Source organism: Electrona antarctica (assembly GCF_951216825.1).
Source record: "Electrona antarctica genome assembly, chromosome: 7".
Taxonomy (NCBI): domain Eukaryota; kingdom Metazoa; phylum Chordata; class Actinopteri; order Myctophiformes; family Myctophidae; genus Electrona; species Electrona antarctica.
The window spans coordinates 25,503,123-25,787,462 of NC_136812.1; the positions used below are offsets into that span (position 1 = coordinate 25,503,123).

The 284,340-nt window shown below is 42.5% G+C and overlaps 10 protein-coding genes across 22 annotated transcripts in view; 6 read left to right on the forward strand and 4 right to left on the reverse strand.

Annotated features, from left to right (window-relative positions):
* Positions 1-20,990, reverse strand: part of pla2g4ab (phospholipase A2, group IVAb (cytosolic, calcium-dependent)) — a 25,585-nt gene extending 4,595 nt beyond the window's left edge. Inside the window, exons 1-17 of the mRNA XM_079506146.1 lie at positions 20,712-20,990; positions 18,266-18,404; positions 16,636-16,717; positions 16,010-16,158; positions 15,610-15,726; positions 15,106-15,143; positions 13,559-13,703; positions 12,164-12,300; positions 11,065-11,287; positions 9,933-10,047; positions 4,926-5,063; positions 4,716-4,805; positions 2,685-2,753; positions 2,101-2,216; positions 1,803-1,917; positions 1,297-1,481; positions 1-19 (exon numbers count right to left, since the gene is read on the reverse strand). The exon at positions 1-19 is cut by the window's left edge and continues 171 nt beyond it. Coding sequence (XP_079362272.1) covers positions 1-19; positions 1,297-1,481; positions 1,803-1,917; positions 2,101-2,216; positions 2,685-2,753; positions 4,716-4,805; positions 4,926-5,063; positions 9,933-10,047; positions 11,065-11,287; positions 12,164-12,300; positions 13,559-13,703; positions 15,106-15,143; positions 15,610-15,726; positions 16,010-16,158; positions 16,636-16,717; positions 18,266-18,298 — 1,771 coding nt within the window. The 5' untranslated portion in view covers positions 18,299-18,404; positions 20,712-20,990. The remainder of the gene's footprint in view (positions 20-1,296; positions 1,482-1,802; positions 1,918-2,100; positions 2,217-2,684; positions 2,754-4,715; positions 4,806-4,925; positions 5,064-9,932; positions 10,048-11,064; positions 11,288-12,163; positions 12,301-13,558; positions 13,704-15,105; positions 15,144-15,609; positions 15,727-16,009; positions 16,159-16,635; positions 16,718-18,265; positions 18,405-20,711) is intronic.
* Positions 20,991-22,251: 1,261 nt separating this feature from the next.
* On the forward strand, positions 22,252-26,917 carry ptgs2b (prostaglandin-endoperoxide synthase 2b). Its single transcript, XM_079505135.1, has 10 exons — positions 22,252-22,369; positions 22,616-22,729; positions 22,838-22,981; positions 23,152-23,295; positions 23,746-23,927; positions 24,052-24,135; positions 24,274-24,526; positions 24,808-25,094; positions 25,196-25,343; positions 26,071-26,917. The coding sequence occupies exons 1-10, from the start codon at positions 22,306-22,308 to the stop codon at positions 26,478-26,480; spliced, it is 1,830 nt and encodes a 609-aa protein (XP_079361261.1). The 5' UTR covers positions 22,252-22,305; the 3' UTR covers positions 26,481-26,917.
* Positions 26,918-50,122: 23,205 nt separating this feature from the next.
* Positions 50,123-51,666, forward strand: pdcb (phosducin b; the record flags this gene model as incomplete). Its single annotated transcript, XM_079505443.1, has 3 exons — positions 50,123-50,171; positions 50,731-50,858; positions 51,157-51,666. The coding sequence occupies 3 exons, from the start codon at positions 50,123-50,125 to the stop codon at positions 51,664-51,666; spliced, it is 687 nt and encodes a 228-aa protein (XP_079361569.1).
* A 16,148-nt stretch (positions 51,667-67,814) lies between these two features.
* Positions 67,815-76,768, forward strand: prg4b (proteoglycan 4b). 3 transcript variants are annotated; one of them, XM_079506302.1, is made up of 15 exons: positions 67,815-67,888; positions 68,038-68,137; positions 68,659-68,775; positions 69,157-69,279; positions 69,742-69,822; positions 69,934-70,005; positions 70,863-70,913; positions 71,139-71,465; positions 71,638-72,657; positions 73,204-73,290; positions 73,880-74,016; positions 74,567-74,723; positions 75,126-75,242; positions 75,525-75,653; positions 76,631-76,768. In XM_079506302.1, exons 2-15 carry the CDS (start codon positions 68,068-68,070, stop codon positions 76,744-76,746), a joined length of 2,604 nt encoding a protein of 867 aa, XP_079362428.1. In that variant the 5' UTR covers positions 67,815-67,888; positions 68,038-68,067; the 3' UTR covers positions 76,747-76,768. The 3 variants fall into 3 exon arrangements, with proteins under 3 accessions (XP_079362428.1, XP_079362429.1, XP_079362430.1); XM_079506303.1 differs by having other exon boundaries at positions 71,142-71,465; XM_079506304.1 differs by lacking the exon at positions 69,742-69,822.
* A 1-nt stretch (position 76,769) lies between these two features.
* On the reverse strand, positions 76,770-104,263 carry tprb (translocated promoter region b, nuclear basket protein). 2 transcript variants are annotated; one of them, XM_079506301.1, is made up of 51 exons: positions 104,075-104,263; positions 103,498-103,602; positions 103,105-103,178; positions 102,751-102,847; positions 102,519-102,622; positions 102,158-102,322; positions 101,898-101,990; positions 101,426-101,506; positions 101,050-101,137; positions 100,677-100,817; positions 100,372-100,472; positions 99,721-99,918; positions 99,478-99,585; positions 98,049-98,275; positions 97,642-97,805; positions 97,368-97,510; positions 96,806-96,954; positions 95,119-95,281; positions 94,864-94,998; positions 94,341-94,481; positions 93,976-94,147; positions 92,985-93,151; positions 92,619-92,771; positions 92,294-92,410; positions 91,954-92,157; positions 91,334-91,521; positions 91,085-91,232; positions 89,967-90,104; positions 89,504-89,635; positions 89,183-89,313; positions 88,862-89,072; positions 88,622-88,768; positions 88,085-88,283; positions 87,228-87,421; positions 86,724-86,794; positions 86,433-86,620; positions 85,630-85,914; positions 85,338-85,489; positions 85,124-85,204; positions 84,819-85,010; positions 84,457-84,615; positions 82,848-82,932; positions 82,085-82,245; positions 80,130-80,198; positions 79,953-80,044; positions 79,590-79,699; positions 79,114-79,212; positions 78,539-78,674; positions 78,327-78,448; positions 77,542-77,664; positions 76,770-77,023 (listed from the first exon to the last, which is right to left on the reverse strand). In XM_079506301.1, exons 1-51 carry the CDS (start codon positions 104,223-104,225, stop codon positions 76,974-76,976), a joined length of 7,104 nt encoding a protein of 2,367 aa, XP_079362427.1. In that variant the 5' UTR covers positions 104,226-104,263; the 3' UTR covers positions 76,770-76,973. The 2 variants fall into 2 exon arrangements, with proteins under 2 accessions (XP_079362427.1, XP_079362426.1); XM_079506300.1 differs by having other exon boundaries at positions 97,368-97,516.
* Positions 104,264-111,448: 7,185 nt separating this feature from the next.
* Positions 111,449-166,720, forward strand: fcho1 (FCH and mu domain containing endocytic adaptor 1). The gene is made up of 27 exons (XM_079506344.1): positions 111,449-111,569; positions 123,085-123,142; positions 133,733-133,824; positions 136,106-136,180; positions 138,329-138,470; positions 138,938-139,090; positions 139,570-139,674; positions 140,840-140,938; positions 142,893-142,989; positions 143,489-143,600; positions 143,959-143,983; positions 145,457-145,517; positions 147,997-148,184; positions 148,523-148,547; positions 148,715-148,774; positions 150,031-150,082; positions 150,604-150,728; positions 150,967-152,022; positions 152,926-153,032; positions 153,828-154,026; positions 154,598-154,712; positions 155,995-156,150; positions 156,646-156,778; positions 158,038-158,234; positions 160,023-160,087; positions 162,906-163,073; positions 163,810-166,720. Exons 2-27 carry the CDS (start codon positions 123,116-123,118, stop codon positions 163,836-163,838), a joined length of 3,663 nt encoding a protein of 1,220 aa, XP_079362470.1. The 5' UTR covers positions 111,449-111,569; positions 123,085-123,115; the 3' UTR covers positions 163,839-166,720.
* rfx2 (regulatory factor X, 2 (influences HLA class II expression)) lies at positions 164,511-212,103 on the reverse strand. 7 transcript variants are annotated; one of them, XM_079506349.1, is made up of 18 exons: positions 212,013-212,103; positions 188,417-188,528; positions 183,964-184,053; positions 183,496-183,578; positions 181,439-181,703; positions 178,979-179,053; positions 177,781-177,962; positions 177,472-177,591; positions 176,740-176,861; positions 176,018-176,136; positions 171,916-172,028; positions 170,800-170,951; positions 170,408-170,505; positions 170,093-170,242; positions 169,791-169,999; positions 168,860-169,013; positions 167,435-167,477; positions 164,511-167,183 (listed from the first exon to the last, which is right to left on the reverse strand). In XM_079506349.1, the coding sequence occupies exons 2-18, from the start codon at positions 188,519-188,521 to the stop codon at positions 167,062-167,064; spliced, it is 2,202 nt and encodes a 733-aa protein (XP_079362475.1). In that variant the 5' UTR covers positions 188,522-188,528; positions 212,013-212,103; the 3' UTR covers positions 164,511-167,061. The 7 variants fall into 7 exon arrangements, with proteins under 7 accessions (XP_079362475.1, XP_079362476.1, XP_079362474.1 ...); XM_079506350.1 differs by lacking the exon at positions 212,013-212,103 and adding an exon at positions 203,483-203,501; XM_079506348.1 differs by lacking the exon at positions 212,013-212,103 and adding an exon at positions 201,418-201,562.
* acsbg2 (acyl-CoA synthetase bubblegum family member 2) lies at positions 211,981-243,138 on the forward strand. Of its 3 annotated transcripts, none has more exons than XM_079506346.1 (15): positions 211,981-212,101; positions 226,762-226,879; positions 228,006-228,118; positions 231,228-231,499; positions 232,942-233,030; positions 234,433-234,553; positions 234,804-234,884; positions 235,279-235,428; positions 236,003-236,179; positions 237,874-238,055; positions 238,288-238,530; positions 239,943-240,160; positions 240,580-240,719; positions 241,718-241,964; positions 242,077-243,138. In XM_079506346.1, exons 2-15 carry the CDS (start codon positions 226,785-226,787, stop codon positions 242,193-242,195), a joined length of 2,247 nt encoding a protein of 748 aa, XP_079362472.1. In that variant the 5' UTR covers positions 211,981-212,101; positions 226,762-226,784; the 3' UTR covers positions 242,196-243,138. The 3 variants fall into 3 exon arrangements, with proteins under 3 accessions (XP_079362472.1, XP_079362473.1, XP_079362471.1); XM_079506347.1 differs by lacking the exon at positions 211,981-212,101 and adding an exon at positions 219,652-219,849 and having other exon boundaries at positions 226,776-226,879; XM_079506345.1 differs by lacking the exon at positions 211,981-212,101 and adding an exon at positions 219,652-219,836.
* Positions 243,139-250,394: 7,256 nt separating this feature from the next.
* mllt1a (MLLT1 super elongation complex subunit a) lies at positions 250,395-274,518 on the reverse strand. 2 transcript variants are annotated; one of them, XM_079506896.1, is made up of 12 exons: positions 274,334-274,518; positions 267,268-267,448; positions 265,957-266,039; positions 262,698-262,841; positions 262,421-262,546; positions 261,475-262,119; positions 258,823-258,913; positions 258,412-258,523; positions 256,992-257,091; positions 256,236-256,304; positions 255,710-255,781; positions 250,395-255,390 (listed from the first exon to the last, which is right to left on the reverse strand). In XM_079506896.1, the coding sequence occupies exons 1-12, from the start codon at positions 274,343-274,345 to the stop codon at positions 255,262-255,264; spliced, it is 1,764 nt and encodes a 587-aa protein (XP_079363022.1). In that variant the 5' UTR covers positions 274,346-274,518; the 3' UTR covers positions 250,395-255,261. The 2 variants fall into 2 exon arrangements, with proteins under 2 accessions (XP_079363022.1, XP_079363021.1); XM_079506895.1 differs by having other exon boundaries at positions 256,227-256,304.
* Positions 274,519-280,543: 6,025 nt separating this feature from the next.
* On the forward strand, positions 280,544-282,394 carry LOC306926181 (transcription factor IIIB 90 kDa subunit-like; the record flags this gene model as incomplete). The annotated part of the gene is made up of 1 exon (XM_079505444.1): positions 280,544-282,394. One exon carries the CDS (start codon positions 280,544-280,546, stop codon positions 282,392-282,394), a length of 1,851 nt encoding a protein of 616 aa, XP_079361570.1.
* Positions 282,395-284,340: the final 1,946 nt, after the last annotated feature.

A 284,340-nucleotide genomic window follows, 5' to 3' on the forward strand; every position in this document is an offset into this window, starting at 1 on the left:
TCTCTGCAAGCAGAAGTTCCTAGGGTGCAAATTTAAGAAGAAATTCAAAAACATGTTTCCTCTACGTGTGTCATTTTAACCACTTCCTAATTCACTTCCTTATTCTTCAATCCCTGGGTCTGTCCCAGGGTCTGTCAATATAATGATATTATACACAGTGAAGTCCTCAGTGTCAAGAGTGTACAAATGTTAACAACTGGCCGATAACTTACATTTGTACAATATCTGAGTTAAATTAAAAAAGCCTTCCAGCCATTTTCAATCTTATCTCAATATAACCTCACTAACGCTCATATCAGAAACCTTCCTCTAATGATATCATCGATGGGAAGCTAAACTTTCCTAAAAGGTTTTATCACTCTGAAATAGAAGCCATTGTTCATCTGTACCAGTTCTTGTGAAATCTTGTTTGAAAGGACCACTGATGATGTGATTCGTAAGCATGTTTCTGAACTGTCCTTTCAGAGTGGGTAAATACAGAAATGTTTCATCTTATAATTAGCATAGTGAGGACAAATGTTATGAACAAGGTTTAAAATGATGGGAGTGTTAACATAAGACCTTTATTGATCAAGCTGGGGAAATTCAGTCACCTAAAATAAATTCATTACCTCTGTTGCTAAACCTTCCCACAATCTCCATGAGGGAGCTAGCTTTCCTGACCAGCCTGTTCACGTTGCTCATAACTCTCCCAACATGCAATCGCAAAGAAGAGAGAGCTAGTCATTACAGACTGATAGAACACCTGTAGAATCCTGACTTGTACACACAACGAAGGGCCTCAGCCTCCTCAGTGTTCCGTTAACACCGCAGATTTCATTGTGTAAATAGAAACAGTTATTGTGGGCCAGCAATGTTCGGATTTCGCCAATCAGGATGGAATATGAAAAATCTGCCGGTTCTGTCTTGATCGGAATTCGCAGTGTTCATGATTTGAGGCATTTTGTTCAAAACGGACCAATCCTGCAAACTTTGGGAGCCAATCTTAGTCAATCAGGATAGAATCTGAAATAAATCTAACAGATCCATCTTGATCACATGACTATAGAGATACTGATTTGTGTGATATATATATCATGTAAAATGCTGTGTCACTGCTTTAGTACTCCTACAGATAAAATCTTTAGGAGTAATATAAAAAAATACAAAATAAATGTTCTGCATCGGGCACTTCACAGAAGGACGGACAGACAGACTGCGGGCGCACAGGATGCAAAACCTCTTCAGCCTAGCGGAGACAATTAGTGAATTATACCAGGTATGGGGTAACAGTGATTAGCCTTCAGGTCAACTGACCTTAAAGGGTGGGCTGGAGTCGCTGGGTCTGGCAGAGAAGTCAAAGGAGATGATTAGATCAACACCACGCTGCGGCCTCAGGATGAGCGGGTAGGGCAGGTTATAGGTTAGACCACTGTCCACCACATGGATCTTCTTGCTCTTCACGTCCAAAGGCTCATAGATACCAGAAAACTCATCTGGGTCTGAATGAGAACAGAACAGATACGAATATATTTGGTTTATCGAGAACCACGTTTTGGGAAGAAGGATGATGTTTAAGATTCAGTTTAGCTATACTTTCACTGTGAAGTTATCTATTTTTTATTTGTTTTGTTTGTTTATTTCACCATCAATCAATTAAAAACACTTGGCATTCTCCAGGCAGAAAATTACACAACTAAAATTACACTATTTACATCATCTGTTACAAGAGACCAACAATACTCATAATCGGAGGACACACATACATACAGAGGAATCGGGGAATAACTAAAGAAATAAATAGCATTTTCCACCACTCCTACCTGTAACAGCATCCACCTCATCCTCTGCAGGACCACACTCGTTGAGGATGTTGGCGCTGAACGGGGAGAAGGGCATCTCTGTGTTCAGGTTCAGACCCAGCATGAAATTGTGTACCTGTAGGTTTCGGTGTGGAGATTTTATTCCAAAATGAAATCTTGCTTTTAATAAGTATCTCCTTTTCATGGACTATTCATACGTTTGCACTAATGCACTCATACTACTGTACTATTGTTTTGTCAGACAACCCAACCTACTACTATATTATATAAAAAAATAAGAATAAGAAAAAAGGTGTACCTTCCCTGCCCGACCCTCTCGTGAGTTGAACAAAGTGGAGTCGGTGAAAAAGGACACCATTCTCTGGGTCCAGCTGGACTGAGGGCTCTCATCTTCTGTTTCTGTGCCTGCTGTGCCTGATGGCGAGCAAGATAAATGTAATTACCATATATGGTTCAGTAGGTCCACTGATACGCTTCTGGTCTGTTTTTTCTGCATGCCACGTACTTGCGGAAAGGTGCATCATATAGACAATGATTTTTTTTTCACAAGATTAAAAAAAAACTCTTTTTTTTACAGGACCAGTCATTAGACATATGTGCTATCCATGACTAGCATAGGTTGAAAAAAATATTTAAAAAAAAAATTGCGAGATTAACTCCGGACAAACACGTAAACGGTCAGAACCTCTACAAATGGCTCTACAGAGCCGTGAAAACAAAAAAGGCAGGTGCCTTCAGTCATGACACCTGCTAGTGCCCACAGCACTGCCATAATAATAGCCTTACACAGCATTTAACATGGTTAAACATGGCTAAGAAGGCAATCAGTGTCAACAGTGTCAAAATGCGCCGGTGAATCACACAATGTTAAGTTCTCGTCACCTTTTTTGCGTGGTTCCTCATCACCATCCACACTGTCCTCTGAAAGGATGTGCTGCGGCTTCATCTGCTCTGTTAGGAAAACACATGGAGTCATTAGGACCCATCTTCAAGAGAAGTTATTTGCAGTAGAACATCTATAGATCGACATTGTATCTGCTATAACTTCTCCACATAATTAAAGCGATATAGCTCATAATTTATCTCCAGTGGTGTACTGGCATCTGCCATCTGAGGAAGTGGGTATAGGCCTGGCCTACTGAAGTTTTGCAAAAGAAAAAGAAAAATTCACAGTGGCCCATGCCATAAAATAACAAACAGCGCCCTGTGTAAAAACATTCCTAGAAACAGTGCCATGCGTCTTATATTGGCAGGCAAATTGTCAAAAACAACAAATTGTCAACTACTTCCGGATACAATTTTCAGTGCAGAGCGAGAAAGATACAGGATGGTTTCTTTCTTGACGTTTAACAATTTCACACAATTTCAAATAATCAATATATGTATTGAAACATATGACACAAACACAGTATCTGTGACAACACTCAGCACTAAAATATATTACTACACACACAGAAGTGAGTATAGAAATGCTACATCTCTGCTCTGTTAGTGCAGTGTCCTGTCCATTCAGCCGATCAGAACTTGTGGCAGTTTGGAACGTGTTTGGAACGGGACTGCAGCAATATACGAGAAGCGTTCTTAACTTCACACTCAACATTACAGACAGAGATTCTGTCAATAGATATGAAACGCTTTGATAGTAATACAATACGCCTAATAAACTAATACATTCTTTGACTGGGCAGAGACATTCTAAGCACTTATGAACGTCCCACGCCATTGTTCCTGTGAGAAACCAAACAAAGCCCCCAAGCTAAACACATATCTGATGAGCTGTCAGAGAGAACTACAGGAAGCTGATATATTTTCTTTTGTCTGTGGATATCACACATGAACACACACCCAATCCTATGTAAGCATTTAAGACTATTTAAAGGGCAATCTTTCACTGTTGAGGTGTCAAAGTTTGCCAAAGTCAATCTACTATCAGACAATGACGAAGGTGTCCACACTGACAACAATGAGAGGTGCAGTGCTGAGGCATTGATGTCTGGAAGGTAAAAGCCTTATAGTTATATTTAGCACATGTGTGCGAGTGTCGCACACTAAATGGTAAATGGTAAATGGTGCATTTATATAGCGCCTTTATCCAAGGCGCTTTACATAGATTGTGCATTACATTCACCCATTCACACACACATTCATACACCGATTGCAGCGGAAGCCATGCAAGGTACCAACCAGCACATCGGGAGCAGTTTGGGGTTCAGTGTCTTACCCAAGGACACTTCGACATGTAGACAGGAGGAGCTGGGATTCGAACCGCCGACCCATGGATCATTGGACGACCTGCTCTACCTCCTGAGCCACAGCCGCCCTAGACTAAAAAGGCTTAAAATGTCTGAGTATAATATCTCTAACTGTGTATTATGATGTATTTCTAAAGTTGTCCTAGTGTAACCACAAACCCATGGTGTCTGCCACGAGAAACCAAACATCTACCACTCATCCAAACAGGAATCCCCCATTGGCCAAAGAGGATATTGGGCTACTGGGCTTCAGGCAAGGGCTTTTAATTCCGCCACACACTCACTGGAAAACCATCCTGATTTAAGCAGTGTCCACTGTTAGTGTAAAGCATATAAGCAGTCAAAGTCACTGGACTCAGTGCTAGCCGAGGTGTGACTACACACCTGTTGTGTATCAATTGAATCAATGCACACAGCATGAGCGGGATAAGGAAGAGCGGAAGAGCCTATGCTTATCATGCTTTTGCTTGCTTTTTATCGTTTGTTTCATTGTGACTATCTACCAAATCATTACAACAAAGATAACTTTTGACCTAAAACCTTTCCTGTCATCTGTCCTTCAATTGAGCCTGTCACAGTAACCACTTGGATTCAAACCTGATTTTCCTGGATGGGAAACCAAGCATAGTCACGATTTTCAGAGGAATAGAAATTAAATTACCTATTTCCTCCTCCATGGTGGTGCCACCAGCTGTGTCTTTTACCCCCACCACTCTGTTGAAGAGGATAGAGAAGGCACTGCCCCACACACCTGACACAGGAAAATAATATAAATGTGTGCACTGTGCATACAATGCTCTGTGTGAATGCACAGTATATCTGTGTACCTTATTTGTTGTAATGTGTTGATGTCATGGCGTCTCTCTCTTACCCATGAGAAAATGCAGTGGGTTTTCCTCATATCTCTTAATAGCCGTTCCCATGAAGAACTTGCTTCCAAACAAGTCAGGGGTCATGAAGGTTCCATACTTAGCCATCCCAATTTCATAGGGACTGAACTCCACCCAATCTGCATGTTGAAACAGAGCATCAAATACAAATTAAAAGCAGAAGAATTCATAAATCAACCATAATTGCCATACAACATCGTTATCTCTTTACATCAACCCTGATATCTGGGGTCAATACACTTTATTATTATTGTCTTTATTGAATAAAGACATTTTCATTAATTTGCTATTGAGGATGAGCAGTAGAGTAACAACACAAGCCTTGAGATATGCAGCATTTAGTGAAAAATGAAAAATATGTACACACATCGTCACTATCGTGCAAGTACACACACACTACACACGCAAACCACCAAGGATTTCCTCAGCTCAGAGCTCTGCAACCTATTATTCCATTATTTTCTGTCTATGAAAGAGATCAATTTACAACTCTGGCTTATTTTTACTTTCTTTTGTTATTGCTCTGTAGTTTCCAACACGACAGAGTGGCTTGTGTTCCCGGGCCATGGAAACAACAACACTGTCGCATTCACGGAATCAGGTCACTGGATCAATGACATTGTAATTTGTAAAGAGGACCACAAACATTCCCAAATCAGAAGGCATGGTTGAAACAGGGACTTTTGCACCATGCTTAAAGTTTGAACTGCTGCTTGCAATTTGGATTATTTGGAAATTTGGAAATTCACTTTTTGGATATAACACTGCAAAGGTACAATACATGTACATGGACAAAGTGGAATCACAATAGTAGACCTAAAAGACAAGTCATTTTATGTTAGGTGTTGCGCTCTGAAAATAGCAGATCTACACTGTCTATAGAGGGTATGCGCAGCAGCGACGACTGCGGGGTGCCTGGTAGCTGAAGCACCCCTGAAGAAAATAGGACCACAAAATAGCAACCCCTGAGCTTCCCTCCCCCTGGGCGGTTTTGTCACGTATAGTCACACGACTCACACCTTTATGGGGCTGGTGGGGGCTGGGGCCACTGGGGGGGTGGTCGTTGCCTGTTCCCTGTTCACAGAACAGGTATTCAAATAAGAACTATGCGGCCCTGGGTATGCGTGTGACATCATCATGAAACCCGGAAGTTATGCAGGAATGCCTAGTATAGTGAGTGTCAAAAAACTATACTTTCTGGCCTTAACAGCCCATACATCCAAACAGAAAAGTCATATCTGATTGCATTAAACTACAAAAAACAATGTTAAACTCACTTTGCCTGTCGCTTTGCCACTCGATTTGCCATTCACTTTATGCATGCGCATACCCTCGATTTTCAGCATGCAACCAAGTGAAGAATCAGCCATTACAGCCAGCCGAAATATGTTTTGGTAGGCTGTAAAACTAAATGAAATTGTATTCAAAAGACTAAAACTAAGACTAAAACTATATCAAAATTAGCTGTCAAAATGAACACTGCTCCAATACCAGGAACATGTGGAATGGACTAAAAACAGAAAACATGTGGTAGAAGTGTCTGCATGATCACTCCCAGGTGAATTTAGAAATTCTATGCACGCTTTGAGAAAAACACGCATGCCATGGATGCAATAAATGTATTTGTTCCAGAAAGCTGGCTCAAGTTAAACTTAAACCTGCATGCATTATGTCTTGATCAAGCCAGATCCGGCATATCCAGACGTGATATAACCCTGGGGGCTTTAAATGAAGTTGGCAGCAAGTGAAATTTAAGTAACATCATTAAGACAGGTAATATTGTATTTACCACAATAATGTAAAGTGCAGTTACTGTTTAACCTTACATTTTTCTAACTGACCTACACACTTTGTGATACAAAAAAATGTCACTGACATGAAAACAAAATAAACTAGAAAAAGTGCCCTTCTGGGCACAGGTCTCCACCAGGAGAGAGTGTGTGTGTGTGTGTGTGTGTGTGTGTGTGTGTGTGTGTGTGTGTGTGTGTGTGTGTGTGTGTGTGTGTGTGTGTGTGTGTGTGTGAGTGAGTGAGACACGGCTTTGCCTGTTGTAGCGCCACCATGAGGCTGATTTGAAAACTGGCATTTCTTCCTCAGCCCAGTGGGAATATGCATGCACAGTTTCACCGCAATCGGACGCTGCGTTGAGTAGTTGTGGCGATTTGTACAAAACGGGTACAAAGCGGGCTACTCCTGAAAAGTTTAGATGCCAATCGTAGGCAATGAAGGTGGATTATGAGAAATCAAACAAACCCGTCTTGATCACATGACTATGGAGAGCATGTGTACCGATTTGTGTGAAATTTGGATAACATCTGAAGGAGTAATATTAGAAAATGTGTTTTACATATGTCGGCCTCCTGGTGGCGCTATAAAGAGCAGATGTGAAAAATTCCAGGCAAAGGTTTTTCCTTGGCCTCTAGGGAGTTGGCATACAAAGTTATCCACAAATCCGTGCAATTGGAGGTAAAAACACTTTTCGGCCAGTTATAGCGCCACCATGAGGCTGAGTTGAAAATGTTCACATGGCATTTCTTCCTCGGCCTAGTGGGAATGTGCGTGCGCAATTTCACGGAAATCACACGATGTGTTCATGATTTGCAGCATTTTGTTTGAAACTGAGCACTCCTGCGAACTTTGGAAGACAATCTTAGCCAATCAGGATAGAGTCTGAGAAATCTGAAAAACCTGTTTCGTTGAATGGCTCTAGAGAGACTGTGTACCAATTTGCGTGATGTTTGGACAAAATCTGTAGGTGTACTGTCCAAAAAGTTGTTTTGCACAAAGCGGCCTCCTGGTGGCGCTATAACAGGCCGTTCTGGAAATTTTGGGGCAGAGGTTCATCGTTGGCATCCAGGGAGTGTGTGTGCTAAATTTGGCATCGACCGGGTTAACGATGCCGGAGATTAGCTGTTCACAGACGGACGGACACACGGACGGACGGACACACGGACACACACACGGACGGACGGACGGAGTGCAAAACATACTCTCTCCCCATGCCTTCGGCCTGGTGGAGACAAAAAACAGTGCAAAAACAGCGCTACATCCAACCGGGGAAACTGCCCCTGTCAGGTAAAGAGAAGCGGCTTGGACTCCTCATGCATTGAAGGAAGCAAGAGGTCAGTCCTTCACTGGTCTAGTACTTATAATGTAATTATACTTTTCATAAACAGAATATCTGTAAGCCCCGTTTTTGGAACTGGAAATTATAAACATGGCTAACTTGAAAAGAGTAGGGTAAGGGATTTTCTTTATGTTAAAATAAGTGTGAAATAGCTCTAAATTCTGCTATGGAGTGTTTGTTCAGTGGGAGTCTCCATGTCTCTGGAGCTCTTAAATAAACACAATATGTATATTCAGGTCAGGATAGCAATTGTATCATTTGGACAGGGGTTATGTTTTCACCCCATTCCATTTCTGTCTCTGTCTGTTAGCAGGATATCTCTGGGAGTGGCTTCTCGTAAAAACATATAACTTCCGAATAGCTGAACATTGTGCCTAATGCCTATCAGCAGACGTGATGTGGAAATGGCATATTTTGGCATATATATCAATTGCATGATGTTGTCTGTGTCTGTGTCCCTTTTATGTCCATATATGGAGTTCGGTATCAGGCATGCCCAAATATGGAGTGTTGTGATGTTATAACAGACCAGCTCCATATAATATATGGAGCTGGCCTGTTATAACATCACAACACTCTGCCCAGAGCCCGGGCAGAGGCCTTTTGTGGCGGCTCTGACCACCGTGGGTCCGACCGACTTGACACCGGGCACTGCACTCCCTGTGGGGGTGTGGAGCGCGTTTGTCGAATTTGAAGTCGGTGGGGTAAACTGGGCACCGCACTCCATCGGTTCCTCTGCGATACGCATGCCAAGTTTGAAGTCGATTGGTCTGTCGGTTCTCAAGATATGATGGGGACAAATACGCACACATGCACTCGCACATGCAGATTTTCTGAATTTATATATCATTTAAATAATCTGCAGTTAATGTATGACTTTAAACTGAATGGTGTTACCATAACATCCTGAACATGAACATGAACCATGCTTATGACACTCCTGGTATAAGATATTGCTTAATTGTAATAGGTTGAGTTTGATAACTACCAGTAGTGGTATTCGCTTAATGAGATTTCTGTCATTCTCCCATTGGAAAGACCATCATTCAACTGCCAACAGTGTAAAACATCCCTGTAAATAAATATCTATCCTATGACTTCCACAGTTTTGTCTTGATTCATGAGCAATTGTTTGTCTGCATTAGAATTGCATGATGTAACAATCTTGTGAAAGCGACAGCAGCTCTCAGCTGTTCAGAGTGTAGGCAATAGGTATAATGCAGAAGATCCTACATTCTAGGAATCTATAAAGTCAGTCTACTATTCAATTCCAATGAAGCAGAAAATATCACTTGATGGTAAATATACTGTAGTTAATTTCAAGTTTTGGGAGACAGCAACTATGCATTCTACAATCATTGGAATAACACTTGTATAATACATTGTCTTGTAGATTTTCTCTCCAAATATACTAAATATACTACAAAAAATAAATGTGGAAGTAGCTACAAAATGGGACTAAGCTTGAATCGAAAAAACAAAAGAAAAAAAGTGTCCACCACACACTGTTTATTAGTTCCACTTCAAAGCTACAATCAGTCATGATCTTGTGCACAGTTCAGTTCCTTGATGTAGCAGCTAGAGTTCCTATCTAAAACCACCAACCAAGAGCTGCCACTGCATATCAGCTTATCTCAACATGGTACATAGTTTCTGTTATAAGGAAATGTGTCCCGCTTGGTTACTTTGCATGTGGCTAAGCTCATTTGAGCATTTCTAGTTACTCATTACGTATGCAAAAACATACGGCACATAAGACAAACGTGCACGCTAGCGCGTGCGCGCGCACACACACACACACACACACACACACACACACACACACACACACACACACACACACACACACACACAGGCTTACCTGCAAACATGAGTTCGGACACGTCAGGCTTGACATGCAGACAAGTGAAGAGAGGAAGTGGACACTGAGCCTCATCGACCTTGTCCTGCATTGCACTCAGCTTGGTATCCATCCTCTGAAAAATATTTGACAAACAAAACAAAATCTCTGTTTACATCATGAAACCACAACAAAATGTTTACGTCACATACTGTATTGCAAGACAAACTAGAAAGTTGCATGTGCTCAGTGAAGAGCCTCATTCTGAAGTGTGGCCAGTCTATTAAGTCAGTCACCTATGACGTATTGGCCATGGTTAGACAAACTGCATTTGTCATCCATTACAAAATGAAAGTTAAACGCAATATATGAGAAAACTACTTCTAAAAACTACTTTACTGGCAGCATGCGTGCACAAGAAATGTGACATTGATTGGCCCATGGTTTAAACAGACAAAAACATAATCTGCCCCTTTACCTTCACCCTGGCAGGTAATAGCTAAGGTGAAATAAGAGAAATGTCAGTTGGTTGCATGCACTCACAGTTTTAAGTGTGATGCTGGCATAATTTTGAAATAATATCTGTGCCCAAAGCAACTCAAGGAGAGGTCCTAAATTATAATTATAATTATAAACTCCAAAGACCAAATTGTCTCTTCAATAATAATAATAAAATAAAAACGTTTCAGTCTCTCTCGACCTTCATCAGAACTGAAGGTTGAGACTGAAAGTTATTTTTATTATTAGAAAATGAAACTAGCCTTGAGAGAGTGTAGCTCCTCTTCCCTTTTGTTTCATAACTTTGAAAGAGAACAGTGAAATAGTTACTGAAGGTCACATGTTACAAAAGAGAGAGAGAGAGAGTAATGGGGGCATTGGGCGGCGACAGCGAGAGGATAGCAGGTCAATAAGCAAAGAACAGGAAGGAAAAATCATGATAAACCACATGAACCCTAGCGCCACTATTCTGGGAATATCATAATGAGTGGAAATTCCGTGAAAATAGGCAAAACATTCTAGCAGATCTACAAGCTCACAACATGTCGCAATGCATCGCATTGTGAACTTGTAGATTGTCTATTTTCGCTATTTGATATATAACGTATAAGGTTAAACCACAAAACAAAAAAAGCATGTGGTAAACACGTCATACCGCGGGTATAAGCGTCTCTCCGATGAGCATGCCAAATACATCGGTGAAGGTGACAGGCTGCCCTGCAGCCTTCTTGGTCCACAGAGAATGGGCATAGTTGCTGATGTGCTGGGGTAGCAGCAGCCGCAGTGGGTTACTGCTTACACTCTTCATCAGCTCCTGGTTTATCTCTTTAGGTCCTTTCGTAGGGAACTCAGGGTGGGAATAGAGAGTGGTCATATACCTGGGGAAAACCAAGAGGGGAACCACAAAATGATTTAGCCTTCAATTAATATCAAACCGCAAACACTTTTCCAAAACTAAGTAAAGAGTTTGAAATATGACCGATCTAACACACTAAAAAAGAATCACAGGCTAGCAGGAAAGTGTGAATTGGATGAGAGAAGTGGACAGAATGTGTAAGAAAGGCTTGATAAATGAGAAGTGAGGGAAGTTCAAAGCGGAAGACAAGATGGGGCAGCAGATTGGGAAGGGAGGCAGGCTAATGAAGAGAGACAGGAAGAGAGAGGGTTTAGAAAGAGAGAGAGTACAGAGACATCCTGACAGAGGAGACTGAAGGCCTATTCATACATACTCCAGTTTTAGGTGATAAGGTGACCACCAAACGGTGGTTAGTAAAAACAGAGAGATGTGTTTGGGTGAGTGGTGAAGCACTTACCACCGCGGCTTGACGTCATGTTGTGGTTTTCGGTGGTCACCTTATCACCTACAACCAGAGTATGAATAGGCTTTGAGAAAGACTAAAGGCCCACACATACTCCAGTTTTAGGTGATAAGGTGAACACTGCAGTGGTTGGGATGTCACTGAGCTGCGTTGATAAGCAACTCATACGCAACCAACATCACCACGTTTACCCTTGCTCTCTCCGGAAGGAGGCGGGCCTAAACCACTGTTTAGGTGACTATGAGCGTCTAGTATCAAAACCATCGTTTAGGTGAAAATGTTCCCACCGAAAAGGTGAGTAGCTTATCACCTAAAACTGAAGTATGCGTATCCCTTTAGGAGAGAGACTGTCCGTCTGAGAGAGAGAGAGAGAGAGAGAGAGAGAGAAGCAAAGAGGTCACATCACACACAAATGTGTGTTTACTGTTAACTGACCATGTGGATCCAGAGAGGCCTGCGACGTATGTGGCACAATCCAGGACCCCAGACTCATACAGGGCTTTCATTACTCCGGAGAAACCAACCATTGCTCTGAAACCTCCCCCTGAACCTACAATGGCTATGATTGGCACCTGTAATGGACCAACAATAACATGCAGACGTACACACACACGCGCACACACACACACACACACACACACACACACACACACACACACACACACACACACACACACACACACACACACACACACACACACACACACACACACACACACACACACACACACAGTAATGCTGAAATTATACACACACTGAAAAATGGCACACCGAAAATAGCAGATCTGTATACAAGCAGATCAAGTCACATCTGCGGCCAGTTGTGAGCCTGTGGATCGACTATTTTCAGCGTTTTTCGCATGACAAAGTATGAATCAGGCCAAGTCGCATAATGTTTCATATGGGTGAATAATTATCAGTAGATCTCAATGTGCCTCGCTTTCATTGATAGAATCTCGTTCTTTCAGCATAAACAACGTCCTCTGCCATCTCTCTGCACTGACACTCGTTTTACAAGGGTGGTTACATCACCCCTTTGCAACGCTATCCCAGGTGGCGTTCACTTTTTCAACCTTTTCATGCTTTTTTCGTCCCATCTTTTCGTCCCTGAATTGTAGCCAAGGCCCTATCTGCATGTTTTGGCAGTCTGACAGCGATACTTCCAGGAGTCTACACTGGAGAGCGAGCTGAGGAATGTTCTAGTTCACAAACAGTGGCTCGGGAGGGATGCATGTTTGGACCACTTGTTTTAAGTAAATATCCCCCTTTTTTAATTTCCTACATAATATATATATTTTAAAAAGTTAAAACAAAACAACAACTTTATCAATTAAAAACAATTTCAACATTATATTATATCCAAATAACTTCCTTAAATAAATGAAAACAACATTCAAGAAGTAGTGAAAATAGCAGATCTACAAGCTCACAATGTGACATGAAGCAAAGGGTTGTGAGCCTTTAGATCTGACATATTTCACTATTTCCGGGCTCAAAGGTTTGGGAACCACTGTTCTAGTGCCATGCAGTGGAAATCCAGTGCTATTTCTTCTTGCATATCGCTGGTTATTTTGTTTATGACTGGAGGTTAGAGAGAGTTCACATTGAGCCCAAGGGGCTGTCGGCAGAAACCCATAACCACAATGGGCTGAGAACGTATTTCAGCTCAGCACAGGAATGCACAACTCTTGCAGCTCAGCATACAATATGGTGCAGTAGATGTAAGAAACATTGAGTTAGCGCCCGTGGGAGTTTCTCTAATTGTGTGGGGTGAGTGAGAAGGTCAGAGAAGGTCAGACTGATACAAACGAGAGGGTCTGTTGTTCATACCTCTTGAGGAGAGCTGGGGAGGAAGCGTGGTTTCTCCATGTCCAGCAGCTTCTTAATGCCCAGCATCACTTTGTCCCTGCGTTTCTGTCTGAAGAGCTTCTCTTTCTCACACAGGGCCAGGCTGAACCGCAGGTCCAGTTTGGTGCTAGAGTTGCACACACACACACACACACACACACACACACACACACACACACACACACACACACACACACACACACACACACACACACACACACACACACACACGTACGAACAAATAATAATCAGTCGACATTCTCTATTCCACTCTCACATTTGAATGCATAGTGCATTCTACTAACACAGCGTACAGTACAAATATGGTTACCTGCACACGCACACACATGCAGCCACCTGCACACGCACACACATGCAGCCGCGCACACGCACACTCATACACATACGGTACACACACAGACACACACACACGGTCATACTCTCATACACATTTTCACGCGTGAATCTATTTGGCGTCCGAGCGTAGACATGGTAACGCCCCGCCTGCCTCTGATTGGCCTACCGACACTGCCCGTCTTGACTGTCCTCCGAGGTGGATATAGCTATGCTGGATAGTCTGATGCGAGGTTACTCCGTGGTGGGAAATAATACAAGTACGGTATGATACAAGAAAAAGAGGCAAACTAATATTGTTTATGCCGTTTGCTTTGATGGAATAATTGATTGCCATAATATGATTTGATTTGGGTGTGTTCTAAATAAAGTGTTTGTGTTGATTATTGTGTAATTTATTTGTAGGCCTATGTGTAAACTTGAAACATTATTGTACTGTTAAAAGGTCTCTTTTCCCTTCATCTTTATCCTTTTTAGTATAATAGTATTAGTTTACTATAATTTGATTAATACACGATAATCAACACTAACACTTTATTTAGAACCCACCAAAATCAAATCATAGTACAGCGTACGTGTTCAATCAATTATTCAATCAAAGCAAACGGCATAAACAATATTAGTTTACCTCTTCTACAAAAATAAAAGTTACAAGTTAGTTACAACAAGGCTGCGTTCTGTCGCAGTGCCAAGCTGTCATTCTCTTGTATTATTTCCCACCACAGAGTAACCTCGGAGGACAATCAAGTCGGGCAGTTTCGGTAGGCCAAAATAGATTCACGCCATTTGCACAGTAATCTGTGAGGTGATTTGTTCTCTGTGACAGACAGTAAACAGACAAACACTTAACCTTTCATCTCTAAGCCTTCACCTTTGAAATGATGCCTAATCTACAACAATAAAAGACATTCTCTTGTCCTCCCACTAACACAATAATATACTGATACAACAGCACTTAATTTGACTTAAAACCCTACATTACCCGAAGCAAGCTTCATAATACAATACATTGGGCCAACAAACATCTCAATAGAGATAAGCACTGCTATGCAAGCGTTAAGGTTGTCCTCCTCAGGGTGAATTCCTGTGCATTGTTCAACATCTGACTCCATTATTATGCAGCCACGGTGAGAAGCTACGGTGTGGGAAAGTGCAGATTAAAGAGTTGTACGTACCACACCTCCAGGGACATCTCAAAGTACACTTTGGTTTTCTGTTGAAACAATGTGTGGTTAATTTACAGTGTAGTGACTGCTGATACATGTTGATTATCCTGTCGACTGTTAACCCCCGGGGTCACACTGAAGAATCCACAACAATACAAGAATGAGTAAAGATGGAGGAGAGCAGGGATTACAGAGAGGCAGAGGATAATTGATAACAAGGAGTGGCAGCGCACAGATCATAAAAGTGTAAAACGGCAATGAAAGACGAAGCCACACATCGCACCACACAATCAACAGTTAGTTATAATTAGCAGGTATTTTTGAGACACTCTTTTCTTTTTAGCTGTTACTGAACAACTCAGCATTCTTACTTTATATATCTTAAAATTAATATTCTCATCCATTTTACTGTATGCTATTGCTTTAATAACTTAATATTAATATTAACTAAATATTAAGATGGGGAAACAAATCTGATTATACTGTCTCATTTTAATGAATCAAGTGTCTTACTTTGCCAAATTGGAACATCACCGTCTCTGGATGAGCCACTTTAATGGAGTTGTTTATGTCATAGGACACAGTTCCAAGAGACTCATCAATAGTAAAGTTGGCGTCCATCAATGTCAACTGATTGAAACAAACATAAGCAATGTGTATATTAATAAAACATGGAGGACCATCATGGGTATTTTGTCTTTGTGTATGTTCACTCATTTAAAGCAATAAATAAAATTACATCAATAGACTTGCCATCCTAAATCATTGTATAATTTTCTGAAACACTGTATACTATAGGCTGTTTCTCAATATGCATGGTTTACAGTATTGATGTTGAGTATCACCCTAATATCCAATTAAGAGTTAATCTTGTTATCCTATGCAAAACACTCTGATCAGATGGAGTTCTCACCTGCATGACATTCTGTTGGTTGGGGTCCAGTATGAAGGTAAAGGTCTCGTTCCATTTTGGATTTATGTCATTGTCTATATGCCGAGTTCTCTTTCTGCTCTCTGGGGCCGTGGGAATTAACAGCTCCACATATGGGTCTGGGGTGTCCACTGTAAGGAGAACAATACACATTGATTCCTGATCATTGAATGGATGAAATGGGCCTCTACATGGGTCCTTGGATGGATTTATCAATATATTATATATTTATTATTCTATTATTTTCATTTATGTCTGTTTCTTTACCACGTAATCTACCTATTTTATATATATTCTAGACTTTTTATGTTTTTATTTATTCATGTACCACAGTAATGTGTATATCAGACTGTAACAACCATAAATAATTTGATTTTTATCTGACCACTACTATGCTGGTCTTATCGCTGTTAGGGGCTTCTATCAGGGAAACGTCAGTTTCCATTTAGCCATATAAATGTTATGTTAATGCAGACATGCATACAAACACCTTTCTGTTGTGGACAACTGGTCAGAAAACATTATGAATGCAGAGTGTGTCGTACTCATTACACATGGTAGCAACCAGAATAACATGGGGTAAGTGGATCAAGATCATCAAGACTCACACATGTCACCCAGAATTCCCTTGGTGACACCTTCAGCCCGCACTACAGTCACTCTGAAAGTGTGAGAAAACTGTTGTTCCACCTGCGGAGAAACATAAACAAATCTTTCAGCTCATAATGACCCAGAAATCATAAACTGCAGAAATAAAGAAATACAGTACAGTAGTAACACATTATGTCTAAGTGAGCATACTGTGGTATCTCTTAACTTCCCCCAGTCTAAATAAAATATATATTTCTCAAGGACAGCTGATAGCTCACTCTGCAGCGAGGGACAATCATGCCGGAGTTCATATGGTAGCTTCCCTCTATGAGTATTGTGATTGTCAGATCAGCGTTGACTGTGACATTTGCAATAATGTTTTTATTTTTTCAATTTTTTTATCCCAGTTTTTGTGTCAATATTATTGTCTAGTGTAATCATGGGCACTATATACTGTACTCCCTCTGACAACCTGGGGAGAGCAACGGACTGACCTCATGTTTCCTTCAATACATGAGGAGTCCAAGTTTTCACCTGACAAGGGGGAGTTTCCCCACTGTCTGGTTGGTTATTCCAACCAGTTGCTTACCCCTCCATCAGGTGCCCCGGCTGGCCAGCTGGAGGCAGTTTAGAGACCAGGATTACTGCATATTTTTTGCTCCTTCATTTGGAATGGAGACAGCTATGGATGTTCATCTAGTACGGATGCTTCCTGGACGTCTCCCTAGAGAGGTCCTCAGCACATGTTCCACTGGGAGGAGACCCCCGGACAGACCAAGGATCTCCATGCTGGCCTTGGACCGCCTCGGAATCCCCCAGGAGGAAGTGGCTAATGTTGCCCGGGAATGGGAAGTCTACTCTACTCGAGTTGTTTTGGGGCGAACAAATAATTAGAAAGAAGAAAAATACGGCAGGTTACAACACTTTTTTTGTTGTTTTTCTTCTTTGTAATTATTTGTTTGGTCCAAAATATTGTGTTTATTGTCATGATTTGTCACAACTCGAGTTGGCTTTGTCCGCGGCGTAACCGTCTTTAAATACTTTTTGAAATGTCTATGGGAAAAATGCATTGGGAATCATTTCCGGCGTCGTCATGAAAGGGGGCGGGACTGCGACGCTCTATACCATTGAGTCTCAAAGTGGGGTCCCCACTGGGGTCCTTGGGGGTCCTCAGCAAAAGTAGTACACATAACATAAGCACTGTATCCATTAATATGTTGGCTATTAAAAAAATGGTTGGACATTTTTAAATCATTTAGATTTTTGACACAAATCTTCTCTTCTGGGAGTCCCTGGCACAAAACAGGTTCAGATGGGAGTCCCTGTCCAAATCCATATTATTTTAGGGGTCCATCAGTTGAAAACATTTGAGAACCACAGGTTTATAATCCATTGCAGCATGACGGTGTTGCTTGCCAACAAGAACTCACTGAAGTGACACTGTCGTACTAGTACAATTGGCCTTTACTAGTTATCATTTGTTTGAGTTATTGCTGCCAGATCCGGCAACTGGTACAAAATATAAAGGGCAAGGTCATAAACACTTACATTCTTAACATTAGATAAACACTCTCAAGCCTAGATCAAGCCCAAAGATAGAATCCCCAATTTCCACATAGTCAGAACTAGGGTTGTCTGTGTACTTACAATGATGTACTGGTAAGGGTCTATGGACGCCATTGGGGGCTGTCTTGGTGGTAATTCTCAGCTTCCAGGAAAAAAGCCTTGGTCCAGATGCGAACTTGAACTCAGGAAGATCCTTCCGTTATTAAAGGAAGCATTAAGACTGGTGAAAGAAACAAAGCATTTAACATCAGTAAAACTGCCATACCATAGATTAACACACCAAAGTCTGATGAGTCAGTTAGTTTTAAGGCAACAAACATAGCATGGCCTCAATGTGAACTATACACACAGTTCATTGGGGATTTCTTTTTTGACATCTTGGAGTTTGTGGTAACGTACAGAGGAAGTGTGTGGCGCCACAGACAATAGATATAGTCAGTCCAGAGTCGTGGCAGATAGTGTGTGTATTTGTGTTTTTTTGTTTTATCTGTTAGAGAGAGTCAAGGCGTTGTAAGCTAGTAGGCTATTTTCAGAGAATGACTTCTGTGCAACTCAATATATCTCAGGCTTTCGTGTTAAGGGGAAAATGGGGAAAGGGGGTAAAAATGTAATGTAAAAACAAAGTTAAAAAAAAACTTTGATGTCCTCTCAAGTAGTAATAGAAACTTGTATGTATGTGTGTGTGTGTGTGTGTGTGTGTGTGTGTGTGTGTGTGTGTGTGTGTGTGTGTGTGTGTGTGTGTGTGTGTGTGTGTGTGTGTGTGTGTGTGTACTAGCATCACACGGTTAAAAATGATTGTCTCTGTTGACTGTTGTTCAGCAAAGCATAACAATACTGAGAGGACTTGAGGCACGTAGTGTGTTCGCAGCACTGGTCACGTAGTTTGCATAAATGGTCCAACTTCTGAATGTGCCAATTCCGGTCACCCTCGAAACCATCAGGTCACTTGTGATGAATGACAAAAAACTCACAGAAGCTGCTTTTGTGGCGGTCATTCATTGTCATTAGAATTTTCATTTTGATGCACCAGCATATTCCTTGAACTATAATACATGAAGGTTTACTGTGAAAACAAAAGCTTATAGTATTTTCTTTTGTGAGTAGGCCTGTGCTTGGTGGGAAATATGAATCTGCATGTTATTATTAAAATAACAGCAATAAAAAATAGGCCAAAATATTTACTTTATAAACCTAGATCAAAATACATTTTGGGGCCTAATTAGATAATGTGAATGTGAATAAGGAACTAATATGTATAGAACCGTAGATTTGGATGAATGAATGAAGGAATGAATGAATGAATGAATGAATGAATGAATGCAGTCATTCATTCATTCATTCGTTCATTCATCCATTCATTCATTTAATTGATGATTAGAATATATATAAGACTGTGGTAGAGTCATTAACATTACATTAACATTACATCAAAAACTTTAATATGGAGAATGAAACCATTGTGGTCCTCTAGTAACACACACAAGATAAACACAAAACAACAACAAGCAAGGGAAGGCAATACAACAACATATAGGCCTACAGTAAACAGCAGGCAGCAGGTTATGTCAAAGTGCTATGTTGGTCAGAAACGTTTACATTTTAATTGAATTACATGCAATAAGCATTTCTGCAAGTCCACAGGCTGCTCTGTAAAACATTCCATTTTAGACTTGTGGGGAGACTATTTAGTAACACTTACTATGATGACCATTTATAACTTACGTATGCATTATCTGCTTATAAAACTGTATAAGTACAGTTATATAAGCACTCTCAAGTAGGCTACTCAAATTCTTTATAACAATAATTCTATAGCACATTATAAAGTAGCCCATTGTATAACGATGTAAGTGGTAATGTTTGCACTAGCCTATAGTTAACACTGTATAATTGCAGTTAGATAGTGTTATACGTGGATTATAATGCATATAATGCATAGACATGGGATTCATATAGATTTTTACCACTGCTGCACTAGGCCTATGAAAAATGAAAGTATTGCTAAATAGCTCTATGCAGGGACATTCTGACACTTAACATGGTGCTAAATTGTGCATTAGTAGGCTAGCTACCATCGAAGAGTGGATTGGCTTTATGTAACCGGTTATGGCGTTTGTTATAGCTTCATTAAAAAACAGATCAGTGACCAGGGGCATGCACAATAAGCTATGAGTTTGCAATAAGCAGTAAGCAATAATCTTATCTGGGAAGGGTTATAGCCACTATTAGCCAGCCAGGGCAGTTTAGGCTACTTTTTCTATCTTTAGGTGCTTTAACTTTTTGTACCAGTCACATAAAGCCTGGTACAAAGAGACTGTCGGCTCCTGCTGAAATATATATAGGTGACTAGCCTACATATGATGAAGGCCTACTATATATGCAAAATGCAGATTAAATAAATTGTCGGAGCGCGTTACGCACGACCCTCTCACAGTCAGACTCGAGACGAAGGCTATGCAGCACCAACCATATATGACACGAATAGTATTTTTCGATTAATTTTGAACAAAATAAAATGCCTACATACCTTTACAGACGTTTTGCTACCAATTCAGACAAAGTTTGAAAAATGTGACATGCAGCGCTGTGCATGCAAAAAATTAGAACGGTTCCGCGCTGTTCACCGTGAGGTGGAGGAGGTGCTATACTCTCCAGAAAGACGCTCACACAAGCCAGACGTGCAGGAATAGGAAGTTAAGAAACTGGTCTAAAAACTCAAGCTCCAAGGAAACGTAGTAGCCTATCTCACGTCTGTGATACTGATAAATAAAATGGGCTGGCTATATGTAGGCTATACCGCGTTAAAATTCCGGCAATAAAAGGGCGCGTCGCAATTCGCAAACAAAAAGAGCTTTGAACAAAAGTGAATCTCCAAAGGACTTTAGATACAGAACCTGTACCTGACTACAGAACCTGTATCTGACTAGATAAAGAACTTGTATCTGACTAGATAGAGATTAGAACCTGTATCTGACTGCACCGCATTCCATTAGACAGCTGCTTTCCCCAGGCGCACTCCAGTTTCCGTGATACGTGCCACAGGGCCGTGCGTGGCGTTTCCACCCGAGGGCGCCGACGGACGAATCACTGAAACCTGCGTAGCAGCGGAGACTATAGTTTATCAATTAGTCAGAGTTGAGTTGCCATGTGGTGACCAATCATTGATTTGAGTAGTGATTTGAAAGACACACTCAGCTTTACCATACTGACGCAAACCTACCGGTATTCAAGATTTGTCTTCTTAAAAAAAAATCACATTTCTTTTGACTATAATTTTAGTTTAGCCAACAACAATAATGCAACTGGCTACGGATAGCCTACTATCACAACAGCCCTGCTATCAGTTCTACATTATAAGAATCTAGAAGTGTTCCTAATAATCTAGTGTTTGCCCTCACGAAAATTCATTTAAATTAAAACTTTATGCCATGGCACTGAGGGGGTCCATAGTAGGCCTATAGAGCTAGGCCTATGGTCGTGTTTAGGTTACATAGAATATCATTAAAATATTATAAATATTATTATGAATAGTATTATGAATATTATTATTATTATTAGTAGTAATATAGTAGTATAGCAGCAGCCTAGTAGGCGTAGTAGTAGTAGCCTAGGCCATTAGGCTAATATGTAGACGATATTTGCTACGTGTTTATTTGCTATCCAAACAGCATTATTTAAATATGTGCTAGGCCTAAAACCTACTTGAGCAGGATGGAATCACCAACTAAAAATATAAACAGATATGGGTTATAGAACCCCTATAGGCCTATATGTTTATACAGGGGTTGTGAACCTGAAATGAGTTCAAATGACTGTGAGTGACCAACAAATATGACTGATATAAACAGACTATTTTTAGACTGCTAGATTGGGTAAGAATAAAGATTCTCACTCACTGGTCATTCTCGTCGGCATTGCGTTTCATCCTCAGACTGCCGTGCTTGGCACCGGCTGAATGGAATGGGGGAGGCTTAGCCTACGTCACGTTCTGCCTCACACCTCGAATGTATATAAGTTGCTGCGCGCACCGCTAAGATCATTCACAACCTGAGTTACATCCTTCTGAAGAGAAGCGGAGAGAAAAAAAAGCTACAACCAGGACCACTCAAAGGCAGAGGAGTATGTACAGGAGAATAGCTGTGGTTTTACTTTTGGCACTGGCGGGTTTACTTGTCTGCGAAGGAGGTAAGCATGAAAGAGAAGCTGCTTAATATAGTAGCCTAGTTATTCTTGTGTAGTAGTAGGACTATGTAGAACATCATAAAGTTGAGGGTACTAGCCATACGTACTGCTCAATAATCTATTTTGGGTTATACTATACATACAGAATGTTTAGATTTTAGAATATATTTTGTAGCCCTATGGGCTATACATTATATATAGGCATATTTCACTTACTACTCCAGTTAACGCCACAACTTGTCTGAACAGGTAACCCGTGTTGTTCGGAGCCATGCCAGAACAGGGGTGTATGTACAACTCTTGGAGAGGCGTTTGAATGTGATTGCACACGAACTGGATATCATGGATCAAATTGCACAGTCCGTAAGTAAAATGTGTTTAAAAACGTGTAGCCTATAAATGACTAATATTTTGAATCTATTTAAATGTATTACATTTATCAATGATGATCAATAATATGTTGTCTTACAGCCGAATTCTCCACGTGGCTGAAAGTGTCCCTGAAGCCATCCCCAAACACCCTTCATCACATTCTTACACACTTCAAGGGATTTTGGAACATTGTCAACAACATCTCATTTCTTAGGGATGCTATCATGAGATATGTACTGACATGTAAGTAGGCCTATACATGAATTAACTGAAACCTCATGTAAGCTAACAATGTGAAATGGAACATATACAGTATATCAAACCCTCCATGCATTAATGATTGATTAATTGAAACAATCAAATGTTAATTATGAAACAAGTACAGGCCTAATTATATGTTAATTTCTTTCCAGCCCGATCCCATCTGATAGACAGTCCACCTACCTTCAATGCAGACTATGAATACAAAAGCTGGGAAGCCTATTCCAACCTCTCCTACTATACACGCACCCTACCCCCAGTGCCAAAGGATTGCCCAACCCCTATGGGAGTAGTAGGTGAGTGCACAGTCTTACTGCCTCTGGGAAACCTGTTTTCTTAGATTCTTGAATACTGAGCAGGAATCGATTGGCACCATTACACCATGGTGAGAACATGCGTTAGCTGACTTATGCAATGCATTGCGCTGGATTCACCACAGTCAAAACAGATTCTCACCAGCCAAAACTTTCACAAGAGGAAGTGTATCAGTCTCTGTCTCTCTTGTTAAACTACTCACAAAACTGGCCCCGGCCAAAAAAAACAGCTCTTGAAACTTAAAGTTTGATTTTCTTTCCGAGCATTCCACATAGAACATACAGCTAAAAAGCCGTATTTACCAATAGTATATATCTGAACAAGGCTGAAAAGCTGGTGTAACATAAAAAAAAGGGGGAAAAAAGGGCTCTATGTTGATCCAGCACATTTATTTCAGCGTGACAATTGATTTTTCTGTATGATTTTTCCAGGTAAAAAGGAGTTGCCTGATGCCAAGTTGTTGGCTGAGACGCTTCTGATGAGGAGGCAGTTTATTCCTGATCCTCAGGGTACCAGCTTGATGTTCGGGTTCTTCGCACAGCACTTCACTCATCAATTCTTCAAATCTGACATGATGAAAGGACCTGCCTTCACCAAAGCTCCAGGCCACGGGGTGAGTGCAGATCACGGGCATTATTTATGGTAATGTGAGCGAAGGCTGAGAGGATGTATAGTTGATGTTATGAGATGAACTGAAATGAACCACTGTATTAATGTGACTGTGCTTATGCTATCAGGTGGACCTCTCCCACGTCTACGGAACCACACTAGAGAGACAACACAAGCTCAGGCTTTTCAAGGACGGCAAGATGAAGTTCCAGGTACAGGACATATTATTGTTGTTCAGAATGCAGACACAGGTCTTTCTTATTCATGTTTTGGTACATGTATCTTGAAGACCACAAAACCTTCTGACAAGTGGTTCCTCCTCTCTATCCTTCCCATGGCTCTGTTTACAGGTTCTGGAAGGAGAGGTGTACCCTCCAACAGTGAAGGACGTTGGCGCCAAGATGATCTACCCTCCTCACGTTCCACTTCCTGACTCACACCGCTTCGCCGTGGGCCATGAGGCCTTTGGACTGGTCCCCGGTCTCATGATGTACGCCACCATCTTTCTCCGGGAGCACAACAGGGTTTGTGATATCCTGAAGGAGATCCACCCCGACTGGAACGACGAGAGACTCTTCCAGACCACACGACTCATCCTGATTGGTGAGTGTGTGTGAGATGATGATATTTGTATTGAGTGTATGAGGCCAAAAATACAAGAGAACGTTTAAAACTCAGCTGCTCACTAAGGTGAAAATAAATCTAAAAGGAAAAAAGGACATTTTAGAATGATTGCAGTAAAGTTTAAAATTACCCTAAATACATGGTATCATAAGAAAATTATTAGGGGAAGCACAATTTTGTATGGAGTTGAATGTCAAATAGTCTGAATGAAAATTCCTGTAATATTCTGTTATCTAATCAGAATGTTATTTGTCCTGTAGGCGAGACCATTAAGATAGTTATTGAGGACTACGTGCAGCATCTAAGTGGCTATAACTTCAAGCTCAAGTTCGACCCTGAGCTGCTATTCAACCAGCGGTTTCAGTACCAGAACCGCATCGCATCAGAGTTCAACACCCTGTACCACTGGCACCCACTGATGCCTGACACCTTTCACATTGAGGAGAAAGAATACAACTATGATCAGTTTGTCTTCAACAATTCTGTGGTCACAGAACATGGTATCAGCCAGCTGGTGCAGGCCTTCAGCACGCAGATTGCTGGACGGGTAAGAACTACTATTAATTGTAACAGGAGCAGTATTTTCCTAAAGACGTAGTAGTATTGTTGCATAAAGACCCTTCAACTGACCTCCTGTCCTTTGTTTAGGTTGCTGGTGGTAGAAATGTCCCTGGGCCTATGATGCCTGTGGCCATCAAGGCAATTGAGGAAGCTAGAAAAATGCGCTATCAGTCTCTCAATGCCTACAAGAAACGTTTCAACATGAAGCCCTACAGCTCATTTGAAGACCTCACAGGTAAGAAAAAGTATAGATCTATCAAAGATAGATGGTAACACACATGACATGTTTTAGACATGTTATTGATTGAAACCTTACCCTCACTTGCAATGCTGTCGAGATTACACACACAACAATTAAGACAGATATAAAACACAACTAGGGGAACTGTCCCATGGCATGTACACCGGGTACTTGTCGAAGCAGTGTAGTTTTTAAGTTGCCTAGTGCCTGGCTATAAAATATAATATATATATATAATAATATATGGATGGGTCATGTTGAAAAACCATTAAACTGGTCTCAACAAGCATTTATTCCCTTCAGCTTTTGGTTTCTGCTACATGTAGTTAGGAATTCGGCACCATGCCTCCTGCACAAAACAGATGTTCACTTCAGCTTGATATAGTGTAAGCAGTTTACCATGGAAGAGAGTACCATATAAACAGGCACAGTGGCCTCCTGGAGGATCCACAAACATGTACTGCTTCAGAGAGGGAAACTTGCATTCCTCCGGAAGAGTTTTGTTTTTTAATATGATCTGTGATTTATGAGGGAATAATAGTTTGTGAGTGAGAGTGAGGGAAAAGGAAGAGGCTGGAAGAGAGATCAGTATGTGTTTTCTGGATTCCACTTAGACAAAATGCAGGTGGACATATTTAGAGCTGCAATTTGTATAACTGCTGAGGCAGTGAGAGAAGCCAGGCTGAGGAACTAACCTGTTTCCTCATGTGTGTTCCACTAGGAGAGAAGGAGATGGCAGCAATACTGGAAGAGATGTACGGACATGTCGATGCTGTGGAACTCTACCCTGGTCTGCTGGTGGAGAAGCCCAGGCCCAATGCCATCTTTGGGGAGACAATGGTGGAGATGGGAGCCCCGTACTCTCTCAAGGGCCTCATGGGAAACGCCATTTGTTCCCCAGAGTACTGGATGCCCAGCACCTTTGGTGGCAGTGTTGGTTTCGACATAGTGAACACCGCCTCCTTACAAAAGCTGGTGTGTAACAACGTCCAAGGCCCCTGCCCTGTGGCGTCCTTCCATGTGCCTGACATAGAAGGCACACGGTCGTTTACCATCAACTCAAGCACGTCACACTCTCGCAGTGATGTTAACCCAACTGTCATTCTGAAAGAAAGGACAACCGAGCTCTAATTTACTATTACATTTTGGGCAGTATATGTATTCTATTTATATTTATATAAATATATATTTATATATTTATTTATTTGTCATATTTATTATTCTATTTATTATGTACTGGAAACAACTTTTTGTATTTTGTATATTTTCATACGTTTTGTAAGAAGTCCTTGTTTTTATTTATTGAAAAAGCGTGTGTTTCATGTTATTGCTACGTTAACTGATGACCTCAGAAATCGCACTGATATTTTGAATGACTCGATACTTGAATTTGAACATGCCTTAGTTTACAATTTCACTCACATAATACCTTCAGTCTCAATGTTGAATTAGAATGTAACTGTACTGCTTTTTTTTTTTTATCCTATCTAAACTTGAATTGCTGAGTAAACTTTTAGACTGATCTTGACTGTTCTTGTCTGATATTATCTACAATAAAGTACATTGTAACTTGATTGTTCTCCTCCTGTGTTCCAATTGATAAATTATTATAACTATAAAAACATAGTATTCATTTGAACCCATTCAGGACGGGAACCCCTTCTGGTGTTTTAAGCATTATGTTATACTTTAGCTATTGAAAAATAGCAGATCTACAAGCTCAAAGCACGACACCGAGTGCCGCGCTACAAGCTTGTAAATCTGCTATTTTTTAAAAATGAAAATGTGGCGCAAACCTTTGAATATATATTCTTTCAGAGCAAACTTTTTAACTCAAATCTTTACTTCTGAGGGGTTCCCTGGAACAACATATTTTCAGATGGGGGTCGGTGGCCAATTACATATATATTTTTGGGGGTCCTTGACATGAAAATTCTTTGAGAACCACTGACATAGAAACATAGGGTTTTTCAGACAACTGTCAGGATTTAGAATAATTTGATTTGTAGAATCGTCCTGGTTAATAAAGTACAAACTAGAATAAGGTGCGAGATGCCAGCAAGTCCACAAAAAATGGGGAAAAATATCTGACATACTGACAAGAGGCTCTTGGGATGCAAAAATATATATTTTATTTAAAAGAGTGTGGACGTTTTGGGCCAGACCATCATCAGCACTAGTTACAGGTTGTCCATGTTGGCTTTAAGCAGGCAATCAGCCTATTAGAGGTATATGAGGCAGATAGAAAGTGCCATCAATCATCAATAATATTGTCAATTGCAAATAAACTTGTTGGCATTGATGACAATGGCATAGCATAAACACTATCCTTTTAACTTTCCATAGTTTTCACAATCATTAGCAACCATCACATACTTGATGTAATGTCGTATTCTATGAGAACAAAATGTCCATGTGTAGCTGAAGTGTGTGTATCTTCTCAATGCATCAAGTGTACTGATCACATACACATGGCTGTGAGATACTTTGTTCCCATGGTTACTCTCAATAGCGTAGCGCTCATCCGGGACCAGACTGGCCATTGGGAGATTGAGGACATTTCTTTTACAAATCTTTTTTTTAATGTAGTTGTTGCCATAGCAGAGCAGAGCCCACTGGCAGTGTGTGTGTGTGTGTGTGTGTGTGTGTGTGTGTGTGTGTGTGTGTGTGTGTGTGTGTGTGTGTGTGTGTGTGTGTGTGTGTGTGTGTGTAGTAGTGTAAAATCAATTAACATTCAGGATTGTTTTGTTATTTTGGTTAACATTCAAATATGACACTGCATGTGCAGTACAAGAAATGACAAAGTGCTTATGGGAAATTCTGTGGTGAGCATACTGAGTGAAAATAAGCTGTGAGAAAACGTTCCATCTGCAGGACTGATGTCGACTTTGTCGGGAATACAGTAGTACGGGAGGAAAATGAATATGTAGTGAGGAGAACAGCACTTGGCTTAAAAGCAATGCATAGCACATTACTGCTAGAGAGGAAATCCTGCCTCAGTGGTTATGTGCAACAGAGAGGAATCGGATCATGGTTATTTTTGTATCCAAAACAAACATGGCGGCACAGCAGAGGTTGGCAGACCCCCTGAAGAAAGGCTTACGTGCTTAGAGGCACAGTGAGTGGTGTGTCAGAGAGCTGTGCATCATCCGCTCTAAACACAGACAATGACAAGGCAAACTTTCCCATCCATTCACACATCTCACACTGATCAAGAGAGAAAGCATCAACTTCTCTGTCCACACAGGGGCAAAGACAAAGAAAGTTCTGTCACCTCCCATGGAATAGTTTATACACTTTACGCACAAATGCACGCACGCACACACTCGCACACGCACACATGCATTCACACACGCACACACACACACGCACACGCACGCACACTCACACGCGCACACACACACACACACACACACACACACACACACACACACACACACACACACACACACACACACACACACACACACGCACACGCACACGCACACATGCATGCACACACACACACGCACACACACACGCACACACACACACACACACACACACACACACACACACACACACACACACACACACACACACACACACACACACACACACACACACGCACAAAATACAATGTATAATTTAGCCATTTAGCAGATGCTCTTATGCAGAGCGACTTACAAGTGCGAGATCAGAGTAAGTAGAGTACGCATGATCCCTAGTCAGTACAGTAAATAGTCATATAAGTACAGAGCAGCACAAGTCAACAGTGCCGGTAAATGGGATTAATTGAGTTATGTGCATCAGTTGTCATCTCAACTGAACCTGATGGACAGTCCCTCTCATCATTGTTGTTGTCCATTTTAAAGGACTGGCGTAAGATGGCCTGTCAGAGACACTTTGCCTAGAAGGAAAGTGACCTAATTGTGCGCATAGCGGCGTACATTATTTGTTTTCCCCACCATCCATGGCCCGAGGGTAAGTATTATTCTGTTCTTGTGCAGCAATGTGTGGTATGCTCGGATCAAGCGGTATGAGATGGAGCAGGGGAACACATCTCACTTTGTGCGTGTGTAATGAGCATGAGCAGGTCGTGGGCCCTGATGTGGGACAGTGGGAGAGTATCAGAAGATTGCCCTAATTCAACTCAACAGACAGGGCGAGAGATACTTCCAGAAACCGCTGGAATGTTTTCAGGCAAATATAAGAATATGGGTAATATTTGGTAACAACACAAAAACGTCATAGTTTGAATTACCGGCTTGCCAATCTGGACAAAAAAAGCCCAGAAGCGATGAAAGGATTGCATGTTGTAGGGCAGGCTATACACTGACTAACCCTGAGGTTAGGTCATAGGTTCTTAGTAAAAGGTGTGTTTGTAGCTAAGTTTAAACAAAAGATGCACGGAAGACGCAACATCCCGGTAATGAACTACCAGTCTCATCACGTCATGACAATTTTGACCCTACCGTATGTCATTTTGACTTCTGCCACAAAAGGCATGCACGGATTCCACGCACATCCACTAGAGTGCCCACCCAGGTTCAGGAGTCCCAACAACAGTTCAAGATAACGATAAATAAAGTCTGCACACTGGTTGAATAGGCTCTGCTGTTTTTATTGTGGAAGTCATGGGCCGAGACTGATCTCCCAAAAATAATAGATACAGCCACAAATCCCTGTATATGGAGTACCCTGTTGTCATCAATATGACATCAATAATTCATACTAATTTTAACTAATTTTAAAAAGAAAGCTCAGGAAGGACGCATGAGTAAAGGTGATAACCCATGTGTCATCTCAGTGAATACTCACAAAGTAAGAAAGAAAGAGACAGGGGACGTTGTGTTGTGTCACCCACAGTGTGGTTGTTGTTTAAAATGCCCCATAGCGTTTTCCAAAGAGGAATGCCTGGCATCTGATTCTGTGTTTATAATTTCCATCCAACCCGCATGTCTTGTGTGACGTGTACATTGAGCGTTCCAAGGACAAGCATTACCTTTCTGGTTGAGGTACCATGTATGGTCGTATTGGGCCTTCTCCACTCACTATGCCATGTGTCACTGCCACTGGATGACATACAAACAGATGGTGATACTGTGATACACACCTGTGCATCACACTTACCTATGTCACAGGTCACAACAACTACATAATAAATATATGCACCTGTTTCATACAAGCTCATTTGAAGACCTAAAGAAGAAGTGAAGATGAGTAGAGAAGATGCATTCCAAAGATATTAGAGCTGGATTTATATTTAGCTAACACCACAGACAAAACAAAAGGATAGATAAACACTGGGATTAGGATTGTCATCATTGAGAAATTACTGAGCTGTGAGCTCAAAATCATTCCCTTATTAATAACTAAAATACTGGTAAGTTGTTTCAGTGCTGGTCACGCCTTTGATGCATATTGCATAGATACCAAATATAGTCAGACTAATATGTAGTTCCGAATGTTATCATGTTGTGTCATATAATTCATAAGCATGCTTCAACTTCAGGTTTATTGTCACAAACACAAAAATAATGTTTCTGTTACAAAATATAGAAGAAAGAAAATAAAAATAAAAATGAGCTGAATTCAGTCTTTTGTGCAAGTAGGAGACTTCCCTTAGCAGTAGATAATCAAACATGTACAGTAGTACAACAGCAATGGAGTGTACTGGTATTCATAGTTGTATACTCTAAAGTGATAATGTGCCACCCAGCGATGAGCATCTTCACAATGGCATACCACTGGCATTGTCTCACTCTTCACTTTTAGATGCTGTAGGAATTCTTCAAGCTCAGCCATCCTACTTCTGACACCAACGTAATGACTTGGAGGTTGAAGTTTCCAGGAAGTGGCATGGCAACTTCTCAATATAGGAAACAGGGTTTAATTGAAGCTCTCATAATATGGGTCCAACAACAAAGTGCAATACACCCACCCCTTTTGCCCATGGTTTTATACTGTAGGCATGTTGAAAAGTCCATCTCCATCGGTTTGTATTTACTTAAAAAAGATTCCAGATTTAGCCTAAGGATACATTTACGTGACTCCATTTAATTTCACATCACATGACATACAACCGCCCGCACGCAGCACGCACGCACGCACGCACGCACGCACGCACGCACGCACGCACGCACGCACGCACGCACACACACACACACACACACACACACACACACACACACACACACACACCACACAATGCATCCTGGTGCCCTACCTTTTTCTCACACAGGTGAGTAATGATATGGGACAGTGATCTTATCAGCTACAGGTCATTTAATGGTGCTGGCTCTAAATATTTCACATGTTACTAATACGGTGTCTCTGTGATCTGTCATGTCATTGGCACATACTACATCATTAACTATTCACACCTTGCTAATAGCACTCTTCCGCTCTACTGTATGAATAATGTATCCTTTGTTTATACTGTACTTTATTATGACAACCACATTCTTGTCGCCAACAGAGATAAGATTTCACCCGGTATCAGTATACTGTACTGTTTGCACATATATAGTTGATATGAATAAAATCAAGACACAGCAGCTGATTCAATGGTAACTTGTGTTAAAGTAATTCAAGGTAACAGGCAGGTGACACATTGGAATATAGGACAAAGATGAAACATGATCTACAGTAAATGCACACTGACAAAAACTTGACGAGTCCTCTGATTAATAACATGGCAATAACTATAACTAAAAATACATTGCATGGATGCACCTGGGACGTATATCCTCAGTGATGTATCCTGAGTTCAACGGGGTTAAATCCGGCTCCCGTCTTATTCTGCACCCCCAGTTTCCTGATTCAGACTAATCAACTGTAGATTTAGTTGACTAAAATCCTATGATATTTAGTTGACTAAAACTAGACTAACACTAAGACATTCCAGGTGACTAAAATGTGACTAAAACTAAATGAAATGAAAGAGACTATGAGTAAAACTAAAATAAAATTTGCTGCCAAAAACAACACTGCTCTACACTAACACAAATAAATAACCCCCCACTACCAGTATTTTTCCTTTTCTCACAATTCACAGTATTTTTCCTTTTCTCAGTGTAAGACTTGTTTTTTTCTCTTGGCCCCTCTGACTGAAATTACGTGTTTGGCGTGTTTAGAAATCCCTGGAGGTTGAGCATTTGGCAGTAATGCAGTAGACTGCCTCAGAGTGAGTGCCTCAGCATCCGCAAGCAGCAAACTGATGCTTAATTTGGGCCAAAGTTCGGCATGTAACTTCAATTAACGTGTGTGTGTGCGTATGTGTGCGTATGTGTGTGTGTGTGTGTGCGTGCGTGCGTGCGTGCGTGCGTGCGTGCGTGCGTGCGTGCGTGCGTGCGTGCGCAAGCTTTGACTAAATATGATTTAAGGTGAATCACCCACATTACCAAAGGCAGTCTCATTATAGTATTCATTTGACGTCAGCCCATGTCTGTCTGATTGTAAACAAAATATCTCAACATTGTAGTGCATGGATTCCCACCAACATTATCGGACAAGCATTATAATTAAATTATTACACTTTGACGGCAATTCGATTTTTTTTAACAAACTGTTTAGTGTGAAAAGTACACTTTTTGAATTTAAGGCCGAGCAATTAACAATATATTAAAAATCGACATTTAGAACATCTATTAAACCAACTTAATCTTGCTCAAATAGGTTAAATCGAATAATAGGTATTTCATATAATTGCCATATGTCAATGAATTGAACAGATTTTTTTATAATCGTCTAAATCGGTTAGTCTGGTTAACCACTTAAGCCATGTTTATACGTACAATGGTGCACATAATATTTACAGTACAGACCTTGTCAGAGAACTATGAGAGCAAAATTGTATAAATGAATTGTTCATTAATCACAATCGAAGCAAAGGTCATATAAGTCAAATGGCCCAGCTATATTTCAATTTCACTATTACTTGTATAGTTAGTTTTGTATGCTGTATGTAGCTTTTGAAAGTAAAGTGCTTGTTCTGAACACACCATAACCACAATTATGTGTTGATTTCCAGCGAGGGGGGAGGGGGGGCAATCATGCATTCTTAAATAAATATTAAATATACATATATTTTTGAGTGGCGCCAGCCCCTCCTATACACATGTTTAATGTCTGTCTTTAGTTCAATGTTTGTTTTGTAAATGTATTGACAATAAGGCTGTACCTTAGCCCTTTTTTTAGGACTCGAACTTCGGCAGGAATTTTCGAGCGAACATCCGGACCATTTGTTTCTAATTAATTTAAAAAATAACCTTTGAGATATCCGCCTCGATCAGAGCGCAGCGCGTCTCCCCTGTCTCCCCTGCGTCTCCCCTGCTCTCCCCTGCGCGTCTCCCCTGCTCTCATAACTTCTGACAGGAATGCACTAGAAACTTACTTTTTTTTACAAGCTCATATCGCATTCTCGCCGAGATATATTTTCGAGTTAATAAAAAAAAGGGAAAAAATAATCATATTTTTTATTTAATATATTAAAAAAAACAAAAAAAAACGAATGGTTCAAGCCCATTAATTAAGATTCGAGTGCCAACCCTAACGAGCGAACATTCGAACCTTGAATGTTTGGGGACAGCCTTAATTGACAATGAAGGGAAAATTTACGTCATAATGTGTCATTTATGTCATATTGTCTCTTTGCACATCACCATTACATCACCATTACATCACCTAATCAACATGAGTTAGACTTTAATATATTAGCGATTTCTTTTTATCAATTTACAGAATGAGATGAGTAAAACAATGCTCGATACATGAATGAGGAAAACAAAATGTATCCATAGATTCCACTTCCCTGTCAGTGCAAAATATCCCCAAGGAAACCCAGCATGATTGTCCAAACACTCCCACACCATCACCACCACGCAATACGCATATGCTGTATGTTTTGTTTACTATGATTCAACTGTATATGCTCTGCTTGATATTTGTTATTACAGACATAAACATGTTCCAGCATACGCTTTCCATGAGTCTCATTACGCAAGCGGTATAGCGCCCCATTACAACGTTCTGTGAAGATAACAGACCTAACATGACATGTTGTGTGTTGTGATGCATTGTGAGCTTGTGGCGAGTTGCGACCATAGGTCACGTTTACTATGAAAACCTAAATTTCCCGTCAGTCAGTGCGTCGGTCGGGTCACACGTCGTGTCACGCCTCCATATATAGTCACGCCTCATGACATCACGCATCGTGACACATCACGCCATCATATATGGCCGTCTCCGTATTTGAAGATCACGACACTGACCTCATCAAACCCTGGATAGCCATACATGGAGAAGACTGTATATGAAGATCACTACCCCACCCGTCCTTCCTCTTCGATGTCTGCCTTTTGACTGATACCTGTCCATTCAAACTCTAGATGGGCCCGCCCCAGTTATTAGTAGAGTTCTCAACAGGCCTGGTGCTACCTGGGCCCTCATCAAACCCTGTACACTCAAGACACTGCCCCCGCTGCCACCTCCACCTTAGATCTCCATATATGGAGCTGACCTGTTCTGACATTCCATATGTTGATTTGACCTCATCAAACCCTGTACACTCAAAACACACTCCATATATGGCCAGACCTCATCAAACCATGTACACTCAAGACACTGCCCCTGCTGCCACCCTTAGATCTCCATATATGGAGCTGACCTCTTCTGACATTCCATTATGTTGATATTACCTCATCGAAACCTGCCGTCATCCAGGCGGATGCGTGCACGCGACCTCGCCCTTTAGGACGAGGTCGCTTCTCACCCTCAGGGCGTCTTACTGGTAGATCTGCTATCATTGGTCAAATGTGTGTACCTAGTACAGAGCCTCCCCCACCCAGGGCTCTACACTAACACCAGTTAACGTATATAAACCAAGAGATAAATAGTCAAATATACAGTGACTATAATTGAATGATTTAATGCTATTTAATGATATGTTCACCTACATACTGCAGACCGTGACTAAACTGCTAAATTATTACTGCTAAATTATTTACTCAGTAAATACACCCTGATTTACAAGTAAAATAAGGCGTACGCTTTACCTAAAGTCATACAGTATGAATGAAAAGCAGCACAGTGGTCTAAAAATAACCACCTCAAGATAACAGAAAGGGAAGCCCTTCAGTATAACCCACTACAGTATTTGCATTCCTACAGAGGATGAGTCATGAAAAGCAGAGGCGGTGTGTAGAAGCTACACATATACAGAATTACAGATGTCAAAAGTAAACAACTGAAGAGGAAGTGGTGGTGGGGGGGGGGGGGGGGGGGGGTACGGAAAGTGACAGGGAAGAGATATGCGCTGGTTTCTGTCTAGGTATCATCATACAGCCTTACGACGATGTAATGGCATGTTGACGTCACCACACACACACACACACACACACACACACACACACACACACACACACACACACACGGAGAAATGCTGTTGTGTGACGTGTCGTATACCCTCCTCTGCTGAAGAGTGTCTTAAGACATAATAATAATAATAACAATAATAATAATAATAATAATAATAATAATAATAATAATAATAATAATAATAATAATAATAATAATAATAATAATAAAACTTTATTTGTATAGCACTTTTTTAAACAATGCTACAAAGTGCTTGAACAATCAAAAACAGTAATCAAACAACAATAATGCAATAACGCAAAAACAAAATTCAAGGAGATAAAAAAGCCATTCTGGGCCTGGGCCAGCCTAGCGGTCCGGGCACCTAGGCTGCTAATTCAGCCTGACAGCGTGTCGCGGGTTCGACTCCCGATCCAGACGGCCTTTGCTGCATGTCACTCCCCATCTCTCTCCTCCCATTTGATTGATTGATTGATTGAAAATGTTATTCACCGTATGCAAAATGGGTACTTCAATTTTATTCCAAACGAAAGCACAAGTCAATACAAAAACTGTGGACGACACCATGATTAAGCATTGTTTACACCAGGGTCTACCATTTTCAATTAATCAGAACATTTAGAGACCTACAAATATACACTTCTATAACAAAAAGGGGGGGTTAAGAGGGATTTAAAACACATCAATGATATGGTTAACCTGAGGTCGTCTGGTATAGCCTGTTCCAGAGTCTAAAACACATCAATGATACGGTTAACCTGAGGTCGTCTGGTATAGCCTGTTCCAGAGTCTAAAACACATCAATGATACGGTTAACCTGAGGTCCTCTGGTATAGCCTGTTCCAGAGTCTAAAACACATCAATGATACGGTTAACCTGAGGTCCTCTGGTATAGCCTGTTCCAGAGTCTGGGGGCTTTATGGCAAAGGCCTTTATGGCATGGGATTGTTACTTTTGCAAGTTTTGCAACTACAACATGGAAATGGAATAGCATAAAATTAAAAGCTCAGACCAACGTATATAGTAAGTATACATATGTATATTTTTTTCCAGACCAAAGTTAATTTTCCAGAAACTATATAATAATGTACAACATTTCATTAATGGTCCTTAAATCAGTATAGGCCTACAGTACATCTAGAGCCTACTAGTAGTGTATACAATAAATGTGGTGCTGATCGGACCAGCATTTTGCAAGATTAGCTCTGGACACAGACACACATACCGACCCTCTTCTAGACGATTCGCCTCTGAGGACGAGCCACTGCACCGTAAGTGTATGGTACAAATTTTGTATATAACTGAAATTGTGTTCAATAAATTATGGCATTTGCCGCATTTATGATTCAATAAATGAACGCATTATTATATTGAGAGATAAAACATATTTACATGAGAACAGAGTTATGTACTGCTGTATACAAGTGGCATTGAATTCTGGCCCTCCCCCATAACAACCTTTCCTTAACCCGCTCATTGGCCTCTCATCCAGAGCTAGTGAGAGTGAGGGAGTGATTTGAGCAGTCCTTTATGGTCCTCAGAGTGGTTGGTGTTCTTGCAGCGCCCCTCAGTGGGGAGTTCAAACAGGATTACACAACGGTGTAACCCCAGTTGAAAAAGTTTCCCTTGGAGTGAGGCCTCCAAAACTCAATGGCAAACAAAAACATCACTGTTGGCTGTAGGGTGAGTAAATGTTTATGAATGACAAGCCGTAGTGACAGTAGCAACAATGAGGGGAAGAGGAGCGTGTCCAGTATAGCCACGTCATTCTCTCCTCCCCCTCTTACGCATTTCTGCTACTGCTGTCTGGGTCTGCTGTTGCGCAACACACACACGCACACACGTGCGTATATGCGTGGGCACGCACACGCGCACGCACGCACGCACACATGCACACACGTGCGCACACACTCACACACACACACACACACACACACACACGCACGCACACACGCACACACGTGCGCACACACGCACACACGCACACACGCACACACGTGCGCACACACTCACACACACACACACACACACACACACACACACACACACACACACACACACACACACACACACACACACACACACACACAGTGAATCAGGGGTTCATGTGGCATATTAAGGCAATACCTCTAAACCACAAATGGGAGACATATCCTGTGACTTTCATTTCTTTCCCAACCACATTTGTGATGATGATGATGATGACGATGATGGTGATGGTGAAGAACAAGGAAATTTACTGAAGTAACTGAACCATTTGTAGCTCCGTTGCCTGGTCCGTTAAAACTAAAAGGCTGCATTTTGTCCATGTAAGGGTTTATAACAACAAAACGTTGTTATAAAGTTATCTTGTTCTTTTCCATTACACACAGATTGCTAAAATTTGCCTTGAATGAGAGTCTGAAAAAGCTGAAATCTGTGTTTTTATGCGCAAAAGAAATCACCGCAATCTCATAAAATTTGCAAGCACTTTTTAAACCAATTTTCATAAAGATTTCATAGAATTGGGCACAAACCCATTATTAATGTCCCAGTTAAATTACCAGGCCAGGCGGACGTTTGCTGCGTGTCACTATTCGGCTCATTCTTTCTCTGTCTCCCATTTCTCTACACTGTGACTATATTAAGGCAAAAAGAAAATATTTAATCGGATGTAATGTTATGCATGTATCATTAACAAATAAATAATAGCCAAAATGCACCCATACATATATAGAATGATACCTTGAAACTATTTAGTACATAAGCAGAGTAAATACGATGTGATGCTATTATTAACCACTGTTCATACAATTTCTCATTACTGATTACGTCCTAGAGACATCACTAAATGCAAATGGTCATACTGTATGCACATGTATCAAATGGACACTGCTCTCATTTGGATGACGTGAACAGTAAGTCCAGACAACTACGTACATGCATGCACTGCGCTGTCTTGGTATTTGAAAAGAGTCACTCAATACAAATAAGACTAAGCATGTCAAATGAAGGTCAGACAGCGGGATTCCTAGTTCCTATACTCTGTGGGGGGGGGGGGGGGGGGGGGGGGGGGGGGATAAACTTGCACTTCCAAATTTTGGCACAAACAAACTCTTTAATTTGATTGAACGATTCATTGAAAATGCAATTAACTTATACACGAAAGGTGGCAGGCTGCAACAAGATTATAGGTTAGTCTTTTTTTAATGCATATGCGTGAGCGTGAGCAATTTTATGTACATTCGTCACGGGTTGCAGACTGAAAGGCCACGCAAAACATCACAAGGTCACGAGAGGTGGTATACACTGTTTTTTCTCAAACAGACATGCGTGCTTCTTTGTAGACGCTTTGTCTGTGTTTTGTACAGTATGTGCACTTAGCTTTGAGCGTGCACACTATGAAGAATATTTGTGCCCTTTAACACGCATCGTTTAGGAAGGAGGAATAAATTGGTCAGGACGAACAATCATGTTGGTGACCACAATGAATCACTGAGGTAATGTTATTTGTAATCTCCTCCGTGAGACCACACCATGTGTCCTTGCATTTCCAGCATCTATGCGTGCTCACACACATAGACCTAGACATGGCATCACAAACGTAAGGTGGACACGCATGCAATGTGGGCATGCGCACACACACACAAACACACACACACACACACACACACACACACACACACACACACACACACACACACACACACACACACACACACACACACACACACACACACACACACACACACACACGTTGTAAATATCGATTATTGAAGAGATATTATCATGTGCATATGCTGACATGAACAAGTATATAATAGCCGTTATTAATCATCATTCACATTTCACTCTATTCTGTAAACCTGTGATGTGACTATAAAGTTGATTCATGTCATGAATATCCTATGTCCTTCATCTCTGCAATCCATCATCATTAATCAAGCTTCCAAGAGCAAACAGGCACCTGATGCTCCGAGCTGTATCTTCTCAAGGAGTTCTCAAGTGTTTGCTTTAGTGAAGGTGCAAATGCTCATCAGGGTTCAAAAGGTTGACTGATTTGTTTTGGGGCTCTGACCAACAAAAAACTAAAATGCAACCATGTGCTTGTTGAAATTAAGAGAAGAGGAAGCGCTGTCTGGGTCCGTAATTATCTGAAAGTGAAGCAGGTGCTCTTTGGAGAGGGTTTAATTGTTGTAGGTCAAATCATTTAGGTTCCTTCCCTTTGTATAGTAGGCTGACAAGTGAGAGAATCAGGCGAACTTAAGAAGAATCTAAGGCAGTTCGTTCAGTTGATAAGCTCAGTTTAATAAGCCTTTATTTTGTCATGACTTCGCAAAGTTAAAAACACAGGTGACCAATCTGTTTCGGCTCAGGCGCTTTCATCAGGGATGAAGGCCCCTGAGCCTAAATCTCCCTTGTGGTCTCAGTCAAGTTATAGCGAGCATGCATGGAATGAGAGAGAGAGAGAGAGAGAGAGAGAGCACTGGCAGTGAGAAAAAAATGATTCTAACCAGAGAAACAGGGATGGTGCAGCGCAATTGATCTCTAGAGTTATTATTAGCACTGTATTTTTATGGCGAGACCGTTTACTGTAAACCACTGCGTGAGGAGAGCTGTTTTAAACTAAAACCATACAGCTGAGGCCGAGGCAGCAAAAACATGCTGTGCCAACACACATACGCACAGACACACGAATAGGGAAAGGCACACGCATGTGCATAACTGCATATGCATATGCATGTGCACGCACGCACGCACGCACGCACGCACGCACGCACGCACGCACGCACGCACGCACGCACGCACATTCAAACTAAACAGAGTTCATATAATTGACAGTGCTGGTTTTATCATGAAAACAATCAGGTAAATTATGAAAGTGTGCATTCACTCACATTCAGAGTGTAGAATTATAAGGTTCACCAGTTTCCATAAGGACAGACAGTAGTTTATATCCTATAGTGGAACCAGTTTTCTTCCAATACCTCACTGGCCTACTACCACAAAGTTAGATTGTTGGGCCCTTTTAATTTTTGAGTGAAGTGTGAAAGTGAAGTGTGAAATGTGCATAAAGAAATTATTTTTCGACACTCAATCCAAAGAACTATGAAAATCACTTGTCATTTAGCATGAGGAATAGTTAAGTCATCGTCAGTGATGATGACTAGGAAAGCTTAAGCTATTATGATAAAGCTTCTACGCTATAGGCTACCACTCATTTAGGTTAAATAAACCTACATTCTGGTTAAGTGAGCATTTAAAACAAGTTAAACTGAGATGTTCCAATTCATAAAATCAGAAGTTGATCTTTAAAAATAACAAGAGGAATGTTTCACTCCCACAGTGAGCATAATACGTCAACCATTACTACCTAGGAATATGTGATGAACTGCAACAACAGGACGGCAACGGCAATACAACTCATTGCATTATGAAACTCCTTAGTCACCATGGCTAGAATGGATTGGCTCCAGGCTCATAAGAGAGCAAGGCTGGACTTTTACATGGACATTAATTACACTGTATCTTTCTTTAGTACGTCCTACGTGGACGTACTAAAGAAAGATACTGGCGCGGAAAGCACAAAGGAGCTGGCCAGATGTATGGAGAACCGAGATGACTGGAAACGCCGATGGAAGGCTCGTCTGAGGACGACGTAGAGAGAGAGTAATACCACATACCACTATCATAACATAGACGTGGAGGCTGCTTTTTATAAGAGCTATAGGGCAGCTGTGTCCAAAGTGCGGCCCACGAGCCAAATGCGGCCCTGGGACGAATTTTATACGGTCCAAAGCGCCATACCTGAATTGTATTATGAACGGCCCGCCCAACAGTATGGGACATTTTTACATTAACGTTTTTTAACCTGGTCATTTGCCAGAGTATAATTTGACTGAAAAAAGGCTGAGATACATTTTTTGTTCACAGCACACACCTGACAAAAGACAACTGATATTAAATATTGATTATGATAGTTAAATAGAATTGTTTAAATCCGAAGGTACATTATGTAGTTGGCCCCATGGGTGTTTTAATATTTTCTAATATGGCCCCCTTTGAAAAAGGTTTGGACACCCCTGCTATAGGGCATATAAGTGGGTGTGGTTTTCTGGTTCCACAGAAAAATCTCCAATTTACCCTTTGTCAAGTCCTGCCCCTGGTTGTGCCCCTCTTCACACCCATTGGTTGCCATTTCGTGGTTGGACAAAAATCCTTTCTCTCCATCCACTACCATTGAAATAATGTATTTTTCAGTTGCTTCGTATTGATATTCTGTGCATGCAATTCTAATTTTAAACATGGTGTCAGTAAAAAGGAACATCACAGGTGCAGCATGATGACTGGCCATATCATATTTGTTTTTAGTTTTTCCCAAAAAATTATGTTTTAGCAATTCAACATAAACAAGGCGGAACCAGGGCGGAGCAAGGCAGAAAGAACCTGCTGGTTAGTCGGTCAGGGACCAATCAGATGACTGACAAATGGTGAATTCATGTTTCCCATATAGATTTACAAGAATATTTAATCAATCAATTATTTTAAGCCTAGAATCGAGCCATCCAGGATGGTGGTGAATCGTGACCATAAAACCTTTGATTCTGTGAGAACGAATAAATGAATAAATGAATAAATGAATAAATGAATAAATGAATAAATGAATAAATGAATAAATGAATAAATATTTTAATATTTAGTATATGTAATATACTACATTTAATAAATACCCTTGTTTATCGGTTTTAATTTTCTTTTTTTCACAGAATCAAAGGTTTTATGGTCATGATTCACCAGGATCCTCGATGGCTTGATTTGAGGCTTAACATAATTGATATTTGATAGATCTTTGTAAATCTCTATGAGAAAAATTAATGGCCGATATTTCAGTGGAACCAGAAAAACACGCCCACTGCTATGGCCTGGCCTATACCTATGTCCTATGTCAATAGGTGAACCCATAGCATCACTACAGGAAAACACATGCAGAGAGATCAATTGAGAGATTAAAAGTGCTTTCACTTATGTACATGGGGTGCCTCTCATGTGAAAGAGTGGCGTGCGTGCGTCAAGTACAGAAGAGTGTGTCACCAAGTTACATTAGTGGGAACCCGTGGCAAAAGCCTGTTCGCGCCAACAGCTGCACCATCTGACGTACAAACAAACTATTTCCCCCGCAGCTACCTCGTGTTCTGATGGCTGCAGCTTGTTGCTAATCTGCGTTCAGAGGAGCGTATCACATTTCTGGTTCTCACGGAGATACAAAACAAGAACCAAAGCAAAGGAGAACTAAGAACATATAGAGGGTATGCGCATGCTTAAGTGGCAAATCGAGTGGCAAAGCAACAGGCAAAGTGAGTTTAACATTGTTTAACGTTGTTTAATGCAATCAGATCAGACTTTTCTGTGTGGATGTATGGGCTGTCAAGGCCAGAAAGTAGTTTTTTGACACTCAGTAGGCCTTCCTGCATAACTTCCTGGTTTGATGATGATGTCACGCGCATACCCTCTATTGACAATGTTAGTTGCAATGTTAGTTGCAATGTTAGTTGCACATTGACAATGTGCAACTAACTCAAAAGGCTATACGGCTATCATCATACTTGAGATAATAGCTTCCGTAGTAACATGTCACCACAGACTGTTGACAAATCAAAGCATCTTACAGTCAGTCAACCATTACCTAATACAGATACTACCCTTTCTATCTCGTTTCCCTACATTACGGGATGCAGTCTTAACAGACCGTGACTCACTTGAGAAATCTGAGGTGAGAATGTGGCAGTATGTGGCAGAGAGTGAGGCTCTGATGAAGTTTTCCCCAAAGTGTTGTATTACTCATTCTAACGTAAACTAATACTATGGCGTACAGTCTGAACCATCAGTGCTGAATGCTGATGTATGGAAATCAGAATGTGTAATTACAGGATTTGTGTAAATGGGGTAACCCTATATCTCCTCTTCCAGTAACAGAAACAGCACAGAAAATATGGTTCCTATAATTTTAGTATAGTTAGTACCTTGCCTGGCCTCCAACCGCCTATATAGCAAATTAAACCCACTCATGGCCCCTGATGGTATCGCTGAGTCATGGTGACGTGAGTGAGATAGGTCGGCCCGGCTGCCAGGCGGTCGGTCGACCTTAAGCCAAGGTTAGATTAAGTCAACATTTTGATCTTGTAGTATCTTGATAAAGCAGTGTAACAAATACTGTAAATATCCCATGAACAACGCACTTGTTTTGTTTTATTCTACCACCTTAACTAGTCTCATATGTATATCATGCACAGCATACATCTGCTGCAATGCTCACGCACCTTTTTATATCTTATCTCAGGCACCATGTAAATATGTAGATATTTTTGTATTTAGTTTTTTCTTATTTGATCTCCACCTCCCCCCCCCCCCTCTTCTGCTTCCTTTTCTTACTTCTACGAAATAAGGTTACGATGGGAACGATGCACAAAAACAAATTTCACCCACTTTATCCTTACTTCTGTAAACCTGTGAAAAAGCTGATTCTGATTCTGAAAGATGTGAAAATACAGACAATTGCCAGCACTCACGGTCATGTCTGCCCGACTGCCCGTGCCTTGTATATGTAATTAAAAGTACCAGAAGGACTTGTGAGAGCTGGCATTTCTTTGTTTTGTTGCCGTAAAACCAAGCATATCTCTGCTGTCGGGAAGAAACCACCTAACTCCAAAATGTTTTCAGGAAATGAAAAATATACACTTTTCAGGAAATTAAGAAAACCTTATATTTTGAAAACAATGCAATACTGCCTCATCAAAGTTGGTGCTGTGACTTTATATAATGTCATTACTTGCATGAGAGGGGGAGAGGTGGTGGAGTTAGTTGCTTTAGCAGACATACCAATTGCTATGATTAGTATTACATATTTGTTTGTTGTTTATTTTACTGTCTCTGTGCCTAGATACATAAACACACATAGCATATCAAGCATCATTACGTAATGTCTTTCTGCCACCACCAACACCGTCATCTTAATGACTAATAGAATAAATATAAACATGGGGTTACAGACAAAGACAAGAGACACACCTTGGCAGCATACCTGTTGATATTCCCATTTACCATGTCACTACATATGTATTATTCTCTCTTCTAACCAAATCCTAGAGGAAACATATTTGCTGTGGAGGCTCATGGGGACAATCAAACATGTCAGATCAGATAATGTTCCGGCCAATCATGCTGCTCAGGTATCTCATCTCTTTTCCACCATCTCAGAGATAAATCTTTCAGTGAAATCATTAACAAAGGGGTATAGTGGCACACCTTTCCCTGTGTGTCACTTTAAGGTTGTCCTACTGTATGGAAAAGGGGAGTAAAACATCCTGTGTAAAACTATGCGAGGAATTCAAATAATTTCGCCTGAAAGCCTGGTGAGAGGTTGTTGTGTAATTGCCAAGCACAGCGCTGTGAGGCAAGACTGGAAAACAGAAAGCCGCACAATCATTACATTGTGATCCTGTCGAGAATCACCCAAATAGTTAATTTCACTGTTGTCAGCAAAGGATGCCGATGAGTTCCCAGATTACATATCAGTAGAGAAAAGAACAAGACGCCCCTTTCCCATCATAGAACATTCAAAGGAGATCTGTTTGAGAACATTGTAATGTAATGCAATGTGATATAACCTTATTACCTTTATATTTTTATTTTACGTTATTGTGTGTCTGTTTTGGTCCTGTATTTCAGTCTTTTTTATTTACTTATTTTTCTTAAGGCGTTCTTAATGTAGTGTATGCTTATGTGTAGTCTAGTGGTGTATATATGTATGTTGCTATGTCTTGTTGTGTGTAAAAAAAAAAACAATACAAACAATTTAATAATAATAGAACATTCAAAGGCAGCGATGGCTTGTTTGTTTCAATGCTGGCCATGATTAATAAATACCCAGTTACATAGGAAGGTACACAGTACAATCCTGTGTTCATTTAACTTTGAAAGATGAAAAATGGACCGGATCCAATGACAGAACATCTAAATTCCAGGAAATCCCTTTCATGGTACTGTAGGCCTAGACAGAGAAGCAGTATAATGTAGGTGTTGTGCAAAGTCATTGCAACAGGTGTTCATGCAAATATCCCCTCTTCTGCTTCCTTTTCTTACTTCTACGAAATAAGGTTACGATGGGAACGATGCACAAAAACAAATTTCACACACTTTATCCTTACTTCTGTAAACCTGTGAAAAAGCTGATTCTGATTCTGAAAGATGTGAAAATACAGACAATTGCCAGCACTCACGGTCATGTCTGCCCGACTGCCCGTGCCTTGTATATGTAATTAAAAATACCAGAAGGACTTGTGAGAGCTGGCATTTCTTTGTTTTGTTGCCGTAAACCCAAGCATATCTCTGCTGTCGGGAAGAAACCACCTAACTCCAAAATGTTTTCAGGATTAATAAATACCCAGTTACATAGGAAGGTACACAGTAAAATCCTAAGTGTTCATTTAACTTTGAAAGAGGAAAAATGGACCGGATCCAATGACAGAACATCTAAATTCCAGGAAATCCGTTTTATGGTACTGTAGGCCCAGACAGAGAAGCAGTATACTGTAGGTGTTGTGCAAAGTCATTGCAACAGGTGTTCGTGCAAATCCTTTGCAATAGATGTTAATGCAAATTTGTTGACTGTCTGTACACAGTTGTTGACCAAATTACAGTCAGAATATTTAAGTTAGGTACAGTCAGGGACTGACTGTCATGTTATTACAGAATTTAACATTTGAGTTTACTGAGCACAAGACAAGGCACAAGACTGCCATCTAGTGCTCTAGAGCGCTACAGGGCTGGACACCGCACTTCTCTCGCCCACACACACGTGTGTGACATGTGTGTGTGTGTGTGTGACATGTGTGTGTGTGTGTGTGTGTGTGTGTGTGTGTGTGTGTGTGTGTGTGTGTGTGTGTGTGTGTGTGTGTGTGTGTGTGTGTGTGTGCATGTGATGTGTGCGTGCGTGCGTGCGTGCGTGCGTGCGTGCGTGCGTGCATGCGTGCGTGCGTGCGTGCGTGTGTGTGTGTGTGACACAGACACAGACCCTCACAGTACAACAGGAAAAAACCCTGGATGGAGTCCAGTCTACACAAGAATGCTACGAATGGCACTAGGTGTCACATGGACCTGGACGGACCGCATCAGAAATGTGGACCTCTATGGGGACCTACCACGGGTCACGGACAAAGTCAGAGAGAGAAAGATGAGGCTGGCAGGGCACTGCATCAGGCACCCAGAACTTGAGGCAAGTAAATTGACCCTATGGGAGCCACAAAGGGCAAAGCCAGGAGGGGAAAGAAGCGTACCACCTATGTAGACGTGCTGCGGCGCGACATCTTGGCTGGCAACACTGCAGAGCTCAAGAACCTGATGTTGGATAGGAAATTGGGGAGGGCAGCGATCCAGGAATCCCGAGTTGGTGTTGGCTAGACCTCACTCTTGCAGCAACTAACTAACTAAATAATGAATGGTTATTATTAAAGATGTCTTACTGTACATTGTTTCAGTCATCAAATCAATCTTTGTAGAGCTACGTTTTACATTTTAATGGCTGACCCCCAGACCTCCCGTTTGGGGAGTCCCTCCCACCCCACAAGAAAATCTCCAATGTTGGCAACGCACACGCACACACGCACGCACACACACACACGCACAAGCACACGCACACGCACACGCACACGCACACGCACACACACACACACACACACACACACACACACACACACACACACACACACACACACACACACACTCATCCATGTCTGCACTTCTTAGAATTGGAGAAGCCAGAATAGTTGCAGGAGGCTAATAATGGACCCTACAAGGTGCTACAGTAAATAATCTGCTGGATTCTGTAATCTATGTTCATTTAGAGCTTGAGCACAACCTTACTTGCATGCTTAGTCAGCCTTTATAAAAGGTTCACTAAGCCTTTAAGCCAATAAATACAGTACACCGAAAGATGGATAAAAGCACTTAGAAAAGTCAAACCCTTTCTATTTTCTCTGCAATGTTTCAACATGTTCAACAAAAAGAAACCTTAAAATGTAGTATGTGAGAATAAAAAGGAAAAGAAGAAGGCTTACCAACATTTCTGTGACTGTATGCAATGGAAATGTACAGGCTAAATGTGGTTAATGTGTACCTGCTATTTATTGAACATCTGGAACGTCATTCCATGTTAGAATCAAAATCACGCCAAGAACATCCTCACAAAGAATTTGACTTGGACAGTTGCTTTCAAAGTTCAGACATAAACACAAAATAATTAAAATGTTTTAAAATACAAAATATAAAGAAAAAAATCACACTCGTGTGAAGTGAGGGATGCTCTTATCATATACTGTACATCATAATACATCACATTCCGTGCTCAACCAAATCATATTTCCGTGGTAGACCCACAGACACACAAAGCTGGGCATAGGAGGCCCTCAAAAAGGGGGGGGGGGGGTCAAATGAAATAATCATGGACTACAAGACAAAGCATCACCACACATTCCGTGCTTACAGAGTTTAGTGCTTTGAAATCTTCCAGCCGTGTGCTCGTTTCGTGTGAAGCCCAATGCCTGGGAGAACGTTTCATTCCACAAAAGAATGCTTTCATTTGAACAAAGTTCATCCAGGGGATATGCATGGGGCCCTTGCTTGAGTTGACTCCTTACACATTGCATTGTTTAGCAAGGTTAGGAATTTGATTACGATTTCCATCTAAAACAAGTCCTCAGTTGGTCCCAAACTTTTCAGGTCAAGACCCAAAAGAGACATTGTGAACCGCATTGTGAGATTGTAGATCGGCTATTTTACGTCTTTATTATTATTATTGTTATTATTATTATTATTGTAAATAATACATTCACAACATTTGTATTATTTTTTCATTAAAAAAAATCTTTTGAAATATAAATATATATTTTAAATGTAGAGTCGTGACCCATAAAAATGTATGCGTGACCCACAAATGGTTCCCGGCCCAGTGTTTGGGAAACAGTGTTCTATAGTGCCTACTGGCACTGCTGTATATTGTGTGAAACAGTGTTCTATAGTGCCTACTGGCACTGCTGTATATTGTGTGAAACAGTGTTCTATAGTGCCTACTGGCACTGCTGTATATTGTGTGAAACAGTGTTCTATAGTGCCTACTGGCACTGCTGTATATTGTGTAAAAGAACACAAAATCACACATATTTCTTACTATTGCTGGATAATCTAATTAGGTGTCCGAGTCGAAAGTATTGTATTTTTCACCTATGATTCTTTTGGACAGAGTCAGACCTAATACTTTCTATTTCTGCGCTGTCTATATTTATGCCTCTCTCTCACTGGTGTGTAGCCTGAAGCAGAGACCTCTAATTCTTGCACTTAAATCCTCTTAGGACCGATACGCTATTTTTGTTTGGTCCAACCGTGATGGCATAACACCTTTTTTAAATCTCCAACCGTCCAACCTCATTGGTTGGAAAAGACACACACATGCACACAGAAATACGAAGCATCTATAACTAGATATCTCAGTTCAGTGTTCCGACAGTATTGACCAGTCCAAGGATTATTTGCACATAGTGAAGAGCTCAACCTAACCACAGGAGGTAAGGAAACGCAATGGAGTAGAGATACAGTAGCAAGTATTGTTTGGGCTTGAAATACTATAGAGCTACTGTCTAGCTTCTGACTGTTTCTATTAATATGCTTACACTATCTGTAGTAATGGTTTAGCTTATTGGCTTACAAAGCTAAAAAGAAAAAGAAAAAAAGAATACAATCTTGGTGTCACATTTTGTCATTTGACACCATCTCATATTATGTTGATAAATATAAGTTTATTTATATGTGAGGAAACAAACATAGACATATTGACCTATTCTCTCACAGTATACATAATAAAATAAAATCATCTATCAAATCAGAGATGGGGTTGCCACAAACTCAGAATTTGTCCAGTCCAGCATGAAGATTGAATGCACTAGTATCTACGTAATATATCCACATACATTTTAAAACACAATACTAAATCTGGTTGATTCAATGACATGTTGGCTCTATAGGCTACTTTATGTACCCTTGCATTTGTAAACACCGACATTAGCACAATAGACCCGTCTCTTTCAAATGTTAGCTAAAAGGGCCAACAATGTACAACTGATCTGGCAAGGCTGTAATCCTCTTAGAGCACCTTTGTTTGATTAATTATCGTGGGACTATGCTCCTTTTATGTATTGGATACTATGGTGTGACATATGGCCAGTTCCTAAAACCTAATGAAAAACCTAAATGTGATGATGATCATAAAATGAGAATCAGAAAAGTGTAAACATACAGTAGTATTCACTATTAATCAGAATTTATGTAATCATGATATGGCATTTCTGATGTTGATTATGTCTTTGATTTCTGACAGGTAACTCATAATGTCTAGCAACCTACTAGAAATGGAGGGAGAGAACATGGCCCAAACAGGTAAGAAGCAGCGTATACACCCACTCCAATGTGGGGGAAAGCACCGCCTTCATCAATGCTTGTGCCAAGTTCAAAGGGTTCGGCCTGAGTCTAACGACTTTAACCCATCTATACTTAGTAAACCTGTCAACTAATACTTGGTTGACTGGAGTCGGCAGAGCTCTACCTCTTTTCCCTACAGCCGAAAATAGACAATTTACAAGCTCACAATAAGTCATAACGCATTACTTTATTTATGTAGTTTATTTGTTTATTTATATGGGATACCGCATACCGTAACAATACATATAAATGTTCAGATCATGTCACTTCGGCAATTACAAATTGTTTCTTACATGCAATCTTACATGATTGGTTTGGATATATCTGCCATTATTTGACTCTTTTGACGACACTGGTATCGGCAACTATGCACCCGATAAATATAGATGAAAACATGAGTAATCAGTGGTCTAAGACTCTCCAAATTCAGCCTCGGCATCTGACCTAAAACAATCTACCATTGATCAGGATCAAATGTATTACATTTATATTCTAAATATGTTCACCTCGTCCACAGGACCAAAAGGCGTGATCAATGACTGGAGGCGATTTAAGCTGGAAAGTATGGATCACGAGAACTTGCCACCTGCCAAGAGGGAACTACTGAGGCAGATGTCCAGACCCGAGGAGAAAGGCACCCGCAAGGTATGACACAGTGATAAAGATTATCACATCAACACATGGTGTCATGCTGGTTTTGATCAGCATGGTGCTTGTCAACCAGCTGCAGTGCTGTGCAGCATACATTGAGTGCTTCAAACATATTTCCGTAGGTGTCTTATAGCTACCTACTTTGGTCATCTTTATGAATTAAATAATTGTGTCCTACCTAACCCGTACAGCTTTGAACAATTAACCAATAAGCATTACATTAGCAAAGCCAGCACACTATCTGATAGACAGTGGAAATTGTCAAATTGATTCTATCCTTTTTGTTTTTCAGGTGAGCGCCCAAGAGTACGAACTGCTCAAGGAGGACGACGAGTCAGGCCTTAAAACCTACCGCAAAAAGATTATGGTGGAGATGCATGAAAAGCTCAGCTTTGGACCCAAGTTTGAAGGTGTGCATGACCTGGACAGTGGCGATGCCTTCCTGGAGGTCATTGAAAAGGAGCACCACAGTACGGTCGTGGTAGTCCATATCTATAAGGTCGGCGTGAAAGGTTGCGAGGAGCTTAACAACTGCCTCGACTGCCTGGCCACTGAACATCCCACTGTCAAGTTCTGCAGGATTGATGCAGTGGCAACAGGTGCAAGCGAGAGGTTCTCAGATGAGCTGTTGCCCACATTGCTGGTGTACAAGGCAGGTGAACTGATAGGGAACTTTCTGGCCTGCACACAGCACCTAAATGGCGAGTTCTTTGCCACTGATGTGGAAGCCTTTCTCAATGGCTATGGATTGTTGCCAGAGAAAGTGCTGCAAGGGATGGATGAAGAGAACGAGGTTGAATGAACCATGAGGAAGATCTATGTGGCTGAAAGGGATGGTTTTGGAAGTAGTGAGGTAATTTGAAGAGTCGATTTTGGATCAATGGCAGACAATTTGGGTATTGATTATAGTGAATGCAGAACATTGCTGCTAGTTCACAAGGGCTTGAGAATGAGCCGTAACATTATTTTACATTGAGTGAACTAAGAAATCGGAGTGCAATGTAAAACATCTGCAATGGTCTCATTATTCTATGCCCAAACCAGCCTGTTCTTCAAGTGGGAAATATGTTGTAATATAATGTAATGTAATAACATATATATTGGATTGCAATACATTTTATTTATTATTTATTATAGATGTATTTATGTTTCAGGAATGTTTTTTTTCTTTTAAGAATTTATTTAATAGGATGGAATCTTTCCAGGATCAGTTTTTAATTAAGGGTTTGTTCATCTAAATCTTATTTAATTCCATGTTGAACGAAGTATAATGTCAGCAGCTGAATATTACATTTACTGTGATTAAGAAAGCAGTCCGTTTCTACTCTGGCTTATCAATTGAATCTTACCAGCACAGTGTGACGTGCATGTTGCATTGCATCTGGAACAGCTCTACACAAAACACTGACATAAATATTGTTATCAGACCTGAGTGATTCCATTTCCTGTGTATACTGCTGAGGAGGTGACAGAAACTCATGGAAACATCCATTCCAAATAGGGTAGTTTGTGAGGCTTTGTTGGTCTCTGATGGCTATAATAATGAACAATACAAACGTGAAGCAAAACAGCTGCATCACCTGACTAAAATAAATACAAAAATGACAGTAATCAATGGTATGGTTGTGTGGTTTGTTTTTCATGTACATAGAAACAATTAACTCCCCCTTGCAGTAGATTCACTCCTCATTTCACCCCTGCAGTCTGAAAGCTCACCTTTACTTGTTCACATGTTTTGTTATTTAGATTTGTTTTGTTTGACCATGAAGGCTATTTGAATGTTGTTTAGACAGCATGTTGATGCTCGGTTTGATAACCTGTTATCCCAGTTTCTTTGGAGAACTGCAGTGTTCTCTTTGCACAAAAATAGCATTCTACAACATTCTACAGCATACTGTAAGTATGCTGTAGAATGCTGTAGAATGCTATGCTATTGATCTTGTATTTATTGAATAGGGATCGTGCCATTTACTCTGATTTCATTCTGGATAAGAACATTTTGCTAAATGCCTAAATGTTGACTGGATAAAACAAAGTACATCAATACATGTTTTGTTTCCTATAGAAACTGTGACTTAGAAGGAGATAGCAAACAATACAGTGGCAGGTATAGAAGAATACAGAAAAGGTCAGTCTCCATTTCTACAATAGGCTGTGACATGTTAACCAACCTCAACCAATAGCCTGATAACAGAGCAAATATGACTCCTCTGTGACCCTAATGAGGTTTGAACAGTTCAAACATAACAAAACCACGACACAGAAGTATGTTTAGTACAGACCTATTAGCTACCCACAATTTGAAGTGTCACAAATCAAATTAAGCGGCTTCCTGCTTACAGTTAGAATTGACAGACACTTAAGCGGTTAGGTGAATTGCGGCTTATGCTAGTAAACAAAGGCTGGTAGAGATTGGAGAGATTGGGACATTCTTTACAGAGGGTCTGTACTAGGGATGTGTAAAAGTGATGATGAAAAATGATAATTACTATAATTCAATATTAACGATTAATCATAATGATAATAAACCATAACTTGTATTCTGATATCCATCCACATAAATATAGCCTCAATCAGGCTCATGATAACGGATACCATTACCATCAATACCAATAATGCAGGCACACTTTGGTAGGCCTGTAGCCCTGTACTCAACATTGCACCATATTCAAGTCACCTGCAGTAGGCCTAAGCTAACAAAATAAATGGTATCCTCTAAAATGTAGTTACTATTAATTGGACCCATCCCTAGTATATATACGCACACTGCAGTGTATTAGTATTTATCAGGTGTCATTTATAAGTGGCTACATAATATGGATCTGCTGTTCACCCTTCTCTTCCAGTACAGACACAAACATGTAATGCCATACATCGTGGCCTTGCCATTGCTTTCCTGGAATAGACAGAAATTGTATCAGACGACGGTCAGGTTACATAATCCTGCATCAAAGAGTGCCATTCAGTGATGGACAGTCCTTGTCTTCACAGAAGACCAAATTGAGCTGATCAGGCCAATCCTCTTAAAAGCGGATTAAGGCTGGAGCTTTGGTGTCTGTGTGGTTCTATATCTGTGCGGGCCTGAGGAACATAATGAAAAGGAAAACTTTTACATTTATTTCAATCCTCAGTAAAAGCAAACTAAGGAACTCTAGTAATACATTTATAAAATAATTAATGTATTTGTTTACTTATTTTGACCTAGCATAACTATATACTGATCAGTATAGGCCTTGATCAGAGGCAAAGATAGAATACTTTACAGAAAAGGTCACTCTCCATGTCTACAACAGGCTGTGACTCGTTAACCATGAACCCTCAATCAATAGCCTGATAACAGAGCAAATCTGACTCCTCTGTGACCCTAATCAGGTTTGAACAGTTCAAGCACAACACAAACCACAACACAGAAGCATGTTTAGTACAGTCAGACGCATATTATTTAGCCGCAATTTGATATCTAAATCATAAATTAAATTAATATACGTCCTGTCTTCTGTTAGAATTGACAGAAAATGGGCGTCATTATGTTTTACTTGAAGCTGCCATGGTCTTCTAAATCGTTCATCTTCATGGCAATGCTATGTGGGCTCTTTTTAATTATTTACCTTATTTACCGTTGAGAATGTTCAAATAATCAGTTGACCCTATACTAAGTTGATCGGGGTTTGGCCATTTACTCTGTCTAATATATCTTTCAAAATATATGTTGTTTCTGAAATTCCCCCTACTGCAGACATCTTGTCTGCGATAAGGCCCTTGATTCCTAGTACATTTATCTGAGAATCTGTTTTTGCACTGATACATTTGGCATCGCATGCATAGCCCATAGCTGGAGATGACTTGGTGTGCTCAGAGTAGCGTGTCTAAGATATATCATAATTTCTGGGATACCTCCCACAAGAACCTTCCGTGCAACAAGGCTTTCCCAAGGTGCACAAACATGTCACAACAGTCTCACAAGGCTTTGCACCCAGACTAACAGTGCATGCCCTAGACACAACATCACAAGGAGCTAAAATATTGCGTCTGGACTCTTCAGGCAGCACAGTACATGTCACTGCTGGCCTTCACATTTCACGCCAACCAAAAGTGTTTCTACATGTATGTAGATAATGTGGGCTTGCACAGCATCACAGCCATGCATAATAATAAAGTGCAACATATCTGCCGTTCTGATCACAGGGGGTCAGAGTTCAACGAGTGCAGTGAAAGCCTCTGGCTAAGTGGCAGCAATAAATAGTTTCAATTCACGAGGGTTATGAAACAACTTACAACCAAACAAGGTGACTCAACTCTATTTAGAGGAGGCCCAAAAAGGAAAACAACCGACAGCATGCGATCAGAGGACATGTCATGCCTCAATATGCAAAGCCTATCAGAAGCAGATGACTCACTGCTGCACCTCACATACAGTAAATATTTACGCCAAAGCACTGACCTTCTGATTCTTCTCATTTTGATTGCTCGTACAATTCTGTTGCTTCCCTAATTGGAGAGCTTTTGTTTTGTTTGTTGTTGGGCCCAGCTGCAATGCTCTAGTTCACCCACACAAAAGCCCAACTCACTGAGATGACATCATGACACAGCAATACAGACCCCATCGGAGACATCCCCTTCCCCGGCGGTTACCCAAAATGTACAACGGACGGTGGGTGGGCTGGCACTGGAAAATCCTCAGTGTTCTATTTGTACAGTTATAATAATGGGATTTTAATGTGTATAGGCTTTTTCACAAATAACTTATGGGCCAATTTGTACACTTTCATTAAAGTGAGCCAAATCTCCAATACAATAATATTATATATTCTACTCATAAGAATAGACTATGTGACAACCGGGTCCGGGAATAGTCTGGTGACCACCGGAGAGACAGGTGACAGCCGGAATGTAGACGGCACCCGGGAGCAGTATGGGTTGGCACCCCAGCCTGTGTCATCCGTGAGGAGGAAGCCCAAAAAACCCACGGTGAGGCCTTTAGGAGCTGTGAAGTAAAAATATATGCTTTACTATTATCTCCATCTGTCAGGTGTTTTCTCTTCAACCCCCCCCCCCCCCCCAGTCGTAAAACCTTGTTGTGTGGGAATGCTTGATGAGATATTATCTAGTTGTCAGTTAAAGACCAGGAAGCAAACAGGCTGTGTGGCACTGTGGGTGTCTATAGGGCCTATAGCTCCCCAGAAGGGGTGAAGTCGCAAGACGGGAAGCTAGATAAGGAACTAAACACATATCTCAACTATCAATGACCTGACTCTGTACTTTGGTTTTGTACTCTGTCCACGGATCCTTCAAATAAACTTATACTTTAACTTTTCAACTCTATTCTTATTTCATTACTTGTCAGTTCTATATTCTTATTCCTTAGTGAATTTTCCACCACAGAGCATAGATATTAAAAGAATATAGATGCCTCATTGTCCACTGCAGTTAATTGGAGCGACCTGTCTCCAACGGGAGGAGGAAGTATTTTTTTACTAAATGTTTCGCAGATTCCTTATTATTATTTACTATAGAGGGTATGCGCGTGACATCATCATCAAACCTGGAAGCTATGTAGGAACGTCTACTGAGTGTCAAAAAACGACTTTCTGGCCTTGACAGTCCATACATCCAAACAGAAACCTTGAATTTGATTGCATTAAACGACGATAAACGACATTAAACTCACTTTGTCACTCATTTTGTCACTCGATTTGCCACTCGATTTGCCATTCACTTTATGCATGTGCATACCCTCTATAGTCCTACTAGACCCCAGGAAATTACACCTGGCCACAAAAGATCACAGAATCTATTGAATTTGACAAACTGACATATTGAGCCTACGACAAAGTATGGCAGCACCCTAGTATCCAGAGATATAGGGGGAGGGCACAGTGATGCGTTCGGTAGGATTTTGGCTTATTTGGACGCCATCTTGCTGCCTACATGTAGGCTAGTAGGATGCTATAGGCTACTTGGCTGCCAGTCTGTAGTTCGTAAGTTTGCTTGTCAGTGACGCTGGTGTGTATACTGTCACTGCAGTACACCATCTTCCATCTCTCTACTAGCCTATCTTTGACATGTCACAACTCTTCTACTCTATGGCTCTGGATCGACGGTGGTATTATTATTATTCACCGTTAGAAAATGTTCAGGTGTTCTGATCTGATAGCCGCCTCCCCTCCCCTCACGTCAAAACAGTTCTCAATGTTTACATCTATCTTACTTGATGAGAAGACATGTGGACATATCCTTATGGAACCGGGGAGAGGGGGAAAAACACCACGAGAGTGACTAGTGATCAGTCAAACATGTGTTCTCTCCGCAGTAAATACATAATCTGTCTGTATGCGATCTGAGTCTGACCATTATTATTTTGATTACACTGTCATGCTTGTTGAGGACAGGTAGAGAGCAGAGCATAGCCTACATGTGTTTGGGAAATGGGAATGTTGGGTTATGTTATTTTGTCAGCTGACACCCAAATCAAAGAAACCATACAGCGTGTATTTAATTATTTGATATATCTGACAGTCAACGCACTGCAAGGCTACAATGGAAGCATAATTCTGACCGTGACAGCCCGCAGTGGAATGGACAAGTTAGAGTATAAAAACGGACAGGGCAGACCCATTACTCTTGTGGATCAAGGTTATGTTATTTTGTCATCTGACACCCAAACCATAAAGTGTTTATTTAATTTTATATCTACAATGAAATTATGTCTCCACAGTGAGGCATGTAGCCTCACTGTGTAGCCTGTGTAGCATAGCAAAGTTACTATTTACCCAGGGTATCTGGGCTAAGCTCAAGAACTTGTTTCCAGCCAGGCCCTGCTCATAGAACATTTCATGGTAGTGGTTCAATGCCTTGCTCAAGGGCACTTCAGCGGTGGTAATTTTAACGTGTCGGACCGCTGATTCGAACTGGCGACCTTCCGGTATCAAGACCGCTCCGCAATCCGTTCGGCCACCGCTGCCACCGCCTACTACTATAGCCTACTAGCCTACTGGTAGACAGGAAAATGGCAACCAGAATAATCCGTTCTGAGTGAAACTCCTCCCTATGCACTGGCCCTATAGATCCTGTGATCTTTTGTGGTTTACATTTTTCAAACACCTTCAAGATTTTCCAAAAATGTTCAAAAATAGCATATGTACAAGCTCGCAGCATGGCATGGAGTGACATCCTTATGAGCTTGTATCTGCATTTTTTTAATAGCCAATGCTAAAATCTCAAATGACACAGCAGCTTTCCCAGTTTTAATGGATTAAACATATAAAGGGTTTTCCAGGACAACATCATAAATTCCACAATGTTTTTTTCAACTATTTTGTCATTGTTAATGACTGCATAAAGGTTTTCCAGACGTGCACTACCAAAACTGAGCAATGAGTTGCTGAGCAATATGACAAAGGGGGAGGGTAAAGGATACATGCCATAGTACATAGTCACAGAAGTATAATTCGTGCACAAAACTAATTAATGATAGTCCTGCTGCCACCCACACATTTCAGTCCTCTTTTAGGGCAGGTCTTATAAGAGGAGTTTGTCTGAAGAAGTAGTGATAGCTTACTGCTGTTTTTCACCAACATTACTGTGGGATGAATCATTCATCCCATTCATGGATGGGTGGGTGGATGAATGGATGGGTGGGGGAGTAGATGAATGGGTGGACAGGTGGATGGATGGATGGATGAATGAAGTGAATGGATACATGACACTGACAGATACAATAAACACTAAATCATTACATATTTCAGGCTTTTTCTGTATTCCTGATTGTTTTAGTACAATCATGAGGAATATGCAGGTCAGTGAAAAAGACAATATTGGTGATGGGTAATAGAAGATATGGCTGGGCCGCGATACTCAACATTTTTCAAAAATAGCGAAAATAGCCAATTACCATCTTATAGAAAATGTATATTATTGTCACCATGCCCAGCCCTAATAGAAGAGTACAGTAGGCATGAGTCAGGTGGTCACAGGTCAGGTGCTACACCTGACTATTACCACACCTTTCTTAAACACTATGGAATGCAACATATGCAGCCACATTTGACACAACGTATTTACTCTGGGTTTCCCTTTTCTAACAAGTGTTGAAACATCTAACACAGTTTAAGTTTGCACAGCAAAGTTGAAGCTTCACTGTATCCAGGAGACAGACAAAAAGGAGTACTCTGGTGTTTGTTAAAACCTGTCTAGACATGTGTACAGTATGTGTCACAAGGGGCACCGGTGGTGTTGAAACTGAAACTGCGGAGGCGTTGACTTAATAAAGCATCCTCTTTGAGGAAAAAGCAGTAATCCAGGATAATGCAATAAATGCCCCGATCAATTATTAAGAATTAAGAAGTTGCCAGAGGAAGGCCTCAATCATTTTTCTCTGACTTATTTTATTTCCAAGGAAATTAATTTATCAAACTTGTCTCGCATAATTTCCTAGAAATGTGAATGAAGTGATAGTAATTGAGTGGTAGTTTTTATGATGGGGAAGATTGCCATTAAATTATTGTATATTATGTATACTGCATCCATATTTACTTACATTAGGTACTGTATATTGTTTTAGGAATGATTAAGTATTGGAAACATGGACTGGACATAATGAGACTCATTCCCTGAACCTTGAGACCTTGCCAAGTTGAAACGTTGGTTTCCTCTTATTTAAATAAATCCTGCATCATGGCTACAAGTGTGTAGACTTTTCCTTTACCTTTTATATTTATTTACCAATGTCAGCAGCACCTCACCAACACTGGTGTAACCCTTCCCCTGTTTGTTTTCACATTTTAAGGCTATAACATTAAATGCAATAGCTAACATTGTAGTTGTAAGAAACTATAGAAAATCTTCAATTTCTAAAACAGTTTTAGAATTGATTTCCAGATGTCACTGACTACTAAATATAATAACAACTGGCTTCCCTACTTTGAGCATTTAAGCTTGTAGATGGGCTATTTTAGCATTTTTTTTGTGGTGGTTAAAGAATGACCTTTTTTAAGCTTTGAGCTTGGTTGGAAACTTGGCCTTGCTGGTCTCATTCCTGTGTAGTTCTCATGATGCTAAACACTAGGCCAACAGTGTCATAATTTACAATATGAAGCTAAAAAAGACAAAGGGGATCATAATACATGTTTCAATTTTGTTTTTGATAATAAACAATTGCAAGGTGCTATAAGTTCTAAAAGCACTTCTTTAAAATAACATCTTGTGTTCTTTTTTAGTTATTAGCATGAATGTTGTCTGGACAAAAAAGTCCACTGCATACATCTTGTTTCCCTTTGGGACCTAGCTAGAAGTAGATGGCAAACACCACAGAGAGGTAGGATTGGAGATTTACAGAAAAGGTCACTCCCTGTGTATCTACAATAGGCTGTGATATGTTCACCAACCTCAACCAATAGCCTGATAAAAGAGCAAATCTGACTCCTCTGTGACCCTAATGAGGTTTGAACAGTTCAAATATAACAAAACCACGACACAAAAGCATGTTTAGTACAGATACATATAATTCAGCCGCAATTTGACGTGTCATGAATCAAATGTAGCCGCTTCCTGCTTTCTGTTAAAATCAGTTGACACAGCGGTTAGGTGAATTGTGGGTTATGATAGTAAACAGAATAAATTAGGACCTTCTTTACAGAGGGTCCTAGGGCATACGCTACAGTGTATAAGGTTTATCAGTTATCCTTGATAAGCAACCACACAATATACAGTAGATGTGAGCTGTTTGAGTGGGCTTTGTATTCAATCCATGTCTTCAAGTACTTTTTATTGACAAACGTCATTAAAGGGAGCATTTTTTTTAATTCCATCAAACTCAAAAACAAATGTACAGTAAAAACTAAAATGAGCAACTACTTGAAAAGTGCACATTACAAATGTATCCATCCATCACTCAGTGTCACGTCACACAAGAATTCAAGATGGCGAGAGTAATTCTTCTGTATAAAAAGGAACAAAATTAGAACCTGGCAACTACCGCTCTGTTTTGTTTCCATCCTTTGTTCCATCTCAAAGGTTATAGAGAGATGAATTCACGAACAAATCAACAGCTACCTTGACAAGCAATCTGGCTTCAGAACATCCAAATCAATTGTATTTGAGATTTGACCGACTACATCAAATGTGAGGTAGACTCCGGCAAATTCTGCGGCATGGTCATGCTGGAACTCCAAAAGGTGTTGGACACTGTAAATCATTCTTCATAATTCTACTGGACAAGCTGAAGGCGATCGGTTTTGATAGCACATCAATAAACTGAATGAATTTCTACCTTGAGGGAAGAGAAGTGGTTGACAATCAATGGAACCATGTCCTTGTCCCTCCAAGTGAACTGCGGGGTTCCCCAAGGAAGCATACTAGGGCCGTCACTATATTAACGACATAAATGCTGCCTGTAACTGCAAATTGTTCCTGTTAGCTGACTCAGCATTCCTGATCATGGGCGAGGACAAAATGCAGGTTGAGGAACTCCCCATCCCCATCTGGCTTACCGAGAAGCCAGGTAAAACAGAATCGATTCTTTTTGGGTCCAAACATTCCCTCAGTAATGTAAATGTTTCAAGGTCAGAGTTGATGACATAGTAATTAATCTCCAGCAAAAGTAGAGGTCAGGTTACATATTTGGGCTGTATTCTTGACCTATCTGGAGGGGAGAGAACAGATGGTGGATGTTAACGGAACACTGTCCCCCCCCCCCCTCCCAGCGAGCTGTGGCGTTCTACAAGGAAGCATATTATATTAGGGTCATTACTGTTCTTAATATATGTAAACGACATGACATCAGCTTGTGAATGCAATTTGTTCCTGTTCACGGATGACTAGGCCCTGCAGGTCTCGGACAGTGACAAATTGCAGGTTGAAAAGGCCCTCAGCTCAGAACTCTCAACAAGTTCTACCAGTAGATCACTTCCTACAGCCGTTAAAGAGACACTTGACCCTTTTTGCAACAAAATATATGTTAACTAGAAAAAGTGCCCTTCCAGGCAGGTCTCCACCAGGAGGAGAGGTTTTTGTTCATTGTGTTGAGGAAATGCAGATCCAGATCACTCATAGCATCTCTGAGGATAGAATTCTGGATGAGCAGGATGAGCAGCATTTTGTACAAAACGGGCTACTCCTGAAAACTTTGGAAGGCAATCTTAGCCAATCAGTGTAGAATCTGAGAAATCCAACAGACTCGTCTTGATCACATGACTACAGAGATCATGTGTACCGATTTGTGTGAGATTTGGATGAAATCTGTGAACTAACATAAACAATGTGTTTTCCAAAAATCGGCCTCATGGTGGCGCTATAACCGGCAGATGTGGAGGGATGCAGGGAAAATGTTTTTCCATGGCCTCTAGGGAGTGCGCATACATAAGTTGTATACAGATCGATGCAGTTATAGGTAAAAACAGGAATTGCCCTGTTATAGATTTGGTTTGGAAAGAAATGAGTGGCATGTCATCCTCGGCCTAGTGGAAATGTGCGCGCATAATTTCACGGAAATTGCACACTGCGTTTGTGATTTGTGGCATTTTGTTCGAAACGGAAGCCAATCTTAGCCAATCAGGATGGAAGATGGGAAATGGTGCAGATCCGTGTTGATCACATGACTATGGAGATAGTGTATACCGAATTGTGTGATGTATGGATAAAATGTGTACGAGTAATGTACAGAAATGTGTTTTGCCTAAATCGGCCTCATGGTGGCGCTATAACAGGTCGTTGAGGAATATTTGGGGCAGAGGTTCGTCGTTGGCATCCAGGGAGTGTGTGTACAAAGTTTGGCATGGATCGGGCCAACGGTGCCGGAGATTAGCTGGTAACGGACGGACGGAAGGAAGGAAGGAAGGACGGACACACACACGGACGGAGTGCAAAACATACTCTCTCCCCATGCCTTCGGCCTGGTGGAGACAATGACGTTTAGAAGATTTAGAACACTTTCCTGGGGTCTTTATGTGTTCAATATGTGGTTTTAGATATTTTAGATTTTGGACACTGGGCTCACTACATGTTGTCTCAGTAAGGGTGTAAGCACACGTGGGCTTCCATGCGCGGCAAAAAGCCGCTCGTGGCAGGCGTCTCTTCTTGGTTTTTAGATAGCTGGTGGATGGAAATGAAGCTCCACCCACACGGCACAATGCCGCGGGGGCAAGCGTTTCTGGCCGGCGCGGCATTCTGCCGCGTGGGTGGAGATCATTTCCATCCGCTAACTGTCTAAAAACCAGGAAGAGACCCCTGCCATGAGCGGCTTTTGGCATTTTCGTGACGCTAAAGTGTGCCTGCACTGTAAGACAGCGCTCCCCCTATCCACAAGGAGGAGCAGTGCACCAAAGCATTATGGGAATTGTAGTCTAGGAAGGAAGTGAGCCCAGTGACAGCAGTGATAGCAGTGTCCATGACATCATGGACACTGCTAAAATCTAAAAACCACATATTACACCCAGGAAAGTGTTCTAAAAAGTGCTCTCAGAACTCTTACAGGAGCCCTAAGCTCATTCAATGCCACTTTGACTATCTATGCTTGCACCTCCTGGTTCACCAACAAATCAATGTCATTAAAGACTAGGCTTCAAACCTCCCAAAACAAACTAATTTGACTACTTCTCGGCCTCCGGGTAGAAGTAAGTAAGCAATTCAAAATGGGATTGACATCCAAAATAGTAAATGTGACTTTGGCCTCAAAGCCCTCAGTATATCCACATAGCTGACTATAATTACCTCAAAAAAGTGAGCGACTACCCACAGCCACAAAACTAGTGGGAGCGACAACAACGATCTGGTACCACCCGCCTTTAAAACAAACATAGGTAAATTCTCCTTCTACAGCACTGCCACCCAAGTGTGGAATGCCCTGACACCATCCCTAAAAAGAATGCGGATCACTGGCTTCCTTTAACAGGCCTGACGATCCACCTTTCAGGGGGCCAAAGGACACGTGATCCCCCCTTTTTTCCCCTATGTGCTTTAAATTTTGTGATATTGAATCTTGTTATTTATTTACGTTGTGTTTATGAATTTAATACATAGGACCCGAATGGAAAGAAATTAGATGTTATCCTTTTAGACCAAGCGTTTGACTGTACTCTGTTGCTGTTTGCATTTCTGTCTAATAAAGTATTCAATCATTCAAACAAATTGTCCGGCAATAAGAACGAAGAAATTTGATAGTATTTGAGTGGTAGTTCTTTTGATGGGAAATTATCATAGTACAGTATATTGCATCTCTATTTGATCATAATAATAATCATCAGCTGAATTTTTAAAAGTGCTATAGGCTACAAATAAAAATTATATTATTATTATTAAGTATTAACAACAGTAAAATGATTTACTATATTTTTGAGCGCAGTATGAACATTGCAGTTCGCAGATTAGTCACCATTGGCTGCTGTTTGATACATACATGGATTGGACACACATTGGTATGACTGGTCCACTTTGTCCTCCATCCTCAGTTCAAACTGCTTAACACAATTAGCAGGCACAGGAACTAATTCGCGTGCCTAAGACTGTCTGTTGACTGTGTCGAGTCAACGAGGCTGTAAGAGAAAACCAGGGATTATCCTTGAAATAGTTTATCCGCAACAATTCCGTGCATCTACATAGCTTTTAATCCTCTTAAAATGTGATTTGGACCTAAAGTCTTTTACAGCTAGTAGCCTTTGATCCAACCTGTTTAGGATTTTCCCTGTCTCAGAGTCCTCTATTTCAAGCGGCATTGTACTGTGTTGTGTTGTTGCCATTTTGTGTTGTACCTTGATGTGGTGGATTTGTGATTACTGTTGTCTCACAGCAAGAAGATTCATACTGGGACATTTGCATGTTCTCCGACTCCCAGTGTTCAAGTGGGTTTCCCCTGGGTCTTCTGGCTTCCTGCAACACCAAAAGACATGCATGTTAGGGTTAGACCAAAGACCAAATATGAGGCCTCCATATACTTATGACACAATTATTCTGTTGATACAGGTGCATTGATACAAATAGTTTTGACTGTTCAGTGTTCAATATCGCTCGCAGCTATTAGGCTACTCTTGACAATTACACAGCAACAACACCTCTCCTCATCCTGTCGTCCCTTCACAATGAAGTATATCCCCTTTACCTCCCAATGCCGCAAATTTTACCCAGGTTATTAACGGGAAATAAGTGTAACTTAACATTGTGGGAGAGAGTAAGGCAGCGAGTGAGCGAGAGAGAGAGAGGGCCAAGGGTGGCAGGGGTTGACTGTCGGAGCTTGGAGGCCCCCCTGAGGGTGGAGGCCTGTTTCAATTGAAACTGGTGAAACATAGAAAAGGCCTCCTATGAGTATAGGCCCAGACACTGGTCTGTCTGGCCTTGCTGGAAACTATAGGTCCCTGGAGTTGCTCAGTGATACTCCTGCAGTCCTGCTCCTTATACTAAGGCTATCAGGAGAACTGATCGGAAAAAACACGTACATTTTAGAACCCATTTCTAATCACTGCATGAACAATGCGTGATACAAATTTTACCCAATCAATTTTACCCAACGAAGATCATTTATCAGTTTCAGTTTTTCAGTTCCAATTTTGTCTGCTCTCTCTCTCTCTCTTTTGTTTTCATAAGTTCTAATTACACCTGCATTATGTATGAATTCTGTCCCTGATTGGATTGAAGAGTTGAGACAAAGAACCATTTAAGCCCATATACTAATTGTCAATCATTTATAAATTAAGGATAAATAATGGCAAGGGGTCAGGACAATTTGGGGGAGGGCTGAGGATAAATTATGGACTTAAATGTCTCAACTCTTAGCCCAACTTGAAAATGTATTTTCTGATTGCTAAAGAGCTGTACGACCCTGAGGCTGTTACTGAACAAAAACAATGGCAATTATTGCAATATAGAACTATGTAACACTTATTTTAAACAAATAAAAATATCATACCACTTTATTTGCTGAATAGCCTACTGATTGAATTGATTGCGGGTTGAAATGAAATCGCAGCGCTCCGCTTTTCCAAAGTAATGCATTATCGCCATCTTCTGGGGGAAATGAATACCAAACGACTCGCCTACCTGTTACCGGGGAAATAGCAGTGTAAATATTGAATCAGTGCACTGCATAGTCCATACTTAAATAAATTCATGATTAAAGTATGGACAGTTGCACCACCTCACATTCAGTTCAAACTTTAATAGCATGTCCTCAAAGCGAGTTGAAACTAAGTTGTATCAAAATTGCCAGTGCGAGTGCGGCAGTGCCACTGCACTGCATAGAGTTTGGTCCAAACATGGTTTGAATTTCCCGTGCTGCCTGCATCACAAGTTAACGCGTACGCCATCACAGGCTCGCATGTCATAAATGACGTTGCGCGTCAGGTGTGTTAAATCAAAACAAATCCTTCGGTGCAGTACCAGTGTAGCTTTTATTATTGAATTTTCATACATTTTGAGTTTAGACTACAATGGCTGGTTAATTTGTCAAACTATCGTGTCGTGGGAGCATAACAAATAACAATACATATTGGTGCAATAATATTTGGCTTTGTGCACTCCACGGCACGTATAGGCTATAATAATATTTATTTCAGACAGAGTAGGCCTACAATAGTGAAATAAAGTAGCATACTATAGTATACACTTGCTAAAGTTGCTATCCTACCTAATCAGCAGCAGGCTGCAGTGCTGAGCCATGCCAGTGCTTGCGCAGCCTGCAACGTCCTCGCGTCTCCAGGCTTTCCACAGACGTGACCCACCTCTATGATGATGCTGTTGATAGACGCGTCCAGACAGAGCCAGGCGTTGCATACAATTGTACATTCAGTTGGCAGTTTGGCACACCAACAGAAGTAAACAACTCTGACTGGCACTGTGACACCCGCCACCATAACGCTTATGCCACCTACTATAATTTAGAAACATGAAGGAGTCGGCGGCAGGGCCGGCAGGCCTAATCTCATGCATTATTTTAACTCTGTAGTAAGAGGACCATAGTGACCACATGGTGGCGTGTTTGCACTACCTTCGAAAGTTTAATAGCTGGCAAACTTCTTGTGAGGGCGTAGGCATAGTCAGTTCTGTTTTAGAGACATCGGATAAGTGTTTCAATTCAAACCAACGTGATAAGGGCTTGTCTATGCTACTTCCTATTCGCGCCAGCCAATTACTTCCATTAAAGGGGAATTGTTATAGGGTTATTCTTATTTCCCCGGTGTCTGTTTGTCAGAGTTATTTCCAAGGTCAATCAGATCCTGTTTTCTCGAATGAAATGTCATGCACCAACCAACACTAGTCCACTAATGAGCAATCTTCCTTTAAAACCTACTTGACATGATGAGTAAAAACCACAGACATGCTACCATCTCCAACCACAAGCCACAAATAATACAGGCCAAACCTTACAATGAAAACAAAATGGCCATGGGATGGCAATTAGGCATATAGGCCTATTTGCCTTAAAGAGCACCCCACCTAAAATAATGATTGTATTAGAGTATTTTGAAGATTTATTTTCCTAAGCTTTATATTCCTTAAAGAATAAACTGTGGCCTACTACACTATTGCTTATGTCTGACTGAGTTTGACCATGGGTAAATCGTCAACTGAATGGCTATTCTGAACAGTGTACATCAAATTAGCTGATCAATTGAAATTGCATTTATTTTTTAATAAAAAAGTAACATTAAGTTGCTACAATTGTAGCAACATTAAGTTGCTACAATTAACTTTGTTTTTCAGTGATCTGTCAGTCACATCTTAACCTTAGTTTTTATTATTATTGCTATTCCAACTTCCAAGACTGAAGACTGTGATGTCACCAATCTGGCACATAGGCCTATATAGCTATTAGGCTGCATGCGTTGATGTGCTTCCAAAGAAACATTTGTGTGGAAACATGTAGTCTGTCCTAGCTGAAGGGTGAGCCTCCCCACCCAGACTTGCGTGGGACGTCTGTGAACTCATCATTTCACCCCGATCCTCCAATTAGCGTTAACGGGAATTCGCAGCCGGCCTAGCCCTTTAAAAGGTAACGCCATCAGACATTCGACATCAGGACTTGGACAGCGGCTGTCTGGGTGAGAGCAGTTTCTTGTCTACTCTTCTTTAGCAGGAGTGCAGGACACGTTCTTTCTGTGTTTCTCTATAGCCTATATTATGTGTTTAAATCTAACTAGAAATTTACAGTATTCGTACATAATTTATTTATGTTATATATCATGTTCAGTTTTATAGGGTCGTCGTACAATCTCTGAAGATGTCTCCACCTGCACTTTTCGCGGCTATTTGTTTGGCTTGTGCCTTTACATGCAGTGCTGCTGCCCAGGGTGAGTAAAGGCTATTCTAACCTGGATCATATGGAATGTCATAGGACTATTATAAGTGTACATTTACACAATGTCAATAGTAGTCTAATGTGAAATACAGCAAATATTTGTAACATGTATTTTAGAGCGCATTTTAAACGTTTAAACTGACCAAAGTCAAGTGCTATAGGGCTATACACAAAGGATATTACAATACTAAATACAAATGAAGATGTAGTAGGCTAATCAATATAAATGTGTATTAAATTAAATGCTTTTCCTGGGGGTTAGGCTAACAAACCTTGCTGTGCTCACACTCATTTCTTATTTGCTTCGTTACAAATTATTTACTGAGAGATAAAACATGTATGCACTTATACTTCATCATGAACATTATATGTTAGTAGTGAAATTTATATTTTATTATTAGGCCTATCTCTGCAGATAAAGGTTCACTCCCCTGAACAATAATGATTTATGTTCCCCATGTGCTTGGCCTATGTGTTAGGACTTTCCATGTGCAAAATGTGTTTTGATTACAGCAAGCTGCAGAGGACGGTGTGGTGGTGAATACTACAGAGGTAGTCCGTGTCAGTGTGACTATGAGTGCATAGTTCATGATGAGTGCTGCAAAGACTACGAATCCCAGTGTACTACAAGTAAGGCCTTTCCATGGGAATTTGTTGTGGCTTATGAGATATAGTCCTTACCTGAGTCGTAATGACATAGGCCTAAAGTTGTTTTAACTGTAGAATTGTTTTCTTTTAAGCGATAATATATATAGGCAACATAAAGCTGCACTGCCTGCACAAAGCAACAGTAGGCCTACATTTACATTAAACCACTGTTCCTTACAGATATCTGATGATGCTATTAATACACATTCTTTTAATGGCATTTGTCATTTAAATTATGTATGTATCATGAATATATGGCATACATTTTGGGAGAATCTGCATGTAGCCCTACTGATGCTCTGTAACCTGAATTCTGCTCTCTTTCTGTCTGTCTGTCTGTCTGCGTGCGTGCGTGTGACACAGGAGATTCGTGTTTGGGGCGGTGTGGAGAGCCCTTCAAGAGAGGCAGGCAGTGTACCTGTGATAGTGACTGCTTTAAGTACAACCAGTGCTGTGGAGATTACCAGAACACCTGTGGCACAGATGGTAAGACCTCCAGTAAAACTTTGATATATATCCATCCATCCATCCATCTATAACGAAGACATTATACCATATCATAAATTAACTTCATCATTACACTTGAATGCAAGCATGGGTAAATCATGGCCTGCATGTTAGCCTCAGCTAGCACCCAGCTGTATTAAACATGGATCATCTTATTAGAGTTATATTTGTATGGTTATGGCGATTTGGAATTAGATGCATGTTAACTATTGGTGATTCCAATTGGGGTAATGGTAAGCCCTACTGTACATTATTATGGCCCATGTTGTTTGTGCATTGGCTTGGCAGTGTACCATTTTGTCCAGAAGAAGAGAGTACCCTTGCATGACAGTCATGCATGGCAGCATGCATGTGCAATATGTGGTACATGAAGTAATCTGCATAAATGCATCAGGTCATACAGTAGCTGACAATCTCTTCTGTCTTGGTAATTTATCACAGAAGCAATGAATGGACCAGACAGTAAAACGACTCCGGGGGAGACTAGCTCATGCGATAATGTAAATAATAACAAACCCAAAGGTATATTATTTCATCAAACTAAAGCTTGGATTGGATAGCTATAATGGATGCATTTCAGGGGAAATTATTTTTCATCATAGGGCTACCCTAATTCTCAGTTTTATTTCACAGAACCCACTGTGGTTGAACAATCTGAGGATCCAGATGTGACCCCGTCCACATTCAGTGAGGGAGATTACCCAGGTGAGTAGACACCATAAGAACATATGAGCATCACTGTAAATGAGAACCTCGATTCACTTGCCTAGTTAAATGAAGGCTAAATCAAATATACATACATACACACACACACACACACACACACACACACACACACACACACACACACACACACACACACACACACACACATACACATACATACATACATACATACATACACGAATACTGTATACATAAATACGTAAGTTAAAATCAATAGTTGATTTCTTCAGTACAAAAGAATAGGATCTGAGAGCAACGTTTCTTTTGAACAGAGATGAACAGTAATGGCACACGATAGAAAGATGTATCCTATGGGGAGATGTTTTTTTGTTGGCTGTGTCACACAGTGGTTCTGTCGCTGGGACATGTTTTGAGGACAAGGTCTTGCCAAGAGCTTTAAGGTCTCAGTGGCCAAGACAAACACAGGGAACATGTGTTGTTGTGATTGGACCATGTGGAGGAGGTTTATGGGCACAAGCCCAGTCACACAAAGTCAAGAGAGGGAAGCACACAAACGAGGCTGAGAATGAATGACTGTATGTTTTGACGTTTTTATGAATTACAAGCTTGGTCTGGTACAGTTTACCGAATTCAGTGGAGACACGCTGCCATCCACATCATTCATCTCCCAGGAGGCTGACATGACATGACATTTCCTCCCGTCAGCTAATGTCCACGTGTTTGGCATAAGTTGGCAATCACTGAAGCTGAGAAAATAATAGATAAATGTGGAAGGAATATAAATGAAACATAACTGATCAAAATAATAATAAATAAATAATGCCAATTGTAAAGTATTTGCAATTAATGTCTAATTTTACTTAATCTGTTAACAGATGACTATATGCCGCTGGCCACTCCAGACCCACAAGATGACATTGAAGATGGTGAGAGAGATGGATTGTTTGTTTAACCAGATTAATCCTGGCGTCCCTATTTTGGGCAAATTTTACATTTTCACAATAAAATAATAAATAGTGAAAATGTCAGATCTACAATGGCTATGTATTGGCTATTTGCACTATTTGTCATACGATTAAGTATATAGAGCTTGGGCTGATGTTTCACTAATTAAGTAAATGTACTTTTCCTCACTATATGACATACACTAGCAGATGTGCTTGGGCAGACCTTTCCTAATAACGCAGACGATCCGTATTCTGAGACTGGACTACAGGAGCCAGAGCCAATCCCAGAGAGTACTAGTGGCTATGGACCCTCTCCAACTGACCTGCCTGAACCTATGACCTCTGACCCTTCCCTGCCAAACTCAGAGGATGACTCTCAGCTGGAGGTGACACCAGAGGAAATGTTCACACACCTCCCTCCAACTGATGAGGCCCCTGGGGAACCTTCAGATAACAGGCCAACACAGCAGGCCAACAACAATCCCTTGCCCTCTGACCAAGCCGATTTAGAAGGTCCCACTGAGAGTACAGGTATGCCAGAGCCAAGAATAACTTGGCAATACTATGTGCTGAATGCTGATAGCACTGTTCTGGGAAATTACAGCATTTAATTACAGTATGTGTTACTCATTGTCACGTCCGTTATTTGGATTCCTGATGATTAAGCTGTTTTTAATCAACTTTTTTAATCATGTTTTTCTAGTGGCAGACGCCAGCAATCCTGAGGAACAGTCTGATCCCACCCATACATCTGAACCAGGAACAACTTCCCCTCAGCTTACTCCAACCTCCGCTGTATCCTCCCAGGTCTCCACTCAATCTACCCCAAATTCAGAGTCTTATACTGGATCCCCTTCTGGGTTTTATCCTACATCCAGCACCCCAGAAATCCAGCCTGAAGGCCAGGATGAATTAAAGCCTGAAGGCAGTGAAGCGATACCTGATGATGAACTACTTCCAGAGGGGCAGACTGTAGACCAAAGTACATCCACTACTCTTCAGCCTGAAGACCCGCCTTCTGAGCCAGAAGATGAAGGCCAGGATGAATTAAAGCCTGAAGGCAGTGAAGCGATACCTGATGATGAACTACTTCCAGAGGGGCAGACTGTAGACCAAAGTACATCCACTACTCTTCAGCCTGAAGACCCGCCTTCTGAGCCAGAAGATGAAGACTCACCAAATGCAGACTTGAACCAGTCATCTATCACAACTATAAATCCAAGCCTGGCCACAACCACAGCCTCCACTGTAACCTCTAAACCCACAACAACAGGTCTGGTATCTACTGGACTCACAGATGGCTCCTCACCATCCCCAGGCAATCCAGAACCAATGTCTGGCTCTTCAGTGCCTCTGACCCCCTCCACAACAACCCCTGACTCCTCTCCTTCAGACACCCAGGATCGCAATACCACCAGTTCCCAGGCTGACAATGGGCCAGAGCCAGGATCTGAGTCTGGGCTCGGGGTCAGAAGGGACAATCCGGATAGTTTGAATGGGCCTGGACCATCACCCACAGACCCAGCACAGGACCAGGGGGTGGATGATGCAACACCAGCCCCAACCAGTGTCATGCAATCGAATCCTACCTCCAAACCCCAGAGCAAACCCGACCAAACCAAACCACCTCCAAAAAAGCCAGTGCAAGTCAGACCTACATCTAAACCCAAGCCTGTAGAAATAGCACCTCCAAACATAGACAACATTAGAGACTATCAAGCAGGTGAGTCATGCTAGGACTTTAATCCTGTTATTTGAACACTATTGCAAAGATGCCGTTTCTCTTCCACATGTATTACAGTGGTTCTCAAACCAGTATATACAATTATACGAAACGCAATTATGTAATCATTAATTTATCAGTACTTTATGCTTACAATTCGTTAAAAGAGTTTGTAGTTTGTAGATTTTCACTATGAATATAGAGTTTGAAAACCACTGTTCTACTACACTAACTCGTTTCTCTCTCTCTCTCTCTCTTTATGAGCTGGTGTTTATTATGCCTCTGGGTGAACAAGCTTCAAAGTTTCTCCACAAGATATTAAGTGACATGAGCAGTGACCTTTTTCCTCCACCCCAAATTAGTTTGGAAATAGAACTCAGTTATTTTAAATAGTGGAACATAACAGAGTGTAGGAGAATGCAGGCAGGCAGCTCCAGGAAAAAAGCTATTTCACCAATTAAAATATATATTTTTAAATTATTATATATATTTATCCTATTCAGCCACCACACAGGGCTCCTTAGTAAAATGCTTATTTTTCTCTAGATGACAACAACGATACCAACCTCTGTAGCGGACGGCCAACCAGTGGAATCACCACCCTGGGGAATGGGACAATGGTTGTTTTCAGAGGTTGGTGCCAGACCGTTGCTGCAGGGCCAGCCTGACCCCACCTACATGACTGACATTGAACATGGCTCTCTTGCACGTCCCCCACAGTCAAGAGATATTGCATTATTATGGCTTAAAGCTGCTATAAGCAATAATATGTCAAACTTTTAATGACCTTTTTATTTTTTGGTATTCAGACAGCCAGCAATGGGTCGAATGCTCCCAATTTATTTTCGACCAATGACAAAGCTTCAAGGAACATCTTTGAATGCAGATTGCGGCCCCTAGATGTGTCACAGAGATTCAATTATTTTGGGGGGGGGGGGCGTTCTACCCATTGCTGGCTGTCTGAATACCAAAAAATAAAATGTTGACATATTATTGCTTATAGCAGCTTTAACGAAAACACCTGCCATTTTGTTTGTGTACAAGAGAACACATACAAAGGGACAAAGCAATTAGTTATCATACGCATACATTATGCAAAAGGAAACAAAATATATATTTCAGAATTGCAATTTTTTTTTTTATCAATTAATCAAAATCTAATAGTAATGAGTATTAAGATGTAGATGGAGCAGCATTCCAAAAGGATGTTATTTTGTTATAGGACACTACTTCTGGGTCCTGGATGGAAACAGAGTGCCAGGTCCTGCCCGTGGCATCACAGAGACTTGGGGTGTCCCCTCTCCTGTTGACACTGTTTTCACCCGCTGCAACTGCCAAGCCAAAACATACATCTTCAAGGTAAGCCCCCTGTATACAATGAGCAGGATGTTTCTGTCAAGTACTCAGCGGTGGAAAAAGTACTCAATTGTATTACTTAAGTAAACGTATCAATACTGCAATGTACTGTAGAACTACTCCGTTATAAGAAAAAGTCCAGAATTCAAAATGTACTTGAGTAAAAGTACCAAAGTATTGGTTTCAAAATGTACATAAAGTACCAAAAGTATAAAGTAGGCATTATGCAGAATGTCCCATTTCAAGTTTACAAATGTATTAAAATATTTTGAAATTAGCAGATCTACAAGCTCACAATGTGTTGCATCGCAATGCATTGTGAGCTTGTAGATCATCTATTATCACAGAAGAAAATAGTGTGTAGGGAAAAACGGGTATAGACCCCTGGGGAACCTCGGTCAATCAAATATTCATAGGATTATTGTGCCAGTTAATCACTTTTAACCTGGGGTCCCTATTTTAGATGTTATGCATGCCATTATTGTCAAAAGTTTGGTTAAAGGTTCCATTTTCTTTATGAATATGTTTGTGACATAATGTGTGACCCTGACAGGGAGCACAGTACTGGAGGTTTAACAACGACATGGTGGATATGGGTTACCCCAAGCCCATCTCCACAGGCTTTGACGGGCTGCGGGGCCACATCACAGCTGCTCTGTCAGTGCCGGAGTACCGGCAGAGGAAGGAATCTGTGTACTTCTTCAAGAGAGGTGATTGTCCAGTACAGTGGTTTTCAGTTCACAGGATTGTTGTGCCAGTTAACCGCTTTCAACCTGGCATCACTATTTTTGGCATGTCATTATTGTCAAAGATTGCCTATTTGCCTATTTGGGGGGAGGGGGGCAGCCAGATTCTATATGGCTATTTGGGAGTCCTTGGCATGGAAAGGTTTTGGAACCCCCGGTCCAGTCAGTTTTACTGGTATTTACCTTTGCAAAATGTGATAAAGATTAATATAAACTAACTTTAGGACAAAGTCAATATCAATGATAGCTTATGATCATATATTTTTCCTTCTTTTGTGAGCTCTAATTAATTTCATATGCAGTACATTTTCAGTGGTGATGGTCTGAGTTTAGACACTGATGTCCTTCTTGTTTGGTTCTGCCCAGGGGGTCAGGTCCAGAAATATTCATACCAGTTTGGCACCCGGCCAACATGTGGGAGCACTGGGAGGAAGGTCCAGTATGCTGTGTACACTGTCCGCACTCGAACGGCCCGCCAAGCAGGTGCACTCATTGAAACTGCATATTGTATTTGCCTGACCTTGAGAATCCTTTGAGAAATGAGTCATCCAGTGGTTGTTGATGACTGTAAAATGTGGGGGTTGGTTAAAGACATAGGTCCATGGCATGGCATGTGCAAGTAGTGCAGAGAAACAGTCCACATCCTGTTTATATGTGTAACTGCACAAACAGTATATCCATTTTTGTGAAAGAAATTATATTCAAATCAGTAATCAGAAGCCCCAATGTCTTATCTGAATTTCATCCCATTGTTCCATGTTGCAGCATCTAGCCTCGGATCCCCCATCAACATCCGGGTGTCCTGGAGAGGTTTCCCCACGGCTGTCACATCTGCTGTGTCAGTCCCCACCCGCGGTATCCTGGATGGATACAAGTACTACGTCTTCTCCAGATGTAAGTTTTATCCAAGTTTTAAGGCCTAATTTCGCTTAATCTTAAAGCTACAATCCATACACTTTACTTTCGTTGTCTCTCTACTGGAGTACAGACGTAACTGCAACAATATCCTAACTACAATAATTTGTGTCCAATCTGGTGCAGTGTCTGCTTCAAGTAACTGACATGGTCAACAAACAGGACTGAAATGTCTTAAGGGAAGAGTAGGGAAATCATCTCAAACTACTGCAGATGTGCAACCTATATTGTATTAACAGTCATGACAGACAGAATACGATAAGAGCTTTCACAGATGGACATGTAAAACTGTTGCATTTATGGTTTAGTGGCTAAAGCCCTCTTTACGTCCCACACATCATTCCTCTGGCCTCAATATAAAAACTTTATTTGAATTGCCTACTCTTGAAAGAAACTTTCGCACCTGTCTGCAGTCTGACACATGTTGTTACCATTACCCACATCATGTCTGACAAAAACCATGTGTGTTTGGGTGGGGTGGTTAGGCAGACCAAGATGAGAAGATTGGGTGTGAGAACATTTATCATCCAATGAATAAAGTAGCCTACAGGGTCCAAATAAATTATACTACAAAATAAGGGATTCACAAAAGCAATCGTGACATTTAGGTAAAAAAAAAGAATTCTCACAAAAAAACATTTTCTTTACAGGTTTAGGCTCCAACACTAATTAATGGAATTTAGTTGGCATGGGTGGGATACTGTCCGTCTAGTGTCTAGTCAATTATGTCACTGAAGCAACATAGTAAACATGACACCTCTTAAATCTCATGGTCAGCCTCGTTTGTGCCCACCAGGCACGTTGAAGAAGCTGCATGTGCTTTTTCCTGTTTCAGTGCTAGTGCCCTAGACTAGATACTGTAAATTGCATGTATTGAACAAACAAAATGTAATTTCATGGACAACTTTAAAAAGTCCAAAAAAATGATCAACTAACTACCCATCTTCCTCTTTTAGCCAAATACTACAACGTGAGAATGGACGCTGCGCAACCAGTCATTGCAACACCTCAGTCCACTACACCACAGAAGAACTCCGCCAAAGACTTTTTCAAGTGCCCCAAGGAGGTCTGATCAGAAAACACTCACTTATTCACTCACTTTTGTCACCCTTTGAAAACTTTATTATCTTATAATAAAACAATGCTTCAGCATGGACTGCTTAACATAAAAAATAGGCGACAACACCACATGAACATGAACTAGTTACATCAAACACAGGTGGGAAATTTCACTATAAAATGTCTTTAGTCAGGAATGAATCTTGTATTGTGTCACGGTTGAAACAGTGGATCAGTGCTTCATCTTGCAAATCGTCTCCCATGCATACCTCGAGAAGGGAATGGATGCCCTGGTTTCAAAGAAAAGTTGTGTTAGAAAAAGCCTGCTATATTGATGTAAAAAGTCTGTAGAAAACCTGTATAAATGTGCTATTTTGTATTAAAAAAATATATAATCTCAGATGCAGTTTGTCTTCTGATTGTTTTGTTTTACCAATATTAAAATGATAATGTACCGACACATTGAGTGGTGTGCTGTGTGTAAGATTATCCACAATGCTATTTATCGGTTGCTGGGAACTTGTGGGAAGATATGCTCGCTACAATCTAGTGCAGGGTATTGCACATCAACTTTCAAAATGCAATTACACTGTCAACTGTTTTTAGAAACAAATATGTATAGTATATAGTACTCATATTGCCATATATGTGATCAATATGGAATCAATAGTTCACACATTTCAATGCATGTGAACCATATGGAAGCTATAGTTATATTGTAATATATGTGATAAACATGGAAGCTATAGTTATATAAAATACTGTACAGCATGTGAGTATCACATGCTGAGTATCAAAAGCGCGTTACCTCCTCTCTTCATACGGCCACCACGGCCCTCTGGCCAGCGCTGCAGCTGTCTGCTGGGTGCAGGTCTGCTGGGTGCAGGTCTGCTGGGTGAAGGTCTAGGTTTCGCTGGAATACAGCTAGTATCTAGACAAAGACAAGATGAATATCCCAATTTACAAAATGTTAGTGACTGTAGTGCAGTGGTTTTAAACAATTTTCATATCGAGGCCCATTATTGATTTGGCATTTGAGCCACAGACCACAGTTTGATGACATTTAGCTTAGCAGACCCAAAACGAAAGAATATTTCGTTATAGTTTTATACGATTTTGTCCACAATTCCATGCTGTACTGATGTGGTACCATTAGGAGAGATAACAGGCAAAATAACAATTATTCTACATTCTCTAATTGTGTAGACTTCTTGTAAATGCAGTAAGAAGTCTTAGATGTAATGCAAGTAATGCAGATGTTTAACATCTTGAGTGTAAAATGAAACCAAATGGACTCACACTCAAATCTAGGCATAGGAAACAGTAGCAAAACAATGTTTGTGTTTACACAATCCCTCAAAGCTGGACATAGGGGGGGCTAGTGCATAGTGAACTTAAAAAAAGCTCTTCCTCAAAGCTATGCAAACTCTTTGGTGGGATTCTACTGTGGCTGCAGAGCGGTAGTTCATGCCGGACTTTGTGAATAAGAGTCTTTTAATAAACACCAAAGAGTTACTTAATGCTATCAAATCACAAGCCCAGGAGATGTGTAACTGAAGCCGACTGGAAAATGCTTCTACAGTTCTACTGTACCTGCAGAGCTGGAAGAAGGCTCCTGGCTGGTGGAGGGGAGGCTTGCCTCATCAGAGGGCTGGTTAGGCTCCCCATTGTCCCCCTGGGACACCACAGGATCCACCGATGCCTCTGCACTGGGCCTGGAACACACAAACATTGATAGTACCAACCCCAAAAAGATAAACCCAGAAGACGCTAAGTTAGACCCTCTATCAGAAGCATTAACAGACCGGTCTCCATCCGGCTCCAGGAAGTCATCATCCCTCTCCTCTCCTGGACTGGCTCCTCCTGGCGTGGAGGTGCTCACCATGGGCACCGACTGGGAGACGTGGTCTGTACAGTCAGAAGACAGCACCTCTGAGAAGACTGTGGGAGAACAAAATGGAAAATTGCACTGATCATGTGTGCTGAGCCAAAAGACACCCCTGACCCCACTGTTACAGCAATGGAGTGCGCCATCTTGAACTGCGCACGCACCCGCACCCACTGTATCCTTTTCTAATAGTCGTGGTCAGCCATTCTGATCGTCGAGCGGTAGATCCGGATATGGTCCGAAGTAAGCAATAAATGTAACATCGGGTCGCAGGTTTTGGTTCTTCAAAATGAGGGTAAAACAGGTGAAAATCCTGGTGTGAATTACAGCAAATGTATTAATCCTGTCGGCCAAACGGTTAACAATACAAGAGCTCAGAGTTCTTGGTGAAAGGGTTGTACTTTTGAACTATTACTATATTGAACTATGTAATTAACCTGATACAGCTATTGTCAGGACATTAGTGAGACAGAAAGAGGAACTGGGCGTTACCTGGTGCCGTTACTTGTAAAGGTGTGGTTGGAACACTGCGTCCACCAGACTCATCTTCATGAGATGCTAGGAACAGAGGGCTTTCATACATCCCCAGACCTGCAACACACACGAACGAATGAACGAGCACGCACACACAACACAACACACACAACTAACTGGTTCCTATTGATACATCAAATTATGAGACAAAGAACAGAATACATAAATTGTCCATAGATTCAAGTCTGCATTGAATAGACTATACTGCAGCAGTGGTGAAAAACAAGACCATCGTACATACATTTGGGAGAGGATCATCCGGCTAATGCTCTACCATTTAACTTGAAGGAGTTAGAGGCACTGCCACCCCACCTATAAGTCTTTAATTATTAGCATTTGGTTTCATAGGAGGTTTTGTGTTGAATTGTCTAATATTTCCCAGAGACCTTTCCAACATGAACATAAAAATACCACACTCCACTATGGTGACGTACCTCCTTGTGATGCAAGCTGTCCCAGATCTGAGTGGGAGGAAGAACTGGCCTGTGGCAAGTCCTCTGGAGGGCCAAACCTGAACCGAGGAACACCTGCCACCTGAGGGGAACTGGTGTGCACACAGAGCAAAAAGTCAATAACAATACAAACTCGAGTGGTGTGTTCATGTGTGTGTGTGTGAGAGAGTGAGAGAGTGAGAAAGAGAGAGAGAGCGAGAGAGTGAGTAGAGAGAGAGAGAGACACCATAATAATGGTGGTATGGCAGAAGTCATATCATAGCAAGGGAAAAATATATATTAAAAGAAAATCTGCTTTTCATTCGCGATTTCATACTGCGTAGGCATGTATCCAGTTTGACTTACTGGATTGCCTGATCAAAGCCATCAGAACGGTGAGGTGCCACCAGAGTAGGGGTGCTAGGAACCATCCGGTCATCATCATCAAAAAAGTGCTGCTGCAGACAAAGTGATGTGGAAAAACATTAGCACACCCACATAATAGAACATGTCGGTATATAATATTGGTGAACTGATACTTACTGCACTGCTGGCCATCCCAGGTGTAAGCTGAGGGACTCTGGGGACAGACTGCCGACGAACGGGGATACGCTGCAAGACAAAATTGCATGTCAACAACACAGATCTGCAAGTGTTTGGCCACACCAAAGATGCTCTACCAAGGCTACATCCACACCAAGATGTTTTCGTTTTAAAAACACAAAACGTACATTTTCTTCCAGAAAAGGATCATGTAATAGGGACATGAGGGAAGGCCATTACATAAGAATCAAACATGGGTGCCTCCCTCATTGTCAAGTCTTTGTTTGTGCCGTCCACCCTAAAATGTATTGGCAAGTTTTCATACAAAAAAAATAATAATAATGGTGCCAGATGTGTTTTTAAGTTTCCGTTTTGAAAACTGTTACTCAACACGGACAGCGAAACAGACATTACTGACCTTGTCTATGCTACCAGCTGTTGTGCAGTTAAATTCTATTTATACTGCCATTACTGACTAGTGACTACATGTGCAGGAGGCAAGCTATTTGACCATGTCACATGCCTGTGGACGTACTTATCAAGATAGCATGCAGTATACGTTGTATTACTAGGGTGATGAGGGAAGACTCACTACTGCATTGATATTATAGACAAGTTTCAGTCATATTTTGTCAGAAGATATTTTACCCGGCTGACACAGCGGGTACAGGCTTTAGTTCCGACATACTATTGATCCGAAACGTCAATCCCTAACCTAACCATAACCGCAAGCACGGGAGCAGCACATGTCGGACCATCGCATTCTTTTTTTTTGCGGCTTTCGCTTTTATTTTATATTTTTTATAGAGACAGACAGTAGGCTGACAGGAAATGGGGGAGAGAGATGGGGGAGTGACATGCAGTAAAGGCCGTCGGGATCAAACCCGCGGCACACTGCCAGACTGGCTGGACCGCTGAGCCACGGCCCAGGCCGACCATCGCATTGCATGTCCCCGCGCTTCGGACGTTTGGCGTGTCAGATCTGCGTGTGCACCCCGACGCGGCCACACTAAAGTACGCTGGTTGAGCAAAGGAGCAGTGCTCAAACGTTAATTTCAATTAGTATACAGTACATCTAGAAATGGCACTTTTCATGGACATTGTTTGAATTGGGTTGTTAGGCACCAGTACAGATGTCAGATACAGAATACCAATTCTGCTGACTTTTGCCCACCCCGAGCAGTGTGCACCCTTATTACTTGTTCATTACATACCACCACTTACTGGTGAATCTAGGTACGCATGTTGGGAAGCTGCTCCCCCAGTGCTTTCAAGGCAGCCACCTTGATAGGAGGAAATCCTGCAAAATTACGGATTTCATTTTTGACCAAACTCACACCAGAGTTTAAGACTTGGATGAATGGAGCAGAAACACACATCTCAATTCACAAAACTTGAGTATTATAAGGTCTGAATTTGTTCTTTGGTACGACTACAATGTTCACATGTTCAGAAACATGTGTGGGAAGTTGTTAAGCTGACACAGCTTCTACTTAGAGAATTATTCCATTCTTTGTGCCATAATGGCACCAAGTACAAAAGCAACTGCTGAGAAGAAAAATAAATAAATAAAAGTTTAAAGCAGCTATTTTGGACGCACACACGCACAAACCAAAACTATCCGGCCCACAAAGTCACATTTTATAACCAATCCTGCCCACAACCTAAAATTTGTTTGGCAGCCTGACCTATCTAGTATTGTATGGAGAGAGCGTCAATAGCTGGTCATTTTAAAACAAAAGCAAAAACATATTGGTGTAGATGTAGCCTAAGAAATATATAACCAAGTACCATTATCCGGTGAAAAAGAAAACAATGTATTTCATTCATTTATAAATTTGATTTTATTTAATACAAAATGGCAAAAAAGATACGATAAAAGCAGGGAAACAGACAAAATGGGCGTTGTCAAGGGTCAACTGTGTGGCTAAAGGTTACATTTCTATGCTTTATACCTGGACCTGAGCTGAGGGCCCCAGCTCCTGTGTCTGGGAGGGGTGGATGTTTAAGCGGGGGGGCAGTTGGTGTGGTGGTCTCCGTGGTGACTGGGGCATGCGTGAACCGGAACTCGTGATTGGTTGCTCTGTGGAGAAGGCTTCCATCGTGCTTCCTTCATCTGAGAAAAAGGAGCAAGATTTAACAAATTGGTTTAGATCTGGTTTTCGACAGCAACTGTTAAACTATGGGTCAACACCCAAGACGGGTCATGGGTCAATTTCTGGTAGGGCCAACCAGTAAAGTGGTTAACAGTATGTTTTAATATGTCTGGGTAGCAATATCACTGTATCTGCTCAATTTGGGTCCGAGCCCCCAAATGTTTCTGAAAGTGTATACACCACATACATTACAGGGATATAAAATAATGCAAAGACCGTAAAAAATGTTTTTTTCTTTGCATGCAAGTCATTCAACATCAAACTAAACCAACCAAATAAGATTTAAAATAAATTCTCCATAGCACCAACAGGTCTGCCACTCTCTGCCCCAGACAGACAATAACATATTACAGCTTTCTCCGTCATCGCAAAGTGGTCAGATAGCTAATTCTACGTCGGGACGAGAGAGAGAGAGAGAGAGAGTGTGAGTCTGTGGGGTGAGGGATACATTGGGGTGTGAGCGTCTGTGTCTGTGAATGTGCGTGTGCGTGTGGAGAGACTGGGGCGGGTGTAAGTGTATGTGTGTATGCATGCTTTTTGTCAGCGTTTTCCTGGATCTTACAGCTGGAGTCGGCCGGCCGCTGGGTGGAGTCAGTCGCTCCCAAGCTTTCCTCAGTCTCCGTGCCTGGATCAGTCACATCAGCTCCCTGGTAATGGAGACAAAGAGAGGTGTGTCAAAGTCATAAAAATGAAAGCGGGAAATCCCAATGAGAAACACAGAAAATGATAGAAAGGGTGAAAAATGAAAGAAAAGTAGACGGTGGATGGGTGGGAGGGTGTACACTGTACAGGACACTGAGGACAGTTCCCACACACCATGGCTGCTGCCAGGCTATATTGGCAGGTCCCCAGAAATCCATTATGATTCATTTCCCACTACCCTGGAAAAACCGCAGCCATATGCATGCACGCATATGAAATATAATACAAACGGGGGCTAAAGTGTAAAAAAACAGTGGCCTCAGACTGTTTGTGACCAAAAGATATTTTCCCTGGCTTTTCTTTTGAGGACAGGGAAGTTATGATAGGCTCATTCTTTGTTTCACGTATTGACTGATATAAGACCATCTTCATTTGACCTCTTGGTGAAAAAACCCAAAGAAGCGATAGCATCCCATGGCACATTTTACAATTTGCTATTTGGTAACTGAATTGAAACAACCTTACGTCTGTCTCATGTCCATCGTGTGATGGTCTTTAAAAAGTGTTTAAATATATTTTCACATAACATGCTGAAATCATAGGACAATGTACAGTATAGTATTATTTGAGAGCATATTAGCTAATTATACAATAGGGATTATTCTATACATTTATTGGTTGGTTTTATATCAAAGTTAAATAAAACTGGGTCGGTTGACATAAAGTCTAAAGTGTAAAAAGACTGGTAGTTTTCAGTCTCATTCCACCGCCACTCACTTCCTTATTGACGGCATGGCTCTGAAAGAGTCTAGCCGATGATGTCACTGGTCAATCGGATCCTATTTTACTTCCATAGTTCCATTCTAAGTGAATAAAAGTACAAATGTAATATATAATAATAATACTTGTTTGTGAGTGAGAGGCGCCCACTGTATTTATCGGCCATACAATGTCTTACGTTGTCATTTAGTGACATAAACAAACATTAAAGTCCATAGACTTGGCTGGTAAACAATTTACGTCAGAAAGGCTCTAAAACAAACATTAAAAACCCTAGACGTAGCTGCCATATGACGTATTCTTCAAAAGCCATGCATTGGAGTGGCTAGCGCCCCTCAAAAAATGTAATGTAAACTAAAATGGAATAGTGATACTGAGATTCCACTTAAGCCTAGTGAAAGTGTCCACAAGAAATGTGGCACTGATTGGTCTAGTGGTTTGCAAGATTTGCTATGGACACAAGAGAGACAGACGTTTTTCAGACCCACACAGTTAAAAAGTAAAGTAAGGTAAATAGCTCAAGTCAACACACCGTGTACACAGACAGACATAGTTCTGACAAGAGGCATAACACACATGTGGCGGGGGGATGAGTGTGTGGAAAAACTGAGTGGGTGGGCAGAGGAGGGTGTGTGTGCATGTTTGCGTAACAGACTGTGTGGAAGGGATTCTGGGATACGGGAAATGATATCTGTGTGGGTGAGGGCAGTAACTCTGGGTGTGTATGCATGTGCGCGTGGTGATCGAACCTCTGTGTCGTCTCCCTCGTAGGCCTCGTTGCCGTCCCCGCTCCCGTCATTGCTGTCCTCCCCTTCCTCTCCCATTGCACCGTCATCCTCATCATCATCTTCCTCCTCATCCTCCTCTTCCTCATCATCATCTTCCTCCTCATCCTCTTCATCGTAGTCCTACAGTAGCCATGAAAGCTGGTATTTACAGACAATATCGTACAGATTACAGCACTGGGTCTAAAAGTGGGGTCTGGGGAGGGTACAGGCTTTAGTTCCTACATACTATTGGTCCGACAGTCAGACCGACAACCTAACCTTAACCGCAAGCATTGTTTTGCAATGTGAGCTCTCTTCACAGCTTCCAGTGGAAGATACTGTACCTCCTCTTCCTCGTCCTCCTCTTCATCCTCCTCCTGGTCATCCTCACTCTCTGTGTCAGTTAGTATGACGATAACGTCGTGCTGGGGCTGGTCGGGGGTGTCGGGCTGTGTCATAGTGGCGATGTCCAGCTCCACAGGGACAGACTGGGAGGCTCCCTCCAATTCACCCTCCTCCAATACCTGAAACTCTCCCTGTACGATCACATACAATGTTCAATATATCCATGTCTCTAGGTTTTTAACTGGCCTTAGTCATTAAAAATCCTGGAATAATGCATTGATATTATTGAAAATAAATGGTTGACCTGATTTGCATCTGGGCCTTCCTGGCTGTCTGTTGGCACCACTCCATCTGCCTCAGTACTGTCCTCAACCAGCACCTCCTCCTGAGGGAGAAACCACAACACTTAACCCTCACACAATAACCATGAGCAGATTACTGGAACCACCCAATTACCTTCCAATACTGTTGAATGCTATTAAGGTAAACGGGTAGATTAGAGGTAATTCTTCCCTCACCTCAGGGCCCACCCTCTGAATGATGCGTAACTTTTTGGGAACGGGGAACTCAGAGGGGTCCTCCTGCTCTGTGTCGGTGACCATCGACGAACTGTCTTGCTCCTCCTCACGAGGCCTCTTCGACATGGAGGAGGTGCCTGGTGTAGCTGAAACTAATTTTAGAAACAGACATGGGTAACATTTTAACATTTAACATTATGCTATAATAGTCTGGAACTACACCTCCCTGAAAGCTGTTCACAAAAACATTATAACCATTTGTTTCTCTCTTCATAACATGAATGAGTCTCACCGGTGCCGAACACAGCCGAGGACGTGGAAGGTCTCTCCACCTGTGAGCTGGGTGCTGCCTCCATCACCATGGACTGTGGCTCCTGGGCGGCTGGTTCGGTGTGGCTCTGCTGCTGCGTTGGTTGAACAAACGCGGTGGTCTGCGTCTGTGTCTGTGTCTGCTGCACAGTCAGCATGGGACCAGCCAGTGTGGTCTGGACGTTGGGGCTGGTGGAACGCACAGAGCCGCTGGCACTGCCGTACACGGTCACATGCTCCACCGGAGGACCCTCACTGGACTGCATGGCTGAAGAAAGGGGAAAAGAAAGTGTACTTCTATCACACACCTGTGGTAGAAGTTAACCCATTTAGGCCTCTCCTCCATCAGTGCCCATACCCGAGGCAGGGTTGGCGAAAGGGCCTTTCTGTGTGGAGTTTGCATGTTCTCCCCGTGTCCCCTAGGGTAGGTACCCTCACAAAAAACATGCAGTAATACTGGTCTCTAAACTGCCTCCCCCTGGCCAGCCGGGGTGTCACACGTTTGGATCACGTGACTGGAAAAAAAACAACTGAGGCTGGCTTCTCAGGGCTGATGGCTAATGGGAGGCTCAATACATTCCTATTGGCAATGGCGGCGCGCTACGGGTCGCTGTGTTTATCTGTGTTATCGACGGCGCTTGTGGAATATTACCCGACACAAGGAAAAGCGACCACGTTATTTTAAGGCGGACGATGTTTGATATCAATTCCCATGGGAGTCGATGTGTTTTAAGGGGAAACCTTCCTATGTGGAATTCAATGCACATAATGTAATAACAGACTTACCTTCCTGGTTCTCCACCTGTGTAGTGGGCATGACAGTGGCTGTGGGTGTTGGGGTGGCTGGAGTGACCATGGGTCGGATGCTAGCCCTCGGGGTGGGCTTGTTGCCTGGGTTGACAGGCTGCTTGCCACCCGTAGCAGCAACTGGGGTCGGCTTAATGTTGGCGGTCGGAGTCTCTGACGTACTGGCACTGAGAAAACAAAACATGACACCAAGTAATGTCATGGATGAAGTAAGCAAACCTTTTGTAACGAATGACAAATATACAGTATATACTCTGAATGAGAACATACCTGCCCCTGTCTGCAGCTTGGGTGGTCTTCATCTGTCGTTGCTCCGTACTCCTTTGCTGTTCTGACTGGGTCTAACATTAAGATAATGATCACATACTCCACACAATCAACGTCACAACTACATGGATTATTGCAGAAATAATAAAAGTAATAATAATAATAATAAAGTAGTTTCAGATTGGTAGTAAAAAGAAAAGAAACCCATAGTGGATGAAGTCTGAGCATTTTGTAATCACACAGATAGTTATCAAGTTAAAACACAAAACATCATAATGGCTACACATTTCATGGTTGAGACATTAAAGGTTATAATGTATTCAATTGTATGCTAAACCTATGATACGTCTATGAACTCACTTTGGGGTATTATGACTAGCAACTGTAGCAGTCTTTTCCCTTACTTTAATATTTTTGTATTATTAATAACTAGTGGTTGTACAAAGATAATATTTAGGTTGATTCCCATGTGTCCAGTCTGTGCTAAATCTCCAGCACTCAGCTCACCTTGCTGGGGCCCGCCTCAGGGGGCTCATCCCTCTGTTCCTGTCTCTCCTGCTGACCCCGGAGCTCCCGTATCTCTCTCTCCTGTCGGTTCAGACGGCCCTCGTACTGGGATTTGAGCGCGCTCACTCGCACCTCCAGCTCCTCGCGCTGCTGCTTCAGCTCCTCGTTTTCCTTCTGTAGAACGTCCTTAGTGGCTGGAGAAAAACAAACAAGCATTATAATTAGGAATAGGGCTGTGCCTAGAAAAAGCAATACTGGATCAATCAATTGCACCATTTATCCGACACTCACTAATTATTGTTGACATAAATTGCCATTTTGTTCCGTTACGTTTTTTAATGATGTCTGAATGAATGGACAATTTTTGAGTGTTTGTGTAAACAAACAAACATTGAAGAGGTGAGGATGCAAATTCTGATTGGCCGGAATGAGATGATGTATGATAAGAGCGACCCTCACTTCACACGGGTGTGATTTTTATTTAAAAAAATAGCAAATCAGTATATAGAGCTCAAGTGGTTAAAATAGTGATGTCAGAGATTTCAGCTCTCAATTAACCACTTATAAATCATCTATACTTTGTTGAGCAGTGTCTCCAGGAGTCTGTTTCATTCCCTTCTTTTTCCCCATTGTCGATCGACAATGTCACAACGTGTCGCAAGACATGTTGTGATCTTGTAGCTATGGTATTTTAGCATTATGTTTGTCTATTTTCACCAAATGTTCACCTATTCTGACATGATGCTAAGGTTCAAGTCGTTAGACACATGCTACAAGTGGATATGGCCAGGGATCTAAGATGAGCACTCCAATGCCTGGCTCATAGGGAGGCTTCCCCGATTTGAAAGCTCCCTTACCGGCATACAGGTTGATCTTCTGCTTTGCACCCACAAAAGCTTTCCTCATCTTTTCCTCCTTGTCTGCCATCTGCTGCTTCAGCGTGTCCTCATTGGTAGCCTTTTCATGCAATTCCTGCCTCATCCTGCCCATCTCTACCTGCAGCCTGGATGACTGCTCCTGGGTCGCACGCACCTCTGCATCACGCTCTGCGAGCACCTGGCAGACAGACACAGTCATGGTTCATACTTCGATAATACATTATTTTGGCAGTTGACACTAACAGATACTTGTCTTAATAATCATAACATTTTAAAGCAATAAGGATTAATTGTCAGACAGTACGGACATCCAAAAGCCGGAGATAAGATTTTGCAAGGGGGAGGTGTTTACCAGGCAAAATTTTGCTACTACTCCTCACAAATCGGTACACATCATCTCTGGGGTCATGAGATCAAGATTCATGAGTCAGAATTTTCAGATCCCATTCCAATTAGCTATGACTTAAGACAATAGATGAAATAAATGGATATCAAAAGCGTGACATGGTCTCTGACCGTGTTGAGGTTCTCCAACTGTGCCTCCAGATCTCTGGTTCTGGTTTCTGCCTGGGCCAGGGAATCTCTCAGGCCCTGAAGCTCCTGGACTGAGGCTTGATGGGCCTCCTGGTCCTGGGATGGGCCCGCTGCTGCCTCTGCCACAATCTGGAGGAACCACAGCAAACATGTACATCGGTGGAAGTGCACACATTATTAACATGGTTAGTACACCAGTGTGAACTGGCTGAGCCACCACACCTTGTCATGATCCATCTTGAGCTCATCATACTGGGTCTTGTAGCGTCGGCCGATCTTCTTGACCTGGGTGATTGTGCGAAACTTCTCCTGCAGATCCTGGTTCTTGACCTCCACCTCCCTCCTCAGGTTGTTCCTCTCCTCAGTCACCTTGACCATGTTCTCACGCAGGTTCTGCAGCTGACTCTGCAGGGAAGTCACTGACCCACAGCTCCTGTAGACAGATATGACACAGGCTCAGGAATGAGAGAATTAAGAATGGACAGGAGGAGCAGATTTGGGGACCTGTGTGAGCCATGAGCAAGTTAAAGGTCCCTTCATCACCTGGACACCTCTGCTTTGAGGCGGCTGTTCTCCTCGATGAGCTGCTGGATGCGTTTGAGGTGAATCTCCTTCTCTGAATGCATGCGCTTGTATTCTTCTGGATCAGTGTCTTTCTGCTGGCTCACCAAGGACTGGTGAAACACATGCAGGGACAAACTTATTAATATATTGCTACAATCATTGAAAGAAAGTTAAAACTAAATATTTGCATTCTCCGTCTTAGATAAAAGATAAAAATGTGAGACAGCACAATACTTTGCCAACTTGAAAACGTGACATTTTCCTCCAGTTATAGTGTTCTAGTCTAGGTGTCCAGCTGACCTGAGTGCGGTTCTTCCAGCGTTTGATCTCTTCTTCCAGAATCTTCTTCTCAGCCTGCAGCATGCTGCTCTTCTCACTCAACTCCGAGTTCGCCTGCTGCATCGGCATGATGTCAGACTCCAGCTTACGCACCTGAATGATGCAGGGGGAGAAAGGGTTAAAGTTAACCCCAACCTCTAAGTATAATAAGTGATTTAGTTTCTATAGTTTGAAAAATACAAGTCTACTTATTGATAAAGCTCAGTGTTCCCTCCTCCTCAACAAACTACACTACACTTATTTTATTGTTTGAGTGAACTTGTTAGTTATCATTTTGTAATCAGCTGTAGTGATTTGGCCCCGTTTTGGCCAGGTCTATCTCTGTTTCATACCTCAATGCGACTCTCTTAAAGGTTACATGCATACAGTACATACAAACAAACAATCAACAGGATCCTTTCACTGAACACAGCTCTTACAGTACCTTGGCCTGGGCCTGCTGAAGCTCCTGATCCACCCTGTCCTTCTCCTCTCTCAGCATCTTGTTGGTCTCCATCAGGACACTCATGGTCTCCGTCTTCTTCATCAGCTCGTCGTGCTGAGCTAGCGTCTTGGCCGTCACCTAGTCAGACGACAAGGTTTAACACACCAACACTTGGACGTGGTAGAAGAAAGAGGACTACCTACTTCTAAATGCCATGTCTAAAAGGATACAGGAAGGGGGAGCAGGCGTCTCAGGCACCCGAGAGACTTCCACGGCGCAACACATGTTTGAGCATGCCCGGTCGCACCGTGCAGCACGTGATGTCCGTGCGACTTGCACGTGCTGCACGTTTCGGACACGCAGCAAAATACTTTAATTTTTGCTGCCGAGCTGACGGCTCTGAGCAGAGTGACCGGTGCGAAAATCAAGGTGAGCTGGTGAGTGGCAAGGAGCAGAGCAGGGGGAAATCAACATGCGATTGAGCGAGTGTCACAACATCTCCCTGGTGCAAGGAGCAGCTTTCCCCCCCCGCTCCACTCCCTACGCTCGTACGCTCTGCGTAGGGCTGAACCTCTAGTTATTTAACTCCAGCATGGCTGGATGCCAGACAAATTGAACAAAACGTGAAAGAAGAAGCTCTTGCTCTAGTTCCGTTTTTACCGGAAGTAGAAGTCGGCCATTACGGATCAGCTACCAGTCCGGGTGTGTCTGAAAATCGTTTTTGATCGTCCGATCTCAAATTAGGGTCTTATGAAGCCCCGAATATCGCATTTTGACCAGATTATGAGCCATAATGCATATAAAGACGGCTTGCGTGCATGCACGGGTGTGCACGTGGGAATTTTGGCAGTTTTTACGTGGTCGGGATCTGCAACTACTGTAGCTAAAAATGCTATAAACATGCCAATTTGTTGGTATTGATTTGCCGATTAACGTGGATTAAACAAAACTCGGCCCTACGTCTTAGGCACCCCGGACAAAGGTAAGTTCACCTCGGCTATACATCCACGGCACTTATCCTGTTAAAAAGGAACAACTGATAGCAGAATTTCCAGTTTTTACCACGTTTAGTTATTGTATGTAGGTCAGGGGACCTATAGACCTACAGTAACACTGACCTGCATTCTCTCCCTCACTGTGTTCAGGCTGTCCTGAGCCTCCCTCAGCTCTCGCTCTAGGTGTTGCACCCTCAGACGGTGACGCAGGCTCTCTCCCTGGGCCACTTCGAAACGAGACTCTGCAATCTCCTTCTCCCGACGCACAAACCTGGGAGAGCACAGGGGCACAATTTAGCTCAGAGTTAGCACTTCAATGTTTCTTTCCCATATTAAAGCTTGTTATTTTTTTTACATCTTTTTTTTTTTCACCTGAGTATCTCCAGGACTTGGTCTTGAGATTTTCCCTCCTCAGTGAGAGAAATGTTCATCGGGCTCTCGTTGGCAGCACGTTGCAGACTAGCAGCCATCTTGCTGCTCATGGTTTGGATCTGCTCATGAAGGAGTGTGTTCTGTCTCTGCAGCTCCTCAGAGCGGGTCTCCAGTTTTGACATCTCTTCCTGGAAGGCATTCGTAATATTCATTATATAATATATAAGTGATTTTTATCACGGTATACATTTATTTTGTTGACCTTTCCAGGCTTTTGCAGCAACCAAACTAAAACTTTTTTCGACTCGGCAAATCGGTAGCAAAATGGCAGTGCAGGGACAAGATTTGTCTGGCAGAATCCCTCGGATAGGCATGCATTCCCAACTTACATCGTTACCGAGTAGGCCTGTACCCATTTATAAATAACCCATAGATTAGTGCTGTGGTAATGAGTACGGCACTGTGTACTACAACGGGTGGTTGTTGGAGTACAGGTTCAACGGGTATTGCATAACCAGGTGGGCTATGCATTCCAGACTTGCATGGTCCCCGCATAGGCCAGTGTTGGTATAAATAATAATGCCAATATTGTACCATTGGCTCATCTTTTTGGTACGAACCTTGAAGATCCCCTCTTGCGTCTCCCAAGACACCCTGGCCTCCAGTAGCTGTGCACTGGCTCTCTGTGCCCTCTCCTCCAGCTGGTGCTTGAACTCAGCAGCCTGCAGGGCCTGGGCCTTGGCTGCTTGGAGGGCTTCCACATCAGCCGCATGCAGCATCATCTCCCGCTCATATTTATCCTGGGCTTCAGCTGCCAGCTTAGCCTGGGGAACAGAAAATAAAAATAATAATAATAATAATACATATAAGAAAAGTAACAAACTGTATCAGTAAAGTAAAGACATGTTAGTCAAACTGCACCAAGTGGTGTTACAAGCTATATCAGTTATATATCCTGACCTGCTCCTGGCTGTCCAATACAGCCTGCTTCTGCTGGGCCTCAGCCACGGCTGCTTTCTGCAACGCCTCCTTGTGGTTTTCCTGGACACTGCTCAGACTTTTCCTCAGCTCGTTCATCTAATGCACATGCACACACAAAGCGATATAATAAAATGCATTTCAATATTATTGTTGCACATCCCTCTAAAAGGAGATTTAGGGGAGTCCAGAAATGTCAAAGTGAATACTGCAACAGTTTTGCCCATGCAAGCTAAAATGAGCTGCACGAGCTAATATGCAGTACAATACTGTGTTGATTAACTGCATTTGTCATTCTTTGCTGTACCTGCTCCTCAACAGAGACCAGGGCTCTCCTCTTCTCCTCCTCCACCTCCTGCTTTGCCTTCTCTGCCTCCAGAAGCTTTTTCTCCAGCAGCATGTGCTGCTCCGCGGCCTCCTTCACGCGGCCTTCAATAGAGGAGCGCACCTGCTCCGTCACCTAGACCCAGACCACAGGACAAAGCACCATGAAGACATGCAGGCTATAATAACCCCCCTCCCCATGGCAATATCTATAACTTGCATGCATCTCAATGTGATCCTGTAACTTAATTTGTGGTTAATAGGCATCTGTTTAATAGGTGGTGGTAAAGTAATGTGGCTTGTTGGGATTGCGTCATCCCCAACAAACATCACAGTATACTAGACCCACCTGCTTCTCTTTGTTCAATGACTCCTCCAGACTCTGAGCCATGGCTCTGTACTGCTCCATGCTGGAGCTAGCCCCCTTCAGGCGCTCTGCCAGATCCTCCACCCGGGTCTCTGCCTGCTGCAGGCGACCACGCAGGTCCTCGCTGTCCTGATCCGAAACCTGAACACCTGCAGGTGATAGGTGGGAGGGGTGTGATGTCACAGCACAGTGAGCAGTGCATAGTTTACATTGGTTGGATGACGTTGCTGTCTGCCAGAAAGCTTGCATCTCCATATTTCCCCTTTGTTTATTTCTGTATTTAATAGTACTTGGTCGTATGTCCTACAAAGTAGCAAAAAAAAAACCTGTATGTTTACAATTTAGAAAAAATACAGACACCAGGTTGAAACTGGGTTTGTTTCTACAATGAAAAGTATTAACGAGAACTCGTGCCTAAATAACTACATTGGATCCTTCGGAACCGTCTGAAACACAGGTCCTTTTTTCCATTTCCTGAAAAGTCATGGTTTTGGATTTACAAGGCTTCTGCCTAACAGTAACGATGAGGTCAAAGTAAAGGAGTGATAGAGAGCAATACAAACTACGACTAATAAAAGTACCATTTTAATTCTAATTGTGCTTAACCAACCACAACATTTTCAAAGCAGACTGCTTAAATATTTCATTGGGGACTTTTTCTATGTTTTGCCTCAAACGCACATGAGCAAATGAGAGCCATTCATTCGGATCGCCATCTAATAAATTAGGACAAACATAAAAATAAATGAATAAAATGTCTAAATACTGGTACACAAAATGTACCAATTGAAATAAAAGATTTACTGGACTGTGACTGGACGGATTAAATTGGCTGCCATTTCCTTTGGACGAAAAGTACTTTGAGAACTTGACTCACGATAACATCCTTTCAAGCTAAGCATAGCCTACTAAGCCTAGAACTGGGGTCACAGAATGTGATATTTCATCAAATTCATAAAATAACTGTACAAACCTCTGAAGCCCAGAGTGGGTGTGGTCGGAGCACTGAGCGCCAGTCGGGCCTCCCCGCTTCCTTGCTGCCTGAGAGTGTTCACCTCCAGCTGGGTGGCAGTGAGAAGCTCCCTGGTCTTCTGGTGCAGAGCCACTTGGGTCTCTAGCTGCCTCTTGGCCTCCATCACCTGGATCTGAGTGAAAAAGGACATGGAGCGGCACAGAGAGATGAGTTTACCATGTTTTACTTCAACCTTTTGATTTGATATCGCCCCGCTTCAAAGAGTGGGTGTGGATGTCAAAAAAGGAGGATGGGAGATAAATCATTCTGTGGTGCAACAGCAGGTAAAAACGGATGGGTGACAGTTGGTGAGAGTCCGTGCTTACATCTTGGTTCCTGTTGAGCAGATGGCGTTGCTCCACCTCGTGCTCCAGCCTCTTCTGCAGTTGAGAGATCTCCCTCTCCTGCTTCTCCACCTGGCTGTTGAGACGCTGACGGGTGTCCGTCTCAGAGCGATCCAGAGTGGCCTACGACACGTTGGAGGTTAACATTAATGGAGAGGGAGTTGTACCCCATAGGAGAGTTTCTCCCTAAAAGTATTGCTCCCATGTCTCAACACTTACTTATGGCTGCCAGTCTGTCAGTGTTTGGGACATTTCTGTGACTGTCACAATATTTAATTTGAGCCTGAAATAGTTCCGATACATTGAAACAGCAACTTTCTTTGTGCCAGATTCTATGGTGACAACCAAGGGGAAGGAAACCTGTGCAGTGCTGGGGGGAAAAGTACAGGCTCGACTACTAATGAATTTCTTGAGCTGTGTGGTATAGTGTGTGTGTGTGTGTGTGTGTGTGTGTGTGTGTGTGTGTGTGTGTGTGAGAGAGAGAGAGCACACTGAGGTTAATTACCTGGATGGTCTGAAGGTTGGTAAGCAGCAGGTTCTGGTTCCTCTGCTGGCTGAGGATGGTCTCCTTCTCCTGCATCAGTCTGGACTCTACCATCTTTAGCAGGTCCTTCTCCTTACGCAGGCTTTCAGCGCCACCCTGAGTTGGTAGAGGGGACATGACTCAACATTTTACAACACTTCATATGAAAAGCATGGCAAAATAACACCTGCCATGTAGAATATTCACCACAATGTTGCTTAAAACACAAATAAACACCTCAGCCATGGTGAGTTTCTCCTCAGCAGCCCTCAGGTCTTGTGTCATGGTGTGAATTGACAGCTCACTCTTCTGGGCGGCAGCAGCCATCTTCTGCCCCTTTTCCCTGAGGGAGGCGATCTCTTTCCTGTAGACCTCCACATTGTCCTGCAGCATCTCATACCTATTCACCATCATCAGATTGAATGAAGTATGTTAGTTCTCCAAAATACAATTTATCCATTTCTAATGTTGGGCAAAGTTGAACAATCTGAATAATTTGAGATATTGAGTTGACAGACAAGAGCTGAACTCTTAATTAGCATTTTGTTACTTTGTGCAGTAGAGAGTCATTGTTGTTAAACAATTTCTGTTGAGGTTCATGGCTCAATAAAATACAATACAAGCCTGTGGTCCAATGTCAGGCTTTTGTACCGGACCAGACAAAAATGTGACAAACCAAAGAGGAAAGCAGCAGGAAATCTACTGGAAATTGACCACATGAACCATAACTTCCCATGTCATAATAGGTGAATATTAGAGACCAGTGGATGAGCTTTTTTGTCACCCGAATCCACGTGTGCATATTAATAATCCGCCCGTTATCCGACCGCATTAATTCATTACCGGTAATCAAATGTATTAATCCGCAACCACCCGCAATCTGCTGCACAGGGAAGGCGTATACAGTATAGCCGATCTACAAGCTCACAACACGTCGCTGCGACGCGTTGTGAGCTTGTATATCGGCTATTTATACGTACTTGTACAAACAATGTATGTCACTCACCACTCTCGACAGTTCACCAATGTTACGTAGTGGTTGTATATATATCCATTTCCATGGTAACAAGCCACCCACGTTCTCACATTGCAATTTTCATACAGCATATCCAGGTACAGGCTTTAGTTCCGACATACTATTGATCTGAAACCTCAATCCCTAAACTAACCATAACCGCAAGCACGGGAGCAGCGTATGTCGGACCATCACATTTTCGCATCGCATCACATGTCCCCGCGCTTCGGACCTTTGTGTGCACCCCGCATATCCAGCAGTCATCGGCAGGGTTAAGAACTTAATCATTCCGAGTCCCACGCCAAACATATATTCCTCCCTTCTGTTTTACTTAGTTTTAAGTTTCTCTCAGACTCACTATAGCTGCCTGTTAGCAGCTTTAGCGTAGTTTTGCAAGGAGGACCCAACTTCATAGGCGGCCAATTTGTGCCAGATGGAATATATGATGTAATATTAAAATACTACTAACGCACGCACGGCGAGATTTGGTGCGCTTGAAAAGCTAAAATAAGCCTATAAATAGATGCCATTAATTTATTTCCCGCATTATTTCACCCGCAGTTTATCCAATATTAATTTATAAATATATTGAATTGACCCAAATCCACCCTAAACTGCGGTTACCTGCGGCAACCGCGGTTAAATCCGCCACCCGCTGATCTCTAGTGAATATTCTGCTAAAACGGTTCAACGTTACAGAAAATAGCAGATCTACAAGATCATAACCAATCGTGGGCTATTTTCAGCATAGAAGGAAAGAATGGAAGAAGGGGACCAACTAACTACCAAGTATAAACTTGGTAGTTGACGCTCCCGGTCAACAAAGGTTATACGTTTGAATTGGCTAAGAGGGGTTGTTTATTTATTGTCGCTGGGGGGCCTTGAACATGTTTTGACTTCCACTCTTACCTCTTGGAGGCAAACTCCAGCTGGGTGGATATCTTGGCATTCTGGGAGCGTAGGTCAGACTGCTGCTCCTGCATTCTCTCAGTCTGCTCTGCCGAAGTCTTGTCACTCTCCACACGCTCCTTCTTGTGGGTGGAGAACACCTCCTGCAACTGCAGATGCAACAAGACACACATGCTCACATACTTATAACATTAAGTTGGTAGTAGAGTAGGAGTATACTGCCCTCTAGTGTACAACACAACATTTAGCCAAGCCACTCTGATGTTGATGGATAAACCTGCCCACAACAACTGATCTAGGGAAGGTTTGGGGACATTTTAGTAGTTGATAGTGAAATTCAGAACCTGGTTACCACAAGGTTCGGAAGCAGGGTTTATCCACATCAGACGGATGACACAGAATTTGTTAAACATGTTTAATGGGCTCCAAATGTTTCTGAAAGATTACACAGCGTTGTCATCTTCTGGTCAATTAAACATACCCTGTTGTCATCTGCTGACTTCTGAACTTCCACAATATGCACATCACCACTTCCACTCAATCCACCACAACTGACACTCACCTGTCGCAGGGCGGCCTTAGCCTCCACAGCTTCAGCAGACTCTGCAGTCATGGAGACAAGTGCAGTGGGCGTGGCTGTGGTGGGCGTGGTTGCCGGTGAGCGGCGAGGAGTGGAGGTCAGGGACAGGGACAAATCCTCTTGTCCTGTTCCTTAGGAACAATTAGGTCAGTACAGTAGCTCCAGACCCAACTAAAGTGTAAAGTGCAGTGCACACTAAAGTACAATAAGCTGAATATAAATAGATTTCTTCTCAAAATTAAATGGTGTATGATACCTTGCTGAGGGAAGCTGACTCCTGTCGCCTGGGCCAGGAGTACACGATACATGTCCCTCTGCCTGACAATGGACTCGGTCAGCTGCATATGCTGGTTACGTTGCTCCTTCAGACCCTCCAGCTCAGACTGGGCTTTCACCAGACTGCACTCCACCTCACTGCGCCTAGGATAGTTAATTTATAATTGTTTAACAGACAGTGACTATAGTCAAAATCGCATGCATAAGATAACAGGGTTTAACCCTATACTTTTAAAACACTGGGCAGGTCACCTACTTTCCAAAAACACATTGATTCTTTTATGGTCTGTTCTTGTTGTGTCCCAACATCTCACAAACAAGAGAAACATTTGGGTACAACTAAACAGACATTGTGACCCATTGTATGAACCGTCATTTCTCTCTTACTTGGTGCCTGCTGTCTCCAACTCCTCTTCCTCCTGGGCTTCACTGAGATCCCTAATGGCCACCAGGAGGCGCTGGTTTTGCTGCTGCAGCTCCTCTACACTGCGGAAGGTCACCAGGTGCTGGCTGATCACCTCTGACGTGCTGCTGATGTCAGCTGAGCTCAGCTCCTCTTCCTGGACCACATGGTTCCCACGGGCTTCCTCCAGCTCCAGCAGCAGTATGCGCACCTGTAGGTGGGAAGAACCATAGATATTAAAAAAATATAGATGCCTCATTAGTCGCTGCACTTTCGTTGGAGAGACCGGTCTTTAACGGAAAGAGGGAGTTGTGCCTCTGATTGGCCTACCGAACGTCCCCTTCCGTTCTTCCGCTTTGCTTCCGCTATGCTACGCAAGGAATCTCGGGAAAGCTTGCCAATGCAATCCAAGACGCATCGCCGGTGCCTTCCGTTGAGATACAGACGCCCCAGAGCCGGAAGAGGCGTCTACCTTTATATGTCTATGGGAAGAACAGCATGTGGTTTAACAAGACTAGTGCCGCATCATTGTCTTTTCATAAACACTTTTATTTGACATCAATGGAAAATGTCATGTGGTCAAGGAAAGATGTGAAATTGAAGTTTTTTTTTTAAAGATAACTGCAGTTATTGACATAGATCTGCCTTGATAAAACTCACTACAATCTTCTGTAGATGGACAAGCAAACAAGCACACTTTCACACCAATTGTATCGATTCCATTTCTGTGTCAAAGTTCCAAACTCACCATTTGTGCTGCCTGCCAAATGCCAATGAACATCAAAGTCTTAACTCTCCCAAACTAGGGGACTGTAGAAACTTTTACTTAAATATCTATGGTCATTTGCCATCTAGAACAAGGTTTGTCTGTACTATGTATTAAATAAACCAATCACTTTATGCCACTACAGCATGACGTCACAAAACAGAACTTCTTATGGCCATTATTGAGTGGCGAGTGCTGGGAGGACATCTAGGCAACAGACTGCAGCATACTCCAAATTATATGTGGTCTCGCATAGCCAGATGATCGGATATAATCTCCGCCTTCCAATTGTCTGGATACATTTTAAATCATTGTATGGGCTTGGACAGTCGGCAAAGACAACGAGTGACAAAGCTATGCCATGATGTAAAGATTATTACATTCATTAGAAGAAAAGTCTGGAAAAACTAATGTCCGACTGCTCTCAGGGGATGCACACGCAGATTAGAGACACCAACGGACCGACATGTGGAAACAGCGGTTGGACATTCGGTCTACCATGCGCTGCTCCCGTGCTTGCGGTTAGGGTTTGAGGTAGGTTGTCGGTCTAATGATCGAGTGCAAGAACAGGCTCATGAGCATTGTGTGGGATTCTCCCGGCTCATATCACACACGCCACTCCTGACATTGTGCATGTAAAGTCTCACCTGTTGAGCCATGTCTACCAGCTGCAGCTCACACCTCCTGTTTTCCCTCTCCAATAGAGAGGCGCACTTGTTGGCCTCATCAGCCTCCTTCTGTAGGCGGTGCACCTCCTGAAGATGTGTAGACACACGGATAGTATAAGAAACAAACCACTGCTATAGCAGCAAAAGGATATGAATGAAATGCTGATGAATGAATACTCCCATCCCTTCCTGCACAAAATCAGCTTTGTCTAAATTACTCACCTTCACAGACTGTTCCAGCTTGGCCGACAGGCTAGCAACGGACTTCTGCATGCGCTCGTGTTCATCTCTCTGTCGTTTAAGGATGGGAGCCTTGGCCTCCACCTCCTGCACTATGTCATCCAGGTACTTGTTCACCCTCTTGTTCTCCAAGCGCTCCATCTGAAGCTGTTCTTGGCTCTCCACATAGGCTGTGTACAGCTGCGGAGGGGAGATTATAACACTCAATGATGGTTCATGATTACTGAGTACAACTGTAAGTTTAGACTACTTTCAAGTAACCTGAATGCATTGCAGAGTAAGACAATCGCATCATCTGATCCATTGTTTGGACAAAAGTCTCCTTCAAAGGAGGCTGTGTACAGCTGCGGAGGGGAGATTATAACACTCAATGATGGTTCATGATTACTGAGTACAACTGTAAGTTTAGACTACTTTCAAGTAACCTGAATGCATTGCAGAGTAAGACAATCGCATCATCTGATCCATTGTTTGGACAAAAGTCTCCTTCAAAGGAGTGTTAAAAGTTGACGATCATAAACGCCACATGTCCATTTTCGAACATTTGTGAACCATAATTAGTTTGGGAACGGACAAAAAAACAGGCTGTGAGATATTTTGGTCAAGTTAGTAAAAGCAATATGCAATATGAACCTCAGTCAGCTTCATGCCAGGTTTTATCTTGGCTACAGCGGCTGCTGTCGGAGACATGGTGGTCATCTGCTCCTCTGACAGTAATGAGGCTGCAGCAGGACCTGGAAATACAACGTTACGTATAAAAATGTTGTCTTCTATTTAAATTGACCTTAACCTCTTATGTTGTAGATTTAATTTAAAATGAAGACAATCATAATGTACCACTAATGTTATCAATACAAAAAGAAGGTTCAGGACAAGATGAAACTGAAACAGTAAGACACCATCAGGGGTGAAAAGCACCTAAAAGAGCACGGACTAACCTCTGAATTTGGAGTCTGACAGCAGTACGTTGGCATTGTCCAACTCTTTCTCTAGGCTCTGTATCCTCTCCCTGAGCTCAGCGGCAGCCTCATCTTTGGCACCATTCATTTCCTCTAGCTTCTCCTCCATGGCCTTGTTTGCTGTAGTGTGGAGAGCATTTTTGTGTTTTTCCACAGTATATACGTGAAATAGGGCAACATAGCAGTTACCACTAGCAGCAAAGCAACTAATAATAATTATAGAAAAAGCATCTAGGGGTGCAACAGTTAAAACAAATAATTTAATTGATTATGAAAAATAAATAATTTTATCTAATAATCAATTAGTTTTTCAGAAATTGTGAAAAATAGCCTATTTATCGCAGCTTCTCACCTTCTCCAGCATCCTTCAGTAGCTTGTGCAGCTCCTCCACCGCACGACTCAGCTCTTCACTCTTCGACTCCGAGTCAGCTGCTGCTCCCTGCAAACAGAGGTATATAACTTTAGCTTCCAGCAAATGGATCTACTAGTCAATATTCTACATGAGCACAAAGGCATTTTCTTCTCGTGTAGTTTAGTACTAGAGTTTGAATGTCAGAGGAAGAAAAAAAAAAGAAAAAGAGCTGGAGAGAAGAGATTTACATTAGGCTAGGAAAGAAAAAGAGGCAGGGTGTAGTAGTGGTGGTGGCGGCATAATTGTATTAACTGAAAAGTATTAAGTCTAATTAGAATATTATATTCTATATATTATACCATATTCTCTACCAACCTTGTATAAATTAGACAGCTTAATGTGCGCATTCAGCTCGTTCCTGAACTTCTCTTCCATGCTTGCCTGTTGTTCCTTGGCCTGAAAGGAGATGTCAAATCAAATGAGATACTGTATCTCACAATGCTGTCAAAGAAACATTTACACAGGGACAACAACAAACTATTTTATTTTGAAGACATATGTGATCCTAATTTCTGAACTGCATCTTAAAGTAATAGTAAAAAAGTAAAAAGGACATTTTGGTAAGCCTAAAGCCCAATTTATGTTTTGTCCAACACCGAAAACAGCAGACCTAAAAGTTCACGTGTCATGGACGCAACGTACTGTAGATCGGCTATTTTCACTGTACCATTCTTAAGCATCTGCGGGTGCAGATCTTGGTGGTAGTAGAAAATATTAAAACTGATTTATACAAAGTATAAATCATATACAAAGTATAAATCAGGCATGAGAAATATCATACACATACCTCTTTCAATTTTCCAATCATGTCTTCAGCCTGTCTCTGAAGGTTTTCATTTGACGTCTTCAAGCTAGCCACTTGGTCTTGCAATCTGTTCAACTTCAAACGGAATAACACTTCTTGATAGCTTATTAACACAACACGCATCTCAAGTCAGCTCTTATATACTACTAACCATATTATTATTCATATAAATTACTTTTTCCAACCGAAATCATCTGATAAAAGCGGATACAAAAAAGGGACGGGGGAAAACAATGACATACCTCATCCTCTTTGTTCTCCAAGTTGCATTTAAGTTCCAGGATCTCATTACCCTTCTGGCGGGACAGAGACAGCAACATCTCGCTCTTGGCTTTTAGCTCCTCGTTCAGCCAGGTTATCTGACCCTGAAGTAGCTCCTTTTCCTGGTCCATACGCTTCTCCCTGTACTGAACAGCCAATCCAAAAATAGAAGTCAGGGGTGGGTAGGATCGGTAATATGGTCTCTTCTTTTCAGCACTGAATGTGCTTCGGCAGAACATTCAGTTTCTGTGGATTTCACTGGGGCATCTCAGCCACAATGAGTAAGCATGGGACTTACATCCATCCAATAACAAGTGGTCTGAATTTAGACCTATGGCTTACCTTTATGTTCACCTCTGCTGCTTCAAGCTCATCCAGGTTCATTTGCAGCCCCATCTTGGAGGCGCTGACTTCCACCAATCTGTCACTGAGCTTCCGGGTGTCCTCTGGTGAGAAAAACAAAATTCTCAAGAGTTGAATACATTATGTGCAAAGGTCTGCAAATTAACTTGACCTTGTTTGTCAGCACTTATAGGCCTATGTTCTAATATATTTCAAATTCAATCATCAATACCATTAAGATTGTCCACTTCCAAGGACCTCCTCTCCAATGTTCGCACAAGCTCTCGTTTTTCTGCCTCCAGTTCTTCTTTGGCTTTTGACAGCAAAGTCTAAAAGAGATGTTTTAGCTTTAAGCAACTGTACATATTGGTACTTGTGCTGGCTACAACTGGTAAGTTGTAACTGGCATGGACATCCAAGTTATCTCTAACGCAAATGTTGACTTCATAACTTTCTGTGGTAGTACACAACAAATGTTTGCTATAGTATTTACAGTAAATACATAACTTTGAAAACCAAACAAATTTGCCAAAGCAACCATGGTCATGTAGCCAGCTCTTAAAATAGAAACTTCCATTTCCCTTACCTGTTCTGATAATAATTTCTCTTGAGAAACTTCATATTCCTTGTTCTTCTCCCGAATGGCATTTAGTTCCTCCTCTATTTAAAAAAAATGTATTCAAAAGGGAAACATTTAAAACCCTATCGTGATACAAATGGCTAGCCAGTAGCCACATCGCTTAAAATAAAATACAAATGTAGTGGAGACAGTATTTTTTATTCTCAATGTAAACACGATAGAATCAATAACTACTAACATAATGAGTTAATGGTTTCAATCTGCTGCTGGAGCCAATTAAAATGAAGCTATGATAAACTGATTCGGAACAGGAAATGGGAATGTCACCTTGTGGGAAATGGGATTACAGTCATGCAGAATGTATGTGTTAAACCATCATTAAATTCAAGATAATCTTACGAAGCTCAGCGAACGCCTTTTTCAGTGCATGGTGATCATGAGTCTGGTGCACAAACTCTTCCTGGCAATGTTCCAGCAGCCTCACTTTCTCGAAGAATTGTTGCTCTGGGGGCCGAGGAGGTACAATAAATGACAAGACACAAAACAAAACACACATTGAAATGTGTCTGACACATAGTGTCTGTTGAAAGTGGACATGGAGTTCGTGAGTGTGCTGTGACTTGCTTGACCATGTGTGACTTCAATTGTGCCCAAATTGTGTACAAATAGTATTAAATACTATAGTATAGTTACTTACAATGTGACGCTTTATTGATCGATCAGGCTTCGTTCACGCTATGCAAAACGTTATGATGTTTGTGACTAGCTACTAGACATAAGTCCGAGTTGGTTGCGCGCCGTGTCGCGCATGGAAAATAGCCGATCTAAAAGCTTTCAACGCTTCTCATCGCGATGCGTTGAGAGCTTGTAGATCGGCTATTTTTGATGCGCGACACCGGCGCGCAGCTAAATGGATATGCCAAAACAAGCTACAGCTACCTCAGCTTTCTACCTCAAATAAAAGGCTTTAGCTTACCGTTGTCGACTCTGGATTGCTCCTGCTGTGCCTTCAACGAGTCTATCTCATATTGCTGGTCCAAAAGGAACTTTTCGAGTTTATTTTGAACCGCTTTTGGTAATTTACCTATCTCCGTTCGTTCCAACACTTGCAGCAGCACCGCCGCCATTTTTCCTGTAGCAGTGAAAAGTGAGCACGCGCAGTTGGCGTTTTTCACATCAAAGGCATTATGGGATCTGTAGTGTTTTAACCTCGCCCACCAGGCTTTCCACCATAGCAGTGGAAGTTACACAACTTTAGGGCGGGCCCGTCTAGAGTTTGAATGGACAGGTATCAGTCAAAAGGGAGACATCGAAGAGGAAGGACAGGATGGGAAAGATCGACATGGAATGTCAGAACAGGTCAGCTTATATGGAGATCTAAGGGTTTGAGGTTTGAGGTCAGATGTAGAGTTGCTGGCCGGCTCCATCTAGGTGATGATCCAGTCTTCTCCATTTATGGCTATCCAGGGTTTGATGAGGTCAGTGTCGTGATCTTCATATACAGTTATGGACACGGCCATATATGGAGCGTGTCACAATGCATGATGGACCGACGGCCATATATGGTGGTGTGACATGTCACGAGGCGTAATGGACTGACTTATGATGAATTCCTGTTCTGTCTATAGAAGTGTCTATTTGTACGTCTCTAAATGTTTTGATGATTTGAACATGGTGGACCCTATTGGAAACAAGTGTAATGCTTAATTGGGTCGTCCACTCACAGTTAACAGCCTTTGTATTGAGTTTGTGCTTGAAATGTACTGTAATTCTGCAAACTGTTAATAAATTCTTCAATCAATCAATCAATCAAAACAACCATATATGGACCTGACTGGCGGACGGACAGACAGGTTTTGCAGGTTTTCATAGTAATCTCGACCTATGGTCGCAATAAGAAAACACATTGATATTATAAAACATACTGGCTCGGTTAGAAAAAAAATATGCTGCTGTTTTGTGTTTTGTTCACCCCTTTTTCTTATTTGCTGACAATTATTTATATATTGCATATTGTGCTTGAAGTGGAGGTAAATAATAGTCAGCTGATGATGGAGGATTTTAACTGTGCAATATGCTTACAGTCAGTTAACTCTACTTAATGTGTATTGAGGCATTTTAGACAAATGTATTTGTCTACTACAATTTTTTTGTTTATTATAAACATGAATCATATCAACCTTTAGGGGGAGACAAATGAGAACATTTGAGCCAGTGTATGAACTCCAGAGGACACTCACACAGAAATACAGAAATAGGAACATCAACACCAACAGGTGGCAGAGACTGACACATAATTAATTTCTAGGCTTTGATGTCATTTCATTTTATTTGTGCATAATTTAATGGTAGATTAAGGGCTCAAAACATCATCTTCTGTTTCATCTGTTTTTATAGATGAAACCAAAAAGACTGGCAATCAGTTTGTTTGCAAAAAGATAAGGTTTTGTTTATAATCACACAGGTCTTTTTTTCTATATATTGTTTTGCTTTCCTTTCCACCTGAATGTTATTTCCAACCTCAAAACATGAAATGTTAAAGCTCTACTCTTTGCAGAGCAATGCTGTATGTCAATGAGTCAAACATTTTCCTGACAAATAGCCTACAGTCATTTAAGCATTCAGGATTCTTTTTTGTAACACTTTCTTTTTTATTTTCCCAGCATTCAGGATTCTAAAGCTGAATTTACTCCATTACACAGTGATGTGAAAAATCTGTCCACATGTTTACAAATTTAGCCAAGATTGAATTGAAGGTGTCACTTCTGTCATGTCAAGTCTGAATATCTATTTATAAATGCGCCATGTCTCTGTACGTCTGTCTGTACGTACGTGTGTACGGCTGAAATCCACGTAACTCGAGAACCATTCACCCTACCGACTTCAAATTCGACACACGTACCACACCCCCACAGGTGTCGGTTGTCCAGAACCGCCACAAAAGGCCTCTGCCTAGGCTCTGACATCACAACACTCCATATTTGGGCATGCCTGACACAGAACTCCATATATAGGAATAAAGGGATACAGAGAGACAGATACAGAAATCTCCAAATATGGGCATAAAAGGGACAGATGGGTGGAATGGGTACAACGGGTATTGCATAGCCGGGTGGGGCATGGATCTCCAACTCTTTCATCGTTACCGACTCAGTGATCTACAGCCGGACACCGGTCTAGTTACTCTAGTATATATATATATATATATATATATATATATATATATATATATATATAATTGCACCAAGTCTCTGTCTGTCTGTATGTCTGTGTGTAATCCACGTAACTCGAGAAACACTCCATATTTGGGCATGCCTGACACAGAACTCCATATAAAAAATATGCATGCCCTGGGTGGGGCATGCATTTCCAACTTGCATCGTTCCAAGTAGGCCGGTCACTGCTGTAGAGGCCCCACGGGCACCGTTCTAGTATATATCAATGTACAATAACTATATTGTCTAGTTCTAGTCCATAGACTTGAGGGACATCCTATTGCATGGAAAATGACATAGTTGTCATTGACAGATTTAAAAAATATTCAGCCAAAACGCTAAACCCTATAGCCAAACCCTACAGGGTGTGAATCTGTGGAATTACCTATATGAGCGAATGAATTAACCTGGCTTTCAATCTGTCTTGTTTGTCTATAGACAAGAAGGACTTCATCTTTGCGTTATTTGTTTTGAACTCTGCCAGAAGGGAAAAGGATCTTGTAATTGTCCGTCCGTCCGTCCGTCCGTCCGTCCGTCCGTCCGTCCGTCCGTCCGTCCATCCGTCCGTCTGTCTGTCTGTGTGTGTGCAGCTAATCTCGCACTAGGCCGATCAGTGGCATCATATTTCATGTGCACTGCCTCAGGCTACTGCCAAACAGTCTAGTTCAGCCTCCCTTTGATTATGCCAACACGGCCTGGTATAGAGGGCTGACGGAGGCACTCACTCATTCCTGAGTGCCTCCGTCAGCCGTCTATACCAAGCTCCAGGTATCCCAGAATAAACTGGTTAGGATGGTAATGGACATGCCAACTACAGGAGCTCAATTTAGATGCCATGATATATCCCAACTTATTACAACGGTTCATAGAGTCAATGATAGGGCCCCCAGTTACAATCTAAATACATGTTGAACTAGAAAAAGTGCCCTTCTGGGCACAGGTCTCCACCAGGAGGATAGGAGTGTCTGTGATGTTTGGCAAAATGTTTAGTAATATAAACATGTTTTTGTGTGTGTGTGTGTGTGTGTGTGTGTGTGTGTGTGTGTGTGTGTGTGTGTGTGTGTGTGTGTGTGTGTGTGTGTGTGTGTGTGTGTGAGAGATGCAACTTGGCCTGTTGTAGTGCCACCATGACGCTGAAAAGAAAACGGTCAAGTGGCATTTCTTCCACAGCCTAGTGGGAATATGCATGCACAGTTTCACCGCAATCGGACACTGCGTTGAGGAGTTGTGGCGATTTGTACAAAACGGGTACAAAGCGGGCTACTCCTGAAAACTTTAGAAGCCAATCGTAGCCAATTAGGATGGATTATGCGAAATCAAACAAACCCGTCTTGATCACATGACTATGGAGAGCATGTGTACCGATTTGCATGAAATTTGGATACAATCTGAAGGAGTAATATTAGAAAAGGTGTTTTACATATGTCGACCTCCTGGTGCGCTATAAAGAGCAGATGTGAAAGATTCCAGGCAAAGGTTTTTCCTTGGCCTCTAGGGAGTGTGCATACAAAGTTTTACACAGATCCATGCAGTTTAAGGTGAAAACACTAATCGGCCAGTTATAGCGCCACCATGAGGCTGAGTTTAAAATGTTCCAGTGGTATTTCTTCCTCGGCCTAGTGGGAATGTGCGTGCACAATTTCACGGAAATCACACAATGTGTTCATGATTCGCGGCATTTTGTTTGAAACTGAGCACTCTTGCGAACTTTGGAAGCCAATATTAGCCAATCAGGATGGAGTCTGAAAAATCTGAAAGACCCGTTTCGTTGAATGGCTCTAGAGAGACTGTGTACCAATTTGCGTAATGTTTGGACAAAATCTGTAGGTGTACTGTCTAAAAATGTTTTGCACAAAGCGGCCTCCTGGTGTGAAAACCTTGGGGCAGAGGTTCAGCTGGTGCATTCAGGGAGTGTGTGCAGAGTATGGCTGCGATCAAGCCAGCGGTGCCTGAGATTAGCTGTCCAGACGGACAGACACACGGCCACACGGACGGACACACACACAGTGCAAAACATACTCTCTCCCCATGCCTTTGGCCTCTATAGAGGGTATGCGCATGCTTAAAGTGAATGGCACATCGAGTGGCAAATCGAGTGGCAAAGCAACCTGCAAAGTGAGTTTAACATTGTTTAACTTTGTTTAATGCAATCAAATAGGACTTTTCTGTTTGGATGTATGGGCTGTCAAGGCCAGAAAGTAGTTTTTTGCCACTCAGTAGGCATTCCTGCATAACTTCCGGGTTTGATGATGATGTCACGCGCATACCCTCTACTCATTCGCATTCACAGGGCATCATGAATGGAACTAATGGGGGAGGGATGCTGATCAATAATGCCATTTGTCAATTATGTTTGTGCATGACCAGACTGGAAATACAAATTAGCCTGTGGAAGTAAATTATGCTCAAACCTATATGTTTGTCCAAATTGACATAAAACTGTCACAGGATGGGTAGCCTACCCTGAGCTGTGTGAGAGGCAGAATAGATAGCCAGACCTTTTTTTGATTCAGTCGCCAGAGGAGAGAATTAAGTACCGTAAGATACAGAAAGGGTATCGCGGGGAAAAAATGAAATAAAGCATACAACAGAATACGCCCGGCATACAGTACAATAGCCTGCAGGGAATCGGGATGATATGCAGCACTGTTGCACAGTTTTTCTGTTTCTTTCAGCTGTTTACAATATATATTTTTTGTCTACTACTGATATTGACAATTAACCTACTTTTACAACACCAAAAGTGTATAACAAAAAAAGATACATTAAATGAGACACATTAAAGGAAAGAAGTAATGGACATAATTTATGTACGCAGAAGGCATGGGAATTAAAACATATATACTCTAGATGACAAACCTGCTTTTAAAAGGGAATCTTCAAAAAATGTATCAAGTGGATGTATCAAGTGGATTCCCCAGGCCTGTGTTGGAAGATTGATGTAGTGTATTAGTTGTTATTTAAACGTGAGAGGGTTTTTGAGTGGTCTTACTATGGGGCTATGGGCATATAACAGGACTCAATCTTTTAATAATAATAAATATAATAATAAATATATCTGATTTGACGTGTTATTTATTCCACTCAATACATTTTTGAAGATTCCCTTTTAAAAGCAGGTTTGTCATCTAGAGTTGAAAACACCTTTTATATGTTATAAGTTTACGGAATTCTGCTCTTTATCAGGTGTACTGTAGGTGTGTGGCTTTGGGCTACATGCTTCCAGAAGGCCTTTGTGTCAAATAGGTGATGAGTTTGGACAGTCACAGATTTGACCATGCCGCACTGCCGCATCTGTCTGGTGTGACAGCATCTTGCTGAGGATGTGATGATTTATGATTCTCTGCCTATATGCAATGTATGCAACTCAAACAGTGCTGAGTTGGCAGGGGCATGTCTTCACACACCGCTCACCGGCTCATTTGGGGGTGCCTCACTGTGCTCAAGTCTGCTTCTGACGCTACGCCTGCCTGTTTTGCTTTTAGTGTATGTGTCAACCTGGGTGGGGACTCTCTGGAACACCCCCAAGGGCCCTTGGGTGTCGCTGGACCTCACTTTGAGAATCACTGATAACCTTACAGTGGCAGCATGATGAGGATAACGTTCCTCTTGTTTGTATCCTCACACTCCTATATGGCTGAGCACCAACCATACATTTCTATAAAAAAACTTAAAAATCTCACCATCTCTGTTATAATAAGGCGTAATAAGGCGTCATGTGGCATGGAGACAGGAGACAGATAACAATAATATATGTACTGCCCCTGAGAAAGTATGAACTGGCCTCCTCTGTAAAAATGGCAGTTTGTTTGAATTATTTAATTTGTAAAGATTTTCATTTTACACATTTCTAATTCTACTCATAAATTGCCACTGTGACTGAAGTCAACACTTCTAAATACAACACACCAGCACAGTAGTGACCCCAATATGTCCCCAATATATATTGTTTTCAAAGTTTTGTCTATTCAGGATTTCAGGACATCCATTAAATAATGATGTAGCTATTTTGTGTGAAATGCCCACATACAGAAGAACAGAAGAGAATGGCAATAATATATTGACATACAAATGCTGTACCATCACTGTAATGAGAGGACAAGAAGTGCATACAAAAATAGGCAGAATTAGTATAAAAAGTGAAAAAACAAAACAACAAAATGAATGAAGAATAATACTAATGGTCCATAAAATAAACACATCAACAAAACAAAACATGGCTGCATGGTCACCCAACAGAGCTAAATAGATTTTGACTTTTTGATGTATACCTTCTGATTACCAGAAAATATCTCTTCCGAATGCACACAATTGTGTCAAAGCAGACCCTGGGACATAAAACAACACCAGACTGTGTTTCGTTGCTACAGTATAGCTGTTGTCACTGCATGCAGCCTACATTCGCGCAAAGGTTTCTGTATTGATAGTAAACAATAGCCTAATCTATTTTAAGACTCATGTGTTCTTACTGCATACAGGGGAGGGACTCCCTCTTCCTTTGGTGTGTCTGTGTAGCACAGGTAATTGGTGCATTTATATAGCACCTTCATCCAAGGCACTTTACAGAGATTGTGCATTACATTCACCCATTCACACACCGATGCCGGAGTAAACCATGCAAAGCACCAACCTGCACATCAGGAGCAATTAGGGGTTCAGAGTCTTCTTAATCAAGGACACTTTGACCCCTAAATCCCTAACCTTACCTAACCTCACAGTTATAGCCTTATTATTATTATTATTATCTTTTTTTATATATATATCTAGAACAGGCTGACAATATTTTTTAATTCTTGAAGTTTGCCTTGTAGTGAACAATGTGAACTTCAGTCCTGTGTTTGGTCATTGTTCATCCTTTGTATGACCTTGAGCGCCACACATAAAAACTAAAGTACCGGTATTATTGCTACAGTAACACACAACCTTTTTCATATTTTTTTGTGGGCGTCATCTTTGAATCATCATCCAATAGGCTATAGGTATATCCTAGTTGGCCCGCCTCTATATGGTTGCTATCATAGAGTATATATATAAGGTTGCTATGCCTACAACACATTTCTTCCTGACTGAAGAACATATCGACCAATCGGGTTAAAGGTGGGCGGTGGTTTCCGCGCACAAATGAAAAGTGCCTGGTGAAATTCTACTATGATCAAATCTCTCCGGGTGCATGCATGCTTCGATCGGACTCAAGGCTGTTGAATGGGCTCAGGATGGAACATGTACTATAAAGGTTTTCTAGGAAACACATAGCAGGTAATAATCCGTTACCCGAATTCTGTGTTGTAGAATAGAAGTAGAAACGATTCTGAAACTACGAGGGAATACAAGCCAATTGATATACGACCGACTTGATCGTGGTTGTCAATGTTGAGTCCAAGCTAAGCTTGCAGCAGTTGTAGACAGTAGACACTGTGGCAGACGTACCGTACCGTACCGGCTAATGATGAGGAATATATAAATATATGACTGAACGTGAACGAAGTAATGTGGATAAATTAACTACGAATTACAGAATGATTGAATGTGTGGTGGAAATAAATTAACTACGGAATAAATTCTATAAATCGGGCTTAATTTTACTGCATTATCCTAAATATATCAAACTCAGCTATAAGAATGTTTCAAGAAGTAATTATCAATGCGCTTATATGCTTTCAAGGCTTTTTAATGTAGGAACTTCTCCCAGGACATAATAGGAATTTTGTCATCAGCTCATCATTTGACACAGACTGACCCCTATTCAGCAGTTCTTCCTCCTTTCAGATGCTAATATGTGAGTGACCTTTGGGACCAAAGTAGGTTATAGCTTTCTATGGTTAAACCACAATCTCATCACCAGTGATGTACATCTCAAATGTCTAGCTATATTGCAGCATCTCCCTGATACAGTATGTCACTGATGATGAGAGACTTCATCTTAGGTTTCTAGCTAGGTTAAGGTTAAGTTGTTGAGCAGCACAGTTATCCTAATTGAGTCCTTGGTAGATTAAGATTCTCCTTTTTAAAATAAGAGTTATGTGGTTTGCTTAAATGGCTTAAATTTAAATTGGGAGTAGAGTAGCCCCCACACCAAAACTTCTAAAAGTAATCACAATACCAGTTTGTCTGGTCATGATTTTTAAGTATGGGTTATAGCCTATTGCATGCTTTCTAGAATGTGTTGTTAGCCTATTGTACCTGTTGTTGTTACAATAGCAGATAATGCAAAATACTGCTTAGTGGCAACCACACTAATTATGTTATATAAATACTGTATCAATCACGGAAAGGAATATTTTCCCCCCATGTCTTAGAGTAGTCTACTCTGGACTTCACTTCGTCACTGACTGAATCCAGTACATATCTACAGTGCATTCCCTTTCTTCAGAGCACCAGTAGATTCTCACTTTGTCTCACTGTGAAGCCAGATATAGTGGGGTTTAGCCTGGCTGTATCTTTTGATATACAATAGATAATGGTTGCCTGACTTCAGCATGGAGCAGCAAAGCCTTGGTTCTGCTGAGGATTGAGAAACTGAGTCAGGGTGAGTGGGATGGGTCATGGGAGTGAGAAGAAATGGAGGGAAGGGAGGAGGTTTCGCTATCACTTGATGAAGAAAATGTGTACCATCCTTGTGAGGAATGAGTTTCTTGGCCAGGTTGCTTCAATCTTAAAGGTATCAGCTTGACAAAACACCTTTGGTACTGGCCAGCATGACAATGAATGTTCAGTTATTGTTGTTTGAAGGCCGTTCTCTGTGTATATGTGTTTGGGCATGTCAATACTGTGCTGGGATTTTTCCTATCCCCAGCTTTGTCTGTGCGTGTGAACACAAACGCAATGATTTGATTGGCTGATCACGCCATAGCGATGATTTTTTTTTTTTAAAGATATTTTTTTTGCGGCTTACGCCTTTTATTGGTTTTTGAAGGGACAGACAGTAGGCTGACAGGAAACGGGAGAGAGATGGGGGAAGACATGCAGTAAAGGCCGTGTCGGGCTCGGGAGTCGAACCCGCGGCACCCTGCGACTGGATTACCAGTCGGGTGCCCAGACGGTTACGCCACCGCCCATAGCGATGATTTGATTGGCTGAGCAAAGTACATGCCTGTACCCAAACATAAGCGTCAGGAGGCGTCAAGAAAGCAACCTAGAGCAGGCGTCTCTTCCGGGTTTTTAAACAGCTGGTGGATGGAAATGGCGCTAGTGCGTGCGTGGCTTCAACTTGGGCAAAGCGTTTCCATTTTTTTGCCGACGCTGCAAGTTGAAGCCATGCGTTATTTCCATCCACCAGCTGTTTAAAAACCCAGAAGAGACGCCTGGACTAGGCGGCGTAGGCGCTTTCTTGATGCCTCTTTGCCGCTACTGTCTAGGTACAGGTATTGATGAATGTGATGTATGATGATAAGAGCGCCCCTCACTTCACGCAAGTGTGATGTTTGAGGGGCGCTAGCCCCTCCTATGTCCAGCTTTGAGGTTGTGTGTAAACACAAACTTTGTCCTAACACAAACATTACATGCCATTGATAAAGAATGGCCAGTTTTACATCATTGTCCCAACACAAAGTAAACAAACACAAACATTGAAGACGAAGGTGAGGATGCAAATTCTAATTGGCCGGAATGAGATGATGTATGATGATAAGAGTTCCCCTCACTTCACACATGTGTTTAAAAAATAATAATAATGTTGTAGCCTGTGACACCAGCACTATCTCTGACAGCTCTCCCATAGTCAATTAAAAAGGCTCAAGTACATTTGGAAGCAGAAAGCAAGGGAAGTGCACAGTTATGATTAATTTGGGTTCAGATAAAGTAGAATATCATACATCCGTTTAGGTTTTCTGAGAAAGCATTCAAGGATTGGCCCCCTGTGAATTACTATCTGCTGGGAAAACGCTGGCCCAAAAACTGGCTGCTTGTTTGCAGTGCCTTTCAAACACACACACACACACACACACACACACACACACACACACACACACACACACACACACACACACCTGATGCAATTAGACCTCCTTTCTACTCATCCAGTATCCATTGATGTCATCTGTCTCAACTCCATGAAAGACTGTAATGTAGAAAGAAGGACGAGGTGAGCAGAAAAGGAAGAGCAAAATGGGCTTCCTACTTTGCATTTAGATTTGAATTCTCTTTGCTGTTGAGTTCAGGCCTCATCAGATGATACCCGCTGAGCAGTCAGGCTTCGGCCATGTTTAAAAGAGAAATATGTCAAGGAAGGCACTAACATGTCTCAAATTTCTCATGTGTATGTTTGAAATCATATGCATAACTAACATCACACATCTCACAAGTAGGGTCAAGGAGAGCACATCTCTCAGCTTGATCTGCATGCAGATCCTCTTACTATCCTCATTATGCCGGGATATGCCCCCTGCAGCTCTCCTACATGGGATGGTGCTGATGACAAATATTAATTATGAATGGGCAGCCCCTGTGTAATATAGGCTGCTAGCCCTCTCCCTCTCCTTTGCCAAACAGGGCAGAGCCGAGAGGCAGAGAACACGAGGCGACATGTCGGTTAACCTATTAAAGTCAGAACATCAACAGAAGATGCTAATCTCTGAAATGCTCATCAATTGTTTTACATACATCAATAGATTACTGTACATAAGAGGTATTCAATATGTGTGGCATATCCTGAAAAGAGGTCTTGTCCATTATGTCCAACTCTTGTATTAACCATGATCCTTGCCCAGGGCGGTGAGTGAGGCCTGGTCAGGATCCCTGCTTACAGCAGATGGAGGGATCCTGGCTAGTTTCACACCGGCATTTTACCCTGGGGAAGCCTGGAGGAGCAGGCCTGCTTTAGTGCCTTCTTGGCCTGATCCTCGGTCTATTTCTGGGTTATTGGTTCACTTCATGCAGGGGTCATTAAACATGAGTGTTAGGGAGAGGTGGATGATAAAGGATTACTGTGGTGAAACAGATCCCAACACCCGGATGGCATAATGGTTAGTTTGGTAGGTTGTTGGTTACTTTAGCGGCACTTTATTAGTCTCTGTAAAACGGAGGCAAAGCAGTTTGTTTTTATTTGCATGTGTAGCCGCCTAGCCGGGTTATTAAAAGCCAAGGCTGTCCAAAAGAAGCACACAGAAACTTCAGTGTGAGGGAAAACTGGTAGGAGTGTTCAATTCACACATATCTTGGAGAGTCCTCTGCTACCTTTCTAGTCAGTAGACTAGTAGTCTGGCTACTAGTTGACTCGCATCAACTAAAATAGTAAAATTCGAAGGAAAAGCGGGTGCTGTTTCTCCTTTATTTGCCGATGGGTTCTCATATTGGTAGACTAGTAAATTCAAAGCATGGCTATTGGCTAAGAAAATAGGTTTGCATTTGCAATACATTTTGTGGTGTGGCAATCGTCTGTATTTCGTTTATTTCAAATAAATTGTGAATCAAGTCCTGCGTTACAACTTAGCTTTGCTCTATGCAAATATGTTCCCGTATTGATTGATTGATTGATTGAAGAATTTATTAACAGTTTGCAGAATTACAGTACATTTCAAGCACAAACTCAATACAAAGGCTGTTAACTGTGAGTGGACGACCCAATTAAGCATTACACTTGTTTCCAATAGGGTATGCTGTTTGTCTTCTTGCCCTTTTTAGAATACTGATCTTTTGTCTCTTTATGAACATTAACATGCATTGTGGAAGACAGGGCTGACTGACATTTGTGCCTACCATGCTCATGCTGTCATGCTGTGTTTTTCTCGGCTGTCTCTCACAGCTGCCAATGCCAGGGCTGGGTAGTGATGCCCGCCTGGCACATTGTCATAGACTGTACTGGACTGGGCTGTATGCTGCCTGCACCCACAAAAGCACATTCAGGCCAAGACAATGGGGAGCTGAGAGTGCTTGGCTTGTTTATTTATCTTTCTCTCTCCCGCTCTCACTGTGGTCTGCCTAGCTCTCCTGCTCTGCTGATTTCTCGGTTTTGTTCTGAATCAGCACTGGCCAAGTCTTAAGTCATATGAAGTTTGAGCAAAATGGTCATAAAACGTAGGGTGTTGTTAATTCATGACATCAGGATAGAAGTGAATAAGTGATAGACAAGAGTACCTAGAAGTAAGAAGCTGGAGTCAGTTTTTGTTAAAGCTCAAAGCTTGGTTGTCCTTGTTGGGTCACAAGCTCTGTGTCTTGCTTTGTTTGATTGCTTGGTGGCTGCTGCTGATGGTGATCGTAGTTACGGATAGAAATCTTTCTCTGCATATAAAAAATGGCTCTCATTGTAAGGTGCAATGGAAAATGTTAAAGGGTTGTTTCATGCAGTTCAGTGTTTTCATCCAGCACTCATCTTAAGTTGACACTGCTGTTAAAATGATGGCTGCTCCTGGATCTCATGTGTTCGAGTAGCCTATTCTTTGCTGGTGCAGAGGAAATTGGCATTTACACACATCACTGTCCTTGCCTTGCCAAATCAGGTTTAGTAGTGAAGGACACACAGAAGTTGTTATGCAGTGCAGTAGATTTGCAAGGCTCTGGCTGTTCTCCAGCCATCTTGTAAAAAATATGTTGCAGAACTTGCAGCTCAGCCTCAGATTGATGCTATTTAAGTTCCAGTCTGAAGAAAGGAAAAAGTCAACAGTTCCTTCCTTGTATAAGCTTTTCTGGCCTGACTGAGGTCTTTTGCCAGAGAGAGTGGATACGGATGTTATCTTCCAATCTGGCCTCTGGAAATGTACTTTGAGGTAATAATAGTTTAATTATTGTGGTTGCACCAGGCAGCCACCAGTACTGGCAGTTCTTGTCTTGCCCATCTTCCCTGGCTGTCCCCTGTTGTCATTTTTCAGCAGAACTGTTGTGATATTTCAATTATTTTCTACCTTTCCTCATAGTCCGTCCATTTACCCACACTCTGTCTCTCTCTCTCTTTCTGCCTTTCCTCCTGTGCCAGTGACAGATGGGGCTGTTAGCAGCCTGGCAAAGTGTCTGCTGTATATTCCACTATGGGTTGTGTTATTACACTTTTAAACCCACCTCCTCTTCGTTGTGTTCTCCAAGACAGAGAAAAACATTCTCTCAGGCTGTCGGTGACGGTAGCACGGGAAACCGGAATCACTGCTCGTCTGCCTCTCTCTCTCTCTTTCAGTCTCTCTCCCTCTGTCTCTCTCATCCCTCACACTCATCCCTCACTGAGGAGTGGGTGGGCGAGGTGAGCAGGTGGAGGTGGCGATGAAGAGGAGGGAATTTCTTCTGAGCTCTTCCTCTCTCCCTCTGAGGCAGAAGCATCTGACAGTAGAGTTCCCCCACCCCCCCTTTTCTTTCAACAAACCCCTAGCTGCAGAGAAAGGGGGGAAAGAAACGGCAAGTATAACCTCAATGTGGGCGGAGAAGTTGCACCATTTATTTCCTGCTGGATAAAAAAAAATGTCCTTGCTCGACAGTTTCTGTGTTCGTGTTTAAGAAAGAGAATCTGTCTTCCTGTCCGCCCCCCCGGCCTTCTAAAGTCACAATTTTCATGGCAGCCATCTGCGTGTTGTCAGGCAGCATTAGGGGTTAAAGGGGCTGATACTATGATATGATAGCAGGAAACGGAAGTAGGAATGCTTTATTTTTATTTATATATATATATATATATAATGGGTAGCTTTTCGTGCACATCCAAGTGGGGGAGGTGCTGGTACTAGGCAAGGCATAAAATGTAGACCAGGGAAAACTTCCTTAATCTTGTCCTGAGCGTCAGGTTGAAACATGCGCACATGGGTCCATGTGCTCACAAGCAGCATAATGGTCTGCAGTGTGCACTAACTGTGGTTGAGCCATACTACAAGGCACATATGGGAATGTATCTTTACTGATATGGCTACTGGGCTGGCCTCTCTTGAGTCTTGACTGACTCACTGCCTGTTTGGGCCTGATATGATCACCTCTCTCTCTTCCCTATTGCAGCAAAACTTCAGACGCCACTGGCCTGTCCACATGGCTGTATTTGTCTCCCTGCAGATTATGTGTCTCTGTGACTCGCTCTCTACCACAAATCTAATTGTACTGAGTTTCTGTTCTTTTTTGTCCCACAAAGTATAAATTAACCATAAGTGATTGTCTGCCTTGGGGGTGCTTGTCATATGCGTTTAAACTGACTTTAACCTGTAATCTGCCACTACCTGGATGTCTGCGTGTCCCACTCCGTCATCAATGGAACAAGGAGGCATCAAGCAGTCATGTAGTGTACAAAGATTTGCTCAGAGTACTCAGTTAAAGGTACAAGAGATTAATTTGGATTGTTTTTTATGGAGCGAAGCGGGTTATTCTTTTTTCCCTCCCTTGTTTAAACCTTAAAATAACTTGAGTACCAGTGTGGGATTTAATTGTATTGTTTACTGCTGTTAGACGTTTCACATGTAGCCCACCCACCAAGTGCTTGCTGGGTAAAGTCTCATACTTCTTACGACAGTGTCGTGTGCCACGCCAATCTACAAGCTAACAACGCGTCTCATCGCAACACGTAGTGAGCTAGTAGATATGCTATTTTCGCCATGCGACACCATTGCACGACTGTGTGTAAATTAAGCATAAGTCCTGGGCCTGCTAATGGAGTGAAGCCATCTCATGCAAACCCTCTGTGACAATGCATGCAGAGCGTAACCATAATTTGCTCCGGTAATGAATTTTTGAATAGAAACCGAAGATGATTTACGATGTGTCTGTCCTCACTTCATTTGAGCTTTGTTTGCCTGACAGCAGAGCTCAAACATCTAGTTGTAAGTTGAAACCACATCACAACCACATCTTAGGCCGCAACCATTCTGTCACTCCCTGTATAAAAATATATAGGCTATAAAAGGAGCACAGTAAAGTCCCAATTCAAATGTCATTGTGGCACATCAAGTCTACCTAGCTGGAAAATGTATGTCAAATCCAATATTTGTCTCTTTTCTCAAACTCCATCCCTGTCTGTCTCTATTTTTAGGTGCTCATTGGCCTGCCCTTCTCCCTCCATCCTCTCTCCCTCTCTTTTTAAGTTTTCCTTTTTTCTACTAAAAACAGCTGGTACATTAGTGGGGATCATTGTCCCTTTGTCCTTGTCCCTACATGGATACTTTATCATGGCAGAATGTGTTCAGGGACTTGTTTGTTGGCACCGGCAGCACATGATGGTGGTGTGACCTTTCCAATAAAATCCTCAGTTTGAAGCTGTGCTTCACATACTGTAGGCAACTCTTTTTGTGTTGCCTTTATTTCCGGTGTGCCTAAAGTGTATATCTATTCTACGTCCGAGCATAGACATGGTAACGCTCCGCCTGCATGCCTCTGATTGGCCTACCGAAACACCAGACTGTCCTCCGAGATGCGAGTACAAGAGTATGACAGCTTGGCACGTGCATTTTTGTAGAAGAGGCAAACTAATATTGTTTATGCCGTTTGCTTTGATTGAATGATTGATTGAACACGTATTTGTATGATTTCTGTTCTAAATTAAAATGTTAGTGTTGATTATCGTGTATTAATCTAATTATAGTAAACTAATACTATTGTACTAAAAAAAGATAAAGATCAAGGGAAAAGAGACCTTTTTACAGTACAATAATGTTTCAAGTTTACACTGTACACATGTAAAATAAACGGCATAAACAATATTAGTTTGCCTCTTCTACAAAACATAAAAGTTACTGTCGGTTTCGGGACCCATCTTTGGGTCGCGGACCAATTTTGGATTGTTTGCGAGTAAGTATCCTTGTTTCCTACATATTCAAGTTTAAAGGACAACTTTAGTTTTTTTCAACCAAGATTCATGTTTTAGGTTGTTATTAGAGAAAGTAAAAGATGAGTGTTCATTTTTTTTCGTTTGCTGCTTTCTTTCGTTTTAGGGATTTTAGCTGTTTTTGACAGGGGGGCGGGGGCATTCGAGCATGTGGCTAAAAATCCCTAAAACAAAAGAAAGCAGCAAATGAAAACAAATTACACTCACCTTTTACTTTCTCTAATAACAACCTAAAACATGAACCTTGGTTGAAAAAAACTAAAGTTGTCCTTTAAACAAAACACAAAACACATCACAACTTTTCAGCAATTAAAAACAATTCCAACACTTCAAGTATTTCATAAATAAACTGAAAGAATCTAATAATTTTGATGAAGTAGTGAAATAGAAGATTTGCAAGCTCGTTACGTGGCGTGATGGGGCGTGTTTTGAGCTTGTAGATCTGCTATTTTCACTAGTGTGGGTCCTGGGCAAACGTCTAATTTCTCTTTTGGGTCAGGGTCTCCCCCTAGACCTGCAAGCAGAGAGGGTAGTACTTTGTCTGTCCGTCTGTTTGTCTGTCTGTCTCTGTCTCTCTTTCGCTTGCTTTCTTTCTGTTGTGTCCGAGTAGCTCACTCTGCCAAACAGAACACTGTCCACAGGGGGCCTTTAGTCCCAGCGCTGAGCTAATTAACAAGGTGAGAGGCTGCTGGTGTGTGTGGGTGTGTGTCTCTTTGTGGTATTGTATTCCTGGCTGCCTAATGCTAGGTCGCCTGGCCCGAGCTCAGTCTGCCAGGAGAGGGAAAGGGCTGTTGTCAGCACAAAACACACACACACACACACACACACACACACACACACACACACACACACACACACACACACACACACACGGTCAGCACTCGGCAGAATAATGGATGGCAGAAACCCTCAATGAGATCTGCCCTGGGGAAGTACTCTATATTATGGGCCATTGGGCCGGTGGCAGATTCTGTGTGTATATAATCGACTATTACCTTATTTTGACCAAATGGATAGTACTGTGATGATGATATGTTATTGTGTTTTCTTTTCATGTTGTTTTTATTTTTATTATTTTTAGAAAATGATCCGTAAGTATGAAAGACTACTTTCCTTAGTGGAAGCACTCTGAGCCCCCCACCACACGTATACAAGGTACTTTTTGGCCAGAAAGGTATTTATTTTTTTCACTGGAGGAAAAATATTCTCTATGAAGGTTTTCTCTTGGCAATATTGGTAGAGGGCGCAGTGGAGTAACACATTTTTTTTTGGTTTTCGGTGGAAAACAAATCCCTTTTTGGCTCAGAGTGTGTCCACTAAGAAAAGGCTTTCTAATGACACAACCCGCCTTTGTATTGGTGAGTAGCAAAAACGTTCTTTGTATTTACGCTAAAGAGAGGCTGGTCTGCATTTATGCGAGCCCCGGAAGTCATCGGTAAGATAGCTCTAAATGCACGGCATTAGAGCTATGGACCAGAGCTAGTTGTAAGGGGGGGGGGGGGGGTGGGTGTGTGTGTGTGTCCTGTGATCTTTAAAACAAAGTATGCCAAGAACGAGGGACCTCGTTCTTCTCTCCACAACCCGCCTTTGCCAGTAATTAAAAATATTTTAAAATATTCTTTTTTTTTTTTTTTGTGCTTTTTTTGTTACATGCCTACATACGGATCAGACGTGCATGCTTGTGCGCTTATTCGTCCTTTATCTCCTCAAAATGAGACAAACTGTGATCTTTGGGACCTTATAAAACCCTAATCTTTGATTGCACTAAGACATTTAATCCATTGCGCGTTGATACACAGCCTAGAATGAGGATGTGGCTCAAATATTGAGGGCTATCACTCAAGTGGTCTCTTATTCTGTGTTTTTCGCACATTACACTGGCCTCACTGTTGTGATATTAGCCCATGCACAGTACATCTTAGTCTATGTACTTGAACTTGAGATACAGTGTACTTGATATGTATTGTGTACTGCCGGTACTGTAGCATGCTTTATAGATAGGCTACGAGAGACATCTAGGCGACAGCAAGGTCAGCCTTGCTGCAGTAGGCACGTTCTTCTGTCTCATATCTTATTGTTACGTCATTATGATCCAGCACTATATATGTTTCCTGTTCGTGTAATAAACGTAGTGAACCTTAGCGTGATACTGTCTCGTGTCTCGTTAATTTGTTCTCCCGGGTACCCGCCGGCCGCCGCCGCAGTCGCCGTACCAAAGTAATACTTCAACAGGATTGTCACACACCACCCAGCCTGCACGCACTACCTGTCTGTCAACCCAGACGAGGGTCCCGTATTTAGATTACAACAACGATCCCACCTATAGTAACGGGAGTGAATGTGTTAAACTGAGTGCTGTCCTGAGGTACTGTATCAGATCAATGCATACGTTTAATAATTCTGAAAGTGAAAGTAAAGTCTATCTTTCACCTCCTTGGCAGTTACAGTACTGTACCTCCTGTTTATTTCTCGTGGTGTCTCTCTCTCTCTCTCTCTCTCTCTCTCTCGCTCTCTATCTCTGTCTGTACTGCAGCTTCCTCTTGTACTCTGTGTGGGTGTCCTTGTAGTTGTCAAACATGCCTATTTTCCAGCCAGGGCTGCTGTTACTTAACTAAAGACTAGTAGCCAAGTATTATCTCCTTGACATTACCTTCAGTATCGGTGTATTGTTCCAGACAGGTTTCTCCCCGTTTGACTCTCCATCAGACCGTTCCACACTCACTCTGTTTCATTACTCTGTAATATATACTATGTGATGCTTGCTTGCATTGTAGCCAGGGCAGAATTATGGTTCCTCCCTGGGCTGAGACTATGACAAATGTGGAGTATGCAGCAGGTTACGATCAATACTAGTACCTAATGGAGAAAAGCTGCTGGCATACAGTACACACACCTCCTATACCTTTGTGTTTGGAGTAAGAGAACAGAGGTCAGAGAGAATCGAGTGACTCAAGTCTTGCTCCAGCTGCAAGACAACAGATAAAAGGCAACTGTATCCTCCTGGTTCTAACACATTTTTTCTTTTCTTTCCTTTTACCTTCTCTTCTTTCTTTACAGATCACTGTACAGTAAGTCCTTCTGAGTGAAGATGGCCGTCTTTCAGAACAACTTCTGGGTGAGTTTGCATAATGATTGCAGTTGCAACCGTAAAGCATTTAGTATTATCATTTGAGTGTGCACCCTAAGAATTAAATTAACAGTCTCATCCTGAGAGTGCAGTGTAGGTGTCTCCTAGTGTCTTGCTCAAGGACGCAATGTCAGGACATGTGGCTTTTAATGTTGGGAGGTCAATGTTGGGAGATACATGCCTGTAATGATGACAGTCTTTATGCAAGGCTTGCAAGCTTATTCTTTTAGCTGTCTAGGACACATTCTATTGCCCATTCAGCACAACATTGAGTTAGGATAATGAGTCACAGAGCTTTGGGAGTTGTACAGTATTCTCACAGGCTCGAGGGTGCATGGCATGCTGCTGTTCCAGGTACCCACGCAAGCTTCCTGCTTTCTCCCACCTCCAAAATGTGGAAGTTTTGTAGAAATTTAAAAACACAAATGTTGGATCAATAAATGTAATTTAATAATCATTGCAGGAGGTGGTGCTTGCTTACTGCTTGATACTGAACACACACACACACACACACACACACACACACACACACACACACACTCTTTGCTTTGCTGTCTTTCGCTTCACTTGCTTTGTCTATAACACCCTTTTTCTGAGTTTTTTTCCCCTTCCTCCCCATCTTGTACACCTGGTGCAGCTATTTCAGGTGTGCCCTACTTCTACATTTCCCCTTCGGTGAAATATTGGGACAAAAATGTGAACCCTTTATGAGTGATAAAGCTTCTCAAAAGTAGGTTCTGATTAGATTGAGTAAACATTAAGGTTGTTATTCATTGTCTAACTTGTGTTTCTGCTTGTGGAAAGGATCAAGCGTTCAAACAGGCAGAGATACCGGCAATAGAGGCAGGCAGAGGGACAAGTCAGATTTTATGCTTTGCCTTCAAATTTGGCTCTTATCTACAGAAAAGGCAAATGGGTCTAACTCTTTGAGATTTTGAAATAATGTGTGAATACAGATGTATGTGTTTATTTTATATATGAAATATATCTTGCTTGCCAACTTGCTCCCTGACGCCAACAGCTGTGTGTTCATAAATCAGCCTTCGAGTTAATGAGTCAATATAAGCCACCTGGGAACAGGTTGCACACAGGCTGATCTTGCTCCAGTCCTTGGATCAGGCACATTCCAAATGAGCACCTGCTCACAAAGCCTTACATACAGCATGTGCTGTCAATTTCCATCAGGAGCCATGAGAGATCTGCTGCCTACAGCACAGAGGGGGTACACCTGTTTGCTCTAATTAATACATCCTTCTTAATACATTAGGAACTTGTGTGTCGCTTGGGAGTCGAATTTCCTTTGCAGTATGATTTGCCGATTGTTGAATTTCCCCACACAGCACAATAAACTCGATGACCTCTAGTTTGAGTGCAGTAAACTGGCACACTTGGCCGATAACTACTGTATACACACTGTATAGTATACACAGCACAGTGTTTTCACTGAGTTCCACACAGGCACTAAGGAAATATCCCATCAATGCCAAGATTCCTTATGTGCTGCCGTGCCGAAAACCAATAATGTTTACTGTCCTCAAGCTACTGTACTGTAGCTTGACACCAAGATGTTTCTAAATTATTATATATTTTTTATGTTAGAGGGGGACATAACTGCATGTGGTTGCCATGCATGATTCTAAACTACGTCCGCTGCATGCATGCTGCATGTCGGAGTGGGAGGTGCTTCTAGTACATAGCCAATCCCGGTGGGATCCCGACACCCTCTGACTTCATGTCGAAATGTCCTTGAGTATAGTACGGGTGGAGGAGGAGTCGAAATTCAAATTTAAGCTTGTCACTTGTCAGCATCATCTTCTCCAGTTTCTGCAGGCTCCTCCTCTTCATCTTCTTTCTCCTCACCCTCTTCAGCATCAGCGTCAGTGTCTTGTTCCTTGTTTTTATCCTTCTCCTGTTCTTCTCTGGTTCCTTTGAGACACCCAATGTCTCCTTTCCAAAGTCTTGAGCCTCCTTCACATCATCTGTGATAATTAAGTTGTGGAAGATGGAAAATTCCCAAATGTATTAAATCTGTAAGACCTAAAGCAGTGGTTTTCAACCATTTTCATGTCAAGGGCCATTATTTATTCTGCATTTTTAAGCCACAGACAACCATGAACCATTTGATGACATTTAGCCTCTCAGACCCAAAACTTAACTTAGAATACTTTGTTGTCGTTGAATAAGATGTTGTCCACAATTCCATGCTGTATTGATGTGGTACCATAGGAGAGAGATGACAATGACGGTGTTGCTAGTCACCCATCACCGTGGTTCGTGAAGCTCTCTCTGTGGTGTGGGTGTGGCCTATGAGAACAGTAAACAGAGCTCTTCTTTATAGGGTTATAGCCTGTATCTTCTATCTCTGTCTATCTTCTACCTCTGTATCGTTGTACTTTTTTCCGTGCTCTCCCCATCTCTTTTTTCATCATTCCATCGCCTGCTCCTTTTCACTGCTTTGTGCATCTCAAAAGACATGTCCTTCCTCCAGTCGTTTGTCCTTTCTCATACCATGCTTGCGGATCTGTTCCATGCCCAGCTAGATTAGATTAATAGCGTGTGTGTGTGTGTGTGTGTGTGTGTGTGTGTGTGTGTGTGTGTGTGTGTGTGTGTGTGTGTGTGTGTGTGTGTGTGTGTGTGTGTGTGTGTGTGTGTGTGTGTGTGTGTGTGTGTGTGTGTGTGTGTGTGTGTGTGTGTGTGTGTGTGTGTGTGTGTGGCAGCATTGTAGTTGTGTCATGAGCTGATCCTGTGCTCAGACTGCACCACATCACTGTAGCCTCACGTGATGACCGCTGTCATCACTCAAGGGCTAATGGGCCTCTGCAAATCACTTTGGCCTGAAGGGGAGCCAAACTTGTGTGTGTGCGTAAGAGAGACAGTGAGAGTATTGCTGTCACAGTTCTATGAAAGGGTACTGTTTGTGTAATTGAAGCATGATCTCACATGCACACATCTGGTATCTTTTCTATACACGTTTGTGTGACCGGGAGTTTTCACAAATGATTATTATTCACTCAGCATCAATGATTGGATTGGGGGTAAGTCCCTGCGACATAGTAGCATCATTCATGTCCAGGGGGTGTACTTGTACATCACGCTGCCTCACGCTACAGAAACAGGAGATAGGCTCCTGCCCTATGGGCTTCATGGCTCGGCAAGGGTTACTTACTTACAGTATAGACCTCCACAAGCCATATAAGACGTACAAAACACATCAACGCAAATTATGTTGAATAAACCCTCTTTTGGTAATCCATTATCATTATTTATTTTCTTCAGATTAGCCTCAACAGTAGAACACTATAATTAGTGTGGGGCTGTAATGATGCTAAGGCTATGTTGGCCACTACTCCTAACACATGAGGGGACTGTCCATTTAGCTAAACCCCAGTCGATCAGCAGAAAAACTGTGAGTCAGCTAAACCCTCTCATGTCACTGACTGGTTTGTTGACAGCCTAATGGATTGCTACAAGTCCATCCACTCGCCATGGTGGCTAAATAGAATCACCATTAAAGACACATTAACAAACACATTCTCTCACTGTGAGAAAGAATACAAATAGATCCTGACTTGCTGATTAATGAAAGAACAAATATTTTACAAACTGATAATGTTGATCGAGCTCTGGTCTGACGTCATACACAGTCCATCAGTGGTGTCATTGTGTTTTTTTTTACTGGTACGTGGTACCACAGCATTTTAATGACGCCACGTGCACGCGCATGTGCGTACATGTGCGGATCGCGGCATGCACACAGAACAGCTGATACTGTATATCCTAAGCCTATTGTTAAATAGTGTGAGTTTTAGACACAAACACATAAGTAGACTTAAGATTGTCAGACAAACATCTTTACTGCACACTAGCGAAACTAAAAAGTTTGCTTTGGATGAATTAATCTGTTCTTTGATGGAGGAGGAGGCATTCTTCTTGTGTGCAGTCAGTGCAGAACACCTCACAGCAGCAGTAGCCTACTGGAGACGAAAGAATATTTTGTTGTATGTTAATCATTTGTCCACAATTCCATGCTGTATTGAAACGTAGACCAAATAACAATTATTTTACAATCTCCTCTAATTGTGTAGACTTCTTGTAAATTAAGAAATCCAGATGTTTAACAATAATTTAACTCTTGAGAGCATACAATGAAACCAAATCATTGGGTCCATTTGGTTTCATTTTACGCTCTCGGGAGTTAAAGGTCTAATAAGGGTCCATTTGGTTACCAACTCTCCATCATTTAGCTGGGGACCACCTGGAACACTCAAGGACCACTGGTGGTCCCTGGACCACTGGTTGAAAACCACTGCCTTAGTTTAGAGTTGTAGTATACATAACACTCTGTGGTCATTCATTACCCTTCCAGTATCTTTGGCCATAGGCCATAGATGCCGTGGTGAAGAAAATAATGTGGTCTGTATGGATGCGTACTTAGGAGAATCATATTGTGTTGGAGCATTTATTCTTCTGTTCAGCTACCAACATGTGGAGGTGTCCCAGAACCAGGGGCCTCTGAACACCCTTGAAAAGGGTTGGTTTTGCGCAAGGGGCCAGTGAGGCACTCCAACGTTGAAGCACTGGGCCCTATTGGTAAGAGGAGGGACTACAGGCGGACCCGTGGATTCATGACCGGGAAACCCCGTGCAGCTGGGCTTTAACATTGAGCGCTCGGTTGCACTTCCGCATTTGCCAACCAAAATTTGGTTGGCAAATGCGGAAGTAGACGTTTTGAGACGGTCCTTCCGAGTGCTTCAAAACGCCACTGAGCAACTTCCACCGACATGAATAGCGGAGGGGGCGGAGCATCGCGCCAGATCAGTCTCTATCCTTTTATATACTCTATGGTTTTGCGCAGTAAGTCTTCCAAGTCAGGGAGTCGAGGTAAGCGGTAACAATTCAGGCTTTGTACCAAAAACAATTGTCCGTTTTTTTATTTATTTAGTTATTGATTTCAATGCACAGATTTAGCAAATCTATAAGAACATTGTAATTTGGTGAAAGACCTATTGTAAGGTTGAATAGAAGATACCTGAGGCCAGAAGATTGTGTTGACACGATCCTGCTCTCTTCTCTACCCTGTTCTGCAGCAGTTTCATATGACAGCCTGCCTGCCTGACTTCCTGCATCACAGCACAAGAATGTCCTCAGTCACCGGACCCCCTTAAACTGTCAAACTGATATTAGGCAGTCAGTCACTGAGTCAGGTGTCCATAATAAGTCAATCTGTTTGCATCAGACACAGCTTCAGCCTGAGTCAAACTGAGCCTTGTATTTCTTGTTTACACATCTGTTAAAAGTTCTAGCAAGAAACTAGAGACTGAGGACTATAGGCAGAGGTCTCCACAGAAGCTACGACATGTTATGACCCCTCTGACCATCCCTCTCTTCATGCCCTTAACCACTTAAAACCCTACAGTACTTAGTTGATCAGTGTCCCCCAGGGCTCTATACTAGCTCTGTTCTTTTTTGCTCTCTTTGATTTGATTCTATTGTCCCCTCAGGCCTCAGGGAAACACGTCTTCTGCATATAAACCGTCCTAAGGAGTAGTGGGCAGCCACCATGCAGCACACAAGGATTTAATTTGATTTCACTCTACACAGAATCTCTTGAGTTGTGTTGCTTTGTGTGCTGGCAGATCCGCAACTTTTGTTGAATGTTCACAGCCAGAATAAGGACGCTAGGTGTTATATGGTTAAGGCAGACAGGCAGAGGTTGTGATGAATCAAACGGGTCCTTTTTGTTTATTCTAGTGGGCGGCATGTGAAGCTGGCCCTTTAAGGTCCAGTGTTTTGTTTATGCTGCCTAGGTTTGTTCTGTCTGTAATTATTCCCGGTGGAGGGGCAGGGGGTGGAGGGGCAGGGGGTGGGTGGGTGTCTAATTAGAACCAAGTGAGAGTAGTTAGTGGACCTGATGTCTAAGAGTGTGTTTGTGTGTGTATGCATGTCTTTGTGTGTGTAAACATAGTGTTCACCTGCTTGTGTGTGTGTGTGTGTGTGTGTGTGTGTGTGTGTGTGTGTGTGTGTGTGTGTGTGTGTGTGTGTGTGTGTGTGTGTGTGTGTGTGTGTGTGTGTGTGTGTGTGTGTGTGTGTGTGTGTGTGTGTGTGTGTGTGTGTGTGTGTGTGTGTGTGTGTGTGTCACTAAAACTTTATTTATGGTAAGTATTGACCGTAGGTAATTAGAGCATATTAAAAGGGAGTTTGTGTGTGATAAAGGGAGTTTGTGTGTGTGTGATAAAGGGAGTGTGTGTGTGTGTGTGTGTGTGTGTGTGTGTGTGATAAAGGGAGTTAGTGTGTGTGTGTGTGATAAAGGGAGTTAGGCTGTGTGTGTGTGTGTGTGTTATAATAAAGGGAGTTAGGCTGTGTGTGTGTGTGTGCTATAAAGGGAGTTAGGCTGTGTGTGTGTGCTATAAAGGGAGTTAGGCTGTGTGTGTTGTCAGCTAGTGGGCTGATGCTGTAGCAAAACGCTCAGCCAGCAGAATAGCCTGTGTTGCAAGAAAAGTTGGTGAAGTGACTGAAGTCCCTGGGGCAAATGTTTAAAAAAATATGATTTTGATTGATTGAATCCTTAACAGTTTGCAAAAGCACAGGAAAGTACAGTTCAATACAAGGTCTGCTAATGGGATTTAAACCCAAGATTATATATTCGATTGGGGAAATACTAAATTCAGCAAAGATCTGTGTCCTTGTTGCATATAAAAATCCGGTGACCCAAGGATCAATTTGTTGGAAAGATGGCGAGAAAGGCCATTTAAAGGATAAAAATAAATTATATCTATTCTGTAATGTTAATTAGAAAGGACTGTAAATATATATATATATATACCTTCAATAACCCAGCAGGGAGACCAAATACCGTGCTGTATTTACCTTACAAATGAGTGGATAGCCCTTTAAATCTTGAATGACAGCCACGGTACCATAAAAAAATAGAAGGATACCTTAAAAACGAATTGGAGACAGACGAAATAAAGTTCTGAGAGGAAGTTTAAGGTTTTAACTGTAATTTTTAGTAGGTAATAAAGTCAATTTACATAGAGAATGTGCTACATGGTTCAGATAATAATAGTACAATACATCACTATAATTTAGAGTATTCAATTGTTCCAATATGGAACCGAACTGAACCTGAACTCCTCTTCACAGTATGTTCCTGGCTTATACTGCATCTGACGTCAGTTGTTGATAAACGTTCATTGGCTGAATAGATAGTTCATTTCCGCAATATCCCACGGTGGCGCTGGTTGTCGAGCGCTCATTGGACCAGCACATGGATGATGAGACTGGTATCGTGACATCTTCCTTGGTTCCGTCATTGAGGGCCATAGACCGGGAAAGCACAGAGGCTGGCGTTGCTATGGCAACCTGAAGATAACATTCTTTCCCTGCTAGCTGTAAACTTTCGACAGAGAGAAATACTCCTATCTACTTTCTCACTAGGCATCAAGGTCAAATACATGTAGTCTCGAATCAAAATAGACCTTTCATTATGGCAAGTTTACTTGACTGGGGACAGACAGTATGGAGACCGAATAAGGAGTAAACAAGATATAAGATATTAAATCTGAATGTGGCGTCAGGAAATCCATAATATAAGTATGATAAAATAATATAAAGGATAAGATGAACAATCCTGTGTAAACAGGCAGTAGGCTATGAGTAAAATGATGATAAAAGGGCAAGATGACAAAATATGACCTATATGGAACACGGTCTGGGCCCAAAGTTCTATATGTGTTGACCAACAGAATATGATGGAATGGCCAACTTGACATGACGTGTAAACAACATGTCAGAATTTATCTAACAGTCCTTATGTTTTTGTTGCTGTTCAGACTTGATAAAACAATCTGATTCTAATCTCGATAAGGCAAAAATTGGGCTGGCAGTCTGAACATAGCCCTAGTGTTCCATCGCATTGCCTTGTGACCGATCACCAGATCACCAGACAGCCACCGCCATTATTTTGACCGATTGGATGTGGGGATGAATGGGGATCCTGTCCTCTATTGTTAAACTTCTTCCCCATGCTGACTATAGATTTTCAGGGAGAGAAACAGGCTAAATGACAAGTCCCCTGACTCCCCTGTACCTCACCATCCTCCCTTGATAGAGTTGGAACAAATTCGCCTTGCAGCTGTGTGAAGTGCTCAGAGCCGTCATAAGAAAAGTTGTCAGAAATCCCCCCCATGCAGATTTTACACACACCCTTCATTCCTCTCTCCTTGCTCCCCTCATTGTCATGATAATGTGCTTCTTATTTAATATCTTCAACACTCAAACAACTGGACAAAACAACTAAAACTACACAACAGTATCGAAACTCAATACATGCATAGCAGGAGCTGTATTGTGAGTTTTTTTTCCCATCCCATAATACGCATATCCATAAAATGTACCCATTAATCTAGGTGCATCTTTTTGCTTTTCACCTATGGAGTAGGCGTTCCTTTATGGTTGATGAAATAACAGTAGATTAATGCCAAATGTTCCCTGCATGTGTCAATTAAAAGTAGTGCCTTTCTTTTTCTTGAATTAAAAGGTGTTCTTGATTGGTAAGCAATTTTTGCTGCATGGCAAGATAATTTGAGATGGCAATATCCACAATACACAAATAGTTTCTGAGAAATTGTTCCCTATCTCTATCTCTAGTATCTCATAATACATTTAATGTAATGACCATTGCAAGTTATTGGGATGCAAGTTGCCAAACTGCCAAAAATACTATACTGTATTTGCTTTAATAAAAATTCAAGGTCTGTCACAATTCTTCTTGTCAAGCTGTGAGACAAAAATAGCACAACCAAACATGTTAACATCATGAATGAATAAAGAAAAGAAAACACAAGAACAAGACAAGACAAGAACAAGTACACATACACACAGCAAAAGAAAAGAAACACAAAAACAAACAAACAAAAAACAAACAATCCCACCCTCCCCTCGGGACCAACGATGCCAGAAAATGCACACCTGCGCCAAGATTCCTACCACTGTACAATAGAAAAATAAATAATAAAGACTAAATCATATCCTTGACTATATCTGCAATGTTAGACCAAATATTAATGTTTTCCTCTTTTGCTCCATGTAACCTGGCCGTTGACATCTCCAGATAGACTCATGAGGAGGTTTTCTATGACCAGGGTAGGGTTTCAACAAGAGCCAAGTTGCTGTGGAGACAAAGGCGGCCTGAGAAGATAATAGAAACCCAAGGAGAAACCAGCCTATCACCAAAACCAACAGCCTCAAGTCTGTTTAAACTGCAGAATTAAGCAGTTACAATATTAACTCCATAAACGCTAGCGGCCCTATTCTTGGCACTCATTATTTCTACATAATTTAATTCAAATTATCATAATACTACTTAAGCCATTTTAAGCAAATTTTGACATTCATCACATTTACCTTGAAACAACACTAGCGTTGCATAGAAGCTCAAACAATATTGAAGCTCTCAAGATAAAAAAATACTATAGTTTTGTCTCGCTGTCTGTGAGGTGAAAGTAAAATGACATGCTGTTAATTATGTTGATGTTGTCAGCCATGAGGGTATATTATGGTTGTGTTTTGTTAACTTTTGTAAGGCCATGCACGAATGAGCCTACATGTCAACAGCCTGTCTGAGACTTCCGCTGTTGACACACACACACACACACACACACGTGTGTGGTTTGGTTTTAGGTAACTTCGCGTCTCTACAGTATGTGCCCAGACCCTTCCTTGGCATTCCACCCATTCCGCTGCTACCTGGGAATTTGTCTGGGCTGCTCTGGTGGGGTATTTATAGGTCCTGAGAAGCAGCTGCCTGTCTGCCTGCCTTGAAACACAAGTTAGAATGGGCCCTCTGTTGGATGGTCAATGTGTGTTGGGGTTTTTCAAGCAACGAGACAGGGCTATTTTTAATTGTGCTGCCTCAGTCTGGCTCTTTCTCACAATTACTGAAATTAAAGTTAAGCCAGGTGTCTGTGATTACAGAAGAGTGGTTATGATGCCGTGTTTTGCTCAGTGGTAATTCTGGTATTGGTTGAGTCGCAGGGGAACCCTGCTTTGCGAATCAGCATGACTCTGTGCTGTTCTCATGTTTGAGTAATGTTGTTGAGTCATGGTATTCGTAAGCTGTTTTTGCTTACCGCAGCCAAACATCCATGGCAAAACAGTGTGTGTATTGCTGCTGTGGTGTTACTGCGCACATGGCACACATCAAGTCTGTTGTGAGCGAGCAAAGAGACTTGCAGGTAGATATCAGCCGCAAAACCCATCAGAAAGGTTTTCCATTTATTTTTTGGTTCTCGTTAAAATGTCATCCCAGTGCCTTGATTACCCAACAACATTGAAGCACACACACACCCACACAGCACGAAAGGTCGTCAAAAAAGAAAGAAAAATGTTTTTATTCTGTTGCGTGGGTTTGTATAGGATACTAATGTGACCAATTCATCTTTTAGGGGAACAACGGTGACTAAACATTTTGATAAGGGTCTAGACGTGTACGAAGACCACGCTGTACTTAACATTCCTCTCTTTGTCTTTAGTTTCTAATAATGGCCCGCCTGTGTTTTATGATTTGTTTCTCGGTAGGGGGAGAAGAATGCTGGCTTTGACGTGCTCTACCACAACATGAAGCATGGCCAGCTGGCTACCAAGGAGCTGGCCGAGTTTGTCCGTGAGAGGTAAGCCGCTGTGTGTGTTGTATGCATGATAGGGTTGCACAATATATTGTTTCAGCATCAACATCGCAATGTACACATGTGCAATATTGACATTGAAATGACACAATGTAGCTGAGGCAAAGTCGGTCACATTGTACAAAACACTTTTAGTTCTTGATGGAAAACTGAAACTAGCAAGGTTTGCATTTTTCACGAGTAATCTGGAAGTAAAACATTACAGTCCATCTAATAAATCATAAGGATTTAATGACTTAAACTGGCCTTGCAAAAACATTCTTCATTCACTTCACAGAGGTGTCATGTTCAGTCGACCAGTATTGAACATCTGCCTAATATTTCACCCTCTAAATTCACCCTAATCATTGCTAGTGATACATTCTTTCAAAGTGGAACTATTGAAATGTATATGCAATTCAGAAAATTGTTTCTATTCATTCAGCCCTAATGCATGAGTGTTTGTGTGTGTGTGGGAGGTGGCAGAACTCGGAAGTTTTCAATTGGAAAATAATTCTACCATGGCACACTAAGCCTGCACAGTTAATTAATTGCAAAAACATTGCAAGTACAATATTGACTTTTGTTTGGCTATTGTTTAGTGGGAAAGTTGTTTCAGATTACCTCTCAAACGAATGCTTTAGTTTAGGATATTTATTATTTAGACAGAATCACTGTCCCATAAATCACAAGTGTGACACAGCAGGAAATATTTTATTCGGATCCAGAGATATTGCCACCAAGTTTCACCAATATCATGTAATAAAAAACTAAATCATATCTTCATAATATCGTACCTTGCAAGGCTGGTTGGGTGTTAAATGATGCATTTTTATAGGGCTTTTATCAAAAGCGCTTTTACATAGATGGTGCATTATATTCACCCATTCACATACCGAAGGAAACCATGCAAGTCACCAACCTGCACATCGGGAGCAATTAGGGGTCAAATAATTTATTCAGTCACAAACGATAGTTCTGTCAGCAGAATGCAAAGTGGGCAGAAGAGATCACTCACATGTCAAAAATCTGTTAATGATCTTGGATGGGAAACTGGTGTATCCTTGATAATCTATTCGAGAGAGTTTATTCAAGCCAAATGCTGAGAGAAATTTCACAAATAGTTATACAAGTTATATAAGTGTCTTCTATTTGTGTCTTTTCTCATATTAAATATCTTATTATGAATCAGTGAATAGTAGGTAAATTTAACGTTGGGTAAATAGCAGTGCAGAGTTTCCCAGTAATTGGTCACAGCAAGTGACAAACAACACCAGTGTTTTTACATTTCTGACATTGATTCAGAAGTTAGTCTTCTGCACATTCCTTGCAGAGAGCAAATTCACTTTTCTCACAAATTAGCATCACACAACCAATCAGTGGTCAGAAAATAAAATGGGGACATTGTGGGATAGCGGTGGTATTGCACAGGACAGTGAAGTAATTTGCTCCATAGTCTGTTCACACACGCACGCACGCACGCACTCGCGCGCGCACACACACACACACACACACACACACACGCACACGCTGATAGAAATTGGATTGTCTGGTGCAGAAGTAGTTATTGCAAGTGAAGTAAATAGTAATAACCGTAGTGTGACAAACACTTTCCCTCAAATTGCCCATTTCAGGGGCCTATTGGTTGATTTCGACTGACCCATTCTGGCATGGTCTAATAAAGATATATTGCTACTGTTAGAATAGTGGGGACACCGGTCGTAACCTTTGATCCAGTTTTTCATCCGATGTGTAGCGCACCAGCAGTCTGCTCAAGATCGATGCGTTTGTTTTATGTCTCTTCCTCTTCCGCTCTCCTTCTTCCTTCCACCCCTCTCCTGCTCTGTCTGCCTCAGTATCGTTCTGTTTGCCCTCTAGATATTTGGATCGATATATCCTCCATCCTTGCTGTCTTTGGGGGTCTACAGATGGTTATTCAAGTTTTATGTTCACTCTTGGTGAAATAAGGAGAATTCATTATTTAAATGTGGTACTGTTGCTCAGAGTACATTTATCCAACACTGAAGTTAAATCTTTTCTCTCACTGGTTTTGGTTTGTGTCTGTGTTGAACAGGAGAGAATGTACAGTATGGGTTAACGGGGGCAGGGGGGTTTTATTGAATTTGTACAACCTCTGCTGTGTAGTGTTCACTCTCTGTAGTCTAGTTAGTTCCAACTTTAAGAATGCATAAGCTATTAGTCTTGTCTTCCTGATTTATTACTCGTAAACTAAAGATTTCTTGTTCTTTGTTGTGTGCGTGTGTGCGTGCGTGTGTGTGTCCGGCAGGGCTGCAATAGAGGAGACTTATTCCAAGTCCATGAGCAAGCTGGCGAAGCTGGCTAACAATGGCAGTCCACAGGGGTGAGTGATGTTAACAGGCCTCCACACGGTACTGTCAAACTACACCTAATTCTCCTGACGGCCTCTCATGTAAATATGTCAAATATGGAGTATTCAATTAACACTACATTAATACTAACCAGCTCAGTGGCCTCATGGTTAGAGTGTCCGTCCTGGGACTGGGAGGTCGGGGTTCGATCCCTGGCTGGGTTATACCAAAGACTGTGAAAAATGGGACCCAGTGCCTCCCTGCTTTGCACTCAGCATCAAGTCCCTGCGACATACTAGCATCATGTTCAGGGGGTGTACTTGTACATCAAGCTGCCTCACGCTACAGAAACCGGAGATAGGCTCCTGCATAGATATTTAAAAAAATAGATGCCTCATTGGCCGCTGCAGTTCATTGGAACGACGTGTCTCCATTTAAGGCAGGAAGTCAAGCGGAAATGCCGCTGCGTCGCTGCCCAAGTGACGTCACTCATGCGACTCATCCATGTCTCTCGCTGTCACTCAACTGACTACTGGCCAATCACAGCGTGTCTTTTCCGGGACTTCCATTGCGCACGTGCATGCTTCGCAAGGAATCTCGGGGAAATTGTGCCTTCAATTTTGATGCGCGTCCTAGAGCTGGAAGAGGCTCCTTTATATCTCTATGGGCTCCTGCCCTATGGGCTTCATGGCTCTATCTCTATGGGCTCCTGCCCTATGGGCTCCTGCCCTATGGGCTTCATGGCTCGGCTTTTGTTTGACAAAATACCTTGATATTGGTTGTGATGATATTAAAAAAAATCTCCAAAATGACAAATGGAGCTGATCTACAAGCTCACCCATGCGTCGCCGTTGTGGGATTATAGATCTGCTATTAACATTTTAATTTTGAATGTGTAAAATAGAAAATCAGCAAAAGATAAAATCACTATTATTACAAAAATCGCAGATGATATCTAGTCTCATATCCCAATATGGATATAATCTGGGTAATGGTATACTGCCCAGCCCTAGACACCACCGCAGTGTTTCCTAAACCTTTCGGCTTGAGACCTAAAGAAGACATTTGGTATCTCCCCGGGACTCAATGTTACAAAAATACATTGTGAATGAACCACTTAAAATGTTTTGAAGTTATGTAATCTTTGTTTTGTTTTTAAATCCTGTAATTCTTTTGAAACATATTGGATAAAAACCTGTTTTTAATTGAAATCAAATAATATAAAACAAGAAATGATCACATAGTGATATTTGTCAGGTGAAAGAAGCGCTGGTTTCTTTATTTAGTAATGAACAAGCATGTGTGGCAGCCAATAAGGACTAGGTCTTCAGTATGACTCATGTATGACTAGGTCTTCTACATTTCATGAGCTGTTGTTAGTCAGGTTTCACCTGACAAAACAACATTGAAAAACAGGCATATTTACTCGTGATCGATGAAAATGACGCACGCACGCACGCACGCACGCACGCACGCACGCACGCATGCACGCAAGCGCGGAAACTCAGCCCAGTCATCTCAAATGGCCCCTGACTGTGTTTGTGTTCTAAATGTCATCTCTGCTCTGTGGTTTCTGCCCTCCTTCCTCTCAGAGCTGTCTTTTTCACTTCCTGTACAATGTGTGGGTGCTCTGACATTTCTCTGTGCTCAATTAAACATATTTAAATACTGTAACTGTACATTGTTGACTGGGTCCCCCAGGGGTCTATACTTGGTCCCCTCCTTTTTTCCCTCTACAACAAACTCTTACTTATTAAAGAAATGTGTGTGTGAACTGAGTGGTGTAAGGTCTTATATAGCCTGATCAGCTGTGGTCTGACGTAATGTCTGACGTAATGACATCACACCCGGGTGAACTGGGTGACCGTAGCAATCATTCACATTTTTTCTGCACAGACAGACTAACAAAGCCAGTTGTAGGAGTGGTTTACACCACTCAAAAATAAATATTGTATGTTTGACTGTATAGATCGCCTATTAATGACGAATATCCGCCAGAATATGGAAGCTAGGGTTTATCTGGTTAACCAGTCTAGTCACTAGTGATCAGTTTCTACAAACGTTCCGTGTCTTTTTACCTGAGCAAAACATTTGATGCTACTGTGTCTTCATCAGAGTCAAAGGTTTGACTCTCATTCGTGACCTTTAGTCAAAAGGTGAAACATGTATTTGTTTTTCAGGACATTTGCTCCCATGTGGGATGTGTTTCGGGTGTCCTCAGACAAGCTGGCTCTCTGCCACCTGGAGCTGATGAGGAAGATGAACGACCTGATCAGAGACATCAATAAATACGGAGAGGAGCAGGTTAAAACACACCGCAAGGTAAATGAACGCATCAGCACTCTGACAGAAGTTAGTTGTTTTGGATGTAAAGACTGAGACTGACAGATAGTCAGACCCACCTGTATTGATCGTGGGGGAAATTGTGTGTGTGTGTGTGTGTGTGTGTGTGTGTGTGTGTGTGTGTGTGTGTGTGTGTGTGTGTGTGTGTGTGTGTGTGTGTGTGTGTGTGTGTGTGTGTGTGTGTGTGTGTGTGTGTGTGTGTGTGTGTGTGTGTGTGTGTGTGTGTGTGTGTGTGTGTGTGTGTGTGTGTGCGCGCATGCATAATATTATATTTTGGAGTATATGTTTGTGTGACTGTGTTTGTATAGTATATTATATTAGTATATTATGTTTGTGTGACTGTGTTTGCATAGTATATTATATTTTGGAGTATATGTTTGTGTGTGACTGTGTGTTTGCATAGTATATTATATTTTGGAGTATATGTGTGTGTGTGTGTGTACCAGACTAAGGAGGAAGTGGTGGGTACTCTGGAGGCGGTGCAGGCCCTGCAGGTCCAGAGTGGTCACCTCCAGAAGTCCAAGGAGGGCTACCACGCCAAATGTATAGAGGTGGAGCGACACAAGAAGGAATCCGCACCTCAGAAAGAGCTGGAGAAGGTCAGACACTCTCCATTTGAATCCCAGCATGGCAGCATCCCTATCCTGGGGGTGTACGTTTGCCAATAATAATATATCAAGGTCTCCCCATTCGAAGCCTTGCATTAACTCTGCTCATCCCTTATAACACCTTTTGGTATCTCAAGCTAAAGGTAGAGGGACTTAAAATAGGTCATAATTTGCCTCTGGGGGCCTACCATGGAACAGGAGGGCCAATGTGTTAATGAGCAGAAATTGATAAAGTAATCAGATTTGTCCTTGGCTACAGAAACATTTGTGCTGAGCAGACTACAGGGACACCCAGTGTGTGAATTAATTGCCACTCAGTTTTTCTGTAAATACTCTGCAGAATGGCTGTAATTGCTCAGAAGAAATTGTTCCTAATGACTTGGCAAGCCATACATTTTATTTAAGGTTTCTGAAATAGTCCGTTGTTAAAAGGCTCTGATTTATTTCCTTATCCTTCTTTCGCTCACTAGGCGGAGCTGAAGTCTAAGAAATCGGCGGAGTCTTTCGCAGTGTGCATCGAGAAGTACAACCGCGTGGGAGGAGAGTTTGAGCAGAAGATGAGCGAGTCGGCCCAGGTCCGTTCTGATTCTGTCATGACCATCTTCATCTGTCTTTCCCTATTCTCCCTTATGCCATGCCCCCTTCCAAGCTTTATCTTTCTCCCAATCTCTTTCTCACTCTCTCTCTCATGGTCTGTCTCTCTTTCCCTCTCACCTGTCACTCTTAAAGAAACACACCGTGTATATGATTGGCACCAGGTGACAATCAATTCCAAACCTTTCCCCCTGAAAAGATTTTTTCCCAAAATTGGATGCCACGTTGCCCGCAGCCGTACACCACCACTCATTACCCATAATTACTGCCTCCGGATCTCCATGGCTACCGCCGCTGTTACCATGGAAATCTTTAGCAAAAAACCCATGTCTGCTTCTATGTGAAATGAGGATTGGAATCTTTTCCATCCAATTATCAGGATGGATTCAAGGGTCACTCTGTCCATATTTCGGAATGGTTGCACAGAGGAGCAGAAGTAAGGCGAATACAGCAAGGGCAAACCGGCAGACTGGGATGGAGAAAGAGTCAAAGACATATAAAAAACCGGCCACACATGTTTAGAAAAATGGGGACCTTGTTTATACTAATTGACGAGGAGAGATCATTGATCATTGGAGGCTACGATGCGTAGTCGGGGAGAGAGGGTGGTTTACCGATTCACATCGGGGAGCTTCTCAGTACAACCTCCAGCAACCGGACGGCTTGTAGTAGTTAAGCAAGTCTCTTCACAGACAACGGCTAATCTACAAGCTTGTAGATTGGCTATTTTTGCTGATTGTTTGCCTTTTATGACATGCCCAGAATAGCGACGCTAGGGATCATGTGGCGAAGCGCCTCATCGGAGTGCTGCACAATCACACGCTCTCTGCCACTGCCCGGAATATCAACGCAGTATGTGTGATTCCGACTGTGACAAATGAGGCCACACACACTAAATCCATTCCAATTATCACAAGCTTATTACCTGGCAACGTCCGGTTCCATTCTTGGCTGAATGCTTCCCTGGTGATTGTGTTGAATCCTCCATAGACCTGGACGCACTGTTTGTCCTTATTTTGGAGTTAATGAGGAAAAGAAAAAGAGAAAAAAGGCCCACCTGTGGCAGATGGTGGAATTAGTAATTACAATTCTTCATAGCTTGTGTGTTATTTAATTTTTTGTCTGTGCATGTGTCTGTGTGTGCAGAAGTTCCAGGAGATCGAGGAGGCTCATCTTCGCCAGATGAAACAGCTGATCAAGGGATACTCCCACTCCATAGAAGACACTCATGTCCAGGTTGGACAGGTATGTCAAAGACCAGACAGATCTCGGATCTCCATTAGAAGACTTGTTTATTTGTGCTTCAACCCGTGCTGTTGTGCTGATGAGGCTCACTGAGGCTATTGGCTAGGCTGGCTTAAGGTAGCAATTTGCATGGGGCATTGTGGTAGTAGCGGCTAAATTTTACGCTCTCAAGAGTTAAAGATCTGTAAGGGTCCATTTGGTTACAACTCTCCATCATTTAGCTGGGGACCACCTGGAACCGGCCTCAAGGACCACTGGTGGTCCCCGGACCACCGGTTGAAAACCAATGCAATAGGGCGTGCTTTAGCGTGATTATTGGCACTTCAGTCAGTGACACTTGTGGAACTCGGCTTCCTCCGACACGCTTGATGACGTCAACGATCGTGTGAGCAACACAGATGCAGCGACAAGTATGCGGCGTATCTTTGCATCTTTGCACCTTTGTATCTTTTGTATCTGCCCGTGTGGACGCACTATAAAGTTGCGTTCAGACCTGAATAGTTAAAGCGGCGTGATTACATACAAAGTCAATGCAAAGACGAGAAGTTGCGCGAACGGGGCGACGCAGATCGTCCGCCTGGTATCTTCGCCCCGGCTGGACAAATCCAACTGAAGCGACCTTCGCGTCCCCCCGACTCCACGTATCGCGTCCTGAGTCAGCCAATCAGCTTTGATGTTGTCCGGACCGGAACCTCGGAAATGTTTTGGCTGTTTGGTTTTTATTCATCCAGTTCCAACTGAACTGACCACCAGCACTCTGCAACAGTGGAAAAAACAATATACAAAAAACCCTTACATAGGAACTAGTTTTGCTGCTCAAGTCATAAATGATATCGTAACAGGAATGATGTTAAATATATTGAACCGTGCCGTCTTGGGTGAACGAGCGGGTCTATTTGGTTACTCTCCCAAAGTTAAATTACTGTGTCTACAGCCAACCAGCGCACGACACGAGCGAAGGGACTTTTTTTTGTTTGTTTTTAACCAATGCTGACCTGCAAAGCGTTTGAAGCGACTGGAAACAAATATATATCTTCAGGTTTGAAGTGAACGCACCTTAAGGCCTTCAAGCAGCAGTGTTCTAAATCAACAGCAGTTGTCTGATCTGGGTACACAGGTGGGAACACTGGGAAGTCGGCAGACGATTGTGTCCTTGTCACTGCACTTGTGACTACTGGTTGGTTGGTGCTAGTGTTGACTAAAACTATGACGAAAAATGTTCGTCGACTACCTTTTTTCACTGAGAAACTGAATAAAAACGACATAAATACTAAGCTATGATGACTAAAACTATGACTAAATATATTGACAATTTTGTTCAATTTTGCTCGTTTCGTGCACACGCCAGCGACTGACTAGACCTGGATTCTGGATTTACGCTTGCGTTGTCGCGCCCCTCTTGAGCAGACCTGGAGCAGATCTGTCGTTGATCCAGGCGACGTCTGTGTTAATCGATGCCCGTCTGAAAGCACCTTTTCACCGAAAGGGCCTTTCTGTGTGGAGTTTGCATGTTCTCCCCGTGTCTCCTAGGGTAGGTACCCTCACAAAAACATGCAGTAATCCTGGTCTCTAAAACGACCTCCCCCTGGCCAGCCGGGGCGCCTGATGGAGGGGAAAGGAACTGGTCGGAATAACGTGTTCCTTCCACGCGCTACGTCCGGCCAGGGAAATTCCCCCCTGTCAGGTGAAAAGAAGCAGCTTGGACTCCTCATGCATAGAAGGAGGCATGAGGTCAGTCCGCTGACCCCCCCAGGTTGGCAGAGGAAGTGTAGCGCCCAGGATTACATTAGATAATTGGCACTGGGTGAAAAAACTGGGTTGCAAAATCGTGGGATAAAATTTTAAGGAAAAAGATGAAAGCACCTTTTCTGTGAATTGGTGCCCTTTAGACAAGCACATGGTTGGCTAGTTGCTATTGCTAATGTATCAGTGCATCCTTGTCTGCTGTGCTCAGGTTCATGAGGAGTTCAAGCAGAACGTGGAGAACATTGGCATAGAGAACCTCATCCAGAAGTTTGCAGAACAGAAGGGCACTGGCAAGGACAGGCCAGGTACATTATGCTAGTATGTTATATTCGTTGGATGGTAGTAGGTAGACTCATGAATAAAGGTGACCTCGTTTGTGTCCATAGTTAGGGTACGATTCTGAGGAGATCATCAAGGGTAGCACTGAGATGAAAAACAAGCACGCCTGTCCTACAAAGGAAAGGCGAATGCGTGCAGTGCTCTAGAGTCAGCCATTTGCCTAGTTTCTAGTCAAGGCTGCCATTTCTCATGAAATAAAAAGGATAAACAACAATCTCTGCTGCTTATGTAATATTAAACTCATCACAAACACCCACATGCTTAACAGTCTGCTGCTCAGGGCAGTAGTGTTCACACTCACATACTCATGTTTTGAATTGATTTGTGTATTCAGAACTTGAATGTGCTTGATACATTCACACACAAATCAATTCAAAACATGAGTATGTATGAGGTGCGCATGCATTCTATTTCTTACCTTTTCTTTGCCTGGGTCTATTGTGGGATTGAATGCTGGCTGTGTAGCTCTGGCGGGCTTTGAAGAGTACATGACAGCTGTGGTGCCAGAGGGGGTAAAGAAGAGTCGAGGGAAAGCCTTCAGGATCCCTGGCCTGGGAAAGAGGGACAAGGACTCCACGTGAGTGGAACACACAAGCATTTGTTTTCACATAAATGACACTCACTCACTCACACTCAGCCCACCCATGGTCGCTTGCACTCACTCAATTTCATACCAACTTTACTTTGAGTTTGAATTATCTTCTGTGGATAGAAAATGTTACGGTTAGTACGTTTATCCATTCCACTGTCTCTCACTCACTCACTCACTCTCTCACACACACACACACACACACACACACACACACACACACACACACACACACACACACACACACACACACACACACACACACACACACACACACACACACACACACACACAGAGGGCTCTTCTGATATTAAATCCTGATCTGTCTTTCTCTGTATCTTCACAGAGACTCCGCGGTGACAGAGGCTCCAGTGAGTATTGAGGACAATTCACACCCAAACACTACATCTCCAAAACCCTCAACCCAATTATCAGTTCTTTGCAACCTCCACCCTCCTACACACTGATCTATCTAGTCTAGAGTGCATTTATTTTGTTTGGGATGTGAGCAGGAAGAGTGTCGATGGGTAGGGGAGCATTGTGTGTGGGGCTTTGGTTTGTGTATGCCTGCATGTGTTTTTGTTTGTCTGTAGTGTGTTTGTGGGTGGACTTGCATTTGTATATTTCTGTGCTTCCTGAGTGAGCTTTACCAGAACCTGTAAAGGGGAGGAGGCGGGTGAGAGGCAGCAGGCAGTCGTGTGTGAGTGATAATGACGCAACTGAGCGTGTCGGGTTACCCACTTTATTCTGGGCCTTCTGAGAAGGAAGGGGCTTCTGAGGTAAGGTGTGTGTGTGTGTGTGCGGCACTGTGCGCTAATGTGCATGCTTGCTTGCTTGCTTACGTGTAACAGCACGTGTGTGTGAGGCAGCTCCCAGGAGGCTTTGTAACAGACTGGAGCGCAAACATCTCTCTGGGGCCCCTGGATCTGTAATTGTGTTGGCTCACACCATTTTCAAATGCTTCCAAAATCAAGGCCTATGTACTTGCTGCTTAATTTTTTTAAATTAAAAAATATATTTTAAAGGGATTTAATATATTCTTGTAAATAGAATGTCAAACAGATGACAGCTGTGCTTGACTTTTAGGAGGCGGAAGTCGTTGTTTTTGCGGTAGCATTCCAAGGTTGTTGTAGAGTTGTCTGGCTTAAGAGACTAGTTTTAGATGTCTATTAGTATTTATTCCTCATGTAGTCCTATGGCAGAGAACCCCAACCAAACGGAAAACAACAAGGTTGACATCACATGCTAACTGCTAAAAAAGGGACGTTTTTAATTAAAGTACTATTAAATAGGCTACTGTTAATAACAAACTATAACAAAATAGTTGAATTACAGTGAAGAAAACTGCAACACTGTCATTGGGTTCATGGTGTTGAAGCAGTAGCTGCTGCTTGTTGGGCAGCATTGCCAGTTTGTTAATTGTGTCAACACTGTTAATGTCAGCCACTTAATTGGCTTAATGTTCAGTAATTGATCCCTGGATTGACTAGAGAAGTTGGTTTTCCTGTGTTTTCCATCATCACTGGGAGCATTGTTCACAAGCTTGATCTGTTATCTATAGAGTCTGGCTGTGATGGCTGTAGTAGTGACTTAAGCTCACTTGTGTTGCTCTCAGAATGTTCTGGCCAGATAAAGCGATACACTGCTGTGATGGCATGCTACACTTTTTACACTAAATCCAATACAAATCTAATTCCAAATGGATAATGTGTAAGAGAGGCAGCTGAGGTGCTACAGTAGTAGTAGGTCTCCATCTTGCTGACACAGCTGTGTGTGGTGTGTGGTGTGTGTGGTGTGTGGCGTGTGGTGTGTGGTGTGTGGTGTGTGTGTCCGTGCCCATACAGAACTCGCCCCTGGAAGTGGACGATGAAGGATTTGTCATCCGAGCCGACAGCAATCAGAATGATATCCTTTCACAGTTTTTCTTACAGGGCTTGTACTGTGAAACTCTCATTTATGCCATAATCATTTCATATCACCTACATTTCTTGCTAGCGGCGGGTCATATCGCTAACCACCACTTCTTTCACCACACCTTTATTTACCATTTACAACTGTGCACAGTATGACGCACCTTCACATGCTCACTAATAACAAAACTGTGTGCAAATGCAGTTCATCTACCTCAACAGGTCCTCTACGGCCAACTGGAGGTGAAGACATCCCTGAGACGTGCAGCGAAGCGCAGGCATGAGCATGCTGTAAGAACTGTCCAACCAGGTTCAACACACACCTGCCCCACATGTGGAAAAGTGTGCAGATCAGTAATTGGTCTTCACAGCCACATGAGATGGCATGAGCGCATGAAACCCCCCCTTCCCCCAGGAGATATGAAGTCATCATCGACAACGATGGACTGTCATAAGCAAGTGTGTGTGCTGTTTGTTAGGCTGCTCAACAGTGACACTTGGTGGTCAACCAACGCTATTGCCGTACTCATTTAGACATGCATACATGGGGACGGACACACATTGCTGTTCCTTGGAGTGGCTAGCACCACTCAAAAACATTGGTGCATTGCCATGCCATGCAATCATTTAGAGAATACTTCTTTCTTCAAAGATAAGTAATATTAAGCCCACTCACTGACATGTAGTGTAGTGTAGACTAGAGGAACATCTACAAGTCAATTAAACACTATCAGACCATTAGCTGAGTAGACCATTACGTGAGACTGTGAGACAGACATTTAAAAGGAGTTATTTATAAAGTAATTCGAGGGAGGTGAGGGGGGCAGCAGCATACACTTTGTTAGTATCGATTATTAAATGTGTTTCACTTGTGAAATGGTAGATTGCAAGTAAATGCTTATAAAAGTATATATAAAGATATTTTGTTGGACTTTTCTGCCTTTTAATGATATAGTACAGTAGGTAGGTGCAAAATTATTCTAACGACTTATTCTAACCACACATTTCAGAAGTGAAGACATTGAATCTGGTGGCCATTGAAAAACAGGCAGTGTATTTTCCATTGTATTTCCATCCATTCCATTGTCACATGCTACTTATAGCATATTGAAATTTAGAAAACTTTTCCTTATATAGGTTGTTAATGTTATAGTCACATATAACCCTCCACCAAAGTCCGCAACCTCGGTGTCATCCCTGCCACCCTCTCCTTCCAGCCCAATGTCAACCAGATCACCGAAACTGCCTTTTTCCACCTCTGCAACATCGCCCGCCTTTGTCCCATGCTATCACACACCGCCGCTGAGACACTCATTCATGCCTTTATCACATCCAGACTCGGCTACTGCAATAGCCTCCTGTACGGTGTCACCACCAAGGTGCTCCCTCAGGTCAAGCACTGCCAACCAACTGGATCCCCACAAGTCCAACAAGCGAACTTGGGGAGACCTTTTGCTCAATGCTCAATTGCTCAATGCTCACAGCCGGTCAGCAGGTGGATTCATGAATTCAGGCCAATAAAAAAAAAAAATATATATATATATATATACCAAATTTCCCACTTTGAACAACAAAAGCATGTTTGCTGTCAGACTATTGTGTAACTCGACGAACAATATGTATACCAATGCTGTATCTGTCCCTCATTATCTGCTTTACCAAACCAAATTACACACACACACACACACACACACACACACACACACACACACACACACACACACACACACACACACACAACAACAAGATGTTATAGTTGGCTCTTTGACAAAACGGTAACGTTACGTCAAGCACATTTGGTGCACTTATGTTATTCTGTGTGGTTTTTGTGTGTGAGTGCAATCGCGCACATCTGAGCTATGAGTTGTACTTTATTTGTGTCTATTCATATTGTATGTGTACTCACACCTATGTAGACATTTTGCTCTGCCTTCTTTCATTGTTTCTTGGTCATCCTAATCTAATTAGTCCCCCAAAGATGTAATTACACTTGTCTTTCCACATGGGGATTGCAGCGTGTGTCCAAATAGCAATATCCACCAACGAGTCAAGGTATAATAACATTCTTGCCTGCTGGCAAATAATCCACTGTCTGATGCGTTTGTGGCCATGTGCAATTGTTTTATATTTCATTTTACCCCTCTGAGCCCATGAGTGGTTTTCTTACGAGATGTCTGTCCTTTTAAACCACATGAACCTTAGAAAGAGATTTAGTTTAGTTTAGAGGTAGAGGGAGAGGAAGTACAAAGCCCTGGGAGACTTAAGAAATTACCTAGCAGCAGACATGTTTTCCTCATTTCTCTTCCTTTAATGGTTTTCTCTTGCTCTCGCTCCAGCAATGTTTTTCAGTGTTTTACGCCCACACTCACACCTTATATAAAAACACAGGGCGCCAGACAGTCGCCGTGTCCACTCAAAGCTAAATTGTTTTTCACAAGCTTGTGTTCCTTGACCCTCTGCTGTTCTCCATATACGCTGTGTTGAGGAGAAGGAGAAGGACAACAACTTCTACTCTAGCGACTCAGACTTTGACGACGAGGAGCCCAAGAAGTTCCACATCCAGATCCGACCGGTAGCCAGCAGCAGCCGCAACAATTCTGCTGCCACCGAGAAGGAGCTGAAAGCCACTGTGGGGGCTCTTACACTGCCTCCCAACAGAGCGGTATGGAAACTGTTATGTGTGCGTGTGCGTGTGTGCCATAGTTTGTCAGGGCATCTGTTGTCTGACTGCAAAACTGGCTCCATATGGACTCCTTTGGTAGCACCACTGGCATGCTATTCATCATCACAGTGTCTTCACTTAAATTCACAAAAGCAATAATCCAAACTGTACAGTGATTTCAATAGTTTACTCCAAAACAATTAACTTCTTCTTAAAAAGCTAGACTACAGCGGAAGTCTGGACTTTACTGTCTAACAGTTTAGAATTTAATCTTGCAATTTGAATTAAACGAAAGTTCATTGTATTAAACTCTTCCCTTTGCAATGTTTGACTTTCAGGTGTCAGTCAAGCGACATCTCTCCAGTAAGTTTCTTGCTTCTTTCCTCGTAAAGACAAAGGGTATATTTGTAAGGGATGTAAATGCATTTATTTACTTTTATAAACATTGAATGAATATAAATATCGGTAATACAGTTTGCTTTATCTGCGTTGCCATTTGATATCAGTTGTCTCCTGTCTCTACACTTAAGGAAACTCCAGTACAGCAGGAGGCCGTTCAGAAGGAGAGGGGGAGGGTGCTTCTCACAGGGGTTAGTCTCTCTTTGACTTTACTTTCGTTTTCTTCTCCGGCTCCCCAGCACAAACGTGCTTCCTCCTCTGTTTTACTATTGTTGTTTATCTGAGGTTGTAATGGGCACAAGAAATGAGGCAGCCTCCATTTGACCTTTTAAGACCTTCGATAGGAGGGGCTAAAAACGATTTAAACTTTGTGCTACTTTTGTGCATGAAGTAGGGCTTTACTTTACAAAAAGAACATACAAATTTGAAACTTCGTTGTTATACGTATAACAACCTATAGGCTTTCCAGTTCTAAATGGGTTCATTAAAAATCTATATCCACGCATCGCTTTTAATTGTGCAGTGGACTACTTTAACAAACAAACAAAAAACTAGCATGACATCTTGGCTTTATGAGACTGTTTATGATAATGAGAACCGGGGCAGAGAAGACTGTTGGCAGGAACTGCAGTAACATTGGGAGTACCGTTGACGTTGTCTTATGCCAATGTACCACTACACTGTAAAATCTGGAGTATTCAAAATGGACCCGTAATGGTACAATCTGGAGTGTTTATTTCATAGGGTTCATTTTTACACTTGGTTTGTTAATTGAACGCTCCAGCTTTTATTGTGTTCATGTCCCCTCACACCCAGACACTCATTCATGCATCATTGGTTCAGTGAGGAGGAGGCTGCTGCTGCTGTCTCTCTGCCTCTGGCTAGCTTAGCCCCCGCGTATTCCTCCTCTGTAAAATAGTTGGCTGACCTTGGAAGAATGGATGCCCTCTCACTCCCACCCAGCCCTCTGCTACTGCTCCCACAACCATGCTTGATCACCCAGAGATTAGCTCACTTCCTGTAGGTAAGGTGAGGGCGGGATGCTGCTAGCCGCAGTTATTTACAGCAGAGCAGAGATTCACTCTCTCGCTCTTTCTCTCTCTCATGAATTGATTCCAGGGGAGACGTGATTAAGGATGAGCGTGGGCGTGATTAAAGCAGTTATATAAGTGTCTGTGGAGGTGTGGTGCTAAGCGAGGCCATGCTAATGGCTGGTATTTATCACTGAAGGTAATGGTTGATGGGTATTCTCTCTCGGAAGGAGGGAGACCTGGAGAGATGAGACCTCTCCATGGTCCCCTCCTTCCCCCTCCCCCCTCTTAGCTCTGACTAATCGCACCGTTGCTGATTAGATTTGATTAAGGTACAAGCTCCAATTAAATTCCGTGTGTGTGTGTGTGTGTGTGTGCGTGTGCGTGTGCGTGTGCGTGTGCGTGTGTCCTTGCAGATGGAGAACAGGATGGTCTACGGAGGTCCACCTCCAGTCCTGATCATAGCAGGTAGCTCTCGCCATCTGTTGTTCTGTTTGCTCTCCTGTCTGCTTCTTTCACAGGACACCATCAGTCTCTTTTAAACTCCATCCATTCCATATTGATGTCTTTAATCAACATGTTGTTGAGAGATGGGTACAGTTGGGGGTCTTTTTTGATTGCACCTGTCATGTTGTCTTTCAAGTGCATATCAAACTGTGTCCTTGCTGCCATCTTGTCTCAACTCTTCCCCTCGAACCCTTTAGCCCTGTTTGTTCTTTCCTGATTGTTTTGCTGTGGCTCAGTTGCTTTGCTAAGTCATTCCTGTCTCTCTGTGACTTCCTCTCTTAACTCCCCCCCCCCCCCCCCCCCCCCACACACACCCATGCCATCTGCCCCCAGTGGTATTGTGCAGTGTAACACGAGTGTGACATGAACTCTTTATCTTATTGTATCTGTCTTCCATCATCCTTTGTTCACTCTACAGTCTTCTACACAATCGCTCACATTCACTCTGTCCTACCTGAAATGAATTCTGCTTCTTTACTTAGGTTGAACTCTACAGTATCTGGATCAGACAGTCTGTTTGGACCTCCGTTGGAGTCAGCGTTCAAGTCCAAAAGCTTTGCCGGACGAGAACAACTCAGAGAGCAAAGTACTTTTGGTCCATCCGAATGTACGTTAAATTCCCTCCATTTCATTTTCGAATCCATTTTCATAAAGGGAAGAATACAAAAGATAAGAGTAAAGTGGTTGGATGGCAGTTTAGTGGGGAACATAATGGCCAGTGTTGATTTAATTTGGTGGGTTTCATATAACTGTAATCTTCCCTTGGAGTTAAATTAATTGCAATGCAATCTTGTTGTTGTGTTCTCTGTTGGTATTGTGCTGATACAGTGTCATGCGTTTCCCAGATGCTGCCTTCTCATCTGATTCCTCCTCTCCTGAAAATGTGGAGGATTCTGGACTGGACTCGCCGTCCCATCAGACCCTGGGGCCCTCTCCTGAACCCACGGGTTGGGCGGCGTGGCCTCCCACTTCACAGACTAAAGAACAGACCCACAGTCGTGGACGAACCTCAGACCCATTTCTCTCCGCTTTCCGAGACCCCTCTCCGGCACGCAGCTCCCAGCCCCAGGAGGACGCCTCAGGCGTCTGGTCGGTGGCACCGCCCCGCTCCGTGGACCCCTCATCCGTGGACCCCTCATCCCAGCGGTTCCCTGCCTTCTCTCAGTCCCTGCCCAAACATGAGATAGAGGCGTCTGTGTGGAACTGTAAACACATCCCTCCGGAGGACCCCTTCTTGGCTGCTTTTGAGAGGACGATTGCCCCGGAGACCTTGCCGCCATCTGACGCCTGGGCACCCACAGCACCACGCCCTACCCGGGAAGGCAGGGGGATAGAAGTGCGCAAGGACCCATTCTCCATTACGCTCTCGGATACCAAGACTCTCCCTGCCCCCGCCTCGTCGTCGTCTACCTCCAATCGTAAAGAGCGAGACAGAAAACGTGACAGGAGCGCCCCACCGCCATTGTCTCCTGACGACCCGTTTGCCATAACTATGATTGGCAGTCCCACACATCAGTCAACTCTAGCTGCTGTGTCTGTGATCACGCCTCCTCACAACAATAGCAGCAATGGTACCGGCAACAGACTGGCTTCAAGTGCCAGCTGTGGCTCTTTACCTCCAGCCCAGCCCAAGAAGGAGCCGGGCCACTGGAACTCTGTCCACAACCCCTTCAGTGAGGGTGGTCCTGGTTCGGGGGCTCAGGCCCTCAGCGGCTCTACCGCCAAGGAGGAGGGAGGCGAGAGGAGGAAGCATCGTTCATCAGACAGTGAGCCGCGCAGGAATGCCCCGCCCCTCACACGGCATTCTGGGCCGCAGGAGGACCTTTGTTTTTCGACAGACAAAGATCAAGACTGCCTGGATCTGAATGCTCAGTTGCCCTGCAATATGGGCCCACACAAAGGTACTTATCTCTGATTGAATAATGCTCAGTTGCCCTGCAATATGGGCCCACACAAGGGTACTTATCTCTGATTGAATATCATCAAATCACTCAAACGTCCTTAGCTTCTTAAGCCATTTTGGGCGGGAACCCCTTTTGGTGTTAGCATTATGTTATGCTTTAGCTATTGAAAAATAGCAGATCTACAAGCTCATAGCGCGCCACCGAGTGGTGCGCTATGAGCTTGTATCGTTTTTATTTTTGAAAAATCGAAGAACGACTGACATAGAAACATAGCTTTTTCAGGATGTAGAAGTCATTTTTAGAATCTGATCTCAGGACAAAATGGGTTAATTTAAACATAGTAATATATTAGAATGCAAGACTATTTCATTAGTACTGCGCCCACTTAGTGAAACACTTCATGGTGTTAATTGTTCAAGAAAATGCCATTAATTTAGTCGAGGCATTCATATACAATTCTTGAACTTGCTGAATCATGCAGTCACCCTAGAGTTGATTGAGGTCATAATATGAGGTCAATATATATTACAAAATGTACGCTTTATATCATCAATTACATATTATGTAACTGATGATATAAGCGTACATTCTCTAAAGCCAGACTACCTTCATAATAATATCTCTGATTTGTGTATGCAAATATCAAACCAGTCTGAAATACCCTGTTCACAGTAGTAGTACTGTGCTGTTTGTGTGTGTTCTGCTGAATCAATACAAGTGGAATATCCTCCATTCCTACCTGTGGTGCCGTCTCATCTGGCCATGTAGACCCAACAGGGCTCTGAACGCAACCCTTTGACTTTTACAACATAGCTGCCTCTTGATCTTGTTTTTTTACCGTTTCATTCAGATTGTTCCTGTCTTTGTCTTTCTGGCCGTCTAATTCTGCCTACTACGCAGGTTCCAAGCACGGCTTCAGACAGGACAGTGCTGAGGTGCTTGTGGCTGCCCCCCCAAGGCCGACCCGGGCCAGGAGAACCTCAGGCCGACTCAGCGGCTGCGAGAGAGTAAACCTATGCCCTTTTACTATGACATTATATTTATTTGTGTCCGGCTAGGCATTGTGTCCGGCTAGGTCAGTCTCTAGGTCGTGTAGCCTGTTTATATTAGATAAGAAAAAGAGGTTGCACATCAACAATGGGTTTTCTCAGTGGAGTGCTAGACCCAAATCCAGTATACATATCAAAAGAAGGAATTTAAATTTGGGAAAAGAATCCCAAAAAGGTAGCACATCCTACATTTAAAATCAATGGAGGAAGAACCTGCATTTCCACTTTTTTTATTGGCACACATCAAGATTCAACTCGCTATAGTTTATACACAAGGTCAGAGTTGACCTGGCTACATCTGAAATCTCAACTTTTAATCCTATTAATGTAAAAACATGAGGACGTGGCCATCTACAGCCTATTATGAAATGGTCAACACTGAACTGTCTGTAATTGCCAAATAAATTGCCACTTCGATTCACTTTTATTTTTAATTATAATGAACTGACGTGTGCATGCATGAATACTGATTGGCTGTGAGTGACTTGAGTATCTATCACAGATTGGTTGTGAAGGAGCTTGGACTCGTCTTCTTATTGCTTGTCTGTGGGAGAGAGAATGCATCTATCTAGGAAGTATTTTATTGACCTTGTTGAATCTTGCCCCTGACCATTCCATATTACAAAGAAAAAACAAAATAAATAAATGGCAAAACCCCTTTAGAAATAAACTAAAACTTACTTGAAATTTGAAAACAAAGTCAAAAATAAATAAAAATGCCACACTAACCTGTTTGTTTCCTGTGTGTTCCAGTCCAGGTCACTGTGCTCCTCTCCTCTGCCGGAGCCCAGTCCTCCCCTCACCTCCTCCTCGTCCTCCAGCCCCAGTGAATGGGGGCCCCAGACCACCAGGGAAAATGAGTGGGGGGCCCAGAACCGTGCCCCCAGCCCTGCCAGAGGGGGGCAGGCCTCACCGGTACCATTCCAGCACCAGGAAGTCCCCCAAAGACATAGTAAGTCATCTAAGCTTAAATAAAATGTAATTTAACTATTAGTAATACCTCTGTAGATATATTTTTCCCTTGACTCCAGGCTAAATTGTTACAGTATGCATATCTCTGCAGAAACCAAAATATTGGCTTTTCGGGGAAAAAAGAAAACATTTTTTAGACTAATCAATGTTTGTATGATGACTATACATTGTATGATACTTGAAGGTGTCCTTACATTATTATTATCACTTTAGCCAAATATATCTTAAGTTGAGAGGTTTTTGAAAATTAATGTGGAGAGACTTTTTCCGTCTGACTTCATTCCAATCAATCGGAGAAAAAACACCTAACTCCACAAGTTGGAGTTAGATGATTTGACCAACAGTTTGAGACTTTTCAATGGTTAAATATTTGTAAAACCCACAGTTATTTCATAAAGGGTGTCCAATAGCACTGATAGAAAAAAGGTTACTGCCCGACAGTGACTATATACATATCAGTAACCCTGAGTCACCCTCAAACCTCAGGACTTTTGTGCTTTATAGCTGTTGACTTACATTATTGCAATATACTACACTACCACTACCCACAGTGCACCTGTCGCGAGGTCCGAGCCCCATCTCCCTCAGTACCCAGGAGGCTTGGCCGGTGGCAACGGCCATAACGGAATACATCAACGCCTACTTCAAGGGTGGACAACATAACCGGTCAGGACTTTTTCAATTCTAACTAGTTGATTAGTAGAAGATACCTTGGAGCATATGTTTTGTCCTTAATGACTGAAACGTACTGTGAAATGTTTTCAATTAAACAAAAGGTATTTTTGATAAAACAATCCATGTGTTTTTGTTACAACAGTGGAAATGCATTGTAATATATATTACCGCTACGTATTTTTAAGTTATTACATAGCGTTTCTTATAACGTAGCTGTTACGTTCCAAAATATCCTCAACACTAGAACCCTACAGCATTCATTGTTGGGCAGTAGTTACATTTTTGTTTCAAACTGAATTCTAGTTTGTTGACTTTTTTTCATAAGTGTAGCTAAATGGCCTCTGGCAATGGCTATTTGGCCAGAGGCTATGGCTGTTTGGGGTATTAAACGACAACTCCACTTTATCTCTCACTCTGTATCTGTTGGTGTGAATTGGTGACTCTGATAAGTCCCTCCCCAACCCGTCCTTGTCCAATAGGCACGTTAGCAGCGAGGAGACAGGGCAAGCTGTCCTTCTCCCCCATAGAGATGCATGTTAAATGACGGGATTTATCCATATAAATAATCAATCATTTCAGTAGCAAGAGCATCGAAATGTATTCTAAATCTAGTCAACCATTGCCATATTTAAATAAACTAGAAATACAAGGAAATGACAGATAGATAAGAGGGAGAAATCAACTTTTAACGACCACCAGACAGGAGTTTTCATGTTGCATGGTAAGACTAAGGTCATTAGTATTATTGCCCTCACCTGGGTGGGTCAGTCGTGTAACTTTCTCGACGTTAAGCCGTGTATACAGTATTTTCAACAACACAGCCATGCAAAATAACATTGACAGCTATGAGGTGGAAAAGGCTTGACCTGCATAGCAACAGTTGCTAATCTATTTGCATTGGCATTGGACAATCACTTTTTGGGGTGGGATTTAGTGAAGGGCTAATTGAGTCCTGAATGAAATATATGGCTGAGATTTTGTCCCATGATTCCATCACTGGCTTTGAACAGTTCCATAGTAGTGTATGCCGGATGATGTACAATGGAGTCAAGGAAGTAAAACTTCCTTTACTCTGACATGTATGAGAGTCTCTGTGCTGCACCCCTGTACAAGTAAGAGACCGTCACCGAGCAAGAATCTGACCTAGGCCCAGACCCACTAAGCCTGAAAGAATGTGGATTTGTTCAAAATAGAATCTAACTGCTTATTTTCCTGCGATATTTGAATGCATCTTGTGTGTGTGTGTGTGTGGTGTGCTTTTTCCATCCTCCAGCTGCCTTGTGAAGATCACAGGAGACCTGACCATGTCCTTCCCTGCAGGCATCACTCGTATCTTCACAGCCAACCCTAACGCTCCTGTCCTCAGCTTCCGATTGCTTAATATTTCCAGGGTGGATCACTTTCTGCCCAATCAAAAGTTGCTTTACAGGTACTGGTAAAATGTTTTGCGTGTGTCTGCAATACATGATTGTCACTGCTGTGGGTTTGCATGTCTCTGTATGTACAGTATCTGAGCAAATTATCCATCCAGTGTGTAGATAATAATGTTGAGAACATGGATGTTCAAAAGTTGTAATGTAGTTTTAACCACTTAAGACTTAAAAATATAATAGTAATGATGATAATAATAATAATTTAGTCCCCCTTGGGATATTTTTGTTACTGTAGATTTGTATATACATACAGTATGTGAAACTACTAAACTAGACCACTCTGCATTTACCCATCCTAACTATTAGGAGCAGTGGGTGCTATTAATAGGCAGAATATATATTCTATATTCTTCGTCACCCGAACAAGTCGTGAAAATAGCCGATCTAGAAGCTCATAACAGGTTGCGATGCAACGCGCTGTGAGCTTACTTTAGCTTTCACCAGGTTGAAACTAAAGTCAATGGTCAATCCTCCAATATCTGTGTCTACAGTGATCCATCTCAAAGTGACCCAAACACCAGGGACTTCTGGTTCAACATGCAGGCTCTCCAGCTCTACCTACAGAGAGAGGCTGAACTCAACCCCCAGGCCTCCTACTATAACGTAGGCCTGCTCAAGTACCAGGTCAGTGTACCGCTAACAGTGTTCACATTTGACATGACTGACGTGATTGTTGTCTCTGCCAGGGAGATTATGTTTGCATTCCTATCCATCTCTGTGTGTATCCGTACGCGAGCATCTAATCTCCAACACCGTTGGACTGAACAGCGTGAAACTTTGCAAACTTTGCGTTCCTGAGATATGGCATTCACTCCGGGTTGGCAGTGGCTCAGGGCTAGAGTATCAGGTAGAGCAGCCAGATGGCGATCGCGGGCTCCCCCAGAGTTAGTGTCAAAGTGTCCTTGAGCAAGACTCAACCCCTAATTGCTCCCAATGTGCAGGCTGGTTCCTTGCATGGTTTCCTCTGCCATCGGTGTGAATGTAATGCAATGTAAAGCGCCTTGGATAAAGGCGCTATATAAATGAACTATTTACCATTTCCGGTGGCACGTAACTATGTACTTACCCCAGACGGAGTACCTGAAAATATAATAGCGGATTTTTGACAAATCTGTAAAAGTCCACTACTCTGATCAAATTGAAATTAAACAGATCCCAGTCCTGCTCTGTAAAAATATTTAAATGCTCTCATCATGGTAACGCCGGGACAATGCTCCACACTTCACAAACTCTTCTCCCTTCTGGCTCCAAAACTATGGAATGCACTTCCCATTACAATCAGAACTGCAGCCTCACTCCCAATCTTCTGCCATAGTCTGAAAACCCACCTTTTCAGACTCCATCATGGCCCGTAGCACTTGCCCTAGCCCCTTAGATAGCACTTTATGTAGACTTAGATAGCATTTTATACAGACTTATAGCATGTTACGTAGACTGCACTAGAATTGCATTTTATGTAGTCATAGCACTTTATAGTATATAGTATAGTATAGTATGTATAGTTTATATGTATAGTTGCATTATATAGATATTCCACTGTTACGTTCTTAGCTTACGCATGTTTCACAACTACTTTTTATGTATGTGATGTATTGCCATGCTTTTTGTTCTTGCTTAATGTAAATCGCTCTGGATTAAGAGATCTGCACATAAATTGTATGTGTACAGAATGATTCACTTAATGAGTTTTGCACCTGCCCTAAACAAATTTTTTCAAGTGTTCAAAAGTTACGTATCTATGTGCAAAACGACTAACATGAATATCAGTGTATTTACATCACTAACTCGCAAACTCTGTAGCCTGACACCTTTTCATTTTCACCTTCATTTATATTCAGCAGTTCTTTGCTAAAGTGTAACAATTTATTTTAATCTCCCTTTAGGTGTCATCCCAGGACCCGGGCCGGGCTCCTCTCTTGCTGTCGGCTGAATGCCAGCGCAGCGGCACTGTGACCCGGGTCTCTTTGGATTACCACTGCTGCCCAGCCACAGCGCCCTCCACCCAGCTCACTGCTGTGCAGGTGCTGCTGCCCCTGGACCACACCGCCACAGACCTGCAGTGCCAGCCCCCTGCATCCTGGTGAGGGAAGCTTCAGCAAGGACCCCCCCCCAAATGAATATATATATATATAGACGTGTAAAAATACACCATCAAACTTTCAGATGCTGTTTCTCTCCCAGAGTGGAGGAAGAATGCTCAAGATTTGTATTGTGATCTCTCGCCCTTGAAATATATAATCCTTGGTTGGGTGTGAACAATAATAGCAATTCAAAGCAGTTGTCCTCAAAACCACACCTGCAGTGGCTGTCATAAGACCGGCGGGAGCGCTCTATATGAGCCTGATTCGCTGCGTTCCGGGAATTTGTTTTGTCACGAGAAGCGAAGTGAGAAATAAAACTCAGCTGAACGTAGCAAGCAGGCTGGAATCCAGGCTAACCCGTGAGTCCTGTGAGGTCAGTCCGCTGCCCCCCCCAGGTTGGCAGAGGAAGTGTAGCGCCCAGGATTACATTAAATAATTGACACTGGGTGAAAAAATGGGTTGCAAAATCGTGAAATAAAAGATTTAGAAAGAAAAAAAAGATTGCTTTGAAAATAGCAGATCCGGACAAGATAATTATTATCTTGTCCGGACGAGATAATAATTATCTTGTCCGGACGAGATAATATCTTGTCCGGACGAGATAATATCTTGTACGGACGAGATATTATCTTGTACGGAAGAGATATTATCTTGTACGGAAGAGATATTATCTTGTACGGACAAGATAAAATATATTTTGAATGCATGGCCATTCAGGGGCTCCGTAGATCTACAAGGTCACAACGTGTTGCATTGTGGTACTTTGGGAGCTTTTAGATTGGCGATTTTCAAATAACTAATTTGGCTGGAGACCCCCCCCCCCCCCCCCCCCCACACACTTTGAAGGTCAGGGTTACAGTAGCTGTGGTCGAAGTTCTAAACTAGATGGGCAAAAAAAAGAAGAAAGAAATCGGCAGAAAATCGACCGGTACATTTTTGGCAGTTTTTATTTTTTTCTGTCTGGGTAAACATAATAATTAGGGTCTAAAAAAAGAAAAGAAAAAATCTGCAAAAAAGAAAACTGACTATGCTGGATAAAAATATCCTCGCTGATTAAGAAGAGAATGAGTGGCCTTTACTGCATGTCTTCCCCCCCATCTCTCTCCCCATTTCCTGTCAGCCTACTGTCTGTCCCTCCATAAAAAATATAAAATAAAGGCGAAAGCCACAAAAAAAAAACATTAAAAAAAAAAGAAAGAAGAGAATGAGTGAGTGTGAGAGAGACGGGACAGAAATAATGGGTGGGAGGGATGTAGAAATGACTGCGACAGACAGATGAAGGAATGGATTTATTTAATACTTTATTAACACGATTATTATTACATCTTGTACAGTCAAAGGTTATGCTAAGGATAACGCAAAGCCCCAGGGTCTTGTTCCCACTGTGGGTTCATTAGGACAAGGGAACATATACTGTGGTGCTGCAGGACCCACACCGCCTGCATAAAGGTGACAAGAATGAAGGGGCATTTAAGTTCACCATCTCAGTAAGCTGTGAAAGGCCGGCAGGGACCTGTCTGTCTGTTTGTTGGATACGCTCCAGTGTTTCCTCACACTACTAGCGGATGGATAGATTTTTTTTCTATACGTACTATTCTAGGCTTCAATTATTTACCAAGTGTTCCAGACTAATGGAATGGAGCGATTCAATAAGGGTAGAGTTACTGACAGACAGAGAGGCTGCTTGTGGTGGTGGTGGGGGGTGCTCCATAGGAAAGGGGTATAGTTCAAAAACATAAAAGTAGGAACAGGGTGGGCCTGACTCGCCCTTTTGTTTTCTCCCCCAGGAATGCTGAGGAGAGACGTCTGCTGTGGAAACTACCCAACCTCTCCCCGACGAACCACAGCAAAGGTCAGAGCTCTCTCTCTCTTACTTTTCATTTTCATTATTTAACAAGGGAAGTTGACTTTAGAACACATTGTTATTAACAGAAACCGCCTGAGGGAGGAGCTGCAGGGAGCGTGAGGGAGACTTGCACGTACCGTACATACACAAACAAACCCATACACCTACACCCGTACACCTGGGATCTGCCCAATCAAACCCATACACCTACACCCGTACACCTGGGATCTGCCCAATCAAACCCATACACCTACACCCGTACACCTGGGATCTGCCCAATCAAACCCATACACCTACACCCGTACACCTGGGATCTGCCCAATCAAACCCATACACCTACACCCGTACACCTGGGATCTGCCCAATCAAACCCATACACCTACACCCGTACACCTGGGATCTGCCCAATCAAACCCATACACCTACACCCGTACACCTGGGATCTGCCCAATCAAACCCATACACCTACACCCGTACACCTGGGATCTGCCCAATCAAACCCATACACCTACACCCGTACACCTGGGATCTGCCCAATCAAATCCATACACCTACACCCGTACACCTGGGATCTGCCCAATCAAACCCATACACCTACACCCGTACACCTGGGATCTGCCCAATCAAACCCATACACCTACACCCGTACACCTGGGATCTGCCCAATCAAACCGCTAGGCGTGTACCTATTGTTGGCAATTGTTTGAGGTGTTTAGTGCCTTGCTGGAGAGCACTTTGCCGAGAGTATAATTATTATGAGGACTGGAAAGTGTCCTTTGTTTCCCTGTGTGTCTGCTATGTTAGCCCCCTTTCCATGTTTCTTGGCATGCGTATGTTTCTTTCACACTTGTTTCCCTTTCCCTAAATGAGTACTGTACATGAGATGTGTGTTGATGCTCCAGTGGCGTGCCACGTCCTGCTGTTTCTCTTATAAGCTATATGAATTATCATTATCTTGAGCATCAGTATTAGCATTTGAAAGGAGAGGCAACCACTGCGTTTCTGAATTAACTGAAGACATTGGGTTCTGGCTGAAAGCTGAACACAGAAACTGTCCAGAAACATCAACACACACATGAGCATTTCTCATTATGTTGTGTTTTGAAATCCATTTACAAAAGTGATGGGTCTCACTCAGAATGATAAGAGTGAGTTAAAGGAGCGTTTGTCCTTACATTGAAGGACAAACGCTGCGTCTATCCAGCCTTCGTCAGTGTTTTGCAATCCAGACATACAGTATAATCATTTAACAATGGCAAAATACTTCCCAATTTGCTTTGACTTGATGATGAATAACTCAAAGAGCAACTCATAGTTTTACAACATCTAAACCTGACAAAAAGCTGTGCGTGTATGGGGTGAGGTACTGGGACTGGTTGGACTGTTTAGCTATGTTTGTATAGTGGCTCATCTGATTGAAATGCATGTTTTGCCAGCACCTAGGATGGTATGCACTGCTGTGCAATCTATTTTAACTATTTATATATAATAACTTATTTTCTGAAGCCACGCCGTTGGAGAGCAGAGAAAACAGTTCTTCATAGCCTGTGGTGATAAATAGTGAGTTTTAAAGAACATTGAAGAAGACTGTAGTTGGAAGACCTCTGTGGTTTATGATCCAAAGACAAAACACAGAAAGGTTACCATAACTCCTCCCTGTCCTGTCTCAAATACTGTTTTCCTGCACACGTCCTTTTGCCTTATTGCTGAGATGTCAGGAACCACAACCTCACATAAATAATGTCTTGCTAAGGCAAGTCAATAATTACATCAGTGGCACTGGAAGCCTTGTAAACAGAGGCCTGCCTGTCACTGAGGCAATATCTCTGTTCTTGACAGAGCTCTGGAAAGTGGCTGGACTTCACTGCAAAGCACTATCTATCCATTTCTAGGACATTGGCTCCTTAAATGCTCCCTTAATCAATAATAAATCGTCAATTTAAAGTGGACAATGGCTTTTTTTTTGTGCATATAAAGATTATAATAGAGAATACATATATATAGATGCATGCACGCACGTGCACACGGCCTACAACAATGTGCTTAAATTATGGATAGTAGTAATATTATCGAATTGAATATGTATGAGTAGAAACTGCATTTTGTAACCAAAGAGAGGGTGTGCGTTAGCGGGATTATTGTTGGCAGCACCTAGGCTGGTATGGTCAAGCCACCTCAAATCTCTGAATGTGAAGGGGGCTCCTATATAAGGGCTACCATAGTGTGTATCATAGGCTCAATATGTCAGTTTGTCACCTCCCCCTTCACATTCAATAGATCCCGTGATATTTTGTGGCCAGATGTAATTTTCTGGGGTCTAGTAGGACTATAGTAAATAAAAAAGAAATCGCTATAACATTTTGTGAAAAAATACATATTTATCCCCATGTTCGAATGCCCCTGCCCCCCTGTAAAACATATCTAAAATCACTAAAACGAAAGAAAGCAGCAAATGAAAACAAACATTAACACTCATCTTTTACTTTTCCTAATAACAACCTAAAACATGAACCTTGGTTGAGAAAAACTAAAGTTGTCCTTTAACACATGGAGAAGCCGCTGTTTAGATGCCTCAATTAGAGTGATTAGAAAACAACCTGCTATATGTCTTTCTATATTCCTGAACCTGATTAATTGACAAAGTACATAATCTTACAGAAGTACTGTTTGTTCACATTGACTTTGACTGGCCGAGGACCACCTTCTATCATAGCAGCTTTGTGGACTGAATTGAGCATATATGAAGTGTTGTGTGCTGTGAATGCTAAAAAATGAATATTTAAACATCTCTCTCTATGCCCGCTGGTTGTGTTAAATGTCACAGGCTCGGGGACCCTGTGTGCCAGCTGGCAGTGCCTAGAGGTACCCCGCGGCCCTCCACCCAGCCTGGCCGTTCAGTTCGTAGGTTCTGGGGCCTCCCTGTCGGGCATGGACGTGGAGCTGGTGGGGAGTCGCTACCGCATGTCCCTCATCAAGAAGAGATTTGCCACAGGTGAGATTGTAACACACTTCATCTTTCTGGGGCTGTACTACCATGCTAGTTTAGAACAGTGGCTCTCAAAGTGGCTTCCAGACAGGGTTCCTTTAGGGCAGTGTTTCTCAACCTTTTACACCCACATTTTAGCTTAATCCAATAAGACCTGTGGCTGATTCTAAAGATGCCTTTTAAATCCTAACCTATTTCTGAAAGACCTTTGTTACTATATATACATAGCTAAAATGTCACGGATGCTTTCCCGGTTTTAACAAGTTGAGCTTTTTTTTGTCCCATTTGATTTGGCGTTGGGAACCCGTTGCAACCACATGCCCTTGCTGAAGTCACGTCGACCCAATTTCATATAATTTCAATATTTCATATTTTTACATTAAACTGAACTATTAGTATATTTGATTATGTAATTATTAGCCTACTTACCAGGGAGAGAAAAAAAAGCCTGTTACAATTACAAGTAGAACCGTATATATGTATCATGGGTCAATATCATGATTAGTATGAGTGTACAAGTCCATTTAGTTCCATACCTCAATATAAAGGTTTATATGTCATACTATACTATGTTAAAAATCAAAACGCTACTTATCGAAGACTACTTTAGAGTATGCCTTTACTGTTGGCTGTGTTGTTGCTCTTCTTTGAGGGCCATAATGTTCTAAACTTATTCTAGTTGTAGATTTACTATTTCTATTTTTATTCTCCCCCTCCCTCCCTCCTCCTCTCCCCCTGACAGGGAAATACATGGCAGGCTGCTCCTTGTGAGTTGTTTTCCAGACCGTCTTGAGTCCCGAATGGATTGTCTGGGCTTCACTGAGAACCTTTGCACTTTTAGCCATCTGTGTTGGGACTGAACACTTACTGAACAGACACATGAGGAAGACTGTGGGTAGGCATCAACACAACAGGATCACCGGAAACAAGGTACCATACCCAGACTCAACCGCCCAGGCCTTGAAGGACAATGTGCACTTAAACTTCTGACGGTGTTGTGTCTGCTGTATGAGGACCAAGCCTTTTCTTGTAACCCCACCCCTCCCACCATGTTCCTTCTGTGCCGTACGTACACTCAATACCCTTCTTGGGAAGCGCACCCTATTCCCTCTTCTGGACCGTTTGGCTCATTCTGTTCTGTGTGCCTTTGTATCAAGAGACACTGGAAGAAAATATTTAATGTCACAAGTGAACAGTTTTCCTGAAACGCAACACTGGTGTGTAAGAATTAATCATCTTGAACTGAGATTCCACTGAAACTGGTATTTAATTGATGTACATATTGAAGAAATGTGTCTAGAACACCACTTGTGGACTGAATGGAGTCAAACTGTATGTGAATATAAAGTAATTGCTGTCGTTCCTGAAGGAAATTTTGTAAATCTGCCGTTTGTTCCAAATGGTGATTTTGTGACGTTGACATTTCATAAATAAAGAAGTGTGTTAGAACCAGTGGTTTACACCAATTTATTACACATTTTGACCAGGTACAAAATACAGTTGAACTATGCAGTTTGTTACAGACCATTGTCTGCCACTTAGGCTAGCTAAATTGTAGTCAAGAACAGGTTTAAAAATACGGAAAAATAAGGGTTCAGTATACTTGTAAGAACCAGATCTAATTCAATAAAAAATAATCCTCAGCCAAGTCTAAACAGCATTACAAAAACGATTACAAAGTACACATAGAAATTACTTTCCCAAAGCATTTAAAGGCAAATTACTGTGACAGGCACAAGTAAAAAAAAAAAAAAAAAGAAGCAAAAAGCCTTAAATAATGCAAGTTTAGGATTATCATAGCTACTACAAAATCATCTGGGGTAGTGGGTAAATCTGGAGGGGAAAATCACTCACCAATTATTCCAACACCAAGTTGTAGTTCAGTTATAGTTCACATAAATAGAAATTGAGTTTCTCCTCTTGTGACTTTTCCTAAGTGACTTGGGCGCTGCATTAGCACCCACAAATATAAGTATTCATAAATGACAGCTTTGAAAACAAGTTTATCACATAAATCGGTCTAATCCATTAAATTAAACATCAAAGCATTTATCCCACAATACCATGTGACTAGTACAGTGAGAGTATAGGCAAAGACCAAGTAGCTCCAAAGGCCACATAAGAACACACTTTCTACATCATATAAAGAAATATATTTATATATATGTATATTCATATAATTTAACAGTTTCTTGGTGTCACACATTGAGGCCTATGTCCAACTGTATGGCTACTATATAGCATTTCATCAATGGGCATAAGCTACAGGAGCTGAACGCATTTCCATATATCATGTAGACAGGACTAGATGTGGAAAGCACGCACAGAGAAATTCCCCAAGGATATACTGCATTCTCTCATTTATTCCAGGAGGCATGAGGTCTTGGGATCTGAGCATGTGCTGGCTCAGATGCCAACAGGAAACTATCTTTCAATAAGGGTTTTGGTTGTACTTATTTGATCTATTCTGTAGATAAATAAGACAGGCCAGAAATGAGACGGGTAGGGCTTTAACACGTACTAACTATTTAGTGGCTGTTCAGTCAGCCACTCCATTTACAGTAAAGCCTGAGTTCAACTTTGTTGTGCATGGTATCGTGCACCGAAAATAGTCGATCTACAAGCTCATAACTGCTTGCATTATGAGCTTGCAGATCCACTGTTTTTGGTGCACGACACCCGACATGCAACCAATTATAAATCAGGCTTAAGTGGCTTACTATATGTCTTGTCTGCAAATAAAGAGATGGCAGGGCAGGCCCCAAGCACATCTACAGTTCAACACATGGTCACCAAGTTAAGTCTAAAAGGTTAAATGCATTCTTAAAAATCACACTTGTGTGAAGTGGGGGCACCTTTTATCATGATTATGTATGATGATGAAGTCACCCACTTACGTCATTTGCCATCGACACAAACAAAGCCAGGCGTTGAGGGGCGCTAGTTAGCGCCCCTCAACAAAATGCTGACCAGCAATGCAATCACAGGATTGTTACCATTTGAATGAACAGTGTGGAGTTGTATTTACATGATCGTACAAAGTTAACAGTAACAGTGGCTACACTTTTTTTTTAAACTTGCCTCATGTCTTCTGAGCTGAAAAGAGCACAGCATAGAAAATCTATTGAGGTAAACAAACGTCATCTTATCAGCCAAGGATGATCGAATGTGAGTTTCCTGCCTTCTTGACTATGGCGAGGCTGTGAGGGTTGTCTGTATCATGAGGCCCTACTGACTTTACAGATCCACACACTGTAGCCGTGCTGGTGGGTTATACATTGACACGACAGGTCCTTTGGGTCAGTGGGTTGCATGAATGTGCGCTTTGTTTTTTCACTGCTAGCTGCAGCAGAGGCAACAACGAAGTGCAGGCCTACACCTAATTAGTTTTCTTTTTCTACTTTTCTTTAAAAAGGTGCTTTTGAATGTCTGAGGTTCTGAGACAATACATTCACTGCGGTAGAGGCACAGCTGAGGGATATATAGACATCTGTAGTGGTGGTTAAAGAGTTAGCATTCTAAGGCACTCAGATGACACTATGGCACAGCTAGTTAACAAAACCGAAAGAAAACTGAACCAAATACAAACACCACACACCACCACTCATACAAAGTTACACACCCAATGAAAGATACTGCACAAAAGTCATTGTTCACAGTTGCAAAACAAAAAAAAAGAATGTAAAGAAATTCAAACTGCATTACACCCCTGTTAAAAACCACAGACACATAAGCCTCCTTCTGGAGTGAGAATTACAGTCCCCCCCCCCAGCAGAGAGATCGCTTTGTTTATATACATTTTATAGCTAGGGGAGAGAGCAGGTAGGTAGGATGGGCATGACATTGCTACACACTTCTCTATGTACACTGCACACACACACACAGACACACAGGCTGTTTAAGAGCTCTGAGTATGCTGGGGCTCGCTGGACCCAAGAGCTGCAGGGAGAGGCGCTGGGCTGGTTAGGCTAGAAGCTAGAATGCCATACTGGGCTCAGATCTCCTGCAGCGAGTGGTTGATCTCGATCCTCTCTCTCTTAACGGCTGGCTCGCTGGGCCCTCGGGACACATCTGCATCGCTGCCCATGTCGCTCATGTCATCAGAGAAGGACGGATCTGGTCACACATAGGAGGGATGTGGTCAACATAAGATGCAAGCACAGCTACTACTACCATGATCTCAGTGTAGAGTAGACTGAATTTGGGCACTTAAACTAATCTGGTGAGCACAGGGGAAACATAATAGGAGAACGGGAGCAGAGACCTAGGACTTGCTTTAATACTACAATACTGTTATATTTCAACATAATTAGTGTGTAGTTTCGTATAATTCGATGTGTTTGGGCTCATTATATCTTATAGCTTACCTTTATCCATCAGCGATGGCATCATGGAACTAAGGTCACTGAACTATAGTTGACAACGGAACAGAGAAGAAGTGACATTAATGATAATTCACCAGGCGTGATTAAATGAAGCATGAAAAACACATTTTACCATCATCAAGAAATAAATATTGTGGAGTACAGAGGGAAACCATCATTCCTGTTTTATTACTATTATGTTATTGTTAGTTGAAGGATAAGCAGTTCACTGCCTATGATGTTGCTGTATCGTAACAATAAACACCTTTACCCTCCTTCAGTCATATCCTAAGGATGTTCCACAGATTGCTCGTTTACATATGATGTAAATTGCGTTTGATGTTTCATTTACGTCATATTCAACGGGAAAAAACTTGAGACGGCGGGGACATAACCATGCTGCGGATTGGGGTTTAGGAAGCCATGGGCTAAGGTTGAGGGATTTTTTTAGTGAAATTTCTGCAAACCCAGCTAACAGAGCTGTATGTCTTGGGCTAATCTCTCAATGCGATTACTGCCATAAACATGTATTGTTGTTAGTAGGAATAAACAGAAGCACAAGTGGACTAAGAAATGGGAGGAGCCAAATCCATAATTGAGGTCCAGACTAGAGGGCAGCACGTCCATAAAATTGGACCCGGTCCGAAACGGGACCGGTGATATCTGAACCGAACAGCTATGGATCCGAGAAACATTCTAATTGGCTGCACCCGCCACGGAAGCTTTGGATCCGGAGCAGAGAAGGATTTGACTGTTTGGAACCAGTCCGACCAAAACGGCACCGATCCGATATATATCCGGACCCATAGTGTGTTCTCTGCAATATTATATGCTTTAACATGACATGAGACTGCCCCCTATCAGCGACGTGCACCCCGCCGCCTGTGTGTGTGTGTGTGTGTGTGTGTGTGTGTGTGTGTGTGTGTGTGTGTGTGTGTGTGTGTGTGTGTGTGTGTGTGTGTGTGTGTGTGTGTGTGTGTGTGTGTGTGTGTGTGTGTGGAAGCGAAAGAGAGAGCGCTCTCGCTCATGTCGAGGTGCATGACGAGACCCAGCCCTCGTTGACTCCGTTCAACAGACAATATGGACAACGCTGAATGTAATAATTACAACGCATGCATGTCTATTTTTGAAACCTATTTTTAAAGTTGAAGGGTTTAATATATAATAATAAAGCTTGGATCCTCATGGTTATTTCGGGTAACTGCATTTCAGACGATCTGACCGAGACCCGCGGCAATTTGGAATGGATCCTACCTTGCCCGAGGGACAAGTCAATATTTTGGGCCCGAACCGGCTCGGTTCGGCTCTCGGGTGTTTGGTTCTGGATGGACCCGTGCTGCCCTCTAGTCCATACACAGACAGACACACAGTCTTATACGCTGTAATAACAGCAGTGTCACTTTAGCACCGTAAATCTGCCCTCCTCACCTCTCCCATGACGGCGATGGGCGTTTCCCCGGTGGCCTGGGCCACGCGGTGCTCCACTAGGTAGAACATGTACTCGTCGTAGAGCAGTCGGATGAGGTGAAAGGAGCCGAAACTGGCCGCGCTGCGCAGGGTGAGGTCCCTGATCACCATGGAGCTAAAGGGAGGACACACAGTAGGTAAAAGAAAGAGAATGATCTTATTAGCACTGTGTGAAATTAAGACGGCATCCGAAACATTCAATGCTTTGCTATAGCGTATATCTTTTCTACGTCCGAGCATAGACATGGAAACGCCCCGCCTGCCTCTGATTGGCCTACCGAGAGTTTCCTCTGAGGTGGAAGATAGTTAGCTGGATAGTCTGCCGATACGATACGAAGTACGGTATACAAGAGATTGACAGCTTAGCACGCGCGACAGTAACTTTTATTTTTGTAGAAGAGGCAAACTAATATTGTTTATGCCGTTGGCCTGTTTGTGTAAACTTGAAACATTATTGTACTGTAAAAAGGTCTCTTTTCCCTTGATCTTTATCTTTTTTAGTATAACAGTATTAGTTTACTATAATTAGATTAATACACGATAATCAACACTAACACTTTAATTTAGAACACAGCCAAATCAAATCATAGTACATACGTGTTCAATCAATTATTCAATCAAAGCAAACGGCACAAACAATATTAGTTTGCCTCTTCTACAAAAATTAAAGTTACAAGTTACTGTTGCCATTCTCTTGTACTCTTGCATCTCGGAGGACAGGCAAGACGGGCAGTGTCGGTAGGCCAATCAGAGGCAGGCGGGGCGTTACCATGTCTATGCTCGGACGTAGAAAAGATATACGCTTTGCTATTACATTATAAAGACATGGTGATAGAACTAGGTCTTTTAGGCACCCACATGTTTTAACAGCTCTGGGGGGGGGAAACCTTACCTGTAGAAAGACCATTTGAGCAGGAACTGGCGTGCGGCTTTGGGAAAACTGGGGCTTCCTTGGTGAGGCTTAAGGACCTGGGAGACGACATCATCCAACCAGGTGGCCCACTGGTCCAGTGAGCTCTGCTGCTGCAGGGTCACCTTGAAGTCCTGCTCCAAACGCTGGACAACGCTCTCGTCACACTGACACACCCACGATGCTTGCTCCTGTCATCATGAACAAATGTAAATGATCCTTGTCCTAGCACAGCATAACCACAAATACAAGCGTTGCCGATATGTCTGATATGACAAATTTACCTGGACGTTTGCAAAGTCAACGCGGTTGAGGTCCGAGAGCATCTGGTTGATCTGGGAGGTGTTCTGCAGAACTGCACGGGCCGCCTGGGCCAGGTGGTTCAAACTGGTGTAGCGACGCAGCGTCTGGGCAAATGCGCTGACTACTGCTGCCTACACCATGCACACACGCATCCACATTTACACAGAATCCAGTGATTAAAACAAAAAAATATATATTTTCAAATGTCTGGTTTCCATGAATTTATTCAATGAATTGAATAAACAAAACAAGGCTTCAGAGCGAGTGCTTTACAATTTGAAGTTTTCCTCGCCCACCTTAGTGCGGACAACCTCTTGAGGAAAGTCTGTCATGGCTGTGGTCAGCCAGCCTTCTAAACTCTTGGCAAAGTTACGGATGGCCTGAGTGAGGGTGCCTGAAAGACAAAATGCAAGTTGAATTACTAGCAGTGTTACGACAACTCAGCTGTGTTTATAATATCCAATAAACTAGGATTTAGCCATTATTTAAAATAAACTAGGATTTTTCTACATATTTTTTACAGTGTACATATGCACAAAGCACAGTTATTTGCATTTTAATTTGGTATAGTTTGTATTACTAGGATTCCTACTGGTTCTGCAAGGGGGCATAGTCACACCCAAAATGTAATTCCTGTCTTTCCAGTTATGCTCCACTTTAGTCTATCTCAGAAAGCAGAAATACTTACTGGGAACTGGGCGCAGAACATCAGGGATGAGTATCTCCACTAGGGCTTGATAAAGGATGTGATCACAACTCCTCATCCACAGTCTGACTGGTTCATATTTACACAGAGCCACCAGGTTCTCTCTGGGAATCATGCCCTCCATGTCATCATCGCTGTGTACACACACACACACACACACACACACACGTAAAAACTCTGTGAAATTCTGTTGTACAAGCTCCCATCATTTGAAGGTTCAGGAAAGAAAGAAATGTGTAAAGAAGAGAGAAAGAAATAAACAAGGATGATCAAATATGTCAAATATCCTAATATAATTCAAGTAATGTATGTGTAGTGCCTTGTGCGTATAGGGCCTTATCTTGCACGATGCTTATGTCTTAATATTCTTAGGCATTTTTGTAATACATAAAAACATGGCTGCAAGCTTGTAGATTTTGTTTTGTAGAAAATGTTTTTCAAGTATAAAAGAAATGCCAACGAAGCATAGATATACAGCATAAGGCGTAACACTAAAAGCGCAGCGTGTGTTGTGTAAAACAGAAGTGATTGAGAAGAAGAAATTAAAACTAAATGAGAAAGAGGTTGCACATCAGCAATGGTTTTCAGTGGAGTGCTAGACCCAAACTCCAGTATACATGAAAAAGTAGAATTGAAACAAAATCCCAAAATTCTTTAGTTGATGTTAGGAAGGTTTGTTTTGTGTTTGGAAAAGCTAAGCATAGGTTTTCTTTTAGTTAAGTATTTTCTGTACAGGTGCCCAACCTGAAATAATTTACCCATTTTATTTTTATATACCTCTGTACTTTGGATTTTCAACTGGTTCGTAACAGGTAGCACATCCAAAATTTCTAATAAATGGAGGCCAAAGTACTCACATTTACACTTTTTTATTGACTTTTGTATTGCCAAAAAAAGTGGAAATGTTTTTTTGGTGAAAATTATTTTATTTTTTTCACTTCCTGCTTTTTGAAAGAAATTAAAACGTATGACTCTCTCTCTCTCAATTCAAAGGGGCTTTATTGGCATGGGAAATATTCATTTACATTGCCAAAGCAAGTGTAAAAATTATAACCAATATAAGAAATCTCTGTCTTCACTGATGTTGTTTGCTCTAACCTGTTGGGGATGGTCGTGGCTCCGTCACTAGATGGCGCCGTTGAATACCAGAAGCTCTGCCACAGCTTCTCAATGTAGTGGAACTGGAGGTTCATCACAACATCCAAAGTAGCCTGTGGGAGAGCGGCAACAGAGGGAAGGAGGGGGAAGAGGTAGCAAGGGAGGGAAGAGAGGAGGGAAACGAGAAGGGGGAGGGGAGGGGAGGACAAAACACACAGAGCTGAGCCATGGCAACCAGACACACAACAAAGTTTCTGCAGGCAGGCTCTCTCTCCCTCACCCTTTCTTTTAGTCCCAGCCCTCCTGGTTGGACAATGAGCCAGCTAAATGCTGCCCCTTGCACATTAATCACATTTAGAAAGGCTGCGTTTAGGCTTTATCAAGAGTTTTATTTGAAGTCAATGTCACTCACTACCCCCCACCCCCTACCAGTTGTCTCCATTAGACAGATTCATTTTACAGAGTTGTGTCAGGACCTTTCTCTCAAAACATCTATTGACAAGCCAATCTAAACTAGCATGTGACTTCCTGTATAAGCCTTTTGATTTAAAAAGCTGGACATGTTGCACATAGTGCAACAATGCAACAATACACACGAAGGCACAGTAAAGATCAACCAATGGTTTGCTCCAGACACAGCTATATTCAAGAAAGAGCTATAAAGAGCCAGACAGTTAAGAGTAATGTGAGGAGCAACAGTTATTGAGCCATTCATATGAACGGAAGAAGTGTCAGCTCTCCGCCTCTTCAGTCAGAAGTGAAACTCCAGTGTAGTGTGTTTTGTTGCTACAGTGCGTGGTCTATCGACTATGATTCACACCATGCCCAGAGATTCTGCCTCTCACTGGCAGGACAAATGCTTTGCCCCTGGATCTTGTTACACAGCAGTGTAGGCTTTCCTTCAATCACATGATATGTTTTTGCTTCCTCTCTGGCCGTCGCCATGGTAACCTTGTTTACCGTTGCCCCCGGCAACAGCTCAAACACCAAACTCCAAAACAAAAAGGAGAATTCCCCAGTCCCTTCCAAACAAGCGCGTTTACCTCCCGAGTTTTTGCTGCGCAGGAAAAACAGCATGTCTTGATGAATTGTGAAATGTCTAGGAGACAACACACACGCAGCAGACAGACAGTGAGAGACCTGTGTCAGAGATTCCTGAACCACCCTCCTGTCTCACACGTAATGTGGTCATCAGCATTAAATGGCAAAGAGATTGTGGACCGCATCCATGTTCAACATTAATGAATGTGTGATGGACGTCCATCTGTGTCTCTAGCTAATGCACTGCCTGTTTACATCAGTCTTACAGACTTTTACATGACAGCCTACATAAAAATATGAAAGTCGAAATATTGACTTGCATTATACCTTGTCCAACTTGTTACCTTTATTTGCGCTGTAATTTAATTGATGCCAGTAAAAGCCCTTGTGTGCCAAGTTAACGGGTCGCTGTTACTCACAATAGAAAATAAAACAAGACACACACACACACACACACACACAAACATTAAGCTCGCCATGGACGGCACAGGGCGCTGTGAGAGTGACAGAAATGCACTGGCAGACAAAGGCAGGCAGCCCGTGTGCCCGTCCACAGACAAGGCTGCACAAAGGCCCACGGGGAGGCTGCCACAAAGACACCAAGATGTCCACACAGCGCGCTGAAAGGTTAATTGGCATGTCTTGAAAGCCGCGCCGAGATGAAAGGACGGCTGGAACAAAAGGAGCGTGGTGTGGCTGGACAAGGGGAGGGCAGGGATAATATGATAAAGCCAGTGCTTTCACAGCTTTAATCACGGTCTCACCTCCCCCCCACTCTGCACCCTCACTCCTGTCAGGATGGAAAGGCCCTCCTTTAACTATTCAATATAGTTTCTCTCATCCTAGTTTTGTTTAATGCCAGTACAAAGTGACCCTTCTGTCCATTGACTTATATTCTGGTAAGGAGGCCTTTTTTTGCCATGCCCTTCCTCCCTAAATCATATCATTCTACAGCTTATCTCCTCAGCCAATGCTGTACTTTCTGCTGGGGGAAAAAAACCTACACAATGCTCCCTTAATGCTGGAAGAACCCCGACTTCTCAGTGCTCCCTCAATGCTGTAATAGTTGCTCTATTCCCCTTCCTCTCTCTCTCAATGTCAGAGAAACACTCAGTAGTGTTTTCTTGCAGCTTATGTCCTTCCCAGATGCACATTTCTACAGCAGCAAAGTCAGAGCTCAGCACAGAGTAGGCCATGTTGGAGCACCCTTCCTTTTTGCAGGATAGTCCGACTCTGTGCAGGATAGTCCGACCACTGAGCCAAAGAAGGGAAATCTGTATTGTTATCCAATGTAACTTTTGGAATGCACATCCCATTCCAATCGGTGCTGGTGCAGAGGAATCACCAAGATCTGTTGTTCCGTCTCTCTCCGTTCCTGAGATATGTCCAATTATGTAATTTTGGCCTCGACCTTGATGGTGACCTTGACATTTGAGTCACAAAATGTAATGATCCCTTTTAATGATCCCTTTTGATCCCTTTTCCAAGATGACCAATCCATCATCTTCATGAAAATCTGTCCATCCGTCCTCGATGATGATCAGGAGACCTTTGACCTTTTCAACCAAAACAATCAATGCCATTCCCACCAGCTTTAATTAAAATCACACTTGTGTGAGCCTCACTCCTTTAAACAAAGACAAGACAAACATAGACTTGGCTACCACATACGGGTGTAACGAAATATCAATATGAATTAAAAAAATCTAAGTATATCGATATGTAAACAGCAAATAACATATCGTTTGACTTTGTATCGGATCGTTTTGCAATGGAAATAATAAATTGTATAAATACTAAGTACTTGTGCATTGTATTTAGCAATTTTAAGAAGAAAAAAGAAAAAGATGGGTTTAATTACTTTTCCATTCCATATAGCTACACTATTGGTTGGTCTATTGATACATGTGTGTATTCTCTGTGTTCATGTCAAGGCGTGGGTTTGTGTGTTTGTTGTGTTCAATGTCCATGTATTTTCCAGAGAATCACTGTGTTTACTAATTCATATTCATAATAATTAAATCTTTCCCTTAAAAACCTGCACTATCCACAAGTTTCACACATATTTAATGTATTTGGGAAATAGTTTCGACTGTATCGATTAAAAATCATTGAATCGTATCGTCATAATGAACCAATATTGTCCATGTATCGCCAACCATGTATCGTGATACGTATCGTATCGCTCCTACTAACACATTTCACGTTTAGTGCTCTAAACAACGGCCCGCGTTCGGAATGGTTGAGAAATTACAGAGTTACCGTGTGGGGGTCCCTGGGGGGTCCCCGGAACATCCAGACCCCCAGGAACGCGCCCAGTGGGCCAGGCCGGTTCCGGCGAGCCGCCCCGCGTCCAAAACAGTTGAGAAATGACAGCGTTACCGTGTGGGGGTCCCTGTACTGTACAGTCACACCCGAAATCACGTAATGGATGCTAAAAACTCAGCTTCCCATCATGCAGCTGTGCACAGTGTGAGGCTCAACAGTGCCACATGGCTGCTAAAACCTCAGCTTCCCATCATGCACCTGTGCACAGTGTGAAGCTCAACAGCACCCCCAACAGCACTTTGCCTGTTGGTACTCTAAACAGACATACATACTGTACATACACATAGGGACACATTGCTGGGCAATGAAATGCTGCACCCTATGGTTGCACCACTGAAAAGTTTCAGAAAACTTAGTTCAGTATTTAGAAGGCTCAGTCCTAAATGGGTTAAAGTGCTATGAACAAACATTAAAAGTCCATAGACTTTGCTGCCACCTGACGTCACCTTCAGTGCTCTAAACAAACATTAAAAGTCCATAGACTTGGCTGCCATACAATGACATTTCCGAAAGCGAGACGTGCCCCTCAAAGATCTGCTCATCCGTTCAGTTCTTAATCACCTCTTCCCACCAAGTTTCATGAAAGTATAAAATCAGACCAGTCTGAAGCGAGTGGTGCAACAGCACCCCCTATTGGTACTCTAAACATAGTCACATTTGGTACTCTAAACATAGTCCCATAGGGACAAAGCTGTTCCTTGGAGTGGTTGGTAGCAGTGGTGTGTGGTCTTACCTCACAATGCTCCCTGTAGAGTGTCTGCAGCTTCTTGATGTCATGGATGCTGATGCGCTCAGGTAGCGGCTGGCTGCCCAGGTCAAGGGAGGGAAATGGTGGCAGGGTATGGGACACATCTGAATAAAACAACAATAAGGACAATGACATGTGTCACTCAAATTCCTCAACGCACGCACGCACGCACGCACGCACGCACGCACGCACGCACGCACGCACGCACGCACGCACGCACGCACGCACGCACGCACGCACGCACGCACGCACGCACGCACGCACGCACGCACGCACGCACGCACGCACGCACGCACGCACGCACGCACGCACGCACGCACGCACGCACGCACGCACGCACGCACGCACGCACGCACGCACGCACGCACGCACGCACGCACGCACGCACGCACGCACGCACGCACGCACGCACGCACGCACGCACGCACGCACGCACGCACGCACGCACGCACGCACACACACACACACACACACACACACACACACACACACACACACACACACACACACACACACACACACACACACACACACACACACACACACACACACACACACACACACACACACACACACACACACACACACACACACACACACACACACACACACACACACACACACACACACACACACACACACACACACACACACACACACACACGAAATGACAAGTTCGAGAGATGTACACCCCCCCCTTTCCATACCTATATACTGCTGGTGGTGCTGACTCTGAGCCGCTACTGACTGCTCTGGGGTGTTGGTGGTGTGCTGAGAGCCGCCAGATAGGTGATCCGACATGCAATCCACCTTATGCATGGGCTTGAACCTGTGGGGGCAGGAGAGGAGACAATTATGATGGCTTTGGACTGCATGGAGCCTAGTGGACGACTGAGGGGGTGGGAGATCAAGGAGGAGAAGGAGTGGAGGGAACGATGACATTAATGGAGACATAGAGGTGAGAGAAGTGCAGAAAATAAAGGGCAGGAGGAAAAGAAGTGCAAGAGAAGGAAGGATGCGGCATGACCACCAGAAAGGTAGCGTGGTGATACAAAGGTTCTTGTCAAAGACGAGATTCCACGTGACATTGACCTCGGATTCTGAGGTTGCAAAAGTGAGTTAAAATGTGTAGATTGAATGTAGAATGCCGTACACACACACACACACACACACACACACACACACACACACACACACACACACACACACACACACACACACACACACACACACACACACACACACACACACACACACACACACACACACACACACACACACACACACACACACACACACACACACACACACACACACACACACACACACACAGAGCATCAAAAGGAAAGTCGATCAAAGCTTATGTCATGCCAGATGTGAGAGAGAAATGAAAAGGGAGGGAAAGGAGGTGGGGTCGACAGTAGGCAGAGATGGCTGACCTCTGCTTCTGGTGGATAGGCTGCTGCCTCATGGCCATGTACTGAGTGTCCTCCTGCAGCTGGCTCAGAGGCGAGTCAGGCTTCACCCGAATGCCATAGTAGTGGTACTTCGAGTTGCCTCTGATGGACAGCAATACAGAGGAAAGCTTGTCATCAGTATAATCACTATCATTTACCCCCCCCTCCCCCAAAACCCCAATGCCTATGAGCATCATCACACTCATCATCATATAATGGTTACAAGATTACAGTAATCGGCATGCTTTAGTCATCATCATCGACATATGTCCTGCTGCAGCACTCTCCTACCTGGTGCCAAGGCGTCGGGTCTTGAGGCCCATGAAAACAGATCGGATGAGCTTGCCAAAGGAGGCTGCATTGACTGGGTCCAGCTTCTGCTCCTGGCAGTGGCGCAGGTAGTGGTAATACAAGGAGCACCTGGGCAGACTCACACCCTCCGCCGTCTCATAGTTATCCAGCAACCACTGCAGCTGAGAACACAAACGCACGCGCACACATCAGTCAGTCCTAATGGATCGACTCTGCCCTCTGATCACCATCTGGCCAGTGATGAAGATGAGAAGTGTCTTATTATCACATCAAAAAGGCAGATAAGGCACGTACACCGCATGCACACACCCTCACACCTGTTAAATAAGGGAGAGACCACTCTTTCTGTGTCTATGCCTACTGTCTCGACTTCTTGGTCGTGGGAGTGAATGAGTGCCTGACTTGGGAACGGATCATTGTGCAAAGGCGCATCATTAGGGAGCTAATAATACTGTCTGGTTACAAATCAGGCTACAGAGAGGCACAATGAATGCGCAATGTTCAGTAAATTAGTGATTCCTCAATAATGAATGTTTAAAAAGAGATTTAACATAATTGTATACAGTGCCGTCAGACTGGTTACTAGAGGGTGGATAGAATTTGAGGGGACACCCGCCTAGAATGGAGGAAAAGTTCCTACTTCCTAACCAGTCTATTTGTGAGTTAGAATAATGGCTGAGGTCTCGATTAAGTACAGTTGAGTTGTATTGAATCTCATTTCCATTTCAGTTATTATGGGCTGATTTGTCCCTCAACTAGAAGATTCACACTATAACCGCTAAATAATTGAGTGACAAGATGTATTTTGTATATGAACTTTGACAGACGAGGGCTGTGTGTCAGACCACAGCAATCACACAGCCATCACCATGGCAGGGCAATTGCACAGGACAATCTTGAATAAACCTGTTTGGCTGAAGTGCGTGCAGAGTATTGGACAGGCTGCAGCAGCTACGAGTCACATTCTTGCGCAGCAAGTGATAGCAAATGCAAGTTTAGAGTCAGGAAGAGAACTAATTGGGAGAAAGGTTCTGCATGCCGATGAAACAATGAAGGGTACAAGCAGCTAGCAGTAGGCAATGTGTTCAACTTTAGCCCAAGTAGAGCACATTGCCCAAGGTGCAGCCAAGGCTTTTGTTTTGTTCTCCTTTCCGAGGAGAGTTCCTGGTTGACTTACATGGCTGTTGAGCAGGGTGCTTTTGTGAGATGCAATCCCTTCAGACTTTTGGAGGTTTTCAATCGCCATTTCAAGCTAAAGAAAAGAAAAAAATGACCATGCAAAAAAAAGACGAAGGGGGGGGGGGGGGGTGAAAAAAGAAGAAGGGGTGGTGGTAAGAGTGAGAGAGGGGGTGGATAAGGAGGGGGTACACAGGGAAAACAAAAAAAAACAGAAAGGAAATAAGACTGTTAGCAGGCAGCCAGATCTTTGCATTTCCATTAAAATCAGTCAGTGTTGCGGCCAAATTCATTATTGGCAGACAAAAGCATGCAAATAGAGAGACTCGTAGGGTTAAGCTGCCGACTGACGAAGACTGTCCCTGTCAGACACTCATAGACGTATACAAATAAGAATCACAAACAGGTCCACAAGTTATGTCAAGACCTCAGAGAATGGGATGATATACAGGACCACAAGTCATGTCAAGCCCTCAGAGAATGGGATGATATTCACCTTTTCCCACACGCAATATTTTACCACGCAAGAGCTAGAGGATTATTTGAAATGCAGTGGACATTTGTACAGAGGAGTAACCAAAACAGAAAGAGGATCAGGGAAATAAAAACATATGTCCAAATAATTCTTAGCTTTTCTTTCCACTAGGTAGGCTATTTTCAATGAATATACCAGATCGACTTTTAGTGGTATGGAGGTCTGAAAATAATAGAGAATTAGGTTGGCAGGCATTGGGAATGACAAAACCAGGGACTTTCTTTTTAGATTAAGAAAAAAGTAGACGAAAGAAAAGATGTGTGGTATAGCAGCCAAACTAGAACCTTGGGGGGGAAAAAAAGAATCAGGCAATATTCCAAGCCTTAAGAAGGCTCCCCAGGGCTCATGGCCAAATGGTAATGAGCCCCAGGGGTTGCTTTGTTTCACAGTGGCGCTCAAGTGCCTGTGAAAACCTCTGAAACAAGGCAGAGCTGAATTATTTAAGCCAGTGCCCTGGTTCTCTAGCCTCTACAGGGCTTCTCTCTGCTCTCCACAGCAGCACATGGAAGCCACAAATTCAGGTTACTTTCTAGCTCGCTCGTCTCCCATCTTGCTCCAATGTCACCGCTGCTCGGGCATTGGTGACAATTAACGCAGTGTGTGCGTCACACAGACCATATGGCACGGAGGACGTTAGCTATGCAGGGTGGCTTGTGTTTGTTAGCGGACTTAGCGCAACTAATGATTTATGACACTTGACACACAGATGACTGTCAGAAGAATGCAGAAATACATTTATTTACTTTGTGTGTACGCTAAATCCTCCGTACTTCTATAATTACGCGCAAGCAGAGCGCACAACCACTGCGATCGGCTGGGTATGTATGTATGTATGTATGTATGTATGTATGTATGTGTCCTCAACAGCCAATAAGGGGCAACCAATCTTGGTGACGTAACTAGGTACGTTTCAACTTTCAAGGTTGGTATAAGGTCAATAATGGGTCTAAAGGATTAAGTACAGCAGTTGTATTAGACATTAGTAGTTAATAGCACTCAAAGTAGAGAGGATTTACAGAGGATTTAGACCAGCAGTTGTACCAGGCAGTAGACACTAGACACTACCGGACACTGTACTTCAAAGTAGCTTATATAGGGACTCAGAGCAGCAGTCGTACCCAGACAGCAGGGAGCTCTAGGACTCAGAGCAGCAGTCGTACCCAGACAGACAGCAGAGAGCCCTAGGACTCCAAGCAGCAGTTGTACCCAGACAGAGAACTCTATAGGGACTCAACACAGCAGTCGTACCCAGACAGCAGAGAGCTCTATAGGGACTCAGAGCAGCAGTCGTTGCGGTGATGCCAGTGGTGAGCGTACCTACCTCATGGCGTGCTCTGCTTACGCACAAGTAGGCCATACAAGTATGGCCTACTTGTGTGTGAGGCACAAGTTGGCGTTTCTAGTGAGTCCTCTATTAGTCTCTTTTTTCCCTCTACACAAATCCCTTGCCAAAAAATGACATGCTATCTCACATGTGTTGCAATACACGTGAGCTTGTAGATCTATTTTTTCTGAATGTTCAGATAGGAGATGCCCAGAATAGGAACACTAGGGTTCATATGGTTAACCCATTTTGGGCAGGAACACCTTTTGGTGTTAGCATTATGTTATGCTTTAGCTATTGAAAAATAGCAGATCTACAAGCAGATCTACGAGCTTGTAGGTCTGCTATTTTTTTTAAATCGAAGAACGACTGACAGGATGTAGAACACATTTTTTGAATCTGATCTCAGGTCAAAATGGGTTAATAATATAATTCAGGCACTGACCACAGACGGCTTCTCTTTGTCTGTGGTGCTCTTTTTTCCCCCCTCTATGAACACCATTCAGCTGGAGCAGGCCTCGGTAAAGCCATTCCACAATGAATCCCCAACCGAAGTGCACTCAAACTCAAAGACACTCAAGGGATGGGTGTTTGCTACCCACCATGGCAGAGGAGGAGCGCGCGGAATGCGAGGTGTGGAGGCGGCTGCTGTCTGCACCCCCACCATGGATCAGGTAGGCACCACCGCTGCTGGAGATGATCTGGCTGCCTCCCATGTCCATGGTGATGCCCACCATGCTGTGAGGGGGGGCTCCACTGCTGGCAGAGGAGACCACCGTGGTGACCTGCGACCCGGCCTGCGAGTCAAAGTAGGCACCACCCTGTCCGTAAAGCTGGGCCTCCGGGTTGTAGCAGTAGGCTGTACGGCTAAAGAGAAACAGGAATGAGATATGGGACAAATACAGGCCAGGGATTCTCACTTCTTTATGGATTTTTTTTTTCTCATCACAATGCACACAGATGAGATCTTGAGCCTTCAAATACATTTGGAATTTGCATTCAATGGCATCATCGTATTATGCTGGTAGAGAGGTTTAAATAAACATTTAGAGAGGATTTTCACTTTAGAAGGAATCATACAGCTGATGATGAAAAAAACAGCCAAAGTTTGAAAACTGCAGGAATGATTATTGATATAAGGCCAAAGGTGTGGCCAGTCAAGACTGTTTTTTCACATACTCTCCCTGGAGACCAGAGCAGAACCTCTGCCCCAAATCTTTCACAGCGCCACTAGGAGGTATATATATTACTCCTACAGATTTGGTCCAAACATCATGCACATATTATTATACATCAATAGTCATGTGATCAAGACAGATCTGTACGATTTTTCATATTCCATCCTGATCCTCCATCCTCCCAAAGTTAGCAGGAGTGGTCCATTTGAACAAAATGCTGTGAAATTGGCCTCATGGTCTACAAAAGGCCGATTCACGTTTTTAACTATAACTGGACTGTGTGAAACTTTGCACCCTAGAGGCCAAGGAAAAGCCTCAGACCATCCTGATTGGCTAAGTCTTCCAAAGTTTACAGGAGTGCAAAATGCCTAAAAAAAAGTCTAGTTTGAAATAAATTAGATCGATTGAATCGATTAATCGACTTGAATAAACAGCATCTCCAAAGTTGAGAGCAAGGGCCTTTTATTTCAAGACCCAGAGCCAACAAGAAATGTTATGGGTCTTAATTGTCTGAAAGTACACGTGACGTCGTGACGCGACCACAGTAAACATGCACTCTTAATTGCAATGTGGTGCATGTTATATATTAATGCTCGACAAGCGTTTAAACTGTATCACAGACCACAAAAGAAGAAGAAAATCACACAGCATTCAATTAGCTCTAAAAGCACGTTCATCAGTATCACAGCATATCAGCTGGATGTGGTATGGTGAAGAGTGAGGCCAGGCCACCCACTTCTTTCATCTGCCTGTTCATACAGAACTCAAGTGGAATCTTAATGGACCCTGCAGCAAATTGAACACAATTGTGTGTGTGTGTGTGTGTGTGTGTGTGTGCGTGCGTGCGTGCGTGCGTTAAGAAATCATTAAAAAATAAAAATAACCCCACTATGATTCTCCAAAGGTTGTAGTGAAAACAGGTCCGCATGGAACAAGAGATGATATTCCTGATCTTTTTATAATTGGCCGTGTGATACGTGATACATGTTGTGAGCTTCTAGAGGTGTGTATATTGCATTTTTATGTTGCACCTGGTGACCCCTAAGCTAACAATAACTATAAAGACCATCTATAAAGTAGATGGTAAAGCACACAACACAACTATAAGTGCTTTGACGACATGACCACTACTTTCACTACACTGACACACTTAGTATTATTTCCTTGTAGTCTTGTGCTGGTACAAAAGGAAAGATCAAATGAGTAAAACAAATTGTAATTAAGTAAAGTGTACAACTTTTATTACTGTTATATCCAGTTGCTGTGGGAACAGGACTCTATATTTGAGAAGCATGTTGTGGGATGGGCTGGGGGATAAAAACAATCACAGCTGACTGGCTGCCAGCATTTGAACAAATATAAAAATAGCCATTCCGATTTCCTACTGCCATTGAATGCAAATTCCTGTGAGTCAGACCACAGTGCATAAGCATGCATCATGTTATTTTGTCATAACTGTAGAGAGGTCTAACATTACTCACATAGTTCCATTTGTGTAGATTGCTTCTCCGCCTTCTCCAACATATTGGACTTGGGATGGGTATACGTGTTGGACCTGTTGGACCTATAGATAGAGACAAACAATACAAAAGTTAAAAACACCATTGGTGGAGACTAGAAAAGTAATACAAAAGCTCAAAAGGTACAGGATAGATAGATAGATCGATAGATAGAATACTTTATTGGCAGTTTAAGAAAATTACAGAAAATAACATCATTTTAAAAAAGCCTTCGCTTGTTTCCATTGTGGTCCACTTTGTAACATGAAACTATACACAAACATACTGTACAAACAAAACAACCATGGAACATATAATAAATAATCCTTATATATAAGGCTGGGAAGTAAAAAAAATAAAAAGGACTAGAGGATTCTCAACAGAAACCCAAGTTCTCATTGAGGTCAAATAAGTATAATTCTTGGTGCGTGTATGTGTACGTTTATGTACCTGCTGAGGGACCTGTTGGACCCTGGGTACTGACAGCTGCTGTACTTGTGCTACTTTCTGAGCTGACCCCGTTGCTTGCACCAGCACCCTCTGTGCAAGAGAACAGGCAGAAAGCAGTTACTTAATGTGCACGCACAAACACACAGCAATGCTAATGTGCAGGGGCCTCCTGCATCACACAGAAGCAAAAATACTTCACAGATCACTAATAGCATGGGGCAAATGCATAAACACGAATGCCTTATGGGGATTTGTTTTCCAATTAGCAAACATAATGCGAGCTTACTGTGTCAATGCTATTATTTTCTATTTTGGAGCGGACCGATCCACTCGAGCAATTCCCCAATTTTCAACCGTATCTTTATAATAGGTCCTCACTGATGCTTATTATAAGATGGCACAATTTTGTGTCTATTCACTTGGCGTCTCATTGGCAATGGTGTGCTATGGACAGTTCAGAAACCTGCCTACCAATGACATACCGCAAGCGATGGGGATTCTAAGCTAATAGAAACTAAAACCTTTCTCTTCTAGAAAATAGAACGTGATAAAACAGAAGCCATTGTTCTTGCATTAATAAGAAATAAAACGTTTGAACTTTTGCCAAACGTCTACTGAAGAGGTCACTGGTAGGCAAATTTCAGGTCAGGAACTGCCTCGCTCTGAGACACAAGAATGAGCAGACAAAAAAGGTACCATCCTCAACCTTATTGAGGACAAATTATATGAAGATATGGGAATGGTTTAAGTGGTCCTTTAACCGCTTAAGGCGTAATGGTATAGAATGTTTTATATTTGAAACATTTTGTCCGAAATGGTGGCATGACACGGGAAAAAAACCTTCATTCATATAGTATATGTCTTTGATTGATTGATTGACTGACTGAATACTTTATTAGTCAAAATGTAAACGGGTACGCGTGGTAGAGTCAGACATTAAGGCTAAATGGACAACACCAAAAGGGGACTTGTTTCCATTGTGTTTCTTCGAGGGGTTGTGTGATTGTGGACAGCCACTCCTGGTTGCCTTCTGCAATGGAGTGCTGACGCAGATTCGTTTCATGACAACAAAAACAAATATAAACATACGTTTTATTCATCGGCCTGAGATATGTTGTGTCCAGACAGCGGTGCCATTAGGCTTGGTGCTGTTTTTTCTCAATGTGCTCGACTTGTCCAAAAAGCCATTGGAGATTCACTACTGACTTAATGTTATTATTAGTAAAGTAATACCATTTGGTTTCCATGGATTCTGTTGAAAACAGTGCACTTCTAGTTGGCGGGAGAGAGATGTATTTTTTCTGTATGCTGCCTGTGTGTGTGTGTGTGTGTGTGTGTGTGTGTGTGTGTGTGTGTGTGTGTGTGTGTGTGTGTGTGTGTGTGTGTGTGTGTGTGTGTGTGTGTGTGTGTGTGTGTGTGTGTGTGTGTGTGTGTGTGTGTGTGTGTGTGTGTGTGTGTGTGCGCGCGCGTGTGCAGTGCACGCACGCATACAAAGGCAAGGGGGGTTCGTATCACAGCAGACGCAACCCTACCTAATGTCTCTTGGTAGAAAGGTGTAACGGCAATTAGAAGCCTACAGGTGTGGCCATAGAGAAAGTGACCGTAATGGTGACCTAAATAAATCAGATCAGTACATGTGAGAACAGAGGTGTATGGGACTTGGGAATCAACCTTTTTCTTGAAACAAAAGGAAAGTCCCTTCATTTTACTGCATTTAACAGGAAACTGCTGCCACATTTTGCACCGATTAATGCACATTGAGTAGAGTAGCAACCACTAACCCCTCCGGCCCTTTGAGAACTAATGAAGGATAGAGGCTCATACAGTTGGGATCTTCTCAACACTCGCAAGACGCCATTTAGCTGACCTACCATACGAACTGAATTGAGATCAAATTGACAGTTCTTTCCTACGATTCCTATTGGCCACTGTCTTCCCTCAGGGTCTAACACCTACTCATTCACACAGTTAAATAGCAGTGGGGATACCATTATCTTTTAAATGTCGATCAGCGTTGCCTAAACAAACAACATGTATGCTAATCCACTCACAGCTCACAGGAACGCTTCATTTGGATAGACAGAAAGCATGTAAATAATAATATCTTCCTAGACAAGATGAGCCTCTGGAAAGTGTTGTCAAAGTGTGGTGCTTATTATGTTGACATTGATAATCCTCTAAATCCTTGACAAAATATCCAGGTTTGTTCCACTTTGAATGTACTTTTCCAGGTTTTATATATAAAAACGTGTGAAACTGTGTTTTATACATTCTGTTATTAACAGTACAGCTGTGAGGCAAATGGTCCATGTGGTTACTTCTTGAGTTAAAATGGATAAATGAGGATTAGTGTGCACCGAGGTTCCAACAGACCATTTGGTTGCAATTTAGCCTACACTTAATTTTGGCCTTACAAAATAAGGCCCAAACCACACCAATGATTGGCCATGCAACTCCTTGCAACCAAATGGTTGCAGAGTAGTTGCATGCAACCATTATCCCCAATGGCAGTTGCAAGGAGTTGCATTGGTGTGACATATCCTTAAAACTGTTTTGTAGCAAAGAGTAGTGACTAGTTGCATTGGTGTGGTTTGGGCCTTACACTGAGGATTTGTGTGCAGTGAGATAGAGGTGGACGGAGATCAGACGAAGTTCAGAGAAGCCAATTGTAGGTTGTTTTTTTTGAGTGTTGCAACCACTCCTATGCGGAGCTATGTGTGTCGCGATCGGGACTCGATCCCGCAACACACTGTCATGCTGGATTACCAGCCAAGGTTATTTTAAACTTTTTTTTTTTAGAGAGACATTTAGGGATGTCAGTCAGTGTGCCTCACGCAGTGCGTAATACGAGCATGAGATTTGATTTGTTAGCTGAAGAATTGCACAAAGAGGGAAAACTGTTCTTTCAGTTAAGCATTCAAGTTAACACAGTGAAACACTACACCACTTTACACACACACACACACACACACACACTACGCACAACAGATGCAAATGATTCCATTAACTATAACAATGGCACATCTCCAGGTGGTCTGAGGTGTGAATGCTTGCCCGCCTTGGGGGAGAGTGGGTGAGAGCAGTCAATCGAACCTAAATGTAACGTCCGGGGTGGTATCAAGGTGCCATATGTCCGTTTTAGAAAACGTTTCAGATGAAAAAGAAAAATAAATCAAGCCAATTAGAATGGAATATTTAAGAATAGTCAGGGTAGGGGATCCTTCTGAGAGCTTCTTGAGCAAACATAATTGACTTCAAAATGTGAAAGATCGCCCACGGCCGGGCTGACCCCTCAGACATGTGTCTTAAAGAAGAATTTGATGGTACAGTGGAGAGAAACAGGAAGTGAAGGAAGGTGTAGCAGTACTAGAAGATTTGAAATGTGTCTGATTGGCAGTGATAATAATAAATGGTCTTTTTTACTGGCAATCCTGACTCCTGGCCAGGATGTCCGGATGGAATTATATTTGTCTTTGTAAAAAAAGAAAAGAAGAAGGCCAAACCAGGCAATTACCGGCCTAACACACTGACACTATACATCTCTATTCATCTGGCTCCATGGATCCATTCCAGGTTTTCTTCCTAATGCTATACTGGCAGAATAAGTTTTGTTTACTTTCGTTTATGTAATAAAAGAGTGACTCTGAGAGCCGTTTCGCCATATAAGTCAACAAGGAGACTATTTTTGGATTATCAATTACTAATCAACGCCACGTTTACATTGTGCTTGTGTTGGGACAATGATGTAAAACTGGCCATTCACTGGCATTTAATGTTAGTGTTAGGACAAAGTTTGTGTTTCAAAGTTGGACATAGGAGGGGACAAGGTAACCAACTACATAACTTAAACCTTTATCAAAGTATGATTGCGCTTCAATTCCTGGAAACCCTGATAAATACGAATCACAAGTGGGTTTAGGTAAAAGGGATGTGATGTCATGTGGCATATATGGACTTTTTACAAAACATTTTATTCCATATAAACTTTACAGGCCACTGTAGGCCTAAAATCACACTTGTGTGAAGTGAGCAGCGCCTTTTAGGATGAGCATTTATGATGAAGTCACTTGTTCATCATACATCAAGTTCCATAAAAAGTCCATAGACTTGGCAGCCACGTCATGGGTGGGGGTGGGCAGTGGGCACACACAGCCACATGTTAGAGCGACTAGTGCCGCTCAAAAAGTGATGTATGATGACTTCATCATACATTGCCACTCACTTCACACAAGTGTGATTTTTTAGGGTGCTAGCCCCTCCAAGATTGGCTTTGTGTGTGCCCCCGTTGACGTCATGTGGCAGCTAATTCTATGGAGTTTTTACTATGTCATAGTGCCCCGCAAAGTGCTAATAATTTATTAATTATTTTAATTTGAGTGTTGCACTCCTAGGGGAACTCTCCAACAGGCGGAGTCTGGGGACAGCTGTTGACAGAACGGCGGTAGCAACTCACCTGTTGGGAAGCTGGGACAGGCTGCACCACGGGTGCCTGGGCGGATGTGGACGTGCGTATCGCCGTGCTGGATGAGGAGTCGGAGCCTCCCTCTGAGCTCTGCATGCTGGGGCTGCAGGGAAGAGGAGAGAGACAGGTAAGCACAGGCTCAGGGGTAGAGTGTCTGGTAGAATTGCAGAATGGCAACCGCAAGGTTTCCAGTTCGATCCCTGGCTCCCCCAGAGTTAGTGTCGAAGTGTCCTTGAGCAAGACGCTGAACCCCTAATTGCTCCCGATGTGCAGGTTGGTCCCTTACTGCCTTGGATGGTTTCCTCTGCCGTCTGTGTATTAATGTGTGTGAATGGGTGAATGTAATGCACAATTTATGTAAAGCGCCTTGGATAAAGGCACTATATAAATGCAGCATTTATCATTTACCACAGTACCAGACACAGTCCAACAACTGTGAGTACAGGTAACAATTTACGCCTGGAAAGAAGAAAAAAGAAAAAAAAGAAAAGGAAAAAGAATCACAGAATGGAAGCATTTCCAGCCCATGCATATAGACCTAGACAGAGGTACCAAGAGTGTTCAGAGTACACCAGCACTTTCCACTGCATGACCCTGGCTCAACTCAACTCACTGTACTTTTTGAGTGGTGCAACCACTCCCTTACGGAGCTATGTGTGTGGGTGGCTGGGTGGGTATGAGCACGAAAACAGCATGGTTGTTTTTCACCACCTGTGCACAACCTAACACACACGCACGCACGTATTAACTGTATATATGATGCTTTCGGGTGTGCCAGTACAGTACAGTGACAGTACAGTACAGTAGAGGGTACAGTAGAGGGACCGCCACCCGGTAACTGTCATTTCTCAACCGTTTCGGACGCGGGGCGGCATGCCGGAACCGGCCCGGCCCCCTGGGCGCGTTCCTGGGGGTCTGGAACTCCCCCCCACCCCCCGGGAAACCCCACACGGAGTTGCACCACTCACTTCACATGTGTGTGATTTTTCCAATGCAGATAGGACTCCCTAAATGTAGATGGTTGTCATAGCAATGTCAAACCCTCTGCACAGGAGAGTGCTGAAGCTAAACTAGCTAAAGCTAAAGTTAACACATTTTGGCTAGTTTTAAAGTTTAACAGTATTCGGGAACTTCCATGCAGAATAGTCCATTGTGACAGTCACACAATGATGCCAAGCGACAAGTCTCTCTCTGACCAATCAGTAGTCTAGTCTGCAGTGCTTTCACGCCACTGTTTGGCATTGCTCAGCTCGCATGAAACCTCAATGGAGGGAATACCAACAAGGGCCAAGGCAACCAAAAAGGGTGACTACATTTGAGCCAAGTTTAGCCAGTACTGTGAAGTGGAAAAGTGCCATAAGGGGGCTGCTGCATCAGCCAAATAAAGCAGAGTCAGTCAAGCCATCCGAGTCCCAGAGAGACAACCTTCCCCTGGCCTCCATCAGTGGAATAATAACAGGAATAACAAGCATTGTTAGATGTAATAATGGCTGGTCCTGCTGGTAGGACCAGAGGCGTCTGAAACAGGTGGAAAAGTTAGGATCTGTCAGGACACCAATACGACTGTAATGACATTCCCCAAGGACTAAACCCACCATAACGCTGCCACTGCTCTGCTCTTCCATTGGATGACAGTGTGTGCTCTGCATAGCAAAGCAGTGGAGCTAAAAATGGAGAGACACAAAGCTCTCTCTTTTAAGAGGGGAGAGAGCGGGAGTATGGGAGGGGTGAGAGAGAAGAATGGAACTGCAATGGGGAGCGAGCATGAAAAAAGAAACTACTTCCCCACTCTCTGAAAAAGGGGGGGTGGGGAGTGGGGGGAAATGGCAGTGGGACTCCAACCCCTGGCCAGGGTTCTGATGATATCCAGCGTTTGTTTCGAATGAGAGCCGTTCTCCGGGGGGCTCCAATAATCCAGCTGATATGAGGAAATTCCTCAATGCTTTGTAAACGTTTGTCGGTTGCTATGGTGAGGAATCCATGACGACCACCCCTTACCCTGCCCCCTCCTCCTCCCTGCCCCTCCCCCCCTCGCTCGGCTCCCCTCCCATTTCTCCTTTTTCTTTATTTCTTTTTAAAGCTCAGGCACAAGAACTTTTGAGTGTGGTGGCCACAGAGAAAGGAGGGAGAGACAGGGATGTAGTGTGTGTGTGTGTGTGTGTGTGTGTGTGTGTGTGTGTGTGTGTGTGTGTGTGTGTGTGTGTGTGTGTGTGTGTGTGTGTGTGTGTGTGGGTAGTAGTATTAATGGCGGTGGGTAGATAAGAGGTCTTTAGCATAAAAGCTTTACACAAGTCTGACTATTAATGCGTATCAATGTGAGTCAGTCAGTCAGGCAGATAGTGACATGCTGCTTGCCGCCCTTCATTACAGCTGAGAGCAGCGCGGCATAACCGGTTTAAGGCACAAGTCAACCCTCTTCTACAAAACAAAAAGCCAAGACACAAAATTGTACATGTAAAATGGTTTCTAATTCACTGTAGAGGTTGCAGAGAATACATTGCTTCAATGGCTACAACAAGCTAGCGGTCAACTCAATCGTTGCATCTGATATCCGTTTGTGCAACAGGTGCGCTCCTGGCTTTTAGCTTCTGACTTTCTCAAGACAAGTCTGTATGTCTTTCACCTGAGATTGGTGTGGTGCTTGTTCATTTTAGCCAGGACCGTGGGCTCTAATCTACCCAATGGTAACGTTAGGTGATGGTTGACAATATCATGACCTGCCAGCATGGGGGAAGGTGATCGCCACTGCAGACCTGGAGGCTACCCGAATCAAAAAAGGGGTAAGACAAATTGTGTAACTGAGCTCTTGTGGGGAATAACAGAATAACAACAGTTGGGTGTGCCACCGCTGACATTTTCCAAGCATGGAGACTTGGCCAGAGGCAGAAACGTTGCTCCGTCTGTCTACATGACTAATGGGCCTGAGCAAAGGAAAGCCATGTTGAAATTCATGACATGTGTCAATCGCTTGCCTTATCATCCGGCCATATGCACATGTCAGGTTGAATGGTGACAGAGAGGAGATGCCACATGCAAACACACTCAATTGAAACCACCATTTGTCTGACTGTCAACAGCCCTCCCCCCTCCCTCTCTCCCTGATCCGTCTCCAGTGTATTTGTCATGATGAGTGCAAAAATAGCACTCATCTGTAAAGGCCTTATCTGCGCAGAATCCTATCCAAAGACTATTTTCAGAATGGTTTGAAGGGAAATCTTTTTTTTAAGCATCTATTTATATGGTGCATCTTTTAAAGCAAGGAATTTGTCCATGGGGTGTCAGCCAAGTTATAAATACAAGTGTAACAATCCTAGCAGTTATCTTTGGACCACTTTTATTTTCACTGAACAGGGGGGGGGCAGACCTGAGGGTTTCTTTGCACTATTATAGCAGGACAAGGTGGTGGATGGCAAGGGGGGGGGGGGGGGGGCGGGGGGGGGTTATAAAATCAAGCACTGGCCAGCATGTTTCCCTCCATAAAAGCTCAATTAAAGTGCCGTCTTTAGTGGAGTGCACCATGGCATAGGACTGGCAAGAACAGGCAAAGAGGAGTCAATTCTCCTCGTCCCCAAGGGAAGGTTAAAAGCCACAAATTCCCCACCAGCAGCTATGAGCGGCACAAAAGCAGAACACAGCAGGAGACCTCACAGACAACTGCAGAAACCCTACTGTGAATGGGCGGCACTTTACAGCCTTTCCCCTTCCAAACGCTCGACAACTTCACACACGTGTGTGTGCGCACACACACACACACACACACACACACACACACACACACACACACACACACACACACACACACACACAGGCAAATCTCAAACGAGCAATTAAGAAGAAATTCGACAGCAGATCCCTTTTCCTCTGTTAAAGAGCCACCTGAGTTTCAGAAGGCATACAGAAATGGAAAAACTTAGGAACTCTGTAATTTTAAAGCTCTTAAAAATAGGTTTACTAACTTTACTGTCTAAAGAAATAGACAGTAAACCTACAGCCTACCTGCTGTTGTGTTTGAAAATATGGACAAGAGTTAAAATGTCACTGACAAATCTAACTTCAACAGCACTCAATCAGAGAAAAACACATACAGATGTTCAATTAAAAACAGGAGCCCACAGTCTTGGCTCATGTTTGCACTAGCCCACATTGTTTGCAGAGCAACAACGGTTGCTAGTAGCAACACCGTCCACTCCCGTTTCCAGGAGCCTGTTGCTATGCAACCAACAGAATACTTCCCAAACCAAACAATGCCATCCCCCAACTGATCCCTCTATCTCACACTAAGCAGAAACTTACAACAATAAATATGTAAGCTATTAATTTCAGACACCAGGGGGAAGACACTTGTATTTGCAGAGAGTAAAGATTACATACAATGTTAAGACTTCATGCTGGTTTAGACTTGATTCAGGAGGACAGACTTGATTCAGGAGGACAGGACAGAATAAAGTGTTTTATGTACTTGAACTGGACAAAAAAGGAGAAATGTTTAATTACAAAAAGAGTCTCTCCTCCAATCATGCTTTGCACCAGAACAACTATTGCTTTCCTTTCTATAACTTGATAACTCAGCCATTGGGGAGATAGCAAAACACCTGTAGCAGAGGAAACAGTGTTTGTTTAATGTCTTTTACAACTCGGTGGAAGTTGAAACAACACAGCAATAAAGTGGAAATACTTGTGACATCTATGGTGTGTGTGTGTGTGTGTGTGTGTGTGTGTGTGTGTGTGTGTGTAGCCCTAGGGAGTCACTACCAACTGTGCTCTGTTCAGTCCAGCTTCCATCCTCTTGACCACTAAAGGGCCGGTCACTCTCTGGCAAAACATGTATTCACACAGAGAGCAACAGGTTTCCTGATTTGGTTACGTTTTAACAAGCATGTTATTCCCTGTCTGGGAGTTCAACCATCACTAATAGTAATAATCTTAATTGAGGAACCAAGAACAGACACTATTCCGAGAATCTCAGGTTGACTTTGTATTCTTTGATTCAATTTAGCTTAAAAAAGCCTCTACAAGGCACATGAGGCGCACACACTTACACAAAGAGCGAATTAAGATATGATAAGAGATTTCCACCACGGAGGCTGTTCTTCAAGCCTGTCTCATTAATTCATGGCTAATCCAATCAAAGCAGCTCTCAGGGTCTGCAGATGGCAGGGCAATAGGAAGAGAGACAGAGAAAGAGAGAGAGAGAAACCCTAGCCTCCCCTCATCTCATCTGGTCTTCACCACAACCTGTCCACTCTATCCGTCACCATGTGCAGCGCAGGCCTGACAGCCACAGAGAACGATCAAACCGTCGCCATGGAGACGGTGTGTTCGCCCATGCACCTTTCTCCAACAACCCCGTCCCCCACCTCTCTTGAACCTTTCCAGATAACCACCCCCTCGCTCTCTTTCCTCCTTCCTACCATTTAACATTTCAAGATGAAGAATAGCGATAAAGATTATTTTTTTAATGCGAGGTTACTTGGGAGAAGTAAAGTTAGGTGTGAGAGAGAAAGAGAACGAGAGAGGAGCAAAAGTCACAGGGTAATCAGTTTAATCTCTTATGAGGGCGTCTCCGTTTTTAATGAGCAAATCTCTCCTGTTTTTTCAAGCCTTATCGTGCTGATGACACAGTAGAGAGAAGTTCACTCATTTGTTGTTGTGCCACCTGGTTGCCAATGGTGAGGAGGAGGGAAAGAAAAGGCATTTGTGAAACATTGTAGCCTGCATGGCCAGACTAATATCACTCCACAGGGATTTATTTTTCCTGTGGCAAATTCGTCTGGTTTCCAGGCTAGAAACATTGTGGAGCTGTTACAATGTCATTCATTTGTTGATCTTTGGGGGAGGGGGTGGGCAAATATTTTTGTGCAACTTAGCTCAATGCATAGCTGTTGAATCCATACAAACACATGGAGAATAAGACTTGGGTTCCACTCACGGCTAGATGCAAAGGTCACAATACAGACAGGACAAACCTTCCTAAAGCCTATTATGTTAGTTACGCTTTCCCCTTGATGAACCATGGGAAAAACATGATCATAGTGGAGTGGGATCACATTGAATCCAAAGTGTGCCATGCCTAAGAAAACAGAGATGCTATCTTGCTAAGGACACATGTGGACTCTAGCGTCTAGCCAACTCAAAACTTGAAGTGATAACAATCTTGGCCACGCAAGTGTCACACTAGTAAGACAATCGCTCTCCCATAATACATCCATCGATGGGATTGTTTTCTATAAAGAGGCAGAATCCACAATGATCTTGCTCAGAGCTGACAGAGTTAAAGGAGAAAACCACCCATTTTCAACATTTTACTATGTCATTAATATACCTTAGAGCTGTTGTGTGGAAATAATTTAAAAAAGTCCCCCCATTCTGTGTTTCCTAGAACTGTAATTATGAAAAAAATCACACCCGTGCGAACTGAGTGGTGTAAGGTCTTATATAGCCTGATCAGCTCTGATCTGACGTCATGTCTGACGTAATGAAATCACACCTGGGTGAACTGGGTGACCGTAGCAACCATGCTCATTTTTTGAGCACAGACAGACAGACAGACAGACTAACCAAGCCAGTTGTAGGAGTGGTTTACACCACTCAAAAATCATTGACATGGTGAAACACATCTTGATGACATCATCAAGATGTGTTTCACCATGTTAATGATTTTTTTCAGACCTCTAGTTCTAAGAAACACAGAATGGGGGGGACTTTTTTTTTATTATTTCCTTAACAGCTCTAAGGTATATTAATGACATAGTAAAAATGTTGAAAATTAGTGGAATGCCCCTTTAAGTACTCTACCTTGAACCAGTGATAACCGCTATGTCTCAACAGTGGGGTGTTGGTTTTCTTGGCGAGGGCTGTACCCCCAGTCCAAACAGATATGACACCGACTGTAATTCATCGCTATGTTCTCCAAGTATCAACAGAACCATGAGTCACCAGCAGTTAATGCTTGAAGATTCAACCGATCGGAGCGCTTTTCTCCCCTCTGCGCAGTTGGCAGTGCGCCACACTGTCCTCTGGTAATCTTTCACAAATTAATGTGTCATCTCCTTGCAATGCAATATGCTCGGTTTAGATTTAGAACTGAAATGTTGCCTGATCCCATCCTAGTGGTTTACCAGTTGTTGCCATGAATACAGTTTGTGTAGTGTGTGAACTCACTCACATGAATTTCTTGTGACTGTACATTAGCATCCAATGTGTATTATCATCGCATTTTAATTTTAGGATCTCTCATTTGTTTTGACTGAAAATACATTTAAAAAAAAAATCACCCCTGTGTGAAGTGAGGGGCGCTCTTATCATCGTACATCATCATGACGTAAAAAATAGACACTGTCTATTTGCTCACACTATGATGTAAAATTCTCCATTCATTGTCAATGGGAATTTAATGTTTGTTTAAGACGAAGTTTGTGGACGGTAACTAAAAGCTGGATATAGGAGGGGCTAGCGCCCCTCAAAAGTGTGGGTGTGTATCCAACAACTCTAATATTTGTCATTGTTGGCTGTAGGAACTTGGACAAGGAAAAAAGTAAGCAGATCAACCCGTTGGCTGATCTGAGTGCGCAGGAGGGTTTGTAGGGTTCGATCATACTTGTAAGATAAGAGGGAGCCATGCCTTTGGTTGCTTTGAATGCTGGCATTCAAACTAAAGCAACCAAAGGCATGGCTCCCCCATATCTTACAAGTATGATCGAACCCTACAAACCCTCCCACTCACTCAGATCAGCCAACGCAGGGAAGCTGGAAGTACCTTCACTAAAAACGCCCGGACAACGCTCCACACGTCCCAAACTCTTCTCCCTTCTGGCTCCAAAACTATGGACTGCACTTCCCATCACAATCAGAACTACAGCCTCACTCCCAATCTTCCGCCATAGTCTGAAAACCCACCTTTTCAGACTCCATCATGGCCCGTAGCACTTGCCCTAGCCCCTTAGATAGCACTTTATGTAGACTTAGATAGCATTTTAAACGGACTTATAGCATGTTACGTAGACAGCACTAGAATTGCATTTTATGTAGTCATAGCACTTTATAGTACATATGTATAGTATAATATAGTATAGTATGTATAGTTTATATATATAGTTTCATGATAACTACTTTTTTTATATATGTGATGTATGCCATGCTTTTTGTTATTGCTTAATGTAAATCGCTCTGGATTAAGAGCATCTGCTAAATGCCTGAATTGTAATTAAACAACTGGAATATTGTTTACTTGGGTGAGCTCAATTATAATTACACAAAAGCCAACAGACGGGAGTTTGATCAGAGGACAGAGGTGGCATCCGTCCGAAGGCCTGCCTCTAACAAGGACACATTCCCTTCAGTGCAGCCTTCCTCCACCTATGGGAATCATCAGATCTTCTCATTAAAACGAGTCTGATGTGCAACCCTGGAGACCTAGGACAGGAGATCACTGAAACCAATATTGGAGCCTGGGTCTATTAACACTTGATTTATACTTTGTTATGCGCCGGTATCGCACACCAAAAACAGCTGATCTACAAGCTCATAACTACTATTTTCGGTGTGTGACACTGGCGCGCAAATATGTACAAATTACCCTTTACTCTCATCCTTCTGTACAGCTCTCTCCCATGTAATGGTCTAGCCTAGGTTACTCTCATTATTTTGCAGCATGTTTTCAATGACAATAGTTACTTTTTGAAGAAGAGACGAGGAAACAGCCACACAAAGAAACATCTCTTAACAAACTAGTCTTAACTACAAAAGAAAAGAACCAGAGGAAAAAGTGAGGAGAACGATGGTAGGGGGTCAGCTAACCCTGCCTGAAAGGCTCGTAGAGGGAGGGGAGAAGGCTGTCATTGTAATGCAAATGTCGCAGTCTTGTCTGCTGTTTGTGGCAGGAAATTTAATTAGCAGTTGTGTAGCTACGATACAAACCAGGTGGAATGTAAAGAATGCCCCCAGATGACACACAGTGTGTGAGTGTGTGTGGGTGAGTGTGAGTGTGAGTGTGAGTGTGAGTGTGTGTGTGTGTGTGTGTGTGTGTGTGCATGCACAAGAGAGAAAGAAATAGAAAGGCCCCTGAAAAAAAAAAAAAAAAAAACATTTCATTTCACAACAAGTCTTAACCTGTTGCAACTGTTGTCTCAGGCCCAATGATGGGCAACATTTTCTTAAGGTTGTTTCTAAGTATCCTAGCAACATAAGCCAACAATGATTTCCAAAACATTTTTACCTGGGAAGCCCCAGCATAATGAAATATCATTGAAGAGTCAAGTGGGCACTTAAGATTAAACTACAGTTAAAGTAGTTTTCTTTCATTCTTTCATCTGATCTGATTCTAAGCATATTATGTGGAATGAACATGTCACGTGACTATATATACACCGGTATAGATAGATAGATAGATATATATAGATATCACACACAAATTTACTGTATTACATAGTACTACTAGTAGTACTACCTTACTTGTTTTATAACTTGTTTATTAACCTTAACTTGTATTAGGCTATATCTTGTTTGTATGTTTGACATACATGAGGCAAAGTCTGTTGGAGTGTGCCATACCAACATTTCACTGTCTGACTGCACTGCACACACGCATGAGCGGCATGTTACAAATAAAGTCTCTTGATTCTTAGCATGAATAAATTAACGTTCAAGATCAGGAAAATTACACATTTGCGTGTAAAGAGACACCATTAATTTCCACTTAACAAGTCCCTCAGGGTATTCTTATATTGTTATGCTTTGCTCTGTGATTTCTTGGCATGCATTTGACTGGAGATTTGGGATAACCCATTAAAATAGCAAACACGTTTTTATGAATACCATCAACAATAACACAGACAAAATCTATCCTTGCGGCAGTGATAGGGCTCATCAAGATGAGCTAAATACAGCATCAGCAAACACCCCCACACACGCATAGTCGCATACATGCGCAGAACATGTGACCAAAAGCTGTGTCGGGTCATACTCTGCCCCAGAGATCACTGCAGCTGTCCATGTGAGAGCTGCACTGTACTACTCACAAGTCCATTAAAACACTCAAAATGGCACAAGGGTAACTGTGGACACACTTCTAAACACAATCACACGAGTGACTCTAGAGAGGTAGCTGTTTAGAGGGGCACCAGAGAGGAGTCAAAGTCTTAAGCCTGACGCGTCGGTGAATCACAGGTCACTGTGGCATCCATCGCTGAGAGGCAATGAAGCATGACCATGATCACAGGCTCCAGGCTGTGTCAATAATGGTGCCTGTGGTTCACTGCACTTGTGATAAATGAGTGTGATGTGGCTACGCTATGAGAGCAAAATGTTGTTCTACATTTTGTAAAAAGACAGATATTAAAAAGCACAGATCGCACATGTCGACCACTTCACAATCAGAACAGAGTATAGTACACTGTACAAAAGTATGGTGACTCCACCAACGGCTGCTTTCCATGTTCTTCTGTTCTCCTTCCTGAACACCTTCTCCTCCTAACCTGCCTCTGCAAGCCAAAACTATGCACTGCACTCCCACCACAAAGGAGAAAAATAGCCTGATTAAAACCACTGACTTTTAAAAGAATAACATTTCGCCCCCTGGCCCACCCCAACTCTTTTCTTTCCATGATTTGGGTGTATTTGTATATGAAGTTGCCATGTAAACATAACAGCAACATGCTCAGATTGGGGGGCAGGGGGATGAACACAGAGTTTCAGTGCGGTCATTCCTTTGTTTTCCTTGTAGCTGAGAAGAGTGTGTGACCAATCAAAGAGTCGATTTCGATTCAGTCACACCATGTAAAACCAAGCTGCATGTTCTATTAAATGAGGACTAAATTCTTGCTCTCAAAACAAATTGTGATCGTAATAAAAATCAAGTTGAAAAGCAACAAACATTTATACAGAGAAAAGTGCTGCAAAGTGTAAACTACCACATACAGCAACTAGCAAGTTTCCTTCGGGATCAATAAAGTATCTATCTATTCTATACATACACCTGTCGGAGCAGGGACAAGTCATTCAATCGTCTAAAAGACCAACGAAAAGTAACAAAAACGTGGCCCCTTTTCACCTAAAACGAACAAGGTAGCCGTCAGCTGCATCAATAATGCATCTGTCCCAACATGAATCATTCAGCCGTGTGCCTTGGAAGATAAAATAACTGTATGTAGAAAATAGAATACACCTGTTACACCATTACTGCAAACCAGAGTGTGTTAATTGAATTGAAGATTTCTTGTGTCAAAGAGAGACAGTGTCTCAATAGGAAATAGATCTTGCAAGAGTATGACAGCAGTCTCCCAAACCATTCAGGCTGCGACCCCCCCAAATAATCATATTTTAAGTGAACTGGGGACCCCCGCCCTCACAACAAGCACTTGGAATTGTGGGCATTACATTTTAAGACATACTGTCTATGACAGTTTGTCTTAAAACTAGGGATGCACCGATATGGAAATTCTTGGCCGATATTACAGATATTTAAAACAACAATGTTGCACGTTAAGATAATCATCTGGGGACGATTAGCCCCCTAATTTGGGAACCACTGTGTTAAATGTGAGTTGAATAAATTAGTAAGTAGTAATAGTTACTCAAGGTGAGAAAGAGGGAAAACGTCTAAATTGAGACAACTGCAGGGGATAAGGAATCAGCTATAAAGTGGCCTATAGTATAACTGAAAAGACAAAAATTGTCCCCATTTGTATTCCAGTTATTTCTATGCAGCACCACAGTGGTATCAGCACTCAACTCATCAATTGCACAACAATACGAAGGAGTACTACACCTGAACAAGTACGTGCCATTATCGCCTGGGAGGCTTTTCCATTAGCACACAATCACCAGACCAGTGTAGCGCCACCAAGCCAATACACAAGATCGAATGTTTACGAAGAGAATGTAAATAAGTAAACTAAACACAAGACTTCCGACTAACACAATGACTTATGCATGCTGTTGGGAATTTCTAGCTTCAGTATTGAAGCCCATCACTCTTTGAAATGAGACCGTAAAACAGACAGGACCACCAAAGAATAAATAATCATCACAGCACCACCTAGCTGCAATATGCGAGTGTTTTGTCTCGCGTGCATTTGACTCGTAGAGATCTTTACGAACGTTTTTTCCCCCAAGTAACAACAACACTAAAGTGGCGCTCCAGTTGCGTTAGTAGCTGTAGTTAAATGACTCATCTAGTGTTACAGGGTAAGTTGCTTTGGGAGTGAATTAGCAAAGGGTGTAACACCGAACTAGGTGCGCATATAAACAAAGTTATTTTATATAGCTAATATATGCGGTCGACAAAATACAGCATTTTTGTTCAGAAAATAACTGTCTTTAACGTACCGACACAAATTGATCTAATGAACGACATTGGGTTTGCTGATGAATGTACCGTAAGTAAATCCCATCGGTCCGTTCCAGTCAATAGCCTGTTCCCATGGAGGAGCTACAGTGCCACCTGCTCCGAATCCAAATGAGCGAGCAAAACAAAACAAAACACACAAACAAAGCTCGACTAAACTTTAGGTGTTTCGTAACGAAAGAGACACTGGCAAATATTCTATGGCGGTATAAAGAGGTTGCACACTGTCTGCACGTAGCATTCGTTCAAACATCTTTGTGTAACTGTGCCTGTACGTGTTAGCATTAGCGAGCCACCTGTAGCTTGAATAGCAACATCTCCACAGCGTTACTTACATAGCAACGACCCATAGTGACGATCAAGCAGTTTCCTTACAGCGCAAATAGCACATCCAGGAGGAATGCCGCCAGCACTGCCGGGTGCTTTTGGTCAAGTTGTTATTACTTACAGGGAGTTGTTAGTGGGGATTTAGGTCAAATTAAATAAAAACTGGGAAGCCCGTTAACGTTACAGTGAACTTGGGGGCAGGAAGGGAAAGTTGTGACATGGAAGGGAAACGGAGGCTGGCAATGCAATTCAATCCGGATGTATTTTAATCCAAAGTCAGATCAATTTCAGGTCTCTATTTATGCTGTAAAGATATAGTCACCTTTGCCTTGAGAAAACTTCTGCCATGGTTGTGCTCTCTTTATCCCTCTCTCTCTCCCTCTCTCACTTGCTCGCTGACTTCCAGTTGCTGCTGCTGTTGCTGAGTGTTGCGGCCGTTGGTAAGTAACTGTCTCCACGGCTACAGTCACTATGGTGCGAGGGGGTCTCGAGGCAACTGTTGCTACCCTCTACTGACTACGTCACAGCCCCCACTGAAACCAGTAAACCCCGCCCAGGTCAAGTGAAATATAATATGACCGCTAGGGGGCGGTCTTACCATTGAAAATATCTAATGGGGGCGTTTTTCCACAGATGTTTTTATGGATCATGGCCTCAGGCCGTTAGCCTGGGTTCCAGCCTACCTTTCTTAAAAAAAAATTAGTTCACTCCAAACAGTGTCTGTCAACTCAGATGCCTCACATCAACTGAAACACAAGTTTTAAGTTCCTTTGTTCACATAGAGGTTGCCAGCATAACCTTGTATCAGAGCCTGCACAAACACGCATTAGACTAGGTTGGACTTTGTTACATCTTGTGTACAGGTACATAAGAGTAAAACTTGTTTGGCTTCCTTAAGCCCAAACCACACCAAAGGGTCGGGTCAGGACAAAACGTTTAAGGTCAACCATACCAATGCAACTCAATGAGTTGCTAGCCTGGGCAGCATTCCTTGGTCCTTGTCGGGTTTATGATCCGGTCGGGAGCAGATGATATCGCTACGTCATGTTGTAGTATTGTAGTCATCCGGAACTTCCTTTGGCCTCAAAACGATTCTCAATAAAAGCTGCAGGCGGCGAGAGCTTTTATCGTTTCTTCCGGGTTGAGGGAAAAGGAAGTTCCAGATTATTCTTCCTGCCTGATGACTACAAAACAATACTACAACATGACGCATCGATATCCTCTCCAGACCAGTTCACACAGCAATTTTGTAACACAGACCAGGCTTTCCTCAGAGGTGGAAAGCCTGGTCACGAAGTTAATGAGTTGCATTGATGTGGTTTACCTTAAAAGCAGTTTTGTCCTAACCCGACCCTTTGGTGTGGTTTGGGCTTACAGACAATGCAGTGGCATAGCATTCAAAAAAAAAAAAAAACACAGCAAGCAAAGGGATAAAATAAAGAGTGCTAGAAAAATAGTAATATACATGTTCTCACAGCTTCACTGTCAAGTTCATTTCCTGTTCAACTCCAAAGGACTAGAGACAACTCAAGATTTCCAACTCAAGACAACTTTTTATTTTCCAACTTTGTTTCTTTTGAACTGTTGGCTTCATTTTGTTGATTGGTTCATCAATCATGTAGTGGGTTGTAAACCTTAGAAGACAGAAACAAACCAAAAGGTTAACAACATTTTTTAAACAACTTACTCAGTTTTCCTTTCAACAATTCTTGTTTTTAAGCAATACATGCATTTTAATTATATTATTTATAATATTAATATTACATCAAATGTAATGTATTTAACAATTCATTGTCTAATTTTAAACTCTAATTTATTAAAGTCAATATTTTAGACAAATTAACATTTTAAATTAACCATTTAAACCCTTTAAATGGAATAGATAAATGTTTCAAATCAAGTACCATCTTGACTTAAAAAGCACTTTAAATGGAACAAAGATAAATAGCTGATCCTTGAGCTTGTAGATCAGATCTTTTTCAACTAGGCATTTTAAACCTTTAACATGGTGAAACATGAATTGTCCAAATTTTAGTAGTAGTCTTTTAAATTCTTAAATCATTAACATTTCTAACTGTCTTATTCTTTTGTAATTTATAGCCCACTTTAAGCACAAATGAATTAATTTCCAAAACACTGTCAAGTGTGAACCATAGACTGTAAAAAAGGTGTGAACACAGAAGGGTGCCAAACACAACACACACAATTAGGGCGCGTTCGGAAATAGCGCACTGAGCGCACTGTGCAATGCAAACAAATAGGCGAGTGCGCTCCCGGTGCGCATTTCCGAACGCACCCTTAGTGTTCTACAATGTGTTCCTTACCAATTTAAATTGGACCATGAACCATGATTTCAAACATGCAAGTAAATAGACAATTTAACAGACCTTTGTGTTGAGCTTCTGACTGTAGTCTTCTCTCTGGTTTCTGTTTGTTTGAATGGCCCTTAAACCCTCCAGGTGCTACTAATGAGCAGTGGCCATTTTGCTGCTGCACTCTGGGAAGTGTAGTTTTTTTTAGATGCCAAGCAAAAGCTCCACTACTGAGTTTTGACTCAACATTCACAGTATGTTCCATATAATACGGTTTAGTTTAAGAAGGAGCATTTTAAGGCTATGTTCCAGTGCGAGAAGAGGGCGAGGGGTGGGGGGCTAGGGTTTTCCTTTGCCCGGTTTTGCTCTGGTTCTTATCAGTTCGTTCATGTATCTGATTGTTCGGGGAAAGAAGCTTTGAGAGTGGCTTTGAGACTGTGAAAATGTTTTCTCATGCGGAAGCATCTCAAACAGTTGGGATGGCTTGGGTAGTAGACCAATGCCTGCATGTTGGCACCGGCCCACAATACCCACAACGGGTCTGCCTTCTTTCGGTCTGTCTGTCTGTCTGTCTGTCTGTCTGTCTGTCTGTCTGTCTGTCTGTCTGTCTGTCTCTCTTTTATGCCCATATATGGAGATATCTGTATCTGTATGTGCTCTGATGTCATCATCAGTATTCCCATATGGGCCAACTGAAATGTACTAGACCTAATGCTTGTTGGGCAATACCCATTGTCAGAGCAGAGTACACTGTTGTACCTGTTGTCAGAGTACCCATTTTACCTGTCTGTCTGTCTGTCTGTCTGGGACAAAACGGTTTACCGTATGGTAAACCACACCAATGCAACTCACTGGCCCCATTTACATGCAGAAATTAATTCGGAATGAATGGATTCATTCCAGTCATCAGAATAAAAATGCTCATGTAAACACCTCAATTGGAATAGAATATCCCATTCCGAATTAATTTTCATTCTGGTCTGGAGGGGTGGTATATACCGTTTCAATCGGTATAGATCACCATATAAACACTTTATTCCGAATGCTACTGGGAGTTTGGAATACATGTATTATTTTTGTCTTATTTTTGTCTGCCCTTTTAATAGTAGACTATAGTGCTTTATGCCCATGTCTAAGCAGGGATGGCCATTTGGAGACATTTTATGTGCGCAGAAAAATACAACTACACCAAGTTTATAAAATGCGCTTGTTTTGGGTGGAGGTCGCGTGTGGTTGCAGGGACTGTGCTTCAAAATATATTTTTATTTTATTTTATCAGATAATAGCTGTTAGTGTTTGTCGGTTATTCATTTCTTAAGGGATAACGGTTATGGGTTGGCCATCTCTATAGTCCAAAGTTATATTCCGAATGAATGCTTTGGTCATGTAAACAATTGAGGAATAGGAATACTTGTATTCAGGTTCCATGTAAACAGTTGGGTATGAATCTCTGTTCGGAATGAATTCATTCATTCTGAATACATTTTGTGCATGTAACTGAGGCCATTGAGTTGCAAGGAGTTGCATTGGTGTGGTTTACCTTAAAAAAAACGCTTTGGGCTTAAGATCTCCCAATTAATTAATTATATGATCTGCTCTATCCACTCTTGATGTCAAAAAAGCGACGTCAAAGATTTTCATAGCCTGGTTATCCACTTCCCCTTGAAATCGCATTTCCATTAATTTGTGTGGAATCTGAACCCTGCTAATAATGCATCATGGTTGGCTGCGGGAGTACAGTGTTGACAGACAACCCCTTCAGCCAATCAGCAGAACAAAAAATGGATGCCATCCGGCCTCTGACCTGCTATTTAAAGCGATCATTTGTTAATTGAATGGTTTTCTTTCTCTCAAGTTTTCTCAAGTGTTTATAACTATGGCTCATTGTGCATATTGCGTATAGCTTTTTTCTTTATTGATTTATTGCTTTTGTGGCTTGACCTCGTCTTATTGCTGCTTACAGCTATATTTAATCATCCATCCAAAATATAACCCAAAATAAGTTTAAATTCCACTTTAATAAATGTATCTATCAATCAATGCGTTAGCCTACAAAACATTAGCCTACAATGCTGTTGTTGGGTGTGTCATATCCCAGCAAGCACGGTCAGGACCTGGACGAATTAGTGACGTCTCTATTGGGGCCAGATCAAGTCAAACCAAGATTAGTCAGATCTGGCCCAGAATATCACCTGATTTCAACCAACATAAATTCTGCCCACTAAGACGGATGTCCCTGGAAGAATCAGAGAGTCCGATCGAGTCCAGAACAATGTCATATCATAACTAGTCAGATCTGGCCCAGAATAAGCTATATTATTTCAACTGGTGAAGACGTCCTGGAAATGACGTAAAGATCATCCCCATATGGGCTGTAATCTGGCCTAGTCCTGAACGTCCTGAACGTCACCGGAGGACGTTGTCATGACGTCATCATGACGTCATTTGGCTTGCTGGGATATGTTCCAATTTCATTGCTCTCATTGTTGCTGATCATCATCAAATAAGGTACTTCAGTGTAGTGAAAGTCAAAAGAAAAACATACAAAAGTGAGCATTTTCACCCAACTGGGGAAATGATGTCCCAATCGAGTAGTCAGGAACAGTCAGATCTGGATTCCAGGAACTGTCGGTGTAGAGTTTGGATACCGTAGTCATGTCTTGCACTCTAAGGCGCCCAGCCCACATGGACTTATAGGACACACCATACAAATCATTGCTTCAATATTGCATAAGTGTACAAGAAAGTTTTTTTTTTTTTCTTTTACACAAACCCACACTTTGCATAAAAAGTCTGCTAAAGCAAAAATACCTTTCCTAAAGCAAAATTCCAGTTTTTCGATGGTTGTCATTTTACAAAACAATACATGTCTTAATTCTTCATATAATGGGCAGTAAAACAAAAAATTAATTTCATTTTCAATTTCTTTCAAATCACACACTAAACACACTCTGTCCTCCTCAGGAGTACCAATGAATCTACCCGTTTCTAAAGCTAATGGTAAGGTCCCAGAATGCAGCTGTGCACAAAAATATCTCTGACTTTTGGATACATTTTGTGTAACATAAGGCTCAGGGCCATAATTATTTTTAATAAGACGATATGTTCTTAGTTTTGGTTTGTACCATAAATCAACAGCCCAACTCTCCTTATACCCAAGGAACATATAGTTCTGTATTACATGAATATTACAGCATAGTCTATTTAAATAAATAAATGATTCATTTTCATAAAAAAATAAAGACTTTACTTCATTGGCCCTGGGGTAACCATTAGAAATGTCCCAGTTAAAAATCTTTTTGGTTAGTCTGTCATCGGATATATTAACAAGTCTATTCCAAGTCTCAATATCTCACCTTTGTGTCTGATATTTACAGGCATCCAACCCATATCTCCGTTAATAGCCAAGATAGGCGTAAGCTTATGAACTCCAAGAAATTACCGTATGGCTCTATTTTTGTATTACAACTTTCATTGTCCGGAAAACCCCATACACCGGAGGCATAATCCGAGACAGACAGGGCATACACAAGACTGATATAATTGTGTATATGTATAATATCCTAAGTCCTTACAAGCTTTCACCTTATTCAGTACTGACCCCATGGCTCTACCAGCTGATACTTTGTTATATGCACGTGTGCCTGCACATAAAAACAAATTGAAAAAAATAAATTAGTACAATACATAGGCCTTCATTTTTGCCATTGGAAGTCTAAAGACTTGCAGTCAGGTCACCCATTAGAAATTACATTGTTTTAGTGAAGGCTGCTATATAAAGTTGTGCTGCCTGGCAACCTACTGTTTGTTATGTGGAGTGTGGTATACAAAGGAGCTTCACCTGTGTTTCAAATTCAACTGGCGTGAGGGTAAGTAGATAATGACAGAATTTAGATTTTCGGTTAACTATTCCTTTAAAGCTGTACATCTGTGGCAAGCTGGAACTATTGCTACCTTTACCACTACAGCTTATGTAGTTAGGCTTAGTATTTTTAACTTAAAACTGCTGTCAGCTATTAGGCTACGGCTATTTATCACACCTGTTTTGCAATTGCTTTTCTTCCTTTAAGTTTTGAAATGGCATTATATTATTCATCTTTGTGAAAGAAGAAAATACATATCTGTAATAGGCTACAAATTACTTATCCTCCTCAGACAGTTTGATAAATTCCACATGCATAGGCCTGTACTGTACTGTACTGTACTGTACTGTACTGTACTGTACTGTACTGTACTGTACTGATCAGAGCTGAGCTCCAAAATTCATTTATTCTTAGTAGATAAACCGGCATCTAACATGAAGGCAATAGAAATTGTTCACATTGAAAATCACGTGGACATTGTGTGTGAGTGCATGGGACCCGAATGGAAACAAGACCGCAAGGTCTTTCTCCGGAAATCCCTTTGGACCAAAATGCCTGACTGTAGCCTACATTGTGCTGTTTGCATTTTTCTTATCGTCTAATAAAATATTCAATCAATAAATCAAAACATGTGGAATTAAATGTAATTGTAATGCAATGGTTTGGTATAGATGTTAAAGAGAGAATATTTGAAATGAAACAGCACTAGTTAAGCTCAGTGTGCTGAAATCAGCAGCTTTTTCTTCCTGCTATTTAAATCTCGACCACATGATGGCAGCACATATACATTGTATGGGACAAAGTATTGTATCAGCAAAATCAGCTGGTGAGCGTTCTGGTCTGGTTAGGTGAATATGAAGTAGTTCTGGTCATTTGGTGAGGGTCACTGGGGGCCACGCATAAGAAAAAAATTAATCCACAAAACCACGGTCATTTGTATTGTTGACCTATTTCTACCATATAGAGCAACTTTTGTTCAACTTTGACCGATCTGTTACATGGAACTATGGTTTTGTGCTGCTGCTGGTATAGTGACTGGACATCAAAAAATAGTTTCATGTGACAGAGGGGTCAAAGTTGAATGAAAGTTGCACTATATATTTGAAACAAAACAACAATACAAATGATGCTAGTTTTGTGGATTCATTTATTTGACTATCGATGACTATCGATACTTAATATTCACCAAAACCAGACCATTAAAACACCCTAAAGTCGGGGCACCCGCTGGCGCCTGGACCCTAGCAGTCCAGGCGCATACCACATATAGGTGCATGCCTGACAGCGTGTCGCGGGTTCGAGTCCTGATCCTGACAACCTTTTCTGCGTGTCATTCCCAATCTATCCTGGTTTCCTGTCTATCTCCACTGTGTCCTATCAATAAAACTGCAGAAAAGCCCTCCGAAAATATTTAAAAAAAGCAAAAACACCCTAAAGTTTACGGTGTGTAGGGCCTAAACAGAGTGCTATATTACTAGTTTTTAATTATCGGTGTGTGTGCGTGCGTCTGTGTGTGTGTGTGTGTGTGTGTGTGTGTGTGTGTGTGTGTGTGTGTGTGTGCACGTGTATGTGTCGGAGATTAGGATTTGACTTTAGTTGTTGTATTTTTCCTTTGTAGTGAACAAGAACCAACAGTTTTTATTTTAAGTATGTGATAATAGAAATTATCCAACCCAATGCTTTCCTGCCTTATGGAAACAGTTTTTTTTATTTGTAACATTAACTGTAATGCTCATATTGTAGTGGCGACTGCAGGTGGCATTTACTATGAAATTGTACAATTTTGTCCGTCAGTCAGTGTATCACTCAAAATCCCCATACATGGGAAAGCTCCCATATATGTTGCCCAGGTCTCGTGACATCGGAGATCCCTGATGTCATAGTAAATGTGACCTCCATACTGTATATGGAGCTGACCTCTGCCATTCCATATGTTGATCTGACCTCATCAAACCCTATACACTCAAGACATGCTCCATATATGGAGATCTAAGGGTGACTTCCTCCGCTGCCACCCTTAGATCTCCATATATGGAGCTGACCTGTTCTGACATTCCATATGTTGATCTGACCTCATCAAACCCTGTACACTCAAGACACTCTCCATATATATATATATATATATAGTGGCAGCGGTGGCCGAACGGATAGCGGCGCGGTCTAGATACCGGAAGGTTCCCAGTTCGAATCAGCCGTCCGACACGTTAAAATTACCACCGCTGAAATGCCCTTGAACAAGGCATCAACCACTACGATGAAATGTGTTCTATGAGCAGGGCCTGGCTGGAAACAAGTTCTTGAGCTTAGCCCAGATACCCTGGGTAAATATAGATTTCATTTCATTTTCATTTCATTTCATTTCATATGGCCAGACATCATCAAACTCTGTACACTCAAGACACCATATATGGCTAGTAAAGAATTCATTCCATATGCTGATCTGACACTCCATGCCAAAGCGCCAGCGCTCGCCCAGCAGTCGGCCGTCACCCAGGCGGATGCGTGCACGCGACCTCGCCCTTTAGCACCAATCTTACTGGTATTATTTGATTGTACAGATGGGTGTTAATTAGGGTTCTGGTCAGAGATAATTTAAGGTCGGCTTACATATAAGTACATATCAGCAACCAAATGCAATACATTGGTTGACTGTTGACCTATTTCCCCTGAAAGCCGTTTCAGAATTAATTAAAAAATCACACCCGTGTGAACTGAGTGGTGTAAGGTCTTATATAGTCTGATCAGCTGTGGTCTGACGTAATGTCTGACGTAATAAAATCACACCCGTGTGAACTGGGTGACCATAGCAACCGTGCTCATTTTTTGCGCACAGACAGACTAACAAAGCCAGTTGTAGGAGTGGTTTACACCACTCAAAAAAAGGTGGTGGTCATGTGTGTAAATAACCTTGGGCATGTACACGTGCACGTGCACGTCTGTGTGTGTGCGTGTGCGTGTGCGTGTGTGTGTACCTTTGGGCTACTCAAATACATGTACACTTCCTTGGGTATGTATAGGCGCTAGCCTACTCCAAAAAGTTGAGAAAAGTTCAAGTGGCTGAAATTAAATAATGTGATCCACTTGTTGTTTTTTGCCTAAAATCCCATTAACTACATACAACTACAACATAGCCATCCTCATAGCCCTGTGCTCTCAGCAGTGTTGCTGAAATTGGAAAAAGAAGAAAAATAAATCTTTTTAGTGGTAGAATATTGTATATTAACTAACTAAAGGATGTGATATAATAGATGATATGCCATGGGGTTTGATTGATTGATTGATTTAAGTATTTATTAACAGTTTGCAGAATTACAGTACATTTCAAGGACAACTCAATACAAAAACCATGTCAGCAGGGGTCATCCTGCAATCTGCCCAATAATTTGTGATATCTTGTTGATATTTTGGCCTGAGGGTGGCACACTAGACTAGAGCCTACCACCTCATCCCTCAAACAATTAGTCTTCATCTACCACTCTCAGCAAGTTTAATTACATTTTGTAATATGTTGTGTGACTGTCCAAGTGTAAACTTTACCTAAGGGTGACAATAGAGGAAAGACCATGGGGTAACTGACATGTAGGGTTCATTCTCAGGGGAGCATTAATGCACTCATTTGGTATCATGGTAATCCGCTCATATCCTGTTTGAAAATGTGGCATAACGATGGTGCTAGCTAGAGGAAAGGCCCTATCCTAGGGTAACTAAAATCAACAGATTTCATTATCTGAGGAGCACGAAAGGTGCCTAGCAAAATATATAGTGGTGCCCAGTCCAGTGGCATTTGAGATATAGAGGCCCGATTTCCACTTCTAGTGGGGATAGAAATTGTATGTGCATACCCCACAAGTCTGCATACTACAATTTTTAGGAATACGCTTAGAAAAGACAGCCCAGTGCAGAAGGCAACTGTTTTGTGTGTGCGTGCATGTGTACGCGCAAGCGTGCACTTTATGGCTGCTTCCTATTGTGGTGTCAATGAAACAAACAGAATCAATAAGTAGGCTAGAATGGTCATAGCAGTTATTCATACATTCTTCAAAGTTAATCCCATAAATATTATTTTACCAGGACTGTACTGCAGACTCACTTCCCATTTTCCACTGCAGTCTGAAGTCACCTCTTTCCTCGTCTATGATACGTCTATGATACGTAGTACTATGGACAGAACTGACATCAGACTCAGCACTGTGCATGGCTGTCTATAACCAGAATTGTACAGAAAAGTAGCCTAAAGGCCAGTCGGACAGTACACACTGATGCAACTATAGTCACAACTCCTTGTGACATGCAACTAGGCCTACTTGCAATGATTATCCCCAATGGCAGTTGCGTGGAGTTCCTTGGTGTGGACTGGCCTTAAAACTATTTTGTTCCAAGGAGGGCGGGATAATAAGCCGGCCCTAGACCCAAGGCAGAGTAGCAAACAGACACCACGTCAATCTTATTCTGATTCTGGTAGTGGGATTAATGAATAGTAAAAAACATGAAAATGCAATAATCCCCCATACCATAACTCTGACAGCATTAGAGAGTCCATTTGTACATTCCTATGTGTAAGGGTCAATATCATCATGCGGTCACTGAGGACCCCTATAACTCCCTCAAGGACCCCCAGACCCTCACCCAGTCACCCCACTTTAAGAATCACTGCAAAGTGTAAATTAAATAATACTCAGGAATGGATCACATCGCCAATAAACAAAACTCTATAATTAGGCCTTAATTGTAAAGTGACTCACGTCTGGTGCTGAAAGGATCTGCTACCTCCAACCTGGCCCAGCCCAGCCCACCATCACTGACTGAACACCTGCAGGCTCTCGTTTAGACGGTAATTCACTGCACATTTAATAGTTGATTTGCTTATAGTTAACTAAGATAATACATGAAATTACTCGACATCAATTATGTTATTGAATAGTACTTGGCTTCTTTCTAAACAAATTGCAGGATACCGATACACTGTGGGAACTGGGTGTGTATATGTTATGAAGTCTACACGGATGTGCACCTTGCACATAATTGGCTCCTTCATGGTCTCGATCACTTAATTCAATGTTTTGACTAGTGGAGGCCTGGCTACGACAGTCGCAAAATCGGCATTTGTGTCCATGGGGACATTACTCAACTTCACCCAGCCTGCGCTGACCATAGATATTATGGCGCTGACAACCTATGAATACGATACCGGTATGACACTGACGGCCTATAGGACTATTAACTAACTATCATACCTAACTTTTTTGCAGAACAGGCCTACGGTCGCCCCACTACTCTACCTAGCTGTAAATAACAAACATAATTAATGTTGGTGATTATATAATAAGGAATTATATTATTATTATATTGGGCTACATGGAAGAAATGTTTAATAAAACGAAATTAACTGAAGGTCCTAAATTCACCTAATTCGGTCCTAAAGTCACCGTGTCATGTTGTTCATTCTTAATTTTACACATAGAGATCGACTACTATACAATCAAATAAATCTATATACAAGATAATTTCAGAGAGGGAGGGAAATACTAAATTAACTGTTAACTACATTAAAACATTTCGCGGGGGCGAGTTGGTAAAGGGGCGAGTCGTTTTGTATCCCTTTTTTTCCTCTGAATTATTAACACAATAAGAGGAAGTTCGTTTAATATTTGCATAAGTCCACAGACTCCACACTCCCCGGGTCTCTCATAGGCACGCAGTGAATCGAAACAGTGCACACACGGCCACGGTGTCTTTATGACACTAATATGAACAACCAGACAAATCAAGAACTAAACAACATAATATCACCCTTCGAATCCGCTAATAATTTAAAACGGCTACATTTGAGCTGTGTGCACTGCTACTGTGCTACATCACAGGAACGGAGGAAACGCTGTGGGTGGTGTATTGTGGATGGAAATAATGAGATCAAGTCAACGGATGTGATGTCAATGACCGAGTGTAACCTCGTTGTAAAGTGCATCATCAGTAGCCTACTATGGTTTGCGCATCAGCCTCTGGCAGTCATGTGATGCTGTGGTGTGTTTGCTCTGGACCTGGCATGTCTTCGTCTCTCTTGGCGATTGGCTGACACTGATCTTGCTATAGTGGCGTCGCCTCTCCATAGAAGTTTGACAGGCTGGAATGGCTTAGGGGTGACGACAGAGTACAGCATCTTGCAATGGGTCTGGTCCACAAGATTCGATACACCACCAAGATACCCATGTACCTGTCTAAATACTTCCTTAATGTTAACGAAGTCCACACCCACAACACCAGAGGGAGTGCAACAAACCATGTACAACCCAGATTCGGCACAAACAAGGGACTACATTATTTTCGCTCCTATGCCACCAAAATGTGGAACGCCCTACCAACAGTCATTAAGACATGTGAATCCCTTGACTCCTTCAAAACCGCTCTCAAAGGGCACCTACGGACGGCTGCAATTCGAAACTGGCCCCCGTAAAATCTGAATCCCCCCCACCCCTCTTTCCCCTCACTGTAGGCTATATGTTTCTTTTCCCTTTTTACCTCCTTTATGATGAATTCCTGTTCTGTTCTTTGACTATATAGTAGTGTATATCTGTACGTCTCTAAATGTTTTGATGAATTGAACATGGTGGACCCTCTTGTAAAAGTGTAATGCTTAATTGGGTCGTCCACTCACAGTTAACAGTCTTTGTATTGAGTTTGTGCTTGAAATGTACTGTAATTCTGCAAAATGTTAATCAATATTTCAATCAATCAAAAGTAGGCCTAGTAGCGGAGCAGAGAACTGTAATAGACACTTGCGGATACAAGCACCAAAATTGGCACACATACTCCTTAGGGATTGCTCTTTTGATAAAACCACCTGGCCAAATAAAATTTCAAGATGGCGGCCATTTTTCACTTCTAATGTAGTAGTTCAACGTACAGCCAGGGCACACTGGTGGCACCGCTGCTGTGAAACTCAGCATGGGGTTCAGTATCAGCTGAGTAATTAGGTGTAAGTTTGGTGTAGTAGCTAAATAATGACTTCAGTGTCCAAAATGTTGTCTAATAGTTACAGTTAGCTAGATTACATGTAGTTTACCATGAAAATGTAAAGTAGATGTTCAGTTAGAGACAGCTGCGCCTGAATTGACAGGGTATGCCATGCAGCGCGGGATAGCCGAGCCTAGGGTACACACACACAGACAGAGACGTGGCACATTTATAGTTAGTGCGTGCCAGTCCACCACATGTTTTGCCAATAACATAAAACGGTTAATCCTTCCAATTGTCATTATTGGCAATTCTCCCCACTGTTTAATCTCAGCAGGGTGAAACCACTTCTCTTCCAATACACTCTTACTAAATTGTGTGTGTGTGTGTGTGTGTGTGTGTGTGTGTGTGTGTGTGTGTGTGTGTGTGTGTGTGTGTGTGTGTGTGTGTGTGTGTGTGTGTGTGTGTGTGTGTGTGTGTGTGTGTGTGTGTGTGTGTGTGTGTGTGTGTGTGTGTGTGTGTGTGCGTGTGCGTGCGTGCGTGCGTGCCGGAAGAGTGGAAGGCACGCTACGTCACGCTGCCACTCAAGTGACTACTAGCCAATCACAGCGCATCCTTTCCCGAACATGCGCTCTGTGACGCACCATAGAGTAATAAAAGGATAGAGACCGTACCGGAGCGACAGCCCTGCCCCCTGCTACTCATTTCGATGGAAGTTGCTCAGTGGCGTTTGAAGCACCCGGAAGAACGATCTATTGCAAACGGGCACTCAATGTTAAACCAGCGGCACAGGTTTCCTCGTCATAAATCCACGGGTCCGCCTGCAGTCCCACTTCTTACCAGTAGGGCGGAGTGCTTCAACGTTGGAGAGCCTCACTGGGGGCTTGTGAGTCGACACACACTCATGCTTCCGTGGTGCTTCGCAAGGAATCTCGTGAATTTTTTGCCCTCCCTTGAGTACATACGCTCCAGAGCCGAAAGGGGCGTCTACCTTTATATGTCTATGGTTTTGACACCATAGAGTAATAAAAGGATAGAGGCCGAACCGGAGCGACAGCCCCCCCGCTATTCATTTCAGTGGAAGTTGCTCAGTGGCGTTTTGAAGCACCCAGAAGAACCGTCTACTTCCGCATTTGGACCAAGCCCACAGGGAGGCTCTCCAGCGTTGAAGCACAGTTGGTAGACGGTTCTTCTGGTTGCTTCAAAACGCCACTGAGCAACTTCCACTGAAATTATGATAAAGGGGGAGGGGTTAGGGGAGGGGTTGATATTGTAATGTCACTAATATGGTGTATTTCGATTGGGCCTCAAAGGCTTTCAGGATGAAACCAAAAATACACAGGGAAGACATATTTCAATATTCTAACCACACCTGGGGGTCTATTCGTTACAGCAATGTTAACTCCATAGACACATACAAAACAGAAAAAGTACAAAAATCACGGCACTTTTAATGTGGGGTGTCGTCCTCGTGACCGGTGCTCGTGTGATGGTTTTCACAGCACTAGTTTGCTGTCTGGCAGCTCTTGGTGTCTTTGGCAGTGTCCTGCTAGTTTCATTCTTCTGGCTGCTATTTTCTGGCTCACCTTTGGCATTCCATTATACAGATTTTTGCTGGTAACATGTGTACTCTTGCTGATGTTAAGTACTGCATAATTTCATGTGCCAAAATATTTTGTCATCCTACAGAAAACCTGACAGTTATGCTCTCAGGCATAACGGTTCAGTTGGCTTTTACTTTGGTATAATGGGCCTTTCTGGTTTGCTGTCTTGAACAGTAGGTAGAGTGCCGTGTGTAGGGGACTCTGCAAGCTAGTTTATCTCAGTTTATTCAGACATGTGCGGTTAGCTGATTAATTTGCTTAATTATTATTTTTATTGTCTCTGTACATGGCACAGACTGTTTTGCACCCTGTCCGTCTGGCATTCTGTCTGTGTACAGCTATTCTCCGGCACCGTTGGTTTGATTGCAGCAAAACTGTGCACACACACTCCCTGGATGCCAGAGCGGGAGGGATCACATGGGCCTGTTCTAGCACCATCAGTTTTTTGACTACTCGTACTTTGTCCTAGAATCACGCACATTGGCACGTTTGACTGTCAAGGTTTCATCCTCCAGGAAGAAGACATCATTGCACGCCAAGGGGTCTAATGAAGTACTGTCACCTCATAAGACAAATGAAAAACTGAAGAAAAAAATAATAATCACAGCACTTCATCTTTAAACAAATCGGGTCTTTGCGAATTTTCATATTCCATCCTGATTGGCTAAGATAGGCTTCTAAAGTTTGCAGGAGTGTTCCGTTTTGAAAAAATGGCTCAAATCATGAACACAGTGTGCCTTTTCCGTGACTCGGTAGTCTGTACACATTTTCTCTATAGTCAAGTGATCAAGACGGATCCGTTCGATTTTTTTGAGGGTCGCTAGCGCCCTATGTCCACTTGTCCAGCTTTTAGTGTGTGCAGTGCACAAACTTTGTCCTACACACTTTTTTGACTTGAGAGCTACTTTCAAAATAACCAGCTCAACAAGATCTACCCACCAAAAACATAATACCATTGCTGAAAATGGCTTTTAACATTGTGTAACAAACATTGAAGATGAAGGTGAGGACGCACATTCTGATTGGCCGTAATGAGTTGATGTACGATAAGAGCGCCGCTCACTTCACACAGGTTTTATTTTTGAGGGGCTCCTACAGCTTTTCGTCACGTCACGTACGTCTCACATTTGCCATTGACAATGACATGAGAATTTACATGTGCCTTAAATATGACGTAAATTCTGTATTGTCTCTGTTGTTGACCTCTGACTGCACAAATTGTGCATTCAGAGGATACGTTGCGTTAATACCCTTGCCTGTATAGCCTGTCTATCCTGTTACAGAAGAACTCATAAAGTACAGGAATGGACTGTCATATCCAGAAGTGATTCACATGGGTGTAGGTTTTACTTGGGTCGCATTCGCATGGAGGCACAGCGCTGAGCGTGCTGAACACAGACGGCAGCGTAAAATGTTTACAATTTTATCAATTGTAAACCCTGAGTAGAATGCGGTTCTTTGATGCGCATTAGGATTCGAATGAGGCTTCACACCTGCCAAACGAAGCACACTTTCCAACAATGTGCAGCAGTATTCGTTTTAATCGCAGTAAAGCTTTCTGGTGTGAAGGCGACCTTACTTGTACACTGAGAGGGGTACAGTATCACAGGCTTCACAGCCCACTAAACCGAAATCCCTCCATCCTTGCAAACCCCCTAGGATGTTTTACAAACAAGAGTACAGTTTTTCCTGAATATTTTCTTTGAGACTTTCATAATAGACAACAGTTTTTTTTTGTAAAAATTATTGCAAATTGCAGCAGAAAAAGTTTGCATGTAATAACTGTACTGTATCCTTAATACTCTCTCATCCCCTAGCATCCTTTTTGCAGCAAAATATAGGCTGCGTACATAAATGGCTACCTGATGTATTAATCACGATTAACCGCAATAAACTGTAAAATGTAAAAAACATTATTTAAATAAAACTAAACTATAATTTCACAATGAACAATAAGTGTGAGCATGCTGGGAAATCCTGCAAAGCGAGTTGGCACACCCTAGGTAAGACCTATCTGAACTAAACAAACATCACGTTATCACAGTTAATCAAGTTAATTTTAACATATTACAAGCCAACATCGAACGTTGCGAAAAACGGGGTCTGAGACAGCAGACCGAGTAGACAAAATGGTACCATAATAATGAGTCTGACGTCACTTTCAGTAGAGGGCACCAACACACAGGTTTATAGGTTTTTTATTTGTATTGAAATCTCCATAGGGCGATTTTATGTCGCTTCATATAAGAACTGTGTTTGAAAAATAAACCGACCACCCCGGCGTTTCTGTCAGGGGAGTGGCTGTGCGTCGTTAATGATGTCCATTCATATTTGATACAGCCAGAAAATGGAATTAATGTGACCGCCTTACATATGAATGCAATGTCGCTGAGCATATACGTCACGCCCAGCTGTCAACATATTGCGTTCCTGAGATTCCTCGTTGACGTAAGCTCAGCTGGTGGTGACTCGACTCGTACTAACCACGATACATTATATATCAATAAAATTAAAATAAACGTAATTAACGTTCAGTTTCTGTTGTGCGACGGGCTGCGGGCAGAATCAGCCTACCCGGAAATGTAGTCTCTGGGTTGTTTGGCTCGTTTCTAACGCTTATTTTGTTACTCTTTGGGTATATTTGTACATTTCCACCTTCAGTCGATGCTTCATATCCATATGAGTGAAAAGGCCGGGGTGATCGGTTTATTTTTCAAACACAGTTCTTATATGAAGCGACATAAAATCGCCCTATGGAGATTTCAATACAAATAAAAAACCTATAAACCTGTGTGTTGGTGCCCTCTACTGAAAGTGACGTTGACCTTGGCTAAATGTAATTCTTCTAAGATTGAAAGCAGCCCTGCTGTTAGATCATATACGTCAATGACCGCAATATCCATGGTAATGGTTCTATTCTGTCCTACTCCTGATTCTGTTCTAGACAACTGTTACATTTCCCTCTTCTGATTACCGGTAGGCCTATCTGCCTTCAATTTGCTGTCTCTTATACTATCATCAATTTCCCTAAAAAAATAAAAATATTAAACAAGAAAATATTTTGTTAATGTCCTTATTAAATCATAAAGCCAAGCCAGCAGAGCTGCAAATAGTATAAATACTGCACAGCTGTACACAGATAAGGCTAGATGGCTCAAGGCGGAGTCTCTGACGTAGTTCACCCGGTGCCCATCTTGCTTCGGGGCTTGCTTCGTATGTTCTATGGCAGCTCAAACAAAAACAGTCATAACTCGCTCAAATCTTGACGGATTTACAAACGGGTTGGTTTATTACAAACGTTGTCAACGTGGCTATGATTCAGGATGCTTATCTGCTTAATTTTGTTTTTTATATGAACGTCGTATAAAAGCATGAGTATGCGGACGTCTCTGACGTTTATAACAAACCAAACAGTTTGAAAATCGGTTTAAAATTGAGCAAGTTATGGTTATTTAAAAGTACATGCCCCATAGACACACTGTTATGCTGCCCCGAAGTAAGATGGCCGCCACGTAGCAACGTCGCTCTCCATTGGCCAGAGCGCCATTCTTATATATATCTATGGTTGTACATGTACACGCACGCTCACACAAACTCGTGTTTGTCCTGTAGTAACCCCAGCCGGCATATCTGCATCGTGCGTTTGACTGTGTGCGGAAGTGGGTCCGTGTGTGAGAGGGGGGGAAGGGCGTTGAGGAGCACATCATCGTTGTATATTCCTCAAAGCCTACCCCCTGTTCCCTTATATGGAATAGGAGTTGTGGTGTGAGCAATTTCAGCCAATCGTGTCGCTGTGGAATATGAGTGTGTCTGAGAAAGGAAGGGGGCTGTCCCGCCTGGGTGGGGTTTCGGAGGAGGGACCAGCCACGCCGGCCCGGTGTTTGAAAATGAATGATAATGTCATATTTGTGTATGGAGACTGAGCAGCCGAAATAACAGCGTTTCCATCAGAGTGAGGACTTGGCCAAAGAAAATATATCCAGAATATATAGCTCCCAAAAAAAATGCAATGTGAGTATTTCATGTATTATAAAAAGAGGTTTTATGTTTGATGCAGATTATTGGGTTTCAACTGAACTGATTGGACTCTTGATAAGTAAATGGTCTAAGGATTGGTGTCAAAATGCTATTTTATAGTGTCATTTTTGCACAATTCCATGTAAGATCAGCGTTGGTCTTATAGGCCTACCATTAATTTATTGAATCTGCTAAAGGTTTCCTGTCCGCCCTATCATCCTGTTTAGAAGGAACATGTGTGCAGCCGCCCTGTAGCAACCAGGGTGGAACCGGACCATAGACCAGTGCTGAGCTGTCAGTTGAACCGAAGAGAGATTGAAACATTAGGGGTATAGATTCCATATAGATTATAAGAATGCATTTTTACTACTGCTGGACGTGCTGCTGGTTAATCTGAAAGCATGCAGCTGGCAGGCAGTCTGCGAGGCTGACTGGATAGAAATCCAGTTGAGATACCAGTTGTGGTTTGCACTGAAATGGGTTCAGGTTGTGGTGTCATGAGTTTTTTACCTTGTACATGTAGAGAGTGAATGTGATATTGAGAGACGGATAAACCTTTATTGATCCCCTTTATTGAGTGACATTTTGGGAAAACGTGTAACAGGCATACTACATTTGGGGTGTGGTGGTATCACAATCATATTGGGGTGGGGGGGAGAGTAGGGCAGGCTGTTTAATTTGAGATGGATGCGCTTGCGCTATGTTGGTGGGTCTGGAGATTAGCGACAGACAGTTGCCTGATTTCTTATTCAGTATTTGTGCATGTCTGACAATAAGTGTGCTGTCAGTAATATAATCTGTCCAACTGTTGAATCCTTGCATTTTCTGAATGGACAGTTTGTGATGCTGACCTTAATCCTAATGATGGGGAATTGGTGCCACACTGTTTGTGTGTGTGTGTGTGTGTGTGTGTGTGTGTGTGTGTGTGTGTGTGTGTGTGTGTGTGTGTATTTGGACCAACATTGCACTGTGTAATTTATCAGTTTATTCCCTCCCCTTCAGGGAAATCGGGGAATATTAATGAAGTGCTCTGGTTTGGTCTGACAGCAGGCTACATAATATCTGTATCAAATATACCACATTGCCGTAGTAGAAGGCAGACTGTGATGATTGATTATACAGCAGGCTTAGGCTACAATGAGATGTGCATTAATGATCCTTGAGAAGAAATCGGGACAAGAGGCAGAGTTTAGCATGAAACTTTAGGGTGACAAAATGTGCAGGGAATACCATGTCAACCTGCTGACCATCCATAGTATTTATGCCAGGTCCACTGAACTCAAAAGCTATAAGATTATGTTATCAATATTCACGTTTTGTTGTTGCCTGACTACTAGTACTAGTCATGTCACCTGTGATGTAGAAATGGCAGCAGGGCTGTCACATACACAGAAATATCAGGGCTCCAGTCTTTTTAATTTTGGCCATGAGGATGTGCATGACAGCCGATCATCATGAGCGAACGAGTGAGGCAAAAATGGAAAGGATTGGTGTGGGAATATGAGGTGAGCAAGGACTAAAGGTTGCAAGATGTGTTGCCTGATGTGTTGCTCTAAAGCTGTGTCAGAAATGGAAGAATGCCAGCTTGTGTCTTGAGTGACATAACATTTTTCATGATCACTGTCACCCCTCCCACTCAACCTTTCCCTAGATTTCCAAAACACACAGCAAAGCAGTTCTCACTGGACCTTTTAAAAAGAGATTGCCTCCACCTTATCATGATCCACCCCCACGCCCTCACTTCCCTGTCCCCTTGAGAACACCACACACTCCCACACAAACCGTGCTGTATGAGTCAAGCACACAGCTGTGTGTGTGTGTGTAGAGAGGTCTTTGAGGAATCTGCAGCTGCTTTCAGAGGAATACTGAAAATAAAATGGCACCTTGGAAGTGGTGAGATCACCATGTGGCATCTGCCGACTCCGCTAAAAAGTCAGCAGAGTTGTCTGCCTGAATCCACAATGAGCTCAAGTCTCATCAAGACTAAGCAGCTACCCGGGCAACGCCGCGGTGCAATCAATAAAAGGTCTGTCGTCACATGCCAATGGAGGTTTACATGGGATGGCTCTCAAAAACGGCTTCATAGAGGGAGGGATTCTTTTCTGTGTTTTAAGGCACCTTTCATACCCATCTAGTCCCTCCCCCATCACCAAACCTAATATTTTTGTTCGTGCTCTCTGACCCCTGCTCTGCCTGTTTGCTATCCCCTGGCCTTGCCCCTGACCAATTGTCCCGACTGTTGAGCGATGATAGGCTACCACCACAATGGACAGAATAGGCTGCTGGTATGTGTTTTCCATCCCACTAAATAAACGTGTTAAGAGGAGCCCAGACTTGTGTCTTTTTCTAAAGTGGGAGCCAAGCGAGGCTGTTGTGTAGCGACCAGGGGGTCTGGTTTTGGCGGTGGTCACGTTTCATTGTTCTGGAGGGATGGCATGCTTCCTGTGTTGACTGTCAAAGGTGGAAGAGAGAACTTTTCTTACTTCATCTCTCTTTCCCTCCCTAATTTGGATGTGGTGTAACTTAACCAGGTCTCTCACACATGAGTGGAGGTGGTACATTTAGTGAGGAGAAGCAGTGGAGGTGGTACCCACCTTTAGTGAGAAGAAGCGGTGGAGGTGATACATTTAGTGAGAAGAAGATAAAAGCATAAATGTAAAAAATTGTGTTTTGGAATTTGGAAGCTGCAATGTTATCATGTGATGGTTTAGAAACCTGTTGATGTTTTTGAGACATTAACTGTTCTTCAAAGCTTACCACTTTTATCAACTAGGCTCCATGGGTCCTACCATTTTGTCAACAGTTGCAGTTAGTTTGTGTCACAAATTCACAATATTGCTTGCTTGATTACTTACACATGTTTGTTAAGCGTATGGTCTTGTTTCCATTTTGGTCCATTGTACTCAATTAGTCAACAAGACATACAATACATTACATATTGGTATTCGGTAATGACACCAATACCATATGTTTACAGAAAAAGAGGGGTGGGGGCAGGGGGTGGGGGATGCCACTCCTATGTGGCTCCTTCCATTCCTTGGAGCTTACTGAGGGAGTGTGTTGTTTCACTCTCTGGGGCAAGCTGGTAGGGGATAGAGTGTGTACTGTGTGACCAATAACATCTTATATTATTATTTAACATTTTATCATTATGCATATTGGCAAAAGTTTCAACACTTCTAGATCAAATGAAATTAACCCATGTTAATTAGCAAATATTATGGATCAGTGTTTTTAGAGTTGGCACTATTTGTCACAATAAAGGATTTCACCCTGCACTTGCATAGAAACTAGGATCAAGCCATGTTGTTCAGAGGATGTGGCACCAATCCATAATTGCCTCTAAACACTGGTGTGTTATGTTCCTCTAGTGCCTGATCTTTTGACTCAAAGCCAGCATCACTCTGGTGCCGTCTTGTGAGCACTGGTAGCCACTGGCAGTCACATGTAGTTGAGGTTTATTTTAGAAGGTGGCAGTGCCAAAGTAAGGAATGTCTAGACGTGGGCGTGGCTCCTAGTCTAGCTAGTTAACTAAGCACCAGATCTTTGGTTGCTGAGTGATATGCCTACCGGTATGTAAAGGTATATATTAAGGATACTTTTACTGATTGCCAAGAAAATGATAACGGGGCAAAGATGGACCTGTATTATATTGTATTTGGGTCCTTAGCTGTGTAAATGTAGCCTGGAAACCAGATGAATCTACTATGCAGTGATAGTGAAGAGTCGCAGTCGCAGATGCGTGTATCTGGCTGTGTACTGGGGGCGGGTGATGTGGTGGCCTGTGGTGGCCTCTGGTGGATCTGCTGCCCCTACGGGGTGCAGTGCATTGATGGATGCAGGCCAGCCTAAGACTCTCGTAGATGTATTTATCGATTCTGACATTTTCAATCTACGAGAGTCTAAGCGAACTCGCCCCTTGGTCCTGCGCCGAAAACCCTCTGCCCTTGAATGACTCATGAACATGTACAAATGCAAAGTGCTTCACCTGCTGCTCCACTTGTCCGGTTTCCTTACGCGTACGCTGCATGGCACGCTGCACGCTCATCCGCCAGGGTGACGGCAGACTGCTGGGCGAGCGCTGGTGCTTTGACATGGGGGATCAACATACTGGCCATATATGGAGCGTGTCTTGAGTGTACAGGGTTTGATGAGGTCAGATCAACATCGAATGTCAGAACAGGAAGGACAGGTGGGGGAGATCAACTTAGAGCGGTGGTGTGAAGAGAATGATCTGATGAATGTCTCCAAGACCAAGGAGGTCATCGTGGACTAGCGGGGGAGGGATCCACAACCTCCTGTCATTATCAACGGGTGCTGTGGTGGAGAGGGTGGAAACCTTCAAGTACCTGGGGGTGAAGTTGAACATCCATGAAAATCTCAAATGGGAGGCACACACAATTGTGGTGGTTGCAAAAGCGCAACAACGCTTATATGGACTTGGGCGCCTCAAGAAGTTCGGCCTGAGTCCACAATTCATCAAGAACTTCTACCAAGGGACCATAGAGAGCCTGCTGACGAGCAGCTTCACAAGCTGGTATGGGAGCTGCACTGACGAGGACCATAAGGCTCTCAGGAGGGTGGTGCGCTCAGCCGAGCACATCACTGGATGTCTGCTGCCCAGTTTGGAGGAACACTCAGAGCTGTCTCAGGAAATCCCTGAGGATCATAAAGGACCCCACACACCCCCAAAAAGTTTTTTTCATGCTGCTGCCCTCAGGGAAGAGGTACCAGAGTATCAAAGCCAACACAAGCAGACTGAAGAACAGTTTTCTCCCCCAGGCTGTAAGACTGCTTAACAGCTTAAATGAACAATGAGCATTTCTATGGTATTACGGCCTTGTATCTCTCACACACCCACAAATGGATGCAAGAGAAATGCCAACTCCTGGAAACGGCAGCCGGATTGGGGCTTAAAATAAACGGACCAAAAACCAAAATACAAAAATAAACCCAATAAGCATCGGAGGCCAGACACTGGAAAAGGTCGACAAATTCACATATCTGGGAAGTGTGATAGCAGTGGATGGTGGGACAGAGGAGGATGTGAAGTCACGAATAGGGAAAGCAAGAACAACATTCAAGATCTGGAAAACCAAAAACATCTCACTCAATACAAAGCTCAAACTCTTCAACTCCAATGTCAAATCTGTACTTCTGTATGGATCAGAAACTTGGAGGACCACCAACTACATCACCAATAAACTGCAGACATTCATCAACCACTGCCTAAGATGCATCCTCAGGATCTTCTGGCCAAACCGCATGAACAACATCATCAACATCACATGGGAACGCACTAAACGAGAAACAATAGAGATGCAGCTGATAAGGAGAAAGTGGAGCTGGATTGGTCACACATTAAGAAAAAACTAAACGGCAATTACCAAACGGGCACTAACATGGAACCCACAAGGAGAACGGAACAGAGGGAGACCCAAAAACACCTGGAGGAGGAGCATGGAGCTAGATGTCAAACAGAAGGGACTGGCTTGGAAACGGCTGGAGAGGATGGCAACAACTCATCAATGGCCTATGTTCAGAAAGGAATGCAAAAGTACGGCCTTGTATGCTGATCTGACTTCTTTTAAACAAAAACAAAAACAAACTTTTAGACTATAATGCATTGTATTTTTTTCACAATGCATGTACTTGTACATCTGTGTGGCAATAAACATCTTGAACATATGGAATGTCAGAACAGGTCAGCTCCATGTATATAGAGAGGAGATCTAAGGGTTTGAGGTCGGATGTAGAGTTGCTGGCCGGCTCCATATATGCGGATCTAGGTGATGAACGGACCAACGGGAAATGATATGGCCATATATTGACATTACCATATATGGGGAAGGGCCCCTGCCGATGTCGTTTACGTCACGACTACATATATGCCTACAGGTATATCTGGAGATCCCTGATGTCACGAGGCATGACCATATATGGAGGCGTGGGTGACTAGACATGATGTCACGATGCGTGACCATATATGGAGACGGATGGACTGACATAGTAAATGCGACCTGCCGTCGCAATAATATGATTCTAATTACTTGGATCTCCATATATGGAGCTGGCCAACCTCGTCATTACAGACCCTTCATCACCTGAATCTCAATATATGAAGCGGACCAACATCATTGACAGGCTCTCCATACATGGAGATGACGACACATTCTGACATTTCCAAGATGACCCGATCAGCTCAGCGGAATAGTATAAGGACAGCACTGTCATAGTAGAGGAGATTTCAACCAACGCACTCAGGAATTTCCAACGATCTCAACTCCCCAGAATCTACCTTCATATCCAACACTCCCCAGGACCTCCAGCATTACTCTTCTCAGCACAGGACACGGGACAGGACACAGACCTCTATAGATTAAGACTCTATACCTCAAGACCTTTTGTCTTCGGTAGAGGATCATGATCAAGCACACCTCAACCCATACGAACCGAGGTATCTGGTCTTACAACTCGGATACCTTTTTACTAGCTTCTTTAAGACCATCTTCCCAATCACATGGGTTAGACATCCCGGTTTAAGTTCTTACCGGACACTGGTGGGTCCCACTCCTAATCCTAGCCTATGAGTTTGAATATGGTCCTTTCCTTTATATTTTTCAACTGGTTAAAATGCACCAACTCTACTAGCAATCATTGTGAGCATCTGTTTGTGAGCGAGCAAGAGATGGAGAAGTGTAATCGGTTTGTGTGTAATACTTTCAGAACCATGACAGTTCATCATAGGCATCCGTCAACAGAGTGTGCATTAATACGATAATCACCTTTACTTCTGTATATTGTGTATGGGTCGCTTTAGTTGATGTACCAGAGCACCAAACACACCAAATCAAATCTGTTGAATCTAAAGGTACCTCTGAAATATAAAATGTCTGTCATTATGTGCCCTCTCCCTCAGTGACTGTGTGTGAGCCCAGTGCCATGTCAGCAGCTGTGGAACGGCCAAATGACAGCGTCTTCCTGCACTCGTCCTGTGACGTTGAAGACAGCTCAGCCTCCTTGGAGAATGTGGCAATGTATGTGTGTACACACACACACACACACACACACACACACACACACACACAATGCTTAACGGTAGGGCATGTGATGTTACTTGGTTAAAACCAAAGGTATGGTGAAAAAGGCAAGTTTTTTTTGCTGAGTGTGTGTTCAGTAATAGCCTAGGGGTCTCTCCAGCTCTGCAATAAACTGAAAATACATTTCAGGTGGGTTGCCAATTTAATCCAATCAGGAAAGAGGACCTTCCTTATTAAATTTTATAGTGTTCCGGTTTCTATTTTGTCTGCTCAGTTCTTTGTGTCATCACTTCCCATTTCACTTGATTATCTTGTTCTCTCTCCTGGTAGAAGGAAATTGGTATCCTGAACTGAACTGCATTTTCTCAACAGACGGGGAAGACCCCTGTTACTGAACAAATAATCTATAGCAATGATTACTACCAGAGCTCTTTCGCACTTGTTTTAACCAAAATATATCACTTATCTGAACCTTTTAAACCAACCGGCTTATGTCATTATTGGTGAATGGATGTCATTGAAGAATGCATTGTAATATGAAAGGTAAAGTGTACAGTCATACTAATATAATGGTAGTGTAGCATTGCACAGAAGCAGGGATTGAACCCGGGGCTCCCACTCTCCAGACCAACGCGCAACCTGTCATGCCAATAGGGCTGAGCCCGATTGGCAGGGCTGTTGCGGGCTGGGTCTTGGCTGGGGGCTAAAATCACCCCCCCAGTCTCTTTGAAGCGCGTCCTCACGCTTCTCACTTCACACCGCGGACTGCCGCGCACGATGTTCCTCATGTCCCTCACGCAAGGATATCACACTCCATGTCCTGCCGACTATGCCAGATTGTAGCATTGTGCGGAAAGCGGGGATTGAACCAGGGCCTCCCACTCGCCAGACCAACGCGCAACCTGTCTAGGCTGGGGGCTACCGTAGCATCAGACAGTACCTGATGGAGTGTTTACTTTGTAGTACTGGGAAGTTATTCAACCTCTGACTCACTGAGTGGAACTTGCTGCCCCGGGTTATCTCCTATAGTAGCAGAGTGCAGTCAGTTTGGGGACGTGTGTGTGTGTGTGTGTGTGTGTGTGTGTGTGTTGTACTAAGATGAACTCCTCTACCTTTCATTCAGTGAGTCCGCAGAGGAGGAGTCAGCTGGGGAAAGGGAAGACGACACTGGAGTCAACAATGAAGTCAAAACTACAGAGCCTGCTGAACCGTCCCATTCTTTACACACACAGACAGGTAAGCAACTACCCCCCCCTCCCCCCCCTCTACTGGTGCAGATATCAGATCTACAAGCTCACGTATGTCCCCTGTAACACGCTGTGAACTTATAGATTGTCTATTGTCTGTAAAGAGATTTGGGGAGGGAAGAAAAACTAAGGGGATCAAGTATAGCTCCCGGGAGCCCCTTTTCAGCGAAGTTCATTTGGTTTAAGTGAGGGTGGTTCAGACGGGTTGTATTTGAGAGTTGAAAGAAGCAACTTGAACCTGAACGTTTCCTGCATCCCTCCTGCATACAGTATGTATGTACGTTTTGGTCAAAGTCAGCACTTCTCTCTGTTGCTCTCCTGACCTTTTCACATGAGGAAGTGGGCTAAACGGAAGTGACCGAATACCACATTCTTTGCCGGTACGTGTTGACTTCCCTTTTCCTGCCTCTAATCTCCACTGACTCGGGCCAAGAACAATCCGTCTCCAACACTTTCAGGATGCACTGATTCCATTCCATGCTTGCTTTATGTGCTCAAAATGCATTAGGAAAGCAGATTTGTTCTTTATTTAAGGCACGCTTGAATTAAAATGGCTCATTAAAGGGAAACTTGACAAAACACTGCTAAAAATTAAACGTGGGATCCCAAGCAAAACAATGACTGGTGGTATGAAGAATGATATGGGTGTAACAGTGTTGCGCACAGCTGACTTGTGTATGAAGCCCATCTAATGCACTACTACTAGCTCTGTATGTTAACACAATCAGCGCTGGGATTTCTTTCAAAATAGCAGCTCGGGGTGCCGCGCAGATATGGCAGCTTTTACTCTGAAAGCCCCCCCCCCCCCTTCCGTTCCTTACAAAAACCGGGAGAAATAATGTTGCTTACTTACCTCGCTATGATTACGATAAAGTCGCAAGTAGAGCGCGCAAGTACTGCGATCAGCTGGGTATGTATGTCTGTGTTCACTGTATGTCTGTGTTGTCTACCGGCCAATAAGGGACCACCATTCTTGATGACGTAACTAAGGTACTTTTGGTGAACGGCTGGGCATGTCGGGGTACGAATGGTGGTCCCTTATTGGCTGTTGATGGTGACGTAACTAAGGTACGTTTCATGGTTGGTATAATGTCAATAACTGGTCTAAAGCAGAGGTTCCCAACCACCGGTCCGCGGACCGGCACCAGTGAGACATGTGGGACATGTGCCACTGGTACGCGAGAAGGGAATCTCAAGTTTTCCCGTCGTATTTTCAAATCCATTTGAAAACAGAGAAAAAAAGAGGACAAACACAAGCAGCGGATTGGCAGCGTATTGCCGTTGCGCGTAGTATAGAGCACCCTCAATCACCCACATTGGAATGCAAATGCATGCCTTTCAGGCAGCCTTTGTATCATACTCGTCTGGCAGGTATATCTCTTTGAAAACCTTTTGTGCTTCTGATTGTGCGGGGAAGACGACACATCTAGCCTGCCCAAAATGTAATTCCTAGAAACTGTTTCCCGACCTTCCTTCACAAGGTCGGGGAAACTGTTTGGAAAATCAGCAGTGAAAATTGACTCTTCTCCTCCTTGGTATCTTCACCCGTTCATATGTGTGCTCAGCCGCGGAACAGCTGCAGCCTATTTTACCACAATCGCGCTAATGAAACAAAATACTACACGGTGACAGTACAGGATTATTATTTCTTGTCAAGTATCAGAAGTTGATGTTACTCACGTAAAGTAGGCTAATGCGCCATTCTGAATGTTTAACGTTTTCCACATGTCCAAAAGTAATTCATGAAAAAGACATAAGCCTAACCTTTAAAAAAATAAATCATACTATCATTGTTGATATAACGCCATTTAGGTCAATGATATAACTTTATGTTGTGATATAATAATATAGCAGCGGGTAGACCTTAAGGGCCAGCTGTCATCCGTGAGCACGTGTTTGGTACGATGACGCGCGACGCAACCGAAACAAAAAATGTATTCAGTTTTGTGAGGGGAAATTACTGACGTGTCAGTGTATAATTTCTATTCCCACTGTCCGGTAGTTAGTTGTATTTTTCTGTAGGACTGTGAAACATCAGTGTCGTCTACTGTACTTGCTGCCTGAACGAGCTCTAGACAATTATTGGCATGGCCCAAGTGAATTGGTATCACTTACTATCTTAGTAGTTAATGTTTTCTGCACTCTGACAGTGGTGCGTGGGAGGTTGTTGGGGAAAACCTCAGTACCTTAAACCTCTTGATGGACCTGGCTTGATTTCCTGTGTAACCTCTCTAAAGAGAAAGGGCCATACAGACTGATTGATTTGGCTTGTTTACACTGAGGTTGCCTGAGCATCATCTGATAAATTGATTTTATTCGCTCGTGTCCCTCTCAGTGAAAAACTGTCAGCATGGTAAACTGAAAAGGAGTGAACTGTTGCATTGATCACGTGATTGTCAGTAAATGTTCTCCCCTCAAGAGGACACACACACACTTGTAACGCCAAATTGCTGTCTGTTGTATACTAGCCCATGCTGTTCATTTCTTCCCTCCACTAATTTAACCAGATCTGTGCCAAACGTTGTATATATCAGGAAAAGGTATTAAGGTCACCTGGGCCATCCACGAGAAACACGATTTCATTACAAATGATTAAATATTTAATCATTTGTAATGATTGATGGGGGGGGGGGGTGTTTGCACCACTCACTTCAGACAGGTCTTTGCCTCGGTTAGCTTCCACGGCTAGCATCCATAGGCCTCTCATTGTAAAAACAGCGTACATGATAATCTGCGGTACACATGCACAGGGTTATTAGTCTTATTTATGCTTACAATGGCATAAATGCCATCTTTATAGCCTATCAATATGTTAATCCACGCCATGCTGATCACAATCGCGGAGCTTGTCCGCTCCATTCCCTTCCCTATACACAACATAGCAAGGACTAATGCAAAACATATCGAGGACTAATCACTTCCGGGGCGGGTGGAAGTGACGCGTCTCCTACGTTTATTTTCGCTGATTTGTCCGTCACTGGCACCACATTCTGGCCTGGAGGGCTTATTGTGTTAAACAAGAATAAACCTACAGTAAACAAATCCTCCTTTCTTTTCAACCAATCCCCTCCCACATCCCCCTGTCTCTCACCCTACAGTCAGTGTCCAGCGCCCAGACTCTCTGTCAGTGCCAAAAGCAGGGGAGCCTCCTCTGTGGACATCCAGGGGCAACGAGGAAGTGAAGCTGAGAATGGGGGAGTCTGGCATGTCTGCCGAGCCCCCAATGACAGTCAACCAGATGTTCACCTCAGCTGTGGATCGATTTGGTGACTTCATCGCTCTGGGCTGGAAGGACGGTGAGCAGCAGAAGGTCCTCAACTATAAAGAATACTACCAGACCTGCCGCACGGCAGCCAAGAGCTTCCTTAAGGTGAGGCCTGAGCAGAGACAAATGAGTAAATGGTTCTATAGCGCCTTTATCCAAAGTGCAAAGTGCATTGACACACTGAGGTGGAGACTGCCATGTACAGTAAGGCACCAAGCTGCTTTTCGTGAGCATTTAGGGGTTCAGTCTTGCTCAAGCAGGAGGAGTTGGGGATCAAACCGGGACCTTGCGATTCCAAGACGGCCTATGCTGCTCACTAGTACCCAAAGCATTAAAAACATAAACTAACTGGACAGTCACAGGTGTCATCTGATTCTAAAGCCTGTTTCATATCACATGAAGGTGACGCTTGCCAAATAAACTGCTTTTTAGTATCAATGTGTGACAATCCTTATACAGTAGTTGATAGTAAGGTCTTTATCACAGGGTAGTGAAATTGTAACCTTTGACGGTGAAGCATTATCAACATAACATTCAGACCTGAAGTATCATCCAAATAGCTTCCACAGAGAAACATCACAACAATTAGATCTACAAAACTGTTAAGCTGAACAAAAGGTAAAAAATGAAGAGATGAATGTCTAAGTAAGAAGTATGCTTTATACAGAAAAGAGGCCCCAATTGTTAATTGCCTGCCCAGCAGAAAATAAATCACCTGTCTCAAAAGGTCAATGACTTATTCATTAGTCAACTAAAGATCTGTTGTCTATTGGATATCCACACCAGTTCGATGAGTTTATCCTCCTGGCAGGTCAGGTTCCACATGTGCGACTCTGTCCCACAGGGTGGGCTTAAATGTCAGCCAGCCAGTGAGACAGCTGGTCTCGGGACGATGCTCAGCTGTACATACAGAACACTACGGGGTGCACGATAGTTTATTGTGAAACCCAACACTGTTTGTCAGCAAAGACTTGGCGTGAAGTTGTGTGCAGTGTGGGATGTGTTTGCAAGTGTTGCATACAAAGACTCATGCAGCTTGTCTGCACAGACAACACAGACGCGCAAAGATCCTTAAGCTGCCCTGAACCTGACGCCATAGAAGATACAGATAGACAGTCCCTGAACCTGTTGCCCTGCACCACCAAGCACATGTTTCCAAGTATAACACTAACGGTGTCAGATGGCAGCATATCAATTTTCGGCACTATGAAATGTTAAGGAGACGTACAGTTTGGCCAGCCGCCGTGTTGTATTTCTACTGAATCTGAGGTTTGGCGATCAGACCTTGTGTCGTGTGACTCGTGTTCCCACCACTGTCATTATGAAAGACTTCATAAGTTATTTAAAAAGCACATCCACTTACATACTTGGTATAACAACATTGACAACATTGTTGTTTTAATTAAACTACAAGGGGAAGTGCACTTAAAGCAAACCCCTCTCCAGCTGGTGTGTTTTTCTATACTGAAGTTTCAATAATTTTCATGTTCGTCCACACATGTAGGTTTATTTGTTTTTATTCAGAGTACTTTTTGTGTTCTGTTCAGCTTGGTCTGGAGCGGTATCATGGTGTGGGCATCCTGGGCTTCAACTCCTCTGAGTGGTTCATCTCTGACATTGCTGCCATCTTGGCAGGGTGAGTGTCCGCCTATATTTATTACTATTCTAGTTGGTCATGGGACATTGTCATGATGTAAAATGTCCATCTGTGTTATGACCGTCTGGGCACCTAGGCTGCCAAGCCAGCCAGACGGCGTGCCGCCGGTTCGACTCCCGAGCCCGACGGCCTTTGCCGCATGTCACTCCCCATTTCTCTCCCCCTTTCCTGTCTAATTACTGTACCCTGTAAATAAAGGCAAAACATATCTATGTTTTGATTAAAGTGATTTGAAAACGCTTCACAAAATATCGTTCAAAACATCGGTAAGAAGTGATCTAGGTCGAGGCATCGGACACAAAAATATGTCATCGGTCTGGCTCCAATTTGACACAATGTGCATTTTGCTATATACCCTTTTGTGGAGGCCTCCAGTTGGAATGGAACCTGTTCTAGTGAAAATGACTTTCAATGAGCTGCAAAGGATTAAACGGCAGTCATCGAACCTGTCGAAGAACTGTACGTGCCATTCATCAGATAAGGAACAGTTTGCCCCAGAGTCAAATAACAGATGGGTTATTATGAGACGCGTACAACATCTGTCATCTGTAATCAGCTGGCGTTTCACAGAAGCATTTTTACCAATCTGAGCTGCATTACGTTGCCCTCGTCATCATCCATTCACTATAGCTCTCAGAGCTGTGAGAAAGGTGCTGATCGTTCTTCTCCTGGAAAATATCTTAAACCCTGCTTTGCAATGAATCTCCGCTCAATCAAACACTGTACCCAGGCTTTCACACCTTGTTTCTAGTCTGTGCTGAAAATGACATATTGAAACTATGCTGCCAAATCAGTCTTGATTAGAAAAAAAGGTTTCTTTTGGTAGACTGTGCAGCAGAGCATATCACAGAATATCATGCTGCCAAAATGCAATAGAACAGATGGCGTGACCTCTTGTTTCAGTACGTACATGCTCGTTCCAGACAGTTCGTACGTGCGTCCTTCCATTAACTGACTGAGTTTCTTGCCGTCACTCTCATGTCAGGCATGGCAAAATTATTTGTACAGCACATTTCTACAACAAGGAAATGCAAAGTGGTTTGCAAACATTAGCGCATTTAGACACATTGCATTAAGAGTGCAAAAGAAATGCATTACAAAAATACATTTGAATATAATAATGAAATTAAGACATGACTACGACTGGACCAGAATAAGGACGCCATTTCCATATACTTAAGTAAGAGTGCAGAAATTAGAATTGATTCTAGACTTGCTTCTGAAATCTGTCCAGCCACAACTCAAATTAGCTAAACTTGGTCTCCCTGAGGGATTCCGACTTAAAAACAGCAACCACATACAATACAAGCATCATCTTTTGCATACCTGCCAGATGATGTTTTGAGACTGCTCTCTATAAGTTTGGCTCTCCTGTTTGCAGAGGGTTTGCTGTGGGCATCTACACCACCAATTCTCCTGAAGCATGCCAGTACGTAGCGGATAACTGCAAGGCCAATGTGATTGTGGTGGAGAACCACAAACAACTGCAGAAGATCCTCCAGGTGAGCTTAAAGCATGTTAACAAATGCTAAACTGGTGACACAAAATCTTTCTTCCATGATATTGAGTACTACTTGCATTACGGGTGTTTTACAGCAAGATGTATCACATTGCCTTTTGTCATTAAATCCATGTTATTGCTTTTGTGGTATTCAATAAATCCCTGTTATTGCTACTGTGGTATTCATTAACTGTTTCCAGTCATTTGATCACACAGAAATGTATTATGTGCTTGCTTACAAATTTCTACAGGTTCAAGACCAGTTGCCGCACTTGAAAGCAATTATCCAGTACAAAGACGCTCTAAAAGAAAAGAGACCAAATATATACACGGTAAGAATCTCTCAAAATGGCCTCATAACAGAAACTGTGTGTTGAGTATTTGCCAGTAGAGCAGTTTTTCTTTGAACTACCTACTCTATGACTAGGCAGTTTCAGCCTAGCAAATTGTCTCACTGTTACAACATGCCTATGATCTCTTGAAGAGCTGCATTCTTGTATGCATGTACTGTATGCATACAGTAAAATGTGCAGTGTCAAGTTAACTGGAACCGGTCGATTTAGTTCAATTTGTAATTTAAACTTTACACTAGATTTTACTATTTAGTGACGGTTTCTTATTTTATTTTTGTAGAACCTTAAACACTTTTACTCATTTTGTCTTAGAACCCCAAATTGTTCATTTTTAATTTCTTTCATATTTCATTATGGTCTTTCTGTTTCTTAGTGGGAGGAATTTATGGAGCTGGGACGCGATGAGCCAGACGCTCCCCTTAATGACATCATCGCTAGCCAGAAGCCCAACCAGTGCTGCTCACTTATCTACACCTCAGGGACCACAGGACAGCCTAAAGGAGTAATGCTCAGCCACGACAATGTAAGTTACAATGGACAACAGCATTTTAACCTAAGATCACCAGTTTCATTCTTAGAACTGACTTTACTTAAATCCAGCTACTGTATTGGAGGAAAGCTATAGTTGAATGAAATTCATAACGTTGGGAGATAAATAGAAAATGAACCCCAAATTGCCATCACTCTAACATAAAGGGATATTGAAAGGACAATCTGTTCTTAGGACGTTAAACATTGACACGGCTGCCCTAGCCTGGCCCAGCTAGCGTGCTTTCTGATCTAGAGGGGCGGGCGCTCTTGGAGCAAGCGATGGAGAATATTGGTTCAGCGATCAGAGACCCCTGCCCCCCCCTCCGCCCCTCCCCTCCCTGGTAGAAAACAGCAGAGAAAACTGACGTCACTATATTGAGAGTGACGCCCCTCTGCACTGTAGTTCACTCCCACTCCTAGACCAGGAAATGTCTCAAGTTCCCCCAGGCTTTCATTTTTTGAGCCGTAGCAAACGAAAATAAAAGCCTGGGTACCGAGGCTGTGGCTGCCCTAAAACATTTTAACAAATGTTGCTGTTCTCCGTTCCCCCATATCCTTCCCTGCAGCTGACGTGGACAGCCTTCGCCACCAGCCAACACGTACGTCTGACAGACGCCACCGAGGCCCAGGAGACTGTGGTCAGCTACCTGCCCCTCAGCCACATCGCCGCTCAGATGGTTGACATCTGGGTCACCATGAAGGTCGGCGGAGCCACTTACTTCGCACAGCCAGATGCCCTCAAGGTAAGGTTTTTGTGTGGCTGTATGCGTGTGTTACACCCGGGATTCGAACTCTGTTCTCCCGTGTGAAAGTCCAACATCTTAACACTTTGAGAGCTTTGAATTATTTCATCCAACGTTCCCTGCTTAATACGCTAAACCCGCTATTGGTTTAATGTGTTTAATTCGCTGTTTTTTAATAATTCAAAAGAGAGCGGATTTGTCGCGGACCTGATGACGAAACCGGAAATAAAGCCATGCTCTGGGCTGCTAGGGCTTCTAGGAAAATGAGCTCAATTCAAGTGAACGGCTGGTTTGTTTGGACTACAACATGCTGTGGAGGCTGCTGCCGTTTCGCATTGTAATGGCGTCATGTTTTTCTCTTCAACAACAAACCATCAGACTATTTTCCGCCGCAGCGTAGAATATTGGATTAAATAGCGGGAAACGCAGTAGAACTGTTAAACAATAGACCAAAGGGATATCCCTATGGACCGGGGGAGATATTAGACTTTTGACTCTTTTGACCACTTTGCTACATGTGCATGTCTACTCTTCAGCATATTTGTATGTAGAATACGAACACATAATGTGACCTTGAGGGAATATTCTAGCACCGATAGCCACTGAGTAACATTCTTCAGTCTTGTAGTGATCTATTTGATCACGGAAATCATACTGTATATACTTGGGGCGGAAGTGGCTCAGGAGTAGAGTAGCCGGTAGAGTGGCTGAATGGGAACTGCAAGGTTCCCAGTTCAATCTCGGGTTCCCCAGAGTCGAAGTGTCCTTGAGCAAGACTCTGTCTGTACCCCTAATTGCTCCCGATATGCAGGTGTATGAATGTGTGTGTGTGAATGGGTGAATGAATGTAATGCACAATCTATGTAAAGCGCTTTTGATAAAAGTGCTATATAAATGCACCATTTTGACCGTGGTCTCCCAGGAAGAGTCTGTACGCAGCACATTATGAGCTTGTAGGTTGACATTTTTGCCGAATGTTTGCCCCAGAATAGGGACGTTAGAGTTAATGTTGTTAAAAAAGGGCAGCCTTGTCTCTGAAGAATTTTGCAATAAAAACATGAATGTCCCATCCACCCTTCCAAGCAATGCCTTCAGTCATTCAGGGTTTTTTCACAGGAATCTTCAGGATTGGTTTCACGCTTTTCAAAAAGTGCCTTAGATGCCATGTTTATTTCTATGGGATCATGTGTTCTCGTGCCCTCATCATCCTCCTCCACATCGTCAGCATCATCTTGCTTTTCTTTTTTTATCTGATAAACACACAGCAAGCATGTAATCCAGTTAGGATATGCAGATTAGCTATGCCTCGATGGACAAGTTAAAGAGATAACCTCGCTGAGGGTGGACACATGGACTTAGATGAGAGGTTATGTGTTGACCCTTTCAGCGCACACATGCTTCAAATAAGATCTTTCTACTGCATGAGGAGTTTATGTGCTTACTTACAGTAGTTAATTGTATCATTTTACATTAGCATATTTATGCGTGTTTTTTTTTCTTCAGATGTTGAAGTATTTGTTGTTGGATTGAGGGTAACATGCATGGACACTGTCTATTTACAGTGTTGTCATCCCCATTAAGCTCACTTCTGTGTGCTACAAGACACGGACCATATTCACACCAGAAAGTGAATGAGTCAATTGTCCTGTTGTCTGCTTGCACTTACTCAATTCTGTCTCTCTTGGGCTTCCCAGGGCTCCCTGGTCAACACCCTGAAGGAGGTGCGTCCCACAGCCTTCATGGGCGTCCCTCGTGTCTGGGAGAAGATGCAGGAAAAGATGAAGTCTGCTGGGGCCAAGTCGTCCACCGTTCGCAGGAAGGTGGCCATCTGGGCCAAGGATGTGGGGCTACACACCAACCTCAACAAGATGAACCAGTACGTACAGTCACTGGGATATTGACTTTGATCTATTTCATACATGTTTGTACATTTATATTGGACACTAGTTTATGTGTTGAGGAGAAAAACTGAAAAGAAACGTGTAAAAGAAAAATCTAAGCTATCTACATATATACACATGGCATTAAAAAGTATCAGGTTACAGGTATGTACATAAGTTTAGTCAATAAGGTGCAAAAAGTGACACTCTTTCCTCCCCTCAACTCAGAAATGGAGCAGTTGGTCGCACGCCACTCAACTACCGCGTGGCCAAGAAGCTGGTATTCAAGAAGGTACGCAAGGCTCTGGGCCTGGACCGCTGTAACAAGTGCTACACGGGCGCTGCCCCCATCACCAAAGACACTCTGGAGTTCTTCCTCAGCCTGGACATCCCTGTTTATGAGCTGTACGGCATGAGCGAGAGCACAGGACCTCATACCATTTCCCTGCCCGATGCCTTCAGACTCACCAGGTACCCTGCTTTTACCCCATCTCTCTCACTCTCATTACATTAGATCACATATATGACAAAAGTTGTCATGTAAACACCTACAAAAACTTAAATCGGAATGAAAATGGCCAGTCTGATTTAAACTTAAATCTGATGTGACTGACCGGTTTATTCCATTTTTAAATCCTATTGAAAAAAAATTGGACTCAGGTAAACACTCATTCGTATTTAAGTTCATTCTGGTCTTTCTGTGCATGCTTGTTTCCATATAATTGGTATGGCTATATTATGCTCTTGTTTTGCGATTAATTATAAGTAACTAGACATGTTTCATTTCACATCTGAGAGCAACCTAAAAGTAAAAAGAAAAGGTTAAAGTAAAAGTTTTTTTTGTTTTACCTGAAATGTAGTAGAGTAGAAGTAAAAGTATTGGAAATACTCAAGTAAAGTACAAATACCTAAAATTTTTACTTTAGTAGAGTACTAAAGTAAATGTACTTATTTACTTTCCACCACTTTGTTTTGTAAAGCGTCCTTGGGTTTCTTGAAAGGCGCTATATAAATCCAAGTTATTATTATTATTACCACTGGACGTAAACATATCTGCCCCTATCCAATCGGAAGCCTTCCCAGCCCCAAACCTGATGTGGAATGAAATAATGGGATTTAAAAGTATCATCCATGTAAACACTCATTCGGAACACTCATTCCCATGTAAACACGCAGCAAAAATTTACTTCCGAAGTTTTCATTCTGAATGAAAAAGCCCTCATGTAACCACAGCCACTGACTATGATAATGTCATGATACTAACCATTAAATCTCTTTGCAGAAAATTGCAGCTGTACAAACTCACAAGTCACTTTGCAACGGTTTCTGAGCTTGTAGATCTGCTATTTTTGCCAAATGGTGGCACCAGAATAGGGACATTGAATGCATGGCATGTTCATGGATTAAAGTTCTCAGTCGCCACAACTGATTTCAGTCATTTGGATTCCATAGTGTCTTCTGTGAAAGCATGCTACGCACCGAAAAAAGCACGACATGTTGTGAGTGTGTAGATCAGCTATTTTCAGTCATTAGTTATTTTAAGATGAGAGTATTTGAACTAAGTGATCAAACTAGCAATATAATACAAGTTTAGAAGCATCTTCCAGAAACATGAGTGGCCTCAGAAATGTCATAAAAGCAAAGGGGTTAATACCTCAAATCTGTGATCTCTTCAACTGGTCGGCTGTTGTGTGGAACAGCAGCAACAATAGGTTTAGAATAATACCCTAAATTGCCTAAAACATCATTACATTAGATTTTATTTTGCTTTATTCCATGGCATGTGGATAAACGGCTGTGAATAAATGCCCCTGCAGCTGTGGGATGGAGATCCAAGGGTGCAAGACATAAAAAAAAATAATAATAAATAAATGTCCCTGCAGCTGTGGGAAGGAGATCCAAGGGTGCAAGACGAAGCTTCTCAACCCAGACGAGGAGGGGAACGGGGAGATATGTTTCTGGGGCCGCCATGTGTTCATGGGCTACCTCAACATGTCCGACAAGACGGAGGAGGCTCTGGACGCAGAAGGCTGGCTGCATTCTGGGGACCTCGGCAAGCATGACAAGGATGGATTCCTCTTCATTACTGGACGCATCAAAGGTAAACGGCTCAACATGGATTTTTGAGCGTTCAGTTCACCACTTGAACTGGCTCTGGCTAGTGGCCTTGAGGAGATGTGTAGCATCCAGAATAAATGAATTAAATCTGGATAGGGTCTATTGTGAGGGGACACTTCCCAGTCCATTTTCTGTGATGAGAGCTTGTGCTGGAAAATCCATGCCAGCCTCCAAAAAAAAGTATCAAAACACATTGCTTTATGTAGGTAAAATACCAGTGAAATTCCCCTTTAATGGGGGCCAATACTGGTGAAATGTCCCCATGGGAAAAAAGAGTTGCATGCACACATTTATAAAGTTCTTTCCCAGATCTTTGATTATTTTTTCCTAGATCTTCCCTAAACCACAAAACTAACTGCTGTTACATCAAGTAATTGAACCTTGTGTTTGTGCACTGTGCAGAGCTGATCATCACAGCAGGTGGAGAGAACATCCCTCCTGTTCCCATCGAGGATGCTGTGAAGATGGCTGTACCGCTCATCAGCAATGCCATGTTGATTGGAGACAAGAGGAAGTTCCTGTCCATGCTGCTCACCATCAAGGTAAGCTTAGGAACGCGACACACTGTAACCTCACATTTATTTTCTTAAATGAATGTCAAACAGCAACAATATACGGTTCCTTCAGCAATATTGAGCATCAACTTGTAAAACACCTGTGAAGAGATCAACAGATAACATAAAGTAAACTCTTACCCAGCCATTCTTTTAAAGTGTTATGAATGTGATAAGAGTCAGAGTGACAGTATTCACCAGGTTCTCTTACACACTCAGACTATCTGATAAGAAATTACTACAACACAGATTATCGTGTTTGTGATACTGTATCTGACAAGCATTTTGAGTCAATCTTGTGTTAACATCTTATCTCTTTAAATATTTTTTCAAATGCAATTTTCAGGGTTGGGGCCAGGCTAGCTCCCAGTGCCATTTTAGTGCAGAGGCTGCCACCCAGTGGACACTTGGTCACACTGCAAGATAGATAGAACCTAAGTATGGAGCATAACCCATGTTCTGAACAGCCCAACTAGCAACTACAAGATTAATCGTGATCATAAAACATTTGATTCAGGTCAATAAAATAATTGGAAAATTCAAGGCATATACCTACCTTTCCAATGCTTCCAACGATTGTTTAGCATGCTTCTTTATTCGTCTTTATATCAGTTAGTAATAGTCTTGTAACATATTGTAGTTGACTTGACTTGATTTCTGAGCTATGGGATCTAGTGGTAGCAGAAACTGACTGACATTCACAGGTGCAGTAAACATTTCCATGGTAACGGTGATCTCCACCAATCAGTAGATGGTGTAGTATTTCTCTGACATCGGGAATAAAACAGGTTTGTCTTAAAACTACCTGACTCATACAAACTTGTGGCTGCCTTCTACAGGAGCCGGAAGTGCAGCAGCAAATTTCACCACATTATTCCAGTTTTGCTGGAAGCTGATTATATTTTTTCCAAATGTATTCTTCAATAATGTAATAATTATAGTTGGGATTGGGAAAACAATATAATTGAGAGATTTTTCTTGTCCAGTGCCAGGTAAATGGCGAGTCGGGTGCTGCAGAGGATGAGTTGACACCTGAGGCTGTGGAGCTGTGCAAGAAGCTGGGCAGCAAATCCACACATGTCTCCGAGATCGCCGGAGGCCGAGACCGTGCCGTCCATGCCGCCATCCAGGAGGGAATCAACCGGGCCAATGAGAACGCCACTTCCAACGCTCAGCGCATCCAGAAGTGGATCGTTCTGGACCAGGACTTCTCAATCATCGGGGGAGAGCTGGGTGAGTTGGGCATGTGTGCTCAGAAGGACACCTGCTGCTAAATGGCTCATAAAGATTATGAACAATTTGACTGCCAAGTTCTGATGTTAAGTATCTGTGGTGTGTCTGCCAGGTCCTACCATGAAACTGAAGAGGCCGGTGGTCATGAAGATGTACAAGGAGCAGATTGAGAACTTCTACAAAGAGGTGGTGACCCCTAGTACTCCTGACAATCCCCTGCCTCCCAAATAGAGCTGCATAGACAATATACTCTAGAGAGAGACACGATGAAAGACTCTATCTACTCATCACACAAACACAGTACACGTTATGCCTTTTCACAAATCGACTCCCATCTTATAATATACACCCTCTTGCCGCTTTCCCATGATGCCTGTTGTGCCAGCTTTCTGCCTTGATCGTTGGGCTTTTGTTTACATTTGTGGGTGATGGTAAAGAAAATATCTGCAAGAAGCCATTGTAAAATATCGTTATGCATTCAGAGAAATTATTGGTATGCTGATTTGAACTATTTATTTGTATTATTGTGATGAAGAACAATAATCAACAGATGAAGTAGCTATGGCTGTACATAAGAAAAGGCATTGTTCATTGTACTGTAGCGAGACAAAAGTGGCATAGAATCCAAAAGTCTATAGGACATGAAAATGTAGTAGTTTCTTTTGTTATCTTGCTCTTGGGTTATTTATTGTTTTCAGTTTGCCAAAGTTCGAAAAGCTCTTACTATCCAACTGTGATCCTCACATCCAGTATTGGCTGGCCTGCCTAAATGAGGAAGGTGAAGTGAAGTTTAATGGACAGGGAAAGGAAAACGGTGAGAAAGGATATCATTGTCCTATTTATTTTGTTGTTTAGTTTGTATACTTTTGTTTCGTTCTTTGTCAGTCTGGTTTCAGAGTTGTGGAGGAAAAGCGAATGTCATTCAAGTTGCAGGTAGGCACGGATCCTTCTACATCCTTCTACACTGACTTGATTGCAGGATGGCAGGAGTAGAGGTTGTACAGAGGATTTTATATTGGGAGCTCCAAATACATAACTCATAGCGAACAGCCAAATTAACTTTCCTCAAACTGTGAAACCATGTCACTCAAGCCATATATCAATTGTAATTTCTTTTGTAACCAATAAATATGTATTATGTTATGTGTTTATATATTAAAGCATACGCACTGTTGGAATATTTAATAATTCTTTGGTCGGTGGAATTGCTGTGACCTTGTGAAATACTGCAAGATTTGATTATCTTTTATTTTTTTATTTGTTTGCTTGTCTTTTGGTTATGTTTCTTGTTTAATGTTATTTCAAATCGCTGTGGACTGATCCAACAGCCCAGGAAGGTTTGGTACTGTATGCATGTAAGAAAGCAGAATTGAGATTTGGATGGGCAGATGTCAGATTGTGTTTTGGAGAATATCCACCCACTAGAAAGCTACTGTCACCACACATACATGAGAATTCAAGAAATTGTCCTTTTAAATGTTTCTGCCAACCACATCAAAGTGGCTATTGGGCAACAATCCAGATTGTGGTATAGTGAGTAATGACCAAATGGTGTCTAACTCATGGTGTTTCTCACTGAATCAGATTCTGAAACACTTGATTTAGACTAAATCTCTTTCTTTAGTTTCGACTTGGAGGAAGACAATTAGTCGGGGACATCTACTACAATCCAAAGCGTTGATTACTGTCTGTAAATTGTACATATTCTTTGCGTGTAATATTGTGCAAAGTAAATACTGGTCTAGCTTGTTCAAACCAGTTGAGGTTCAGGATAAATGTTGCAAAGGAATCTTAAGCCAGAAGGCATATTGTAGTGTTTAATGAGGAAATGACGGTAATCCATAGCATGTTTGGGTGGTCCAGTTCTCTGGTGACTTGATTTTGTGACGCTAATTACGGCTGTGAAGGCACAGCTAAATGCCTCAAGCATTCAACGGTTTGTGTTCCTGCAAGGGACAGTAAACCTCTAACAACATGGCCTTCTAACCTGTCATGTATTTTTTTTTACCCCCCTTTTTAGATTGAGATTAGAGGGGGAAAAAACAATCCTGACATTACCACTTGAACCCTAGTGTCCCTATTCTGGGGTGAACATTTGGTGAAAATCTACAACTGCTACATGTTGAGCTTGTAGATTAGTTATTTTTGGCAAAGAGATTTGGTGTTGAGCGAACATAGTCCAGAGCCCTGGGAGACCCCAGTCAACGGGGAATGGAGGGTTTATTAAAGTGGTTAAAATCTTGTTCTGAAAAAAGTCACCAGACCTTATAGTTCCCCTGGACAACTGAATGCTGTGTTTACCTGACCCTAGTTAGACTTGAGAGCTTGGATAGCCTTTCTTCCCAAGAACATAAGGGTGGGAAGATAGAAATAGCCAGCATGTTGCTCCTGCTGATGGTGGAGCAGGGCAGTTTATATCAGCAACTGTCCAGCTTAAAGAGATCAGAATGTTCCATGTCTGATACAGCGATTAAAAAATAAAACATGTACTCTTGAAATGTCTCAATGGATTCCTTATATTTTGCTCAATGCATACTGAATAGTGTATTATTACCAGTGGTGGAAACTAAGTACATTTATTCAAGTAGGCCTATGTATTTTTACCTGTAGATCTGCTATTTTCAAAAGATTTTATTTTTAAAACTTGTGAAATGGCCCTGGGACACTGTATGAGTATATTCTGATGCCAATTATTTTGCATTTTAGGTACATTTTGAATACTAATACTAAAATTTAGATTTTTTTTTCCCCTACATTGTAGTATTGATCGACATGTCTTCCACCATTGGTTACCATGGTAACATGTTACCAGCCCCATAGTTTCACGTAGCCAGACAACTATTCCACAATCGCCGAATGATGAAAGCATTTGGAAATTGCGAGAGGCAACAGTCTAACCGTTAGACTCTAACGTGAGACTACCAGCCCCATGTGACATCCTACCTAGCTAGTGACATCCCTGTCACAGGGCCTGAAACCTATAACTCTATGCCTGAAACTGAAAGCCAGGCCCTATCGTCATTGCCACCATAGTAAGTAAATTTATTTTATAAAGTAAGTACATTTTATTTATAAAGCACCTTTTGAAACAAGGTTACAAAGTGCTGAACAGTGACGTTAAAACAAACCTAGTAGTATAATTTAAAAACAATTATATAATCAATACTCGGGGATTAAAAACAAACAAAACAAACAGACCTGCAGAGGAGATCAAGCGACAACATGGGAAAAATGTTTACGGAACAAAAACGTTTTTAAACTGCTTTTAAAAATGTCAACTGACTTGGAATTTCTCATAGAAGACAGGTAGCACCATAGTGAGTAAGGTTTTTTTTAAGTTCTCTTTTTTTTTGTTTTTTAAAGATTTTTTTTTAAGTTAAGGTTTTTTTTTTAAGTTAAGTTGTGTGTGTGTGTGTGTGTGTGTGTGTGTGCGTGTTTTTGTGTGATACAGCTGCGCCCTCTGGTGGTGGGCGGGTGGTGTTACAGCGTGACACACACAGACAGACAGACAGACATGATCTGCTGGGTCTCATAGTAAATGCTCTGCGTTCGCAATCACTGCGTTCGCAATAATGACTGAGCTTGGCAAGGAATTAATGTGAAGCAGGCAGAGCTACTGGTGGAAAGGGCGGTACCAATTCCTAGAAAGCTTTAATATCAAAATCCCTTTACAAAATGTCTAAAATCATAAAACATCTGTGGTTCAATTCATCACATTTCATTAAAAGATTGGATGGGGGGGGGTTAAAGTGGCTGTAGTGCAGACAGAGGAGGGGATGCTCCAGCAGCGCCTAGGGCGGAAGAGAAGATCTCGAATCGAGACACGAAATATGGTTCGGAACGGTACTCTAATCAAATTCGGGCTCTGCCGCTGCGGTTGCTGCGCGCTATACTGCACTCTCACAGACACGGGGCGGGCTCATCTGGTCTCCTTACGTCACACTGCTCGGACCCAATTCCTCTCCTCGGCTCAAAGCGATCTCTCCCTCCGTGGTCTAGGTATGGCTGTTGACTCCCAGGCTCTGCTGCAGGCTATTCTAAAAACGGGCTCCGCTCTATCTGCTGCTTTTCTCGTTTTGTTTCCTGCTGTCAGTTTTGAATGTCCCCACCATAGAGCTATAAAGGAGTCCCCACCATAGACATATGGCTATGGTCCCCACTCTGTGCTCACACACGCCCTTGCACTCTGATTGGCTCTGTCTCTGGGGTGCGTGCATGACAAGGGGGCAGGCAGACTTTCCAACGTTGAAGCTCTGGGTCCTAGTGGTAGGAGGAGGGACTACAGGCGGACCCGTGGATTCATGACCGGGAAACCCCGTGCAGCTGGGCTTTAACGTTGAGCGCTCGGTTGCCCTACGTCACTCAGGACCTCAAAGTTGAGGTCCTGGGAGGGACTTCCGGCAGTCTTCCGGGTGCTTCAAAACGCCACTGAGCAACTTCCACTGACATGAATAGCTGGGGGGGCGGAGCTTCGCGCCAGTTCAGTCTCGGTGCATGACGATTGGTGAACGTCTCTCACACGTCAGTCTCTCATACTCAGCTCAGAGTAGGAGAGTAGCGACACGCTTTGATCTCGCCGCAAAGCGGGTGCCTATGGGCTATAGTTCCAAACATTGCTCCTATGGCTGGAACCTTAGAGTATTATATTAATACCCGAAAGGAGGAGTGAAATCGCCTCATGCGTTGAGCAACTTAATGCAAGTGGATGGGAGGAGACATCCGGTGCCGTCTCTATTAATATATACTCTAAGGCTGGAACTATCCCATTGAGATAGAATGAGCACTTCTGCATTCCATTGTTACAATGGGTGTCAACGCTAGTTTCGCCACTCTGACTGTCAGCTGTAAACTTCTCTAATTGCTAATGTCACGTGATGTCTGGAGTGTTACTGGCGAATGCAGGGCAGATTATTAATAAACACAACACATCAACAGCACAACAACTCAGGATAACACAACATGCGGGTAAGTATACAAGAAAAGGTCACAACATACAAAATAAATAATAAATCAAAACAAACCATAGCAAGTAATATAACACACGGTAAGTAGAATTGGGGTTTAAAGATCACAAAAATAATAATAAAAATAATGTCTGCCGGCTGACACGTACTAAGTAACTTCAGGCCACCGATTATCGGATAGGCAATTTACCCTATCTGGAGAAACCGAGCTTTTACACCATTTAAGTGGTAAAAATCACACCCGTGTTAAGTGAGTGGTGCAACTCCGAAATGACAGTTACCGTGTGGGGGTCCCTCTACTGTACTGTACTGTCACTGTACTGTACTGGCACACCCGAAATCACCATACATACAGTTAATATGTGCGTGTGTTTGTGTGTTAGGTTGCGCACAGGTGGTGAAAAACAACCATGTTGTTTTCGTGCTCAGACGCACCCACCCACCCACATAGCTCGTAAGGGAGTGGTTGCACCACTCAAAAATGTCAATCAGTATAATATAGTATAATATCAAAATCAATATAGTATAATCATTTTGCATCTTTGTGACAGGCCTAAACATTCTCCCCTCCCTCCCCACACACAGGAACAGTTTTGACGTGGGTTTTGACATAACAATTTTGTAAATATTCAAATTTGGCTCACTGCACAAGCTCAGTATCGGTATCGGCCGATCATGAGGAAAACTATCTGTGACCTGATTGGAGCATCCCTAATAACAGTAGCACAATTAGAAATGTGCACCCTAAAGTATGAAGTCTGTGTGTTTGAATAGGGTTTGACTGGTTTGCTGAATTCCTACAATGACCATAACGCCTTAGTGCACTGCCCCTCCTTCTGGAGAGGGGGGAGGCCATAGACATATAAGGGTAGACGCCTCTTCCGGCTCTGGGGCGTGTGTTCTCGAGAGGGGGCAAAATGTTCCCGAGATTCCTTGCGAGTCGCATGAGTGACGCAGCGGGCCTTCAGCATTTCCTGCGCACTTTTCCGCCCCCTTTCGCGTCGCTCCAACAAACTGCAGCGGCCAATGAGGTTTTTTTAATTATCTGTGGGGGAGGCTGTGTGGAGGTGTGACTTGTAGTCCAGGAAGGAAGTGAGACCACATTTTCATGACAAATTCTGGTCAATTTTGAACATGGCATCATGACTAAAATATCTATAAAAAAAACACATTACAAACATAAAAACCCCAGGAAAGTGTTTCTTGTGTCCTACCTAAACATTAAAATGAGATCTGGTTGCAAAAGGGGTGAAGTAGCCCTTTAAGCTGGTGTCTTCAGTTTGATGGCTGTTAAGCTTTTGAACCAGTTTTCTTTAAATCACACAAGTTTGATTTCGCAGTTGTTCAAGTTGTTTGAACCTAGTATCTTCAGTTTATAAACCCCTGACCTTATTGTTCGTGCCACGCTGGCATGGAAGTACGAAATACTGAACCTTTTATGATTGAGATGGAGTGCAAAAGGTGTCCAATGCCCAATTGTGGTCTTGAACACCAAACCTTGGGCTTACAAACCGCTGACACAGCTCTCATGTCAGATTCAGATGCATGGAAGATGCAAGTGAGAATGAAATTTAGATGGCAATCTACGTGTTGTGAACTTGTAGATCGGCTATTTTTGGCAGAAATTTAGTGTAGAGGGAAAGAAGCAGCATATATGCGCTCCCCCATTTCTAAGTAGCACTACACCCCCAGCCTGGCATGACCAGACTAATATCACTGCATAGATATTAGTCTGGAACTTCTGTGAGGAAGATTTATTTCCAATGGGCCGTTACAGACAGATTCCAACATCACAGCAAAAAAGTATTACTTTGAATAGTTTGGTCACCCACAACTCTGGGATGAGCTAAATTGAATTAAAACTATGGAGTGCCAGACCAATATCTATACCCAGGGCTTTTTTTTAATGCGGCAGATTCGTCTGGTTTCCAGGCTACTACACCCCTGCTTTTACTTACACTAGTGATTATTAAATCAAATAAAATGTAGTCGCATTATATTGCATTTCTTTTTACCATCACCGTAAAACATCGATAACAGGTACTCATGGACATTAACCCCACAGTGGAACATAATGGATAGGATAATGGCAATGTTCTCACAAAAGCAGTCAACCTTCCAGTGTCACAGTGCGCCGTTGTCCTTATTTATTTTGGCCAGTTGCCAATAAATGTCTACTAATAGCAACATTTTCTCAATAGATTGCCCATGCATCATGACCATTGTCTGTCCTATACTGCCTGTCCTTTTAACCCCATGCAGTCTGCAGGACATCACTGACCCCACCATGACCCCACCATGAACTCTCTGCAGAGGTATCACCGGGTCAACCGCAGGGCAGTGAACGGACACGCGGCCACAACAGCGGACAGTACTCAATGACTTTATTGATATGATTTCAAAATAAAAAATAACATTAAAATAACATTTGTCCTTTTGTTAACAACTTGCATCTTATGACCACATGGTGGCATTGTAATGCCAAGTTATTTTTTTTGCTCCTCTTTTTCTTTTTTAAATACCAAATTGCCTTGTTCTTCTGCCGTCCAGTTCATTTTGTTCGGCCCATTATGATAGCATCAACCACATATATGAAACACATTTTAGACGTACTCCCACCCCTATCCCAACCACCCGCCACCCCCACCTCAAAAAATAAAAATAAAACCATGATAAATACAGGCAACCCTGTCCCGTCACAGACACATTATGACGACCACTGACACAGGAAACAACCCCAATCCCCCCCCACCCACACATGCCCCCCCAAACCCAACCCCCACATTCCTCACAGCATCTGGAGAAGAAACACTTATTCGCTATGAACCATTTGCTGCTTCTTTCTGCATGTCCTCAACCTCTTTAAAATCCACACAGTAGACATTCTACCTGGTTTATTATACACACTTGTATAATATATAGTCTCCATCCCCTACAGCCCTACTGTCTCCTATGGGGTGTTAAACGCTTTCCTTCAGGTTCAAGGGACCATCAGAACTGAATGAAAAAAAAAAAAAAGAGTGAAAGAAGTTTTGTGTCAGGGCTGCGTAACCAGAGTACATGAATACTTTGAGTAAAGAACGAAATCTGACCTGACATACAGTACACAGAAAAATACTTAAATTTTTAAAATCTAACAGTTCACCGGTTAAAACCAGATGATCGACATGGTTAGCTCATCCCAACACCTGTTCCTTAAACCTAATTTTTGCCGCAACCACGTCACTCAACGAAAACTGATTTGCAACTGAAACGTTCTTTTAGTTGAACGACTGATTTGAGCAACTAAGTATAAATTAGCCGTACTAATGTCCGACTGACTGTCATCAGGACCATCAATCAAGGACCACCAATAAAAACCATTCAGGGAACACCCCAGAACATAATTGTAGGCCTAAAGATGATTTTATGGGCATGTTGTGAATAATAAAGTACAGTACATGCCAAAAATACAAAGACAATTAAATAATTTTCATTTTTTTAAATGGTTGGCAAAGAACAAAAGAAAAATCAATTATATTGTATTGCATGTAAATATTGTATAAAAATCCTTAAAAATACAGTTTACATAAGTACTGAAGTCACCACAGCCAAAAGTGCAGAGGTCCATAAATAAAACGTTGACTGTGGGCAAGACGAGTGGGGCATCTATCCAGGTTGGAGCTACCGCTCGACGTCATACCCCATGTGACCCCACTCCACCACACAAAGGACAGAGTGAGTGCCTGGTCAAAGGTCACAGTTCATGAACTAGGACTTGGAAGGTTAAAAGTTCACACATCCATGCACAGAGGAGAGGCCAGGAACATTCGCTCTCTCTCTTCCTCCCTTCTATCGCTGACATACTCGCAAAAACACACACACAAACCTCATTGTACAATCACACGGTTGCAAAGTTCATTCTCAGTGATCACTGCCAGGGAGTTATGTTGACATAGGCACACCTAGATTATTTGAGAGGGAGGTGGGGGAGGGCCGGTCGAGTGGATGCTGCAGGGCACGTAAGGCGGTGGGGTTCAGTTTGTTTTGCGCTTCGTTATTGAAAAAAATAAAAAACATGAACACACTCCAGGTCCTTGATGCTGTGTGCTTTTGCTCACAGAAGACTTTACGCCTGGTTTATACTTAGTTGCTTGCCAGTGTCGATCATCAAACACCCGCAGATCTACAAGCTCAACACGAGTCACGTTGTGATGCATTGAGCTAGTCGGGTGTGCGACACGGTGCGCAACAAGTATAAATCAGGCGCTACAGTAAGGGCTGGGGTGTGTACTTCGCACAGCCAGGCTGGCTGGCGAAAAAACAGTTAAGTATTAAAGCTTTCATAGAATCAGAATAAATACACTTGTCGGTATGTATGAAGACAACAGAGGAGGGGAGAGAGGCAGGGTGGAAGTCGCTCATCGAAGGCTGATCATTGGAGCTTGAACCACAGTGGGTTGGTGTGTGTTGCGTGTGAGAGCTATAGGGGCCACATAAACTACAGCTTTACATACAAATATTTGAAGTGGGAATAAAACAGTGCTTGGTTAATTGTATTTGCCATACATAGTTCCATTGTTGATGTCGACATTTCTGGTAGCTTGATATGTTAAGTTCATTCAATGTCAAACTTTAAAGCTGCATTGTGATATTTTGGATAGTAAGAAATATACGGGTTCATTGAGACATAACAAAAATATGTGCACATGCCATCAGTCTGTTCACTTTGCCCGTTCTTTTTTTTTTTTTTAAGCTAATTGTCTAAATCCAGCCCAATCCACGGTGCATCTGGCTTGGCCGTGTGCTCCAACGAACACAACAGTCCATGTCGGTGGGTAGGGAGAGAGATCTGTCGCTGCATCAACAACTCCTACAGGTTGGCCGGGTTGCCTGTTCAGCAGGGAGCAGAACTGAAAAGGATAGAATGTTCCTTCTCATGCGTTACATCCATAGTTATAATATAGCTAGAGAGCGGATGAGGAGCGACAGCCCCACCACCGCTTTCAATGGAAGTTGCTCAGTGGCGTTTTGAAGGACCCGGAAGACGGACGAAGTCTTCCGGGTATTACCCCTCGAGTGTTGATATGATTGGTTGGCTCCCTCGCAGTACCTCTACGTCACGTCTTACGGTCCTACGTCAAATTCATTCATGAATTTAACCTGGGACCAGCGGGTGCGGTATCTTTTTTGACCACTACCGTCAGTGGCTTCAACGTTGCCCAGCCATTCTGTGGGCTTGGTTACATCCTCTGGGTGAAACTCCTCACTAGTGGCAACGGCAACGACACGTGTATCGGATATTTGGAGGCGACGTGGTCGTCTACACCAGGGGTTCTCAAACTATGGGTCTTGACCCAAAGTGGGGTTGCAGGAAGGTGCCATTGTGGTCGTGCAGATGCGCATTGGCGACCGAAAAAATTACTTTGGAGTCAAACCATTCAATTTACGGTCGCAATGTTGTATTTTATTTCAGTTAGTTGATTTCATTAATGTACAATTTGTGGTTTTTTACATTGTATTTCAGACTTTTTTATTTTATACATGAATGTTGAGTACTGGTGTTGTTGTTTTGTCCTGTATCTGTTTTGTAATTGTTATGTATCTGTTTGTCCTGTCTCAAACTTCAATAAAAATACTTGAATAATAATAATTTACGGTCGCAATGTAACATTACCGAGCAGGGAGGTGGCTAAATATGCTTCAGTTTACAAATGTGTACCGAAACACTTCTGCTGCTTTTGTTGATATTGTAGCGTTCTCCAGCTTAGCAGACTCGGCTGCAGCAAGAGTCTTTTGGGCAACACTACAATGTTGATACAAATCAGAATCAATTACGTAATTTCATTTTCTAATAACTATTCATATATAAAACACCAGCAATGTATTCTTTTTTTGCCTTTATATTAAAATATTATTTTTATTTATTATTTTTAAAATTGCACTATAAATAAAGTGTGGGGTCGTCCAAAAGTTCCCCCATAAAATGAGCTTGTGGTAAAAAGGTTTGAGAACCCCTGGTCTACACCCTCCGCAAGACAAATCAGTGGGGGTCAGCAGTCAGCATGGGGAAATTGGAATAACTAGCAAATGGGGCGGGGGGAGAAATCCAGCTCAACTAAAAGCTCCTCTTTTGACTTACGGCTTTGTTTCAGTTGCTTGTTGTGAAATGGAGTGGCTTATCATACTTCCCCTTGTTTATCAGTAGGGGCCATGTATCTTACAATGCAGCTTTAAATGGTTTTGACTGGTTTCACAAGCCTGACAAGTGAGCCCGGACATGGTAGCCCAGTCCCTTCTCCGCCAACAACCGAGAGCAAAACGGACAAATACAAGACACACACACAAAATGTAACTAGAGCTAGTCAACATGAGCATCAACAAGGCAGTCATCCAATGCTTTTGACGGTGTCTCTTACAACACCACGAACACAGTATCTGGAGCTTCTTGTTCGTGTATTTGTTAACAGAAAAAAAAAAGGTAGAGAAAAAAAAAGGGGGAAAAAGACAGCAGCCGACAAAGTCACTGGGGAGGGAGGAGAAACTCATGTCAGGAGCCATAAGACAGAACAAGATGTTCAGGCATCCCCTTTAACACTTGTTCCAAAGGAGGAGGGGGAGGTGGAGGTGGGGGATCCCCTCTGTAGCCGGTACTAGGCTTACTGACAACAGAGCTAGTCACCCCCTCCCCTCCCCTCTCACACTGCGAGTTGCAGAAAGGCACTAAATAGAGGGTTTGTTGCTAGCCCTAGAGAAATTAAAAGCATATACATTCATATCTCTGGAAATTACACCAAAATGCATTTGTAGAAAAATAAAATGTAGGAAGAAGGAAAAACGAAAACACTGTGGCCCCTAAAATTTCCTTAAACTTCTGAGATGTCTGGGAGATGTACTGAGATGTAAAGTATGGCTACTTTTTCACGGCTTTTTATGATATTTTTTTCCTTCCTAAAATGCCCCCCTCCCACCCCCACTTCAAGGCAATACAGGAGTGATCCTTCACCGCAATGTGCCCCCCCCCCCCCCCCACCCCCCAACCAGCAGTTGAGCCCTTTCATGCACGCCGGTGTGAGAATAAGGGAGAGGGGGAGGAGGAACGGGAGAGAGTGAGGGTGCAGGGAAGGTTTCAATAGGAGCAGAGGGCGAGGTCGAGGCTCAGCTTTCAGTGTGAGGAAAGGGGGGGGGGGGGGGGGGGGGGGGGAGGACAGGGGGGCGGGGGGGGGGGGGACGGAACTTGTGGTCACACAGAGAGAAATCTCATTCCCCCAAAAACCCCACTGACAGACATCAGTGGCTTCACGTGTACAGTAGAATGTACAGTACACGGTACACACAAAGGAACAGGGAGCATGATTTTATATTTGTGTTTATATGTGGGTGGATGGTGAGTGTGTGTACTAGCAGTGAAGTAAATAAGTTTTCAATGTAATGGGTCCCGGGACCCAGGGGTGGTCTAATAGATGGGTCCCAGGGACATTTTATGAGTCCTACTTCAACGACGTTGGAGTACAGTATTGCATCTCAGGACCCCCGGAGGGTGACATGATTGCATCCTCTCAATTTAGTGAGTCTAAGGATGCAGGCTATTTGCATCACTGATTAGTGTGTGTGTGTGGGGGGGGGGGGGGTTACAGACTGCCATTTGTGCTCGGGCTTCAGGAAGAGTGGAAAAAGTCACTAACCACAAAGACATCTCGTTTTGAGCCCCAGGCTCAAGAAACAAAACACAAAAAAAGAGACGACTCTGGGATATGCTGGCAGAGAAATGAGCTCCAGCAGAGAACAGAGAGGGAGGGTGGCGGCGGGGGGTTTGGAGTGTTCTGCCGAGTAAGGTCTAAGAGTGTGGGAAGGGGGCGGGGCGGAAGAGGAAAGGAAGTGTTGGGTTTGCGAACATCAGGGCACTAAGAGTGCGGGAGGGTGAAGGAGAATTGGAGGGGGTAGGGGGGTATTCCACAGTTCTGCACGTGGGCATGACACTCTGAGAGACATGTAGTGAAAATCCTGAAGCGCCGACAGTCACAGTCTAGCTAGCGGTAATGTCCTCCCATCCAGGTTTTAAAAGAGACAGCAGCACGCCTCCTCTCTCTCTCTCTCACACACACACACTCTCCTCCCCACTCTGCTGTGGGTACCCACAGACCTCCACCACCTCTCTCTCCAGTGCCAGTCGATGGTGTGTATGTTACTTAATGTGTGCTTGTGTCTGTGTGTGAGTGTGTGTATATATAGTAGTTGTTCTATGGTTCTTTCGGGTCTGTGATACAGCCGTGACAGGTGTGGCCCCGCCCCCTCTTTGAGGAGGCACGACCACGGTCTCCCTCCACTGCCGCGCCGACCCCCGCCTCTTCCTGTCACGTGGCGGTAGCCTCCAGGTAGCTCTGTAATTTGCGGACGGTGGACTCGTCCAGTGAGAAGAGGTCGAAGTCGAAGGTGGTGTTGGTCACGTTGAAGTGGCCCGTCTCCTCTATAAGGTTGACGATCTGTGACGAGACAGCAGAGGAAAGCTAAATAACACTCCTGTAGTAGTGCTGTGAAGCAGTGTCCTTCACTGCAAGAACATTTTATTTATACAAAAAAAAAAAAGAACGAAAAAAAGAAAACTGGCAGGACCATAATAGTGTGACTGTGTACTCTGTATATATACAGTATATTCGCTCAACGTGGTTGTGTAAATCCAATCAATTTTGCAGGATATTTACGGCAATTTGAAAGACTAATAATTCATGATGATTCGGAAAATGGTGTGGCATCTTAAACAGAAAACAATGTCTTCATTGAAAAAAATCAAGACAGATATACCTGCTGTAGGACATTTCGCTCTCTCAAAGCCATCAGTCTACGATGAAGGTCTACCAGCTCTTCTGTGTAGGCCTGCAGAGAGGCAGGAGAAGTGGAACACAGGCAGACAGAGAGGAGAAGATCAGTTCTGTATTAAGGCTCTGTTGCTGCTGGGGGATGGGGGATCTGTATGGTTTAAGCTGAGCATTCATCACAAAAGAGACGTTCGGAGAAAGCTCATCAGCTCCATATCCAGATGTAGTGGATACATTTGTAAATTGTGTGAGCCAATAGTCAGCCTCGAGGGACTAGTGTTACGAAGTAATCTTCCTTAAATTGATGTAATTTTTGTTAATAGGCCGTAGGTAAAACATAATCAGACATCTGGTTAATTTCTCTGACCATTCCTTCATCTTGAATTAATTTATGTGCTGAAAACCAGGTTGTCATAACATTATCAAACTGTCATTGAACAGTAACATTGCATGAGTGTGAGAGTGAGTGTAGTGCAAATATATAAAAAAGAAGTTTGATTTACCCTTCCTACCTTGTCGTATCCCTTCTTCAACACCTTCTCTGAACGGAACGAGGGATCTGGACTCTTTCTGCCGGACACCTGCACATAGATGGAGAGATCAGAGAAAGAGAGACGGGAGAAAGATAGAGGACACACTGTGAGACTAATGCTTAATTTATACTTTGTCGCCTCGCTCTCTATTTTTGGTGATTTGCCTTGCCAAAAATAGGAGCGACACAGTCATGCGGCAAACTACAAAGTAAGCTTGAGGAGGTGGACATCTAAAAGTGTCACTTTTCACAGATTTGGATCAGTCTCAGACAGCCATTGTCCATCGCCATGTCACTGTCAACGGTCAATAGAGAGCTGGACAAAGGACAAAGATAGTGGGACACAGCTAACAATTAAGATGGCCGACATGGAAGCGGAAGGCCGGTACACTACAGTCCTCAGAGAGTCTAGGGTTCCTTGTCTGCCTGGCTGTTTGAATGGCTTTGGCTGCTTAGTTTTGACATCAAATACTTTCTCATCCTGATAAAAGCACTGTTATTTGGATAAAAGATTTGTATGTTTTTTTCCTAGGTGAGCTATTGACATAGATTACTGGTATTCTTCCATACATTTAAGAGTTGCACTTTGCAAATAACATCGGAGCACAGAGGCTTTGTTTTTTCATTGATTCACAATGACACGCAGGTCATCTTGGCACCAGGATGCTTTCTGGGAAATCCCAACACAAGTCAGTATGAAACAATGAAGCTCAAGTGGCAAGTTGTCCCGCCTCACCTTGTTATTGGAGGAGCTGTGCTTCGTTGGAGGCGGGGCAGGGTCTCGACTGGGGCGGTGCGATCCGTCACTGCTGTCACTCTCGCTGTCCAGGCTGAGCCTGAAATGAGACAGGGCAGGGAGACACGTCAATCACAGCACATACTATCAAAAAGCTTTGCATTGGTTTTGGAGTAATGCCCGATTTATACTTATTTGCATGTGAATGTTGCTAAATCTAAAATAGCAATTTGCCATAAGATGTGATGCGCAACTAAGTATAATCAGGATATGGGTGATTATGTGTATCATAGACTGAGGCTGTGCTAGTTGTCAATCTGGGCTTTTGGGTCCTTTTTTGTGCTTTCATTTGCTAATGAATGCTCAATTATGTGGCAAACATATTTATATAAAATACGTTTAAAAAGGTCTATGCCGGTGTCAAGACATCATTGTCTATTCAGTTGGCCATATATCATACCAATTTGCTGGGAAAAAAAGTAATTAAAACATTACCAAATCTGTTGAAGTCATGGGATTTAGAATTATATTAGTGAATCTAAACTTTAAAATGCATTCAAGTAAGTAGGCTGGAGTAGCTTATTGTTGGTATCACTTGAGCAACAGACTATCTACTGTGACTGTGTTGACGACAAATTCCTTTCTCATGCTAAATGAAAATAAAACAGATTGTTCTATTCTGCTCCCCAGACAAAACTAATGATATATGTACTTCCCTTGGATCATTATCTTCTTTCAGTGAACCACAACCTTGGTGTTGTGTTGTTTGACTCCGCCCTCAAGTTTGACAAGCAGATCAACTCTGTTGTAAAGGGAAGCTTTTTCCAACTAGGGCAGTTAGCCAAAATCGTTCTTTAGGGCTTTTTTACACAAGAAGCAACTGACGCACCTAGGAATTAATTTTCAATGAGTTGAAATGTATTGAACTTTTTATTTTTACACAACAAATTGAAACATGGCCTCTAAACTGCTCTCCATGTCATGTGTTCTGTTCTGTGTTATTCTACATTTATTATAGTTATTCACATACTATACAGCAATTCTCAATTCAATGTGCTTTATAAATAAAACGGACCTGACTTGACTTTACAATGCACAGACTAGACCCATGGGAGATGGATTGCTGAGGTGAAACGCCACATAAACGCCCAGCACTTAAAGCACAGTTACCCAAGCTGTAGTGTCTAAGATCGAACACAGAACCACGCCATTCAAAGGCGAGCATGCTACTGACCCGGACACTTGACAAAAATTAACCATGAACTGAATCCAACGGCTTCTTTGAAAATCTATCAAACCATGGAATGCTTTGGAATATGGTTGGCAGTATTGTCAACTATATCGTTACCAGACCACCAGTATGGCTCTTTAATGTGGAAGTGGGAAATTACAGAAAAGAGTGTGTGTATGTGTGACTGACCGAGAGTCACGGTTGGGAGGGTTGGTTTTAACGGGGGTCCCCTCTTCCGAGCTGCTGTCATCGTCATCGGACTCCTCTGACTGGATCTCCTCCACCATGGATCGAAGGGGGCCTAGGAGGAGTGCAGAGGGGTCATTCAAATGAAGCACATCTCAGACCTAAACTCTTTGGATGCCAAGGGCGAGATTTCTCGCCTTTTTCTTCTATGGTTCAGTCAAATTGTGTTCAGTGGAGTGCCCAACCAAGCTGGAGGCACCGTGGAGAAATCGAATTCTAGTCTCCAGCGTGGTAGGCAGGTACTTTACTCCGCTCCACCCGGACACCCCTCATGAGTCATGATGTTAAATCTAAGTAAAAATGGCTTGTGGGCTTATTTCTACAAACAGTAAACAGCGCAGACCGCTATGCTACCTTGGCCTTGTTTCTGTCCTGGTTCAAAGTCTGAGTCTGAACTGGAGTCAGAGCTGGAGCTGGAGTTGGAGGGACTGGAGGGGGCAGACTGCTGTGGACAGACAGGGGAGAGAGAGAAAGAGAGCGAAATGGATAAAGTAGTCAGTACATTTTCCAATCTCGCAAATCCTTAAAATAGGCATGAAATGTAAACAGAGACATTGATCACATTGTATATTAAAAGTCAACAAATAACACCTAACCGCAATAGTTTTTGGTGCAGTCTTTGATGATCCTGCACACAACCTAAATAATTACTTAAGAGGCCCTAGGAGGGGTCCACGCGCACCCCTCTTATTTTTTTTGTAGTCTGGATTTTTGGCATCCATAGTGACCTAAAGATTTTTTTATGATGATCCACAGAAATAAAAACAGTGTTTTATTACCACTATGAGACATGCAGGATTGCCATCAGGAACACCAGCAAAACTGTCTTTCAGAGACTGTAACACTCAACTTTTGAGGGTGCCCAAAAGATACCAGATACCATTTTTATTCTAGACAACGTCACCTCACTGTGAATAGAAATGGGTTACATGGGTACCTACAAGCCTCCCCTGTACAGCCAATTTCTACTAATGTCATGCAGTTTGCAGTTTGCAAATGCGTAATTTCCGACTATTGTAAAAACTGTTCTGTATCTATAGCTGTATGAGACCACTGTAATATATTGGCACAACCAGCAGCAACTGGTCAGCTGACCTCAGGGCAGGGGGGGTCATTTGGGTCAAAATGTCCCCCACTATTGGGAGATGACTGGTCTAACTATTTATTCATCTATTTTTCCCGACCCAGCACTGGTAACACCGTTGCCATTTTGTTGTGCAGCGCAATAGTCGTTGTAAACTTGTATTGGCTACGCGGCGCTTGCCTCTCTGCAACGACCATTCTGCATGCTCTCTCAAGGTGCCAGACAAGCTAATCCACAACAATCATCGTTCCGTTTGTATGCTGGCTGTAGGCTAGTAGGTGTGAAAACAGCAGGGGCTCGGGCTGCTGTGGCATGCTGACCATTACTGCAGCGCAATATACGGTATGGGGGAACCTAGTTTCTGGGTGTTTCTCCGTCAGTTAAAGTTAAAAAGAGACATGCATGCACGCACTAAAACGATTCAAACCTCCGTGGACTCAACCGTGTGACTGCCTGATCATGGATTACATTTACGCAATCGAGTTCGAGGTGAAAACATGCGATTTAATTTGTCATTCCATTGTGCGGGTGCCTCTTTCTTTTTTCTTTTATGTCGGCTCCACTGAACCAATTTCAGGGGTCCATTATGGTTTGGGTCCCTGTGCATGGGGTGTGGTTACAAACAAGTTCTAGGGACCACTGTACTGCATCTTTAGACCTAGACCACTGACTGTACTGTATCTATATGGCTCAGGGCCTCGGTCTGACGACCAAAAACCTAATATCTCCCCTGGCCATGGGGGAATTCCCCTTTAAGCTAGTGGTTGAGATGTTGGCTTTCCACATTGGGGAGACAGGTTAGATTCCCGGGCGTTGTATATAGACCGCTATACTGTATCTATAGCTTTATGAGACCACTATACTGCATATTTATGCTGTACTATGGTATAGTGTGTAGTGTAGTCCAGGCTCAGCCACTGACATCATGACAATTAATAGCGACAATAGTACTGTGCTATCAACAGACCAACTGACTTGTACATGTATCGTAGAACGCTTGTGCTAGTCTACAATTCTCCCGAGATCAGCAGAGGGGGTGGCACAATGACCAGGACAATATAATATTGCAACAGAGTTCAAAAAGTATAATGACTTCCAATCATACCCAATTTATGAAATTCAATTAATGTTTAACACATTTTGTGCCCAAAACGTCTGTGGACATCCTGGGTATTACCGCACGTGCATTTTTATTTTTATTTATTAAAAAAAAAAATCAGAAAAATCAAAACACTTTTTTCTTTTTTTACACGTGGTGCCAAAGTTTGTGTTTGCCATTGAGAATGCATTTGGCGTTTAAATTAAATAACTCAGAAACTATAAAACATTTCAAAGTAAAAAGTTCCAGCATGTGTCTCCACAGTCAGCTGAATTATAAAAAATGTGAATGGATTTTCTAGGTGAAAGTGATTTTGGGCAGTTTTGCGTGGGCTCTCAATGTGTTAAGAAAACCCTGCAAAAGGGTCAACTACACCATTTCGACAATAGGCGGAAATCACATATTTGTACTGCGTGCAAACAAACTGCATGGTTATTGCCCAAGACCGCATGAGGATAGGTAGGGGAGAAGATGTAACCCATTTACATATATTGAGGCGAGAGGTCAAGGGATCATTTGGAAAATGGTACTGTCCGTTTTCCCTTGACAAATTTGTGTTTATCTTCATTAGGTATTTAGCGCCCATCCCAACAAGGGCTCCTCTCGTCGGCGTTCCTGACAGCAATCACGCAGGTCTCATAGGGGTAATAAATCATTGAAATTAAACCACATTTTGGACGATTTGTTTTCTTGGTATCATCAAAATCTTTAATTTAGAGGTCCTATGGATGCCCAAAATCCAGACTAGGAAAAATAATTAAGGGTGGCCGGGGGTGCACATGGACCCCTCCTAGGTCCACTAAAACCAAGCAGGCCCACCAACCTCTGACTTGGAGGAAGCTTCGTCCTCAGAGTTTGACTCGTCAGACTCCGGAGGTTTTTTGGGTTCCTTCGGGTCCTGCGTGTCCGTCTTGCCTTTGGGCCAGCGGCCCTTCTCTTTGGGCGGCTTTTTCTCGCCGTATGGCTGACCAGCGGCGGACGAAGAGGAGACGCGGGGAGAGGTTCCAGTGAAGGCCCCAACAGCAGCCCCCTTTGGCCCTTCAGAGCTGCCCTTCTTCTGCTTTTTGGCACTGGGCTTGGGGGACTCCACCGTGGAAGGCCGCTTCCCGGGGGCTTTGGAATCCACAGGCCCTCCCCCTCCTCCCCCTCCTCCCCCAACACCCCCTCCTGCCCCCCCTCCTTTGGGCGACATGCTCTCTATCTTGGTCTCCTTCAGGGTGAGTTTGGGTTCCTTAAAAGCGGCCTTGGGCAGCACCTTGCCCTCTTCTTTTACTTTGATCTCTGCTGGCTTCTTGGAAGAGGACGATGAGGAGGAAGGATCTCGTCCGCTCTTGCCATCGCGGTCGCTGTCTCCTTTCGACGTGGCCTTGCTCTCAGAGTCTTTGCGTGGCCGTTCACGGTGCTCCTTGGTCAGCTTGTGAGGTTTGGGGCCTTTGCTGCTGCCACCACTGCTCTCTTTACTGGGCTCCTACACAGACAGTCAGGCACAGGAACACCAACGTTATCATCATATCCACTCTTCTCTGAAAGCACTTAGTACAGGGGCAACAATGCATGCATTGCATACTTAAACAGAACACAGAAGCTGGATGACTTGAGTGACTCAAATCGTAATCATCCATTAGAGATACAAGCTGAAGTTAAGGTAGGTAGCTCAACATCCAGGTACAATGAATTGGACAGCATGGAGAATTGAAAGACTTTGAACACCACTCCGTGCTTGGAGCAGTGGGCTCTGCTTCCATTGCGCATCTGTGAGCAAAACTAACCTTTGACACATGGGAGGTCTTGGTCTTCTTGGGATCTGAGAAGGCGGAGAGGGGGATGGTGGGGAGCATGGGGTAGTCTGGACTGGGTCTAGATATGGCTTCAGCCCCCTCTGGAACCACCATTACCTGTGTTATGAGGAGAAAAAGAAAACATTGGTCACAACTCATCACACAAGAACAGATAGAAAATTGGATGTACAGTTTGCATACAGTCATTGCTTTGTTTATATGCAGTTGCAAACTACATACACTTAACAGTTGCTTCTGATACCCTTACCCCTCCAGCCTTAACCAGCTTCTTTCTGAACTCTTTGGTGGGGTTGTTAAAGGTGAGCTTCTCACAGCGTAGGTGGTTTACAGGTGGGTTCCCTTCCAAATTCAGAAACAGGTCATAGTTAAAGGTCACCTTCTTTGGCTCCTCCTGCAAGAACAGGAAAAGGAAACGTTATTTAATAAAAAACAGAACTCTGTCCACAATCCATATAACCCTTGTAAAACATGTGTACAAACACATCTACAGAGATATGCCTTGAGGCAATATCTGTTGTCTTTTTCTTGCATTGCCATCCTAGGTTGAAAAAAAAGCAGCTCTCTAGTATGTATTTCACAGTAGAAGATAAAAGGCAAGCCTGACCCTATGCAACATCCGGACAGATGTTATCAGCACCACCATATCGGCTAGCTAACAGTAAGATAACAAGCCATCACCTCGGAAGTCAATAAGACACAGAGGCATACCTGGAGTCAGTCTGAACACTGATAAGAAATACAGCTAGCATTCCGTCACTGTCTGGGTGGAAACCTTGTATGTCCAATGACTTTTCAAAAAATGGAAAGTGTTCCAATGGATCCAATGTAGTTATTATTTAATAACAAGCTCTTGTTAACAGTAACACTTCATTGGTTCAACATTTGTAAAACCCACATACACACTAAACCACTTGCACGTTCATGCAAAAGAAAATTCAAACATTGTTGTAAGCTTGCAGATCGGATATTTTTTGCTACTTGTGTGACAGTAGTGTGGCAAAGTACCGGTAGGCATTAATTACAAAGAAAAACAAAAAGTTTAAATATGGAGATAAAAGGTTTCTGCTCAACAACGATTCCTGAGGGTTCCGTTTTTTAAAAAGACAAACGGTAGTGGATTAGCGAACAAAAAGAATGGTGGTTAGGGATTCATGACTATAATAAGCCTTAGGGATGTAAGCTGGGGGACAATTAAAGAATCAGTGGCTGATGAGGACATTTATCAAAGACTTCATAATAAATATTGTCACTGGGTCACCAGGACTCCTGGTAGATTTGGGGATTCTGAAAAATGTGCCCTACTTCACCCTGTCCCCCAAAAACTCTTGTTAGCAGTATTAAATGATGCAGGTGAAAATACATCCTTATTTTATTTTACTTTATTTATGGCTTTTAGATACCAGCAGTGCTCTTAGACAGAAAGAAAGAATTTCTGAATGTTACAAATCGGTCATAGAGGTAACCCAAAACAAAAAAACACTGCATTTTCAGTGAATCTTTACCATTTCAAACTCTTCCAGGATAAACAATGAGGAGTGTGCCTACTGCCTAGAGCGTTCCTTGTACATGTATGATACTCTTTACACCAGGTTTCTTTAAAATAGTAAAGTTTCAGCAAAATTGCAGTGCTTTTGAAGTAATGAGGACACAGACGGGATACAACAGTGTTTCCCAAACACTGGGTCGGGACCCATTTGTGGTGTGGTGCGCTGTGATGTTGTACAACGGCTACTTTAACTAGTTTGCTCCGTTCAAGAAATCTAATTTCTCTTTTCGTTCTCGAGCTAAAACATTTGGGAAGTGAACCACAGGGATACCAGACAGTTGTTGTAATTTATAAACATAATTCTATATAGCTTTGCCGTTATTAATCTTGGCCCTCTATTTTCTTTATCATTCTCTTTTCTCTCTTTCTTTAAGTATTCTCCTCATTTTTGGATTCTTCATTCACTGAAAATATTATGCCACACCAAAAAACTCTTTAGGGTGAATATTTCCTTTGATTACATCAAGGGAAGGACAGTTAATGGCTGAGAGAAATTATAGTAATCTAGAGACGACTTCCTAAATCTGGGGGTTTATCTCCAGAATCTTATCTAGAATAGATACCTGTTGTGTCACAACAATGCGATGATTTAGTTTAAATGCAGAATAACCTTGAGACAGTGGAAACATCTAACAGCACTCAGCAGCATTAGGTGCAGCCTGGCTACTACCCTTAAAAATTTCACAAGTTAATCAGTCAAAGTAGACAAAGCACTACTGAACATTTTAACGCACACAACAGAGTGAAGAAAAAGTACGGTACAAAGTCTGGATCCCCTGCACAACTGTTAGCAGGCCATGTAGGTACTATTCAACATATTATTAGATCACATACTCTAGCACTTCACATTGGAGAATTTAAACAGGGTCAGTGTCAGAGCGTTCAGGAAACCCCTTGGAAGGTTAAAAGGGAAGTTTGTCGCTAGGCCTACCTGTCTGATAGTAGGATCTAGCCAGACTGACCAATAGGCTACACAGTGCGACAATGGGACAAAGGCAACTGTATCATTTACAAGCAGGTCAAATGCCACATATACTGTAGGCAAGGAGACACACATTCTAACACATACTCACACATGTGTGAGCATTCAGAGTAGTTACCGACTTGGCTCATTTAATGAGCCAAGTCAGTAACAGAGGAACCTGGCTGAAACAGACCGTCTATGAACTTGACATGCAGAAACAAAAGGCACACCAAGTCAATTACTTTAGGGATTTTTTTGTTGTCCGTCTGAATGAATAATTACCCTATTGTTGCATAGTTGCCATGAAGATGACAAGCAAACTGTAGCTCAAAATAACTCACAGGCAATTTCCTCTCTGTCACACAACAGCTCATAGGCGACCTCGAGTGAATGCTAGAATCATTCTATCACATGACCTGTCGCAGTTCAATTCCCAGTCAAAAACCTCAAACTGACAAATTAAACCTGGAAGAGAAAACCTTTTGCCAACTGTCCACGGCTTGCGAGTGCGGCACGTAAACGGCTTGTCGCAAGGTGACTGCGAACGATGGTACGCTATTTGATCTGATTTCAAGGGAAAGTGTGAGGAGAGGAGGGAACTTGATCTTAGGAGGAAAGAACCATGTGACAGAGGCTTATATCCTGAGGGACAGGCTGGCCCTCGTACCAGAGAGCAGCTTCCAGATCTGCCCTGGTGTCCTGGTTGTACCCCACTCTGCTATATGGCATCTTTTTTCCTCGTTTTTGACAGCGATAGTGGCGAGAAAGGAAAGGAGGAAGTATGGGAATTACATTCAGTAAACGGTCCAGTCGGCTGGGAACTGAACCGGCGATTCGCTGATCAGGGCACTGCGCCCATGTGGAATGTGTCCTAACCACTTTGCATCGGATCACCCTAGCAATGATTTCTTACAAAAGAGAACAGTGTGACAATATGAGCCGGACGTGAACCCACACATTCATCTACTAGGATGTTGGGGGGGCGGTCTCTCTCACCTTGTTTTTGAAATAGACCTCAATGGGCATGAGGAAGCCCGCGTAGCCCGACTCCTCCACTTTGTATGGTGGCTCCTTGCATACTGTAGAGACAAATACACACGGTAAGAATAATAATAGTACAGTATCCTAATCCTCATATCTGAGTCTAGTAGGAATCAGATTTTATTCTGCAACATGAAAAACTAAATGATGATAAAAATATATCTATATACTTAACTATAACACAAAATGCTTGTATGCAGCTTGGGGCAGGGTCTGGGTGTCTGTGACCTTCAGGGGGAGGGCTTGCCCTGATAGTATGACGTTCAGTTAGTCCATGTTCAGTTATTCTACCTTTGTTCTCCTTTTATCAAAGCTGTGTGAACGATCTCCAGGATATACAGGGGTTGCCACTAAGGGTTGCCCACCTGCCTCTGGCAGGTAAATAAAAGATTTGGGCAGGTGGAGTTTGCTTTCAGGTTGCCCGACCAGGCAAGTAATCGTTTGAGAGTGGACGCAACCATCTATAGACACAACACCAGAGTGGAATGTAAAATAAGAGCACTGTTTACCTATAATGTGCTGTTTTCGCTGTCGCTACATTAAAAAAAAAAAAACATATATTTATATTTATACAGGAGGTATTTGTCATAAAAAAAATCACACCCGTGTGAACTGAGTGGTGTAAGGTTTTATATAGCATGATCAGCTGTGGTCTGACGTAATGTCTGACGTAAGGTAAGGTATTATATAGCCTGATCAACTCTGATCTGACGTAATGAAATCACACCTGGATGTGATTTCACAACTGGCTGTTTTTGCGCAGAGAAAATGACCACGGTTGCTACGGTCATCCAGTTCACCCGGGTGTGATTTAATTACGTCAGAAATTATTTTGAACATAGCAACCATGCTCATTTTTTTCTGCACACAAAAGCCAGTTGTAGGAGTGGTTTACACCACTCAAAAATTGGTATCACAGCCCCCGAAAGTAAACAATAAAAAAAATCACACCCGTGTGAACTGAGTGGTGTAAGGTCTTATATAGCCTGATCAGCTGTGGTCTGACGTAATGTCTGACGTAATGAAATCACACCCGGGTGAACTGGGTGACCGTAGCAACCATGCTCATTTTTTTACGAACAGACAGACAGACAGACGGACACGTAAACTAACAAAGCCAGTCGTAGGAGTGGTTTACACCACTCAAAAATAGTGTTAAATTGAACGGAAATTCCAATTTGACCCATACTTTTATAATGGACAATTTACTTTTCGGGCAAGTGGGCATGACCTTTGGGCAAGTAGAACATGACCTGTACTAAATACCTCTCTTGGGCTTGGGGAAGCTCTCGTGCAGCCTGAAGACGACCTTCTCCACAAAGTGCTGGATGTCGCCGGTCTCGGGGCCTCGAACAAACACCATCCAGTCATGGGTGAAGCCCTCTGAGGTCACCTTCTTCCTCAGCAGGGCTCTGTGACCCAGCTCCAGCTTCACCTGCACTGTGCACTGTCAGGAATAGGGGGAAAACAAGAGTGGTCAAATTAGTGGAATATGTTGGAAATGGGGGGGGGGGGATGCATCAGGAAAGTAAAATGGAAAGACAGATGGGAAAACTAAGAGACTAGAGAGACTCCAAATTAAAGCTGGGGATTTTAAGCAGCTAAGACTATCTCCCATAACTACTGATATATCTTCCAAATGATTTGTGCTAGTGTGTGTGTGTGTGTGTGTGTGTGTGTGTGTGTGTGTGTGTGTGTGTGTGTGTGTGTGTGTGTGTGTGTGTCACTGTGTGGGGGGCTGCGTGTTACTCCTTGTGCATGCTGCGTATGCATGGTGATAAAAACGTAAATCGTCAAAACAATGAAGAAGTTATCTCCACAGCAGTTTTCCTACTGAACATTAAGACTGGGGTTTGGATCAGTTACGCAAATAAGCTCTGTACCAAACAAAGGCTTATGATATTAACACGTTTTCTTCACAATAACTTCCATAAATCAACACACTTAACAATATTTTAAGCACAGGGGGAAATAAATCCAAGCGTATTAGCTAATAGTTTAAAAAAATCACCACTCACTGAGAGATGTGATGTGTGTATAATTGATGTTGCAAGGCAAAACATGACACTTTCTTTGGCCACAAAGCTTATTTTCCACATAGTTCGAAAACCTTATGGGAGATCTGTTGATTTTGGTTTTAGGGACTACAAACTGTAGCACTTTATAGCCACCAACTTAATACTAAACTGGGACAACGCTTAATAATAAGATTGGCTTCATGGACAATGTCCTTGATAGCCATCAACGTTGGTTGAGACATCACTACACTATACAACAAATACTAAATTATTCTAATCATTATTTCCCTATAAGCATATATGCCATCTAGGTTGACAATCCATTTTTGATAATCATGTTAGATAGTTTTTTGTTTTGTTCCAGACCTTTTCTTTATACTATGCAATAATATCATCTGTAAATAACATGTATTGCATTCAAATCTTCTCTTTTTTTAATGTTTTGTTGTACACAGGTTGAGGTCTCGTAGAAGCCCTTTGGGCTCCAGGTCTCCTCCTAGCACTTTCATTTTCTACGTATCTTCCCTTTTGTACAATTTTTAAACTGTACTAAATTAATTAATCAAATCAAATCATGATTGTTTAAATAACAGTAAACTGCACTCTGTAGTGATAGGACGTTGCTTCGTGAACGTGAACGTAAACAAAATCGTTCATATCCTGAAACCATTACGTTCAGGTTTTCGCTCATGCCCCTGAACGAAACAGGACAGAGCGTGCCGTTCTTCCCGTGACAGACGGCAGTGCAGTAGAGAATGAAAAAAGAAGACATGCAAGCGTATTGCATGCTGCAATTTGATTTGAAACTATTTCGGGGCACAGGTCTCCACCAGGCCAGGTCAGGTTGTGGCCTCCTGGTGGCGCTATAATAGGCCAATGTGAAAAGGGTGCCATTTCTTCTTACGCCTTGGATAGCAATTGGATGATTTGAGGCATTTTATTCCAAAAATGGGTTTTGCAAAAATCCACCTGTTGGTGGTGCTATAACAGGCCAATGTGAAAAGGGTGAGATATATTCTTGAGTCTAGTAAGAAAGTCTGTGACAGATTTCACGTAAATTGCACGCTGCGTTCATGATTTGAGGCGTTTTGTTCAAAACGGGCCAATCCTGCAAACTTTGAATGCCAATGTTAGCCAATTAGGATGGAATATAAAAATATATATTTTTAATATATATTTTTTCAGCCCACGATTTTGTAACCCATTTTTCCACCCCTGTGTCAATTATCTAATGTGATGGAGGACATGCCCACAGCGTGCAGAGCAGGGATCGACCCCAGGACCTTCTAGCTGTGAGGCGACAGCACTACCGACTGTGCCACCGTGCCCCGACAGATCTGTCTTGAACACATACTATAGAGATACCGGGTTACGATTTGCGGGAGTAATATCCAAAAATAGGCGGCCTCCTAGTGGCGCTATAACAGGCCGTTCTGGAAATTTGGGGCAGAGGTTCATCGTTTGCATCCAGGGAGTGTGTGTTGTTGTGGGAAATATGAAGACTATAGTATATTGTTCCATGATAGTTTGTCTGATCGTGTCTGTGAGCAACGACACCGCCTGAAAGCCTGTCTTAATCCAATCAACCCTTTGATCAAGCTGTATGTAAAAGACCATGTCACACCTATTGTTTGTTATGAGACCCTGCTGGGCCTGAATAGGTATCACTAGGTAGTCCCTGTCTCAGGGGGGGGGGGGGGGGGGCATCTGTATTGTATTGTACCTTGTCATGTTTATCTGTGGACCTGCTTCTGGGGTATAAAGGAGGACCTACGGAGAAGCTGAGGGGGACGAGGGGGATGGAGTCGTCCAGAGAGAGAGGTACTGAGAGAGAAAGTTGGAGTGATGCAGGCTAAGCCGGCTAGACTAGTAGATGTTGTTTGCTTGTTGCTGTTCTTCTGAATAAACTTCTAAGATATACATTCACCCGGATGGACATATATTATTTCCATAACAGTGTGCAAAATTTGGCATCGACCAGGTTTAACGGTGACGAAGATTAGCTGGTAACAGACGGACACGCGCACACACTCGGACGTGCAAAACATACTCTCTCCCCATGCTTTCGGCCTGGTGGAGACAATAAAAGGTACTGTTGTTCCTGACCTGGACTAAAGACAGATTGTGTTATAGTATCTAAATAAATAAGCATGGTCCTAGACAATTAAAGAACAGGTAGGTCAATTAGGTCAATTAACACGTTTTAGTTTGAATAGAAGATGCAAATAGTATTCTACCCCTATTCACTATTGAATTTCAAGACATGCTAAGAAATCACAGTCATGTGAGTGTATGACTTAGGAGACTGCTTTGTATAAAACATTGAATCTGTGGAAATAATTCTTGACTAATAAAAAAATAACTTGTTATTTATTGTAATTATTTTATATTACTTCAACACATTATTATATTATATAAGTGTTTCTGTGCAGTCAGTGGGACCGGCGGCTGCACCCAGTTGCATCACTTGCATGCATAAAAGTAGCACATGCGCTCCGCTGGGACCGGAAGCTCGACTAAGTTCTAATGAACAAATCATTGCAATGAACAATTGTTCACTGAAATTAACGTTTTTCCCCCCACCACTAGTGCTCTGCAGGGCACGTTTTATGAAAACCATCACATTTTGGTCGCAAGGAAGGATATGTGTCAAACTATGATTTTTAATCATTAACATGATTCAAAAGTAATGGATAGAATAATTGCTAAGAAAATCGATAGTTGTCTCCACCAGGCCGAAGGCATGGGGAGAGAGTATGTTTTACACTCCGTCCGTGTGTGTGTGTGTGTGCCCGTCCGTCCTTCCTTCTGTCCGTTACCAGCTAATCTCCGGCACCGTTGGCCCGATCCATGCCAAACTTTGCACACACACTCCCTGGATGCCAACGATGAACCTCTGCCCCACATTTTCCAGAACGGCCTGTTATAGCGCCACCAGGAGGCCGACTTTTGTAAAACACATTTTTTTACATTACTCCTCCATATTTTGTCCAAAAATCCCACAAATCGTTACACAGTATCTCTATAGTCATGTGATCAAGACAGATCTGTCCGATATTGCATATTCAATCCTGATTGGCTAACAGTGGCTTTCAAAATTTGCAGCATTGGCCCGATTTGAACAAAAAGCCTCAAATCATGAACGCAGCGTGCAATTTATGTGAAATCTTTCACAGACGTTCCTACTAGGCTGAGGAATATATACCACCTTTTCACATTGGCCTGTTATAGCGCAACCAACAGGTGGATTTTTGCAAATCACATTTTTGGAACAAAATGCCTCAAATCATCCAATTGCCATCCAAGGCGTAAGAAGAAATGGCACCCTTTCACATTGGCCTATTATAGTGCCACCAGGAGGCCACAACCTGACCTGCCCTGGTGGAGACCTGTGCCCCGAGGGGCACTTTTTCTAGTTTGTTCCTAGTTTGGATGTGCAAATTGTGAGACTTTTGAATCTACCCGACTCAACCCTACTTTATAACATCAGTAGCTAGTCAAGCCTGGTTATGAATAAACAAAGCTTAGATTCCTGATTTAGCCCTAAACAAACTAAATCACTTGCTTTTTTCAGTGGCTAATATATTCAAAAGAGGTGATGCTCTTAGGAAGTTTGTTGGGAGACATTGCAGATTTCAAAGTGTTTGTTCAAACAGGGGGCTACTTCTCAAGTGTCAAGAACAATGACAGCAGTGGGACAACCAAATGACATACTGCTGCTTTGGTGGTGGCGATCAGGACAGCTAGTGAAGAAGCCTAGGAGATGGAGTGAGAAGGGGGGTGAGAAGGGACAGAAAAGGCACTTTATGTCCAGGCAAGGGCTGAAGAATGTGGGGATTTGGCCCCTTCAGTGAGCTGCTCGTGAGATGGGACTGAGTGGGGGGATTAGAAGGGGAAAGGATTGAGATGAGCTGGTGTGGCGCTCTCAAGCTTGCTCATTCTCACTCTCACACCTCCCCTGCCTGGCGTTCCGCCCGGCTATTCTGTGGCAGTAATGCCCTTTAACTCCAGACTCCACCACACCCTCAGTCAGCAGCCACAGAGCCCCTCCCACCACCCGACTCCGCAGGACCCCTCTGAAAGTGCCAGCACCAAATAAGGGATGTGATGATAAGGACAACAAAAGCGCAAAACACAGACGATCAAAACCCTGAAATCCTCGGGGGGAGAAAAAAATACTTATATAATATAACGGAGGTAAAAACAAAAGAGCATGAACCATCCGTTATACAGTAATTCTTGAGGAATCTCAGAAATGAGACCTCAGAAGTGCAGCGACATGAGGCGTAACAAATAGGAGCAGAAACAAATTCACAATGTAGGTGTAATGCGGATTGCATAAGAAAATGTAAATAGCATGCATGTCAAATTTGTCTCGTTGGAAAAGACACCATGTTCTGATGAAACACCTGGCATTGGGAAAATAACAGATTATCAGTCATTGTTTACGACATGATAAAACGGACAACATTATGTTGTCCAGCTACTCTCTATCAAAGCCACTGCAGGGGAGATAGAAACAGTCAGCAGCAGTGAGTGCACGAACACACACACACTTCCCACTGAAGAGAAATGCTCGTTTTGGCAGACACGCCGGCTCGCATGAAAACAATGAACCCCCACGTGTCATGTAAATAAAAGCTCTCATGACCAAGTTAATCTTTGCCAGTCAAAAAATCTACTCAATGTTTCCTTTGAAGAGGACACAGACGAAAGTAGACAAAGTGTAACCAGTCTCTTCAAACGACCACCACAGTGTATAAACACAACAGCTAAATGATCATCACAGAGTCATAACACACACAATCGTACCAAGTTTGAACATATCAATAGAGCAGTCACCTGTACTGGAAGCTGGTCAACCCCCCGACTAATACTATCACAAACAGGTGGGTCACACCCAGCCAAGCCCACCTATTTACATTTATAACACCTCTGGTAAGGAATGTGGATGTATGCATATGTGAGGGACTCTTTTGGTGGGGGTGTGAAAATTTACATGACCACTCAATAAGTCCTCACATGCACACACACACACACACACACAATGGTGAAACATTCACAAATTACACAGATTTAATACAACTTTGCTTGACCAGAGTGGTTGATACTCTGAGTCGTTCCATATCAGACAACAAACAAACAAACTAAAATGACCAGTGATCACATTCAGATATATATATTCATTTTGCTCATGCAACAACAGATTATATTGTATAAGAGCTGATCTTGACCGATCTTCCATGTCGTGACGTCATTGTGGAATTCCACTAACCGCACAGAGCTGAGAGAGCAGGGACTTCAAAGGAAGAAAAACCAGACAGGGAGTCAGGGACCAGCTCCCTCCAAAGCTCCCATGCTAGAGGGACCAGCTCTTGGGTCACTTTACATGGCTTCATGTGGCCTACCTACCTGCAATACAGACTTCAAACAGTGTCTAGTACCTGGACACAGTATAATGATACAATCCTGTCTTATTTTGTAAAACTGAGCGTACAAAGGAAGCCAAATGAGCCCATGGATCACGGGTCCATTTGCACACTCAGTTAAATAGACACAGGATTGAGGACCATGTCTCTCATCTTCATCACAGCAAAGATGCAAGCCTCACGTTGTGCCAAATACTATGGGAGCGTTTCCACCATGCTGGATGCCCCCCATACACAACCTTCATTGTGTTCTGATCTAAAATCAGAAGATTTCACACAACTTCTATGGAAGCTCGTGAATTAACAGCACCAGTCCCAGGTTTTACCCGTAAACGTGCACGCCGCTCGTAGTACAACCAGCAGCCCTCCCCTCCACAACCTAGGAAAGGGCAAATCTTTTCCACCGGCGCCTTCCATGTAGCTGCTTCTGCTTTAGCCTAGCCAGCCAAGGGCCGATACACTCCTGGTACTAGGTAGACAGGCTGGCTGTGGCTAGCTTAGCTTAGCAAGACAAAAGCCCCCCTTAAATCAGGCATGGGGCTGATTTGTGATGTGCATGTGCTGCACATGATGTGCACGGTTTTCAACATCAACAACATGCCAGAATTCAGCCACAGCTGAGGAAGCCTTTGTGCTGCCTCGGGTTGTAGAGCTATGCAACGCTGCTGAATGAGGCTAGCAGTACAGTGTAGCCTAGCGGTAAATACCGATGTATGTACAGCTAGCGGAGCCAACCAACCAACTAGGACTTCAATACAGCAGGAGCGTTTTTTTCTCTCTATGCTAGCAGGACAGAGCATTCATTCCTGTCTGCCCCAGCCGCAGCCTTCTTGTGTTTTCCGTAAAAGTTTGCAACTAGAGACAGCGACGCGAAGCCCACTTTACCTGGTTCTCCATGATCCTCCCGGCTTCAGAGTGGTTGTGATATTTATTTACAGCGGCGTTTCGAGAGACCGTCTTCCCTGTCCCAGCTCCTCATTGTGTGTCAATTTCAGCCTCAAACCGGAAGCCAGACGGCACCCCTCCCCTTCCAGACGGCTGCTGGCATGCAACCAAAACAGAAAGCCTCCTCGTCCAATCACACGGGGAGAACGTTTGAGCCGCTGGGAAAGAACCAACCAGAGCTCTGGAGGGGGCGGGGCAACGCTTCAACTGCAAATACAATTGAAGCATTTTCTTATAGCTTTCTCGAGTGGCAGAGAGCTTCTCCCAATGGCTACAGCTCATTTTCAATTGTAAAATGCACGTAATGCCTGCTAATTGATTAATCAGTGTGGGGTTCCCAACCATATATATATATATATATATATATATATATAAAGCTTTATAATTTATTCATACAGAAATATTATGTGACACATTTGGATATGATTCAACATAATTTTGTAATTGTATAGCTCTGGATCCTATCCAAAAATACTTGGATACATGAATCTAAAATCTGTGCATCTCTCTACTCTTACTAAGGGAAACCTATGAAAATCTGGGTACTAAATCGTTACCAAGACATTTCTTTACCAGTGTGTTCATAACGGTGTGTAATAACATGTATTAAAAGATTGACTGAAGACTGATCAATGTCAGGGTACCGATAACCGATATTAAAAGAAAATCAAAAATGTTTAATTTGGCCTCAAGTAACTTGTGTGTCAAACTAGGGGTTTTTCATGATTCTGAGTTGATTGCTAGCATTTAATTTTCACTACAACCACTCCTTAGTGGAAAAGACTTCCACGCCCACTTTTGCATTTACATATAAAGTTGCATTTATTTCAATTATTCAGAAAAAGGCCTTCTATAAGGAGGTTAGAGGCATTTTGGTTTGGTTATTTAATTCAAGGGTGCCAAATCTGAAAAACATGGTTCCCAAGCTAATTTGCTGCCAATTTTAAACTATATTTTCAATAACATTTCAATGACATGACGAGAAAAACTGACAAATAACATGTCTATGTCTATGTTCTGAGGGTCAGACAATGTGTTTAAGGAATTTTAGATGTAATTAGTGCCTAAGCCTACTCCTAAATATGCAAATTAGAGGCCAGGAAACATAGTACTCAAAAGGGTCCACACGCACCCCCTTATTTTCTTTTCTACTTTTCTACTTATCTCTTTTCTCTCAACTACCTGAGTCATTTGTTTGCACCTGGACTAAAATGGGATTGGATGTGCATGCATCTTTTCTGTGGGAAAACAGAACTCGTATCAATTAGCTCGTGGTGGTTAATTCCAAAGAACTGAAACCCTCATCGGAGCCTTGGGGCTCTGGTGGAGATTCTTGCTTTTCATCGAAAAAGTGTAAGAATTGGAACCCTCAGTTCGGTGCTCTGGTGGAGACTCCAGCCACACATCCAGATGTTGTGCTTCTCTGGAGCCATAGCGTTCTGCATGGTGACTCCTGCCATTCATTGAGTGACAAATTAACCTCAGAAACGTTGATTAAAATCCTCAGAACATCTAAGGGTAGGGTAGCCAGACATCAAAGAAGTGCTGCTCTCACTCTCCGGTTGACTGTCACCTGTGAGCGTACAGTTGTCAAGAGCTTATGGCTGTGACTCAGCCTGGTTCTTGTGCTCTGCTTAGTCTCTGGGTTTTCAGTTAGTCTCTGAGTCATGCATTTGGGTCCAACCAACATAATGATATAAATGGTGCCACATTAACTACTTGGGCACCTCACAGGGACACCAATCACTGACCCCTTGAGGTGCCCTAACTGCTAGGGCACCTCTCATGGACACTAGTCACAGAGCTCTAGCAGCCTCCTGGCCAAGAATACTATTCCATTCTTAAATGTTGTCACCAAGAATTAATTTAAGTCTATGGAACGTCATATTTTTAGGGGACTTCCACGTCCTATAAACTGGCCCAGGAACTATTCACCGTCTTGGTTCTCATATCTTATGTGAATGTCATTTCTGTTGATGATTGTGTTGTTTCTCGCCTACAGTACATGATAATGATGGCCTGCCCAGCCCCAGCTGCCCCTCAACTGTACTCCGAGTTGAAATAAAGGTTATGATGATGATGATCTCCGGGTTCAAGTCAAGAGCAAATGTACAGTGCTGTGCAGTACAGTACAGTAACAGTAGAATAGAAACACATTGGTGAAGACATTTCTTGGTAACGATTTAGTTCCCAGATTGGTCAAATATCTGATAAAATGCCCTTACTATCTACACAGGCAGCATCGATAGATTATGGACCGTACAGGGGCCCTTAGCCTTGACTAGGGGCTGTGGGGGTACATGAGGCCTATCAACATATACCTACATTTAAATATATATTACTTATACAGTATATTAGGTTATCGATAAAATATGTGCATGGTGCCCTCAGCCTATAGTACAGGTCTCCTCCTTGTGGTGTAACTAACAGGAGTATTTTAAAGATTTTTTATACATTTTTACGTGCAAAAATCGAATGTAAATAGTCTTAAATACTGTAGGTTATAGTCTGTGCAATGTAAATCCTTGATAAAATGATGTTATCTTGACCATACAACTCAAATGGTGTGTTTTTGTGAACAGAGAGAGAGAGAGAGAGAGAGAGAGAGAGAGAGAGAGAGAGACAGAGACAGAGACAGAGACAGAGACAGAGACAGAGACAGAGACAGAGACAGAGACAGAGACAGAGACAGAGACAGAGACAGAGACAGAGACAGAGAGAGACCTGAGATTGAAGCAGATCTTAGACACCTGCTGAAGAATACAGGACAGAGGGCCTCCTTTATTTAGTCTTAAGCTGTACCTGATAGGCAGTCAAAATCAGTTTATGCCAATTTTACACCTTGTAGCGTCACGTTTAACACTAAGCTCTCAGTTATTTCCGGCGAGCCACACAGTCGTATGGCAAAGTATAAATTAGGCATTACTCTCTCACCATTGGCACATTGTACTGCCTCTGTTTAAAATGTCTGCTCTCAAAAGAAAGCAGAGTGCATTTCTAACTGGAAATGTCTATACCGGTAATCTTTTATATAGAGAGAGAAGGAGTGAGGGCCCATTGCAGTCAGTGCTGGGACTTTGATGTGAGCTTATGTGGCCTCAGCTATAGGATGGAAGGTCACAACCCTCTCACTCCGTCCCACACATATAGGAGGTTCCACCTGGCTGTCACACGTGCCCTCACTGCATTGAGATGTCAACCTTTAAATCCTCCTTTTGTAAGCAGAGATTGAATACAAATAGCGAATCAATTTCCTAAACACTTAAAGCCATATTACAATGGAGGACAGGTGTTTGAAAAACCTTTAAACATATGCAAATAAATCAAACATCCATATACAAATTATAAACTATTTTTTCTCTCTTCATTTGTTCGACGTGTAGTGAAAAGCTACAAATTATTACTTTATTTGTGTCTTTTCATATCAAGCACCTCCAAATTAATATTTGACTGCGGACTCCCATCTGAAAATATGGTTATTAAAATGTTTCAAAATGATTCAGATATCGCTCACAACACGTGGCGATGCATTGTGAGCTTGTAGATCGATTCAAATATCGACAAAGTGGTTAACCTGATTTTGACCAAAAATACCAAAAATGTATTTCCGGGTAGATAAAACAGGCAGTGTTGCTTTGTAGCAGTATTATTCATTAACCTTATTTATGGAAGAACAGGACACGTATGATATTGTTATTGACTATTATAAATATATTATTTTGATATAAATATCCACCGGTTGATAAACTAGACATAGCTAATGTTCTGGACACTTGTGAAAACGTCCATAGACATACCTGTTTGTTTATGAACATTCACTGGGGGTCCCAGTCTGCGACCCCCAGTGAATGTTCATAAACAAACAGTGGGGTCTGGGACTCTAGAGGAGTTGTCCAACCGACTTTAATAACATCATTAATTGTATTCATTACCTGACTGCCATCCTGATATTAACATGTTATATGTTAATGTTGAAAGCCTGTCTTTGAATAATTTCAACTACATACTAACCCACAAGAGGTCACTGTTGTCATTTGAAGTTGTGATCACAATACAAGTAAACCAAGAACCTGTCATCTGACGTGTGGAGCGTTGTCCCAAATGTTTTAGAACAGAGAAGCTACAAAACAAGATCATTGACATTATCCCTGATCTTTGACCTCACAACTCTCATAAAAGGCTCTACATTGGTCATTGAACCATTTTACATCTTAAGGAATTGCTGGTTCTATGAGCAGGGCCTGGCTGGAAACAAGTTCTTGAGCTTAGCCCAGATACCCTGGGTAAATATAGATTTCATTTCATTTCATTTCATTTGGTATAAAAGGTTAGCCTCATCTAAAAAATCACACTCCGTGTGAACTGAGCGGTGCTGTGTGTGTGTGTGTGTGTGTGTGTGTGTGTGTGTGTGTGTGTGTGTGTGTGTGTGTGTGTGTGTGTGTGTGTGTGTGTGTGTTTAGCTAGGAATGGTCCGGCATCTGCAGGGGTCAATAGGTCATACTGTCTAAGCAGCAGGGTCACATGCTTCACACGAGTGTCACACGAGGGGCACCTTTTATCACCCGCCACATGACATCACAGGGGTCATGCTTAAGTTTAAGACCAACATAAGTGATGCAAATATCCACCAAATTGAGAAAGGACGCAATCATGTGTATCCTCTGGGGGTCCTGGGACGCAATATTGTACTTTACTGTACTCTAAAGATGCGTTCAGACATGAATGGTTAGATACAAAGTCCATTCAAAGTCAATGCAAAGACGAGAACTGCGCAAACGCGGGAGCGGCGCGACCTGGCGCGGTACAAACGGGACGAAGCGAGACGAATATATATATTCAGGTCTGAACGCAGCTTAACGTCATTGAAGTGGGACTAAAACCTATTTACATCACTACCATATAGACTTGGCTGCCACATGACGTCATGTCTGAAAGTCAGAGTCAGTTGGAGGGGTTAGAGCACCCCCAAAAAAACATTAGGTTGTAGCAATAATGTCTGACGGTATACAATGGTGTAAACCAGTGTTTCACAAACTTTTAGCTCAAGATCCAAAAGTCAAACTTGGCACCTGTTGACATTGTACTGTGCCTGTCTGTCACTGTCTGATTATGCCCATATATGGAGATTTGCGGTCATCAATATAGGCCCATATGGGCATGCCCATATATGGGCATATCAGTTACATTTGCAGTTCTGGACAACTGGATCTCCATATATGCCTATGTATGGGCATATCAGTCGGACCCGTCGCCTATCTGAACAACTCTCAAGTCCTCGCCGATATGCGAGCCAAGTTTGAAGTCAGTCTGTCCCATATATGCACATGACCATACATGGGCAACACAGGCGGATCACAGGCAGTCTTCTTGACTCTATCCAGACCAATGACTATGTGTTTTACATCTCCACATTTGGCAAAGAGCTCATAAACCTGTTCCTCAGTGGTATAGAACGACAGGTTCCCCACATACAGGGTAGTACTCTGCTTCAGCAGCTTATCCTGTTCATATTAGTTGCCCTTAAAATTCTGGTCTCTGTATTGACTTATATCAACATGTGAGTCACTATATATGCAGGGCATTGAGTTTAACAGACATTGCAAATAAATTAAACACAGTTAGTTTGCCACCACACAAATCAGCCGGTATAGGTTCAGATATTCTTGAACTCAAGGCTACGCAGGACGATGTGGCTAGAACTACCCTTGGACAGTGGACTGTTCTCAACCTTGTGTAGAATAAATCCCACAATGTCCTACAATTACCCTACAAAGCTCGAAACTATGAAACCCCTGCATGACTACCCTTCTGTCAAATAGAAAATAGGTCATACATTTGACTTCTTCATCGAAGGAATACGGTGTGAAATCTGTTAGATCAGACTTATGGTCCAGACTTATGTGCCCAAATATGGAGATGTCTGACATCCTATTGATGATGTCATTGAAGGCATCAGCCTTCCAAATATAGTTCTACACAGCTCCAGACTGGCATCCAATATGGAGATGTCTGATGTCATAGTACTGTCACAGATGACTGGACTGGCCTCAAATAACTCTTATAATGGGTACTGCAAATTGGTGAAAGATCTTTCACTCATGATTTGTAGGTCTGCATGTCTAGTATAGCCAATTGGTTAATTTAACCATCATGTCTCAGGTGTGTAAACAATGTGGATGTTCCGACACCGTAACGGATGAGGCGGAGGGGAATACGGTGTGTACCAGCTGTGGTTCTGTGCTTGCGGAAAGCATAACTGTGTCAACGGTCCAATTTGTTGAAGGCGCTGGTGGGAGCTGTTCTGCTGTGGGACAGTTTGTCTCTGCAGACGCTCCAGAGAAGACTCCAACTCTAGGACGTTGTTTCTACGGCAACACTGGCAGAGACTCGCGAGCCAAGGCATTACAGAATGGGAAGCGTCAGATCTTCCAGCTCGGCAGTCAGCTCCAGTTAAATCAGCACCATCTGGATACAGCTTATAACTTCTTCAAAATGGTCATCAGTAAACAACTGACCAGGGGACGAACGACAACACACATCATCGCTGCCTGTCTATATTTGGTCTGCAGGACTGAAGGAACTCCACACATGCTTCTTGATCTCAGTGACCTTCTACAGGTCAATGTTTACATTCTGGGACGGACCTTCATCATAGTGGCCAGAGAACTGTGTATCAACACCCCTGCTATAGATCCTTGCCTCTATATTCCTCGTTTTGCTCACATGTTGGGGTTTGGGGAGAAAACTAGCCTTGTTTCCATGACAGCGCTGAGAATCCTGCAAAGAATGAAAAGAGACTGGATGCATGCAGGAAGACGGCCATCTGGCCTCTGTGGGGCAGCTCTTCTGGTAGCTGCCAGGATGCATGAGTTTCGTCGTACAGTAAAAGATGTCATTGGAGTGGTGAAGGTCTGCCATGCAACACTCAGGAAGAGACTGACAGAGTTTGAGGACACACCCACCAGTCAGCTTACCATCGGTGAGTTCATGCACGTCGATCTGGAACAGGAATGTGACCCACCCTCGTTTATAGCCAGTCAACAGAAAACCAAGATCCTCCAGCTGGAACAGGAATTGGTCCAAGAGATCAAAGAGGAGATAGAAACAGAACTAGAAAACAGCCACCCCAAACTCAGAGGAATTTATGCTGCTTTTTCCAAGGAAAGGGAGAGTGGGGATGAAGAGACCCTCTCCATGGCCTCTAACCCCTTGGAGCAGCAGGAGGGCGAAGAGGAGGAACTACAGGATGCCACCAATCACCTGACCCAGGACTTCCTGTGTCACATCCTGCAGGATCAAGAGGACGGACAGAATGATGGACAAGAAGATGTAGAACAGGAGACCGTGGCCATGGCCATGGCCTCCATACAGGGACAAGGTCCTCTACAGCGTCCAATACAACCCCTAGTACAACTGACTCCTAGTACACTGACTGAAGACACAGAGACTGATGATGACAGATCAGAGAATGGAGAGCTGGACCTGGGCGGAATTGATGACCAGGAAATTGAAAAGTACATTCTGAATGACAGAGAGATTGAGAATAAAACAGCTCTTTGGATGAAACAGAATGAAGATTATCTGCGAGAACAGAGAGAAAAAGAACAGAAGATCAGTATAGAGAAGGAGCAGGGGACATATAGGGAGAAGAAGAAGAGTGTTTCTCGTAGAGCTCAGTTGACTGAGAACGGCTCAGCAGGTGAAGCCATACAGAAGATGTTGGAACACAAGAAGATCTCCATTAAAATCAACTATGACATTCTCAAAGACCTGGGCATGACAACTCCCTCTCCTCCTCCATCATCTTCCCCCAGAGCACGAGGCATGAGTGAAGGTGTAAGTCAGAGAAGACCCTCAAACCAACAGAATGACACAAACGTTCTGGGACTGGCGGCTTCCACTGGAAAGATGGGAAAGAGACTCCACACACTCGTCCCAGCGATGCTACCATATGTGAGGAACCAAGTTCATAGACCAGAGAGACGCAAGAGGATTTGTTGAAAATTGTCAACGTTTGTAATTCTCTATTTACCAAACAGAAGAGTAACAAATACTTAATTAACAATTCTGGGCCCTAAACAAAAAAGGCCAACATAACAGAACAATAAAGCTCAACCACAACAGGAGAGAATTGAACAGAACAAACCTAGTAACTCAAATACAACTGAATCAACAGAATGCAAATTTAGCTTAAATGAAAATGACAACATAGGTTTAATTAAATGTGTGCGTACTCCAATCAGCCAACTTTACTGTCAAGAATTGCTAAGAAAGCAGTATGTTATTTAAAGTCGAAATCTATGTGTCCAGTTCATTCTTTATGTATGTTTTGAGTGTTGTGCTAAGAAATAAACCTAAATGAACCATTGCCAAAATGTTTGGGCAGTGAATGGGCACCACTGAAATGCACTGCAAATGATCTACCAAAGTGAGTCATTAAGAGAATGTCATAATGTAAAATGTAGAGTATATTGTTGTGATATGATAATGTATATTGCAGGTTTTGTTGATGATCTACGCATGAGAATAGCTAGACAAGAGCCCTAGGGTGAAGCACTCTCGAGGGGCCACTCTGATAACATCTAAATGCACTAGCCTACTGTAAAAGCTGATATCCTGCCATCAACACACACTGACACTTATTGAGCCAGCGCAAGCCGCAAGACAAGCTTGATCTGAAGGACACAAATAAGAAAACATTGCTAGTCGTGATACAATGGACAAACCAAGCACGTCCCGTCTGACTACATGTATCGATTAGCGAATGCTTCAGCACCACCGCCGCTGGACAGTGGCAGGCGATACTTTTTCACATTTGTGCCCATTAGACAAGTTGTCCTGACTTAAATAACAAAATATTTTATTTTATTTACTTGACAGCCTGATGTTACTACAGCCACGTCCCCCTGTTCTATATGAATGTTAATTGCTTTCTTTTAACTAATAGTAATAATGGCCATCTCTTTGAATAACTACATTTATTGACCCACAAGAGGTCACTGTTGTAATTTCCGGTCCACAGAATGAATGTGCACGTCTTTGTGTGAACCCGTGCACAACAAATACTCTCAAAACACCAATAAAATAAAAAAATAACTTTATAAACAATAATCCATTTCAGTGCCACAATGTTTGTATTTTTCCAGTTTTTGGAAAAAAGTTCTTCCTCCTTATATTATAATAATACCTGATGATCATGTTTTAGGTTGCAAAAAATTCATGGCACTCCATCTTTAAGCCTACACAGGGGTCAGTTACAAAATAGCTTGGTCAATGCATAGGGCCTATATATACTTTATGGTTAAGACAGAGTAAGGGACAAAACTGAAAACACAAATGTCCTCAATACAAGATTATTAGCACACTGTATAAAAAAGGAAACATACATATAAAAAACAAACAAGTTATTGTGTCAAGACAAAGGAAGAAGCCAATAGCATATTTGGAATCCTTTCCATTATAGAAGAGATTGTTAAATAACATGAATTAATACCAGATTAATTCATTGTTACACAAAACCTTGTCCTGGGATTCATTTTACACTTCACAATTAGCTTGTTTCTAATGACCAAAACCACACTTTTTGAGGTATATGTTACCACCTGGTGACAAAAATAAATGTCATAGTAGCTCTCCATTCAAAAGGTTATATTTTTAAGATGTTACTATTCAACACTTTAACACTTTCACATCATAGTGAAAATGAAAATTAAATAAATGTGGTTATGTACAGAATACAAATTGCATTCATATCTTAAAAACAGCATATCTCATTCATTTGTACAGTATTCTAAAGCCACACATTTCCACTCTCAAGCACATGTGCATGCACACATTAATTTACTCATACTCACAATTTGTTTCATTGTTAATGTCAACACTGTAAAAATACTACAACACTTAAAATACTCAGCTTCTAATTCTTGTATGAAAATTCTTAGATGTAT

What these genes read in the sequence shown, in the direction of transcription:
- prg4b (XM_079506302.1), top strand. Translation starts at nt 68,068, where the DNA reads ATGTCTCCACCTGCACTTTTCGCGGCTATTTGTTTGGCTTGTGCCTTT. An exon ending in ACAAGATGACATTGAAGATG is followed by an intron (nt 70,914 to 71,138) that starts GTGAGAGAGATG and finishes GACATACACTAG; the next exon opens with CAGATGTGCTTGGGCAGACC. An exon ending in TCGAACGGCCCGCCAAGCAG is followed by an intron (nt 75,243 to 75,524) that starts GTGCACTCATTG and finishes TCCATGTTGCAG; the next exon opens with CATCTAGCCTCGGATCCCCC.
- rfx2 (XM_079506348.1), bottom strand. Translation starts at nt 201,443, where the DNA reads ATGGCAGAAGTTTTCTCAAGGCAAAG. An exon ending in TCTACAGGGAGCATTGTGAG is followed by an intron (nt 172,029 to 176,017) that starts GTAAGACCACAC and finishes GCTCTCCCACAG; the next exon opens with GCTACTTTGGATGTTGTGAT. An exon ending in GCCATCGCTGATGGATAAAG is followed by an intron (nt 167,184 to 167,434) that starts GTAAGCTATAAG and finishes ATGTGTGACCAG; the next exon opens with ATCCGTCCTTCTCTGATGAC.
- fcho1 (XM_079506344.1), top strand. Translation starts at nt 123,116, where the DNA reads ATGGCCGTCTTTCAGAACAACTTCTGG. An exon ending in CACTGGCAAGGACAGGCCAG is followed by an intron (nt 142,990 to 143,488) that starts GTACATTATGCT and finishes CTGGCTGTGTAG; the next exon opens with CTCTGGCGGGCTTTGAAGAG. An exon ending in AGTCAAGCGACATCTCTCCA is followed by an intron (nt 148,548 to 148,714) that starts GTAAGTTTCTTG and finishes TCTACACTTAAG; the next exon opens with GAAACTCCAGTACAGCAGGA.
- mllt1a (XM_079506895.1), bottom strand. An exon ending in AGACCTCCCATGTGTCAAAG is followed by an intron (nt 262,120 to 262,420) that starts GTTAGTTTTGCT and finishes CTGTCTGTGTAG; the next exon opens with GAGCCCAGTAAAGAGAGCAG. An exon ending in CCTCCCAACCGTGACTCTCG is followed by an intron (nt 257,092 to 258,411) that starts GTCAGTCACACA and finishes GTCTCATTTCAG; the next exon opens with GCTCAGCCTGGACAGCGAGA.
- tprb (XM_079506300.1), bottom strand. Translation starts at nt 104,225, where the DNA reads ATGGCGGCGGTGCTGCTGCAAGTGTTGGAACGAACGGAGATAGGTAAA. An exon ending in TTGGAGACAGCAGGCACCAA is followed by an intron (nt 97,806 to 98,048) that starts GTAAGAGAGAAA and finishes TAACTATCCTAG; the next exon opens with GCGCAGTGAGGTGGAGTGCA. An exon ending in TTCAGAGGGTGGGCCCTGAG is followed by an intron (nt 85,205 to 85,337) that starts GTGAGGGAAGAA and finishes TTTCTCCCTCAG; the next exon opens with GAGGAGGTGCTGGTTGAGGA.
- acsbg2 (XM_079506345.1), top strand. An exon ending in AGAGACCAAATATATACACG is followed by an intron (nt 234,885 to 235,278) that starts GTAAGAATCTCT and finishes TCTGTTTCTTAG; the next exon opens with TGGGAGGAATTTATGGAGCT. An exon ending in AATCATCGGGGGAGAGCTGG is followed by an intron (nt 241,965 to 242,076) that starts GTGAGTTGGGCA and finishes TGTGTCTGCCAG; the next exon opens with GTCCTACCATGAAACTGAAG.
- ptgs2b (XM_079505135.1), top strand. Translation starts at nt 22,306, where the DNA reads ATGTACAGGAGAATAGCTGTGGTTTTACTTTTGGCACTGGCGGGTTTA. An exon ending in CCAAAGCTCCAGGCCACGGG is followed by an intron (nt 23,928 to 24,051) that starts GTGAGTGCAGAT and finishes TTATGCTATCAG; the next exon opens with GTGGACCTCTCCCACGTCTA. An exon ending in GCACGCAGATTGCTGGACGG is followed by an intron (nt 25,095 to 25,195) that starts GTAAGAACTACT and finishes TCCTTTGTTTAG; the next exon opens with GTTGCTGGTGGTAGAAATGT.